General features: G+C 55.9%; 2 protein-coding genes and 2 long non-coding RNA genes across 42 annotated transcripts; 2 read left to right on the top strand and 2 right to left on the bottom strand.

Annotated features, from left to right (window-relative positions):
- Positions 1-2,080: 2,080 nt before the first annotated feature.
- On the bottom strand, positions 2,081-4,428 carry LOC149122852 (uncharacterized). Its single transcript, XR_016219935.1, has 2 exons — positions 4,335-4,428; positions 2,081-4,230 (listed from the first exon to the last, which is right to left on the bottom strand). It is a non-coding gene; the product is annotated as an uncharacterized LOC149122852 (long non-coding RNA).
- Positions 4,223-77,668, top strand: CREM (cAMP responsive element modulator). 36 transcript variants are annotated; one of them, XM_051833459.3, is made up of 10 exons: positions 4,223-5,821; positions 17,665-17,764; positions 28,234-28,357; positions 49,161-49,307; positions 51,403-51,500; positions 51,640-51,782; positions 58,548-58,736; positions 68,310-68,345; positions 71,581-71,737; positions 76,115-77,668. In XM_051833459.3, exons 1-10 carry the CDS (start codon positions 5,773-5,775, stop codon positions 76,143-76,145), a joined length of 1,074 nt encoding a protein of 357 aa, XP_051689419.2. In that variant the 5' UTR covers positions 4,223-5,772; the 3' UTR covers positions 76,146-77,668. The 36 variants fall into 36 exon arrangements, 33 of the variants coding, with proteins under 33 accessions (XP_051689419.2, XP_051689414.2, XP_089168591.1 ...); XM_051833454.3 differs by having other exon boundaries at positions 77,019-77,515; XM_089312465.1 differs by having other exon boundaries at positions 76,611-77,515.
- Positions 77,669-108,935: 31,267 nt separating this feature from the next.
- On the top strand, positions 108,936-228,623 carry CCNY (cyclin Y). Of its 3 annotated transcripts, none has more exons than XM_051833483.3 (10): positions 108,936-109,636; positions 190,503-190,577; positions 201,468-201,502; positions 211,322-211,422; positions 215,956-215,991; positions 218,406-218,463; positions 218,568-218,687; positions 219,782-219,948; positions 224,021-224,183; positions 226,577-228,623. In XM_051833483.3, the coding sequence occupies exons 1-10, from the start codon at positions 109,483-109,485 to the stop codon at positions 226,691-226,693; spliced, it is 1,026 nt and encodes a 341-aa protein (XP_051689443.1). In that variant the 5' UTR covers positions 108,936-109,482; the 3' UTR covers positions 226,694-228,623. The 3 variants fall into 3 exon arrangements, with proteins under 3 accessions (XP_051689443.1, XP_017206187.1, XP_069912253.1); XM_017350698.3 differs by lacking the exon at positions 108,936-109,636 and adding an exon at positions 134,208-134,352; XM_070056152.2 differs by lacking the exon at positions 108,936-109,636 and adding an exon at positions 169,819-169,956.
- LOC108178936 (uncharacterized) lies at positions 206,185-215,949 on the bottom strand. 2 transcript variants are annotated; one of them, XR_016219934.1, is made up of 2 exons: positions 211,856-215,949; positions 206,185-209,972 (listed from the first exon to the last, which is right to left on the bottom strand). It is a non-coding gene; the product is annotated as an uncharacterized LOC108178936 (long non-coding RNA). The 2 variants fall into 2 exon arrangements; XR_007914475.3 differs by having other exon boundaries at positions 212,270-215,949.
- Positions 228,624-232,026: the final 3,403 nt, after the last annotated feature.

The raw sequence follows: 232,026 nt of genomic DNA, 5'->3' as shown, positions 1-232,026 counted from the left end.
GACAGGTCTTTCATCCATAGCTGTGCTGATCCAAAGCCAGGAGCCAGGAGCTTCTTCCAGGTCTCCCACGTGGGTGCAGGGGCCCAAGGACTTGGGCCTTCTTCCGCTGCTTTCCCAGGCCACAGCAGAGAGCTGGATCAGAAGTAGAGCAGCCGGGACTCAAACTGGGGCCCATATGGGATGCTGGCATGCAGACGGTGGCTTTACCTGCTACACCACAGCACCAGCCCCCTCCTTGATCTTTTTTGACGCCCTTGAGATCATCAAGTTGCCTGAGCTGTACCATCTGCCTAAGGGAAAAGGCGAAATGCCCAGGTGCTGGTCTGCGCTAAGCCGGAGGGGTCTGGACTTGGGCTGCTGGGCTCCCGCTCCAGTTTACATATTCCCTGTCTTTCCCATTTCAAGCACCATCCGGCCTGCAGGGCATTTTGCAGCCTCTGCCGCAGTCAAGGCTACCACGTGGGCTGAGGGCAAGAGTGCAGGCTGCCGAGACACACCCAGGGTGACACACCCAGGGTGACACACCCAGGGTGATGGGCGTGCTTCCAGAGGTCTCTGTTTTCTCCTGCTTACCCAGAGAGGTTGGTGCATTCCAGTGCTTTTTGCATATTCCTTTTCTCTATCACTGGGTGGAGTCGCCTCCTGCACAGTGTGACTTTCAATGCGGTCTTCTTTCGGGAAATCCCAAGGGCATTTCCACCTTAGCCTCCTTCCAGGAGGCAGGGCCCCGCCGGACCTCACCAGCTGTTTTATCATCAGAAGGAGCTTGAAAACACAGGAAATCTAAAGTTTATTCCAGATTTGGGGTCCACATTTGCACTATGGGGTTCCTTGGCTGGCCCGAGGATGGGTCAGTTCATCAAGTGTGTTTGCCAACCAATTTTTAGTTTCCTGTGACAGCCAACACCCAGCCTTTTATGTGAATATTCTGGTATTCACATATCTAGGTTCACCCAACCTTTCAGGGGGGTTATTTATTTGAAAGGTAGAGTTGGGGGAGGGGAGACAGAACCTTCCATCCACTGGTTTACTCCCCAGCTGCCTGCAACACCCAGGGGACTCCACCCAGGTCTCCCATGTGGATGGCAGGGACCCAAGGGAGCTGAATCAGAAGTGGAGGCCCAGACTCAAGCCCATACTCGGAGGGCTTATCTTACAACTCCTTTCCTTAGACTGCGTTGCTCTCCTGAGCCAATCTAAGTCGATTTTGCTGGCTCGTTCCATTTTTTATCCTTTGGCCCCAATTTCTTGTCCAAAGCCCAGTATTCAGAAATAAAACAAAGAAAATCATTGGTAGAGACTTTTTTCCATGCTGTGGCGCTGGATTTCTTTGATCTTAGAAATGACTTTTTCCGAATTCTGCAGTCAGAATTCCCTGAGGGAGTCAACTCACAGCCCAGGCAGGCCTGGAATGCAAGGGTGACTGGGTTTTCCCAGTTCTTCTAGTTACTATTATGAAAGTGTTACACTTGGTAGGGGCCAGTGCTGTGGCGCAGCAGGTCAAAGCCCTGACCTGCAGTGCCGAGATATTCCACTTCCAATCCAGCTCTCTGCTGTGGCCTGGGAAAGCAGTAGAAGATGGCCCAAGTCCTTGGGCCTCTGCACCCATGTAGGAGACTCGAAGAAGCTCCTGGCTCCTGGCTTCAGAGCGGCATAGTTCCGGCCATCTGGGGAGTGAACCAGCAGATGGAAGACCTCTCTGTCTCCACCTCTGTAACTCTTTCAAATAAATAAAAAAAAAATTAAAAAATTTTAAAAAAGGTTACACTTTGTGGAAAATGAAATCTCCACATGATGGCACCGTAATCTACAGAATGAGAGGCTGTCAGTTTATAAAGGCCAAGAACTTGGCAATGATAGTGGGTGGTTATTAATAAAGCGTGATTTATGAGGCATTTCAGGTATATGGTGATATGAAGTTCTCTCGTTTCATACACAGGCTCAGGCTGTGTTTCCCTTTACAAGTGCATTTTCCCACATGGTTTATTTAATAACTGCATCTAACTCCTCATTACCTTAAATATTTTTTCTGATAAAACATGGAAATGTTACACTTAAAATTATTTTTAAAAGATTGATTTATTCATTTGGAAGTCAGAGTGACAGAGAGACAGACAGACATCTGCCATCTGCTGGTTCACTCCCCAGATGGTTGCAATGGCCAGGGACTGGGCCGGGCTGAAGCCAGGAGATTCTTCTGGGTGTTGCACACGGGTGGCAGGGCCCCAAGCACTTTGGCCATCTCCTGTTTCTTTCCCACGCCATTAGTGGAGCTGCTGGGATTTGAACTGGTGCCCATATAGGATGCCAGCATTGCAGGTGGCAGCTTTACCCAATATGTCACATGCCAACCCCTAAAATTTTTTATGTCTTTAAAGATTTACTTATTTATTTGAAAGGCAGAGTTACAGAGAGAGAGGACAGAGAGAGAGAGAGAGAGAAAAGATACATCTTCCATCTGCTGGTTTACCCCCCAAAATGGCTGTAATCACCAGGTCAAAGAGAAGAGCTAGAAGTTCCTTCCAAGTCTTCCGTGTTGGTGGCAGAGGCCCAGAACTTGGGCCATTTTTTGCTGCTTTCCCAGATGCATTAGCAGGGAGCGGGATTGGAACCAGAGTAACCAGGACTTGAACCGGCACCCATATCGGATTCTGGCATTGTGGGCCATGGCTTAACATGCTGCACCACACCACTGGTCTGATACCGAAGGCTTCAACGACAGATTTCAAACAGAGAGAGGATAAGGAAACAGAAACGCTCATCACCCTTACTGGTCGGTTCACCCCGCATAGATGTGCTGACACAATGCTATACCCCATAAAGACGAACAAAGTCACATGTTACTAACTTGTACAAAGAGGCCTGCTTTGGAAATTCTGACTTAGCTGGACAGCACAGGCCTCAGGGAAGTCCTTCCAGCAACCTCCTCAGATGACTGAGGTGCAGCACGATACGAGCGCCAGGGATCAACGCGGAGCAGCGTTGTAAACTTAAGTCAGACCCGAAGCATGAAGCCAATAACAATCCCACGACAGAGCTTTTCTTTAATTAAAATTTCATTTATTTTCAAGTACATGAAGCATTCATGCAGTACAAAATTCACAAGGCCACCAAAGGGAAAGTAGTTTATATTCTTCTATTCTTTTACACCTCATCCCGATTGGAGAGATTTCATTTTCCACAAACTGTAACCTTTTTTAAATTTTTAAAATTATTTTTTTAATTTATTTGAAAGAGTTACAGAGGTAAAAGGAATAGGACCTGGCACCTTGCACAGGACCCAGAACATAGCAGGCTCTTCACAGTATTTGCCAAGTGGTTCCTGGGTGGTCTGAAAAAGAGAACTGTTAGGAAACTGGCGCAGTTGTAGCCACAGGTGGCCACATGGCCCAGCTACCTGAGCCAGGCTCCACCCCCATCCTAATGGGATTCGCTGCTCCCGCTTCCCTGCCCGCCCTCAGGCAAAGTTTTAAAAGGGCCTGTTCCTGACACGTGCTCTCTCGGTCCTTCTCTCCTGCTCTCTCTCAGCTCTGCTCCCTGCTCTCTCTCGGTTCCTCTCTCTAGCCTCCTCCTCTGGGCTCCTGGTTCCTTTCTCTCAGTCCTTCTCTCCTGCTCTCTCGGTTCCTCTCTCTAGCCTCCTCCTCTGGGCTCTTGGCTCTGCTCTCCTCTCTCCTCTTTGCTTTATCTTCTCTCCTTGCTAGCTCTTCTCCTCTCTCTCTCTCTCTTACAGTCTCGCTCTCTTCTTTCCTTCACCACCCCTTCACTCCAGTCTGTAGGTTGTTCCCCAATAAACCCTTCCCTTACTCCGGTGTCCGGTGTGCTTTGCGACAGCTAACATTAAGATATAACAAGAACTACCGAAAGGTTTCAAGGTTTGCAGGCAGGGTGGTGAGCTGACATCCCTTCTAGAATTTACTATGCTCTTCACAATGGGAATCAAGATGAGACCTGGAAAATCAGCCTTTAGCATTTCTGATCACATGACTGACTGACTCGCAGGAGATGACCCTAAGCAGCAGCAGGTTTTTCAGGAGTTTATCTTCTTCTGGAATGTTTCACCGTGGGCTGTGGGGAAACAGAATGAGCCCACCTCTTCTCCAGATGTCCTCCAGGTGTCTAATTGCCAACACCTGTGACTAGGTCAAGTCTTGTTGCAAAAAGGTTGCAGATGCTGAGATGGGAAGACTTCCTGTGGCGATCACATGGGTTCTTCCAAGTGCAAGAGGGAGGCTGAAGAGAGAATGAGAAAGAGCAGCAAGGACTGGCCTGCCTGTGCTGGCTTTGAAGATGAGGGAAAAGGGCTGAGTGACCCCAGAAGTCGGAAGCTGACTTACCACTCCACAGCCACACGTCAAGGCCTTTCTCGTAAACACATATGCCCTTAGGTAAACAACATCAGGAGCAAATGAGCAGGTGGAGAAAGGGATTGATCACGATTTCCCTAAGTCTATGACCAACGGCCATCTAGTCACCCAGCACAGGGCCGACCTCGGTCCCCTGTGAGAGTCTATGACCAACGGCCATCTAGTCACCCAGCACACGGTCAGCCTCAGTCCCCTGTGAGAGTCTATGACCAACGGCCATCTAGTCACCCAGCACACGGTCAGCCTCGGTCCCCTGTGAGAGTCTATGACCAACGGCCATCTAGTCACCCAGCACAGGGCCGACCTCGATCCCCTGTGAGTCTATGACCAACGGCCATCTAGTCACCCAGCACAGGGCCGACCTCGCTCCCCTGTGAGAGTCTATGACCAATGGCCATCCAGTCACCCAGCATAGGGCCAACCTCGATCCCCTGTGAGTCTATGACCAACGGCCATCTAGTCACCCAGCACACGGTCAGCCTCGGTCCCCTGTGAGAGTCTATGACCAATGGCCATCCAGTCACCCAGCATAGGGCCGACCTCGATCCCCGGTGAGAGTCTATGACCAATGGCCATCTATTCACCCAGCACACAGTCAGCCTCGGTCCCCTGTGAGAGTCTATGACCAACGGCCATCTAGTCACCCAGCATAGGGCCGACCTCGATCCCCGGTGAGAGTCTATGACCAACGGCCATCTAGTCACCCAGCACACGGTCAGCCTCGATCCCCTGTGAGAGTCTATGACCAATGGCCATCTAGTCACCCAGCACAGGGCCGACCTCGGTCCCCTGTGAGAGTCTATGACCAATGGCCATCTAGTCACCCAGCACACGGCCAACCTCGCTCCCCTGTGAGAGTCTATGACCAATGGCCATCCAGTCACCCAGCACACGGTCAGCCTCGATCCCCGGTGAGAGTCTATGACCAATGGCCATCTAGTCACCCAGCACACGGCCAACCTCGCTCCCCTGTGACTTTCCAGGGTCTCCTAACCTGTTTTGTTTCCTGCCCCCTCCCCCCTTTTCTCTCTCCTCCTAACGACTCCCTTTTCTGAGCTAAAATACTGATCACGTAGGGATAAATATCCTGTGTCAGTCTCTAAACCACACACACGACTCATTTTTTTTGCTCATCTTCCCCCCCCCCCCAAGATTAATTTATTTAAAAATCAGAGTCACAGAAAAGAGGGAGAGACAGAGGGATCTTCCACCTGCTGGCTCACTCCCTAGATGGCTGTAACGGCCAGAGCTGGGCCAGGCCGAAGCCAGGAACCAGGGACTCCATCCGGGTCTCCCACGCAGGTGCAGGGCCCAAGCACGTGGGCCACCTTCCTCTGCCTTCCCAGGCCATCAGCAGGGGGCTGGATCGGAAGTGGCGCAGCGGGACTCGAACCTGCTCCCATAGGGGATGCCGGTGTCACAGCAGGTCCCTTTCTCTCACCTCTGCTTACCGCCAGGTCAGGACCCCGCCACTCGCGGCCTCGGGGCTGGCGGAAACCCACCGAGCGCCCCGCGTTGCCCACCCCCGGCAGGGCCTCCACCCGCGCGACTCCCCACGCGTCCTCGCCCGCGGGCCCTCGTGCGTGCCCCGCGGGGCTCCGTTCGCCGTGGACGGCGCGCCTCTTCGAGTCCCCTGCCGGAAGGCGGTCGCTCGGCCCTCGGACCGCCGCGTTCCCGGGGCAGGGCAGCTCCACTCCCCGCCCTCGTGGGTGCCCGCGCACTGACCGGCGGCCTGGGCGAGCTGAGGGAGCTGGGAACAAGCCGGACCGCCCGACAGCCCCCAGGTCCGCAGGCCGCGCCCGCGGGGCTCGCCCCAAGCACGGGCTCGGTCCAGCGGCTCGGCCGGCCACCAGCCCGCGGGCTGCACGCAGCGGGCTTCCGGCGCACGCGCGGCGCATCCGCTTCCGGCCCCTCCCCTCCCCCGCTGGCCCCGCCCCTCCCCGCTGGCCCCGCCCCTCTCCCCGTGGCCCCGCCCGGCCCCGGGTTCCATTGAATTGTTGGATTGTCCCGCCGCACTCCCGCTGGCGACCGGCAGGGGGCGGAGTTCGAGGCTGGGTCTCGGCCGGGCGTCCCCCGGGCGGCGGTCGCGGAGTGGGGGAGGGGGCGCGGTGCCGCCGGCCGCGGCGCTACTTGTGGTTGGTGTCGGAGGGGAGGCGGCGGCGGCCGCCTCGGCGCTGACGTGGGGGCGCCTCGCGTCCGCAGCCAGTGACGAGTCCGCTACGTAAACGCCGTCGCGGCGGGTAAGTGGCGCGCCGGGCGGGCCCGAGACCCAGAGCCGGCGCCGCGGCGCAGGGGGCGGAGGCGGAGGCGGGGCGGGCCGGGGTCAGGGCGCCCGGCCGAGGCCCCCCGGGGGTCCCCTCGGAGCCGCGCGGACCCCGCCGCCCACGCCCAACCGCCGCGGCGCTGAGGCGGTCGCGGCCGGCGGGAGACGCCCGCGGCTCGGAGGGGACCCCGGCGGGGCGGCTCCGTCCCCACAGCCGCCGCCGGTCGCGCCGGGCCGCCCGGCGAGGGTCGGAGTTGGGGTCCGCGGAGGTGGGGGTCGGACTTGGGGTCCGCGGAGGCGGGATCGGACTTGAGGTCCGCCGGGGCAGGGGTCGGACGCGGGGTCCGCGGAGGCGGGGTCGGACTTGGGGTCCGCCGGGGCCGGGGGTCGGACTTGGGGTCCGCCGGGGCCGGGGGTCGGACGCGGGGTCCGCCGGGGCGGGGTCGGACGCGGGGTCCGCAGAGGCGGGGTCGGACTTGAGGTCCGCCGGGGCGGGGGTCGGACTTGGGGTCCGCCGGGGCGGGGTCGGACGCGGGGTCCGCAGAGGCGGGGTCGGACTTGAGGTCCGCCGGGGCGGGATCGGACGCGGGGTCCACCGGGGCGGGGGTCGGACGCGGGGTCCTCGGGGGCGGGGGTCGGAGGAGGGGTCCGTGGAGGCGGGATCGGACTTGGGGTACGCCGGGCGAGGGTCGGATGCGGGGTCCGGAGAAGTGGGGGTCGGACGCGGGGTCCGGAGAGGTGGGGGTCGGACGCAGGGTCCGCGGAGACGGGATCGGACTTGGGGTCCGCCGGGGCGGGATCGGACGCGGGGTCCGCAGAGGCGGGGTCGGACGCGGGGTCCGCCGGGCAAGGGTTAGACGAGGGGTCCGCAGAGGCGGGATCGGAAGCGGGGTCCACCAGGGCGGGGGTCGGACGAGGGGTCCGCAGTGGCGGGATCGGACTTGGGGTCCGCCGGGCGAGGGTCGGACGCGGGGTCCGGAGAGGTGGGGATCGGACGCAGGGTCCGCGGAGACGGGATCGGACTTGAGGTCCGCCGGGGCGGGGGTCGGACGCGCCTGCACCCCCGGCTCCATCCTCCGGGGGAGCGAGCTGCTTTTCCCCTAGAGGAAGGAACGCGCGTGGCACAGCGGTGCGTGAAGCCCCTGGCGGCCCGGGAGTGGCTCGGAGCCGGGCGCATGGACGCGTGGGCCGCCGACACGGGCGCTTCTCTGTCCGTTTTTCGTGTTGCCCCGAAAGTGAGCGCGGGTTCCCCGCTGATGGACTGAACCTGCTCCGGCTCCTCTGTGGGGACCAAGTGGCCTGCGCTCGGGGCCACTGCGGCCGCTTGGTGGACAGCACGGAGCGCGTCCCGCGGTGAGCACCGGGGCGGGGTCCTGCACGGACGCGCGGCCAGCTCGCCAGTGTCCCGGCGCCGCCCCGAGGAGCTGCGGGTTCGGAGCCCTTGCTGTCCCGGGCCGCGGCCCGCATTCGTCCCTAAGGAGAAGCCTGGGATGCCTGACTCGGTGAAGCGCCCTGAACTGATGGGTTCCGCTTGTAAGAGGCAGCTTTGTGAGTCACAAATCAGCGGTGCAAAAGCGCATCTCCGAGAACACACGTGGTCCTTACGCGCGTAGAGACGAACGTTTCGTGATTCCTTGTGGAGGACACGGGAGGGATTGAAAGTGGAAACCGCAGTAGATGAGCTCACGGCATCTCTGACGCCTGAGAAAGCAAACAGGAAAACCCAAGGCTCGCGTTCCTGTCCTCATGACAATAAGTCTTACGGCGTAATTCAGCTGTAGCATTCACAGGGAAAGGTGAGCCCACGGCCGGCTTTCCTGGGCGCGTCTGCGAGACGTATGTGAAACTGCTTTTGTAAGCAGAGGAACTGTACAAGCTATGAGTTATTCGGGAGTTTTGCTTAAATAACTGTCTCATTGGAGAGTAGAGGTGTTTGCCTCTAAGAGAGCTTTAGAAGCTCTTTTTTTTTTTTTTTTTTTTAGATTTATTTATTTATGTGAAAGAATTAAAGAGAGAGATCTTCCATTTGCGGGGCCCCAGGTGACCACACCGGGAGCCAGGAGCTTCATCTGGGTCCCACGTGGGTGCAGGGGCCCAAGCACTGGGGTCAGGGGAGCTGGATTGGAAGGGATTCAGCTGGAACTCGAACCGGTGTCTGCCCAGTGTAGACGTGGGCTGACCCACTGCTGCAGGCCTGGTCCTGAAGCCCCCTCCTGTGAAGGTTTCTGAAACCCCTCCCCTCTCCCCAGCTGGGGAGCATCATCGGGCACGTTCTCTCCAACTGGTGCGCACATGGGTGCCGGCGCTGTAGGCGGCAGCTGTACCCGCTAGGCCACAGCTCAGCCCTGGGGCGTGTTCTCTCAACGGTAGTACAGCCAGGCCAACTACATGGCAAGGCTCTGGGAAACTTTAAGAGTGGTGCTAATGTGATTTCAGTATTTTACTTGAGAGTAAAAGTTTATAAGATAAACTCCCTTCAAAGTTATCTCAGTGAAGTTTTAAAAAATAAAAAGCAGACCTAAAATTAGATCAGCTAATTTAGAATGACAAAATGTCATGCAGTTTTGTTCCTACTCTCAAAGAGCCTTATTTTTTTTTTTTCATGGGTAGCACAGAAAATGATTTATATTTCCTTAAAAGTGTTTCGGACTTTGGATACTAGCATTGATTACATGAAGGCGTCCGTCTCTGGAACTGGGGCGGCTGTGTCACAGGTGCAGAATCGTGCGCTGGCCGTGGACAGTGGCGTGCTGCCACTCTTAAAGTCGCTCAAGCAGTGACATTTCCTTAGGTGCCTTCCTGTGCTGAGAAGGAGACAGGTTTGTTCAGGTGTGCCACACAGGCCGATCCAGGTCGGGCTGAAGTTCAGTTAATCCGAGTGTCGGCTCTAGGTTCCCAGGTTTACTGGTTAGTGATCAGTGTGTGAGTGCTTACCTGCAGATGTGTTTTGAACGGGACCTAAAGTGCCATCACGCAGCCTGCTGTTGGAAGAGCCGTGAGGGCCAGGATGGTGGTGCAGCAGGCTAAGCCGCCACCTGCTGCGCCAGCAGCCCACATGGCCGCTGGTTCGCATCCCAGCTGCTGCACCTCTCCCATCAGCCCCCTGCTAATGGCCTGTGAAAGGCCGCGGTGGATGGCCCAACTCCTCGAGTCCCTGACCCCACATGGGAGACCCCCCGAAGCTCCTGGCTCCTGGCTCCTGGCTCCGGCCTAGCCCAGCCCCTGCCATTGCAGCAGTCTCGGGGTATGAACCAGCAGATGGAAGAGCTCTGTAACTCTTTCAAAATAAACAAATAAAATCTAAAAAAGAAAAGAAAAAGCTTACCGTGAGTGAGGCAAGCAGGCCAGTCTTCTCCACAATACAGCATTTGGTTTCCCTTCTTCAGCGCTGGCGATGGGTGCTTGAAGGCTGGAGGCAGGCCACGACTGTGTGAATTCATTGTTCATCGCCACCTTAGCAGCTGATCCTGCTTGATTGTGAAAAATTGAATTGAAAGAGCAAGCTGCTTGGATAGTTAGTCCTTTGATGACTTCAAAAGAGTTAAGATTTCTTAAATAAAAGTTTTAAACAAATTGACTGGAGGAGCCCTGGACCTGTGTCTATTAGGGAACTTACTGATTTGATGTGTACCTTGTGTTTGCAACATTAAAGACATTATTTACAAGTGTTTGAAATATTTATTTACAGGTATTCCTCCTGGCTATTTCTATTTTTACACACAAGTTAGATTGTTACGTGAAAATTTTTCTAACTTTGCTTTAGAAAGAACACAGAGCTTTAAAAGTGGCACAATTTTCTGATTTTATCTCACTTCGTTTTTCCCATACTCCTCTTCACTTAAAATACCTGACAACCCTGGGCTTGCCCCTGCCAACTTGAGATGCTGGCGTTTGGAATGAATTCTCCCTTGGGCTGGTCCTGCCTCTCCCAGCCTTGTAGTCAGGCTGGCCGGGAGCGCTGGCTCCATCCTGTGAGCTTCATTTTCACTCTCTTTCAAGCCTTACTTGCTGTTAGGACTTCAGTTTTCATCTATTAAGACTGCTTTCCATCATGGCCGTGTCCAAATAAGGTCGGAGTTTGTGGACTCAAGAGGCTTCCATAGCCTTGGCAGCTCATGACAAGAGCCTCGGGTGATCACTGACGTCATAAGTAAGAGTGTCAATTGTTAAATCAACAGCGGGAGTCACTGTGCACCTACTCCCTATGTGGGATCTCTGTCCTTAATGTGTTGTACTATGCGAATTGATGGTAAAACCAGTCTTCAAACAGTACTCTATACTTTGTGTGTCTGTGTGGGTGCAAACTTGAAATCTTTACCTAGTATGTGCTAAGTTGATCTTCTGTATATAAAGATAATTAAAATGAATCTTAACATGGGATGGGAGAGGGAGTAGGAGATGGGATGGTTTGCGGGTGGGAGGCTGGTTATGGGTGGAAAAACTGGTATAATCCGAAAGTTGTACTTTCAAAAATTATATTTATTAAATAAAAGTTTTCTAAAACAACAACAACAAAAGACTACTTCCCCAAACAACTGCACCTGCTGCAGCCCAGACCTGGAGAAACGGACTGCGCGCTCGGTTCTCTTTCTGCTCTGGGAGCTGACTGCTTTTGATTTCTACTTCCTTTCCTTTTGACGATGCTAGTAGCATTTGTGGATTCTTTTTTTCTTTAAGATTTTCTTGCAGAAACCAACTCAATAATGCGTAGTTTGATCTCATTTTTGGGTTTTTACAAGTGGAGCAAGGGGGTAGTGTTTAGCCTGCTGGGTGACACACGGTACGGATGCCTGCTCCCAGTGCCTGGGCTGAAGGCCAGCTCTGCTGCCGACGCCAGCTTCCTGCCCGTGCAGACCTTAGGAGGTGACAGGCAATGACTTAGCAGTTGTGATTGTCACCCGTGGAGGAGACCTGATTCGAGTTCCTGGGTCTTGGCCTAGTCCTGTTCCAGCCATTGCTGGCATCTGGGAAGTGAGCCAGACAGCTCCGTCTGCCTCTCAAAATAGACATTGAGGAGAACAAGAACGTAGTCTGTTTCACAAGTGTTTTATAGAGAACTCTTCATTTTTATAATTTTCCCCAATATTTTGCAGTTATCTGCAACTGTGAAATCTAATACAAAAAGCAGGACTTTTTTTTTTTTTTTTTTTAATTTGAAAAGCAGAGAGAAATCCTCTATCCTCTGGTTTGCTCCCCAAATGGCCACAACAGCCAGTGCTGGGTCAGGCTGAAGCCAAGAACCTTGAACTCAGTCTGGGCCTCCCACATGGGTGCAGGGGCCCAGGCACTTGGGCCATCTTCCACTGCTTTCCCAGGTGCGTTAGCCGGGCTCTGGGTCAGACCTGAAGCAGCGGGACTTGATCTGGTGCTCCTGTGGGATGCTGACATTGCAGGTGGTGGCTTAACCTGCTGTGCCACAGTGCTGACCCCCAAGCAGGACTTTTTAAATACGTTTTTCTCTTATTATATTTCCAAATTAGTTTTCATAGGAACAGCTGCCTTTTTAAATGATTTCATCAGTTGCATAATTTTATTTGATGAGTTCCAAAACTGCAGCAGTTGGCTGGCTTACTCAGGTTTGGTGATTGTCAGCACTGACTCCTGGTGAGCGTCTGTCGCTGCCGATGGGGGCAGAAGTGCTGGGGCGCACTAGAAACGCTCTGCACAGGGCGTTAGCTGCATTGTAGGTTTCACAGAGGACTGGAGAACATTGGGTAACAGAGTGGGTCGATGAGGTGGGAAGTGATGCGGGACGCTTTCACAGTCTAGCAAGGTTGCCCAAGAAGTTTAGTTCTTAAATATTCCCAAGTTTCTCAGAGCTACATTAAGAGATTAATATAGTTAACCACAGCAGAATAGGTGTTCAGAATTGCCTAAATATGTGTCTAATACTATCCTTTTCTATAAAAGGATATATATTTTATATATTTTAAATCAGTATAGAGAGCTGTCCAAGAGTACTTCCAAAAGTTAGATAAGTGGAATTGAAAGGTAAGTTTATTTTGATGCAAAGTAAACTCAGAATCCATGCCTAGTTTTTTGTGATATTATGCATTTTCCATAAATTTTTGGAAGACCCCTCATATGCATGGGTATACATTTTTTACACCAAATAAGTTTATCCTTCAATTCCATCATCCATGAATGTTTTGAAGTACTCTCATATATGAAAGGATACTGATAACAATGACATTAAATGGGACTGTTAAACCACAGGTGAAAAGTACAGCGAATGCCAATGTTAATTCTGGAATCAAACCTAATGGTATAGATGGTATCGAACAGAAATCCACATCTGGGAATATTTTTTAAATATTATTTGAAAGAGTCACAGAGAGGCCGGCGCCGCGGCTCACTAGGCTAATCCTCCGCCTAGCGGCGCCGGCACACCGGGTTCTAGTCCCGGTCGGGGCGCCGGATTCTGTCCCGGTTGCCCCTCTTCCAGGCCAGCCCTCTGCTGTGGCCAGGGAGTGCAGTGGAGGATGGCCCAGGTGCTTGGGCCCTGCACCCCATGGGAGACCAGGAAAAGCACCTGGCTCCTGGCTCCTGCCATTGGATCAGCGCAGTGCGCCGGCCGCAGCGCGCCGGCCGCGGCGGCCATTGGAGGGTGAACCAACGGCAAAAGGAAGACCTTTCTCTCTGTCTCTCTCTCTCTTACTATCCACTCTGTCAAAAAAAAAAAAAAAAAAAAAAAAAAAAAAAAGTCACAGAGAGGCAGAGGCAGAGAGAGAGAGTGTTCTATCTACTGGTTCGCTCCCCAAATGGCTGCAGGGGCCAGGGCTGGGCCAGACCGAAGCCAGGAGCTCCTTCTGAGTCTCCCACATGGGTGCAGGGGCCCAAGCACTTGGGCCTTCTCCAGCTGCCTTCCCAGGCATGTTAGGGAGCTGGATTGGAAGTGGAGCAGCCGGGACTCGAATTGATGCCCATATAGGGTGCCACAGGCAGTGGCTTTACCCACTTTGCCACAGCACTGGGCCCCAGAATATTTTTTTAATGTTTAATATTAAGAGTCTTCTGTTCCCCCAACGCGACGATGGCCGGGATAGGGCTTGACAGCACCAGGAACTAAGAGCACAACCAGGTCTCCATGTGGGTGGCAGGAGCCTAACCACTGAGTCATCTCTCTCCCAGGCTGTGCATTGGCGGGAGCTGGAGTCAGAGTCAGATCCAGGGATTCCTGGACGGTGAGTGAGGAATGCATGTTTGCATTTGCATTTCTCGTTGAGCAGATCAGGGAGGTAGAGATGAGGCTTACGTGCGCCGGAGTAATTTAAGCAGAGGCTGTTGCTTTAATGATGTCAACAGAAGATGGGAATCAGCGCTGAACCGGTGGCCCTGTCTGAGCAGGGAGAGGATCAAGCGTTGCTGGGAAGGTGGAATTACTGGGTTAGCTAAGCTGGTGTTCCTGGCTCAGTTAGACGTTTTGCATGTGTTATGCTGCTTTCTCCTCCCAAGGTGACTTGGCAGGACAGAATGTCTCCAGAAGTATCCACCTCTTATGTCAGTGTTCTGCATACCACACCACTACTGCATTGCTAGACCACCTTGCTGCCTTGAACTGGGAGGAGGGGAGGGGATGCTGGGGTTGCGTGGCTGAGTCAGCCGCGTTGCCTTTGCCACGAAATAACGGTGCGACAAGAGGAGACTGGTGAAGCAGGAGAAGCTACCTGGGTTTCATTGAACATGAGTCTGGGGATCTGTGAACAGCTCCTAAGAGATACGCACCAGGCCGGCCCTTAGAGAGCTGGGGCTCAGGAGGGAGGCGGAGGCTGGACCAGAAGCTTGGACTATTGAAGAAGGCTGCAGTCGGCAACCCCGGGAGAAGGGGTGGAGGAGATGGTTGGGACTGGAAGCCTGGGGAATGACAACCTGCGCTCAAGGGTGGGCCGAAGGAGGCAAAGCAGAGCTAACGGGTTGGAGGGGAAGCCCGAGTGCGTGTCCTCAAGACTTGAAGGAGGACGGCGTTTCGGGGCGGTAGGGAGTGTCGTGGGGATGTTAGAGGGACTAAATGTGGCCTGCGGGCTTGAATTGCTGCTGACTACAGGAGAGCAGCTGGATGAGAGGATTTTCTGGACTGCCGAGCCAGCCCGAGCGGCTGTCCTTCTGGAAGGCGGCCCGTGGTGTTCCTCTGGCACTGCGGCTGCCTGGTGGCAAGCTGGTGCCTCCCTCCATGCCGACTGCCTCTGGGAAGAGGAAGTGCTGGCTGCTCCTGGGCTCCGCTGAACACCTTTTTCTATTTCTAAAATTATTTTGATCTATAAAAATGTATTACTGAAGTAAGACACGATGTTTCTGAGAGAAAAACAGCAATTAGCAGTTGTTACACGGCCCTAGGCTCATCGCCATTGTTACATAATATTATCATTCTTCATTTGCACATTTTTTAAAAAGATTTCTTTGGGGCTGGCGCTGTGGCATAGCCGGTGAAGCTGCCGCCTGCAGTGCAGGCATGCCATGTGGGCACCGGTTCAAGTCCCGGCTGCTCCACTTCTGATCCAGCTCTCTGCTATGGCCTGGGAAAGCAGTGGAGGATGGCCCGGGTTCTTGGGCCCTTGCACCCATGTGGGAGACCCGCAGGAGGCTCCTGGCTCCTGGCTTTGGATCAGTGTAGCTCCAGCCGTTGTGGCCAACTGGGGAGTGAACCAGCAGATGGAAGACCTCTCTCTCTCTCTCTGTGCCTCTCCTTCTCTTTGTGTGTAACTCTGACTTTCAAATAAATAAATAAATCTTTAAAAAAAGATTTTTATTTATTTATTTCAGAGGTAGAGCTGCAGGGAGAAGGAGAGACAGAGAGAAAGGTCTTCTATCCACTGGTTCATTTACCAAATAGCCACAATGGTGGGAGCTGGACCGATCAGGAGCCAGGAGTTTCTTCTGGGTCTCCCATGCGGGTGCAGGGGCTCAGGCACTTGGGCCATCCTTCACTGCTTTCCCAGGCCACAGCAGAGAGCTGGATAGGAAGAGGAGCAGTCGGGACTAGAACTGGTGCCCGTATTGGGTGCCGGCACTGCAGGCGGCTGCTTAGCCTACTGTGCTACCATGCTACAGCGCCAGCCCCTACACAGTGCTCTTAGATGTCCACCTTCTGGAGAGCAATGTGTTCCACTGTGTCCCAGTGCCCAGCATAAGAGCCTGCCATATGATGGATGCCAGGCACTGCCTAGAAGATGAACGATCCAGCCTTCTTGCTTGCACAACTGCCAAGGGGATGAGAAGTCCACGTGTAAAATGCCAGCGTGGTATAACAAAGCCCAGTCCCAAGGAATGGCCCGTCCTTGCTTTAGTTCACGTGCGGGTATCCCTGTGGGTAGCAGGGTGGAAATGCTCTACCCTGTCTCATGGTCCCTCTGCTGGACGGGGTGGGGAGGGGGAAGGGCAGACAAGTGGCAGCCGTGGCCATTGCTGTAGGGCCTTCAGTGAGGTCTAGCACACCCGCCTGCTGTCTGCAGTTGCAGAGGTCACTGGGACGGGTGACACCATTTCAGAGGTGACACTGCAGGGGAAGCCAGAATGCAGTGTGTCTGGAGCTGAGCAGTACCGCGGCTGGCACTGAGGGCTGAACGTCATGGTCCTTCCCAGTTCCAAAAAAATTAGGAACTCTGAGATGTTCTTTTGTCTTTTTAAAAAAAACATTTATTGTATGTTTTTGAAGGGAAAAGTTAGAGAGGGAGGAAAGGAGGGAGGGAGGGAGGGAGCGGGAGAGAGAGAGAGAGAGAGAGTGAGCTAACTTCTATCCGCTGACTCACTCTCCAGACAGCCTCAGTGTCTGGGCCTGGATCAAGCTCAAACCAGGAGCCAGCAGCTTCATCCAGGTCACCTAGTGGATGACAGGGTCCCGAGCATTTGGGCCATCTCTTGCTGCTTTTCCATAGCAGGGAGCTGGGTCAGAAGCAAAGCTGACCTCGAATATGGGATGCTGGGGTTGGTGTTATGGTGTAGTGGGTAAAGCCACTGCCTGCCATGCCAGCATCCCATGTGGGCACCAGCGCGAGTCCTGGCCGCTCCACTTCTTATCCAGCTTCCTGCTGATGTGCCTAGGAGAGCAGTGGAAGATGGCACAACTGCTCCAGCCCCTGCCACCTGTGTGGGACCTGGAGGGAGCTTCTGGTTCCTGGCTTCAGGACGGCCCAGCTCAGGTCATTGGGGCCATTTGGGGAGTAAACCAGCAGATGGACAATTTCTCTCTCTCTCTCTCTCTCTCTCTCTCTCTCTCTCTCTCTCTCTCCTTAACTCTCCCTTTTGAAGAAATAAATATTAAAAATGTATTGGGGCTGGCATTGTGGCGTAGCAGGTAAAGCCACCACCTGCAGTGCTGGCATCCCATATGGGTGCCAATTCTAGTCCCAGCTGCTCCTCTTCCAATCCAGCTCTCTGTTGTGGCCTGGGAAAGCAGTAGAACATGGTCCAAGTCCTTGGGCCCCTGCACCCACGTGGGAGATCTGCAAGAAGCTCCTGGATCCTGGCTTCAGGTCGGCGCAGCTCTGGCTGTTATGGCCATTTGGGGAGTGAACCAGCAGAAGGAAGACCTTTCTCTCTCTCTGCTTCTCCATATTTGTGTAACTCTGACTTTCAAATAAATAAATAAATCTTTAAATATGTATAAATATATGGGATGCCAGCATTGTGGGTGGCAGCTTACCCTGCTGTGACACTATGCTGGCCTCCTTTTGTTTTTTTCTTTACCAGTTTTGCTTCATTCTGCATGTCAAGTGTATATTAAAAAAAATCTTTAACACAAAAAAGGTTTTGAATAAGCTGTAAAAATTCTTTGTTAGAACCTGTTTGAATTTAAGACAAAGAAAAGTTGACGGGAATGTTTATTGCAATAGAGTGCAAGTTAAGACAGTGATAACTTAGGGCTATGCTGAGTACGTAGTAGGTGATTTCAGCAACATTGGGTTTTCTTCAGTAGCAGATAGTCTGAGAAGTAGCACGTAACTTAAGTTTTGTGGGTTTTTTACCCACAGTCTTGAGCGGTTTTAATTTTTTAAAAATGTTGTTATGATCTCTCAATTCCAAATTACGATTTTACTGCAGGAGACATAAAGAAGAAAACGAGGGCGGAGCAAGCACTGACTGCAGATGCCTTAATAATGAGCAAATGTAGCAGGAAGAAGTATATGAAGACAAACCCAAGGTAGGCGGGTCTTCTCTTCTCGGGGAAGTTCGGTGCTGACTGAGTCCCACGTGCGCAGGGACTCACTCTTACATTCTCATCACCCAGCCGCACGCACGGTGAAGGTGTTCACCTTCTCAGGCGCTCACTGTCCCGGCGTGGCCAGGCTACGCAGCTGTCTACACTTGCCCTACGCTGGGTGCTGGCCTTTGTGGTTAGAAAGTAGAACGCATACGTGTGTGCGTGGATTTAAAATTTTTTAAAATAATATTTGAATTCCACCTCCTTGGGCGTTTTGAAGTTCCCGCATGTAAGGATGTGAACAGTTCAGTGGAACTGTAGAATTAGAGGGATCCCGAGTTTTTGTCTTGTTACCTTTTAGGCCATGCTTGTATACCATTTTGAAAAACAAAGTTCTCACCATTGTTTTACAGAAATCCAAATAGAATTTGTCACGTATCCTTTTGATTACTTTCAGAGACATTCTGTTTCATCAGTTGGATCTAGCTCTAAAGAGAAAATAAATTTTCTATGACTTTCTTTGGTAAAGGCATTTGAAAATAAAGAACAGAACAACTTTGTTTTCCTTTTCCTGTTGAGTTCCGGTTTTGGAAGAGGTGAGAAAGGACGTGGAAGGGTGCGCACCGGCTCTGCAGTGCAGTTTGTCTTTGCCAGTCAGACACCACTGAGGTTTCAGAAGCTTACTGGCTGATTGACTACTGTAATTATAATGAAGAAACTTCCCGTGTTATTTTCCAGGCCTGCATTTCCTTTTCCCATCTCGGCCACTAACTTATGTGTTAAACCACTTACCTGGGTACCCATAATAGCATTCCTTTAAAATATTTTTCCTGGGGGCGGCATTGTGGCACAACCTGTGAAGCTGCCGCCTGCAATGCCAGCATCCCATATGTGCGTCTGTTTAAGTCCCAGCTGCCCGACCTCCTGTGCAGCTCCCTGCTAATGTGCCTGGAGAGCAGTGAAAGGTAGGCTAGTGCTTGGGCCCCTGGGCCCTCGTGGGAGAGCTGGGTGAGGCTTCTGCTGGCTCCTGTCTTCGGCCTGGCCCAGCTGGGGCCATTCTAGCCACTGGAGAGTGAATCAACTGATGGAAGACCCCTCTCTCTCTCTCTCCCTCTCCCTCTCTCTTTCTGTCTCTGTCTCTCTGCCTTTCAAATAAATAACATAAACCTTAAAAAATATTTTTCTGGGGTGGGCATTTGCTGCAGCAGTTAACCCACTGCTTGGGACTCCCCCTTCTTTATTGGGGTGCCCAGATTTGAGTCCAGGCTCAGCTTTCCATCCCAGCTGCCTCCTGACGGGCACCCTGGGAGGCAGCAGGCAGCGGCCACCCTGCAAGAAGCCCAGATGGAGTTCCTGCTCTGGCTTTGGCCTGGCCTAGCCCTGGCTGTTTGACAGCGTCTGGAAAATGAGTCAGCAAATGGGAAATCTCTGTGTCTCTCTGCCTGTTAAATAAATAAAAATTAAAATGCTTTGCCTTTTTCCTCTCGCTTTTCTTTTGTTTACATGGCATGTCTAAATAACTTTTATTAATTGCCTCTGTTTCTATAATTGTGTTAATTTTTGAAAATATGTTATAGGTTGTCTACCTTTTTCTAAATTGCATTATGCAAATAGTACTGTATTAGTATACTTTAGTATTTTGAGGATTTATACTATGATGCAAATATTCTATTATAGTTCTAGAAAATAACTGAGTAACAAATACAATTCTGCTTCTAAAAATAGTTCATCCTAGAAATCTTTAAACATTTAATGGAGGATCCCAATTTTTTTTTAAAGATTTATTTATTTATTTGGAAGGCAGAGTTAACAGAGAGAAAGGGAGAGACACACAGAGAGATTGATCTTCCATCTGCTGGTTCACTCCCCAAATGGCTACCATGGCCAGGCTGGACCAGGCCAAAGCCAGGAGCTTCATCTGGGTCTCCCTCATGGATGCGAGGGCCCAAGGACTTGGGCCATCTTCTTGTTTTTACAGGTGCATTGGCAGGGAGCTGGATTGGAGGTGGAGCAGCTCTCGTGGGATGTTGGTGTTGGGACTCCAGTGCTTATATGGGATGCTGGTGTCACAGGCCATGCTTAACCTGCTATACCACAGTGCTGTCCCTGAGTTCTGACTTATTCAGAGTGATTTGGGATAATATTTATTTTTTTATCAAAGGGGAAAAGGTTTGCTAAATAATATACAGGAGATTTCAGAAGAAATATTTAATCTCATAAGAAAAGAATATTACTGCTCTCAATTGTTAAGTTTAAATATATGCACATTTTGGAGCCAGTACCGTGGCTCACTTGGTTAATCCTCTGCCTGTGGTGCCAGCATCCCATGTGGGTGCTGGGTTCTAGTCCCGGTTGCTCCTCTTCCAGTCCAGCTCTCTGCTGTGGCCTGGGAGGGCAGTGGAGGATGGCCCAGGTGATTGGGCCTCCACCTGCATCGGAGACCAGGAGGAAGCACCTGGCTCCTGGCTTCAGATCAGCGCAGTGCCGGCCATGGCAGCCATTTGGGAAGTGAACCAACGGAAGGGAGACCTTTTCTCTCTCTCTCTCTCACTGTCTATAATTCTACCTGTCAAATAAATAAAAAATATATGTATATGTATGCACATTTTAGGAACTCCTTATCTGTCTTTAGAATTGAGGACTGAAATATTTGCCAGTATTTTGTTTCCTGATACAGTGCTTATGAACTTGCATGTTTGTTTTAGTTTTCTATTGTCTTATATGTATTTATTTTTAAATATTCTATAACATATAATTGCTAACTGGTTCTTCATCCCTCTAATAAGGATTGTTTAAAATTAAAATGGTGCATAGTTAAGAAATGTTAAGACTGCTATTAGTTCTAGTATAACTGTTTACTTTTGGCTGTTATAGGAAGAGTTTGGGGATATGTATCCTTTTTTTTTTTTTTATTTTTGACAGGCAGAGTGGACAGTGAGAGAGAGAGAGACAGAGAGAAAGGTCTTCCTTTTGCCGTTGGTTTACCCTCCAATGGCCGCCACGGCCGGCGCATCGCACTGATCCAAAGCCAGGAGCCAGGTGCTTCTCCTGGTCTCCCATGTGGGTGCAGGGCCCAAGCACCTGGGTCATCCTCCACTGCACTCCCTGGCCACAGCAGAGAGCTGGCCTGGAGGAGGGGCAACCGGGACAGAATCCAGTGCCCCAACCGGGACTAGAACCTGGCGTGCCGGCGCTGCAAGGCGGAGGATTAGCCTATTGAGCCACAGCGCTGGCCCAGGGAGATGTATTCTAAGATGCATTTAGCAATAGTAATACAGGATTATTACTATTAGTGGCTCCTTCTCTTACACTCATGAAAATCATCCCACTCGAGCAGCCAAGGCTGACGTGCATTGACATTGTCGGTTCGTCACTTACAGCCGGGTTCTGGGTCCTGCGGTCCTGCTGCAGTAGCGCTTGAGAATGCCCAGGGTGCTCAGGCCCTGAAATGCTAGCTGAGTCTCTGCCCTGAGTGCCAGCCCGGGGTGGATTTTTAGTGGTTTACAAGGTTGTACTGGAGCACAGCTGGACAGAGATCAGAACAGACTCATGAAAATGATAAGGTATACATTTTAAGTTGCTGGTGTCAGACTTACTCTTCTGCAGGTGGTTTTTACCTGCAAATAAACTGGTTTGAGTATCAAAGTTCTACTGAATGACAGGTGCCGAGCGCCGAGCGCCGAGCGCCGGAGGAGGTACGGTGGGATCACACCAGCGGGTACAGCCAGTGTGGAAGTCACAGCGCTTCTGAATGAAGAGGGGATACTCGGGCTCAGGCTGAGTCGCTGGCAAGACCTCCTTGTCATCTCCTGCAGGCTGCCTATCGTGTGCCTTGCAGACACTCCGTTTCTCTAAGCCTTATTTTCATACACTTATATCTGACCGTGACATAGTCTTCCAGAATAATCGATTGATTGAGTGATTGAACACTTAAAGTGGCTGCTGTGCTCGGCACTGGGAACACATGGAACTCTCAGACGTAACCCTGTCCCGAAGCTGCCGACATTAGTGTTAGTGCTGTGTGTATTGTATGCCAAGCCAGTGCTGTACTGGAGGCACACACAGAGTGCTTGGGGAGCTCAGGGGAGAATAGCTAATCCTGCCCAAGAGTAGGTTTTGAAAGATGCTGTCCTTGAGCAAGGCCTTACAAAACCTGTAGGAATTTGACTGTGGGTCAGACAGGCATTCTGGGAGGAGAGATGTCAGAGATGAGAGCTGGGGAGGTGGGGCGTGAGCATGAAAGAAGGGCTTGTTGGGGACTGGAATGCAGAGGATGGAAAGAAGTGGAGTGGCTGGAGTGGGAGGTAAAGGGTCACCTTGGGAAACAGATTGGTGATTAGAAAGACAGACTTTTTCTAGAAAAAAGACCTTGCTTTAGAACCTAGTTATGCTGTTTATAATACCTGTATGTTAAGATTATATACTTTTCCTCTTCAAGATTTATTTTATTTGAAAGGCAGTTACAGAGAGGGAGAAAGGGAGAGAGATCGATCTCCCATCTACTGGTTCACTCCCCAGTTGGCCACAACAGCCAGGGCTGGGCCAGGCTGAAGCCAGGAGCCAGGAGCTTCTTCCAGGTCTCCCACATACATGCAGGAGCCCAGCTCTTGGGCCCTCCTCCATTGCCTTCCCAGGCACATAAGCAGGGAGCTGGTTTGTAAGTGGAGCAGCCGGGACTTGAACTGGTGCCCATATGGGATGCTGGCCCTGCAGGCGGCCGCTTATCCTGCTGTTCCACAACACTGGCCTTCTAGGATCAGACTCTTTGGTTGTTGTTGTTAAAATATTTATTTGAGAGGCAGAGTTACCGAGAGAGAGAGAGAGAAACAGAGAGAGAGAGAGAGGGACAGAGAGAGAGAGAGAGAGGGCTTCCATTCGCTGGTTCACTCCCCAGATGGCTGCAACAACTGGAGCTGGGCTGATCTGAAGCCAGGAGCCAGGAGCTTCCTCTGGGTCTCTCACACAGTTGCGGGGGCCCAAGCACTTGGGCCATCTTCTGCTTTCCCAGGCCACTAGCAGGGCCCACGTGGGATTCCAGCTCAGCAGGCGGAGGCTTAACCTGCACCACAGCACCGGCCCCTATGATCAGATTCTTAACCCCACTATCTTCTTTTCCTTATTGTTAAACAAAGTCATTATACTACCTCATAATATTGTCAAGGATCAAAACTGCTAGGTACTTATCCTGTGGTGGTAAACAATAAGTGGTAGTTACAGCTACAGTTATTATTAAAGAAGTTTGGATTTTATCGTGTAGTCGAGAGGAACGTATCAAGGACTTTTAGGTTCAGAGTGTTTTGAGCAGTGCGTGCTTTATCTAGAAAGAGGACTCCGGTCCTGGATTGGGGCCAGGAAGATGCAGTGGTGGCAGTGGAAATGTCAAGAAGGAAACTTGACTGTTCTCTTTCTTTCTCTCTCCTTTTTAGAAGAAGATTTATTTATTTATTTCAAAATCAGAGTTACAGAAAGAGATCCATCTGCCAGTTCACTCCCCAGATGGTCACAAGGACCAGGGCTGGGCCAGGCCAAAGCCAGGGACCAGCAGTTTCATCTGGGCCTCCCATGTGGGTGGCAGGGGCCCAAGCACTTGGGCCATCAGCTAGGAACTGGATGCAAAGTGAGGCATTTGGGACTTAAACCAGCATCCACGTGAGATCCGGCATTGGCAGGGGGCAGCTTTACCCGCTACGCCAAAGCACCAGCCCCTTAACTTCTGTCCAGGTGGAGCCATCACACTGGGGCCTGCTGCTGCGGTGTTAGGGTGACACACAGGTTTCCGTCTGAACCATGGGCAGGGTGGTGAGGTGCGAACGCCAGAGGTGGAACTTGCGTGTGGAGGAAGAGCGGATCCACTGTTTGAGACCCCTGCAGGACCTCTGTGTGAAGACATTAAGTAGGAATTCAATTATGTGAGTTTGAATTCAGGAGACACTTCTGGGCTGGGCAGGCAGGTTGGAGAGTCATCAGCTTAAAACTCCTGTTGACCTTCACAGAAAAGGATGATAAAAAGCAAGGAGAGATTGGAGGGTGAGGCGAGAAAGCTGAGCGGAGCCCTGAATATGTACAGATTACAGATTACATAAACACTGAGCAGGCAGCTCCACTGCCAAGTAGCTCATGGAGGCGTTGCCAGAGAAGCAGATGAGCATAGGAAGATGTGCACCAGGACATCAGATGGTTTGAAGGAAGATGGGGGTGGGTGTTTGGAGCAGCAGCTAAGGCACTGCTTGGGATACCTGCATCCTTGGGTTTGAGCCCTGGCTCTGCTCCGGGTTCTGGTTTCCTGCTAACGTGCACCCTGGGAGACAGCGGGTGATGCCTCCAGTACTTGTGCCCCTGCTGCCCACGTGGCAGATGTGGATGGAGTTCTAGGCTCCTGGCTTCAGCTCGGCCCAGCGCTGGCTGTTATGGGCACTGGGGAGTGACCCGTGGATGGAAGAGCTCTTCCTGTTTGTCTCTGTCTCGCTATATTTCAAATAAAATGAAAATAAATAAAAAAGTGTTTGTGGGAGGGGGTGGGGGGGTTCTCTTAAAAAAAAAAAAAGGTGTCACCAGTTTGAATGCTAAGGGAGCGCACAAGATAGGACTTACAATGTACATCGGCCTTGGTGATGGATTGGTTTCCTTTTCCAGACAGCTTTGGAGCCGCAGTTCCAGGGTAGGGTGGGCAGGAAGTGAAGAAATGGGGGCAGTATTGGCAGTTTAGGGGTAGGGGAGTGAGAGCCTCGGGACAGTATCCGGAGAGCGACTTCCAGCCCAGCAGCGTTTGAATTTCTTTTGCTTATCAACAGGTAACTTTTGCTTATTGTCTGATTTTTTTTTTTTAAAGATTTATTTTTGTTTATTTGGAAGGCAGAATGTCAGGGAGAGAGGAGGGAGAAACAGAGATTTTCCATCTCCTGGTTCTCTCCGCAAATGGCCATAATGGCCAAGGCTGGGCCAGGCCAAAGCAAGGAACCAGGAGCTCCACCCGGTCTCCCAGGTGGATGGCAGGCACCCGGCACTGGGTCATCTCCCACTGCTTTAGCAAGGAGCTGGATCTGTAGTGCAGCAGCCAGGACTCAACCAGCGCTTCACTGCCGTGTCGCCTGTGGTGGCCCTTGCTGTGCCACGATGCTGACGCCTGTTTTCTGGTTCCTGACTAAACTTCATGTTGCTATCAAACTGTTAAAACTTTGTATGGAATAGGTATTTAAAGTAATTTTTTAAAAAATAATTATTTATTTGAAAGGCAAAGAGAGAGAGAGAGACAGAAAGGTTTTTCATCTACTGTTTCACACCGCAAATGCCCCAAACAGCCAGGGTGGAACATTTTGAAACCAGAACTCCATCCGGGTCTCCCCCGTGGATGGCAGGGACCCGAGTACTTGGCCCATCATTTGCTGCCTCCCCAGATGTCCGTTAGCAGGAAGCTGGGAGGGGCCGTGGGGCCAGGACTTGAACCCAGATACCTGATATGGGATGTGGACATCCCAGGAGGCACAGACCAAATGCCCATCCTTCTACAACGTAGGTGAACTCCATAGATCCTGCAGGACCCAGAGGAGAGGAGGCGTCTGAGTTCGGTGGAAAGTTTCTTTCTGGAGTGTTCAATCTGTCCCTAAGTTCATTGTATCCAACTCCACCTGCCACGCACGTCTACCAACGCTACCCTGTCTCCCACACCGCATCCCCTGCCACGTCTGCCAACGCTACCCTGTCTCCCACACCGCATCCACCTGCCACGTCTACCAACGCTACCCTGTCTCCCACACCACATCCCCTGCCACCTCTACCAACGCTACCCTGTCTCCCACACCACATCCAGACCTCCCCACGCCTCATTCAGGTTGTCTGCTCCGGTCAGCTGTTCTGTTTCAAGGCAAACTAGCTTTTTTCCTCTTGTGGTCCATCTTTCCTTTTCTGCTTGGGGAAGTCCTTTTCATCCACTCCATCCTCATGCAGACTTAATCATTCCCTCCGGTTTTCCAACGCATTTCATGCGTAACATGCTTCATATAATTTGTGAAGATACTCTGTGTTCATTACTTGTCTCCTGATAGGCTAAGTGTTTCTTAAGTCAGTTGGCTGTGCAAAGTTAGATTGCCCCAGGAAATTTGATTTTAGTGGGTTTGGAGTTGAGGCTGAGTATCTGCGTTTTGTGATTAGACACTTTGATTCTGATGCAGGTTGTCCGAGGACCATACTTTGAGAAATCAGGCACCTGCTTGTCAGAGGGTTCCTTCAGGGCAAGGGCCAGGAGTTAGCATGCACATGTGTGTTTTCAGGGCCTGCCACATATCAGTGCTAAATGAATGCTTGGAAGATGACCCGAGTTTACTAGGGGAGCCCCTGCTATCTACAAACATTGAGGAGAGAGTTAAACTGTTGGCAGAATCTTGAGAAATCTGTTAACAAGCGTGTAAGAAATAGTACAAGGCAGCATTTCTTATGTTTCCAAAATACTCTGCTTCGGCCTGCTTTGTGGAAAAGGGGTTTGTGTTAGGGTCAGATGCTATAAGACAATGCTGACTCCTGCATCTGCAGCCGTCTCCTCGGGTGTAGTTGCATTCCCAAGCTCCTGTGATGTTTGGCCACTATTCTAGAAGCCCTTTTAATCTGGGACGTTAGAAGGCTTGGCCCCCTCTCCCCAGGTATTGGCTTTTCACGTCCTGGGCACTGATGTTCTGAGGTGCTGTCTCTGGGAGCTGCTCACAGCAAAGACAGAGTAGCGGGAGTTGGTGGTTGAGGCGTTGTGATGACCTGGCTTAGCTGGAGTTGGAGAGGCCACGCTGGGAAGTAGTAAGGGAAGAGATAAAGGAATGGGAGAATTTAAGAAAGACATTTTCCCACGGTAGGCTACACGCTGTTGTCTTGGTATCATTGCTCTAAATTCTAGTGTAGCCTGCAGTGAACGGGTGTGAGAATGGCATCATGTAATGGCTAGTGAAATGCGAAAGGGGGTGTTCAGTGACAGTGGATGAAGGGTCTGCAGGATTATGGCAGTTAAATCTGGAGAAACAGTGAGACCTTCAAATTCAAGTTCTGAGTGGCTAATACACACACACATGCCTTTAGACCACTAAGGTGAAACAAATTTTGTTGACAATTGAAAAGATATATTACAGCAGGGAGCAGTTCCTATAAGCAAGTTTTAAAATTTTAATTTAGTTTCTGTTTTGTATTTTCTGTTAATAGGATACAGTTTACTGGGGCGGGTGCTTGGAGCAGTGTTTGAGACACCACATCCCTCCTCGCAGGACCTGGGTCCAGGATCTACCTCCACTCTCAGTTCCGTCCTCCTGCGAATGCACACCCTGGGTGACAACTCAAGTACCAGGGTCCCTGCCGCCCCATGGGAGACTCTGACTGAGTTCCGTGCTTCTGGCCCGGCCCAGCCCTGGCTGTTGAGGACATTTAGAGAGTGAACCAGTAGATGGGCAGTTTCTCTCTGTCTCTGTATATGTATCCCACTGCTTTTCAGATAAATAAAACAAATAGTTTTTAAAGGGTAAGATTTATTATAGAATGGTTTACCTTCTTGAGAGACTCCATTTAGAAGTCATTAGCTTAAATGGAATTCATAAGCAAATGAAAATCACACTGAAAGTTTCTTGGGCCGGCGCCGTGGCACACTTGCTAATCCTCAGCCTGCGGCGCTGGCACCCCGGATTCTAGTCCTGGTTGGGGCGTTGGATTCTGTCCCAGTTGCCCCTCTTCCAGGCCAGCTCTCTGCTGTGGCCCGGGAGTGCAGTGGAGGATGGCCCAAGTGCTTGGGCCCTGCACCCCATGGGAGACCAGGAGAAGCACCTGGCTCCTGGCTTTGGATCGACACAACATGCTGGTCGTAGCGGCCATTGGGGGGTGAGCCAATGGAAGGAAGAACTTTTTCTGTCTCTCTGTCTCACTGTCTAACTCTTCCTGTCAAAAAAAAAAGAAAAAAAAAAAAGAAGCTTTTACTGGAAGAATTAGATTCTCTTTAAATAACTGGGGAGCTGCAGGACAAATGGTCACCTGGCTGATACTCAAGGCTTGTTCATCAGAAAGTGGTCGGTGCTAGCAAGACGCGTTTTTATACGGTGGCACAACTGAGATTATCACATTGCATCATAATATAAAGCAAGTGTGTCGGCCTTGAGAATCATATTTAGACCTATCTCGTCAAATAGAAAGCTGGATTTGTATTCATTCACACTGAACAGAAGGCTTACAGTAATTATCAAACTTTATTTTAAGCTTTTTTGTTTTAAGTTTTGAAACCAGCTAATTCCCATAGACATTCGCAGTGTTCCCTTGGAAGTGTCCATATCCAGGGAGCAGAGAGGTCCCTTCGTTTGGAGGCTTAGGATTCTGCCACTGAACTTACTTGAAAAAATAAGAGTACAAGTAGATGTCAGAAATGGCTCTCAGAAAGCAAGGTAAAATGGGATTTTCATTAGTTCCAAATTCCTCAGGGCCTTCATACTCTTCCTTTTCACTGTGTTTTTCAGACAAATGACCATGGAAACAGTTGCATCTCAGCAGGATGGAAGTGTGGCAGATTCCGGGGCTGGGAGCACATCCGCCCACGCACAGCCTCGGCCTGGGCAGAGCTCAGTCCCCGCGTTAGCTCAGGTAGGCGCAGGCAGGCAGTGTGGGAGCTCCATCTGTGGGCACAGGCAGTGTGGGAGCTCCATCTGTGGGAGCAGGCAGTGTGGGAGTTCCATCTGTGGGCGCAGGCAGTGTGGGAGCTCCATCTGTGGGCACAGGCAGTGTGGGAGTTCTCTCTGTGGGCACAGGCAGTGTGGGAGCTCCATCTGTGGGCACAGGCAGTGTGGGAGTTCCATCTGTGGGCACAGGCAGTGTGGGAGTTCTCTCTGTGGGCACAGGCAGTGTGGGAGCTCCATCTGTGGGCACAGGCAGTGTGGGAGTTCCATCTGTGGGCACAGGCAGCGTGGGAGCTCCATCTGTGGGCACAGGCAGTGTGGGAGTTCCATCTGTGGGCACAGGCAGTGTGGGATTCCATCTGTGGGCACAGGCAGTGTGGGAGTTCCATCTGTGGGCCCAGGCAGTGTGGGAGTTCCATCTGTGGGCGCAGGCAGTGTGGGAGTTCCATCTGTGGGCACAGGCAGTGTGGGAGCTCCATCTGTGGGCACAGGCAGTGTGGGAGTTCCATCTGTGGGCACAGGCAGTGTGGGAGCTCCATCTGTGGGCACAGGCAGTGTGGGAGCTCCATCTGTGGGCACAGGCAGTGTGGGAGTTCCATCTGTGGGCACAGGCAGTGTGGGAGTTCTCTCTGTGGGCACAGGCAGTGTGGGAGCTCCATCTGTGGGCACAGGCAGTGTGGGAGCTCCATCTGTGGGCACAGGCAGTGTGGGAGTTCCATCTGTGGGCACAGGCAGTGTGGGAGTTCCATCTGTGGGAGCAGGCAGTGTGGGAGCTCCATCTGTGGGCACAGGCAGTGTGGGAGCTCCATCTGTGGGCACAGGCAGTGTGGGAGTTCCATCTGTGGGCACAGGCAGTGTGGGAGTTCCATCTGTGGGCACAGGCAGTGTGGGAGTTCTCTCTGTGGGCACAGGCAGTGTGGGAGCTCCATCTGTGGGCACAGGCAGTGTGGGAGTTCCATCTGTGGGCACAGGCAGCGTGGGAGTTCCATCTGTGGGCACAGGCAGTGTGGGAGTTCCATCTGTGGGCCCAGGCAGTGTGGGAGTTCCATCTGTGGGAGCAGGCAGTGTGGGAGTTCCATCTGTGGGCGCAGGCGGTGTGGGAGTTCCATCTGTGGGAGCAGGCAGTGTGGGAGTTCCATCTGTGGGCACAGGCAGTGTGGGAGTTCCATCTGTGGGAGCAGGCAGTGTGGGAGCTCCATCTGTGGGCACAGGCAGTGTGGGAGCTCCATCTGTGGGAGCAGGCAGTGTGGGAGTTCCATCTGTGGGCACAGGCAGTGTGGGAGTTCCATCTGTGGGCACAGGCAGTGTGGGAGTTCCATCTGTGGCACAGGCAGTGTGGGAGCTCCATCTGTGGGCACAGGCCGTGTGGGAGGTCCATCTGTGGGCACAGGCAGTGTGGGAGCTCCATCTGTGGGCACAGGCAGTGTGGGAGCTCCATCTGTGGGAGCAGGCAGTGTGGGAGCTCCATCTGTGGGCACAGGCAGTGTGGGAGTTCCATCTGTGGGCACAGGCAGTGTGGGAGTTCCATCTGTGGGCACAGGCAGTGTGGGAGCTCCATCTGTGGGAGCAGGCAGTGTGGGAGCTCCATCTGTGGGCACAGGCAGTGTGGGAGTTCCATCTGTGGGCACAGGCTGTGTGGGAGTTCCATCTGTGGGCGCAGGCAGTGTGGGAGTTCCATCTGTGGGAGCAGGCAGTGTGGGATTCCATCTGTGGGCACAGGCAGTGTGGGAGCTCCATCTGTGGGAGCAGGCAGTGTGGGAGCTCCATCTGTGGGCACAGGCAGTGTGGGATTCCATCTGTGGGCACAGGCAGTGTGGGATTCCATCTGTGGGCACAGGCAGTGTGGGATTCCATCTGTGGGAGCAGGCAGTGTGGGAGTTCCATCTGTGGGCACAGGCAGTGTGGGAGTTCCATCTGTGGGCACAGGCAGTGTGGGAGTTCCATCTGTGGGCACAGGCAGTGTGGGATTCCATCTGTGGGCACAGGCAGTGTGGGAGTTCCATCTGTGGGCACAGGCAGTGTGGGAGTTCCATCTGTGGGCACAGGCAGTGTGGGAGTTCCATCTGTGGGCACAGGCAGTGTGGGATTCCATCTGTGGGCACAGGCAGTGTGGGAGGTCCATCTGTGGGCACAGGCAGTGTGGGATTCCATCTGTGGGCACAGGCAGTGTGGGAGTTCCATCTGTGGGCACAGGCAGTGTGGGATTCCATCTGTGGGCACAGGCAGTGTGGGAGCTCCATCTGTGGGCACAGGCAGTGTGGGAGCTCCATCTGTGGGCACAGGCAGTGTGGGAGCTCCATCTGTGGGCACAGGCAGTGTGGGAGCTCCATCTGTGGGCGCAGGCAGTGTGGGAGTTCCATCTGTGGGAGCAGGCAGTGTGGGAGCTCCATCTGTGGGCACAGGCAGTGTGGGAGTTCCATCTGTGGGAGCAGGCAGTGTGGGAGCTCCATCTGTGGGCACAGGCGGTGTGGGAGCTCCATCTGTGGGAGCAGGCAGTGTGGGAGCTCCATCTGTGGGCACAGGCAGTGTGGGAGTTCCATCTGTGGGAGCAGGCAGTGTGGGAGTTCCATCTGTGGGCACAGGCAGTGTGGGAGTTCCATCTGTGGGCACAGGCAGTGTGGGAGCTCCATCTGTGGGAGCAGGCAGTGTGGGAGCTCCATCTGTGGGCACAGGCAGTGTGGGAGTTCCATCTGTGGGCACAGGCAGTGTGGGAGTTCCATCTGTGGGAGCAGGCAGTGTGGGAGCTCCATCTGTTGAGTGGAATTCTGTGCATATCCTGTTTCCTTGCAGTTGGCCTTCTATCTCCCAGCTCCCTGGTTGTCAGTCACTCTTCCTGATTCACACTGAAGATTTGTGTTCTCGTCACTTTTTGCTCATGACTGATACTTAGGACTGCCCCTCTTTCACTACCGTTCCCACCACCGCTGTGTGAAGGAAAAGCTAAAACCTCATGTAATATGGAATCAAATTATTATTTGGGAGAGTTGCTGGCTCCCAACTGATAGAGCTCTGATGTTCCTAGCTATTAGAAGTACTGTAAAAGTGTGTAATAAAAGCCAATATGTTCCTTTTGCAAGAGGTCTCGTTTGAGTAGGAGTGTGGAGGGAAAGGGTAGGGGGCGCATTGCAGGTGGAGGGAAAGCGGGGCACACAGCTCAGGCAGGTGCGGTGCAGAGCTGGTCATAGCGAGGCACACAGCTTGAGCAGGTGCGGTGTGGAGCTGGTCATAGGGAGACACACAGCTCAGGCAGGTGCGGTGCAGAGCTGGTCGTGGGGGCGAGTGGGGATCGTGCACGTTTCAGAGAGTGTCCTGTGCCTGAATTCTCACCGAGTTTAGGATACTAGTAGCCACGCCGGGGTGGGACTGGAGGTCCACATCCACCGAGCGAGCACCAGGGGCCCCAGCGTCCTGTGCAGCACGGAGGTCAGGTGTGCGCAGTGTTTGGAAGGGACACGGAAGAGGGCCCCGCGGCAGGGGGAACGGGAGGCCTGTCTTGGCTCTTGCTAGCGCTCTCCTTTCCTCTTCAGGCTGCGGGTACACACCCCCTGTCCTGGAGGCTGTCTCTGAGAGCCCCATGTGGCTGCTGCCCGAAGACAAACACTTTTACCGTAAAAGTTAATAAAATATTATTAAAAAGAATATAAGAACGGGGAGTTAACAGTCGACATTTTGCTGCATCCCCTTTAGTCTTTTCTGCCTGTGAAAACAGAATACAGCAGGATGGGAAGTATGTGTATGTTGGTCTTGAATCCAGTCTGAAGTTGTAGTGGAATCTTGCGCTTTGGGTCCTGGCTGGCTAACTTGGTGCACGCCTTTCCCAGGCTTCTGCCTGGGTCGCCAGCACAGTGGAGCCCAGGTCTAAGGACGGCCCCGCGTCATGCTCTGTGAGCCTTGGAAATTGCTAAGAGGTCAAGCAGTCTGAAAAGAAGCCTTGGATTTGTGAGGTTTTGGAATTGGAGTCAATGGATAGAAACAGGGTTTTATTTTAGTAGTTTGTGGATTAAATAAGAGGAGAAGAAATACAGAAATTCAAGAGATCTGTCTGCGAAATAATAGAGAAAGATGGGTTTGTGAGACAGAGTGAGAACTGGGGGCTGGCGTTGTGGCCCAGCAGGTTAAACCACTAGTTGTGATGCCAGCATCCCATAACAGAGTGCTGCCTTGAGTCCTGGCTGCTCCACTTCCAGTCCAGCTTCCTGTTAATGCACATGGGAGGGCAGTGGAAGATAGCCCAAGTGCCTGGGCCCCTGACACCCGCATCAGGGAGACTCAGATGGAGTTGGCTCTTGGCTTCTGGCCAGACCCAGCTGTGTGGCCTTTGGGGGAGTGAAACAGTTAATGGAAGATCTTTCCCTCTCCCTCAGTCAGTCTCTCCCCCCCCATCTCCCTCTCTCTCTCCCTCTGTCTCTCTCCCTCCCTCTCCCCCTCTCCCTCCCCCTCTCCCTCTCTCCCTTCCTCTCTCTCTCTCTTCTTGCTGGCACTCGTCTCATTTTCTTTGAACCTGAGGGTCGTAAACTCCCTGGTGCCTTAGGTTTAGGTTCAGTCTTGCATCAGGAGGAATCTGGAGCACTGCAGTTCCCTTGGCTCTGCGATGTGGGCCTGGGTTGACTCACTCCACGTCCACTCCAGGCTTGGCCTCACACCTAGACAAGCGTTCTAAGTGCAGGCGCGCATACGCAGGTGAACACAGAGAAATACCTGTCGTGAGTGGGCAGGGGACCAGAAGACTGCTCGGAGAGGAGAGGTGGAGGAGGGCAGACAGACATCGGGCAGCCTCCATCCGTGTTCCAGGAGAAAGAGAGAGCCCCTCCCAGCTGTTGGCCTCTTTGAGGAAGTGGGGGCAGTGCCTTTACAGGTGTGAGGCCCCCTGGGAATCATATGGCCCCTGCACGAGTTCCGCTGGAGCTTAATATCCATACTTCATTGCTGCTTTCCCCCACCTCCCCGCAGTTAAGTCCCAGAGGCTTCCTGGGAAACAGGGCTTTCTGACCTACAGATAGAAGAGTAGAAATATACCTGGTGGCTTGTAGCAGCTTCCAGCTCAGCAGACCTACACTACCTACCTGCCTGTCCCACGTCATCTACAAGGTGAACTAATCATTAGACAGGGGGAGGAAGGAGCTGTGACCAGAAGATTCCGTGGGTTTCCCCTGTGCCTAGTGTCTTCCACTGATAGTAGTCCTGGCTGCCCTGGCCCGCCCAGAGCTGCTGTGAGCCCAGAGTGCTGTGAAATCATCCTGTGTGCCAAGACCTGAGAGGACGGAGCTTGCTCCTGGCCCGGGGACCTGTGTTCTGCTGGGGGCTGGAGGGGAGGCAGTAGTGCACCCAGGAAGGCTGGCGCTTCCCTCTTCTTAACTTCCCGCTGAGAGATGAAGCCTTGCTCTCCTGTGGGGAAGTGAAGTCCAGAAGTTAGAAGCAGAAGTTGTGATTCACAAACCCTAGAGTGGCAGAATAATTGCGGGTTAAGTGTTGTGACTTGGAATTCTTATCTGTATTATTTTTATGTTAATTTATTTTTAATTGAAGCTGGTATCTTATTTATTAAGTGTATATGTTGACATATGAGATGAAATTCCACCTGACTCTGGAAAACTCTTGGTAATAAATTGCAGAATCGGCCGTTGCTACGGCTCACTAGGCTAACCCTCCGCCTGCGGCGCCGGCACACCGGGTTCTAATCCTGATTGGGCTGCCGGATTCTGTCCCGGTCGCTCCTGTTCCAGTCCAGCTCTCTGCTGTGGCCCGGGAGTGCAGTGGATGGCCCAGGTCCTTGGGCCCTGCACCTGCATGGAGACCAGGAGAAGCACCTGGCTCCTGGCTTCGGATCGGCACAGCGCGCCGGCCGCAACACACCAGCCATTAGCAGCCATTTGCGGGGTGAACCAACGGAAGGAAGACCTTTCTCTCTGTCTCTCTCTCTCTCACTGTCTAACTCTGCCTGTCAAAAAAAAAAAAAAAAAAAAAAAAAAAAAAAAAGTTGCAGAATCTATTTTAGGTAACCAAACCAGGAAGAAACTCTTTTCAAAGTGATAAAAAGCCAAAATGCTGTATAGACAAGTACTTTAGAAATGGTTACAGTTAGATCCACTGGAAATACTCTTTCATGAGTAGTAGGAAGTGAGAACTTTCATTGTGAAAGGTTTCCAACATGCGTGGGAGTGGAGCAGTGATCTCATGTGTGTACTGACTTAATAATCACCAAGATTTCATAACACTTGCCTCATCTACTTTTTTCTTTGAAGTCGTTCAAACAGCTCTGCATGTCTCAGGCATCGTGCCATTTTGCTTCTCTTTACTTCTGGGCATGCAAGTCTTACAAAGTACAGTGATTTTCTTACGTGACCATACGTCATCGTGCTTCGTAAAGGCAGGTGTGATGCCTTGGTGCAGTGGTGCAGAGTACGCACATTTGCTCTGTATCTCACAGTGTGTGCTTCGCACTGACAGCCACGTGAGGCCTTACAGCTGGCTGAGTCTCCTGGGATTAGTCGTGCTGCTCTGGAAGTCTGGGGGTGAGGTAATGCAGCCGGGGCCCCTGGGAAGGCTTTGCCGGATTGCTGACAGAGCAGCCCCGGGGGCTTGAGACTGACACCTCCACTCTGAAGGCCGAGCAGCTCTCCTCTGTAAATGGCCAGCGTCCTCTGTAAATGGCCAGCATCCTCTGTAAGTGGCCAGCGTCCTCTGTAAATGGCCAGCGTTCAGGACGGGCACAAAGAGAAGGGAAAGGTAGGAGCGGCAGAGTCAGCACTGGAGGCACACTGTGGAGACCGTCAGGGTCAGCACACTGGCGGAAGAGCATCTGTTCTGGTGTGAGGTTCACCCTCCTCCAGGAACTGTGTTTCTGGAAACCAGGAGGCATGGTGGGAGCAGTCAGAGCCACCAGGAAGTGCTGTTCGGAGGCCGTGCTCACTGATCTCCTTTCTCATCCCTTGCATGCTGGAGGCCCACATTCTGCAAAGAACAGGCCTTGCGAGCAGTAGGAGACCTGGAGACGGTGCATGGGGGAGGATAAGCTGTAAATTTCTTGATCCAGTGGAAACTTGGCATGGCTGTTCTCATTCTCTAGCTCTGCCCAAACTCCATCTTCTTGGTCCTCAGGAGGACCAGAAAGGATGTAGATGATTATCAAAAACTGAACCACACACACACACACACACACACACACTTTTTTTTTAATATTTTGTTTATTTATCTGAAAGATGGAGAGAAAGAGAGAGAGAGAAAGAGAGGTCTCCCATCCACTGGTTCACTCCCCAAATGGACGCATTGGCCAGAGCTGGGCCAATGCGAAGTGAGGAGCCAGGAGCTTCTTCCAGGTCTCCCACGTGGGTACAGGAGCCCAAGCACTTGGGCCATCTCTACTACTTTTCCAAGCCATAAGCAGAGAGCTGGATTGGAAGAGGAGCAGCCGGACACAAATCACACCCATGTGGGATACCGGTGCCACAGGAGGAGGATTAGCCTGTCATACCACAGCACTGGCCCAGCAACATTTGTATTGCTAATAGGTGAACTGTGCCCATGTGGGACACTGGTGTCACAGGAGGAGGATTAGCCCACTTACATCACTGGCCCATTTGCATTGATAATAGGTGGGCAACATATCTGTCCATTGAATGTGGTGTGAATCATGTTGAGTTATTTATTTATTTTTTTCCAAAGAAACCTTTTATTTAATGAGTACAAATTTCCTAAGTACAACTTTAGAAATATAGAGATTCTTCCCATCATACCGCCCTCCCACAACTACTCCCACCCCACTCTTCCTCCCTCTTCCATTCCCTATTAAGATTCGTTTCAATTGACTTTATTCACAGAAGACCAACTCTGTACTAATTAATGATTTCAACAATTTGTACACATATACACAAAATGTAAAAACTGTTTGAGAACAAGTTTTACAGTTAATTCTCATAGTTCAACTCATTGAGGACAGAGGTCCTACATGGGGAGTAAGTGCACAGTGACTCCTGTTGTTAATTTAACAATTAACAATCTTAGGTATGATGTCAGTGATCACCTGAGGCTCTTGACATGAGCTGCCAAGGCTATGGAAGCCTTTTGAGTCCACAGTCTCCGTCAGTATTAGGCACGGCCATAAACAAACTGCAAGTTCTGTCCTCCATTCAGAGAAAAGTGCATACTTCTTTGATGGCCCCTTATTTCTACTGCAGCCTCACCCACCAAGATGCTTCATGTAGGACATTTTTTTTTTTTTTTGCCACATTGTCTTGGCTTTCCATGCCTGAAATGCTCCGATAGGCTTTTCAGCCAGACCAGAATGCCTTAAGGGCTGATTCTGAGGCCAGAGTGCTATTTATAATGATTTTCATTCTATGAGTTTGCTATGTGGGTTGCTTCCCATGTTGGAACATTCTCTCCTTTTTAATTCTATGTATTGTGATCACTTCTCGACCTTTTGGCTAAGATCAAGTGCAATTCTATGTATTGTTATTACCAGACTCTTGGCCTTATTTATGTGATCCCCTTAACACTTAATCTTATCTGTATCATCAATTTAATACTTAATATGATCACTTTAACACTTAGGATGGCATTACTACCACCCAGATTAATGGGATTTGGAGTACATGGCAAGTTTTTAGCTGTACCCTTAGAAGTATGACCATAGTAATGTATGCAGAACTATATAGCTCCTCCCTCTCTTATTCCCACTCTTATTTTTTACTGGGATATATTTTCACTTGACTTGATACACATACGATTAATTCTGTGTTAAGTAAAGAGTTCAACCAATGGTATTAAGAAGGAAGAGATGGGGCCGGTGTGGTGGCACAGTGGGTTAATCCTCTGCCTGCAGCGCCAGTATCCCATATAGGCACCGGTTCTAGTCCCTGCTGCTCTTCTTCCCATCTAGCTCTCTGCTATGGCTGGGAAGGCAGTGGAGGATGGCTCAAGTCCTTGGGCCCCTGCACCCGGGTGGGAGAAAGGAGGAAGCACCTGGTTCCTGGCTTTGGATTGGCGCAGCTCTAGCCATTATGGCCATTTGGGGAGTAAACCAACAGATGGAAGACCTTTCTCTCTGTCTCTCCCTCTCATTGTCTGTAACTCTACCTTTCAAATAGATAAATAAAATCTTAAAAAAAAGAAGGAAGAGAAAAAAACAAACAAATAAGAAAATTTTTCCTTAACAGTCAAGACAACGGCATTTCAAGTCACTGCTTTTCAAAGTGTCAATTTCACTTCTACAGATTGACTTTTAGGTGCTCTGTTAGTTCTCACAGATCAGGGAGAACGTATGATATTTGTCCCTTTGGGTCTGCTTATTTCACTAAGTATGATGTTTTCTAGATTCATCCATTTTGTTGCAAATGTCTGGATTATATATATATATATATATGTATATATATATATATTTACTGTTCTATAGTATTTTTTTTTTTTTGACAGGCAGAGTGGACAGTGAGAGAGAGAGACAGAGACAGAGAGAAAGGGCTTCCTTTGCCGTTGGTTCACCCTCCAATGGCCGCTGTGGCAGTGTGCTGCGGCTGGCGCATGGCGCTGATCCGAAGCCAGGAGCCAGGTGCTTTTCCTGGTCTCCCATGCAGGTGCAGGGCCCAAGGACTTGGGCCATCCTCCACTGCACTCCCGGGCCACAGCAGAGGGCTGGCCTGGAAGAGGGGAAACTGGGACAGAATCTGGCGCCCCGACCGGGACTAGAACCCGGGGTGCCGGCACTGCAAGGCGGATAATTAGCCTATTGAGCCACGGTGCCGGCCTCTATAGTATTCTATAGAGTTACATATCCCATATTTTCTTTATCAAGCCTTCAGTTGATGGGCATTTAGGTTGATTCCATGTCTTAGCTATTGTGAATTGAGCTGCAATAAACATGGGGGTACAGAAAACTCTTATTTACCAATTTCATTTCCCTTGGGTAAATTCCCAGGAGTGGGGTGGCTGGGTCATATGGTAGGACTATATTCAGATTTCTGAGATATCTCCATACTGTCTTCCATAGTGGCTTTAACAGTTACATTCCCACCAACAGTGGATTAGGGTACCTTTTTCCCTACATCCTTGCCAGCATTTGTTGTTTGTTGATTCCTGTATGAGAGCCATTCTAACTGTGGTGAGGTGAAACCTCATTTTTTTTTTTTTTTTTTGCGTTGCATTTCCCTGATGGCTAGTGATCCTGAGGGTTTTTTCATGTGTCTGTTGGCCATTTGGATTTCCTCTTTTGAAAAATGTCTGTTTAAGTCCTTTGCCCATTTGTTAACTGGGTTGTTTGCTTTGTTGTTGTTGAGTTTCTTGATCTCTTTATATATTGTGGTTATTAATCCTTTATCAGTTGCATGGTTTGCAAACAATTTTTCCCATTCTGTCAGTTGCCTCTTCACTTTCCTGACTGTTTCTTTTGCAGTACAGAAGCTTCCCAATTTGATGTGATCCCATTTGTTAATTTTGGCTTTGGTTGCCTGTGCCTCTGGGGTCTTTTCCAAGAACTCTTTTCCTGTGTCAATGTCTTGCAGAGTTTCCCCAGTGTTCTCTAATAATTTGATGGTATCAGGTCATAGGTTTAGGTCTTCAATCCACTTTGAATGGATTTCTGTGTAAGGTGTAAGGTAGGGGTCCTGCTTCATACTTCTGCATGTGGAAATCCAGTTTTCCCAGCACCATTTACTGAAGAGCCTGTCCTTGGTCCAGGGAATGGTTTTAGCTCCTTGGTCAAATGTAAGTTGGTTGCACATGCTTGCATTGATTTCTGGGGTTTCTATTCTGTTCCACTGTCTATCCCTCTGTTTTTGTGCAAGTACCAGGCTGTTTTGATTATAAAGCCCTGTGGAAAACACAGAGGCTTTGGGGAATTTTCATGTTACTGTATAATTATGACAAGTTCTTCAAAGTACTCTTCAGAATGTGAATTTTCTGAGCCCTATTGGAGATAAAACTCCAGTGGTTTTCCAAAAAGCCTGGGAGAGGAAAGCCTGCCTGCAGTGTTCAGCACGCAGGGGGAGGCCCTCAGAGCAGACGACTCGAGGTGTGTCCGTTACCAGGTACGCCGTGCATGCCACAGCGAGTCCTGCCGGCACAGTTGGTTCCCCAGGTCTTCCTGCTCCGAGCTTTTGTCTGTCTTCTCAAAGGGCTTGTTTCTTGATTGGTACTTGGTGTCGGAAAAGGAGCCCTAATTTATACTCAGTTTGAATTTCGTTTGGTTTGTTTACTTAAAGGTAGTGCGGTATGAGGTGTTCTTAATATTCTGTATCTAGTATTTAGTATTATTTAGTATTTCCATATCAGAGACATAGTAGTCTTAATTTTATGGTTTTAAGTATTAAGACTGAATTATTTGGGGCTGGCGCCATGGCTCACTTGGTTAATCCTCCGCCTGCAGCGCCAGCATCCCATATGAGCGCCAGGTTCTAGTCCATGTTGCTCCTCTTTCAGTCCAGCTCTTTGCTGTGGCTTGGGTTAGCAGTGGAGGATGGCCCAAGGGCTTGGGCCCTCCACCCACATGGGAGACTGGGAGGAGGCTCCTGGCTCCTGGCTTCGGATCGGCACAGCACCGGCCGTAGTGGCCATTTAGGGGAGTGAACCAACGGAGGGAAGACCTCTTCTCTCTCACACTGTCTGTAACTCTACCTGTCAAATAAATAAATAAAAATCTTTAAAAAAGACTGAATTATTTGGTCATTGTTTGCTTTCCTTTGTAAATATTCATTTGTTTGAAAGTCAGAGTTACAGAGAGGAAGGGACACAGATAGAGTGAGAGCTTCTATCTGCTGGTTACTCCCCTGGTGGCTGCAGTGGTGGGGCTGAGCCAGGCCAAAGCTAGGAGCCAGGAGCTTTATCTGTGTCTCCCCCATGTTGGTGGCAGGACACAAGCACTTGGGCCATCTTCTGCTGCTTTTCCTAGGCCTTAGCAGGGAGCTAGATTGGAAGTGGAGTAGCTAGGACACAAACTGGCACTCATAGAGGATGCCGACGTCGTAGGCAGTGTCTATCTGCTACGCCACAACGCCTACCAATACTAATTTCATAGATTAAATTAAATGAGATGTTTTATGTGAGATGCAAGCATAGTCAATATGCAATGAACATGTTTTTATTGTTACAGTAATCCGCTTCAGTATTAATGAGGCTTTAAGGTGAAGTGGCTTATGCTGGCTTAAAAGTACGTTGTTTTAGGAATCCATTCTAAAGCAACATAAATCTGCTTACTATGCTTAATGGGCCTCCAGAGGTTACATGGAATAAAAGCTAATTTATAGCTGTTTCAAAAATAAAGTTTTCCCAATAGGATGTCTTGAGCTTATTTTAAATTAAGTTTTATGCTCCTAAATTTAAGTACTTCTTTAAGAGATTTGACAACATTTAATGGTCCTTCAGACCATTTTGGCCCAGATAATCTCAAATATAATTTATACCTAGGTTCCAGATTTTATGAATAAGATTGAATGTCACTTTAGGAGCCTAATGCATAGACTTTATTAATTGTGAGCTCTATTGAGCTGGCACTGAAAAATCTTAAGGATTGGCTGGCGCCATGGCTCACTTGGTTGATCCTCTGCCTGCGGCGCCAGCATCCCATGTGGCCATCATGTTCTGGTCCCGGTTGCTCCTCTTCCAGTCCAGCTCTCTGCTGTGGCCCGGGAAGGCAGTGGAGGATGGCCCAAGTGCTTGGACCCTGAACCCGCATGGGAAACCAGGAGGAAACACCTGGCTCCTGGCTTCACATTGGCGCAGCACACCGGCCATTTTGGGGGTGAACCAACGGAAGGAAGACCTTTCTCTGTCTCTCTCTCTCTCATTGTCTAACTCTGTAAAAAAAATTAAAAAAATTTAGAAAAAGAGTTCTTTGTATTGTGTGCAGCCCTGTCTCTACTGTTGAGGAACAGTGTTTTTTTCTTCTTCCTGTTTGTTGAATTAATGTAGGGTTAGGCTTATGATTATAAAATAAACTGAAAGCCTGTTATTTTAAAAGTTAAAAGAATGAGAAAGGAAGGAGGAGTGAGGGTGGCAGCATGGGCAGGAAATTTGCATTTTGTCCATTTTGATGAATTAGGAATCATTTCCACGTGAACTCCTGGCATTCTGTTCATTTACTTGTAATTCTGGGGCCAGAAGTCCAGGAGTGTCCAGAGCTTCAGAGTTACATCTTTTTAGATGATGCCGTTTCAGTGCAGTCTGTTTGTTGAGTTTTTTCCTGATGAGAAGCAAGCGTTCATTATCACATCCACCAAATTTGAGGCCATAGTTACTTTTTAGCATAGTTTTGTAAAAAGAAAAACAAAAACCCGACAAAATATACCATCTTAACCATGTTTAAGTGTATACTGTTGAGTAGTGTTCAGTCCATCTGCAGTGTTGTAAAATAATGAAATACACCTCCAAAGCTGAAACTCCGTGTCCATATTTGAGTGAGACAGCAGATATGAGAGAGATAGAGAGAGAGAGAGAGGGCCCTGCTCTCTGAGGATGCCCTGCCCAAATGCCCGCAATGGCTGGGACTGGCCAGGCTGAAGCCAGGAGTTGCGACTCAGCCCAGGTCTCCCAGTGGATGGCAGTGAACCAAGTGCTGGCGCCGTCACCTGCTGCTGCGAGGGTCTGTGTTAGCAGGAAGCCGGGCTCAGAGGTCTTGGACCCAGGTGCTTATACCAGTACCACCGTGTTGGGGACCCAGGCGTCTTAACCAGTAGGCAAATGCCCAATCCCTACCATTTCCCTTCCTTTTCTGACTGAATAGTACTCGATTGCTTGTATATACCACATTTTATTTATTATTCTGTTTTTTCAAGGTTGTTTGTGCTAAGTGAGTATTCTTTAGACTCATACCAAGTGATTGGTAGGAGAAATATGATAAAATAATTTAAACAAATTGTGGTTTGTTTCATAGACATTCTGGTAAAGAGTTGTTCTAGGACGGGGATCTGGCATAGCGCTTACAATGCCATGTAGACCAGCTACATCTCAGAGTGCCTGGGTTCTAATCCTGGCTCTGTTCCCCAGGTGGTGGCTCAGTTACCTGGACCCCTGCCTGGGAGACCTGGATGGAGATTCAGGCTCCCAGCTTCTGTTTGACTGAGCCCCAGTTGCAGGCATTTGGCACGTGAACCAGTGGATGAGAGATCTCTCTATCTCTGTCTTTCTCTCTCTGCTTTTCCAATAAATGAAATTTAACCATTTTAAAAAGAATATTCTGATTTTTTTTGAAGAATTGTTTTAGGTCAGAAATGAAAATTAACATGAAATTTTGGACAAGCTGCTTTTAGATATTCCTTCTGTGGTTTCTGGCTTTTGGCATGTACATTTTCTGTTAATTGTTAGAAAGACCTGTGTTACCATTAAGAGGAATTTTAACTTCCATTGTTTTCCTTATAGGATGCCTGCTGCATAAAATTCCTTTTTGGCTCAAGATTTCACTGCAACTTGTGTATGCATTTATTACTTAGAAAAGAATCTGGCTAGTAATTTATGGTCAGTTTGAATCTTAGTGAAACCAAATATAAGATTGACTTTTGAAAGTTCTAGAGCTTGGTTTTTGATTTCTATAAAAATGACATTCATTTTCATTGTACTTTTAAAAATATGATAGTCAATGAAACACAGTCCTTTTGGTTAAAATATAGAAATCATGCTCTAAGTATTACAAATAGGAAATTTTATGATGCTTTAAATATAATAAATGGGAAAGTCTAGATACTTCCAAGAATTAGGTGAAGGAAAAGAACATTTCTTGATGGATGAAGGACCCTAGTTTTTCTTTAACTGCTTCCTGGAAGTATTGTCAGAATTGACAGTACTTGATTGGTGATACTTGTTTTGCTTTCAGTGGGTGAATTTTTTAGAGACATAAAATTTGACCATTTATATTTACAACACCAGAAACTGTAATCCACTTGCCCTAGTTTTATTCAGATTATAGGTTTCAGGTGACAATTATGTACTAGACCCATGAAGAGGATTTGCATGAATGTCTTCATGGAATTACAGCAAGTAGATATAAAAATAATAGTTTCAGCTCAGTTATTCACAAAAATGTTCCGCTGATGTTCTGGAAGTACAATTTTATTAGTAAAATCTAACTGTTGATTTTGCAATTTATTAGCCACATTTTTTTTTTTTTAAACTAAATAGGAAGGAGCTCACCAAAATGCGGACCAGTTCTACATTTTTCAGTGTGTATTTGTCTTCATTTAGTTCAACTAAATACAAATGTAAAACAATAAAATGAGATTTTTTCATCTTTATGTAAGTGTTCAGTTTGTAGTATTCTTATTTTCCTGTTTTCAGCCTTAAAATATTTGATACAATCTTTAAAGGTTTTTTCCAAAGAAGAAACAGAATCCTTTGAGAATCTTATTTATTTATTTTTTTAAAGATTTAGTTTTATTTATATGAAGGGCAGGGTTGCAGAGACAGAGGAAGACACACAGACATACACACACGCACATACAGAAATCTTCCATCTGCTGCTTGACTCCCCAGATGGCCAGGCCGAGCCAAAGTCAGGAGCCTGGAACCCCATCTGGGTCTCCTACGTGGGTGGCAGGGGCCTCAGAACTTGGCTCTTTCTACTGCTTCTCTAGGCGCATTAACTGGCTGCTGGATCAGAAGTGGAGAAGCTGGGGCTTACACTGATGCTCATGTGGGATGCTGGGCCTTGCAGTGGGCAGCTTAACCTGCTGCACCGTCGTGCCAGCCCTGAGAATCCTGTCTTAATACATAACTTCCAGCTTAGATTGTCAGTGGATTTTCATCATAAATCTTGAAATTTAATTAGGTGATACTGAGGCTTGGTTTTTTCAGGCAGCAGAGTTGACAGAGCAGTCTACTGTCTTGGGAATTCACATTTTTTCATCCTTTGTTACCTGCACTGAGGGAGGCCCGGTAGCTCTGTGACGTGGCAGCTCAACTGTGACATCATAAATCCTTCAGTGGAAACCTGGCTGCAGGCTGGAGCTGGTCTGCTAGTGCTGATCACATCGGAGTTGCAACATTGTGAGGTTGTCCCAGTCACAAGTGTCATTAGCAGTATTTTTTTTAATTGCAAAGCCAATTAAGGCTGTCAGTTGTATCATCTTAATACTTCTTCCAATTAACTGCTGTCTACGTGGGGTTTTTGGTGGATGTGGTGGCATCAGCATAATCTATGTTTCAGGCATCCCATAGAAGAGGACTACCCTTCAGGGGATTTGGAAGAAAAGGTAACTTCTATCTACTAAGAGTTCCTTCGCACACTCCTAAAACCTCATAAAATGCGGTATAAAAACTATGAACCATTTCATGTTTTTCAGCTTTTGTTTTAAAAGATTTTATTTATTTTAGCGGTAGAGTTACAGACAGAGAGGGAAAAACAGCGAGGAAAGATCTTCCAACCACTGGTTCACTCCCTAAAAGGCTACAATGGCCAGAGCTGGGCCGATTTGGAGCCAGGAGCCAGGTCTCCCACGCGGGTGCAAGGGCCCAAGAGCTTGGGCCATCTTCCACTGCTTTTCCAGGCCACAGCAGAGAGCTGGATGGGAAGAACAGCCAGGACGCGAACCAGCGCCCATGTAGGATACCGGCACTGCAGGCTTAGCCTGCTCTGCTATGGCGCTGGCCCCTTTGGGTTGCTTTTTGAGCAGTTGCCTACTTGATTATTGGCATGGAATAGAAATGCTTGCAGCTCTTCCTGTGACTCCTCTTCCCGAGGGCCTTCTGAGCAAACGTGCCCTCTAGGCAGCCGTCCACAACAAGCAGCCTCCGCCCTGCTCTGCCCTCCCCGTGCCACCCCTGCCGTCGCCTGCTGACTGCTGCTGCCGCTTTATTTTTCTTCTAAGAAATGAGCCCTTCTTCTGTTCACTGCTGAATCCCACTATTACACAGTGGACCAAGGCGGGCTCCCAGCGTGTCCTGTGGTGTATTTCCCTATGATTTTTGCTTATGAAAATCTTGAGGAGTTGGGTTTTGGCCTAGTTAGTAGGATGCTGGTTAAGATAGCTGTGTCCATGGGGCCAGTGCTGTGGCATAGTAGGGTAACTGCCGGCATCCCATATGGGCGCTGGTTTCGAGTCCTGGCTGCTCCACTTCTGATCCAGCTCTCTGCTGTGGCCTGAGAAAGCAGTAGAAGATGCTCCAAGTCCTTGGGCCCCTGCACCCGTGTGGGAGACCAAGAAGAAGCTCCTGGCTCCTGGCTTCAGATCAGTGCAGCTTTGGCTGTTGCAGCCAACTGGGGGGTGAACCAGTGGATGGAAGACCTCTCTCTTGCTCCCTCCCCCTCTCCCTCTCTCCCTCTCTACCCCCTCCCTCTCTCCCTCTCTCTCTCTGCTTCTGCCTCTCTGTAACTCTGCCTTTCAAATAAAATAAATAAATCTTTAAAAAAAAAAAAATAAAAACCTGCGTCCCATCTTTAGTTCTTGGTTTGGTCCTGGCCCCAGCTCTGGGTTCCAGTTTCCTTGGTAATGCACACCTTGGGAGGCAGCAGGTGGCGGCTCAAGGTTTTGGTTCCTGCCACCCATGTAGAAGACCTGGATTGAGTTCCCATGTCCTGAGCTGGCCCAGTCCCAGCTCTTATGGGCATTTGGAAAGTGAACTAGCAGATGGATGCGAGAGATCCATTCATATTCTAATATTCTGTCTCCCTCTCTCTGCCTTGCAAACAATTAAGTACCAAGAAGAATATCCATGTGTTTTTGAAAAAGCCATTATACTCTTCCCTGTTCTAATAAACAAATAAATCTTTAAAAAAGAATGTAAAATAGTGCCACTTTTCTCATTAAATATTTTTTGTTTTGGAAAACATTTTTTCATAAAGTGTTTTTTACATATATAATGGACTTATGAGCATTATTTCTTAAAAGGTTTATTTATTTTGAAAGTCGGAATTATAGAGAGAGAGGCATAGACAGATAAATCTAAGCCGGCGCCGTGGCTCAATAGGCTAATCCTCCACCTTGCGGCGCCGGCACACCGGGTTCTAGTCCCGGTTGGGGCGCCGGATTCTGTCCCGGTTGCCCCTCTTCCAGGCCAGCTCTCTGTTGTGGCCAGGGAGTGCAGTGGAGGATGGCCCAGGTGCTTGGGCCCTGCACCCCATGGGAGACCAGGAAAAGCACCTGGATCCTGGCTCCTGCCATCGGATCAGCGCGGTGCGCCGGCTGCAGCGGTGGCCATTGGAGGGTGATCCAACGGCAAAGGAAGACCTTTCTCTCTCTGTCTCTCTCTCTCACTGTCCACTCTGCCTGTCAAAAAATAAAAAATAATAATAAAAAAAAAAAGACAGATAAATCTTCCATCTGCTGGTTCACTTCCCAGGTGGCTACAATGGCCAGTGTTGGGCCAGGTCGAAGCTGGGAGCTTCTTCCAGGTCTCCCATGTGGGTGGCAGTGTTCCAAGCACTGTGGCCATCTTCTGCTGCTTTCCCAGGCCATTAGCAGAGGGCAGGATTGTAAGTGGAGCAGGCAGGACGTTAACCAGCGCCCTTATGGAATGTTGGTGTTGCGCGTGGCAGCTTTACCTGCTGTGCCGCAACGCTGGCCCTGAATAGTATTATTTCTAAGTAATAACCAAGTATTTGAAAGTTGTCCGGTTTTAATTTCTAGTATGGTGGATATCAGTAGGGAGGGCCAGTGAGGTGCCGAGGCTGCTCCTGCTAACTTAGGAGAGGCAGCTGTATCGGTGTTTTCCCAACGGTGTGTCCGGAAGCTTCAGATCAGCCATAGGAGGAGGACGTCGGTGCTTACAAAGGCTTGTGGAAAAACGAGCTAAAATATGTTTACTTTGGTGCAAAAAATTTGAAATTACTGTGTGATTTTTTCAATACTTATTTTCCACGAACTTTTTGAAGAACTACGTATTTATACCAGAAACCAGCAGAAGCTACACTTCTCTTCCCAAGATCTGGTTATTAAATGTGTATCTGTACTTGATGGAAACCATCTAAGCACTGTCTTCAGTAATGTTTTAAAGGGCTTTAAGGTGTCCTGAGACGACAACGTGTGAGGATCAGTCGCATGGAGAGAGATCTTTTGGTAATTTGTCAGCCTAGGGCTGAGTGCCTTTGTGAAATTCAAAGTTGCCTTTTGTGCTGGGAACATTTGTAGAATAGGTACAATTTTTTTTTTTTAAAGATTTATTTATTTACTTGAGAGGCGGAGTTATAGACAGAGAGAGGGAGAGACAGAGACAGGTCTCCCATCCACTGGTTCACTCCCCAGATGGCCAGGAGTTGGGCTGATCCGAAGCCAGGAGCCAGGAGCTTCTTCTAGTCTCCCACGTGGGTGCAGGGGCCCGAGCACTTGGGCCATCTTCTGCTGCTTTCGCAGGCGTGTGTGTAACCTGCTGCGCCACAGCACCAGCCCGGGTCCATTCTTTTTAATTGTAGTATTTTGGTTGTTAAACCTGCTGGTTCTGTATGGGACGATCCTTTCCTGTCCCCTTGTGATCCGAGGGGGACAGTTAGAGCGGCGGGTGAGCTGAGCTTGTGCGTTGGGCTGCACATTGGTTATCTGTGCTGCGGTTTCCCCCTGACGTAGTTTTGGCTCAGATCCAGCTGGCTCAAGCTCTGATTCTGTGCACAAGTCCTTGCCTGCGGCTCAGGCCCACGCTGCGGTCTCTGCTCCGTGCTGCTGTGCCATCCCTGGCCTGGAAGTGGAGCAGTTGGTTCTATAGCTGTTGGTGAGCCGCTGTTTCTTAGGGTCAGCTTCACTGATTCTGCCCTAGTGTGCCTAGCGTGATGGCCACACGGTCCTCTTGCATGGATAGAAGATTTTTAATTTTTGGATTGCCTGGGAAAGATGATGTAAATCAGCCTATAGTTTTCCTAACTCAGCTTTTGGATAATTCTGTCTCAAAGTATTGGTATAGGTAGATTGGAAATCACTGGTGTTCCTCCACGTGAGGTCACACACACAAGCGTTCCTAACTGTTGGATTGTGTGGTTCTCCTGCCGCTCAGAATAGAAACTGGCTTTCAGAACTGGTCTTCGACTGCTTTGAGTAAGTCGTAATGAATAGCAATCTTAGTGACATTGAGCAAAGTTCCTAAAATGACACAAGCCCACAGGGCAGCGTTGTCTAGCACTTAGAAGGTGTGGCAGGCTTGGTGACTAAGGGGAGGCATTCCTGGCATGGGGCTGGTAGGGCTAGACCTCGCTGGAAGGCACCGAGGAGCTGGGAACTGACTCGCTCCTCTGTGCCAGCCGGGCCGCGCTTCTGGGCTCTCTGCATGCTGCCCTGGAGGGGAGCGAGTCGGGGACCACCTCGGCTCCCAGACAGGAGCTTCCTCTGGGCCGGAGACACAGAGGACGTGGAGGGCTTGGATTTCTTTGGCCTGTGCCTTTTTTGTGATTATGGGGGCATAAAAATTGCTATGCTTACTGTACACTGGTACCGAGCGTAATGCTAGAACGGCATGTGTGGAACATTACGTTTATTGCAAGATAATCCACTGGTTCTTAGTTCCAGCCCCCGTTTCTCTGAAGTGAGAGAGGGTAGCTGTGCCTTGGCCTAGACGAGCTGTGCCGTCACTGCTGGCAGTCACGAGGTCGTAGTGAGGTAGTTTAACTGCTTTAGAACTCTGCGCTCGGAACATTCTTAGCCACTGACGCACGGGCACCGAAAGCGAGGAGCATGGGTTCTTTAACATCTGTTACCTCAGAGAATGCCTGTTCCAGGACAGTAGCCACCTCCTGATGGTAAGTCCCCGCTGGGTCGCCGCGTCCAGAAGCAGGAAGAGCAGCGAGAGGCCGGTGCAGTAGTGAGGCGTGTTTCTCGGAAAGGAAGCCGCAGACAAGGCCCAGCTCTAACCCTCCGCGATGATCACTCTTGCAGGTTTCTGTAGCTGGATCAGGCACCGGAAGAGGCTCTCCGGCCGTAACTCTAGTGCAGTTACCTTCGGGCCAGACTGTGCATGTCCAGGGAGTAATTCCGACCCCACAGGCACCGGCTCCTCACTCACCACAGATACACACCGTCCAGGTCAGCGTCCTGCCCACGTGCTAGCCGGCGGCGTCGAGAGCCGCCGCCGCCTCCTTTCTCCTTTGTCAACGCGTGGGTCCTTATTTTTCACCGTGAGCTTTCACTCTCAAGTTTCTGAATTAGCAATGTGGCGGATTTCTTTTCGGGCGTGAAGTGTCACGTGTCCTGCTAGATGGCTGGGCTCGATGTAGGAGGAGCTGCAGTTGGTCGTCAGCCCCGAGTGCACCCCGGAGTCACTGCCTGTGGGCAGGTCTTGCTGCCTCGGGAGTGCTGTGTGCAGAGCTCTGCGGGGGCTCCCAGAAACGCATGCAGGTTCTTTGGAGAAGGTGTCTGGCAAACGTCAGGTCTTGATGGTGTTTGCACGACCGGTTGAAGTGCAGTGTGTGTGACTCCTAGCACGTCCTGGCCCGTGCCTGTCACTGAGTGTTAGGTTCATCAGAGGAAAGCCTGGGTTTTGTGGACTTAGTGTTGTGCTTGCAACTCATAGCTGTTTTATTACTGGTTATTCCAAGGGTGGCCTAAACCCTGAGGACTTCACAGCACAACATTTTTTTTCATCAATAGATGTAAGTTATTAAGCATGTGTATTTAACATATTTTTTCTTGTTGACTAAACTTATTTTGGTTCCTTTTTTGGGGGTCAGTTTATTGCTCTGACCATTTGAACTGAAGTGGTGACCAAAAAACCCATGTGTGAGGGGACTGCAGGTGCACGCACTCCTCCTGCCCCTGCCCTGTGTGTTAGAGGACCGCCCGTCACAGGACAGACGAGGGACGGGCCGTCCGTGGGCGCTCAGAGCTCGCCGTGTCACTCAGAAGTCTAGGAGTGATTCTCGTCATTCTTGGTTTCTGTGCTGACCATTAATTCTGAGTCTCCTCGGGACTAAAATTAGAAAACAAGTCTTCCTAACCTGCTTTTTTTGTATTACGACTTTCACTGGGACGCTGATGTCTATCTCTCTCTGTTTAGTTTGAAGCTGGGTGGTTTTTTGGAAGAAAGTATTTGGGAGAAAGTATATTTAGTAGATTTTAATAAAAATTGTTATTTGAATAATCTGATTGCCTTTGCAGAAATCAGCATTAGTGAATCTCGTCTCGGTGTTCGTAACTGTTGAGCCTCTGGGTTCGCCTTTCTAAAATGGGTAGAGTAGCCTGCCTCGTGCAGCGGTTCCAATTGTGACGCGTGTGGCGAGTCCAGTGTACGGAGTTCAGTGTTTAGTGGTGATCGTGTTGTCTAACGCAGCAAGGCTTGTCTTCGGTAAGCTCTGCTCGTTGGCTTCCACGTGTTTATGTGTGGAGTGTGCGTCACAAGAGAGGCATGGGTATACAGCCAGGAGCTTTAGGGAAGTTTATATTCTTGCTTGCACTGTTGATAATTCTTCTGATTTTCCCAAATCACATTCCCACATAATTGTAATACTGAGAAAAGTGAGTTTTCTGAATTCAGCTACCCTGGGCCCTCCGAGTAAGCTGCACTAAGGTAGACCAGATGTGCTGATGGCAGTCATGGGCTATGGAGGTTCATGCCTGTGGTCTTCTGATTTCCAAGATGGTCAGAGTGTGACATTGGTACTTGACTTGAGAGAGGAAGTCAGACCCTTACCTTCTTGAAGGAGAGACTCCATCAAGCCTCACCTCACCTACTTCTTGTACTGTACACCCTAACCTATCTCCTTAAATGCTTTGGGGGCCTAATCCCTAATTTGAAGACCCGGCTGAAGTCAGTGGTGGTACTGTGAGGAGAGCGGAGAGACTGGGGCGTGCTCTTCTGCCCTGTCGCTGGCTGGCTCACTTCCTGCTGGACTGCAAGGAGCGCATGTCTCTGTGCGTCCCTGCGAAGCTCCCTTGATGCAGGGACCATCTTCCCCGTGCGTTCCTGAGGAGCCGTCATCCCTGCCACTGCGTGCCACAGCTCAGTTCACAGCTACGGCGTCTGTCCGTGCGGCCCTCCCTAGCGCGCGTGAACCTTGTCAGCGTGGGCTCACCGTGTTCTTCCGCTCTGTGCCCCACACAGAGATCCCTAAGCACCGTTCTTTGAATGAGGGAGAAAATCACACATTTTTTATGATGCATTTCAGAAACTCTTATATTATAGGTAGCAACAATTGCAGAGACAGATGAGTCTGCAGAATCAGAAGGCATAATTGATTCTCATAAACGTAGAGAAATTCTTTCACGAAGACCCTCTTATAGGTGAGTGACCTCCATTTCCTGCCGTAATCCTACTTCTTCCAAAATGGTAGAATAATCATACGCCAGAACATCCTTCCTTGATAGATGTAGTGCGTCTCCTTCGTGCATCTACTTACTGTGTCGTTACACTGTGTTTTAGAAAAATCCTGAATGAACTTTCCTCTGATGTGCCTGCTATTCCCACGATTGAAGAAGAAAAGTCCGAGAGAGAAGGAACACCGCCTACCATCGCTACCATGGCAGTGCCGACTAGCATATATCAGACTAGCACGGGGCAATACAGTATGTATGCTGAGTTCCTCTGACAGTGCTGCTCTCAGTCCTCCCCGTGACAGGCACGCTGCATTCCTGACACAGTTGGCTCTCAGTGCTCCCTGTGACACACATGCTGCATTCCTGACACAGTGCTGCTCTCAGTCCTCTCTGGTGACACACACGCTGCATTCCTGACACAGTACTGGTTCTCAGTCCTCCCTGTGACATGCACACTGCATTCCTGACACAGTGCTGCTCTCAGTCCTCCCTGGTGACACACATGCTGCATTCTTGTGACACATTTGCTCTCAGTCCTCCCTGGTGACACACATGCTGCATTCCTGACACAGTGCTGCTCTCAGTCCTCTCTGGTGACACACACGCTACATTCCTGACACAGTGCTGGCTCTCAGTGCTCTCTGGTGACACACACGCTGCATTCCTGACACAGTGCTGGCTCTCTGTCCTCCCTGGTGACACACACGCTGCATTCCTGTGACACAGTGCTGGCTCTCAGTCCTCCCTGGTCACATACACACTGCATTCCTGACACAGTGCTGCTCTCAGTCCTCCCTGGTGACACACACGCTGCATTCCTGACACAGTGCTGCTCTCAGTCCTCCCTGGTCACATACACACTGCATTCCTGACACAGTGCTGCTCTCAGTCCTCCCTGGTCACATACACGCTGCATTCCTGTGACACAGTGCTGCTCTCAGTCCTCCCTGGTGACACACATGCTGCATTCCTGTGACACAGTGCTAGCACTCAGTGCTCCCTGGTGACACACATGGTGCATTCTTGTGACACAGTGCTAGCACTCAGTGCTCCCTGGTGACACACACGCTGCATTCCTGTGACACAGTGCTAGCACTCAGTGCTCCCTGGTGACACACACGCTGAATTCCTGTGACACAGTGCTGGCTCTCAGTCCTCTCTGGTAACACACACGCTGCATTCCTGTGACACAGTGCTGGCTCTCAGTCCTCCCTGGTGACACACACGCTGCATTCCTGACACAGTGCTGGCTCTCAGTCCTCTCTGGTGACACATATGCTGCATTCCTGTGACCCAGTGCTAGTTCTCAGTCCTCCCTGGTGACACACACGCTGCATTCCTGTGACAGTGCTAGTTCTCAGTCCTCCCTGTGACACACACGCTGCATTCCTGACACAGTGCTAGTTCTCAGTCCTCCCTGGTGACATACACACAGCTCAGCTTATGGTATTATATTGTTCCATTTTGAAATAGGTTGTTAGTACCTAAACCGTGTATCAGTAAATGCAAAGTACATGTTAACAAATTGAAAGATTTGTACTTACAGCTGTCATATTCTTTTGAAAAGTAAAATATCTATTGCTTGAATATAGAAGAAAATTTGGGGTACATAATCAAGGGAGGATTTTCCTAATTATGTTTATATCCATTTCTCGTAAAGGTAAAACGTACTGTTGTTTGTTGTCTTTATGATGCATGCCAACATACGTGTCTGTATTTCCCTCTTGTTGGCTCTGTTGCCCAGTTACTGACATTATACTTGAACCCCAACGATACCTTTGTGTCTGCATCGTGTGTAATGAATTGTTTCACTGCTCTCTGCTGTTCACTTGTGCTCCAGGTTTTCTTGCAGAGAATGGAACAGTCGCAAGCTCTCGCAGTTGGATAGATAATTTTATTTGAAATTTTACGCACTGAAAGCTGTAAATAAACAGATAAATTCACATTTAGTGGTGTGCATCTTACTGGACTATGAATCCTGTGCTTTTTGCTCTAATTAGAGCACTAGTTTTTCTTTTTTCCAGATTAAGAACGTTTGACACATAAACATAGTAAAAACGAGAGCTAGCTAGAAAGAAAAAGGACAAGAAAAAAGCTACTTAGGTTCTGAGTACGTGCAGTATTCAGTACTGTGTGTGTCAATATGGTGTTAGGATTGTAGATATGCTTCCCTTCAAAAAGTAGTAATATCTAAGAAAAAACCTCAAGTCGTAATGTAAGATATGGCTGTTAAAATGAGTTATGATGTTTCATGTGTGGGAAGGCCTTATATGGTCATTAACTTTTTGGAGTTTTTTTAGGCTTTTCTCGTAGTGGAGGTAGATTGGCAGTATCAGATGATTGCACTCACTCTCCTTTGTAGTTCTGGCTAGCTCCTACCCGGACACCTGCTATAAGTGGTATAATCTATTCCCCACCTCTTCTGGACTCTTGAGTGGACGTGTCCAAAATCAGACAAAGAATTCTCTCTACTGTCTGTAAGAATTCGACCTTGAGGGTTTCCCTGCGACTTCTTTCTGTCTGGTCTGGTCATGTGCTTTGGTCTGGCCCACGGGGCATATGTGGTAAGATGCCGGAACTGCGGATCTGGGTCCGCTGGCTGCTGGATGCCGAGTGCCCAGCCTCTAGGACCCCAGGGACACAGGTGGGCAGGCTCTCCTGACCACCCCAGCTCTGCCTTGGAGAAGTTTCCTTCAGTTACTGCAGCGGCTGTTCAAGTAGGAGACGCCCATTCTCGACGGTGGCATGACCGGTAGAGGTGCAAATTCCTGCTGAAATCGTGCGAAGACTTCTTAGGCTTGAGGGGCCATCGCAGATGTGTCGTCTCACTTCCTTGACGCTCCCTAGTGCCGCTTAGGAGTTCCCAGAGAGGATGATCCCGGGATCGGGACATGGATGCGTAAAGTCTCAAGTAATCGTGAAAACGTAGGAGGTTCAGAGAATGGCGAAGCCGGAGACAGCGTGGGGAGGGCACCCCGTTCCTGCCGTTTGCTAGATCGGTGATCAGAGCAAAGAGGTTTATTTTCCAAAGTCACGTTTCTGTCTTGGAAAGGCGAGGAATACTGAGCTGCCAAGCTGTGAGGTTGGCGTGAAGACAGAAGGAGAGAAGGGGAACGTAGGGGAGAAGCCAGGAAAGGAGAAGTGTAAGGTGAGTGTGGCCGTCTCGTACCCGCTCACCCAGCTGGGCCCAGCCTCTCCCCCTCCCGCTGAGGGGGCCCGGTGGCTGGGGGAAGAGAGGCAGGTGTTCCGGCTGAGAGCTGGCGAACTGCTCGCTTAGAAACCAGACATTCCTCTCTTTGGGACCTGGCGGTCCAGGACTCTCTGACTTAGGATTCGCCGTTTGGGCCAGTGGAGTATGATCCTGGAAACTGTTGCAGTGAGAAATCGTGGTGGTTCTGTGTACCCAGTGTGCAGGTAAAAGTGGCCATTCATCTAAAGCAACAGTGCCTCTGTTAAAAATGCATTTTTCAGGATTTGGTGTATTTGTTTATGTATTTGTTTCATGCAAAAAGTGGTTACTAACATGTGGATTTGTTGGAAGAATGTACTGTAATTGGAGCTTAAAGGTGCATTTACTTACATGCAAGAGCCATCCTATCAGTCCTGTTTCTTATTAGGAATAATACCAGGTTTTACTAGCTACACCTCTAGAAACAGAAAAAAGTGTGGTATCCTTTCCTTGTCAGAATCCAGGAGCTTGTTTTATACTAAAACTTCTGTATATTTTTGTGGGTTTGTTGGAGACATTTTTATAATTTTTTTATAAAAAATTGTTTAGGTTTATTTTTTCAACTTTTATGCATGGGTGTCTTCCCTTCAGCCTTAGCTTTTGTCGCCCTTTTCAAATGTATTTTATTACTTATTTTTAATTTGGTAAAATGAGTTTAGCTGGTGTTAAAAGCAAACAAAAAGTTGAATAAAATAAAAGTTAAGTGTACTCAGGTTTTCCCCATAAATATCTTTATTTATTTACTTATTTATTTTAAAGATTTATTTATTTATGTGAAAGGCAAAGTTACAAAGGGAGGGAGATACAGGAAGAGAGAGATCTTACATCCGCCCGTTCACTGCCCAGATGACCACAACAGCTAGGGCTGGGCCAGGCCACAGCCGGGAGCCTGGAATTCCATGTGGGTCTCCCACATGGGTGGCAGGGACTTGAGCACTCTGGCCTTCCTCTGCTGCCCTCCCAGGCGCGTTGGCAAGGAGCTGGATCAGAGTGGAGCCGCTGGGGCTTGAACTGGTGCCCCCGTGGGCTGCAGGCATTGTGGGTGGCACTTAACCAGCTGCCCCACCACGCCAGCCCACCCACTTATGATTCTAATGGTCGACAGATATTTGACGGAAGTTGGCCTTCTTTTTTCAACGTACTTCTTGTCTCAAAAACTGAAAGGGAAAAGTGGACCAGGGTAGGAAAAATAGACCAGGGCTTGGCATTAGCTGGGAATGGGCGGGCATTCATCCCTGCAGCTGCACCCGCAGCACAGCGGCTCACCGGTTCTGGCCAGAGAGAAGCCGCCCTGCCGCGGCACACAGCAGTCCCAGATACAAGTGTTACTGCTGCGGGAGCCATGTGCACACCCGCTCAGTTAGGGAGTTCAGAAAAGCGCGGGAGAAGCGACTAAGGAGACTGGATGTTCGAGGTTTCCTAATGTATCCAATGTCTCCTAAAACAAAAGTTTGTTTGTTTATTATTTATTTATCCTCCACTCTTCCCTTACCGCTTGAGGACTGTCACTCAGGCTACACATTTTTTTCCCTCTCTAAATGTCCCTTGTCTGTTTGCTTGCTCCCACTGCATTTTACTGGGAATCTCAGTAGAGTGGTCTCTCATCTTCGGGATCTGTACTGAAGGTAAGTGGTGGGTCTGCATTTCCTGGTACAGGGACCCCACGCAGGCACGCACAAAGCCCGCTTTCAGGATCCTGAAGCACTGGGCAGTCCTGCTGTTGTCCAGCCAGAGAGGACCCTGTGACTGGGAGGGTCCCCTGCCGCCCGACGCCCACATCAGGAGGCCTCTGTAGAAGTGAGAGGGACGCGGAAGTGTGAGATTACCCTCCACAGGTTTCCCCTGAAGCAGCTGTGTGTGCGCACATGTGTGTGCATGTGCGTGTGTGTACGTGTTTGTCCTTTGTGTGTGCAAGTGTGCAGTGAGTGCATGCATGTGTGCATGCATGTGTGCATGTATGTGTGCACATGTGTGCACTGCACGTGTGTGCACTGCACATGTGTGCATGCTTGTTCTTCATTGTGTGTACACACATGTGTGTGCATACATGCATGTGTGTATGTGTGCGTGTGTGCGTTTGCACAGTGTGTGAATGTGTGGATGCATCTGTGTGCATTGTACATGTTTGTCATTCATGTGTGCGCGTGTGGGCATATGAGTGCATGCATGTGCGTATGTGTGCACATGTGTGTACACGTGAATTTACACATGTGCATGTTTGCAGTGTGCATCTGTGTGCACATGTGTGTGCTTGTTTGTGCATGTGCATGCACATGTGTACGTGTGTGCACCTGCAGTGTGCGTGTTTGTGTGTGTATGTGTGCGTGTGCATGCATCTGTGTAGTGTGTGCACGTGTGTGCTTGTTTGTGTGCATGCACATGTGTACGTGTGTGCACCTGCAGCGCGCGTGTTTGTACATGTATGTGTGCACATGTGTGCATGTTTATGCACGTGTGTGAGCATGTGTGCATGTTTTTGCACGTGGGTGCGCATGTGCACATGTGTGCGCGTGTCTCCAGCACGTTGTGCTCATGCTGTCCTTGGCTGTTCTCTCTAAAGCACTGTCTCCGTGACATCACGCCAGTGTCCATGGGAAATACAGCCCCACAGAGCACAGCGGATCAGATTCATTCACGGGGAGGCGTGAAGATGCAAGAAGCAAAGACCTCTTGTCTTTCTCACGCTTCTCTGTTAAGACGTTGCACGGATTGTCCCCAGACCTTCTACTGTTGTGAAGCTGCGTGCTGAAACCGGGCCAGTCTGGAGTGTGGTTGAAGGTGTCCTGTCCTGAGACAGTGTGGCAGGCTCCTCGGGGTCCTCAGGCCCGGCGTGTTCTCTCTGCCCGTCCGCTTCCGGCAGGGCTGTGCCGGTGCCGCTGTCGTAAATGTGGGCTCAGCCCGAGAGCCCCTGAGTCAGAGCCCTGAAATTCTGCTGTTTGTCTTTCCATGGTTCTGGTGGCTTTGGACCTCAGTGGGCTTTTGCTCAGCTGCCCTTAAAAATGCTTGAGAAGGACTTGGAGATACTCAGAGCGTGTTTGAAACACCAGCCTTTCTATAAGGCATTTGCATCGCACTCTGTGTGACTCTGACCGTGTGGTGTTTACATCTTCATTGTAAAACTGGCTAGTTTATGTGCAGTTTTTTAAAAGGAGCCTTTGGTTCCCCAGAATCTCTGCTGTTTAAAATTCACAGTTGTAATATTTATGTTATACAGACTTTCTGATGTGTTAAACAGGACTTAATTATCTATTAGAGTGAAATTTTAAAATACTTGCTCAATTATTCTTTTGAAACTCTAGGTTAACACGTTAACTTTTCAACATGACTGGGAAATTCTAGTATTTAGAGAACATTAGCTGTAATTATTAAAGGCACTTGGTAAATATTATACAACAAAAATGTTGAGTAGAGTTACCTTTTAAGATACCCTCCAAGTTAACATTTTACATTTCTGAGAGAATGGAGTAAGCGAAGAAGTAGGACCCCCCTCCCTGCTTGCTCCTCCTCTCTTACACAGTTCAGTGGGTTGGAGGCCAGGGACAAGGAAGCCTGTGGGCTCCATGGGTTTCAGGAAGTCCTGAATGTAGAATGCTAGTCTTTCCTGTGTGCAGGGTATTGTCCCCCACCAAAGCCCATGTCCCTTGTCAGTTCAGCATAGAGCGATCAGGGTGACTTGAGAGTGAGAAACAGTGGTGACAAGCAGACCCAGAGTGTATTCCGCCAGTGTGGGATTATCAGAAATTAATCTTGAAATTCTCTAATATGTCTTTTCTTTTTCTGTTAAGTTGCTATAGCCCAAGGTGGAGCAATCCAGATTTCTAACCCAGGATCTGATGGTGTTCAGGGACTACAGGCACTAACAATGACAAATTCAGCAGCTCCTCCACCAGGTGCTACAATTGTACAGTACGCAGCACAGTCGGCCGATGGCACACAGCAGTTCTTTGTCCCAGGCAGCCAGGTTGTTGTTCAAGGTATATTTTATTACTCTCGTACAATTAGAATACCTATGCATTACTATTGCACACCATGTAGTAGTGATTTTATGCTTTGCTGAAACATACAGGAGGTAGATTTTTGGCAGGGGAGTGGGGTGGGGGTCACTTAAAAAGGCTTAAAGAAATATTTTAGTCCATTAAGCAAGTCAAATAAATGGTCTGATCTTCATTTTATTATTCATTTATTTTTTATTTTGCGAGGCAGGAAGCATGTGTGTGTGTGTCTGTGTGTGTGAGAGAGGGCACGACCAGCTGCTGGTTGGCTCCCAGTCGTCTGCGGTGGTCTCAGCCGGGCCGAAGCTGGGAGCCAGCGAATCAGCTTAGGCGAGAACCCAGTCCCAGCCAGCAGCACCGCCTGCAGGGTCTGCAGCGGCAGGAGCTGGGGTCGGGAGCGGAGCCCGGGCCCTCCTGCAGGGAATGCAGCGGCAGGAGCTGGGGTCGGGAGCGGAGCCCGGGCACTCCTGCAGGGTCTGCAGCGGCAGGAGCTGGGGTCGGGAGCGGAGCCCGGGCCCTCCTGCAGGGTCTGCAGCGGCAGGAGCTGGGGTCGGGAGCGGAGCCCGGGCCCTCCTGCAGGGTCTGCAGCGGCAGGAGCTGGGGTCGGGAGCGGAGCCCGGGCCCTCCTGCAGGGTCTGCAGCGGCAGGAGCTGGGGTCGGGAGCGGAGCCCGGGCCCTCCTGCAGGGTCTGCAGCGGCAGGAGCTGGGGTCGGGAGCGGAGCCCGGGCCCTCCTGCAGGGTCTGCAGCGGCAGGAGCTGGGGTCGGGAGTGGAGCCCGGGCACTCCTGCAGGGAATGCAGTGGCAGGAGCTGGGGTCGGGAGCAGCGGAGCCCGGGCCCTCCTGCAGGGTCTGCAGCGTCAGCCACAAGGCCAACACCAGCCTCGGCCGGGATTTTTTAAGCAGGTTTTACTGCTCATAGGAAAAGCTCAGTTCAGAGTAGCATGGTAGAAAAGGGGAGTTGAAAAGGGGTGAGTATTTCAATTATGTAAATATCCTGCATTTGGGGGTCACAGTGCCGACCTAGTAGATTTCTGTTGCCTGTTTTGTAAGGATTTAAGTTTTCAGCCCATGATGCCTTGAATTTGGGTTTTCCCCTAGCTGTTAATTCAACTCTAATTTCTAGACAACTCATTTCAAAACAGTTGCTTATTTTTGGGCTATGCTAAGTGTACTTTGGTTCTGAGGGTGCCCCTTCTAGCTCTAACAGTAGTGAAATGAACAGTTGGAATGCCGCCCTAAAAGCTTACCTAAGGTTTCAATGCAGTTTAGTTGTCCCTGTGATAATGCGAACAAATGTGTTGAATACAGCTTTCAAAGGCTGAGTTGGAAGTCTCTCGGTCCACTTACTTAAGGGAAGCAGTAACAGCCCTTTTAGTTTAAAAGTCTCACAAATGTGGGTGAACAGATTATGACCGATGAATCCCTTGACAATTAGCTCTACTCCTGGGCGTTCTGGGGCTTACTGTGACAACGCCGTTTACGTAGGACACTCAGCACTTATGCAGCACTTCAGTGTTTCCTTCTAAATGTGCGATTAAAGCCACCTGCTGTGTTCCACCCATGCTCGTGAGCGCTGCGTGTCTAACTGAGTAATCTTACAGCGGAGTGCTGTGTCTTGTTTGTATTTCTTACATGCATCTGGGAGGCACCTCTGGAGACGGTGCCCGGTGGGGTCCGGTTTTGACTTCTCTGTATGTCCTTTCTCATGACATATGTGTGCAGGTTCTCATGTGCCTTGGATCTGTGTCAGAACTCTCTTCCGAGCTGCGCCTCTCCTGCGCATCAGCCCTATGCTGACTCTCACAGAACCGGGTCCCCTTCTTGGTCTTTTTGGTTTGTTGTCGCTTCTTAGTGCTCAGTCATTTGTGAACCATAATTCTCCCATGTGCGTTTAGAATAGATTTTTAGCTTCCAAGTGGTAGTGGCAAGAAGAAGAAGAAGAGGAAGAAGAGGAGAAGAATAAAACCAAAGATGAGATTGCATTTAATCTATGGGCTGACTTAGGGAGAACTGAAGTCTTTGTAGTATTATTAAATTGACCTAGCCCAAACCATAGAATGTCTCATTTATGCAGATCCCGTTTTACTGTTAGCAGCTTAGATATTTTCTCTTCGGAACCTCACCTATTCTTGCCCGGTTGATTTCTAGGTGCTTCCTGGTTGTGGGTACTGTTGTGAATGCACTTTTTCCTGGTACATTTTCCAGTCGTGTTTTTGTAAGCTCGTCTTCTCAGGAGCCTGCTCACCTCTACTCCTGAGACTATGCTGATGATGAATTACTGTGCGATGCCACGTGTTTGTTTATACCATGCACAGCTCATGGTGCGTATTTCTCCCTCTCTTTCGTCCTCATTTTCCCTCTTCTTCTTTCTTTCCTGTTTTCTCTTTCCTCCAGGAGCCCTGGTTCCGTGTGAAGTCCAGCGGCGTCATTGGGCATTCTTGTCGGGTCTCCCTGCGCCTCCCGGGCTGCTCTCCCTGCCCACCTTCCGGCCTGCAGCGCCCTGACAGGCCGCCGGCCTCTGTCGGAATCCCAGTCCTGCTCCTGGTTGGTCCTTCCGCGTGGGGCAGCGTTGCTGACTCGGCTTCCTCCTTCTCAGAGGCACCGCATTCTCCTGTTTCCTGCCCCCCCCCCCAACCCCACCGCCGTGGCTGCTTTGCTGGCCTTATCTCCCTCTGCCCGTTTCCTAGCGTTAGGGCCCCTCTCCCTTTGATCCGAGCACCCATCCCCCACGGCTTCCAACTCTGTAGATGTCGATGTCCCACACTGTCTCCTGACTCCAAACCTGGACCTCCAGTTTTAACCCCCCACCCCGATCCTCTTGTTGTCTCTGTCTCAGTGACGGGCAGTTCGTCCTCCTTAATTGGAACCCTGGTGTCCACCCAAAGCCACTCCGTAGGCTCTTCCCCCGGCTCATCCACACGTCCTCCGCTCCTCCCCACCCCACTGTCCTTGCCCTCCTGTCCTTGTCGCCTGCCATCTGCCCCACGTGGGCTGTGCCTGCCACGTCCCGAGTTGGCGGGTCTTCACGGCAGACCTCGGTCCACGAGCAGGGACCTGCGGGTGAGGGTCTGCCTAATTCATACTGTGCCCCGCCGCGCCCCCCCCCCCCCCGTTTCCCACTAGCTGGAAGGGGCAGGGGCTCTCTGGGGCCTGCCTTAGGAAGCGTGGATCCCCTTCCTGAGGGCTCCCCCCTCAAGGCCTCGGCAGCTCCTGGAGGCCAGCAGCCGAGGCCGCCTCCTGATGCCACTGCTTTGGAGGCTGGGAGACAAAAGCCCGCAGCCCGTCCTGCGCTTCCAACCTTGGCCTGACCTGGTCTCCTCCCCTCTCGGATGGCAGCTGCGTCTTCCTTGCCTTGGTCGGCTATGCTTTCTCTCCTTACCAGGCCCCGCTCCGTCCCTAGGAGAGCACTTTCCCGCATGGTACGCGTTGCTCAAGTCTGGGCTTAGAGGGCCCTCCCTCCAGGAAGCCTTCCGTGATCCTCTGGATCTGCCTCAGACACCTCCAGGAGGTGCCTCGTCACGAGTGCCGCGGTTCTCGGGCTCTGTGTCCTGCCTGGGCGCCAACTTCTAAGTGGACCAGGATCCTTAGCGGCTTCTGGAGGGAGGTGCACTGCACTCTGTGAAGACGTCGGCTCTGCTCCCCGTCCACTGAGTCCGGCTAGTCCAGGGAATATATGAAACCCACTGAGAGCGGTAGTCAACGGGTTAAGCGACCCACTTCCTTCCACCCTTGGCTTCTTCTGCCCTCTTTTTTACACTAATATTTATTGAGCAGGTCCTTTTGCCAATTTAAAGAAACACTGAGATAAACAATAAACAACATCAAGTTTAAGGGGTGAGTGTGTGGCCTAGCAGTTAAGCCACCAGTGGGAACGCCCACACTCCACATCGGAGCGCCTGGAGTCTGTCCCAGCGGCTCTGCTAATTCCAGCTTCCTGTTGAGGTGCACCCTGGGAGATGGCAGGTAGTGGCCACCCACACAGGAGTCCCAGATGGAGTTCCCACCTCTGGGCCTTGGCCTGTCCCGGACCGGGCCCTTGAGTATATTTGGGGAATGAACTAGTGGATAGGAGATTTCTGTCTGTCTACCTTTCAAGTAAATAAATTAATGAAAGTTCCCTTTAAAAAATGCAATTTGAAACAAAATGTACTGACGTGCTCTCGGGCTCACACCCTGAGGCGTGACTGGGACAGCAGAGCGTCCCTGGTGAGGTCCCCTGACGGGGGTGGACGCTCTGCAGGGGCCTCAGAATGGGCGGGAACACTGACCGCTCCCCTCCGAGGCGCTGACTAAAGTCCCTGCTTCCTTCCCCGGGAAGCTGCTTCATGGAGTGAGCCAGATGTGCGGGGCTGTCCGAGGCTGCGTGCCCGCCGTGCGGGGCATCGTGCAGCCGCAGGCCGGGCGGCAGGTCACTGCTGTAGTGCAGTAGACGGACATCCTCTTTTCCCAGGCCGTGGCCTCCTCCACAGCCATGTCTGACCGGCTTCCGTCCTGCTTGCCGTCACGATTCCGCTCTTCATGTGCTGGATCTTTGTTCAACGAGACAACTGCAATGACGTGTTTTTAGAAGTTTTTGAATAGTGATTGTGATTGATGTGTGAAGTTCAACAGTCACAGCACTCTTCAAGGGGCTTTTATCATGGCGGATAATGTCTTAGGGGACCCCACGTAACGGCCGCTTCTGTGGGCCCAGAGTCCACAGTCGGCGGGGGGATGCGAGCTACAGTGGCGTGGGGTTTGGCCCTCTCAGTATCCGCTCCTTTCAAGTGGAATTAGTTCTGCCTCCCTAGAACAGTTGGCTTTACGATGTTGAACAAAGTGTTCAGCAAATAAAAGTATGTGAGGTGAACAAAGGTGGCTGGGTGTTTCTTACGTGGTGGGTTTGGAAGCATCTGTCTGTCAAATGCAGTATTTCTGTGCTGATTGTCAGAGATCAAACCCCCATGTATCACCCTAATCTCCTGTTTGTTACAAAAAATACACAGGGTGCGTTCCCTGGTGTCTGCCTAGAAACTGTGGACGTCAAGATCGCAAAGAAGTAGCCCCATGAGAACGGTGCGGCATTTAATGCTAGGGAGGCGTTTTTGCTAGAGCCTGTCTCCAGATTTTTTTTTTTTTTATGTGAAAGAAACAAGACCGTTCAGATGGTTTATTACAGGAAGGGTTTTACAGGGCTTTGGTTTCGGAGAGCTCGCCTGTGACAAAGCCAACTGATGGCAATGATAGGCAGTGACGTCACAGTGATGTCAGCACTCCTCCTTATCCCGCACATGCCTGCTGGTGTGGAACACTTTCTGTGGCCCTGTGAGAGGGGACACAGGGCGGCTCTGGATGCAGAAGCCCGTCATGGCTGTGACCGGAGAAGAGACAGGTAAGGCTTTGACCAGGGGGCGTGCAATGAACCCGGCAGAGTTTTCTCGGAAGTTTAGAGAGTGTTTGAAGAAGTGTGAATTTCCTCGTCAGGAGTGAGAAGTTTCCGTTTACAGATCTCTCTGCTGAGCGCCGTGTGAAGGGGACTCAGTGTAGTTGCGTCTTTGCTCAGTATTAGACTGCTTTCTTGTGGTCTGGGAAAGCAGCACGCACAGTCTCTCCCTCTCCCTCCTCCTCGCTCGCTCGCTCGCTCTTGCTCGCTCCCCCCCCCCCCCCCCCCGCTTCCTGCACACCATTTTGCACTACTGAAATAAGCAGATAAGGGATTATTTCATCTGCAACCTGTTGCAAACTCACTGTGCCTACAAGGTAAACGTAAATGCTGTCCCCATTGTAAAACAATTTAGCTCCGGGTTTGGTTACCCTGCGAGCCGAGCAGGAACCCTGGGGGGGGGGGGTGTTTGCGTGCCCGAGCCCCGTCTCTCCTCCCGCGTTTCAAATGGTCTGTTCCCCAGCCAGCTGAGTTCCGAGGGCTGACGTCATTACATTTCCTGGAATCCTGTTTCAGCAGGGGCGTGGACGAGTTAAACTCGGAGCCCTCTGCACGTTGACGTCAGCCCCAGTCACGCTGCCGGTTAGTCAGTTCCTCTCTCTGCTCACCACTGCCTCTGTCTCCAAGGTCGCTCACTCTGAGTAGCTTTGCTCCTTAGCCTTGCTCTGGCTTTTCTCTCTCGGTAAGTGTCCGCTTGAGGAGGGGGACCCTGAAGGCAGTCACGTGGCCAGGTGCTCCTCCTGGAGAGGGGTGGGCCCTGCACAGGGCTGGGTCCGGGAGCGGTGGCCTTTGTCCTGGTTCCCTGGCCTCTGGCATTGGGTTGGTAATGAGCAGTTCTCTCTGGAGGTTTACTTTTCTTAGTGATTGTGAAAGACTGGGATTCGGTGACTCGTGTGTGGTTGCGACACTGTGTATGCAGTGGCCCCGGACTGAGCCTGTAGCTGAAGCTGGAGAACCCGACCCCAGGCCAGCCCCCCAGCCCCTCAGGGTCTTCGTGTCCCCAGCAAGTGTGACCTGCACACGCCAGTGCTAAAGCTGCCTGGAAGAGCTGCTGTTTTCTTAATTCTTCTTTCAAATACTGTTTATACAACAGTTCATTTTCCAATTTAAACTTTTTTTAAATGCTGAAACTTAAAACTGCCGGACAGTGGCAGAACACCTGTTCTCAGACCTTGACTGTCCCTTGGAAAGCATGGTTTAAGTCTGGTCCGTTCTCACCCCATCAGTGCTATTCTTGACCCACAAAATTAGAGTTTTTGACCTCACTAATGGTATACACCTTAGTTTGAAAAACTGATCTCAAGTCCCCAGCCAGGCTCTAACTCAAATGACTGGCCTGGGAAGGATTTCCTTACGGAACATGGCCTTGAACATAAGAAGGGACCCTCTGCAGTTGGTAGGATTACAGATTATTGACTCTACTGGGTATAATTTAAATTCTTACTAGAAATATGGCATTTTGTTTCTTAAGCTGACTACGCTAGGAGCTTGCTTTCAGTTGCGTCTCTGAGTGTTAGCTGTATTCAGGAGAGCTTTCCGAACCGCTCAGGACAGACAACTCTACAACCTCGGGAGACAGCGTCCCACGGTTGCTGCGTGGGAACGAGGGCAGGGCTGCCGCTGGAAAAGCAGTCGGCCGTGGTCCTTAGTGAGAAACTTTCCCGGGGAAGCATGGTTTTGTGACAACTTGTTGAAATCGGTAGCAAAGGTGAAGTCGTGTGGAAAGTAAAAAAGCGGAAGTCACTGGTCTACATGCAGTTTCAATAAAACTAAATCGGCGTGGAAGGTGAAGTTGAAAGTTGCCGTTAAGCTGTTTTCCTGCTGGTTTTGGAAAAGATTTCAGTACAGCTCGAGTGCTGATTTCACCCGGCCCTGTTCTAGTTCCCCGAGTGAAGACACTGCCAGATAAGACCACTGTGTTACCACTGCGTTACGTCAGCTTTCCCCGCACTATCAGGCACATGACGTGCTGGCAGAGGGGCTGGCCGACGCCAGTGCTCACGGGACGGGGTGGGCCCAGCTCAGGAGGTCGCGTCTAGAGAGAGCAGCACGCACGCGGTCTCCCTGACACACAGGGCAGGCAGCGTCGTGGTGAGCGGGCGGGCCTGGCACACTCGCAGGGGTGCTGTGCCGTAGTGTCTCACCACGTCACCACGTGTACACAGTGGCAGCGTCTCCCGCTGTTCGCCTCTCCTTTGTTTCTCTGTCGGCCCTGTCACCCTCCTGTGTCTGCTGCGGGTCACTGAACTCCTGTCCCCTGTCTCCCCATCCTGCTCAGCCTCTGGTGACCACTGGCCCAGGTTCAGACGCCTTTCTTAAACTTGCGCGTCCGAGAGAGGCCGTGGACTCTGTCTGTGTCTAGTGTGTTTCACTTAACGGAATGGCCTCCAGTGTCTGTCTGGCTGCCAGTGGCGATCCGTGGCGTAGGGCTGATAGAGTCACACCGCCTTCTGTGGGACAACACCGATTCGGGGTAAGGTGACTCTCCCGAGCTGACAGGGCCCACCGGTGCTGAACCAGGGTCGTCAGACCCCGCCTGTGGCTCTGTTCATGCCATACCACATCGCTGCTCCGCTTGACCCCGTGTCCTTAGCGTGACTGTGACAGGAATCGCAACAGGAGGCTACATACTGCTTCCAAAATGCATGCAATGATGGAGCATCCTTGTAAAACTCAAAATGGAGGGTTTTTTTCTAGAATATTTGTTATTATTCTTGTAGGATGCAGAGCATCTGTTTGCCACGATCCAGAGCATTTAATTCCAGTATTCATAATTTCTTATCTTTAACACAGGATGTTCCGTTAATAAACACCTGCGAAGGCCCCTTACGTGTGACTGACCGCCTGACTGTGGCAGTCATTTCCCAGGGTATGCGTGTATGAAGCAGCGCATGTGCACCTCAAGGACACACCGGTTCTGTCGACTGTACCTCAGTCGAGCTGACGGCAACACTTAGCGACTTCATTCTGCGTGGTTTTTTTATTTTTTATTTTTTATTTTGACAGGCAGAGTGGACAGTGAGAGAGAGAGAGACATAGAGAAAGGTCTTCCTTTGCCGTTGGTTCACCCTCTAATGGCCGCCATGGCCGGCGCACCATGCTGATCCGAAGCCAGGGGCCAGGTGCTTCTCCTGGTCTCCCATGGGGTGCAGGGCCCAAGCACTTGGGCCATCCTCCACTGCACTCCCTGGCCACAGCAGAGAGCTGGCCTGGAAGAGGGGCAACCGGGACAGAATCCGGCGCCCCGACCGGGACTAGAACCTGGTGTGCCAGCGCCGCAAGGCGGAGGATTAGCCTAGTGAGCCGCGGCGCCGGCCTCTGCGTGGTTTCTGGCAGTCACACGCGTGCAGTGTTGAGTGCTTAGACATCCTGGAGGAAGTGCAGCAGTGGAGGGGGCGCAGCCTGGCCACGCCTGCCGGGAGCCTCAGGAGCAGGCCGGCTTGGGGAGGGGGGCGAGAAGCCCCTGCCCCTGCGTGTGGTTTCTGAGCTCCCGCCACAGTGGACGTAGGGAGGTGACGCAGGAAGTCAGGAAGACCATGTGAGAATGCTTTTATTCAAGTAACGCGCTCAGCGGCACAGGTATCTTCATAAGCCAAAAAGCAGTCAAAGCACTGAGTCACCGCTTGCGGGGTGCTGAGGATGGCTCTACTTCGGGAGCACGGGGATGGTCCTTCAGCCGGAGCTGGTGCCTCTTGGCCTCCTAGTCTGGCGCGTGGGGTTTTGTAGGGCCAGTCTGACAAGCGTGCATTTTGAGATCATCTGTGATTCTCCACCTTCAAGGTTTTAAGTGACGGTACACTTTGAAAAGGGACACCTTACGTTATCACTCAGTAACTTGTTCTCTCCAGGGGTAGAACTGTACTCTAGAGTTTAGGGGTTTTTAGTAGGCTGATTTTTGTACAATAAGGAATAAGCGGTGTGCGGGAAGGGAGGCCCCGGGGACGATGTGTTTGTGGGTGTTCGGTGCCTGCTAACGAAGCCCGATGTAAGCTTGGTTTGGAACGCTGTCTTTCAGCACTTGAGGAAGGGGAGAGGAGGGGAGCTGACAGGTGCCAGGCACTGTCTAGACACTGACACACAGCACAGGGTTTGTTGTGAGTACCAAATGAGATAATGTATCCCCGTTTTTCAGATGAGGAGACTGAACTTGTCCCAAGTCACATGGCTGGTAAGTGGCGGAGCTGGACTAGAACCCAGGCTCCAAATCCCATGCTTTTCTGCTGTGCCGTGTTTAACGCTTGCCAAGAGAGGTATGACGTTCATAACCAGAATGGAGGGTTCCAGGAATCTCCTTCCACAACATGGTTCACACTAAGCCTAAGTAACTTTTTCGTGTTCTGATTAGAACTTGCCACGGGAGACATGTGCATGCACAGTGCACCCGGGGGCGGGTGGACACGCGGAGCCTTCTGTTAGGAAAAGACCCTGCGGGAACACACGAGTCTGGAAGCTTCATCCAAGCGTCCCGGATGACCGAGCTGGGGCGAAACCTTGGGGAGTTCAGGTTTTGCCTCGTGGCGCTCACATCACCTCATGCAGCGCCTGCTACACACCCAGCACTGTGCCAGACCCTGGAGGCATCCAGGGGGCATCCAGGGCACAGGGGCCGCATCCCCGGCTGGCCTTAGAGCTTGTGCTGGCCCGAGAACAAAACTGGTGTGTCAACAGCTTCTTCTCACGTCTCCCTTCAGTCGGGAACTTTTAAGCCCCCATTGATGAAAACAAAAATGAAACTTTAGGATTAAAAAACAAAACTCGGAAACCCTGAGCAGTTGGATGGGACAGGGGTTGGCTTTTATGAGGGGACAGGGAGAAGCGTGGCTCTCTGATCCTGGGTTCATCCTCTTGGAAACTGAACCTAAGATAAGCGCTTTTTAAAATAACTCATTTTAAAAATAAAACTTTTTGACATTTAGACTTCCTCCAAACCAGAGATTCTCACTGCCCATATCTTTTTAGTGTACTTAATCACAAGATTATATTTGAGTATTTGGAAGTTCTCCAGTGCCCATGAGAAGTACACAGACTCCTTGGGACAGAAACTCCTACTACTTCCTACTAACTTACACCAATTCTTACTTCTGGCTTGAAATCATGAGCTGTAATCTTTGATTTTTATAGAAGGAAATCAAGCGAATATATATCTGAAAAATTATAACAAAGCCCAGTTTGTCACCTAACGTCTCCTAACTAATACAGCCAAAACCACCACCCTGTGCAAGTCCCTGTAGGGTGACGACTTTCTGAGCGACTGCTCTCGCGTGGCCATCAATCGGCCTTTTGGCCAGATGGCTCCTGCCCCGGCACCTGGGCTTTTGGAACCAGGCAGAATGTTCTGTCGAGCCGTTTCTGGTAAAGACAAAACCAGTGGGTGAACTTCACTTTTCGTCCGTGAAGTGTTCCCAGCGCCCCCTTTCTCCCCTTTCCAACAACGGATGCCCTCAGCCTGGCCTTGGCCTGTCTCGCAGGCGTTCTGCTCTGACTGGCGGGTGCAGCGCCTCTGCACCTCTCTGTCCGCGTCCCTGCACTTCCCGCAAATGTCGGCACGGGCGCGCCCACTGCTCAGGCGTCACTGGCCATTGTTCCCGTTTTAGAAAGCCAGCGGCCCCCAGTGCCGCCCTTGTTGCAGCCCCCTGGACGTGGGTGAGGAGAGGCGGGGAGGCGGGCCCTCTGCCTGGTTTCCTGTGACGGTGGCGTGCTTGAGACTCTAAATATAGTCTCAGTTCCCTCACAGCTGGTTTTCTTCTTCAGCGCTGCCACACTACAGCGCGCAGTGAGACATGCGTGCAGACCGCACTTCAAAAAGTTACCAAAACAAATGCACTCTTTCTCTGTTTTTTGCTGGGGACCTTTAATCACTCTGTATCAACATTGTTTTAAAAATGACACACAGAGGAAGAGGCAGGCAGCCCTATAAATAGTAATTTTTTTTATTCATTCTGCAAAGGCCTTTAAGTGATCTCTCCTCCAAGCCATGTTTTCAATTCCATTCTTTGGTTTAGTTCCGAAGCCCAGGGAGAGAAGCCGGCACTTCCTCCACGGACGCCCCTAAGTCTGTTACCTTGCATTTAACTTTCTAAAACTGCTCGGCTGTTCTCAGGGACATCGTCTCCTAGCTGAAAGGGCAAAACGTCTCCAGGGCCAGACAGTGCATTTAACAATCACGGAGGAACTGCATTCCTCTCTGGACTGGCATTTGGTCCAGACTGCTTTTTACAGAATTTAGTACCTTTTTTTCCCTTAAGACCCTTTTTTTTTTTTTTTTTTTTGCATTTTGCTTTGAGAGACCATGCACTTCGTCATGTCTCTGTGGAGTACCAAAATAACTCTGGGCCAAACGTTCTTAAAGTTAAAGCGTGGGTGGCAGAGACACGTGGCGTCACTGGGGCCCCGCTGTCTTTTCCAGGAAGCCCTGGCCACGGCGGTAGAGAGACAAAGCACTGATACGAATTAGGAGCCTTCGAGAACCCTCAGTATTCATTGTGAAATCTAAGTACATCTGACATCTGTCTTCTAACTGTATGATTCTGTTGTTAGAAAACGCCCTTTAAAAACGAGTACTTAGAAATGTCTCTTTATCCCGAGAAGCCCGGCTCCCCAGAGCCACCATGTGGGGGCGCTGTGCTGTTCCTGTTGTGGCCGCACGCCGGCAGCTGGGCCCTGCCTTTGGCTGTGGCTCTGGTCACAGGACTGGCGCCTGAGTAGGCTCGGTGCGCAGTAGAGGACTGGGAGGGTCGACCGCCCTCCCAGTGACCATTTCCTTGTGGGGGGGCTCGCGCCAGCTCCCTCTGCTGGACTGGTTTATAGCATACACCTGTGGTAGCCGGTTGTTAATACAGCCATGATTAAACCGTCGCACATGCCACACACACAGCGTTTATACAGCGCACGCACACACTTAAAGTGCACTCAAAAACAGCTCTGGCGCTGAAGCCGTTTCCAGCTGCTGTGTCTGTGCCCTGGGCGTGAGGACATCTGCCCGTGCTGCCCTCTGCAAATCCCCTCCCAGCTCTGCCCTCGGTGAGGTCGTGTGGGGAGGGAGAGTCCTGGGAGTCACCAAATACCACGGAGAGTGGCTCCTTCCCCCAGAGCTGACCCCAGACACCCACCAGCACACCACTGAACTGGCAGTGGAACAGCCTTTGACTGGAAAAGCACAAACGCAGAAACAGCCAGGCCTGACTAGAGTGCATCAGGACGCTGGCTGGCTCACACGTGTGCAGCAAGCTGGGTACTCCTACCACTGTCTTCCCCGCTGGAGGAGGGCTCTGATGCCTAAGGTCCCACAGTCCTCAGTTCATCCTCTGCATCATCACCTCCTGGGACATGTCAGCGTGTGTCTTGTATGAAATACCGACTTGCGGACTGCTTACAGAGGCTCGTAATATTCTGTTCCGTTGCAGCCGCCACGGGTGACATGCCGACGTACCAGATCCGAGCCCCCACGACCGCCCTGCCCCAGGGAGTGGTGATGGCCGCCTCGCCAGGAAGTCTGCACAGTCCCCAGCAACTAGCGGAGGAGGCGACGCGGAAACGGGAGCTGAGGCTAATGAAGAACAGGTGAGCCCTCGCACCCCACTCAGCACCCGGCGCGCGGGCCCTCGCACCCCCTCAGCACCCGGCGCGCGGGCCCTCGCACCCCACTCAGCACCCGACGCGCGGGCCCTCGCACCCCACTCAGCACCCGACGTGCGGGCCCTCGCACCCCACTCAGCACTCAACCACTGCAGGGCCCTCGCACCCCACTCAGCACCCACTGCAGGGCCCTCGCACCCCACTCAGCACCCACTGCAGGGCCCTTGCACCCCCTCAGCACCCGGCGCGGGGGCCCTCGCACCCCACTCAGCACCCAACCACTGCAGGGCCCTTGCACCCCACTCAGCACCCAACCACTGCAGGGCCCTCGCACCCCACTCAGCACCCAACCACTGCAGGGCCCTCGCACCCCACTCAGCACCCACCCACTGCAGGGCCCTCGCACCCCACTCAGCACCCAACCACTGCAGGGCCCTCGCACCCCACTCAGCACCCACCCACTGCAGGGCCCTCGCACCCCACTCAGCACCCACCCACTGCAGGGCCCTCGCACCCCACTCAGCACCCACCCACTGCAGGGCCCTCGCACCCCACTCAGCACCCACTGCAGGCCACAGAAGGTGCGGTTGTGAGGCCTGTAAACAAGCTATGTTCCCCGAAGCTGTTTCTTCCAACCTCACTGTTTGGGCTGCTGATGGCCATGGCCTTCTGGTCAGTGTCGCCCGCTGTGAACCCATTCCGGCTGAGCCGCGTGCTTTCCAAGGGCCATGTGCAAAAGGTAATCAATTTATGTCTTGACATACGATGGGAGGAGTTTATGAGAGATACTTATTTTGCCTTTGGAACTTACTTTGTCAAGTAAGTCATCAGCAACAGAGATGTGAGTTAAGCGTTCTGTAAGCTTGCTCCAGGTTTGTGTGTATCTGTAATGCAGCTTCGCTTTTTCCCCAGCGTGGTACTCTGCTAACCTCTAGTCACAGCCTAGGATCCCTTCTAACTCCTGCTAGGTGCACGTCCAGTCTGCTCGCTCTCACTTTCTCTCTTACGTTCTTGCGCCATATTGCTGAAATTCTATTTTTTACGCGACAGCGTATCATAAAATGCCATTTTCCAAGAAGCTTTTTTAAACACGCGAACTTGAACAGAATTTCCTTTACCTCGCGTGTGAGTTTGCTGCTGCGGAGAGCGGTGCACGTGAACCCGACCTGGAGAATGTGCAGACGCGGGCTGCCCGTCACCTCGCCACCTCGCTGTGAAGGGTCCCAGACGCCGGCCCCGGGGGTCCTGCGCTTGCCGGGGTCACCACCACCTACTTCCTGTAAACTCTTGCCCCTGCACCCCTCAGATCCAGGGCTGAGGTCAGCTCTGCCCTTTGTCCCTCTGAGCGCGGACCAGAGCGGCCACAGTCGGGTAGTGAGCAGTCTCCTCGGTGGCACGGGGTGAGGCGCTTTGGGAATCCTCACACGGGCTCCTGTACCACAACGCACATGGCGTTCCGTGCCCTGGAGACAGCGGCTGCCTGGCATCGGTGTGTCTGCGCCTGCATGCCAGCCTTTCTGCCGCTGCTGTAACCGGCACTGCCTCCCCTGGGCAGAAGGCTGGCTGGCACCCCCCCCCCCCCACACACACCGCGGAGCACCTGCGGCCCACAGAAGGTGAGCAGGAAGTGGCTCAGGATTGCACGGAACCAGGGTCTGCAGCCAAGCAGTGTGCGCGCCCGAGCCTGCGCACTGCGCCAACCCCAGGTCGCCTCGAAAAGACGGCCGCGTGGACTGGAAGCGCACCTTCACGGGAAGTGCGTGGGCTTTAATCCGTCCCGTGCCACGCACGTGAGCGGTCTCTTAGGCCTTTCTCCTTTTGTTCGTCAACATCTACAAAAGACTTTGGATTATATTTCTACCAGTGTAGCAGCAACTTTTCTTTAAAAAAAACCCATATTTATTTATTTGAAAGGCAGAGGTAGAGAGAGAAAGAGAGAGAGAGAGCCAGAGAGCTTCCATCTGCTGGTTCACTCCCCAGAGGCTACAACCGCGGCGTGGGACGCGGTGTCTCAGCCGCGGGGCTGGACCCCACCGCGGCGTGGGAGGCGGCGCTCAGCCTCCGGGCTGGACCCCACCGCGGCGTGGGAGGCGGCGCTCAGCCGCTCGGCTGGACCCCACCGCGGCGTGGGAGGCGGCGCTCAGCCGCGGGGTTGCACCCCACCGCGGCGTGGGAGGCGGCGTCTCAGCCGCCGGGCTGGACCCCACCGCGGCGTGGGATGCAGTGTCTCAGCCGCGGGGTTGCACCCCACCGCGGCGTGGGAGGCGGCATCTCAGCCGCTCGGCTGGACCCCACCGCGGCGTGGGAGGCGGCATCTCAGCCGCTCGGCTGGACCCCACCGCGGCGTGGGAGGCGGCGCTCAGCCGCTCGGCTGGACCCCACCGCGGCGTGGGAGGCGGCGCTCAGCCGCTCGGCTGGACCCCACCGCGGCGTGGGAGGCGGCGCTCAGCCTCCGGGCTGGACCCCACCGCGGCGTGGGAGGCGGCATCTCAGCCGCTCGGCTGGACCCCACCGCGGCGTGGGAGGCGGCGCTCAGCCTCCGGGCTGGACCCCACCGCGGCGTGGGAGGCGGCGCTCAGCCGCTCGGCTGGACCCCACCGCGGCGTGGGAGGCGGCATCTCAGCCGCTCGGCTGGACCCCACCGCGGCGTGGGAGGCGGCGCTCAGCCGCTCGGCTGGACCCCACCGCGGCGTGGGAGGCGGCGCTCAGCCGCTCGGCTGGACCCCACCGCGGCGTGGGAGGCGGCGCTCAGCTCTGTCGGCATGGAGTCACGTCGCAGCTTCCGGAGGAAACTGCAGCTGACACGACTGGGCAGAAATGAACACGAGCTCGGCTGGACCCCACCGCACTGCTATTAGGTGTTTAAACTTCTCACTTGATGATGATCTGTTTCGTAGCATGAGCACTTTCCTTCTAGATCTGGTAGTTAATATAATGCTTAATCATGAAAACCTTGGTATTCAGAAATTATTTTTAGTTCCTTTGTAGGAGAAACTGAATTATGTTCCCAAACTGGCAAATATCCAATGTGAATGGATTTATTCTTAACTTTTCCCTTTGCACCATTCTGATAAAATTAATTGCTGTCTTATCAAGTTCAGTTTGCTTTTATACATTTTTTAAAAATTTAAGGCCGGTGCCGCGGCTCACTAGGCTAATCCTCCGCCTTGTGGCGCCAGGACACCGGGTTCTAGTCCCGGTCAGGGCGCCGGATTCAGTCCCGGTTGCCCCTCTTCCAGGCCAGCTCTCTGCTATGGCCCGGGAAGTGCAGTGGAGGATGGCCCAAGTGCTTGGGCCCTGTACCCCATGGGAGATCAGGATAGGTACCTGGCTTCTGCCATCGGATCAGCGCAGTGCGCCGGCTGCAGCACGCCGGCCGCAGCGGCCATTGGAGGGTGAACCAACGGCAAAAGGAAGACCTTTCTCTCTGTCTCTCTCTCTCTCACTGTCCACTCTGCCTGTCCAAAAAAAAAAAAAAAATTGTTAGGTAGCTGGGAAGTCCAGAACCGTATGAGTTCCTGGGGTGAGCGTGTTACTCCTGACTAGGGTGTAGGGGTTGGTCTTTTCCTGCCATTTGTTGGGATTTCAGGGTTTCCTTAGTGCTGACTCCTGCTTCCCATAGTGAAAACACAGCCACCACGCAGTGAGAGGGACCTCTCCCAAAAATACAGCGACGGCCACACCCTCCGACTCTCACACTTAATGTGGGATCCCAGCCGTGCACGCGGGCACTGTAGTAACTGTATGTAGACAACTCTACACTACTTTTGTTAAAGTGTACTCGAGGGATCGTGTCTGTTTCAGGATAGTTTTTTTTCTGTGAAGGGGAGTGATGTACCCAGTGGCAGTTATTGTGAAAATGAGTCCAAAATGAAGATGTGTTCAGAGTGTATCTTTCACGGAGGACTTGAGTGCCGTAGCTTCCATCCCTACGCTGGAAAGAAGGGGAGAGAGAATGTTGGCTGTGTTTCCTGTTTTTTGGTGGGGTGGTACATGGACATTAGTAACTCGTCCATCTGTTTCCGTGTGTTTGTTGCGTTGGCTGTCAGTCCGTTCTCTCCTTTGGCATACTTGTGTGCCTGAAGACTGCAGTGTGTGGGGTATTAAGTGCGTGCCCTGAGGCTCCAGTTATGAAATGACCTGTGGGTCGTCCAGCAGCTGCTCTGTCCTAATGCAGAGTGCGGTGCTGTCACTTGTGGGTTGACATGGTCTGAATGATTGAGTGTTGTATTATGTAACCCCGTTTTTTTCCTCCCTTAATTTTCAGAGGTAGCATCCACTTCATTTTGGTTTGTAAAAATGTGCACGTTTTGTTTATTGTTATAATGTATTTGTGTTGTGTTAATTAAACTGTCCTCCCAGCCATGAGCGACCTTGCTCTACTGAGATTTAAGTCTGCAAAATCCCCGGTGTTGACGTGTGAGGTTTCTGAGGCTTACTTCATGTGACTGTTTTTGATCCAATAAAACAAACCTATTGTGATGGAATCCGTAGCTCCCGGCAGGCAAGCGTACTTACGAGAGCCGGAAAGGATCTATAAACGCTTTTATAGAAATTCCACTCGGGGCTGTGTCCTGTTGTGGGAGGTTCCTGGACACAGTGCTGGTCATTGTTGCTGTGGGATGTGTGCCCTGAGAACGCGCCGTTTGCACCGAGGGCTAAGTGGATCCCGTCCTCGAGTTGTTCCTGTTGTCTGACGTAATCTCACGAGAAGGCACGAGCTCGCTGGCATTCGTTGTGTGGCTCCACGCAAGCCAGGAGCGCCTGGCTGTTGAGTTTGGGGGCCGGAGTTGATGGAGCTGATCTGGACTGTGCCGACGGGTCGTTCCTGTAGTCATTTGCCTTGTGTTGGTTCCAGGGAAGCCGCCCGGGAGTGTCGCAGGAAGAAGAAGGAATATGTCAAATGTCTTGAAAACCGTGTGGCTGTGCTTGAAAACCAAAACAAGACCCTCATTGAGGAACTCAAGGCCCTCAAAGACTTTTACTGCCATAAAGCAGAGTAACTGCCTTTGGCGTGGACCTTGTTCCCGTGACCTCTGAGCAAGGCAGGAGACGCAGCAGCTCCGCTGATTGCCGTGTGGACTTGCGCGAGGGACCCGCGGGCCCCTTCCGACCCCGTGTGGCTTAGTGTGTGGCCCGGAATTGGGAACGTAGGTCTCAAGCTCTGGAAAGCAAGCGTGACCCCGCTTAGCGAGCTCTACTTCCGCGCGTCTGCCGGCCGCGTGCCAAACACGCTGTGTCTGCCCTCTGCTTCTCCCCTCTCCAGGGAAGCGGCTAAAGAGTGCCGGCGTCGGAAGAAAGAGTACGTGAAGTGTCTGGAGAGCCGGGTCGCCGTGCTGGAGGTGCAGAACAAGAAGCTCATCGAGGAGCTGGAGGCCCTGAAAGACTTCTGCTCTCCCAAAGCGGACTAGCGGAGGTGCTCACCCGGGACCCTCGCCACGCGCACAGTTGCTTTGGAAGGCGATACATGCAGAGCCGGCAAAGATTGTGGCTTCCCCCTTTGTGTCATTCCTCTGTGCCCTGACCCTAACATTCCTACAGCGCTTCACTGTACCCAGTTGACTGACTCTTAGCTGTAACTTCCGTTTTTTATTTTTAAAGAGACAAACTGTAAAAAAAAAAAAAAAAGAAAAAAGAAAAATGTGTGTAACGAATTCTTAAAATATTTGTAAGACTTGTTGCAATGCCACATATTTGCAGTTTGCAGTCTCTGTGTCATGAATAGTGTCCGATGCAATAAAAAACTTTGCAGGTCTTTAAAAATCATTTTAGGAAAGGATTCTCCGAGACAGCACACCACAGAAATGCTCCAGGAACGAGCTGCAAGAAGGTTTAGCAGCCCAGAAATGAATCGGTGGCATTTCCAGATTTTTGTACGAATTGCTTTATTAAATATATGTGCATATATTTATAGCATTGCTGCCCTTGACAGCCATTGTTGAGTCTTTAATGGAACCCTAGCGGTTGCACTTTGTAGTATTTGGTGCTCATCTAAATATCTGAACATTTACCACAGTTTTGGTGGTACATTAAGAGAGATCTTGCAAAAGTTCTCAGTGCTACTTGGATACTAATGAAAGGGGCAGCGTAGTTTTGCTATGTGGCGGGAGTGAAGAGCCTATTGGACTTGTACTGCCTGCCCACGAGGGCGCTGCTGCAGCCCCGGGGCCTGGCCCTCGCCCGTGCCCTTTCTGCTGTCCCATCAGAGAGATGGCCCCGGAGCTTTGCACACACACAGCGCAGGGCAGAGTGACAGGCCCGGCCCTTGTGACAGACGGGGCCTCGCTAGAGTTGGTCCCGAGACGCCTGCTCATGGCCTCTGCTTCGAGTGTCACCGGAAGACTTGCAGGCCTTTTAAAACAGAGACAACACCAGCTTTTAGTTTCATTTCAAAACAACTGAATTGCTGAATGGCCGTGAGGCTGAGTCCACGCTAGGGTAACTGTTCTTGTCTGTGCTTCCTGGCGAAGTTCCTTACGGCGGCGGCGGTGTGGCAATGCCATCCCCGGCGTCTGCGTCTCACCCAGTTTCCCAGCCCCGAGCTTCAAGGGATGAGCCCAGAGCCTGACCTGGTGGCGCTTGTCCCCGGAGTGCGAGCTGTGTGCAAGGCGCCGCTGCGCGTTCTGCGCGTTCTGCCCTGACATCTGCTGCGCTAACTCCCCTGTCCCGCCCTCCAGGAGGTAGAGACAGGCGGCCGTTTGCGAGAGTGCACCTGCTGCTGCCCCATTGCATCATGGTTCTTTCCTTAACTGTGCCTCCCAAGGGCAGCCCAAGATGTCCTCTGGCTTTCTTTACAAATACCGATTCTTCCTCAGAGTATGAGCTCGGAGCGTCTTTTATTCCAACTTTTGTCTTCGACACAGAAGTCAGACGAGGGAAGCGGCTGTTTGCATGCACAGAGCAGTCGCTGCCGATAGGCCGCGTGCTGAGGCGGACGGGCAGGGACCAGCAGCCAAGGCGAGGCGCCGAGAAAGGCACAGGTGCACATTAAAGGAGCTTGGTTAGGGAGTGGGTTTGCACCTGGGCCCTGAAGGGAGGGCTGGTATTCCGGTCAGGGGGTGCAGGGCAGGCGTGCTGCTCCGAGGAGCTGGAACTGGGCGATCCAGGGAGGAAATGAGGTCGTTTGATTTGGAAAGGAGAAGGAATGGATGTGACGTGGTCTGCCCTAGAACAGGCCATGTTCTTTCAGAGGAAGGGGCCGGGAGTAACACACGTCTCCTCCCTGAACCTGCTCCCTCTCTGCCCGGAGCTCGGAAGTCCCAGGGTTGCGTGGCCATGGCGTCGTGGCCAGACTCTCCCTGCGGGATCTGCTGTCTCTGCAGGTTCTGCGGAGCCTAACGTTGCTTCCACAGTTCTAGGCACCAAGGGTGGGAAAGACACCCCCGCCCCCCCCCCCCGCTCGTCCTGAAACCCAGCGTTTGCCACCGAAATAGCACAGCCTCACAGCCGTCCGCGGGGCCTCACGGCAGACGCAGCCCGCCGCCTGTCGCTGGTGTGCGAGCAGCGAGTGGGAAGTTTTGTGTGGACGCTGTGCCTCCCGTGCACGGAGACCATGGCTGTCACGCACTGTCGTCTTTCTCTAATCCGCAAGGCTTCAGACGCTGGGCCGTTGGATGTGGAAGTGAGTGCTCCCGCATCCTGGGCTCCCACGGCCTCGCCTGCCCTGTAAGTCACGTGACGTGGGAGGAGCCAGGAAGGGCACCTGGGCTGGTCTTCACACGTGTGTGGGGGCAGCGGCCATGGTTTAGCGGCTGGGAGCCTCCTCGCGTGCTCACCACATCCCACCCTCCTGATGTCCGTCCAGCGTGCAGTTTGCTGCGTTCCCAAAAGCCCGGTTTACAAAACAGTTGGCCTGGGGCACCAGCATGGCTTTTGCAGTCTTTCCCACAATGAATGGAGCGGTGTTGGCGCCCGAGGCGAGCCGAGCCGTGGCCCCGGGCATTGGGACGCCAGGCTGGCCAGGGTGCCGCAGGTCCCAGGGTTTTCAGAGACCAGACGCACTTCCTGTCTTGTAACACAGGCCAGGGTCTGAACCCCCTGAGCGAGGTGTGTTTTCACTTTCGTGGGTGGCTTCCCCCTGCACATTCATTTTCCCATCAGCGCCGTTCCTCTTTGTCCGTTTACACATTTCAGTGGGTTCTGAACACACGGCACCTTGCTCAGGGCACTGTGTGCCAGGGACGGCTGTGTGGTGGGCAGCTCCTCCCCGGGGCCATCTCACACTCACCCACAGGGGAGGAACGCGGATGACCGGAAGGAGAAAACCAGCTCTGTGCTTTGTGATGCCGACTGCGCTGGCTCAAATAAAATAGGCCTGTTACTCTCCAGCCACTCTTAGAAGGCAGGCTTTCTTTTCTTGTATTCAAAAGTATTTTGAAAAACAACCCAGGATGAGCCAGCATGGGTTCTGTGGACTGTACGCGTACACACTCACACACACACACACACACGTGTACACACACACACCCGCGTGCGTCTACACCTCTTTCACCCTCTGTCCTTTTCTATACTCAGGCCTGCGCCTTTGCTGGTGGTAACAGCACAAGATGCGGGACTGCAGTCAGAGGCGAAGCTCTGCTTCACACCCAGGACAGGAATTCCTTTGGCTGTTTTGTGGAAAAAAACAATCGAATCCTGAATAATCCTGAATGAACAAGGTTTTCCCTGGGGCTGGTGCTGTGGTGTAGCCGGCAAAGCCACGGCCCGTAGTGCTGGTATCCCATATGGGCACGGGTTCGAGTCCCGGCTGCTCTACTTCCCATCCAGCTCTCTGCTGTGGCCTGGGAAAGCAGTGGAAGATGACTCAAGTGCTTGGACCCCTGCACCTGCGTGGGAGACCCGGAAGAAGCTCCTGGCTCCTGGCTTCGGATCGGCCCAGCTCTGGCCACTGTGGCCATTTGGGGAGGGAACCAACGGATGGAAGACCTCTCTCTCTCTCTCTGCCTCTCTGACTTTCAAATAAATAAGTAAATAAATCTTTATAATACTAGATTTTCCTTCCGATCCTGCCTGTCTTGAGGAAGGCATAACCATTATTATTTTTTTTTGAAGATTTTTATGTATTTACTTCAAAAGCAGAGAGAGGGAGAGATTTCCCATATTCTGGTTCATTCCCTGAATGGCCACAATGGCCAGGCTTGGGCCAAATTAAGCCAGGAGCCAGGAGCTCCATCCAGGTCTCCCACGTGGGTGCAGGGGCCCAAGCACTTGGTCCATCCTCTTCTACTCTCCCAAGTGCGTCAGCAGGGAGCTGGATCGGAAGTGGAGCAGCCGGGACTCAAACTGGGATCACAGGTGTGGCTTTACCGCCGACACCACGATGCTGGCCCCGAAAGGCCTAACCTCTTTCAATGCCAGTGGTGTCTTCACTTTCCAAAAAATGACTTTGTTAAACGTGCCTGATTTTTCACTGTAGTGAGACATGCCTGAGGTTCAGATACGACAGGCGCGTGTGAGTCGAGTGACAAGTGACCCTCCCCGTGGCGGCCTCTGAGCCCCCGCTGCTGTGTCCTGCCCCCACCGCATCGGCAGGGCGGGGTGAGGAGGATGTGGGAGGCCCCACGTGCCCCCGCCCCCGCCCCGTCTCAGCCCCTGCGCTGGAGGCCAGGAGAGCCAGCGCTTTGCTGGGCTTGCTCAGCTCTGGACGGGATGTGACGCACAAGCACAAAGAACAGGTGCCCCCTGCCGAGTGCTTACCTGTGCCGGGCACCACACTGGATTCCCACACCCAGCCAGCCCGGGGCAGGCTGGGGAAGGCTAAGCGACTTGCCCCAAGCCCCAGGGCTGCCGGGGCTCAGGACCCGCACAGAACCTGGCCCTGCCGCTCTCGGCCAGCCTGGGCCCCCCGCCCGGGAAGGGGTTGATCCGAGAGTGAGTTCTGTGGTCTCAAGTGGTTACTTTAGCAACACCCACAGCCGTCCTGTCCAAACATATGAAAACGATGCTGATGGGACAAAACGGATTCAGTCCGAGCGAGGAGAGGCCGCTGGAGGACCAGCCCAGTGAGGGAGAGGCTGGGAGAGGCCCCCCGGCGTGGCTCACCCCATTCTCTAAACGAGGAACCACGCTGCAGGGGAACTGAAAGTCGATGCGTAGTGACAACGGAGACACCGGAAATACAGCGCTCAGATCTCCTTTTTAAAGATTTACTTAGTTATTTGAGAGGCAGAGATAGGGAGGGAGGGAGAACGAGATAGAGCGAGCTGCCATCATCTGGTTCACTTCCTAGATGCCTGCGATGGCTGTGGCTGAGCTGATCCGAAGCCAGGAGCCAGGAGCTGCATCTGGGCCTCCCACGTGGGTGAGAGTTACCGAGCGAGGGAGAGAGATCTTCCACCTGCTCATTCACTCCCCAAATGGCCAATGGGAAGCCAGGAGCCAGGAGCTCCTTCCGGGTCTCCTACGTGGGTGCAGGGGCCTGAGCACAGACGTCTGTGCAGTGGTGTGGGTGTCCCCGCGGGGACGTCCCTCACGGCTGTCTGCTGACACTCTGCTCACGGGAAGTACTGCAACTCACGGCGTGTGTTCCCGGCAGTGCCCCTGAGCGCCATTCGAAGTGTCGGGTTGAACGAGTTTGAGCAAGTTCACCACCGGGCCGTGTGACGGCGGCCACTGAGCAGAACTCTTCGCCGCCCAGCAAGGTCTCCGTGCCCACCTGCGCCTGGTCACTCGGTTCCGTTTTCCTCGCCCCTCCCGCATCTAACCAGCCAGGCCCAGGTGGGCTGTGCTGGCTGAGGCTTCCAGGAAGGTAACCTGCGAGCTTCCCTGTTCTCCCAGGCAGACGGCCCAGGCCCTCCTGCACCGGGGAGTTGGTGCCCACGGCGGCACCCTGGGCACCGCGAGGCCTCTGTCTCGGGCTGCTTTGCCCTGTGTGGGAAGTCCTCCCAACAGAAACCTGCACATTTCCGAATTCTGCGTAGGATCTCCTGGCTCTAAAGGGTCCCATGGAGTCCAGGTGAAAAACTCTGTTTCCCCCACCCCTACCCCTCCCCGCCCCCAACATTGACTGAGATGACCAATGTAGAGGCCCCGTCGGATGACAAAGCATATTATCCGGCTTCTACAGCACTGGGACACGGGCCCGATTTATTCTCCTCTTTTCTAAATTTTCAGTGGCACTGCATCCACTTCTCCCAGAGACTTGATGCGCCTCGCCACAGGACCTCATGTCTTTTCTTTTCTTTTCTTTTTTTTTTTTTTTTGGATTTATTTGCTTATTTATTTGAGAGGCAGAGTTACAGAGAGAGGAAGACACAAAGAGAGGAGAAATCTTCCATCCACTGGTTCATTCCCCAAATGGCCATTCCGAAGCCAGGAGCCAGGAGCCAGGAGCTTCTTCTGGGTCTCCCACACAGGTGCAGGCGCCCAAGGACTTGGACCATCTTCCACTGCTTTCCCAGGCCATGAGCACGGAGCTGGAAATTGGAAGTGGGGCAGCCGGGACTAGAACCGGTGCCCGTATGGGATGCCAGTACTGCAGGCAGAGGCTTAACCTACGGCGCCCTGGCAATGGCCTGGCCTTACGTCTTCTAACCTGATGGGTGTCCAAATAAGTCATGGTGCACCCAGGACATGAAATACTACAGCCTTAGAAGTGAGTGAGAGCGATCCGTGCTGACCAGGAGGCTCCCGGAGACTTGTCTGCTGAGGGTGGAGCATTCCGGCTAGTACACAGTACAGTCTCTGTAGATCCACCAGGGATGCACACGTTTCTAGAAGGCTGGCCAAACTTCCGCCCGTCCTGAGCAGTTGCCCGGGGGCTTCCTGTAGGGGTGGGGGAGGCCCAGGGCAGCGCTGTCCCCCGCAGGGTTGGGGAAGGGCTCTGCAGGGAGGCTCCCCGAGGGCGCGGAGCCAGTGAGTGGCCGGGAACCCCAGAGGGCGAGCACAGGCAGGCAGCAGGAGAGCAGCGCTTCACACGCAGGTTTGCATCTGCCAGGAGGGAGGCAGACTCACGGGGTGCCAGGAAGTTGGCCGTGCACGTGGTTACTCACCAAGGACCTCATAGGAAGTCCAGGGCGCAGCGGCCCCCGGGGCCCCTGAATGGAAGCCCCCGTGCTGGGTTCTCTGGGGCACCTTGAGGAAAACTCGGGGTGAAACAATGGGGAGACAGCAGGGGAATGGAAGCGTTTGGTGTTGGATGGGCCTCTTTTAAAAGATTTGAGGGGCTGGTGCTGTGGCGCAGTGGGTTGACGCCCTGGCTTGAAGCACCGGCATCCCATGTGGGCACCAGTTCTAGTCCCGGCTGCTCCTCTTCCTGTCCAGCTCTCTGCTATGGCCTGGGAAAGCAGTAGAAGATGGCCCAAGTCCTTGGGCCCCTGCACCCATGTGGGAGACCTGGAAGAAGCTGCTGGCTCCTGGCTTCAGATCAGCTCAGTTCCAGCCATTGCATCCAGCTGGGGAGTGAACCAGCAGATGGAAGACCTCTCTCTCTCTCTCTCTCTCTCTCTGCCTCTCCTATCTCTGTATAACACTGACTTTCAAATAAATAAATAAATATTTATTTGAAAGCAAGTTAAAGCGAGCTTCCCTCCTCTGGTTCCCTGCCCAGAAGGAAGACAGGAACCACGTCCGGGTCTTCCACGTGGGTGCAGGGGCCCAGCACTCGGGTCCTCTTGTGCGTTCCCAGGCCATCAGCAGGGAGCTGGATTGGAAGTGGAGCAGCCTGCACTTGAACCCTGGTAACCTGCGGAATGCAGGCGTCCAGGTGGCTATGGGGACCTCCCTGCTGTTCCAAACGCCTGCCCCAGTGTTGTTTTTTTTTTTTTTTTTTTTGCTAAGTCTGCCAACTCTATATACAAACCTTAGTGTTTTTAAAAGTACTAAATATAATGTTTGCTTTAAAAATCTATGTCCTGTTAATTAGTTTCAATCATTTCCCCCTACACCTTGCCATGAAACTGTTCAAAGCTGCTGACATTTACAAGCTGACCTCTAGAGGGAGCCAAACTGCCTGGTCACGAGCTTTGATAGTGGATTCAGCGTGAGCCCCCTGAGAATTAAATAGCTCCCGGAACACACATTCTTCATTGCCCAGCACGGTCAGTGCCTAACAAGGACAGCAGACGAAACCTGCTCTCTGCAGGAGACTCCTCTGTCCTGAGGCTTTTCCATTTTCCCTGGATGGAGGTGGACGTGGGGGCTGGGAGTCCGGCGCAGACTCAGCCAAGACACCTGCACAACGAACTCTAAGAGTGATTATGGGCGCTGGTTCCTGTCCCAGCTGCTCCTCTTCCGACCCAGCTCTCTGCTGTGGCCTGGGAGAGCAGTGGAGGATGGCCCAGGGGCTAGGGCCCTGCACCCGCGTGGGACATCTGGAGGAGGCTCCTGGCTCCCGGCTTCAGCCTGGCTGTTGTGGACATTTGATTAGGGAGCCAATGAATGGGAAATCTCTCTCTGCCTTCCAAATAAATAAAATTTAAAAAGTTTTTTTTTGACAGTTTTAACTAATATTTATGATTCTTGAACAACGTCATCTGCCCAGCCTTATCAAGTACTTATGCCTGATGTTTAGACAGTAGCTGCTCGGATCCAAGCAAACAGAAATATCCCTGACCTCTCTGTGCCAACATCCGAGAGCAGAGAGTGGCACACACCTGTTACTGATGCCATCAGCCACGAGGCTGTCGCCGGAGCCGAGCAAACGCCGGGGCCACGCTCTGTGAGCTGCGGGAGCCTCCTCGTGTATAAATCACCATGCCTCCGTGTTCTTACAGCAATGCAAAACAACTCACACAGCCGGGTTGCAGATACCCTGGCTGAGACACTTATCTTCTGGAAAGCGGCGTCCCACAATGAGACACTTTATAGGGTGGACTGCAAAGGCATGCGGGCTACTTATGTACTACACAGCAGAGTGGAGGGGCTCCAGGAAGTCTGTGAGACATGGACCCACATTTCCCGTGAGCGTTTTGTTTATGAAGGCCAGAACTTTACTGTTTGGCCAGCATCCTCTCCCTGACGCCAGACAGGATCTGATGAATAATGAGCACAAAAACAGCTTTTGAAAGAATCAACGCAAGTTTCTCTTTTCAAAATAGGTTCTTTAAAAAAAGTATTTATTTATTTGAAAGACAGAATTACAGCGAGGGAGAGAGAGAGAGAGAGAGAGAGAGAGAGAGAGAGAGAGAGAGACCTTCCATCCACGGGTTCACTCCCTAGATGACCGCAACAGGGCTGGCCACCCCAAAGCCACGAGCCTGGAATTCCGTCCAGGCCTCCCACGTGGGTGCAGGGGCCCAAGCACTTGGGCCACCTTGCGCTGCTTTCCCGAGTGCATTAACACAGGGAACTGGATCAGAGGTGGGGCAGCCAGGACTCCAGCTGGCACCCAGATGGGATGCCGTGTTGCGGGCTGCTCACCTGCTGTGCCACAGCTCTGGCCCACTGTAACTCTCTGAGGAGGCACCATAGTGGTTTCCATCGAGGCTGCAGCCTTTTACACTCCCACTAACAATGCATGTTTCTAACTCTCGAGTGTCCTGGTCTCGTGGCCTTGTGTGGACTGGAAGCGGTCCGTAGGTAAAATAATAGCACCAAGTGTCATCTGGCAACCTAACCCTGGGGACAAGAACTCTGAGAGCGAAAAGTCCGCCCTGGGTCATCGCAACATCCAACAATCCGTGATGCTGTGGACTCCCATTGGTTCCTTTCTGTGTAGAGAAACCGGCACCCATGCCCGTGCCAGGAGGCTGGCCATCCACTCTGTTACATCAGCGTGGCCGTGCTGAGCTCTATCGTTTCAAAAACTTAAGGAGTTCCATCAGACGTGGTGAGATTTTTCTCAGGACTGGTCTTTCAGTAGGTTATTTTTGTTACCCAGAAGTCTGTGGGGGGCTCCCTTCCCTGTCAATGCCACCTTAGGATGCGTTTCCGTATATCATAGAGAACATGAACGTCTTCCTAGGGAGTGATGTTGCAGGGACAGACACTGAACTGAAAACTGTATGTTTACAGAATGGTGTTTAGCAAGAGAGAGGGCATCCTAGCTGGGGCTGAACCACGAGGCCAGGCACCCACCCATGTCCGAGAACCTGGGTCTGACGCCGGCTCTGGCTCCTGACCCCGGCTTCCCGCCGATGCAGAGACCCCGGGGGCAGCAGTGGGGGGGGTCCACTCACGTGGGAGACCTGGAGGGTGCTCCCTGCTCCCGACTTGCACCCCAGTCTAGCCCAGACATCGTGGGCAGAAGGCAGTGGACCAGTGAATGGGTGATCCTTGTCTGCCTCACTTTTTCTCTTAAGTCCAAAAATTAATAGAAAAAAATGGTTTTAAAAAGAAAAGAGGGGGTTTGCATTGTGGTGTAAGGTACCACCTGGGCACCAAATGGTGTCCAGGCTGCTCTACTCTGACACAGCTCCCTGCTGATGGCCTGAGAAAGCAGCAGAAGATGGCCAAGTGCTTGGGCCCCTGCTGCTCACGTGGGAGACCCGGATGAAGACCACAGCTCCTGCCTGGCCCAGCCGTGGCTGTTGCAGCCATTTTGGGCGTGAACCAGCAGATGGAAGATCTCCCTGTAGCTCTGTCTCTCCCTCTCTCTGTGCCTTTTCCTTTCAAATAAAATAAGTTTTTTTTTTTTTTTTTTTTTTGACAAGCAGAGTGGACAGTGAGAGAGAGACAGAAAGGTCTTCCTTTTCCATTGGTTCATCCCCCAGTGGCCGCTGCAGCCAGCGTGCTGTGGCAGATCCGCACTGATCCGAAGGCAGGAGCCAGGTACTTCTCCTGGTCTCCCATGGGGTGCAGGGCCCAAGCATTTGGGCCATCCTCTACTGCACTCCCGGGCCACAGCAGAGAGCTGGACTGGAAGAGGAGCAACAGGGACAGAATTTGGCACCCCAACCGGGACTAGAACCCGTGGTGCCGGCGCTGCAGGCGGAGGATTAGCCTAGTGAGCTGTGGCCCTGGCCAAAATAAGTCTTTTTTAAAAAGAAAAGAAAATAGGGAAACGAATTACCTAGGAAGAGCCCTGTGGAGTTGGCAGTTAGGCACCTATGAAGTAGGACATTTGGGGGAGAGGCTGGGAGCCAGGATTTGGGAGTGCTGGGCTGTCCCTGTGGTCTATGGAAGTGACAAGTCTGATGACTGGCTACCTTTTGGGGCCACTGCATTACATACAGAGTTCTGGGAATCTGAGAGCAGTTAGAGGTGACACAGGCCCGAGGAGGGTCATGACAGGGCGATGACACACAAGGGGCATTGTGACAGTGTCGAGGGCTCTGGCTGGGAGGGATGGGAGGCAGGGAGAGACGTGTGCCCTGTCCTGGGCCAGAGCCCCTGTGAACACCACACTGGTCCCCGGCTGGCTGGCGGACTCGTCCAGGGAGAGCGTGGGCAGAGACATGGAGGTGAGCTCTGGAGGGAGGGGCCGAGGGCGCTGCAGGAAGTAGGAGTCACTTCCCTGGGGGTTCGGCAGCAGACTGGAGCCGAGGGGGCATGGAAGGCTCTGGTATTGGACTTGAGGGTAAGCCAGGGATAAATCAAAAACGGCAGAGCCACTGGTGGGGGTGGGGACCTCAGCAGAGGGGAGGTATCGCTTCACGTCCAGTGCTGCCACGCCCACCCTGCCTTTGTAAGTCAGGTGGCTCCTGTGTCAGTGAGCCCCAGTCTCGTCTGGTCATAGCGACATCAGGACCACACCTGGCACCAGGCCCCACTGCTGCCGAGGGAGCCTCGATCTGCAGTTTTCCAAAGCTACAGCTCATTTTTCTTCCAAGGAAAAGATTTTGCTGCTTCTTCTTTTTTTTTTTTTTTTTTGGACAGGCAGAGTTAGACAGTGAAAGAGAGAGACAGAGAGAAAGGTCTTCCTTCCATTGGTTCACCCCCCAAATGGCCACTACGGCTGGTGCTGTGCTGCTCTGAAGCCAGGAGCCAGGTGCTTCTCCTGGTCTCCCATGCGGGTGCAGGGCCCAAGCACCTGGGCCATCCTCCACTGCACTCCTGAGTCACAGCAGAGAGCTGGCCTGGAAGAGGAGTGACCGGGACAGAATCTGGTGCCCCAGCCGGGAGTAGAACCCGGGGTGCCGGCACCGCAGGTGGAGGATTAGCCTAGTGAGCCACGGCGCCGGCCAAAAAAAGCCACTTCTAGTTACTTAGAAACAAAACAGTTCAGTGCACTTCTGTGTTCTGAAATGCTCTGCACGTGTGTTTAGGACGTTTAACAAGGATTAGGAGGGTATCCAAGTGGGAGGGGCTGGCTCCCGCCTGCCATTCACCTCCAGCACTTGGGAGGTGACCTTGGAGCTCTAAGAAAGTCCCACTGTGTTCTGAAGTGAAGGACGGGGACGGCATCCGCGTCTCCCACGACACACAGGTGCACGTGTGCCAGAAGGGGCCGTTCCTGAGCCTCGCCTAGAACCGCCAGGGACGGGCTTGGAGAAGGAAGTGTGGGGACCACAGCTGAACACGTCTCCAGGCCACGCTGTCCCTGCGCCAGAGGGCTGAGGTGTCCGCCACCCCCTGCCCCCAGTCTGCTGGGCAGAGCCTCCTCCCGTCCCTCCATCACGCCCATGGCCACGGGATGAGAAGGGTTTCCAAGAACTGCTTTTAAAAAATGACTTATTTATTTGAAAGAAAGAGAGAAAGATGGAGAGAGCTTTTCCATCCACTGGTTCACCCTGTGAAATGCCTTCAACGGCCAGGGTTGCGCCAGGAGACCGGAACTCAATCCAGGTCTCCATGTGGGTGACAGGGACCCAAGTACTTAATGCTGCCACCCAGTGCCTGCAGGTTGCCCATCGCAGGGAGACGGATTGGAAGCAGAACTGGGACTCAAGCCCAGGCACTCTGCTATGCCACCTGACGTAGCAGACGGCAGACGGCAGCCCCACAGTGGATGTCCTGACACATCTTGAAGTGACAGATCTACGTCAGGAAATGAAGATAGATCTGGGAGGGGTGGGCTCTCTGCCCAGTCCCAGCTGCTCCAATACTGGGACCTTGGATAGAAAACAACATGGCCTCAGCATTGTAACTTAAGACTATTTTCATAATGCTACAAATACCCAAGCAAATAGAATACCCAACTTCTGTGCAGACAAATTTTTTTTTCCCCCACAGGAGTGGACAGTGAGAGAGAAAGAGACAGAGAGAAAGGTCTTTCTTTGCCGTTGGTTCACCCTCCAATGGCCGCCGCGGCCAGCGCACCGCGCTGATCCGAAGGCAGGAGCCAGGTACTTCTCCTGGTCTCCCATGGGGTGCAGGGCCCAAGCACTTGGGCCATCCTCCACTGCACTCCTGGGCCACAGCAGAGAGCTGGCCTGGAAGAGGGGCAACCGGGACAGAATCCGGCGCCCCGACCGGGACTAGAACCCGGTGTGCCGGCGCCGCAGGCGGAGGATTAGCCTAGTGAGCCGCGGTGCCGGCCTGCAGATAAATCTTACTGATATCTGAATACAAAACAAGATGTACAAGTGAAACGCAAACAAAACTATGTCGCTAATAAAAATCCCCACTGGCAACACCGACGACAGACAGGTGGTGGCGCTGTTGTTGGGCTTACGGTGGAAAGACGCAGCTTTGGGTCCACTGCTACTTTTTGTTAACACGACTGCAGACATGGCTGTGTGTGCTAAATCAGGATAATCAGATTTCATGCTTAACTGGACTTCCCCTAGCAAGCAATGCTCCAATACCACTTTTTTTAATGTATTTATTTATCTGAAAGAATCACAAAGAGAGAGAGAGGGAGAGAGAGAGATCTTCATCCACTGGCTCACTCCCCAGATGACCACAACGGCCAGGCTCTGGGCCAGGTGGAAGCCAGGAGCCAAGAGCTCCATCCAGGTCTCCCACGTGGGTGGCAGGGGCCCAAGCACTTGGACCATCTACTGCTGCTTTTTCCAGGCCATTAGCAGGGAGCTGGACTGGAAGTGGAGCAGCTGGGAGATGAATTGGTGCTTATATGGATACCAGCATCACAGGCGGTGGCTTTACCCACCATGCCACAAACGCCACCAGTGCTACTTTCAATGAGGTTTCGCTGCGACTCTCAAACACCCACAGCCTTCTAGGTCCAGGGCGTGGCTTTTTCTTTCAAGGACCAAACAGCAAATATTTTAAGTTTCACAACTACATATATATACTTATGTAACAGGAAAACGTCTTTTTAAAGGCTAATGGCTGAACACTGGTATCCGTCAGGAGCCATGATCTTCACTGAGATATTCACTGATCGGAGTGGGGGGCCCAGTGAGTAAACTTCGAAATAGGAGAAGACGTGGTTCTAAGATGGCGGAGTAGGGAGGGCGCTTACTGCTCTAGCCCAGGAGAAGATGGTTTAAAAACGTGGAGATAGTGTAGTCTCAGGGAAGAGTTAGGGAAAAAATGGTGGAGGAACTTCTTCCAAAATTAGAGGGACACAGTGGACCTATGTGGAGGGTGTGGGAACCCACAGCTCGGGACTCCAGCAGAAGAGAGGCTATGCACCAGCACTGGAAAGTGAGCTTCCTATAAAATAAATAAATAAATAAATAAATAAAATACTGGGGCCGGTGCTGTGGCGCGGCAGGTTGAAGCCCTGGCCTGAAGCGCCGGCATCCCATGTGGGTACCAGTTCTAGTCCTGGCTGCTCCTCTTCCGATCCAGCTCTCTGCTGTGGCCTGGGAAAGCAGTAGAAGATGGCCCAAGTGCTTGGGCCCCTGCACCCACGTGGGAGACCAGGAGGAAGCACGTGGCTCCTGGCTTCGGATCGATGCAGCTCCGGCTGTTGCGGCCATCTGGGGAGTGAACCAGCGGATGGAAGACCTCTCTCTCTCTCTCTCTTTCTCTTTCTCTCTGCCTCTCCTTCTCTCTCTGTGTAACTCTGACTTTCAAATAAATAAATCTTAAAAAAAAAATAGGAGAATTTCCTTTGTACCTCCATTGAGGTCCAAAAAACACTGCTGGGACTCTATGTGGAGCTTAGAAAATATCCACTCTGAAGGCCAGCGCCGCAGCTCAACAGGCTAATCCTCCACCTAGCGGCACCGGCACACCGGGCTCTAGTCCCGGTCGGGGCGCCGGATTCTGTCCGGGTTGCCCCTCTTCCAGGCCAGCTCTCTGCTGTGGTCCGGGAGTGCAGTGGAGGATGGCCCAAGTGCTTGGGCCCTGCACCCCATGGGAGACCAGGAGAAGCACCTGGCTCCTGCCATTGGATCAGCGCTGTGCGCCTGCTGCAGCGGCCAATGGAGGGTGAACCAATGGAAGGAAGACCTTTCTCTCTGTTTCTCTCTCTCACTGTCCACTCTGCCGGTAAAAAAAAAAAAAAATACTGGTTGGTTGTAGATGCATGGATTGATTTCTGAGGTTTCTAGTCTGTTCTAGTGGTCAGCGTGTCTATTTCTGGGCCAGGACCGAGCTGTTCTGATTATAAGTGCCCTGTAATATTTCTTGAAATGTGGCGTTGGGATGCCTCCAGCTTTACTTTTATTGCTTAGGGTTGTTTTATCTATTTGGGGTCTCTGGTTGTGTGGAATTGAGAAACAAATCTAAGGAAATCATTTACGAAGCCATTACATTTGTCTCTTCTGGAAAAGCCAGAAATGGGACAATGCTTGCCGGGCACGGCAGCCTGAGCAGTCAGTTCTTCCATGGCCTGAGCATTTCTGTTTTATGCAACTGGGGGGAGCAGAAGTACTTGTGCACCTGTTAGTGGAAGCCGCCATTCTATTTACATTGCTTTTGGCTCACTGTGCAGGAATTTCCTGACAGATAAGGCTGTCCTCCCCATGCTAAGTCACGTATTGTTGACTCCACACTGTTACCTTTGAAATGTGAGGCAATGTCTGGAGGTCACAACCACTCAATTTTAGGGCAGGTCTGGGGAACAGGGACATGAAATGTATGTCAGATGCCAACAACCTGGTTTTGAAAAAAATCTGCAATTTGTTGTTTATTCCAAGGAACCCACCAGGTGTGAGTTGGGTTGCTGTCACCAGTAACGTGGCAGTCACATCTGGCGGCACATGAAGGGGTCAGAGCTGCTGCTGACCCAGTGAGATGAGGCAATGTTGGGGCAGGAGGGGCCACCCATGGTTTGTTGCCCTGGCGTGCTTTAAGATTTTTTTTTTTTTTTTTTGACAGGCAGAGTGGACAGTGAGAGAGACAGAAAGGTCTTCCTTTGCCATTGGTTCACCCTCCAGTGGCCGCTGCGGCCGGCGCACTGTGCTGATCTGTAGGCAGGAGCCAGGTGCTTCTCCTGGTCTCCCATGGGGTGCAGGGCCCAAGCACTTGGGCCATCCTCCACTGCACTCCCGGGCCACAGCACAGAGCTGGCCTGGAAGAGGGGCAACCGGGACAGAATCCGGCGCCCTCACCGGGACTAGAACCCGGTGTGCAGGTGCCGCAAGGCAGAGGATTAGCCTAGTGAGCCACGGCGCAGGCCTAAGATTTCATCATTTATTTGAAAGTCAGAGTTACAGAAAAAGAACAAGAGACAGAGAGATCTTCCATATGCTGATGCACTCCCCAATTGGCCATAACGGCCAGGCCTGGGCCAAATCTAAGCCAGGGGCCAGAGGCCAGGAGCCAGGGGCCAGGGGCCAGGAGCCAGGAGCCAGGGGCCAGGAGCTTCTTCCTGTGGGTGCAGGGGTCCAAGCACTAGAGCCATCTTTTGCTGCTTTCCCAGGCACGTTAGCAGGGAGCTGGATCGGAAGTGGAGCAGCCGGGACTGGAACCAGTGCTCATATGGGAGGGTGGCACTGCAGACAGTGGCTTTACCCGCTGTGCCATAGCACGAGCCCCACTTCGTTCTTTCTTACTCCTCCGAGGCCCTGCCCCAGCCAGAGTTCCAGGGGAGGCCTCACACCCACCTAAGGATGCTGAGGGTGGACGTGGATGAGACGTCTGGGTAGACGTCCGCTGGCAGGTGTCTGCTCGGGGCCGTTTATACTGAGGATGGCGAGACGAATTCTCTGCCTGGGACCTGGCTCCCGACACAGGGACCTCAAGGCCCGCTGGGGACCTTCCAACATCTTAGACACCCTGAGGCCAGTTATTTACTTACTTATTTTAGAAACTTGTTTGGGCCGGCGCCATGGCTCACTAGGCTAATCCTCCGCCTTGGGGCGCCGGCACACCGGGCTCTAGTCCCGGTCGGGGCGCCGGATTCTGTCCCAGTTGCCCCTCTTGCAGGCCAGCTCTCTGCTGTGGCCAGGGAGTGCAGTGGAGGATGGCCCAGGTGCTTGGGCCCTGCACCCCATGGGAGACCAGGAGAAGTACCTGGCTCCTGCCATTGGATCAGCGCGGTGCGCTGGCCGCGGCGGCCATTGGAGGGTGACCCAACAGCAAAGGAAGACCTTTCTCTCTGTCTCTCTCTCTCTCACTGTCCACTCTACCTGTCAAAAAACAAAAACAAAAAAACAAACAAACAAAAAAAACAAAAAAAAAGAAACTTGTTTGAAATGTGGTTACAGAGATGGAGGGAGAGAGCGTGAGCCATCTTGAATTGGCTGGTTCTATCCCCAGGTGGCTGCGCCAGGAGCTTCATCGGGTCTCCCACGGCTGGAGGGGTCTGAGCACGCGGTCCATCCTCCTCCGCTTTCCCAGGCCCATCAGCAGGGAGCTGGAGCAGAAGTGGAACAGCCGGGACTCCTACTGGCGCCCATTTGGGCTGCCTGGGTGGCAGCGCTGGCTTAGCCCACTGTGCCACACCCGTCTCCGGAGGCGGGTTCCCCGCGCTCCTAGCTTCCCGGGGCGTGGCGGGCGTCTGGTTGAGGCTCCTGCCTCCAGCGACCCTCGGCCATCCTGGCTCCTCAGGGCGCACCTGCTGTCTGGGCCCGAGGGCGCAGGCGGCCGTCGCTGGCCTCTCTGGGTGCACCCCACTTCCCGGGGATCCTGTCTCCAAGCCGTGCCCTCCTCCCTCCTGTCTTCCTTCACTTGCTCAGTGCACAACACGATCTTCCGTGCCTCTGGCTCCTTCCAGGGCGTTCAGTCAGGGGGACCAGGCGTGTGGCACGGGTGCCCCCCGGATCGCCTTAGAGGGTCATGAGCAGGAGGCCAGCCCGGCTCCACGGGCCGTGCAGCCCCGAGAGGAGCCCCAGCCCCGTGTCGCCGCGGGTCGGGGAGCACAGGGCCGCCACCGGGGAGACGCGGGACAGCACACGCTTGAGGCCGAGTGTCAGCGCGGTAGCCCAGGGAACAGGGCCGGGACCCTGTGTGAAGGCCGGGTGCTGCGAGCCCAGGAGGGAGACCCTAGAGGGGCCCGACGGCGGCTGCGCCTGCGCCCACTGCGCACGCGTCAGGCTTCTGGCGCGCTACCCAGCATGCTCTGCGCACACCCCACCCCTCTTACTCCCTAACCAGCATGCTCTGCGCACACCCCACGCCTCTTACTCCCTAACCAGCATGCTCTGCGCACACCCCACGCCTCTTGCTCCCTAACCAGCATGCTCTGCGCACACCCCACCCCTCTTACTCCCTAACCAGCATGCTCTGCGCACACCCCACGCCTCTTACTCCCTAACCAGCATGCTCTGCGCACACCCCACACCTCTTACTCCCTAACCAGCATGCTCTGCGCACACCCCACGCCTCTTGCTCCCTAACCAGCATGCTCTGCGCACACCCCACCCCTCTTACTCCCTAACCAGCATGCTCTGCGCATACATCAGGCCTCTTACTAACCAGCATGCTCTGCGCATCTGCACGCTGCTGGCTCACTAACCAGCATGCTCTGCGCATTCCCCACACCTCTTACTCGCCATCTACACTGGGATTTTTTTTTTTTTTTTTTTGACAGGCAGAGTTAGACAGTGAGAGAGAGAGACAGAGAGAAAGGTCTTTCTTCCATTGGTTCACCTCCCAAATGGCCGCCATGGCCGGCGCACTGCGCTGATCCAAAGCCAGGAGCCAGGTGCTTCCTCCTGGTCTCCCATGCGGTGCAGGGCCCAAGCACTTGGGCCATCCTCCACTGCCTTCCTGGGCCACAGCAGAGAGCTGGCCTGGAAGAATAGCAACCGGGACAGAATCCGGCACCCCAACTGGGACTAGAACCCGGTGTGCCGGCGCCGCAGGCAGAGGATTAGCCTAGTGAGCCATGGCGCCAGCTCCTCTGGGATTTTTGCCCGTCATCCCTCCGGGACAGGCGCAGATCTTCGCTCCAGGCACTGGGATATAGGAATAACCCTCCCCACGAGGCCAGCCTCCCCGCTGCAGGCTGCGCGTCCGCAGACCCACGACAATGGACAGACCGTGTGTGGGGCCCGCAGGTGTGGTGCAGTGGGTTAAGCTGCTGCCTGCAGGCCGCACCCCATAGGAGCCACAGCTGGAGTCTCTGCTGCTCCACTCCCCATCCAGCTCCCTGCTAGGGCGCCTGGGGAGGCAGCGGAAGGCGGCCAAGGGCTTGGGCCCCTGCACCCACGTGGGAGACCGGATGGAGTTCTTGGCTCCTGGCTCCTGCTGGCCAGCCCCAGCTGTTGTGGCCACCTGGGGAGTGAACCAGTGGATGGAAGATCCCTCTCTCTCTGTCTCTCTCTCTCTGCAACACTGCCTTTCAAATAATAATCTTTAAAAAGAAATCATGGCTGTGGGTCGTTTTTCTTTCAGTCTTCCCTAAACAATATGGTGTAATGACAATTTACATAGCATCTACATTGTGTTAGGAATTCTAAGGAATATAGAGAAGGTTTAAAGTACAGGAAGATGTGGGTAGATTGCACACAATCACTGTGCTGTTTTTTTTTTTTTTTTTAAAGATTTGATTTGAAAAGCAGAGCAATAAAGAGAAATACAGGGAGAGACAGAGACTTTCCATCTGCTGGTTCACTTCCCAAATGGCCGCAACAGCCAAGTCTGGGCCAGGCCAAGGTGCCTGATACAGTTAAAACTATGAACTACTGCTGGGCACAATCAAAGACCTAAGTAACTGGAGAGATAAACCATGTCTGCGCATCACAACACTAGATATTGCTAGGGTGACAGTTCCTCCCAAACTGCTCCACAGATGCGATGCAATATTTAAGTCGTAGCAGGCAGTCCTGTAGCCTCTTCTGAATTTATATAAAACACAAAGGACTTAGAATGCCAACAATTTTTTTGAAACCAAAGTTGGCATATTTAAGCTCTCAGCTTTAAAGAGCAATTGCAAAGGTACGTTAGTGTAGGACAGAAAAATGGATCAAGGAAACAAAATGGAGTCCACGGCAGGCCCACACAGAACCAAGTCACCGTTAGCAAAGTGGTCAGAGTAACCCAATGCGGGCGAGGCCGCAAACGGTGCCAAACAACTGCACATCCCCACTGGGAAAAGGGAACCTCGACGCTTAGCTTACCCCATACACAAAACTGACCTCGAACTGGAGAGTAAACCCAGGCTCAAAAGGTGAGACCTGGGACGGGCACTTGGTGCAGCACTTAGGATACCACTGGGGATGTCTGCCCCAGGCTGTAGTGCCTGGCTTGGGTCTGGACTCCCTCACCCCAAAGTCAGCTTCTGGTGGCTGAGGTCCTGGGGTTCCTGCCACCCACGTGGGAGACTTGGGTTGAGTTTCATGCCCCTGAGACAGCCTGGCCCACTCCTTGCTGTTACAGGCGTTTGGGAGAGTGAACCAGTGGATGGAAGGTCTCTGTTTGCCTAACTCTGTCTCTTTGCCTTTCAAATAAAATGAAAGTAATAATATAGCATTCTAAAAAAAGGTAGAATTTAAATTCTAGTAGAAAATCTACATGACCTGGGGGATTTCTTAGGACACAAAACTGATAATTCACACTTTTATAAAGATAATTTATTTTCAGAAGACAATGCTAAAAGAATAAAGAAAAGTCATACACTGGGAGAAATATTTACAAAATACACATCTGCTGAAACAGTTGTATACAATGAACTATTACCACTGAATAAGAAGACAGTGGGGCCGGTGCTGTGGTGTAGCAGGTAAAGCCACCGCCTGCAGTGCCGGCATCCCATATGGGCGCTGGTTCAAGTCCTGGCTGCTCCACCTCTGATCCAGCTCTCTGCTATGGCCTGAGAAAGCAGTAGAAGATGGCCCAGAGTCTTGGGCCCCTGCACCCACGTGGGAGATCCGGAAGAAGCTCCTGGCTCCTGGCTCCGGGCTTCAGACTGGCCCAGCTCTGGCTGCTGTGGCCATCTAGGGAGTGAACCAGCAGATGGAAGACCTCTCTCTCTGTCTCTCTCTCTCTGCCTCTGTAAATCTGCCTTTCAAATAAATAAATAAATCTTTAAAAGTAACCAGAAGACAAACAACTCAAATTGGGTAAAGAGCTTAAACAGACACTTTGCAAGGTAAGACATATTAACGTCCAACATGCACACAGAAAAGCACCCACACGATAGTCGTCAGGGACGTGTGGAGTAAGACCACCATGAGATGCCACCAACTCCCCAGAGGGATGGGGACAGTCAGATAACTGATAGCATCACGCGCTGTGAGAACACAGGGCAACTGCAGCTGCCACACAGTGCTGGCTGGAATGTGAGATGGCAGCACTCTGAAAACCCGTTTGGCCATTTCTCATAAAACTAAAAATACACTTAACCACATAACATATAACCCAGTCTTCCTCCCAGAAGTCTACCTGGGAGAAACCATATGTTGACACAAAAATCTTGTGCCTGAGTGTTCATGATGGCTTTATAATACACAAAAGCTAGAAACCACACACTGTCCACTCACAATCGTGGGTTATAAACAGAGTGCAGAATATACGAGCATTAGAAAACCCACACCGTGACGAACGCTGACAAGGCAAGGGTGTAGGCAACAGCGCATCTCAGAGCACAGGAACCCCACCCAAACGGCACGCACAGACCCTAGGGGCCTCCTGGAAACACAGCTGCCCCTGGTGTCAGCAACCCAGTCAGGGCAGGGAGCCCGGCCTGGCTGGGAAGGCGTCTGGGGACGCTCACATCCCCATCGTGCTGAGGGTGGCCACACAGGCACACGCGTTTCTCAAAGCTCACCAAAATGCAAAACAAAGTGAGCGCCGTTTGTTTCGTTAGCTGCACCTCACTAAAGTTGATTTCTTTAAAACTGGAAGGGGATGGGGAGGCAATGCCAATACAATCAGGTGTAGACTTTTTGTCCAAGTTCTGATCCTGTTTCTCTGAGGTTACTCTTGTCACTTGTTTAGACAGATCTAGACTTGCCAAAAATGTGCTTCGCAGATAATTTATGTAGCTAACTAATTTGTTACATTTTAGAGGATGCTGATTCTTTTTTTTTTTAAAGATTTATTATTTATTTGAAAGGCAGAGTTACAGAGACAGGGAGAGACCCAGAGAAAGAGAAAGAGAGAGAGAGATCTTCCATCTTCTGGTTCATTCCCCCTAAATGGCTGCGATGGCCTGGGCTGGGCCAAGTGGAAGCCAGGAGCCGGGACTCCATCTGGGTCTCCCGCACGGGTGCAGGGGCACAAGGCCTTGGTCATCTTTCACCGCTTTCCCAGGTGGATTAGCAGGCAGCTGGGTTGGAAGTGGAGCAGCTGGGACTCAAGCCTGCACCAACATGGGATGCTGGATCACAGGTGGCGGCTTAACCTGCTGCACCAAGATGTTGGCCCCAGACTATGCTGCGTCTCAACACGTCAGTTGGTTTCAGTGGTTGTAGCAGTGGGCTGACGGTGGGTGGTCTTAGTGTCGTGGTTGTCCCAGTGGGCTGACTGTGGGTGGTCTCAGTGCAGTGGTTGTAGCAGTGGGCTGGTGGTGGGTGGTCTCAGTGCAGTGGTTGTAGCAGTGGGCTGACGGTGGGTGGTCTCAGTGCAGTGGTTGTACCAGTGGATGACGGTGGGTGGTCTCAGTGCAGTGGTTGTACCAGTGGATGATGGTGGGTGGTCTCAGTGCAGTGGTTATAGCAGTGGGCTGACGGTGGGTGGTCTCAGTGCAGTAGTTGTAGCAGTGGATGACAGTGGGTGGTCTCAGTGCAGTGGTTGTACCAGTGGATGACGGTGGGTGGTCTCAGTGCAGTGGCTGTACCAGTGGATGATGGTGGGTGGTCTCAGTGCAGTGGCTGTAGCTGTGGGCTGACGGTGGGTGGTCTCAGTGCAGTGGTTGTAGCAGTGGCTGACGGTGGGTTGTCTCAGTGTAGTGGTTGTAGTAGTGGATGACGGTGGGTGGTCTCAGTGTCATGGTTGTAGCAGTGGCCTGATGCTGGATGGTTTCAGTGTAGCCATTGCAGAATGCCTACTACAGCACACCCAAGTAATTCAGAGAAGTGGAGTGTTAACAAAATATGCTTTATGAAGACCACCCTTAAATACAACCGGAAGTTTCTTTGGCTTCAAACACAACTCACAAGCTTGCCGGAAAAAGCTGGGGCATACAAATAGCACTGCATGAGTACGACTTGGTTACTGCTCTTTCGGATGTTCGCGTCTGAGGCGGGAGGAGGCTTCCACGAAAGCCCCTTCACATGCTGAAGTGTGACACAAGGCTTCCTCCCGGATCTCAGAGCAGGTCCTGTGTGTGTGGCTTGACTGGCAGGCTACCTCTTCCATGCTCTCTGGTCCCTTGGCAATGACACCTGCTGATCCTCACGCTACAAGAGGTAACTCAGCCTTTGCTGGTCTAATTCTTTGCTGAATCCAGGAGATTTATTCTGATAAGGGTATTTAAAAAGGTTCACGGGAAATGAGTATTAGGAAAGAAACTATGCGTGGATTTCAGTTATTTTTGCACCAAAATAAATTCATCCTTTTAATTCCATTTTCCCATGAGCCTTTGAATGCGGCCTCACCCTTTGCTTGTGTTGCCCTCACTACAGATCAAAATAAGCGCGTGTGCCTCGTAATTCCACAGAACGGCTGCAGGCATGCCGACTGACGCTCCATCATACCATTTCATTCACAGAGCTAAGCTGCACGTAGCAGCCTCCTGAGCAGACGATGTAGAGCAGACGCCATCGGTGGAGGAGCAGGTGAGTGGTGTTCCGCAGCGGGCAGTGGCAGGGTGAACCGGGCTTCACTTCCGCACGCCTCTCGCCGCCCTGTTTGCACCAGGCTCAGAGCTGCCCAAGCCGATGTCTCCTTGTAAGTGGAGGTTTCTTATAGGAGCAGACCTTCATTTGCTAGGCTTGAGGTCGCTTCCTTGCACGGCACGTGGCTCCACCTGTGCCCTGGTCACACAGCCGCAGGGGACGGCCCTCCGGCCTGGATTCGGTTCCATCACGGGCGTGGATTCCGCCCTACGGGCCTTGCTGTTGCAGCAAATCACAGTGGTTGAGACGGAGATGAGGAGCAGGGAGCACCTGAAGCTCTGGGATGTAGCCGGCTCTTCTTTCTCCCCCGAGCGAGGGAAGGCATTGTTACATCGTTGTTTTTGGAAAAGACAGAAATTTGAAGCAGCAAAGGAAAGCGACAACTGGGCAGAGGAAATAAACGCATCTCAGCGACGAGCAGTGAGAACCCTCTACGCGGGCAGGCACTCGCCCGCCTGCTTACGCACCGCAGCTGTGGCCATCAGCAGGGCCAAACAAGGCTTTCCGTCTTGCGCTGTTTTTGCCCTCAACAAGACTTCATGCTCTTTTTGGGTCACAGCAAATACACAGGCATGGATGTCCTTACGAGAACTCCATCCTGTGAGGCAGGCTGCCTTCAGGTTAGGTGGTGCTGGTGAGCATATTTTGCTCAATCGACAATACAGGCGGAGACAGCTGACTTTCTGTACCTGTGGGTTCTGCATCTGAGGATTCAGCCCACTGTGTATTGAAAATATATGGGAGCCGGTGCTGTGGTTAACGGCTTGGCCTGAAGTGCTGGCATCCCATATGGGTGCTAGTTCTAGTCCCGGCTGCTCCTCTTCTGATCCAGTTCTCTGCTATGGCCTGGGAAAGCAGTGGAAGATGGCCCAAGTCCTTGGGCCCCTGCACCCATGTGGGAGACCTGGAAGAAGCTCCTGGCTCCTGATCGGCACAGCTCTGGCCGTTGTGGCCATCTGGGGAGTGAGGATGGAAGACCTCTCTTTTTGTCTCTACCTCTCTGTAACTCTGCCTTTCAAATAAATAAAAATAAATATTTTCTTTAAAAAAGAAAATATTTAGAGGGGCTGGCGCTGTGGTGTAGTGGGTAAAGCCGCCACCTGCAGCACCGGCATCTCATATGGGCACTGGTTTGAGACCTGGCTGCTCCACTTCTGATCCACTCTCTGCTATGGCCTGGGAAAGCAGTAGAGGATGGCCCAAGTCCTTGGGCCCCTGCACCCATGTGGGAGACCCCGAAGAAGCTCCTGGCTTCTTTCACCGCTTTCCAAGGAGCTAATATTAGCAGGGAGCTGGATTGGAAGTGGAGCACCTGTGTCTTGAACTGGCACCAGTGTGGGATGCGGGGTCGCAGGCGGTGACTTAACTCACGATGCTGTAACGCCAGTCCCTCATGGCTCTGTCTGTGGACTGGGGAAGCTTGTGGGGCTGCGTGGATGCCCTGCGCCCTGTGACTCTGAGATTCTGTGACTGTGCCGGAGAGCTCTGGGCCATCACCGCCTGGCTTCAGAGGCTTGGGGTCACATGTGCACACCGAGGACTGTGCAGCTCCCTCCATGGTGCACGTGCCTGTGTGGGGCACGTGCCTGTGTGGGGGAGGCTCCTAGGCACCGTGGGCTCACCCTGGGCAGCTGGTTCTCCTGTGATCACCCCCCGCCCCGCTAATCATAAAGATGGACCACAGCATCGTGGGTATCACTCAGGACCCTGGCACCACCCTGCAGCACTGCTCTGAGCACCCTGGCCCCACCCAGCACACATCTCTGGATATCCACTGAAGGTGCAACACTCCCCTATGACACAGAGGCACGGTTCAAAGGTAAAAGCTGTCCAAGGGGGAAGACCAACAAGTGTGTGCAGTCCCTGATAAATGTAGAAACACGAGAGATGTGAACAAGGGAGACACTAGGACACCCCAAAAGGAGCACTTCCACATTACAACTTCCCCATCACAACTTCAACATAATTACAACTTCCACATCACAACTCCCATATCACAACTTCAACATTACAACTTCAGTATTACAACGTGAAGATGAAGAGATTGATGAATGCCTGAAAAGGAATTCAAAAGGATAAGATTACTCAAAACCACAGAGAAGCAAATAAATCATGAGTTAAATCCATACATGACATGGATGAAAAGTTCTGCTGGGGGAAAGAGATAGTGAAGAGAAATCCAATTGAAATAGTAGAAATGAATTCAATATGTCAAATAAAAATACAGTGGAAAGCCTGCAGAGACTTGGTGAGGCAGGAGAAGAGAATTCCTGAGATAGAAGACAAATTTTTAGAAATAGACAAAAAAAAAAGAAGAAAATTTAAAAAAAATCTGAAAACCGTAGAGTCTGAGTTGTATGAGACACTATCAAATAACCAAACATATGTGCCTTTGGAATTCCAGAAGGTGTGGAAAGAGAGAATGGATTAGAAGGGCTATTTAGTGAAACAGTAGTAGAAAACTCCTCCAATTTGGAGAAAGACAGGGATATCCAAGTACAGGAAGCATAGAGAACTCCTGATAGACATGACCAGAAAAGATCTTCACCTTGACACATTACAGTCAAACTTTCAAAGGTAAAACAAAAAGATCCTAAAATGTGCATGAGAGGGCCGGCGCCGCAGCTCACTAGGCTAATCCTCTGCCTGCAGCACCAGCACCCTGGGTTCTAGCCCCAGTCGGGGCGCCGGATTCTGTCCCGGTTGCTCCTCTTCCAGTCTAGCTCTCTGCTGTGGCCAGGGAGTACAGTGGAGGATGGCCCAAGTGCTTGGGCCCTGCACCCGCATGGGAGACCAGGAGGAAGCACCTGGCTCCTGGCTTCAGATCAGTGCTGTGCGCCAGCCGCGGTGGCCATTGGGGGGTGAACCAATGGCAAAGGAAGACCTTTCTCTCTGTCTCTCTCTCTCACTGTCCACTCTGCCTGTTAAAAAAAAAAAGTGCATGAGAGAGAGCCAGATTACCTTCAAAGGATCTCCAATTAGATTGACAGTTGATTTCTCATCAGAAGCCCTATAGGATAGGAGAGATTGAGAGACACAGTCCAAGTCCTAGAAAAAAACAAATATATGAACCCAGAATATTGTAGCCAGCAAAGCTCTCATCTGTAAATGAAGGTGAAAGAAACTTTTAGAAACTGAAAGAATTTTCACCACTCATCCAGCCTTACAAAAGATACTTATGGATGTGCTACACACAGAAACAAAGGTAGCATCATGAAAGGATGTGACGGCAGACAATCTCCTAGAAAGAGCACCAAGGAAATCTAAAACAACAGGAATATTTACGGAAAAATGGCAGGAACAAGTCCTTACTTATTGATAATAACCTTGAATGTAAGGGACCGAAATTCTCCAATTAAAAGACAATGACGGCCAGCGCCGCGGCTCACTAGGCTAATCCTCTGCCTTGCGGCACCAGCACACTGGGTTCTAGTCCTGGTCGGGGCACCAGATTCTGTCCCGGTTGCCCCTCTTCCAGGCCAGCTCTCTGCTGTGGCCCGGGAGTGCAGTGGAGGATGGTCCAAGTGCTTGGGCCCTGCACCCCATGGGAGACCAGGAGAAGCACCTGGCTCCTGCCTTTGGATCAGTGTGGTGCGCCAGCTGCAGTGGCCATTGGAGGGTGAACCAACGGCAAAGGAAGACCTTTCTCTCTGTCTCTCTCACTGTCCACTCTGCCTGTCAAAAAAAAAAAAAAAAAAAAAAAGACAATGACTGGCTCAACAGATTAAAGAACAAGACCCATCAAGAAGCACACGTCAATAACAAAGACACAGACTGGAAAGTGAAAAGATGGAGAAAGGTATTCCGTGCTAATGGAAAGCAACAATGAGCAGGAGTAGCCATCCTAATATCACATAAAATAGACTTTAACACAAAAAGCTGTTAAAAGAGACAAAGACAAGGAAGGGCACTATGTAATGATTAGGGGATAAATCAACAGGATGATGTGTCTGTAGTAAATGTATATTCAGCCTGGCTGTTTGAAACAAATGTTAACGCATCTAAAGGGAGACATAGGCTCCAACACAGTACCGACGGGGGACTTCAACACCCACTTCCATCAATGGGCAGATTGGCCCTCGCGGCTGAGTGCATTCTAAGCTGATTCTTGTGACTGTTGACCTCTCTGGACTGTGCACTTCTCAAGGGCAGGTTCTGTATCTTATCCTGTTCCGTGTCCCCAGCGTGCCTGGCTCAGTCCATGCTCAGAAAGAGTGTTATCAAGTGAGTCACCTGCTCTGGCCAAGGGCAATTAGCTGTCACAGTCAATACTTCCTGTGTAGCTGGCGACGCTGTGGGTGCTCCCGGTCACGTTCTGGAGGGAGGCCTCTGGGAGAGGGGGTCACCGGAAAACAGAACAGGAAAAACATCAGGAGTATGGCCAACCAAAGTCTAAGTCGTCGCACAGCTGTCTGAGAAACACTGGACAACCAGCACGGACGCTGGCTACCAAGTGTGCGTAAGGGCAGCTGCACAGGGAGGGTATTTTTATCTGGGGACTCCATGTGCTTTCCTTCTGACCAAGGTTTCAGGTTCTGGGGCTAAGCCGGCTCCTCTGAGTTCACTGTGCTTCTGGAGGTCATCCGGGGAAGGGTGTGAAGGATTTGACTCGTATCTCACGGACGCGCACGTGGACGACAGAGACCAGTTATGCTCCACCTGGGTCTTGCTGATTTGCTTTCTTAGTGCCTCTTATAATTTATATAACAGTAATATGATGGTACTGGAAGATAGATCTTAGTAAAAACAAAGCGCGGACTTCACAATTTCTGGCCCCAAATGAAGTCATCTTTGATTTCAGTTTTCCCACGAACCCCTGGAAGTCACCCTCTCACGCTGCTCAGGGATCAAATACTGTGGTTCTCCAGGACATTCCGTGGATACCAGAGCCCCCACTGCTATGAACACGTGGAGAGCACTGGCGTGGCGAGTGCCCACATTAGGGGGAGTGTGAGAAGCAGGTGATCACCAAGGGTTCTTTCTGCGCAGAGAGCAGGGTCTACGTGCGTAGTTCCGGGCTGCGTTGTTCCGAGACGGCTGACGGTGTTGAGGGCAGGGCCTTGGGGAAGCAGCCCTATCGCCCCTCCTCTTACCCACTCTGTCGCCGGTGCGGCTACGGGGACACCCACTGAGGAGCGTTCTCCGTGCTGATGCCCACGATGCAGTGCTCCAGCTGCTGTGGGAGAGGCCCACGGACTTCCTCAACACCTCCCCTCCACTCGTCTGTCCCCTGCGCTGGCCAGGGCGGCTGAGCCCCACAGGACCAGCATGCCGTGCTGCATCCCTGTCTCTCTCCTCTTCAAGTCCAGTCCTCAGCAGTCAGAACGAGAGCAGAAAAGGGAAAACGAAGAGGAGAGGCGCCTCTAGTCTTCTCCACTGGGGAATGTCCTTCCTTCCTTCCTTCCTTCCTTCCTTCCTTCCTTTTCTTTCACAGGCAGAGTGGACAGTGAGAGAGACAGAGAGAAAGGTCTTCCTTTGCCGTTGGTTCACCCTCCAATGCCCGCCGCGGCCGGCGCACTGCGCTGATCCGAAGGCAGGAGCCAGGTGCTTCTCCTGGTCTCCCATGGGGTGCAGGGCCCAAGCACTTGGGCCATCCTCCACTGCACTCCCGGGACATAGCAGAGAGCTGGCCTGGAAGAGGAGCAACCGGGACAGAATCCGGCGCCCTGACCGGGACTAGAACCTGGTGTGCCGGCGCCGCTAGGTGGAGGATTAGCCTAGTGAACCGCGGTGCAGGCCAGAAAGCATCTTAATTTATAAAATGGAGCAGGACAGCATACACCTAGATGAAAAAAAATGCTTAGCACAGTACAAGCCACCCAGCAGGTGCTCAGAAGTATCTTTCGCCGCTATCATTTCAGCCTCACCGTGCCTCCGCCTGGGGAGGGTTACTGTGTGTCCCCCACGGCGTCACCACCGGCCAGGCTGGGAGCATCTCTGCCTGCCCAAGACTGAAGTGTGCGTGGGGTGGTTGGGAGGGAGGGTTGGCGCCCGGTAAACCACCAGTGAGGCCTCGGGCTGGGTTCTCTTTCCAGGCCAAGTCCACACTGGTGCATCCCTAAGGAGAATCCCTAGGGGGCGGGGACAGAGAAAACCATGTGACTCCCAGATGCCCTTGTAGGTTGACACTGTCTGTGTTGGGCCTGGACAGGAAGTATGCAGCCATGCTCTCTCCTTTTTTTTTTTTTTTTTTAAGATTTTTTATTTATTTATTTGAAAGGTAAAGTTACAGACAGAGCAAGAGACAGGGAGAAAGGTCTTCCTTCCGTTGGTTCACCCCCCAAATGGCCGCTATGGCCAGCACTGCACTGATCTGAAGCCAGGAGCCAGGTGCTTCTCCTGGTCTCCCATGGGGTGCAGGGCCCAAGCACTTGGGCCATCCTCCACTGCACTCCCTGGCCACAGCAGAGAGCTGGCCTGGAAGAGGGGCAACCGGGACAGAACTGGTGCCCCAACCGGGACTAGAACCCGATGTGCCGGCGCCGCAGGCAGAGGATTAGCCTAGTGAGCCGGGGCGCCAGCCGGCCCCATGCTCTCCCCTCTTAAGCGCTTCACATCACCACAATGGCATAAATCTTACGAGTAGATAATTTACTTAACGTGCCCAGGTGGATGTGCTATTCACGGTGGTTTTGTGATTGGTGTCCACTTCCAGACGGTGGCTCCCGCTACAGCGTGCTCGGTTTCAGCCACCAGCTCTGACACGCAGCCCACAAGCCTGGAGCGCCCATGTTCAGTGCCTTGCAGGCAGCTGCCAGCCAGCCTTGCCTGGGTGGGTGGCCAGCACAGCACCATTTTGCCTCGGTGCCGTCCAAGGGCTGCAGTTCCTTCACCGGCTCAGATCATCGCCTGGCAGCCATCTATCTTCCAAGGACAACTTCTTCCAACCCAGTTCAGGGCACGGAGCTTTTTATAAAGTACTAACCCCGGCCAGCGCCGCAGCTCACTGGGCTAATCCTCCACCTGCGGCGCCGGCACCCTGGGGTTCTAGTCCCGGTTGGGGCGCCGGATTCTGTCCCGGTTGCTCCTCTTCCAGGCCAGCTCTCTGCTGTGGTCTGGGAGTGCAGTGGAGGATGGCCCAGGTGCTTGGGCCCTGCACCCCATGGGAGACCAGGAGGAAGTGCCTGGCTCCTGCCTTCAGATCGGTGCAGATCTGCCACAGCACACTGGCCGCAGTGGCTGTTGGGGGATGAACCAACGGAAAAGGAAGACCTTTCTGTCTCTCTCTCTCTCACTGTCTAACTCTGCCTGTCAAAAAAAAAAAATAAAAATAAATAAATAAAAATAAAAATAAAAAAATAAAAAGCACCAAGCCTAACCATATAACCATTAGTGTAACCATTAGTGTAGATGGACATATGACACAGCCTGAGACAAGCCCAGGAGAGGGCGTTTGGCACACTGGTAAGCCGTTGCTTGCGGTGACCACATCCTGTACCAAGTGCCCGGCTTGAGTCCTGGCCTTCCACTCCACCTCCCAGGAATGTGTACCCAAGGGAGGCAGCCGGTGATGACGGCTCAAGTACCGGGGTCCACGCCACCCATGCAGAGACCCACGTGGAGTTCCTGGCTCTCGTCTTAGGCCTGGTCTTGCCCCAGCTGTTGACGGCATCTGGGGAGTGACCCAGAGGACTGCAGCTCTCTCTTTGCCTTAGAAATGCAATACAGATGTTGCACCCACCCCCAGCCCCGACCAGACGGAGAGAATTACACGCTACCAAACCTCTGGCACGACGTCCACACATGACCGATGCGGGGTCGGCGTCACTGCCTGGATCTGTCATTAAGGACAGTTTGGGCATTTTGTCGCCCTGGGCCTCCACTGTCCTCGGACATAAAATTACGAGGATTGTGCAAGTTTTCTCGTCTTCAAAATCCCCTTCCCAGAGGGCCCTGTATCCGGAGGGCCTGCCGCTCCCAGGCCCCTAACGCTGCAGGGCGAAGCCAAGGGGCAGTGTGCGAGTCGTGGTCACTCGGGTCCCCAGTGGCTGACGTCCCCACCTCCCGGTTACCCGCCCTGTGAACGCAAAACCGGTACTTCCTGGTGAAAACAGGCCCCCAGGGTTCATTTCAGAGCTCAGAAGCCGGCGGCCAGGGACTCCATCCCGGGCGCCCACGTGGGCCCTCGCCGGCCGCCTCCCAGGGTGGGCACTGGCAGGGCGCAGGGCGCAGGCGAGCAGGCCCCGGCCCGGGGGCCCTCTCCGCCCCGCGCCGCCGGGACCGCCCCTCGCGGCCGGATCTGCTTCCAGGGCACCGGGAAGGGGCGGGCGCCGGGGCGGGCCGGGGCGGGGAGCGCGCGGGGCGGGGAGCACCGAGCATCCTCGCCGCCGCGCCGCGCCGCGCTGCGCTGCGCCCCGCGCCCACGCCGCCCGCGCCGCCCGCGCCCACGCCGCCCGCGCCCACGCCGCCCGGCCTGGCGCGCGGGTCCCCGGCGTGAACCGGAACCGCTTGCCGAGGCCGCCGGGAGCCGGGAGCCGGGCGCCGGCCGGGGAGCGCGGGGGGACGCGGCCTGCGCGGCGCCGCCCGCCATGGCCGCGGCGGGCTGAGCAGGGCGCGGCGGCCGCAGTCGCGCGGACCCGGGCGCTCTCCGCCGCCCGCAGGCCCCGCGGCCGGGCCGGGCCGGGCCGGACCGGGCCGGGCTGGGCGCGCGCGCGGAGGCCGAGGGGAGCCGGGGCCGCCGCGCCCGCCCATGGCGAGGCCGCGCCGCCGCCGCCGCCGCTGCTGCCGCCGCCGCTGCTGCTGCTGCTGCTGCTGACCGGGCGGCCGCGCCTCGCGCCCCGCCGCGCCCCCGCGAGGAAGCGAGAGGCGCGCCGGCGGGGGCCGCCGAAGATGGGGAACACTACCTCGTGCTGCGTGTCGTCCAGCCCCAAGCTCCGCCGGAACGCGCACTCGCGGCTGGAGTCGTACCGGCCCGACGCCGACCTGAGCCGCGAGGACACGGGCTGCAACCTGCAGCACATCAGCGACCGCGAGAACGTGGACGGTGAGCGCCCCCCGGGGGGCCTCGGGCACGCGTGGGGCGCGCGCGGGGCCCCCGCGGAGCTGCGGCCGGCGGCGGCGCCTCCGGAGCGCGCGGGGCCCCGGGCACTGCGCGCGAGGACTCCGGGGCGCCCCTCGCTCCCCTCCCCCGATTCCGGGTCGAGGCTAGGAAAAGCCTTTGAAATTAAAAATAAATAACTGAATCAGTAAGAAGGCAGGGGAGGGCCGCGGGGCGGCGTCGGGGGTCGCTGTGCGTGGGTGGGTGGGCGCGGGTGGCCCCTGCGGGTTCCCCGAGCGGCGGACGCCGGGCCGCCTCTGAGAGACGCGGGATAGGAAGTGCGGGCTGCTGCCGGCTCCCCGCAGCCGGGGGAGTGCGTGACGCGTCCCTTGCGGGTCTTGGCGTGCGTGGGGCGGCAGGCTTGCTGGACGATGTCCACGCAGGAGCCGGTCCGCAGTGGGCGCTTGGTGGATGGCGGTCCCAGTGCTCCTGGGACACTAACCCACCCCTGGCTGTGCGTGAGCTGCAGTCCTGCTTCGACACCTGGAAGGGTGTCGCGGCCAGATCTGATAGCCCAAGCGCCTGAAAGAAATGCTTAGAATAGAGGTGCAGTGTTTTGCCTGAGGAACGAATGAATGAGTGAATGATTGCAGAAGGCCCTTGCCCAGCCGTGAACTGTGTCGGGCAGTAGCGTTTGGGAATAGGTGGACGCTTTGTTGCAAATCATGGATCATCATCAACAGCAGAGTTAGAGAAAGAGAGTTTCCATAAGCTGGTCCACTCCCCAGATGGCCGCAACAGCCTGTCCTGGGCCAGGCCGGAGCCAGGAGCTACTTCTGGGTCTCCCACGCGGGCGCAGGGGCCCAAGCACTTAGGCTGTCTTCCACTGCTTTCCCAGGTGCATTAGCAGGGAGCCGGATCGGAAGTGGAGCAGCTGGGACTAGAACCCGCGGCCATATGGGATGCCGGCACTGCAGGTGGCAGCTTAGCCCAGGATACCACAGAGCCAGCCCCCATCAAACACTTCTCTAAAGTGTTTCTTTGAAAGGCAGAGCAACAGAGAGCGAGCGAGCGAGAGCAAGAGAGAGAGATATTCTATCTGCTGGTTCCCTGCCTAGGTGCAGCCGACAGCCAGGGCTGGGTCCGGCGGAAGCCAGCAGCCAGGAACCGCAGGTCTCCTGCGTGGGTGGCAGCGACCCAGGTACTAAAGACTTCAGGTGCTGCCTTCCGTGCTGGAGCAGGGAGCTGGGTGGGAAGTGGAGGTGGAACCACGCACTTTGATCTGGGCTGCGGGGTCTCGAGCCACGGTTAACTTGCCACGCCTCAGTGCCTGCCCTTGGTCAAGCATTTTTGAGAGAAGGTTGGGAAGTGCAGGTTCTAATCTGGGCTGGGGTCCCCTCACTCCACATCCTGGCTCCTACGATGAGGCATTTAAACAATGTTCTGTCTCCCAAGCTCGGTAAGTAATGGTTCCGGGACTTACCTAACCAGCGCTTCTCAGTGTTGCTTTCGGTTGGACCAGAAGTCTAGGGCTGGATGTTGGCATTAATAGTTTATTTAGAGCTCCCCAGGGAATAATAAGATGTAGCTCCGCTTGGTAATTGCTGGCTGGGTGGAACTTGGAAGCGTTACCACCTGCTGTTCGGAGACAGTTTTGGTAAAAATTAGTGTTGGAGGCTGGGAGAAGGAGACAGATTTATTTAAATGGCGTGCATATCCATATATATATATATATGTATCTATGTATAACTATCTATATTTATATGTATCTGGACTCCTGAGTTAGGTTATCAGATTCTTAAAACTACGTCTCAACAATTCTTTTTATTTTTTTGACGATTTATTTATTAATTTGAAAGGCGGAGTTACAGAGAGGCAGAGGCAGAGAGAGAGGTCATCCGTCCACTCATTCACTCCCCAAATGGCTGCAAAGGCCGATCCAAAGCCCGGAGCCAGGTGCTTCTCCTGGTCTCCCATGCGGGTGCAGGGGCCCAAGCACCTGGGCCATCCTCCACTGCCTTCCCAGGCCACAGCAGAGAGCTGGATGGGAAGTGGAGCAGCCGGGCCTCAAGCCAGCGCCCACGTGAGATGCCGGCCCTGCAGGCGGCGGCTTTACCTGCTACGCCACAGTGCCAGCCCCTGGAGAATTCTTGATCCAAGTGTAGTGTGAAAGCTGAAGTGCTCAGTTCTGTCTTATTTAAATCCCGAAAAACTTCCTAGGCACTGATCTTGAAAGAGACAGAGGCGTGCTTGTATTTCTGTGGTTCCTTTGACTCCCGGGGGTGAGACCCGTTCTCCGTGTTTTCCGCGTGCTGCTCCCAGGCGTGTAACGGGGGCACTGACTTGGGTATTCCTTGGGTATTCCTGCTGCTGCTGACTGGCTATGTCCTCCCGTTGGTGGGGTCAGTGTGTCTTTGAACTTTGTCTCACTCCCCAGGGATTTTGGCTCATCCATGTCCAAGTGACTGAGAAGCAGCCAAAAGACCCAACAGTGAGGGTGTTGCAGCGGCCAGCGGCGTAGGTGGGCGGTCTGTTGACAGTGACTGTGGTCAGCGGTGTCCTTCCCTGACAGAGAGATGTGGCAGGACAGAGGTGACTTGTGCAATCACGCAGCCAGGGAGTGGCCAGTCTGGGGTTGCTTCTGGACGGGGCGTGTATGGGCCCTGCGGCCTTATCTGTCAGACTCCCATGATTCAATTATCTGTACAGGAGGGGAGGGCACTGGAGGGAACTTGAAACGTGGTGAGACCAGATGAACCAGGGTACCTGTAACATCTGAGCCGTAGTGTCGCTGTGGGGCGGGGTTTTGCCTCAGTATGATTGATCTTCGTCCTTTTTCTTTTTTTAAAATTTATTTGAGAAGTAGAATTACAGACAGAGGGAGAGACAAAGAGGAAAGTCTCCCATCTGCTGGTTCACTCCCCAGATGGCCGCAACGGCTGGAATTGAGCCTATCTAGAGCCAGGAGCCCGGAGCTTCTTCTGGGTCTCCCATGTGGGTGCAGGGGCCCAAGCACTTGGGCCATCTTCCCCTGCTTTCCCAGGCCACAGCAGAGAGCTGGATCGGAAGAGGAGCAGCCGGGACTCAAACCGGCGCCCACATAGGGTGTTGGTACCACAGGCGGAAGCTTAGCCCACTACGCCACAGTGCTGGCCCTGAGGTTTCATCCTCTATAGCTCACCTGTCATCCTGGACGACTGTTTCTCCCTCGTGTGTGCAGTCTGCTGGGACCCTATGGCTCTCCACCTCCAAAATCTATCCAGAACCTGAACACCTCTCCAGACCTGTCCTGCTGCTCTTATGGCCGGAGGCACTGCGGTCTCTGCCAGTCCTCCTGGCCTCCCAGCGTCCAGCCCTGCCCACTACAGCCTGTTCCCACGCAGCAGCCACTCTGCTGGGGGTTGTTGCTAACCTCACCACGTATCACTCCTCTGCAGGGACTCCCAGTTTCACACTGAATGAGAGCCGTCTCCTTACGGTAGACTCCAAGCCCCCCGACATTCCTGCCTTTGCATGCTGGCTCGTTCCAGCTGGACTGGCCTCCTGTGCTGTCCATCAGTGCAGCAGACGGCCCGTGCCCCAGGACCAGGCTCTGTGGCTTTGCCTCAGGTGTTCCCGTGTGTTCTGGTGGATGCTCATAGCCTTGGGCCTTGGTTCAGGTCTCCTTTCCAGCGAGCTTCCCAGTAACCTCACTGCATCCCTCTGATACCACTCAGTGTGTCACCTGTGCTACCCTGCACACACACAGACGTGGTCACTCCCACTTCACCTGTGTGCAGTCCTGGTGAGTGTTCTGTACCCTGTGTGTCACCTGTGCTACCCTGCACACACACAGACATGGTCACTCCCACTTCATCTGTGTGCAGTCCTGGTGAGTGTTCTGTACTCCGTGTGTCACCTGTGCTACCCTGTATACACACACACGTGGTCACTCCCACTTCCTCCTGTGTGCAGTCCTGGTGTGTATTTGTGTTCTGTACCCTGTGTGTCACCTGTGCTGCCCTGCACACACACAGACATGGTCACTCCCACTTCCTCCTGTGTGCAGTCCTGGTGTGTGTTCTGTACTCCGTGTGTCACCTGTGATACCCTGTATACACACAGACATGGTCACACCCACTTCACCTGTGTGCAGTCCTGGTATGTATTTGTGTTCTGTACTCCGTGTGTCACCTGTGCTACCCTGCACACGCACAGACAAGGTCACTCCCACTTCCTCCTGTGTGCAGTCCTGGTGAGTGTTCTGTACCCTGTGTGTCACCTGTGCTACCCTGTATACACACAGACATGGTCACTCCCACTTCCTCCTGTGTGCAGTCCTGGTGTGTGTTCTGTACCCTGTGTGTCACCTGTGCTACCCTGCACACACGCAGACATGGTCACTCCCACTTCCTCCTGTGTGCAGTCCTGGTGAGTGTTCTGTACCCTGTGTGTCACCTGTGCTACCCTGCACACACACAGACATGGTCACTCCCACTTCACCTGTGTGCAGTCCTGGTGAGTGTTCTGTACCCTGTGTGTCACCTGTGCTACCCTGCACACACACAGACATGGTCACTCCCACTTCACCTGTGTGCAGTCCTGGTGAGTGTTCTGTACCCTGTGTGTCACCTGTGCTACCCTGTATACACACAGACATGGTCACTCCCACTTCACCTGTGTGCAGTCCCGGTGAGTGTTCTGTACCCTGTGTGTCACCTGTGCTACCCTGTATACACACAGACATGGTCACTCCCACTTCACCTGTGTGCAGTCCTGGTGAGTGTTCTGTACCCTGTGTGTCACCTGTGCTGCCCTGCACACACACAGACATGGTCACACCCACTTCCTCCTGTGTGCAGTCCTGGTGAGTGTTCTGTACCCTGTGTGTCACCTGTGATACCCTGCACACACACAGACGTGGTCACTCCCACTTCCTCCTGTGTGCAGTCCTGGTGTGTGTTCTGTACCCTGTGTGTCACCTGTGCTGCCCTGCACACACACAGACATGGTCACACCCACTTCACCTGTGTGCAGTCCTGGTGAGTGTTCTGTACCCTGTGTGTCACCTGTGCTACCCTGTATACACACAGACGTGGTCACTCCCACTTCACCTGTGTGCAGTCCCGGTGAGTGTTCTGTACCCTGTGTGTCACCTGTGATACCCTGTATACACACAGACATGGTCACTCCCACTTCACCTGTGTGCAGTCCTGGTGTGTGTTCTGTACTCCGTGTGTCACCTGTGATACCCTGTATACACACAGACATGGTCACACCCACTTCACCTGTGTGCAGTCCTGGTATGTATTTGTGTTCTGTACTCCGTGTGTCACCTGTGCTACCCTGCACACGCACAGACAAGGTCACTCCCACTTCCTCCTGTGTGCAGTCCTGGTGAGTGTTCTGTACCCTGTGTGTCACCTGTGCTACCCTGTATACACACAGACATGGTCACTCCCACTTCCTCCTGTGTGCAGTCCTGGTGTGTGTTCTGTACCCTGTGTGTCACCTGTGCTACCCTGCACACACGCAGACATGGTCACTCCCACTTCCTCCTGTGTGCAGTCCTGGTGAGTGTTCTGTACCCTGTGTGTCACCTGTGCTACCCTGCACACACACAGACATGGTCACTCCCACTTCACCTGTGTGCAGTCCTGGTGAGTGTTCTGTACCCTGTGTGTCACCTGTGCTACCCTGCACACACACAGACATGGTCACTCCCACTTCACCTGTGTGCAGTCCTGGTGAGTGTTCTGTACCCTGTGTGTCACCTGTGCTACCCTGTATACACACAGACATGGTCACTCCCACTTCACCTGTGTGCAGTCCCGGTGAGTGTTCTGTACCCTGTGTGTCACCTGTGCTACCCTGTATACACACAGACATGGTCACTCCCACTTCACCTGTGTGCAGTCCTGGTGAGTGTTCTGTACCCTGTGTGTCACCTGTGCTGCCCTGCACACACACAGACATGGTCACACCCACTTCCTCCTGTGTGCAGTCCTGGTGAGTGTTCTGTACCCTGTGTGTCACCTGTGATACCCTGCACACACACAGACGTGGTCACTCCCACTTCCTCCTGTGTGTAGTCCTGGTGTGTGTTCTGTACCCTGTGTGTCACCTGTGCTGCCCTGCACACACACAGACATGGTCACACCCACTTCACCTGTGTGCAGTCCTGGTGAGTGTTCTGTACCCTGTGTGTCACCTGTGCTACCCTGTATACACACAGACGTGGTCACTCCCACTTCACCTGTGTGCAGTCCCGGTGAGTGTTCTGTACCCTGTGTGTCACCTGTGATACCCTGTATACACACAGACATGGTCACTCCCACTTCACCTGTGTGCAGTCCTGGTGTGTGTTTGTGTTCTGTACCCCATATGTACCTGTGCTACCCTGCACACACACAGACATGGTCACTCTCACTTCCACCTGGCATGGAGCTCTCGTAGCCGTTTTCTGTCATGCTCGCTGACGTTTCCTCTGTGCCTAGAGTGGTGCCTGGTTTGCTTGATGACCTCTGAGTCCTTCCTGAGTGAGTGAAGGACATCCGAGTCAGAAGGTCATCCAGGTGACGGGGTGAGAGGCCGGCACTGTGGCATAGCAGGTGAAGCTGCTGCCTGCGAACGCTGGCATCACATCTGGGCGCCAGTTTGTGTCCCTGCTGCTGTGTTTCCTATCTGGCTCCCTGCGAATGCACCTGGATAAGCCACATGAGATGTCCCAAGTGTCTCGGCCCCTGCCGCTCATGTGGGAGACAGGGAGGAAGCTCTTCTTCGGACTGGCTCAGCCCTGGCTGTTGCGGCCATCTCGGGAATGAATCAGCTGATGGAGAGATCTCTCCCCCTGTCTCTCCCTCTCCCTGTGTAACTGACTTTCAAGTAAATAAATCTTTAAAAAGACAGTGTTCAGGATCTGTAATAACGAAAGTCGAGTGGATGTGAAACTTTGGTTTCGTTTGCATTTTACCCTGAGAGGTAGCGGAGGTAGGGTGAGGTTGTGAAAATAAAAATCCAGAAAGGGTTTAGAGCCTACGGAAGGAAGAAAGAAGCCACCCAAGGGGGAAGCAGCTCCGGCCAATGGCAGTGTGTTCGCTTGTGTCTTCCCGTGAGTGACTCGAGCTGTGGCCTTATGCATGTCCTTAAGGATGCAAATGAGACTCAGAGGTTTTGTTAAAGTACGAGGTGAACACGTGCCGTGACAAACGTGTCACAGCCTGTGCAGCAGCTGGTGTTTGGGAGGAGCCGCGGGGACGGGTGCTCAGTGCCGCAAGGATACCTGGGAAGTTTGCTCCCTCTCTAGGTCGGGGAGCAGCAGCGCAGAATCCTAAGCGTCTCTTGCGGCGTTAGCTCGCTTGTTGCTCTTGGTTCCTTTGGGTTTCCGCCCCCTGCTTTGCCTCCTCCCTTCAGCCCCCTTTCTCTGAGTTTCATGAACCTCACTCGCAGCACCCAACCTGCTGGGCAGAACCTTTTATTCCTGGCCAGGAACGGTCAGCCCTGTGGCCGCAAGGCGGGTGAGGACGCCGCGGGCAGCCGGGCAGGGTGCAGTGTGCGTGTGGAACTCGTTGGCACCGCCCGACGATCCCCGACTGCTGCGGACCCACTTGTCTTCCTCGCCACGTGGACTCCGCGAGCTGGGCGCGTTGCATGGCCTCGTTTGTCAGATGAGAGACCCACATCCTGGCTCTTGCACTTCATGGACAGTGGTGGTAATTTTGGGCCAAGAACTATGCTAATTGCTGGACCTGTGTTTTCTTTTCTTTTTTTGAAGACTGACTTTTTGCAAGGAAGAGTTAAAGGGAGATATATGTATACATATACATATATATATAGAGAGAGAGAGAGAAAGAGAGAGAGATAGATATGGAGAGAGAGAGAGATCTTCATCAGCTGGTTTACTCCTCAAATGGCCTCAACAGCCAAGAGTGGACCAGGCCAAAGCCAGGAGCTTCCTCTGGGTCTCCCACGTGGGTGCAGGGGCCCAAGCACTTGGGCCATCTTCCACTGCTTTCCCAGGCCATCCGCAGGCGCTGGAACAGAAGCGGAGCAGCTGGGACTCAAGACGGCACCCGTGTGGGATGCCGGCGTCGCAGGTGGCGTCTTGCCCTGATGTACCACAGGCCCTGCCCCGTGACCGTCCTTAGTCCTCATATCACTTCCTACATACTGAAAGTTGCAGGCCAGGGTGCAACTCCAGGTGGCTCCGAGTGTGGATGTTTTTCACGGGGGTCGTTGACAGGACCCCGCTGGTGCCCGAGCCTTCGATGACTCAGCGTTCGGGCGAGGGGCGTGTCCCCAGCTCTCGGGGTGTAGCTGGAAGGAGGGGGGCGTCCACGGTCCCCGCCGTCCCACGCCCCCCCCTGGAGAGGTGCTGCCGGCAGTCTTGGGAAGGAGCCCGGTTCTCTCCCGTGCGCTGAGACTCCGCGCCGTTCCCTCCCGGCTTTCTGAGCGAGCCCTGCTCTCCTCTTCTGCCTGAGCAAAACGTGGCTGCAGATGCCGCCTCCTCTCGCCTCCTGCGATGCCTCTGCAAGGGTCAGCAGAGGCCAGCATGCTTAATAAGCCAGAAACGCACCGGCGGCCGCGTGCCAGCCGCGCAGCTCTCCCGAGTCAGTGCGGCTGGTGAGGCAGCCCTGAGCTGTCACTGGAGGTGCACAGCCGTGGGGCCCGGGTGGGAGCTGGCTGGCTGGCTGGCTGTGGGACGGGCAGAAGTGCTACTCCTCGTCCCTGTTCCCCCTGGGTGCTTCCGGAGCCCCAGCTGGTGCTCGCCGAAGCTCGTCCCGCCTGCCCAGGCCGTCTGCGGAGCCCGTCGGGGAAGCCACGTTCCCAGCACGTCCACGTGCAGCCTCGGAGGGAAGCCGAAGCCGCAGTTTTTTTGCTGCGGGGATCGTCGGTCCGTGCCAGCGAGCCTCTGCATGCACACTGCGCCCTGCCCGGCTGCCCACGGCGTCCTCACCCGCCTTGCAGGCCGCGAGGCTGACCGTTCCTGGCCAGGAATGAAAGGTCTGCCCAGCAGGATGGGTGATCCGGTTCTGTGTCTGTCTTCGAGGGGCTCCTTTTGGCTGTCTGCTGGCTTGGCGGAAGGAGGCGCCCCGCGGCCAGCCCTGGGGGTTCTCGGTCTGATGCCACCACGCAGGCCCTGGCATCCAGTCTGCCCGGACCATCTCACTACTCTGACAGGGGTCATTTCCAGGCGGGCAGGTGCAGCCCAGCTCCGTTGCCTTGCCAAGAAGGTTGCTTTTGAAGCAGAGCAGTGGGCAGGCTTGCGGTCTCTCCGCCTCTGTCAGTGTAGACGCTTTGTACACGATAGCTTGTACTTGGCAAAGAACCTCCTGCTCTCTGTGTCTCAGCGTGGGTTTAAACTCCAGAAGGGCACCACGTCGAGATCGGCTGATAATCTCTCATCCCAGTCCGAGCCACTGGTGTCGGCAGATCTAACGACGACTTCGAGGCCCGCGCTGCAGGCGGCCCCAGCAGTGCGGGGTAACCCCGAGAGGGAGAGAGGCAGCACCCCGACTCTGAGGAGCCCAACGTCCTGCCGCCTCGGCCGACAGCGGGGAAACCAGGAGTGCACAGGAGGAGCAGCCGCGGCCCCTCAGCCGGCGCCCGACCCGGGCTCCTCCCTACCGAGAGCCGCCACGGGGCGGCCTGGCCATGGCCCCTACAGTCTAGGGACCCTGAAGGGCACCCACACTTTGACGGGGACGAGATGCTGTCCAGCTGCGACGTGGGCGTCCTTGGGTGTCGCCGCGCTGCAGCACAGGGGCCGGGCTTCTCCCTCTGCGATCTGGGCGGCACCCGTGGCACTTCCCTTGGCAAGACGCGCGTCCCGGCCTGCACCTGTTGTCCGGTGCACGCCTGGATGTTCATGCTCCGCGGGCAGCACCGGCTCGTCACCCCGCAGGGGCCAGAGGAAGACGGAGAGGCAGGATCTGAGTTCACGGGGCCGCAGCTGGAGGAGTTGCGTGAGCAGCCACGGACACCGCTGGGGAAGAGGACGCGAGGGGAAGACTCCGACGAAGAGGAGGAAGTGCCAGAGGAAGGCGAGAATACGGGCCCCGGCAGGCAGGGTGGTGACAAGGGGATGCCCTCGGGTGGGAGGAGGCGCTGTAGAGGAGGAGGCCTTCTAGATAGCGGATCCGGAAAACACTGAGGCTTTCGGCTCTGCAGGGTGAGAGACCTGTGGTGATTCAGCCGGGAAACAGCTGCTGGATGTGGACTTGGTGAGGAGGGGCAGGCTCTGCAGGGTGAGCTACCTGTGGTGATTCAGCTGGTGGCTCAGGCCACTCACGAGAAAGCAGCAGCAGCGGTCAGTGGTCAGTGCTCGCTGAAAGCTCGTCGGGTACTTGGTTCTCCGGGATCGCTGAGACAGGAAGCAGTACCTCGGAAAAGGAGAGCCAGGCTGGGAGGGTGAAGGCCTTTATGACAGTGAGGATGCTGCGTTCCTCGATCGTGCCGCCTGGTTGAGAGGAAGCGACCCAAACAGGTGAAGAAAGCCGGAAAGACAGACGAGCAGCCAGACGGTTGATCACCGGGCGCGCAGCTGAGAGAGGCAGGGCCCCGCCCCTCGGTGTCCCGGGGTCCTTTAGATGCACTCATGTCAGAAGTGGGGTCAGGAGGTTCACTGGACGGTGTGTCCCGGGAGAAACTGAGGAAGGACAGACAGAGACTTAAAGGGTCCATAGAAGCTGGAAAGCCAGCCGAGATTCCAGAACTGGAAGTCAGACTCCAGGGGCAGACGACAGAGCTAACCAGCTCACGTCGCCTCCCTCTGGTGCCGTGAAAGGAGGAGGCAGGTTCACAGTGAAAGCTGGCACTGTAGGGAGGTCACCCCCGAGTGCCCAGGGCTCCCTCCACCTCTCATGAGCAAGGGGAGCCTGAAATAGAAGAAGAAGAGAAAGGAAAAGAAAAAACTGGAGGATAACAGTAGGCTCCAGCAGGAGGACCGAGCCAGAAACAGCGCAGGAAACAAACCCTCTGCAAGGACTCACACGTTCTGACATCCTGTCTCTCTCAGCCGTGTGGGGCGGAATCCAGAGGTCAGGGAAACGGCTGTGTCTGTCGGGAGCCCCCTGCTCACCTGATGAACGTGAGACCAGGGGAGCAAACTGTCCAGACACACTCCCACCGGTACATTCTCCCAGGTACCCAGACTGCTGTGTGCGGGTCCCACCTGAAGGCAAAGTGCAGGTGGCAGAACCCATGTTCATGACAAGCCTGGCTGCGCACTGCTTCGGAAGCCCAGAGAGGGCCTGTGGGCCCTGAGGCCCAGGGCACTGGGGATGGGTTCACGCGGAGGAGTCAGAGAAGCCCAGTGATCATAATACCTGTCACTGCCCTTTACCCCTGCTCTTGGTTTTCTAAGTTCATCTGCTCATGTGATTCTCCTGACCTTGGTGTTTATGTTTAAAAGTGTTGTGCATGGCCGGCGCCGCGGCTCACTAGGCTAATCCTCCGCCTGCGACACCGGGACACCAGGTTCTAGTCCCGGTTGGGGTGCCGGATTCTGTCCCGGTTGCCCCTCTTCCAGGCCAGCTCTCTGCTGTGGCCAGGGAGTGCAGTGAAGGATGGCCCAAGTACTTGGGCCCTGCCCGTGGGAGACCAGGAGAAGCACCTGGCTCCTGGCTTCGGATCAGCGTGGTGCGCCAGCCGCGGCAGCCATTGGAGGGTGAACCAACGGCAAAGGAAGACCTTTCTCTCTGTCTCTCTCTCTCACTGTCCACTCTGCCTGTCCAAAAAAAAAAAAAAAAAGTGTTTGTGTATACATGTAGAAAGGGAAGTGTATACTGTGAGAATTAGTAGTGAAAAACTTGATCCTACTAAAATGAAAAAAAAAAAAGCCAATGACTTGAAAAGGAGTTATAAAACATTTGGGCAACGTGAGCTCTCTAGCTGAGGGTCTAGTCTCCCGTGGGTATCATGCCTCAGTATGTGATTTTAATTTCTGTGTCTGTGGAGTGTGTGCCGCCCTTGGCAGAGGTCCTGTGGCGTCTACAGGCAGACAGCTGGCTTCCCGATGCCGAGAGAGATGCGGTGGGGGTCCGATGAGGGTGGTGGTTAGCGACTGCAGGGGGCCTGTGCCTGCTTTGCGAGCTTTGTAGGAGTACAGGTCAGTTTTATTTTGGGTGCCGCTGATCACGGACCTGGCTCCAGGAAGGGAGGGTTGGAAGTGCCCGTCGGGGGAGTGCGTGTGGTTCGGCGTATTCTGCAGAGGTGGGAACGGTTCACAAGCAGGGCCTTCCCCGTGGGTGTGTGTCCGGGCCTGCTGGGCCCAGAGGGAAAGGAGAATGCTTTGTGTGTGTCTGATGAGCTCTGGTCGCACACATGTCACACCGGACATGATTTCGCTCCAAATGTGGAGTTCTGTCCGTTGCCGATGACAGGATTTCAGGTTTAAACTGACGTTCAGCATTGTAATTGGTCACTGCCGTTCAGTAAGTGTAGTCACGGTTACCCTGTGCGTTTTCTCTTGCTCCAGTGCTGGGAGGGTGGTAGCTGATGGGAAAGAGGTCACGAGGCCGCGTGTGTCGGGTCTCAGACTTTCAGCCTCACAGGTCTGTCAGGATCCCGTTCCTGTGCAGCGGTACTGGCGGATGACGTGGCTGTCTGGTCTCCGCCAGCCTTCTCCCGCTGTGCATAGTGTGGACTGTTGTGTTAGTGGCTAGTGCTTGCTCCGGGCTCGAAGTGTTGGCGAGCTGCTTACCCTGGAACCTTAGAGACGGCTCTGTCTCCCGAAAGCCGAAGTTGATGTGACTGAAGACGCACTTTAATTTTAACCCATGTGGCACTGTGGTTTTGAAAAGATGGTTTCTTTGAGAGGCAGTCACACACACAGACACAGACACACACACACACACAGCGAGCTCCTGTCTGCTGGTCACTCCCCAGATGCCTACCACAGCCAGGGTTGGGTCCGGGCTGGAGCCGGGAGCAAGGAGCCAGAAACACAGTCCAGGTCTCCCACACGGGGTGCAGGGGCACAGTTGAGCCATCCCTACTGCCTCCCGTGGTCTACACTGACAGCAGTCGGGAGCTGGGGCACAGACTCCAACCCAGGTGCTGTGATGTGGCACAGACTTCTCACCGCTGGTTCTCCTCTGTGGCACAGACCTCGCGTCTGATCTCGATTTCTTCTGTTCTGTGTAAGGAGCCCCGAGGCGGCCTAGCAAAGCCGGTGCCGTCAGCGGTCTGTGTCTGGGCTCCTCATTTGCGAAGGAAGTAACCGTGGTGGACAGATACTTGGAAACGTAAAATGGGGTCTGTACCGAGCGCAGGCAGGTTTTTTCTCGTCATCGGCTGTACCTGCGGCGCCACAGCTGTTAGGAAGCACTTGCATCGCGTTAGGTGTTGTAAGTCACCTGGAGATTGTGTGTCGTGATCCTCTGGATTCTACGTCATCTAGAGAGAACGGGTGTGGTTACATACCAGTGAGCTGCCACCTCGCAACAGGGGCTGCAGCATCAGCAGATGGTGGTCTTGGGCAGTGCTTGGACCACACAGACGTATGGTCACCGAGAGGCGGCTGTGTCCAGGAAGGTGACTGAGTATTGAGCACGTGAGGGTGGACCTAAGCCGTGGGAACGGGGTTTGCTTTGCAGACTGTTGGCGTCTGTTGTCACTCCGTTAGGCCCATGTCTTGAGTCCTTGTGTGCTCTGTAAGTGCGCTGTCCACCCACACAGTGCTGCTTGGTAACTTGGGGTATGGAGGACTGAACAGGAGGGTGAGTAGGGCTCGGGGCAGCACACACCAGGGAGTCCCGGCTGGGCCAGGGGTAGGCAGCCAGACATGGTGGGCGCCTTTCTTCTTGGTCTTGTTGGTTTGCCTCTGCACCCTGGGGACTGACTTGGGCTGGACAGCGAGCCTGGCTGTGGTTTCCTGAGCCCGGGTGGGGGCAGGATGGTCTGCTGGGGTGGGTGGGCGCTGCAGACCGCTGACATGAAACTGGACAGCTGACGTTGAGAGGAGCACTTCTGGAACCTGTGGAGGGTCACCGCGGGGCACTTGGTGGGCAGGGGAAGCGCTGAAGCTCAGGGCCGTTTGGCTGCCAGCTCCACTCAGGAACGAGCCTGCCTGGCCGGGGAAAGCGTGGAGCCGGGGAAAGCAGGTGCTGCGGCTCCAAGTGCACACCTCGGGGCGCAGCCCGGGGCACCAGCACTCAGCCTCTGGCTGTCCTGCCCACCCACCGCTCCCTCCGTGGCCGCGCACTCCCACTGCCCGGGGAACTCGCCCACCCGCCGGGGGCCCTGGCCTCCGTGGGCTCGCTTCCTGCGACCGGAGACTAAAACGGATGATGTTTCGTGAGACATCACTGTGACAGGAATAGAAGGAAAGAGTGAAGGGGGCTTCGGGGGGGACTGCTTGCTTGGCCCCAAGGACATCACAGGGAAGGAGCCTGGGCTCCGGAGGCGGTGGGCGGGGGACAGCGAGCCCGCTCTGCTCCTGCCCGCCGGGCGGCCTCGCTCAGTGCCTGGTCCCTGAATCCTCATGCTCCACCCGTGCTCCCCTCTGCGCGGTCGAGGTGTCCAGTGAGTGCCCCCAGCACCGTCCGTGCCTGTGCAGGGTGTCGGCCCCCCGTTCTGATGCCCACCAGAGGAGGACGGGCCGTGGTCCAACTCGGCACTTCCCGGTGTGCGATTACCGAGACCGATCGTCCCAAGTGGGTTTCTCCCACTGGCCCGTGTTCAAGTGTGAGAATACGTGTGCCCAGCCTGGCTTCCTCGGGTGGGGTTCAGGGTGCTTTGAGCAAGGCAGGGCTCGGGCAGGTTTCTCCGTCTGGGGTGGGGGAGGCCTGCTGGTGTGGGTGAGGTGGTCGGCGGCTTCAGACGCGGCTACTCGTGCCCTCCCCTGGAGAATCAGGGATGAGGTCTAGGCTGTAGAACTCCGGTGGGAGACTTCCCTTCCCTTCCACCTGTCTCTCCTCTTTGCTGTAGCACACCCTCCATTTCTCTTCTTTGAGCCGGCAGTGTTGCTGTCCACGTCTGCAGTTTTAAAACCCGCTGGTCCTGTGTGTGTGCGTGCACGCTGCCTCTGGCTAGCAGGCAGCAGCTGTGGGAAGTACCCACACCTCGCGGGAGGCACTCAGGGAGTGCAGTGAAGGGGGGACAAGATCTCGTGTCCTGGGAGCGGGTGCTCGCCTGGCAGCCGGCGGCAGTGACGTGTGTCCCAGCATTCTGGTCCCTCCCCGGCTCCAGGTTGGCTGAGTGTGAGGGGTGTGCACCCTGCCCAGGCCCCCCGCCTTCCTCCTGCTCGGCCGCTCCGTAACAGCCTGTTTGCCACGTCTGCAAGTCTGCCAGCAGCGGGTTTCCTGGCTGTGCTGGACGTGGACCATCTTCCTGCTGCAGTGGACTTCGCTCTGGAGTCTGCTCCGAGCAGGGAGCACACGAGTCGGGTGACGTTCAGAGTCCGAGTGTGTTTGTTTTCTGAGGCTACGCTGGGCTTGGTTCCGTGTTCCTTGTCACTTTGTATTTCTGGCCCCTTTGAAATCTCGCGCAGAGCTGCGGCGCCCCGGCCTCCTGAGGCGGGCGGCCAGCGGCTGGGTGTTTGAGTCGGGGGTCTGGGTGCGAGGACATCCTTAGTTGGAAACCGGGTGTGCTGTGGTCCTGCGCTCTGCAGGCCGGAGCAGCCAGGGCCGAGCCCACGTAGACGACCCGATCGAAGAGTCGCTTTCTCGGCTCACCAGGCAGCTGCGGGTGGAAGAGACAGCAGCCTGGGTTTCCTGACACAGAGGGTTAGGGGTTCACGGTGGTCCGCAGCTTGTCTGGGAAGGACACGCCTCAGAAAGTGCTGGCAGAGCACCCCGACAACCAGACATCGCTCCCCGGAGTTTCAGCCGCACCAGCTGGGTTGGTCGGTGCCGTAGAAGTCAGCGTGCTCATAAAACACACGTGGAAGCCGTTCTCTCTGAGAGCGAGCGGTGTACCTGCCACTGTGCCTGTGGAGCACATACAACATACGTGACATGCCACATACATAACACGCTGCACACAGCACACCATATATGTAACACAACACACCCGATATAAATAAATACATACGTAATGTGGCACACACATAACACACCACACAGTTAACATAGCATATATACAACACACCACATATATAACATATCACGTGGTTAATATACTGCATACATAACACACCACATATAACACACCACATGCATAACACACCACATGCATAACATACCATGCACGCAACACCACACACAACACACTGCAATGTAACGTGTCACATATATAGCACATCACACATAAGATACCACACGTATAACATACCATGCATAACACACCACACAGTTAACATACCATATACATAACACATCACATGGTTAATATAACAAATACATAACACACCACATATAACACACCACACGGTTAACACACAGCACAATAACATACCCTGTATGTGACACACCACACATGTAGCATACCGCACACATCATACTCATAACACACGGCACACGTAGCACACTGTGCACATAACATCCTGCACACGTAACACACCACTCATAGTAGGTGTTACGAGTCCTTGGAGGTGGCTTTCCGCACCGCCCCCTAGCACAGAGCGACACTGGTTTCCTGAGCATGGCTGCAGGACTGGGAGCGCCCTGGTGGGGACCTGGGGCCCTGGTGACTGGGCTGTGACCGCCAGGGGCTGGCTGGGTGTGAGCCTTGAGCCCTGGTGGGGACCTGGGGCCCTGGTGACTGGGCTGCGACCGCCGGGGGCTGGCTGGGTGTGAGCCTTGAGCCCTGGTGGGGACCTGGGGCCCTGGTGACTGGGCTGCGACCGCCGGGGGCTGGCTGGGTGTGAGCCCTGAGCAGCGCTGTTGGGGGTTGGGAGGGTGCCCGTCTGCTTGTTGCTGTGGCCGCCCTGGAAGCGCGTGGAGGGTGACGTTCTCAGATCGGGTGGGGGTGCGCACAGGCAGGCAGGCCTGGCCGCTGTGTCCGCCTGCTCCGTGCGCCCAGGCCTAAGGTGGCGGGAGTCCCTGAGTGTTGTTCCCAGGGTGAGTCTGAAGCTTAAACAGACCAGGACGTGCTGATGCCGCGGCACACGGGGCCTCCCCGGGAGGGCCAGCCGCACCCAGGTTTGGGTATTCTTCCGTCTGCCCCTGCTGGTCAGATGCACTTGATCTGAAGTCTGCAGGGTGACAGTGTGGCCAAATGTGTTGTGCACGACACGGCTCACGTGGTGGTGCTCAGAAGTGTGTGGGGACCTGGGACAGAACTAAGAAACGGGAGAAGTTGTGATGAGATATTAAGTGCTTTTATTCTGAGTGTATGTGACCGTTAGGATCAGATCAGCAGCTGCCCCTTTCAGTAGGTGAGCAAGGAGATTCTGTTTCGGTGAACAGGTGCCCAGCTAACAGTTCGGGCATTACACACAGAGGGGTGTCTGTAACGAGCGTGAGGTCATTCTCTCGTCACGAAGGCCCACGGCCCTCTTGACGGTCTTCCGCCTGATAATCTAAGGCACCACCTCGACTCATCGTGGGTCAGTCGGACAGCGGGGTGGGTCATTCGGACAGTGTGTGGGTGGATTGGACAGTGTGTGGGTGAGTTGGACAGTGTGTGGGTGGGTTGGACAGTGTGTGGGTGGGTTGGGTGGCATGTGGGTGGGTTAGACTGTGTGGGTGGGTTGGGCAGCGTGTGGGTGAATTGGGTGGCATGTGGGTGGGTTGGACAACAGGGTGGATGGGTTGGAGGGTGGGTGGGTGGGTGAGTTGGACAGTGTGTGGGTGAGTTGGACAGTGTGTGGGTGAGTTGGACAGTGGAGTGGGTGGGTTAGACAATGTGTGGGTGGGTTGGACAACAGGGTGGATGGGTTGGAGGGTGGGTGGGTGGGTGAGTTGGACAGTGTGTGGGTGGTGAGTTGGACAGTGTGTGGGTGAGTTGGACAGTGGAGTGGGTGGGTTAGACAATGTGTGGGTGGGTTGGACAACAGGGTGGATGGGTTGGAGGGTGGGTGGGTGGGTGAGTTGGACAGTGTGTGGGTGGTGAGTTGGACAGTGTGTGGGTGAGTTGGACAGTGGAGTGGGTGGGTTAGACAATGTGTGGGTGGGTTGGACAGCAGGGTGGGTGGGTAGGACGGCGTGTGGGTGGGTTGGACGGCGTGTGGGTGGGTTGGACGGCGTGTGGGTGGGTTGGGCAGTGTGTAGGTGGGTTGGGCAGCATGTGGGTGGGTTGGACAGCAGGCTGGGTGGGTTGGAGGGCGTGTGGGTGGTTAGATCGGTGAGTGGGTTAGACTGGTAGGTGGGTTGATCAGACAGCATGGTGGGTAGCTTCAGCTGTTTTAGTGGGAGTCCTCAGTGAAATCTGAGTTAGCTGTGTGGTTTTGTTTGCTTCTGAGTGTGTCAGCGACCTGGCTCACTTTCAGCGTTAAGATGATTGATCTGTGATGTTTCGGCCTTCAGTTGACTTAAAAATTGTTTTTTGAAGTTGTATTTAAAAGTTTCAGCTGACGCAAGTGTAGCTCTCTGTGGGTACCTGTGATCAGTTTATGTGATGTGCACTGATCGGGTCAGGACGGTGAGCGGTGGCAGTTCACGTTTTACTCCTTGGCAGTCGTGACCCGGGGCGCATGTGTCTCGCTGCTGCTTTTGTATGCGAGAGGACGGGTCCTGCTTGCTGTTGGGGTCGGCGTCGGGCTGGCGGTGGCAGATCTGGTTGCCAAGCTGTGTTGGTTTTGTCAGGGGCCAGAAGCGGTGGCAGGTGTTCAGTTTGGAGCTCCTGCTGAGAAGAGGCCGGATAAGCAGAGGGTCAGCGCTGGCAGGAGCGAGCCAAGCCAGATACCGTAGTGGAGTTCATTTGCTTAAAACTCGCACGCCTGGCCGGTGGTCCCAGTGGTCACCTCCCTGGCTAGGAAGGCCTTTTAGGGTGCTTTCTGGTCAGCCAGAGGAACTGATGGGGAGAACGGGGACTCAGAGAATCCCCGGTGCTTGGAGCTGTGCCACTGTGTGGGTCCACAGGTGGCTCGGCCTGCAGGAAGGGGTGCCAGTGAGTGTGGGGAGGTGGTGTCCCCTTGGGCAGCGGGCAGACCGAGGGCTAAGTTGCAGGCTCCCAGCTGGGTGCAGGGAGTGGCTGAGGTCAGTATTGCTGGGACCTTGTCCTTAAGGACTTGATGATGTGTTAGGGGATTAGCCGGCCGCACCACAGTGCTGGCCCCTGATGTCCTGCTTTTGATTGTTGTAGGTGTGTACCCAGCAGGGGGCTTGCCGGAAGGGCTACTGTGTTTTAAACCTTAATTTTTGTTGAATCGTGTTGTCACAGTGTTAAATGTGCCAACAGAATTGGTCAGGGAGCTGGCTCTCGGGACCAGGGTGGTGAAGAACAGGGGACAGGCCCCATGTTGCCCGGCGGGGCAACTGGAGACTGTAGTGACGTTAGGTACAAACAGAAAGAAGAGAGGGAGATGCCTGGTTTCATCCCTTTGCACTGACGAGATACGGCACAGTATCCATAGAACGTACGGCTATCAGTGTTAGAAGGAGAAGGCACAGCAGGTTAAGCCGCTGTCTCCATGTGGGCACCAGTGTGAGTCCCGGCTGCTCCACTTCTGATCCAGCTCCCTGCCAATGCACCTAGGAAAGCAGCGGAAGATGCCCAAGTGCTTGGGTCCTTGCACCCACTGGGGTGGAGCTCCTGGCTCCTGGCTTTGGCCTGGCCCAGCCCTGGTTGTTGCGGCCATTTGGGGAGTGAACCAGCAGATGGAAGGTTCTCTCTCTCTCTCCCTCTCTCTCCCTTTCTCTCCTTCTCTCTCTCTCCCTCTCTCTCTCCCTCTCTCACTGTTAACTCTGACTTTCAAATACATAAATAAATCTGTAAAAAGCCAAAGGCAGCTGGCTTACATGTGCCCTGTGAGGCGGATAGACATATTTAAATTAGATTTTATTTTTGAAGGCGATGCTGTGTCCTTCTGTGAGGGTGAGAGCCACGGATGCATTGCAGAGCATGTGGAACACGGGGAAGTCACTTAGGGCTCCTGCTCGCAGAGCAGCGTCGCTCTCCCACTTCGTGCTCGTGTGTTTCTGTTAATGCGAATTTGCTCAAGGTCGTATGTGTGTGCACGATTACATACAATGTACGGCTTCAAGAAGACTAGGAGTAGGAGTCTGTGTTGGGAAGCAGGCTTATGTGTTAGAAATGGACCAAATGCTGGTATTTATCTATCCACTCACTCCCTGGGAGGGCGGGTATACGTATTTTGTAATTAGGCCCACGCTGTTTCTGTTATTGTAAAGATGATGTCTCACGTAGTCTTCCACAGACTTGATCAGGGATGTGCTGGGTGCAGCCGTTATCTGCCGCGTGGGGTGCCCGTATCCCTTCCCAGAGCGCTGCTTTGCTTAGCACCCAGCGTCCTGCCAGTGCACGCCTGGGGAGGCGGCAGGAGATGGCTCCTCTGGTTGGGTCTGTGCCACCGTGCGGGAGACCCGTGGGGAATTCTGACCCCTGGTTGTCGGCTTTTGGGGAAGTAACCAGCAGGTGGGAGATCTTGTTGTCTCTGCCACTGTTTCTCTCTGCCTTTGAAATAAAAAATGAAAATCAAACATGATTACTAGCTGCTATAGTGAATACTTAGAAGGAATCTCAATTTTAAAATTAGATTATGACAGTACTAACTATTACTAGCATTGAGTCCTTAGATTTAGATTGTGTTACTTTGGTTTTATTATTTTTTTCTGTTTTAAAAATTCCCATAACTAGTAGTAACATCATATATTGTTTGCAAGTCTTTGGGGACATTTTTATAGGATAAATTTCCAAAAGTCAAATTTCTGTGACAAAGAAATGAAAATTTTGATACATTTTGAGTGGGAAGGAAGTTACCCAAATACTGAATTCTGTTTTTCAGGTATATATGATTTTAGTGTAGGTTTGAAAATTGAAGTCTTTGTTAGTTCTTTAAACAAAAAACTTGTAATACTGGAATTAGAGGAGAAATTATATTAAGAATATAGATATTATGTACATAAGTTCTAGAGATAACAGGGGAACTTCAACAAGTTCACGGAAAACACGTATTTTCATGCAGAAGAAAACTGCCTGGATTTCCAAATACTGTTACACAGCCTTCTAGTTCCATTTTTCCATGGACTTCCTGAGGTCTCCCTGTGGGAGGCGTGGCCTCTGACTCTGCGTCATGGAATTCTGACCTTGAAAGTGAAAGGTACGTCTGTCATCTTCCTGACCGTGTGTGGCTGGTACTGGGTCAGCTGGACAGAGACGGGCGCTGAGGTCACAACACGGGCGGTGCACGGAGCACGGGGCTGGGGGCTGGGTCTTGGGAGCTGCAGAGCACAGAACACTTGTGGCGAGGGGCAGGTGGAGAGGGATCTGGCGAGGGGCAGGGGCGGATAGAGAGAAAAGCCTAGAGCTGGGAAAGTGCAGGATTGATTCTGGTGTGAGAGGACAGAGTCGGCATCTGGGAGAAGATGGGGAGAGCGTTCTGGTGGCAGCCTGAAGGCTTTGTGTGGTGCAGAGACCCCGGTGAGGGGAAGGGGGTGCCCGGGGCTTTGAGCAGTGGGCTCACCTGATCCAGGGGCCCCAGGAAGGCGAGTGGGCTGCAGGTGCAGGAGCTGGAAGGGACTGGGGGAGCGCCATTGCGTTGGGTCAGTGAGGAAGTTGAGGAGTGACAGCAGAGTAGAAGAGCCGGCTGCCCTGTTCCAGCTCACATGTTCGGGGCGTGCTGACTCCTGTCAGAGCAGCGGCCTCACGCTCCCTGCCCGTGTGCCCGTGTGCCCGTGTGCAGCATCTCCCAGGGAGAGGGGACTGGCAGTGGGGTTTCGTGCCTGCAGCATAGAGAAGGGGAGGATTCGGAGCTGGCCCGAGTCCTCGGAGCCGGGTGACTGCTGGATGAATGCTGATTTTAGCAGATGGAGGTTGGCTTTGAGGAGGAATCGGGGAAATCTGGCTCTGGGCAGGTGTGTGCAGCCTCCCTTCATGTTAAGGGGTAGTCAGGGTCTGCAGACTTCATGGCGGATAGTCCTGTGGGGATGTGATTTTCTGCTCCAGTGCCATTGGTGCAGAAACACCCACACGCGCTCATCCCTGCGTGTTGTCGGGCATGGTGGGAGGCCAGGGTCCGCTGGGGGAGCTGTGCGTCTGCAGCCGCTCCCGCCGGCTTGGGACTGCTTTGTTCTGGTTCCTCATGGGCTTCTGGTCTTCGGCCCTTTCGCTCATCATTCACCCTCGGAACAAACGCAGAGACAGGCAGGCGTGCCATGCCAGGACTCAGATTTAACCAGAGCCTCCTCTCGATGTCTGTGTCTGTCCCAGCCAGTCTTCTGTCGCTGCAACAGTGCGTCGGAGGCTGTGTGCTTATCCAGGGCTTATCATGGCTCACGGTCGTGCAGCAGGGCGCCTTGGCTGGAGGTGTCACACGCGTGACGGGGTACACGGGGAAGAGAGGGGGCCAAGAGGACAGTCCAGCCCTGTGGTCCCTGACCAGTTCTGCAAGGCCCAGCTGACTCCTTGACCCTGTTGACCTCATCACCTCTCCTAGCCCACCCCCGCCCGATGCAGCTGCCTGGGGGCCCTGCCTGCTGGTGCAGGAACCTCCGGGGGAGGAGCCACGTCCAGGCCGCATCCACACGCACACACCTGTGTCATCGCGTGCTCCACAGGTGCTCTCGGACCCCCTGTCGGGGGAGGAGCCACGTCCAGGCCGCATCCACACGCACACACCTGTGTCATCGCGTGCACCACAAGTGCTCTCGGACCCCCTGGCGTGGTTTAAATGAGTTGAGCGGATTGTGAAGTGTTTTCCTGTAAAGACATTGGTGTGGAATGGGCAGTTGCATGGTTAGGATGCTCTTTGGGTTCCTGTTCACAGCAGTGTAAAATCTTAGCGAGGAATACTCCTGCAGAGCTTTGAGTTCCCTACAGGCATTTCACTTCTGTGAGTTGTGTTTTTAAGATTATTTGAAAGGCAGAATAACAGAGAGGGAGAGCAGGAGAGAGACTGCTATGAGAGAGAGAGAGATTGATGTTTCGATCTACTGGTTCACTTCCCAGATGACCACAGTGACTAGGGCTGGGCCAGGAGCTCCCTTGGGGTCTCCCATGTGGGTGGTAGGGCCCCGTGTGCGTGGGCCATCATTAGCAGGGAGCTGGCTCGGCGGCGTGAACCAGCACCCTGATAGGTGGTGGTGGAGTGGCAGCTTAACCTGTGGCATCACAACACCAGCCTCTGTGCTTTATTTTTTAAAGCTGTTGTTTTAGTGTATTTTCAAAAAGATTGAATTCTTTAAATTTTTTTCCCAAGCATTAAACAGAATTGTTTATCTTGAGAGACACAGAAAGGGAGAGATGGACCTGTGGTGGTTCTGGGAGCCAGGAGCTCCTTCCAGGTCTCCATGTGGGCGGCAGGGGCCCAGGTACCTGAGGCTTCCCTGTTGTCGCCCAAGGGTGCGCATTAGCGGGAAGCTGGAACCCGGAACACAGCCAGGTACGGAGTCCAGGCCGTCCGTACAGGACACAGGGGTCCTCACTGGGGTTTTAACGGCTGGGCCAAGTGCCCGCCCTCTCTGCTCCACTCCCACTGTCCATTTTTGAAAAAATTTTTTTAAATCATTAAAAAGTTAAATATTTTGAGAGGCAAAGAAACACAAATGAAGAGTTTATTTTTTAAAAAGATGTATTTTATTTATTTCATAGTTAGACAGATGGAGAGGTGTAGACAGAGGTCTTCCATCCAGTAGTTCACTAGGGTTGGGCCAGGCTGAAGCCAGGAGCCCGGAGCTTCCTCCGGGTCTCCCACGTGGGTGCAGGGGCCCAAGCACTTGCACTGTCCTCAGCCGCATCCCCAGGTGGAGCAGCCGGGACTGGAACAGGCGCCCATGTCAGATGCTGACGTGGCAGGCGGTGGCTTCACCTGCTACACCACAGCTCCAGCCCCGCGACTTCACTCTTTTTTTTTTTTTTTTTGACAGGCAGAGTGGACAGTGAGAGAGAGAGAGACAGAGAGAAAGGTCTTCCTTTGCCGTTGGTTCACCCTCCAATGGCCGCCGCGGCTGGCGCACTGCGGCCGGCGCACCGTGCTGATCCGATGGCAGGAGCCAGGAGCCAGGTGCTTTTCCTGGTCTCCCACGGGGTGCAGGGCCCAAGCACCTGGGCCATCCTCCACTGCACTCCCTGGCCACAGCAGAGGGCTGGCCTGGAAGAGGGGCAACCGGGACAGAATCCGGCGCCCTGACCGGGACTAGAACCCGGTGTGCCGGCGCCGCTTGGTGGAGGATTAGCCTAGTGAGCCGCGGCGCCGGCCCGCGACTTCACTCTTTACAGAGTGCCTGGAGACCCATCACCATCGCTGCTTTCTAAACCACTGTGTGCACAGTGTGAGGGGTTTATCTAAGCAAGACTGTATAAATCTGACTTGGGGAAGAGCTCCATGTGAGAGTATGTGGAAATTCTCTGTCACGAGCTCTGTTTAAATTCAAGACACTGTGTGCACCTTGGACGCTAGCCAGGTAGGGTGTGTTTGTCCGTCTGCTGCAGCACGCTTGCATCAGGCTGAACTTCGCACACTGGGCTGGGGGAGGTGGAGCATTCCCAGTGTAGACGAAAGGTTCCTGTCCCTGAGCTCTGTGCTCAGCAGTCCGTCCTTATCTGCCGGTGTTTATTTGGCTCCTGATGTTTGCAGAGTACCAGCAAGATCGGTTCTCTCTCCTGGAGGACATTTGAAATTGAGAGAAAGCAAGAGGAATAAAATGGATAATCAGCTGGAGACAAGATCACGCATATATGTACGTTTAACTTTTATGACAAAGACAAGACTTTCATGCTTTCCAAAAAAGTGCTTTCCTTTCTAACTGAAGGCTTAATATCTTCACAGTCAGGTAGAACCTAGATTCACTTCTCCCGTGCTGAGTGATCAGAGTTTTTTTAGAATTATTTATTTGAAAGGTGGAGAGAGAGAGAGAGAGAGACAGACAGACAGACAAGACAGATCTTCTACCTGATGGTTCACTCTCCACGTGGCCGCATGCCAGGGCTGGCCCAGGCTGAAGCCAGGAGCTTGGAACTGTGTCTGGGTCTCCCACGTGGGTGCAGGGCCTAAGGACTGGGGCCGTCTTCCACTGCTTTCCCAGGTGCATTAGCAGAGAGTGGGATCAGAGTGGAACAGCCAAGGCCTGAACCTGCTCCCATGCGGGGTGCTGGCACTACAGGCAGCGGTTCAACCCTTGCCCACCAGCCCCGGTCTGGATTGAGGTTTTCAGTACTGATTTATTTAGATCTAATTTTAAGAAAAGAGATGGAATTCGTTTCCAAAGAACGGTGCAGCTCTTGTGTGTGCAGGGCCGCGTCCTTGACCACAATGCCGCGTTGAAGGGAGGCCTCTTGGACATGTTACCCTCATGTGTGTGCTGCGTGGACGTGCTCCTGAACCCCGCTTTCCACGGGGTCTGGGGTAGCACCGTGTGCCCGAGCTGTCTGGGAGGGTGGGGGACAGTGTGTGTACTGACCGGAATGGTGGGGCAGCACCGTGTGCCCGAGCTGTCTGGGAGGGTGGGGGACAGTGTGTGTACTGACTGGAATGGTGGGGCAGCACCGTGTGCCCGAGCTGTCTGGGAGGGTGGGGGACAGTGTGTGTACTGACTGGGATGGTGGGGTAGCACCGTGTGCCCGAGCTGTCTGGGAGGGTGGGGGACAGTGTGTGTACTGACCGGAATGGTGGGGTAGCACCGTGTGCCCGAGCTGTCTGGGAGGGTGGGGGACAGTGCGTGTACTGACTGGGATGGTGGGGTAGCACCGTGTGCCCGAGCTGTCTGGGAGGGTGGGGGACAGTGTGTGTACTGACTGGGATGGTGGGGTAGCACCGTGTGCCCGAGCTGTCTGGGAGGGTGGGGGACAGTGTGTGTACTGACCGGAATGGTGGGGCAGCACCGTGTGCCCGAGCTGTCTGGGAGGGTGGGGGACAGTGTGTGTACTGACTGGAATGGTGGGGTAGCACCGTGTGCCCGAGCTGTCTGGGAGGGTGGGGGACAGTGTGTGTACTGACTGGGATGGTGGGGTAGCACCGTGTGCCCGAGCTGTCTGGGAGGGTGGGGGACAGTGTGTGTACTGACCGGAATGGTGGGGCAGCACCGTGTGCCCGAGCTGTCTGGGAGGGTGGGGGACAGTGTGTGTACTGACCGGAATGGTGGGGCAGCACCGTGTGCCCGAGCTGTCTGGGAGGGTGGGGGACAGTGTGTGTACTGACTGGGATGGTGGGGTAGCACCGTGTGCCCGAGCTGTCTGGGAGGGTGGGGGACAGTGCGTGTACTGACTGGGATGGTGGGGCAGCACCGTGTGCCCGAGCTGTCTGGGAGGGTGGGGGACAGTGCGTGTACTGACTGGGATGGTGGGGCAGCACCGTGTGCCCGAGCTGTCTGGGAGGGTGGGGGACAGTGCGTGTACTGACTGGGATGGTGGGGCAGCACCGTGTGCCCGAGCTGTCTGGGAGGGTGGGGGACAGTGCGTGTACTGACTGGGATGGTGGGGCAGCACCGTGTGCCCGAGCTGTCTGGGAGGGTGGGGGACAGTGCGTGTACTGACCGGAATGGTGGGGTAGCACCGTGTGCCCGAGCTGTCTGGGAGGGTGGGGGACAGTGTGTGTACTGACCGGAATGGTGGGGCAGCACCGTGTGCCCGAGCTGTCTGGGAGGGTGGGGGACAGTGCGTGTACTGACTGGGATGGTGGGGCAGCACCGTGTGCCCGAGCTGTCTGGGAGGGTGGGGGACAGTGCGTGTACTGACTGGGATGGTGGGGCAGCACCGTGTGCCCGAGCTGTCTGGGAGGGTGGGGGACAGTGCGTGTACTGACCGGAATGGTGGGGTAGCACCGTGTGCCCGAGCTGTCTGGGAGGGTGGGGGACAGTGTGTGTACTGACTGGGATGGTGGGGCAGCACCGTGTGCCCGAGCTGTCTGGGAGGGTGGGGGACAGTGCGTGTACTGACTGGGATGGTGGGGCAGCACCGTGTGCCCGAGCTGTCTGGGAGGGTGGGGGACAGTGCGTGTACTGACTGGGATGGTGGGGCAGCACCGTGTGCCCGAGCTGTCTGGGAGGGTGGGGGACAGTGTGTGTACTGACCGGAATGGTGGGGCAGCACCGTGTGCCCGAGCTGTCTGGGAGGGTGGGGGACAGTGTGTGTACTGACTGGGATGGTGGGGCAGCACCGTGTGCCCGAGCTGTCTGGGAGGGTGGGGGACAGTGTGTGTACTGACCGGAATGGTGGGGCAGCACCGTGTGCCCGAGCTGTCTGGGAGGGTGGGGGACAGTGCGTGTACTGACCGGAATGGTGGGGCAGCACCGTGTGCCCGAGCTGTCTGGGAGGGTGGGGGACAGTGCGTGTACTGACCGGAATGGTGGTCTCCAGCCACGTGTGGCCGCTGGGCCCTGGAGATGCAGCCAGCGTGGCCGAAGCTCTGACCTTGCCGTGCTGCCTTGGGAGAATGAGATTGGAGCCACACGTGCTTGGTGGCGGCTGTGCCAGCCCAGATCCGGAGCTGCTGTGGCCGCCTGGAGTGTCCGATTAAGTGTAAGGAAAGGAAGGTGCACACTTGGAGGGTCGCGTAGCCACCTGTGTTTGTAATTACAGTTTCCATCGCAAGGGCTTGGCTCGAGAGTTGGTCCCCAGTCTTGTGTTAATGGTACTGAGAGGTGGGACCCTAACCCACTCAGTGGTGTGTGGAGGTGGGTGATTATTGTTACTTCCCTGGGGGCTTCGTCAGAGACCACAGAGACACCCCTCCCTGCCTGTCACCGTCACTTCCAGAACCTCCCGCCTCCTCTCTGAAGACGCTGCAGCGACAGCAAGCTGACTCGTGCGGACTTGCTGTGCCCACTGCTTCCGCCTCGACTCTTGGTCCTTGGGCTGCCTCCTGAGTCCCGTTTAAAAGTCCAGTTCTTTTTTTCACATAAACTCTTCCCTGTCTGTGAGTGCACTTCTGTGTTATGGTTAACATCTGTAGCATTCTGGTCTATGTGGTACCATATTTATGTATCTGGTCTCCTAATTATCCGCTTTCAGAGTTTCTCTATTATAGAAAATTCGGAGATGTCCAGTCACGCACATATACACGTGCATGCGTGAACACGTGCACACACATACATGTGCACAATGTAGACACATGCACACACACACATACATGCATACGCATGCCTACACATGCACATTTTGGGGCTACATCCTCCCTTTCTTGCCTAGAAATTCCTAGGATTAGAATTGCCAGGTCGAGGGGTGGGTGAGCTGTCTGCTGTTGAATGCACCCCGCCGGAGTCCCACCTGCGGTCAGCCCCCAGCCCGGCCGCGCCCCTCTGCCCTCTGAGCTGGCCGCTGCGCAAGGCTGCTGTTCATGGAGTGAGGAGGGCGGGTCAGGGGCAGTGTGTGTTTGTTTATTTTAAGGATTTATTTACTTCTTTGAAAGAGTTCAAGAGAGGCAGAGGCAGAGAGAGAGAGGTCTTCCATCCCGCTGGTTTGCTCCCTAAATGGCCACAGTGGCCGGAGCTGGGCTGTTCTGAAGCCAGGAGCCAGGAGCTTCTTCCAGGTCTCCCACACAGGTGCAGGGGCCCAAGGACTTGGGCCGTCCTCCACTGCTTTCCCAGGCCACAGCAGGGAGCTGGATCGGAAGTGGGGCCCTCGGGACTTGAACCAGCGCCCATATGGGACACTGGCACTGCAGGTGGTGACTTCACCGGCCGCACCACAGCGCCAGCCGCAGGGACTGTGTGTTGTGGAGTCAGCCTTAGGTGCGGCTGCCTTCTCATGGTTGTTCTTTCTGCTCTGTTCAGGGTGAAAGGCGAAGTGGACTGGGAGGAGGGATCCAGGCTGATGTGTGTGGGGGGGGGGCGGCTGGTCTACAGGGACCTTCTGGGTTGGCTTGTTCTCAGCGGGAGGTGCCTGCAGGGGGAGGGGTTTGTGCCAAGCCGTCCCTTGTGCTGCTCAATAGAGAGACTTGGTTCCTGGGACGGCGAGGCCGGCGTTCTCCAGTGCGCGCTTTACCAGCGAAGGAACAGGGGCTGCTGTGTCCCTGCCCTGGGTCAGCCCCGCGGCCCGAAGGCCCCGTTGGCGCAGGGCTGTGCTTCCTCGAGGCGGAGCTGCCCGGTCCGAGCGGGCCAAGTGCTGAGCGCCCCGGTCTGGCACTGACGACAGGTGCTTGTTGACAGTTCTGGGACGGGGAGAGGCTCTTTCCTCCCTGCACCTCCGTTAGGACGCCGTCTTGTCTTAGTTTTGAGAAGGGTCTCCAGTGCAGGGCCTTGTCAGAGAATCAGAGACCGTGGTGGAGCCCGTGCTGTGGTAAAGCCTGGGTCTGGGGCTGTGCACGGCCCACTGCCCCCAAGCTTTAGTGTCCATGGGGAAAGGGTTTTCCCCTTCCTCCTCCTCTTCCTCTTCTTCCACTTCTTCTTCCTTTTTTTTTTTTTTTTTTTTAAGATGTACTTTTTATTTGAGAGGCAGAGTTAGAGAGAGAGTCTTCCATCTGCTGGTTCACACTGCAAATGGCCGCCAGTGACCTTCTTCCAGGTCTCCCACATGGGTGCAGGGGCCCGAGGACTTGCGCCATCTTCTACTGCTCTCCCAGCCCATAGCTGGATCAGAAGTGGAGCAGCCAGGACTCGAACCGGTGGCCATGTGGGATGCCAGCACTGCAGGTGGCAGCTTTACCCACTATGCCACAGCGCCAGCCCCGATTTCTCTTACTTTTTACGACTCTGTGTCTTTTCTCAGCTGTGGTAGAGGGGCAGACATTGTTTTCTGCCACTCAGATGTGGTAGGCACACACCCAGCTGCCTGCCAGTGTTCCAAGAGGGCTCCATAGGGCGGCAAGGACTGAGGGTCTCCTGGGGGCTTGGGAGCGCCCTCCTGGCTGGGGGTTCAAGTGGAAGCTTTCTGACGGGAAGAGGCACAAGATCCGGGTGCCGCGGGCCATCTCTGGCTCTCGGGAGAGGACTCGGGCACCCGAGGGCGTGAGGCTGGCGGGTGGAGCAGGACTGAGCAGGCCGGTCGCCCGGCCTCAGGCCAGGAGCTTCCCCCGCTGAATTCTCTGTCCCTGTCACTGCGGCTCTTCAGAAGTCAGAGTGTGGGGAGGCACGGCAGTCACCTGCCTGCGGCCCGGGGGGCTTCCTGCCGACCTGGCTGGCTTTGTGGAGGGAGTGCAGTGCTGTCATGTGAAGAGCCATGTGGACGAACGCGTAGCCACACAGAAATGACCTTGCCGTGCAGTGTGGACGGGACGGTTAAGAGAGTACCTGGGGGGTGGGACTGTGTCCCTGGAACACACACACACACACACACACACACCTGGGGACTCAGCAGCCGTGTGGTGCAGCCCACCCGCGGGGGCGGACGTGGAGTCGGCACATTGGCACACAGGATCGGTCTCAGCACAGCTTGGGGAAGCCGTGGCCACTGGCCAGGTTAAACAGGTGTGTTTCCTGTAATCCTTGAAAACCTGGGTTCTTACTCTCAGAAAACTGAAGAAATTCCAGTGTACCTTTCCCAGGACAGAATTAGGGAAACGTACGCTCTGGGAGTGACAGCTCCTTCACCAGCCCCAGCCCCCCCCCCCCCCCCCGGGTCAGTTCCTGCCCGAGGGAGGAGGCACGTCCGGCTTGGAGATGTGTTCCTGAGACGAAGTCCCTGGCTGTTTCCCACAGGTGCACGCTTCGTAACTGCCCCTCACAGATGTGCGTTTCTAATCAGTACCTTTATCAGCCATGTCTTGGTAAAGTGCGTGTTGATGTACACCTGTGTGACGCTGAACGCTGCAGACACCCTGTGATGGGATTGTCCTCTCAGCCCTTGTTTGTTCTCCTGGGGAACTGCCGTCTCTCTACCCTTTACTTGCTGAATATTACGGTTACTGCTGCATTAAGCCTGTGATTATGCAGTGCACTGAAATTATGTTTTTGCAGAAATTAAAAGAAAAAAAGGAGGGAGAAAGGGAAAGAGGGAAGAATGGTTATAGAATGGTTATCTTGTTAGAATTGTTCCCATGATCAACAACAGCAACACAGGCAACCCAGTTAAGAAAGGCGCAAAGGACTCGAACAGGCATTTTCCAAGAGAGGAAATCCAAAAGGCCAACAGACACATGCAGAAATGGTGAGGATCACCAGCCACCAGGAAAATGCAAATCAAAACCACAGTGAGGTTTCACCTCACCCGATTAGAATGCTCTCATACAGAAATCAGTAAACAACAGATGCTGGCGAGGATGTGGGAAAAGGTCTCCTGACCCACTGCTGGTGGGAATGCACACTGGTAAAGGCCACTGTGGAGACAGTGTGGAGATGCCTGAGAAGTCTGAGCACAGACCTGCCATGTGACCCAGCCATAGCACTCCTGGGAATTTTCAGCACATGCAAGAGTGATCCGTTCCCCCTTGTTCATTGCAGCTCAGTTCACAAGAGTTAAGATAAGGATCGACCCAGATGTCAGTCAACTATTGAACAGATAAAGAAATTAGGTTATATATACATGATGGAGTACTACTTAGCTGTAAAAAAAAATGAGATCCAGTCTTTTGCAACAAGATGGATGTAATTGGAAACCATTACACTTAGTGAAATAAGCCAGTCCCGAAAAGACAGATATGATCATAAGTTTACCCTGATCCAAGGTAACTAATAGAGTACCCAAACTGTAATGTATTGAGTGAAATAGACATTTGAGATTCGATGGTTGTTCATAGCCCTTGTCTATACTGTTGAGGAACAGTGCTTTTTTTTTTTTTCTTCATACTATTTGTTGAACTTTTTTTTTTTTTTATTTGACAGGTGGAGTCATAGACAGTGAGAGACAGAGAGAAAGGTCTTCCTTCCGTTGGTTCACCCCCCAAATGGCCACAACGGCCAGCGCACTGCGCCAATCTGAAGCCAGGAGCCAGGTGCTTCCACCCGGTCTCCCATGCGGTTGCAGAGCCCAAGCACCTGGGCCATCCTCCACTGCACTCCCGGGCCACAGCAGAGAGCTGGCCTGGAAGAGGGGCAACCAGGACAGAATCCGGCACCCTTATGGGATGCCAGTGCCGCAGGTGGAGGATTAACCAAGTGAGCCTCGGTGCCGGCCCCTGTTGAACTTCTTTGCTTAGTGTACTGTACGTTAGTGTACTGTATGATCATTAAGAAACTGTGGTCTCACCGCCACCTGGCCCTCTAAGTGTCTTGCGCTGCTCTTTCTGCAACATAGCGGTGCCAGAGGCCGCCAAGTGCCCTGGCACTGCCCACAGTTTGAAATGTGGGCGTGGGCTTGCAGGCTCCAGGAGGCTGGCCTTGGAGGGCTAGGACAGGGCCGGGGGCCTACTGTCTCCTGTCTGGGAGGCCAGAGGGGGTGGGCAGAGAGCGAGGTCCAGAGCCAGGACAGCCATAGAAGCCAGAGCGGGACAGAGCTTGAGGGTGAAGAGGGGTCGGCCACGGTGGGTGTTGAGGCGAGTGCCAGGAGGCTGGGGAGCGCCCGGGGCGTCTGCTGAGTGACCGAGGCCAGTGTGTGCTCAGAGATTACCCCTGTCACGGGAGCCGAGCTGGCATTCGCCACGGTGACAGGAGGATGGACCTCGCGCTCGTGACACCCAGAGGTGGCTTTGTTTCCAGTGTATTTCCCCCAAGTGGCAGACGCTTTTGTGCTTTGAAGGCTCAGAAGAGTGAGCCAGTACGGAGAAAGAGGTTCCAGATAGAGCCCCACCCTGCAGGGGGAGGCAGGAGCAGACAGCGGGGAGCCTCCGCGTCCCCGGGAGAGGGGTTGTACACTTGAGGTGGTCACAGCCATCCTGCAAACACTGCCTGCCAAAACTGCTGTCAGCCACACAGCAACTCACCACGAGTGCCCGTGTCAGCCCGCTGCCCAGCACCGTGTGCACAAGGCCGTGCCGTGTGTGTGGCTGCTCCCGGGTCACAGGGCGTCCCAATCATTCCCGCCACCGTGTGCAGGAGGCTGTGATGTGTGTGTGGCTGCTCCGTGTCACAGGGCGTCCCTCTCACTGTGTCACAGGGCGTCCCTCTCACTGTGTCCCGATCATTCCCGCCACCGTGTGCACGCGGCCGTGACGTGTGTGTGGCTGCTCCCGTGTCCCTGGCCGTCCGCCCCTCTCACTGTGTCCCGATCATTCCCGCCGCCGTGTGCACGAGGCCGTGACGTGTGTGTGGCTGCTCTGTGTCACAGGGTGTCCCGATCATTCCCACCACCGTGTGCACGAGGCCGTGACGTGTGTGTGGCTGCTCCCGTGTCCCTGGCCGTCCGCCCCTCTCACTGTGTCCCGATCATTCCCGCCGCCGTGTGCACGAGGCCGTGACGTGTGTGTGGCTGCTCCCGGGTCCCTGGCCGTCCGGCACTCTCACTGTGTGCCCCTCAGACTGCTGCTGTGTCCCCGCTGGGCATTTGGGGCTTGTGTGCCTGCAGGGTGCCTGGGTTACCCCTCCAGCTCTGCCCTCCTCCTCTGTCCTGTCGCATATGAGTTAGCCGTGTAACTGGCCTCAGAGCTGAAACACTCTGCTTAAAATCGTGGCTGTTTCTATTCCGTTTGTTGTTTCCTCTGCTGGGACGTAAGCCGTGAGGGCATTTCTAAACCCAGGAATGACTTGAAATGTGGCAGGAAAACAGCGTTGCGAGGCAGGAGGTGAGCCCGAGTCCAGCTGGGCAGACTCGAGTTTGGACCCTGGCCCTGCGCCTTGCTGGGTATGGTTCCGGGTGGGCACGTCCTGTCACTTTGTGCACGTAATTAATCCGTCAAGTGGGGTAAGGAAGCCTGCTCCGGGACGAGCTGTGCACAGCAGAGGGGAAGCGCCCGGTCGGGCTCACACCTGCTGCCCCGGAGGGCGCCGCCGCTCTCCCCTCTGGGTCGGGTGAGTGGCCGAGCGGAGAGGGTTCCGGGGGTGGCCTCCGCTCTCTGTGGGGGCAGGGCAGGCCTGCCGGCTGGCTGTGTGCCTCCACTCCTCTGACGCCGGCCTGGGACGCAGGCTGTGTTGGCTTGCTTTCCAGCATGCCCCGCCAGCCAGGTAGCATTGCTGTTCTGGGGCTGCTGGCTGCACAGAGGAAACCTTTACTGTGGGGAAGCAGAGGCCTGCGGGCCACAGTGTCGTTTTGTACAGTTCTCACCAACGCGCAACTTGCCAGCGTCGTGGCGGAGCCGGTAAAGCTGCTGTGGTGCTGGCATCCCATGTGGGCGCTGGTTCAAGTCCCGGCTGCTCCACTTCCAATCCAGCTCTCTGCTGTGGCCTGGGAAAGCAGTAGAAGATGGCCCAAGTCCTTGGGCCCTGCACCCACATGGGCGATTTGAAGAAGCTCCTGGCTTCGGATTGGCCCAGCTCTGGCCATTGTGGCCATTTGGGGAGTGGACCAATGGTTGGAAAACTCTCTCTCTAAGTCTTCCTCTCAAATAAATAAATAAATATGTAAAACAAAAGATAATCTCTCTGTTTCTTGCTGTAACTTTCAAAGAAATAAATCTTCAAAAGAAAACTGACAGAAATAATATAATTAGATGCTGTAACATTTACAGCAAGAGGCACGGCTTATAAAAATTGTTTTTCCCAAATAAAGTCCCTCTGCTTTGCTTTTGACCACAGAACTCTGACATACTGATACTGAATGATTTTTTTTTTCCTTTTCAGAACAAATGGTGAGACTGAGAATTTTTTTTTTTTTTTAAGATTTATTTGAAAGAGTTACAGAGAGGCGGAGAGAGAGAGAGGGAGGAAGGGAGGGAGGGAGGGAGAGAGGGAGAGAGAGAGAGAGAGAAAGGTCTTTCATTCACTGGTTCACTCCCCAAATGGCTACAACGGTCAAAGCTAGGCCAATCCAAAGCTAGGAGCCAGGAGCTTCTTTCAGGTTTACCATGTGAGTGCAGGGACCCACTTGGTCCATCTTCCACTGCTTTCCCAGGTGCGTTAGCAGGGAGCTGGATTGGAAGTGGAGCAGCCGGGACTTGAACTGGCGCCCATGTGGGAGGCTGGTATTGTAGGAAATGTCTTAACCTGCTGTGCTACAACTCCAGCCCCCGAGAATTCTATGAAACCAGAGGTGGAATGTTACCGTGGGGTCCTTTTTTTTTTTTTTCCCTTTGAATCTTTAATGCCTTTGACAGGGTTCCTTCCAGGGCTCAGTGGGAACACGGATGTCCCCCCGCCCCCGACAGAAGCAGGAGAGGAGCTTGCTCCGTGGGAGGCGGACAAGCTGGGACAGATGTCCTAACGGTGCTGGTCTCGGGGCTGCACCCCTCCTCCAGCTCTGATAACCCAGTGCACATCCGTTCTCAGTGCTGTAGAATGTGCCGTACGTATTTAGCCATGAAGATATTTCCAGCCGAGAAGGGAGCCAGTTGGAAGTGTTCCATCGAATGGTGATGCACTGTCGATTTTTTTTTTGGCTTGTCAAGTTGTCTGGGCCTGTTTTTATGCATAGCATCCTGAAGTCCTATATCTGTGTCTCTAAAAAGAAAAAAAGGTAAACAAGCCGAAGAGAGAGCTGGAGGGGTGGGGAGGGGGAGGCTTTGGGTTGTAGGGACGCGGACACGGAGGACGAGCGGTTTGTCCTTCGTACCTGTGCGAGCGGCGGCGTCGCGTGGTGCTCTGACGTTCTCTCCTGACCCTGCTCCAGGGCGAGATGTGGGCAGCAGTGCCTCTGTCCTGGGAGGTGGGCTGTTGGGGAGGGGAGGGCTCCGAGGGCGTGGGGTTCTTAAAAGCACTTGCACCAGTACCCTAAGTAAAGGATTAAGCTGCGTTAGCTACTGCTGCTGGCCTAGCAGGTTACCCTGAGGTCTGTGGCGTAGAACCTCGCGCCGTTTCACGGTGCTGTCAGAGCGCTGACTTCACACAGGCTTCAGGGGGCAGATCCGGCTGTGGGCAGCCCCGTCCCTCGTGGGCTCTGGGGACTGCAGGCTGTGGCAGGCCCCGTCCCTCGTGGGCTCTGGGGGACTGCAGGCTGTGGGCAGCCCCGTCCCTCGTGGGCTCTGGGGGACTGCAGGCTGTGGGCAGCCCTGTCCCTCGTGGGCTCTGGGGGACTGCAGGCTGTGGGCAGGCCCTGTCCCTCGTGGGCTCTGGGAGACCCTGCAGGCTGTGGGCAGGCCCCGTCCCTCGTGGGCTCTGGGAGACCCTGCAGGCTGTGGGCAGCCCTGTCCCTCGTGGGCTCTGGGAGACCCTGCAGGCTGTGGGCAGGCCTTGTCCCTCGTGGGCTCTGGGGGACTGCAGGCTGTGGGCAGCCCCGTCCCTCTGTGGGCTCTGGGGGACTGCAGGCTGTGGGCAGGCCCTGTCCCTCTGTGGGCTCTGGGAGACTGCAGGCTGTGGGCAGCCCCGTCCCTCGTGGGCTCTGGGGGACTGCAGGCTGTGGGGCAGGCCCTGTCCCTCGTGGGCTCTGGGAGACTGCAGGCTGTGGGCAGGCCCTGTCCCTCTGTGGGCTCTGGGGGACTGCAGGCTGTGGGCAGCCCCGTCCCTCGTGGGCTCTGGGGGACTGCAGGCTGTGGGGCAGGCCCCATCCCTCGTGGGCTCTGGGGACTGCAGGCTGTGGGCAGCCCTGTCCCTCGTGGGCTCTGGGGGACTGCAGGCTGTGGGCAGGCCCTGTCCCTCGTGGGCTCTGGGGGACCCTGCAGGCTGTGGGCAGGCCCTGTCCCTCGTGGGCTCTGGGAGACTGCAGGCTGTGGGGCAGGCCCTGTCCCTCGTGGGCTCTGGGAGACTGCAGGCTGTGGGCAGCCCCGTCCCTCGTGGGCTCTGGGGGACTGCAGGCTGTGGGGCAGGCCCTGTCCCTCGTGGGCTCTGGGGGACTGCAGGCTGTGGGCAGCCCCGTCCCTCATGGGCTCTGGGGGACTGCAGGCTGTGGGGCAGGCCCCGTCCCTCGTGGGCTCTGGGGACTGCAGGCTGTGGGCAGGCCCTGTCCCTCGTGGGCTCTGGGAGACTGCAGGCTGTGGGCAGGCCCTGTCCCTCGTGGGCTCTGGGGGACTGCTGGCTGTGGGCAGCCCTGTCCCTCGTGGGCTCTGGGGGACTGCAGGCTGTGGGCAGCCCCGTCCCTCGTGGGCTCTGGGAGACTGCAGGCTGTGGGCAGGCCCTGTCCCTCGTGGGCTCTGGGGGACTGCAGGCTGTGGGCAGCCCCGTCCCTCGTGGGCTCTGGGAGACTGCAGGCTGTGGGCAGGCCCTGTCCCTCGTGGGCTCTGGGGGACTGCAGGCTGTGGGCAGGCCCTGTCCCTCGTGGGCTCTGGGGGACTGCAGGCTGTGGGCAGCCCTGTCCCTCTGTGGGCTCTGGGGGACTGCAGGCTGTGGGCAGGCCCTGTCCCTCGTGGGCTCTGGGGGACTGCAGGCTGTGGGCAGGCCCCGTCCCTCGTGGGCTCTGGGGGACTGCAGGCTGTGGGCAGGCCCTGTCCCTCGTGGGCTTTGGGGCACTTCAGGCTGTGGGCAGGCCCTGTCCCTCTGTGGGCTCTGGGGGACTGTGTCTTTGCCTCCTGATCCAGGAAGCTGCTCATATTCCGCGGTACTCATCCTCAGAGCCAGCCACAGTGGGTCGGGTCCTTCTCACATTGCGTCTCTGACTCCTTTTGCCCCCATCTTCCCCGTCTAGGGATCCTGGAGTTACCGCTGGGTCCACCTGGAATAACCAGGCTAATTTTTATCTCTTCAAGTCAGCCCTTTGAATTAGCAACTCCAATTCCACCTGCAGCCCTGATTCCCTTTGCCGTTTAAGTTAGCGTACTGAAAGGTAGTTGGGACGTGGCTGTCTTTGGGGGTCATGTTTATGCCTCCCACAAAAACTGTACAGTATCTTAATATGCTTTTATTAATATCCATAGCTAAGTCTCACTGGCTCAGTTAAGTGACTGTAAACCCACATTCTTAGTTCTCTAGTTGTACGCCTTAGGGTCGCTGTGTCTCAGCGATTTACATGTTGATAGTCTTGTTTGCCTTGCGGAGGGCTGTGTTCCCTTATGGAGGGAAAGTGCTCCCTCCAGGAGTGGTCTGAGGCCTGGGCTCCCTGGAGCTGGCCGTCTGTGGAGGAACTCTTACACAGTGGAGTCCACACTGCAGAACCAGAGTCGTCCCTCCAGGCCGTGGAGGGGCAGGCAGGGGAGGGGGCTCTGAGCCTTAGGCAGGGAGAAGGGAGGGAGGTGTGAAGGTCCTGGCAGGTGCAGGGAGGAGCTTACCAGGTGCAGGGCTCCAGCTCCCTGCTGGCCTCTGCGAAGGCCAGGGGACAGTGATGGGGCCCTGATGGCTGGTGGGCCGTGGGCTTGGGCTGCAGGGGAGACACCGAATGGAGCGCAGCTGCGTGCTCTGGGCGGGGCCTGGGGCAGCAGCATGGAGGGCTGGCGTGTGCAGCCCTCTCTCTGAGTCGGCTCCTGGGCAGGCATCGTGATTTGTCTCCGTATGCCCGCAGCCTAGCACAGCCGTCCTCAAATGCTTTGGTCTCAGGACCTTATCTATAGTGTTAAAAATTGACTTGGGTAAACTTTGTCGTCTGTTGCTGGTGGGAGTGTAGAATGTTGTAGCTGGTGTGGAGAAGTTTGGCAGTTCTTCAAAATGTCAGTCGTTGAACCACCGCGTGATGCAGCCGTTCCCCTTGTAGTTACACGCTGGTGGTAGCTGCAGACCTGGGTTCACACGAAGGCTTGCACACAGATGGCCGTAGCGGCAGAGTCCACGGTGGCCAGGCGGTGGGTGGAGGAGCGGCAGATGTGCACGGTGGATTTCGCTGGGCCGGGACAGGCGGGCAGTATTGGTGCGTGCCATGACGCAGATGAACTCTGAAAGCATTCTGCTAGTGAAAGGCCATGTAGGTCGTACGGCTCCGCTTATGTGCAGTGTCTGGAGCCGGAAGCAGGTGTGGCTGCCTCGAGCAGGCAGAGGGGCGTGGGAGGGACGTTAACAGGCGTGAGACAGCTTTCTCGTGTGATTGCAGTAGGCGATGATTGTGCAACCTTGGGAGTGTGCTAGAACACACCAGAACGTACGCTTTCCACTGGTGTGTGACTTCCATCTCAGCAAAAAACTACATCTCCATAAAAAAGTTGAGCACCCCAAAGGGTCTTTGTCTATAGATACTGCTCATATTTGAAGCTGAAATTGATAATCTGAAAATACTAGATGTTAAAGTAAAGTACTCGGGCCGGCGCCGCGGCTCACTAGGCTAATCCTCCGCCTGCGGCGCCAGCACACCGGGTTCTAGTCCCGGTCGGGGTGCTGGATTCTGTCCCGGTTGCCCCTCTTCCAGGCCAGCTCTCTGCTGTGGCCCGGGAGTGCAGTGGAGGATGGCCCAAGTGCTTGGGCCCTGCACCCCATGGGAGACCAGGATAAGTACCTGGCTCCTGCCATTGGATCAGCGCAGTGCTCCAGCTGCAGCGCGCTGGCCGCGGTGGCCATTGGAGGGTGAACCAACGGCAAAGGAAGACCTTTCTCTCTGTCTCTCTCTCTCACTGTCCACTCTGCCTGTCAAAAAAAAAAAACTAGTTAAAGTAAAGTAGCCATCATGCGTAGAGATAACGTTTTAGAACCCAAGGGTCACTAAACTTTCCCAAACAAGGGCTGCCTTGTTTCACTTTGGTGTCTGGTCGCCGGGAGGCACCGGGGTGTCTGTCTGTGCCCCTGTCTCTGTTGGTCTTCTGCGAGGCATTGCTTCGGCGGCAGTGCGAGCGTGGCAGAGGTCCTGCCCCACGCAGAGGTGATTGGACAAGGAAGCAGTGCCTGGAGTGACGTCAGACTGGACAGATGGTCATTGTAAGGGTCGCTGCACGTGGCGTCTGAAACCGTTTTCTCTGTTATGTTACGAGTTGTTGATGTGGCCTGCACTCTGACTGGACTCTGCATGGGTGGTTCTGTAACACGCCCGTCCCCTGGGGAAGTACCGGCTCAGCGAGTGGCGTCCGCTCACTGGCACCTTTCACTCTGAGGTCCCCTGTGTTCGCGTCACCGTGGAGACCCACTGGGAGGAGGCTCTCGGGGGCACGGGGGCAGACGGGAGCTTCAGAGCTCTCACTTTTAAGAAGGCCCAGCTGTGACTCTGTGGTCAGCGTCCGTGGCTGTGGACTTGACTGGCTCACTGCATAAGAGAGGAGGGAGGGACACAGGGGGCGGGACTTGGCCTCGTGCTAACCTGTCCGTGCTGCAAGCTCAAGGCCTCTGTGGCTGCCTCGTGTGTGTGTGTGTGTGTGTGTGTGTGTGTGTGGAGGAGAGTCTGCAGGGACTTGGGGTGGCGTCTTGTTTGTGTGGCAGACTGGCAGCAGAGACTGAGGGCAGAGGGGCACAGGTCGCTGCAGTTCAGAGCCGTGCTGTAGCCAGCCCTCATCCTTGCTCGCGAGCCGGGGAGGGTGCGGTACACTGGCTCACAGGCCTGGAAACAGACCCAGAGAGGCAGTGGAATCGTCTGCAGCGGGGTGGTCGGTCAGCGGTGGAGCGTGCGCCCGACCTCAGGCTGCCTGCTCCCTGATGTGTGCTGGCTGGTTGTAACGGGAACCTAGTGAGGGGCTGAGATGGGATTCCTCACGGCCAGAGACGAGGCACACGCCGACGAAGCTGAGGGCAGACGTCCACCTGAGATCAGACGTGGATGGAGACCAGAGAGAGAGAGTGCAGGGCAAATGCTAGCCACTCTCCAGGGGTGGCGTGGTCACTGCCCAGAGATTGGTGTGGCTGTCACAGTGTGAACATCAACAGCTCTGAGGGGCTCCTGGCACGTAATCCCGGCACTGATTGGCTTGGCTGTGACGGGCATGGTGCTGGCTGGGGGCCTGGCACATAATCCCGGCACTGCCGCGTGTCTCGAGAGAGCAGGGGGCAGGCTTGGCTTGGCTGTGACGGGCATGGTGCTGGCTGGGGGCCTGGCACATAATCCCGGCACTGCCGCATGTCTCGAGAGAGCAGGGGGCAGGCTTGGCTTGGCTGTGACGGGCATGGTGCTGGCTGGGGGCCTGGCACATAATCCCGGCACTGCCGCGTGTCTCGAGAGAGCAGGGGGCAGGCTTGGCTTGGCTGTGACGGGCATGGTGCTGGCTGGGGGCCTGGCACATAATCCCGGCACTGCCGCGTGTCTCGAGAGAGCAGGGGGCAGGCTTGGCTTGGCTGTGCGGGCATGGTGCTGGCTGGGGGCTTCCTTGCCTGCCCCCTTGGACTTACGTGGTTCGAGTGTCCCCATGGGTGCCAAGGGAGAGGGCCCACGCGTCTGATCGGCTTGCCCATGGAGGAAGGCAGGCGGCACACGCCCAGCGCGGAGCCGGTCTGCCTTACAGGAGACGTTTCTCTCTCCAGCGACTCAGCAAACAGTAGTTTGGTTCTGAGCTCAGGGTTAAAGCAGCATGGGGAGGGGGCAGGCAGCGCCCGGCGGGACGGCTGACTTAGCTGTGACTCTGACCGCGCAGGGTCTGGGAAGCCCCGTTTCCTCCCCCATGCTAGGCCCACGCGTTAGCGGGGCTGGAACGTCAGGCGGTGGGGAGTGAAGCGGGCCGAGGGGTGCAGAAAGGCCACGAGGGCCGGGTCCTGCTTTCCGAGAGCGAGGACTCCTCTTGCTCTTGCTGCCCTCCGTCTCGCCCGCTCTGTGCACCCTGGTGGCGGCAGGGGAGGGAGTGCCCCGGGGCCAGGGAGCTGTTGAGCAGTCGTCAGCCTGAGGCGTGGCACCAGGGAGGTCCCGAGGCCTGGGGATGACCGCGAATGAGCCAGCAGATTATGCGGGGGGTGCTTTGACGAGGGTGTTGGACTGGGACACCGGCTCCGCGATCGGGCAGCTTGTACCTGTCAGGAAGTGTTGGGAAGCCAGCGTGACGCACGCTGTGAATTCTAAGACTGCCTGAGCAGTCGTGGATCTGCAGGTGCCAGTCCGTTTTGGCTCGCGTCTCGTTGGGAACACCCGGAGTGAGTGCCGCCTCCCACCACTGAAGCCTTGTTACGGTGTCAGGCGTTGATCTCGCAGTGATTGGGACAGTGGTCAGAGTTTCTGGAATATTCTCCCCCCCACCATCACTCCTGACCGCCACCCTCTTTCCAGCCCGGGGTATTGAACCGAGCCCAGTGGAATCAGGGCTGGATCGTACTCCTCCCCCGAGCTGTTGTGTTCTGAAGAACTGCTGCAGGGACTAGAGTTGTGGGACTGCGCATACGAGCTGCAGCGGGGCCCCTTTGGAGTCCCTGTTCTCTGCTGGACGCCATGCACCTGTGGACACCCTAGAGCAGAGACCGCTCGTCACACGGTGGGCCCCCAACACCTGTTCTCTGCTGGACACCATGCACCTGTGGAGTCCAGAAGAATGGTGGGCCCCAGACCTCCCCGGCCTGAGCCCCTGACGTGGGGCGGCCCACTGTAGCGCACTCCATCCATTCCTCATCTCTCCGATGGGAGAAACTGTCCGGCCTTCCTCACGAGGTTGGAAAGCCCTGGCAGCATCCCCCGAAGTGAAACTCGAGCTGTGGAGTCTTCTCTCTTCAGCACATAGCAAGGCACAGACGGCGCGCCTGCGAACCAGGAGTCTCCGCAGCGCCGGTTCCGCAGTGTCTGGTTCAGGGAGGAGCGGCAGACATTGAAGCGGCCTGGAAGGGAAGCCGAGGGGAGTGGCCGTGCCGCGGAGGAGCTGGGCTGGGACACGCCCCCTGGCCGCACACTGAGGCCATCCTGGTCTGCGCTCTGGCATGCTGGCCGCGGGCCAGGCCTGTGCGCGTGGTTGGCCCCAGCCCCAGCCCCAGGGGGCTCTCAGTGTCGGTGTGTGAAGGCACTTTGTTCGGGAAGTAGCTCCGTGGCTCTGGGCACGCTGTGCCACGTCCAGTGGGGCCCTGGGAGGCCTATCCATTTCTCCCCTGGGCCCACACCCGTGCTGTCTCAGGAAGCTGCTGCCACTGCTCCGGTCTCGTGTGACGGACGAGTTCCGGCCCCGCTCAGCCGAGGGCCGTGGTGCTAGGAACTCTGGTTAATGTGCAGCGTCAGGCCCCGGGGCTGTGTTCCCACAGGACGGGTTGAGGGTGTCTGTGTGTCACGTGTCGATGGCAGCAAGATCGTGGTGGCAGAGAACTAGAGAACTGGCATGTGGCAGCTGTGGCCGAGAGTCGGTGGTGGCTGTGGCTGATCTGGGTACCCGCATCTTTCATTACTGTAATGTGATGACATCAAGTCAGACACACACACATGGGAATTGAATTTTTTTGAAGACTGATTTATTTGAAAGGCAGAGTTACAGAGGCAGAGGTATATATAGAGAGAAAGATCTTCCATTCCCTGGCTCACTCCCCAAATGGCTGCAACGCCTGGAGCTGGGCCCATCTGAAGCCAGGAGCTTCTTCTGGGTCTCCTACACCTGTACAGGAGAGAGGCCTTGGGCCATCTTCCACTGCTTCCCCAGGCCATAGGAGAGAGCTGGATCGGAAGTGGAGCAGCCGGAACTCAAACCAGCACCCATATGGGATGCCGGCACTGCAGGTGGTGGCTTTACCCGCTGTGCCACAGCACAGGTCCTGGAATGTAAATTTTTTTAAAAAAGATTTATTTATGTATTTGAAAGGCAGAGTTACAGAAAAACAGGGAGAGACAGTCCTTCCATCTACTGGTTCACTCGCCAGATGGCCGCAACAGCCGGAGCTGGGCCAGATCAAAACCAGGGGCCAGAGCTTCCTCCTGGTCTCCCACGTGGGTGCAGGGGCCCAAGCACGCACACTGTTCCTGCTGCCTTCCCAGGTGCACGAGCAGGGAGCACTGGATCCTGAATTGGTGCTCACATGGGATGTGGGCGTCATAGGCAGTAGCTGAACCTGCTGCTGCTTAGCGAGCACAGGCCCCGGGAATCTAAATACAGGCAGAGCAGATGAAACCTGTAGTTCCGAGTGTGTCCTTTCAGTGCCACACGGCGTTCAGTTACATGGTTACGCTGCGTTTCATTGAGCTTTCTCCTACTTTTTCTCCCCTCATCTCTCATTCATAGAAGTATCGATGCCATGAACGTTTCACACTTGTCTCTGGAGGGTGTCACAGTGGTGGCTTAACCTGCTGCCCCACACAGAGCCTTGCCTTGGCTCCCGAGTGACAGCCGGTGGTCCCTACTTCAGGTGTTTCCTCCTGTTTGGACAAAACATAGCCGATGACGTCTGGAGCCCCGCCGAGCCGCTGGTGTGCCGTGGTGTTCAGAGGGCTGCCTGCTTGATTGTAAGTTAATACATCCTGGACTTGTGTCGGGGGAGAAAATCTAGACCGATGCTGACAGTACACATAGCAGACGCGTCCCCGGCCCCTCCTCTGGTTCATGGAAGCTGATGAACAAAGGAAAACACTGGAATTTTAGCTTTAAATTTATTTGAAATCAACATCAACTTTGTATTCATCCTATACAGATACTACCGTGGACTGGTGAGATGTGGTTAACCGTATGTAGATTACCTTATGTGATTCCCGCTGTATGTGAGGGTTAATACTACTCGTGGCATTTTTGCAGGAATACCGGGACACTGGTCCCTAACCTGAGCGCCCTTTCTTTTCCTCCTGCTCTCCGGTCTGCAGTGTTCCTCCACCAGCATCCGCCCGGGCCCCTCCTGACAGCCCCCGCCCCAGATGCTTTAGATTCTTCGTAAATGAGATCATGCAGCCTTTGTGCTTGGCTTGTTTCAGTGAACACGCTGTCCTCCAGGTCCATTGCTTTAAAAAAAAATAGCTGGAAAGTGTCCCATTGTGCCTGTGCGCCACGCTTCGCTTCCTTTGTCCGTTCCGCAGTGGTGGACGCCGGGTGAGCCCAGCCCTTGGCTGTTTGAACCGTGCTGCGGACGTGGAGGTTCACTGACTCCACTTCCTCTGGCTGTGTACCCAGCAGTGCCATAGCTGGCTCACGCGCTGGTTCTGTTTCAGCGTTTTGAGGACTCTCCGTGCTGTTGTGTGTGTGCAGGCGGTTCCCTCTTCTCCACATCCTCACCAACATGGTGAATTTTCTCTGGGACAACAGCCATGCTAGGTGGAGTGGAGTGATACAGCGCTTTCGGTGTTCATTTCTCTGGTGGTAAGCATTGTTCCAGAAACCCGTTGGCTGAGGTCGGCATTGTGGCCTAAGCGGGTTAAGCCACTGCCTGCCATGCTGGCATCCCGTAAGGGCGTGGGTTAGGGCTCCAGCTGCTCCACTTCCAATGCAGCTCCCTGCTAATGCGCCTGGGAAAGCAGTGGAAGATGGACCAAGTGCTTGGGCCCCTGCACCCATGGGGGAGACCTGGAGGAAGCTCCTGGCTCCTGGCTTCAGTCTGGCCTTGGCTCTGGCTGTTGTGGCCACTGGGGGAGTGAACCAGGGGATGGAAGACCTCTTTTTGCCACCCCCCCCCCTTCTTTCTGTAACTCTTTCAACTTTTTTGTTTAGGTTGACTTTCTGTATGTCTTCCCCTTGAAAAACATCATGTTCAAGTCCTTTTCTCATTTTTAAATTGATTTAGTTGTTTTCTTGCTATTTGATTGTTTTTTTTAAAAAATGACTGCTAGCGATACATTTCTTTTCCTTCTCAGGATTTTGGTTAATTTCCGTCTTTGTGTACTAAATGGGTTGTAGGAGCTCTAGTAAGCAAATGTAACAAGAGTGGGCATTCAGCACAGGGGTTCAGATGCTGCTCACAAGACCTGTACCCCGTACTAGAGTGCCCGGGTCTCAGCCCCAGCTCTGTTCCACACTAGGTCCTGCACCCATACTGGGCTGCCCAGGTCCCAGCCCCGCTCTGTTCCACACTTGGTCCTGCCCCCATACTGGGCTGCCCGGGTCCCAGCCCCGGCTCTGTTCCACACTTGGTCCTGCCTGCATACTGGGCTGCCCGGGTCCCAGCCCCGGCTCTGTTCCACACTTGGTCCTGCCCCCGTACTGGGCTGCCCGGGTCCCAGCCCTGGCTCTGTTCCGGGTCCAGCTCCTGCGTTACGCTCTTAGTGACTAAGAAGCGTGCATATGCTTGTTTCTCATGCCTTCTAGTTTGAAGTCTGACATGGATGTCACTAGGCTGGAATCAAGGCCTGGAGGAGCATTCCTCGTGGAGGCCCTGTGGGAACTCCTGGCCTCTCTCCTCGGCTCCTGACCGCCTCCCGTCTTTGAGATCAGCACCTGGCTTCTAGGGTCTGCTTCTGTCCTCACCTCTCTCTCTCCTTCCGTCTCCATCTCCTGCTTGTGAGTGGATCACACTTAAAAGAGAATCCATGTAATCCAGGGTAATCTATTTAAAGCAACTGTGATGCCGTCTGCAACCTCCATTCCCCTTTGCCGTGTAAGATAACCTACCTCCAGCTCCAGGGGCAGAGGACTGGGACGTCTGTGGGGCTGTTAACCTGCACATCTAGTACCCTGATCCTTATCAAGTCGTCTTTCCGGTATTTCACTACTGCTGAATCCAGGGCAGACAGCAGCAGGTGCGTGCACGTGGGGTGATAGTGTTGCCAAGGGCAATGGCGCTGTGGTGTAGTGGGTTAAGCTACCACCCACAGGGCATTGGTTCATGTCCTGGCTGCTCCACTTCCCCTCCAGCTCCCTCCTGATGTGGCTGGGAAAAGCAGTGAGGGTGGTGCCAGTGCTTGGGCTCCTGCCACCCATGTGGGAGACCTGGAAGAAGCACTTGGCTCCTGGCTTTGGCCTGGCCCGGCCCTGGCCATTGTGGCCACCTGGGGAGTAAACCAGTGGATGGGAGATCTCTCTCACTTTGTCTCTCTGTCTCCCTCTCCCTCTCCTCCTCCCCTCTCTGTGTAAGTCCTTCAAATCAATCAATCAGTAAGTCTTTTAAAAAGTGTTGCCAAACCGGACAAAATCTTTCAGCCCCTTGACTTACTGATAAACACACTAAGAACTAAGCATTGTGACTTTCATAGCGAACGTGGTGAGAAACTCACAACCCTTTTATCTCTTGACTTCTGTAGAGCCATTCATGGCCAGGCTCAGATCTTCGGTGCTTGGAAGGAAAACCCGTGTGTCCGTAAGAAAGCTTCATTGTTGCCTCTCTCTTAAGGCATGTCCGCTGCTGGTCACGAGTGCACAGCAGCAGGGCAAAGTCAGTCTTGTGTCCAGACTCCGTTCCCCTGTGAACAGGCTGCCGCAGAGTCCCGGGTCAGCTCAGCATTTAGTCAGGGGGAAGACAGCCATGCACTGGCTTTCTTGGAAGGGCTGTGCTCGTAAAACGTGGGCGCCGTCAGGTTATATTGGCATAAGATGCAGCGTGTGGGTTCTACCAGCACGGCAGCGTGGCGTGACCCTGCTTTGAGCGTGTGCACCATCCCTGTCAATCACTCTTGGCTCTAGCTAAATGCCGCCCTTCACTGATTGAAGGTGGGGGTACACCCAGGCTGGAGCCGCACGCCAGAACCGTTGCCCGGGATAGCCCATGCGCAGCGGGTGGTGTTCCCACTCTACGAGCAGGAACGCTGAGAGACTCCCGTTCCTTGCATGATTGACACACGTTCAGGGGCTTTCCAAATAGTTATCTGTTGCATTTGTTTTGTTACTTGATCTTTGTTTTTTCAAACAGTGAAACTGGTTCTAAAGAGCACAACGGATTGCCTTCAGTTTTTGGTTAAATGTTGACAGCTTTGAGGACGTGTCTGCAGATTCGGTTTTGGTGTGAGCCAATGACTGACAGCTCTCAGTCTCTAGGAGGGCTTCCTTCCCTCTGGTCCACTGCAGAGCGTCTGGGAATCTCTGGGCCCTCACGGCTCAGTCTCATTCCCCTCTGCACTGTGACACGTGCACAGGGTGGGCCTCAGCCAGCTTTGGTGCGGGAAATGTCTCACCCGTGCACGCAAGAGGTGGGCTCTGAAAGTGGAGCTTTATGGCCAGGCTCGCAAGATTGGGAGTCTGATGACAGGCACACACAGAGCAGACAATGTGTATCCCAGCACAGAAGACCCTCCCCCGGTTCCTCATCGGCTGAATACTAAGAGGAGCAGGTGCAGACAGTGGGTATCCCAGCCCAGAAGTCCCTCCCCGGTTCCTCATTGGCTGAGCACTAAGAGGAGCAGGTGCAGACAGTGGGTATCCCAGCCCAGAAGTCCCTCCCCGGTTCCTCATTGGCTGAGCACTAAGAGGAGCAGGTGCAGACAGTGGGTATCCCAGCATGGAAGTCCCTCCCCCGGTTCCTCATTGGCTGAGCATTACAGGATGAGCAGTCTTCCTGGACGTTGCCTAGGTCACACAGTCACTCTCCTACTTCTTCTGTAGGTTGATTTCCTCTTGTGAATTGGCTGCTCCCTAACATCCTGTTTACCTGGTATTTTTTTAAAGATTTATTTATTTATTTGAAAGAGTTACACAGAGAGAGAAGGAGAGGCAGAGAGAGAGAGAGAGAGAGAGAGAGGAGTCTTCCATCCGCTGGTTCACTCTCCCATTGGCCATAGTGGCCGGCGTTGTGCTGATCTGAAGCCAGGAGCCAGGAGCTTCCTCCAGGTCTCCCACGTGGGAGACAGGGGCCCAAGGACTTGGGCCATCCTCCACTGCTTTCCCAGGCCACAGCAGAGAGCTGGGTCAGAAGTGGAGCAGCCAGGACTCGAACCGGGGTCCCTATGGGATGCCAGCACTGCAGGCAGCAGCTTTATCCGCTACGCCACAGCGCCGACCCCTGCCTAGTATTTTTGCTACACCTGCAAGTCAGCTAACAGGGATTTTCCTTGCTGTGCTGTAAATGGGCCACCAGAGCTGTTCTTACGTTTGGTATCCCCCAGCTCAGCTTGGTGTTACTCCTGCCAGATACCTCTCATCTGCCACATCCTTTGTGTAGCAATATGGCCGCTTTCAAACTGTTGCTTAGTTTTGAAAGTACCGGAAGGCCTGTATCCAAAACCATTTTACATATAGTTTGTTTATTAGAGAGAGAAAAAGAGATGCCTGTCTACAGGTTCACTCCCTCAATGCCTGCGATAGGCAGGACCTGGCCAGCTTGGAGCCTGGAGCTAGGGGCTCCCTCTGGGTCTCCCGTGAGGGCGGCAAGGACCTGAGTAGGTGATCCCTCACCTGCTGCCTCCTGGGGTGTGCATTAGCAGGGAGCTGGAGTTGGGAGTGCAGCTGGGGCTTGAACCCAGGTGCTCAGACATGGGGCCCTGGGGCGCCTGCCTGGATCTGTAACTGATAGGCCAAACACTGCCCTGGTGTTTCCTTTGGTCCTGCGTCATGGGAACCCTGTCCTAATAATTGAGATTTAGATTATTTAACAAAGTATTCCTGTGACTGCACTTGGACAGCTGCGTGTGGGAAAGAGGAGGCAGTGGTCTAGGCTGAGGTATAGGACGGCAGGCGGCTCTCACACAGACCTTGGTGGTCACGCTTTCTGTGTCTCGTGTGTGACAGCCCCCAGGTGTGCTGCCCCAGGACCCTCTGCTGCTGCACACCGGGGCCCTCTGGTGTCACGGCTCCCTGCACACCTGTTCACCGCTGGTCCCCACCGGGGCCTTCCTCTCTGCAGGGGAGCAGGGCTGTGTGCCCGGGTGTCTGCCCACTCAGGCCGACCCATGCCGGTGACCCCTTTCCTCTCCCTGGGGGCCCAGTGAGCTTCATTTGGGTCTCCCACGTGGGTGCAGGCGTCCAAGGACTTGGGCCGTCCTCCTGTGTCTTTCCAGGGGCAGGGAGCTGGATCAGAAGTGGCGCTCACAGGGGATGCTCACAGGGGATGTCATTTGATGCGTGAATTCTGTTTTCCTTTTGAGAGGAGGCGCTGGAGACGTGTGCTCTGTGGATCGCTACAGCCTGAACGGGGGGTGGCATCCTTGGAAGGAGGCAGGGCGGAGATGGCCCTGGCCGTGCCTCAGCTCTGCGGGCGTCTGCAGTCTGCTCTAGTGGGATTTTATGCTGGGTGCCACGTGCCTAGACTCCTGGCCCCCACCTGCCTGCAGGCTGCTTCCTTCCCAGGTCTCCTGAGAGTAGAGGCCTGGGTGAGCGCCGAGGTGTGCGTAGAGGTGACGCCTCTGCCGGGAGGGGAGGCCGTGTGTTGTGCCTGGCGGCGGTGGTCTGCTTGTCTGTCTCTGGACGTCGCCGCTGCCTGGGACCTGCTGCCGTACCCTGGGCCCAGAGAGGGCCACAGAGCCTGTCTCCCTTCCCGCTCAGCCGTCCCTGCCTTAGATGACCACCTGCCAGTCTTCCTGGGACAGCGGCGCTGAAGTCGGCTTCGCTGGGACAGGGTGAACGGTAACTTTCTCACCAGTACGTGTTTGGGAGGTGCGGAGGGGAGAATGGCAAACTGGAGGCACAGGCCTCTTCCCTCTTCCCTCTGAGACACTCTCCGTCCCCGTGAGCAGGAGCAGCCTGTGTGGCATCCCTGGCTGAGGGACCTGTGTCGTCAGAAGAGTGGCGCATGCTGACGGGGAAGGCAGGGGCCGGGGTTGCAGGTAGCCGGTTAAGTGGCCACCTGCAGTGTCGGCATCCCAAGCGGGCACCAGTTCGTGTCCTGGCTGCGCTACCTCCGATGCAGCTCCCTGCTAATGGCCTGGGAAAGGCAGCAGAGGATGGCCCGAGTGCTTGGGCCCCTGCACCCATGTGGGAGACCTGGAGGGACCTCCTGGCTCCTGGCTTAGGCCTGGCCCACTCCTGGCCATTGCAGCCATCTGGGGATGGAAGATGCGCGCGCGCGCTCTCTCTCGCTCGCTCGCTCTCTCTCGCGTGCTCTCTCTCTTTCTCTAGATCTTTTGAAAAATAACAAAGTAAATTCTAAAAATTGGGAAGGCAGAAGCGTGGATGGGAAATCGATTCGGGCTGACCATGTCCTTGCCCCATTCTCGGCTCCGGTCACACTCTTCCCCCGCTGTCCTGCTCACTTCTAACTCTCTCCTGATAGTGAAGGAAAACAGACATAAACAGGTGTCTGGTGTTGCCCGACACGGAGCTGAAGGCAGAGGTACATGCGGTCCCTGTGGTCCGTGTGACAGCTTGGTGCTGCAGAGAAAGCGACTGCTTGGAGAAGGCCGTGCTCCCCCAGGGGCTGCCAGGCACCTGGCTGGGAGTCTGGGCTGTGCCACCTTGCAGCTAGCTGCCTCGAGGGGCCAGCCTGCGCCTGTGTCTCATCTGTCGAGCCGACCCTGTCCTCTTGTTGCCACACACCAGTGAGCCCTCGCCTGGGAGAGGCCCGGGCACTGACCCCGGCCTGCTGCCACTGCAGCTGCCGTCCGGGTATCGGGACCTGGCAGGGGCACGCAGTGCAGCTGGGAGGTAACAGCTGTGCACAGGGAGAAGGCTGGCGTCTTGTTCTAAGGGGGCCTGGCCAGCGCAACAAGAAGTCAGGGAACAGAGCCCAGGACAGAAAAACGTAATTCTAACATAAAAAAAGGTGTCTGAACTCTGACTGTGAGTTACAGGTGCTCCCCAGGCAAGAATGGTATAGCCTAGGAAACGCTATGAAGGGCCCATGCCAAAATAAAGTAAATAAATAAATATTTCTCCATGCCACAGACCGAGGAGAGGCACCTGCTGGTATGTGACAAACTTGCCTTTGATTACTGGATGCAACTTGGGTGCTGCAGAAAGCAAAGGGAGAAACAACACCCAGCACCGTCCTGTTAACGAAGAAGGAAGGACTTGTAGACAGAGCGGGAGGAGCTCTGCTCTTTTGAAAAAAGAGTTGTGGGGGCCAGGAGGGAGAGAGAGATTTTGACGAAACTGGGCGTGTCCTATGGGAAGAGACCCGGCTGTTTGCAGGGGCCCTGACAGAATGGAGGTGCCCTGGAGTGGTAGAGGGAGCCTGGCTTGCTGAGTCTTGGACCACGTAGGAGTGACACGGTCACTGCCCTCAAGCGTTTGATGTCTGACCTGTGGGTAAAGCAGCCCGTGACTGACAAATGGTGGGGTGTAAGCTTAGCATCACCAGTATTCCTGTGGGCTGGTGCTGTGGCGTGGGAGGAAACCGCCACCTGTGCCGCTGGCGTCTCATCTGGACGCGAGATTGGCTTCCAGCTGCTCTGCTTTCCATCCAGCTCCCTGCTGTGGCCTGGGAGGGCAGCGGAGGATGGCCCCAGTGCTTGGCCCCTGCACCCCATGGGAGACCAGGAGAAGCACCTGGCTTCGGCTCAGTCCAGCCCTGGCTGTTGCAGACATCTGGGGAGTGAAGCAGCAGAGGGAAGGCCTTGCTAGCTCACTATCTCTCTTCTTGACTTTCAAATAAATAAGTAAATAAATCTTTGACTGCTAACCCTTTTAGCATGGTGCAGTAGAATTCCTTCAAAGCAGTGAGTGTGATGATAACTGGTGCATCGAGGTGAGAATTGAGGCCTGTCGTCAGGAACGAGCTGGAAGCCCTTGACGGCTTTGCCCTGTGACAAAACCAGTATCTCAGTGGCACCTCTTTCTTTCCTGCCTTTGCGGCAGACTGCAGGCTGCACGTGAGCTGTAGCACACTCGGGACCCAGGCGGGAGGCGCAGCAGCTGTTGGGTCTGGGGCCTGCTGTTCTCCCGGGAGACGGCGGGGGTGCAGGAGGGTCTGAGCCTGACCACGTGGTCCTGTCTGTCCGTAGCTTCTGTAGGGAGTGGAAGGATGTCACGTGTGCCTCCATCCCGTCGGCCAAGGACTCTGTCTGGCTAGGCTCAATGAGTGGAGACATGAGCTTTCGTACCCGTGCCGGGCATGGCCTGTGACAGGGTGGGAGCTGCAGCTGCAGCACAGAGGGGTCATCTGGTCCACCCCAGCCAGCGAGTCCGTGGACTTCACTCGCACTGCTGGCCTGTGGATACCCAGGCATTATGCTGAGGCATGGAGGATTCAGACATCAGTGGGAACAGTCCCGTGAGGAGCTCCGTCTAGAACGGCAGACGGAGCTGTTACCAAGTAAAACCCAGCCCAGCCTGATGAGAACAGAAATCGTGTTCCTGAGCGCAGGGCAGAGGGGATGGGGGGGTGTTCCCGGGAACGGGGCATCTGGCCTGCAGACGGAATGCGGCGGATGGGGGCAGCACACACAGTCAGGGGACGGAACAGCCGACGCGGGATGCGATCGTGTGCAGGGCAGGTCCTGTCCTGGCTGGGCCCGGCCAGTGACGGTGCCACAGCTCATGACAGACGTTAAGAGGATAACCGAGGAGTGTATGAAGGCATGTGGTGCCAGTGTGGGAGGAGCTCCTTGCTGTTTCTGTCTCCTTCCCCTTTTCTGTCCTGGAAAGAGCCGCTGTGCATGGTACGCTCGCTCGGCAGCGGGTTTTCCAAGGGGAGGAGATAGTTGTACTTGAGCAGGTTGTGACATGGAGAATGCTGTGGTGGCCGGTGTCCCGGCACACGACCCGGAAGTGCGCGATGCCTGGGGCGTTCACGAGCTGGCATTTGGGTAATGGGGCATCCTTTTGGTGGGGAAGACACTGGAGTCTCATTTTTGGGAGGGGTCCTGGATTTGGAGAAGCACCGTGCCCTGTGGCTTCCCAGTTACCCTTTGCGGGGCCGGGTCAGGCTTCCCTGAGAAGGTGGTGTGAAGGGGCCAGGCAGTGGAGCAGGGCCCCTCTGGCCTCTGACCTTCGTTTCTACGTAAAACTGCGTGGCAGTGGCTTGCCTGCACTTGGCTGGCTTCACACATGAACGGGTTTTCACAGGTGAGCGGGCGGGAAGGAGGGCCCTGCCCTGCCCTGGCCGTGTGTGGCCCAGGGGCAAAGCAGACTGCGGAAGGAGAGGTAGAAGTGGAGACACCAGCCCGGGGCCGTCAGGGTGGCTGATCCTGGCGTTCACAGCCCAGCCGAGTCTTCTGTTTACTGCGACCCAAGTTTACTTTTTTGTATTTTTGAGACTGTTGTAGGCATTTAGGGAATGAACCAAGTGGAAGATTTTTCTCTCTCTCTTTCTCTCACTCTCTCTCTGCCTTTCAAATAAAAAAAAAAAAGTTTAAAAAGTCGTTAAGCACGGTTGTGTGAGGAGGGTGTTGTCCGGGAGTTGACATGGATCTGGGCGGCAGCAGGGGAGGCTGTGTGTGGGACTCCAGGGAGCGCTGCGTCGCGGCGGTGGGGCCAGGAAGGGCTGAGTTGTGTCAGACTTTCCGTCTTTGTGTTTCTGCACTGTGGAGGGTTTTAAAGGTGCTAAATTACAGGCTGAGGGGATGATTAGATAATTTGGAGATGACCCAACAGCAGCTCATCCCCAGTCCCATAGATTCAGCCTGACTGCTTTGTCTCAGAACCCTGCCTTTATGCACATTTGCGTACACAAGGTGCTTCAGAAAGCTCCTGGAAAACAGAGTCAAAGATTGATTTTGATGCGGACATTTTTGAAGTCCTGCGTAGTTTTTCCATAGTTTGTATTTCCGTAAGCGTTTTGAGGTTCCCGCGTCTGTGTGTGTGTAAACGTGCGGTAGTTTGGGTTGTGACACTTTGAGGTCTCCGTATAGCGGGAGGGCTTCATTCTGCTGAAATAGCCCCACGTAAATTTCCACGGCTGTGCCGTTACTAAGCAGTTTAAAGTGCACTCCTTTCCTCCGCATTGCTGGTTTATTTTCCTTAGTTTCCCTGTGTGAACGGACTTGACTCTGGTTTTTGATTTTCTGTCCTTCATTCAGGTCCTATGCCTGTGCTTGCCTGGGTTTCCTGTGGCTGCCTCTCTTACAGATGAACTAGCAGAAGCGCCGTCACACATAGACTCCAGAGAGTTTCACTGAGCCCCTTCGCTGCCCGCGGGAGGCGGCATTGTGCTGCAGCCTGTGCGTGTGCGTGTACGTGGAGGTGTGAGCCGCCTGGGCCCCGGCTTGCCAAGAACGTCTGACTCCCGCCGCAGCCGGCCGTGGCGTGCAGGGAGGGTGGGAGCTGGCTCCTGTGGCCCTGGGGGCGCAGTGGCAGCTCCGGGGAGGGGTCCTCCCTGATGTCCCCGTCTGTTCTCACGAGGGTGTGCACTAGCTCTGCAGAGCCTGTGTCGGTCACTTGCGCAGGTAGCTTTTTGGTGACTTTACAAGCAACTCTCCTTGCAGACCTTCAATCTGAGGCTCAAAAAGGGCGAGAGTGGCTGGAGTGGGGTCCACTGATGGGGCTCTGGAGAGCGGAGCCTGGGACCCCGGGGCTGCCTGCCCAGTTGCCGACGACGAAGTCCTGGTAAAAACTGCGCACTGGGTGTGAAGTGAACATTGTTAACAAGCTCTGAGTGCCAGGGCAGGTGCTTCCTTGTGGCCGTTCTCGTCCAGCCTAACTAACTCCTCTCTCAGGGTCTCGGTGGGCATCAGTCAGGATTCTTTTTCCAAGATCGGATTTGAAAAATCCAACTCTGAAAAAAAAAAAAAAGTATCGGGCCGGCGCCGCGGCTCACTAGGCTAATCCTCCGCCTAGCGGCGCCGGCACCCGGAGTTCTAGTCCCGGTCGGGGCGCCGGATTCTGTCCCGGTTGCCCCTCTTCCAGGCCAGCTCTCTGCTGTGGCCAGGGAGTGCAGTGGAGGATGGCCCAAGTGCTTGGGCCCTGCACCCCATGGGAGACCAGGAGAAGCACCTGGCTCCTGCCTTCGGATCAACGCGATGTGCTGGCCACAGCGTGCCGGCCGCGGTCGCCATTGGAGGGTGAACCAGTGGCAAAAAGGAAGACCTTTCTCTCTGTCTCTCTCTCTCACTGTCCACTCTGCCTGTCAAAAAAAAAAAAAAAAAAAAAAAAACAAAAAAAAAACCAGTGTCATTGTTTACTAAATCAGAAGCACTCCCTGGAGCATTTTAAGCCAGGTCTGGTTGAGTCACTGCCAAGTGTCACTTGCATATTTCAGTGTATTTCCTAATACGCAGTCAGCTGAATCGATAGGGCTGGCTCCCCTCTGAGCTTGGCCCTGTGCCCCGCGCCAGTGCCTGCTTCTCTTTGCGCTGGACCTCGGGTGCAGAGCCAGCTTCCGAAGACCTTGCCGAGGACAAGGGGACCTGCCAGCCGGCTAGCAGGCGACGCCGGAGAGGCCCCCTCGACTTCTGTCCCTGGCTGCCTTTTTCTAAGGCCAGGGCTAGCAGAGGAGGACATGGCTTCTGTGGTGTGGCTTTCATGGACGCTTTGCTACTCTTCCCTTTCTGGGAGTTGCCCTCTTCACCCCCTAGGGCAGTTCAAAGGCAGTTTATCGTGGTCTCTCCCTTCATGGTCCTTGCTGAGCTGGGTGCAGTGTACTGTACCAGCGCCTTCCAGACTGGGATTGAGTCGTAGCTCCCTGCTTCCTGTGGGTGCGCACCAGGGGTGATGGCTCACGAGGTCGGGTCCCTGGGTTGGGTTCAGGGCTCCTGGCCTCCGGCTGGCCCAGCCCCCAGTTGTTGGGGGGCATCTGGGGAGAGAATCAGTAGGTGGAAGATGTCTTTCAAATACGAATGAAAGTAAATGAAAAATTTCAAAACGGCTTGTGTTTTTCTTATATTTTAAAAAGTGGAGGACTGCCATACGCTTTAAAAACATGTTATTTTATGTTCCCAGTTCCTGCTGGTTTATAGTTGGTAAGAATAGCCATGAAGGAGGGTTTCTCTTAATTTTCACTCAGTTAAGGGGGAAGCAAGGAATGTTTACTTTTATTACATATGTGTCACTTAGAACGAAAGGACAGGTGAGATTTTGCCATTCAAAACGAAGGACCACCAGCGTGCACCTGGGGCGGAGTTCAGTTTATCTCTAAAAATATTGGCTCATTGTCTGACTCGATACAGGGTAGGGAACCTCTTCTCTGCCAAGGCCCATTTGGACGCCTATAGCATCATTTGGGGGCCATGCAAAATTATCCACTTAAAAATCTGAAAAGTCAGTCTGCTCCAGGTTTGCCTAACCCCAAGTCCCGCCCTTGTTGCCTTGGCAGGGCCAGCCAGGTGATTTCCCGGGCACGTCCCCACCCCTGGATTGGGCTTTGTCTAGAAGCACGGTGGGAGGGGAGCACTTTCACGTAATTGCAGGCTCTGACCCGGCCACGGTGACCACGGTAACTGCAACCGGTGTCGCACATCCACGGGCGAGCCCTTGCTGAGGTCGTGCACGACCGGGCCGCCTCGGCGTGGTCCCGTGCCGTCTCTCTCCGGAGCTGAGTCCCGGGTCAGGACTCTTCATGGGCACGGTCCTTTCCCAGTTGTCCCCGGCTGCTCTGGGCTCCAGGAGTGCTGCAGCCGTCCTCGGGTCACTTGTCCCTCCTGAGGGTGGTCATCCGGTGGAGGACCCCTCTGTGCAGACCGGAAAGTGAGGAGGGGGCAGGGCCGCCTGGGCCTCGTTCACGTCCGGGCTCTGCTGCTCTTAAGCCTTCGGCACCCAGGTACATGGCCTGGGCTTTCAGGGCCTCCTCCCCTTGTCTGCCGGGAGGGGCAGGGCTCCAGGGTGAGTGACAGACAAGCCCCCAGGCCCCCTGGAAGTTCCGGGGGCAGCTCTCTGCAGAGTGTTCCCGCCATCGAGGCTGACGCTCACTGAGCTCTCTCAGCGAGGTGCGTGCGGTGTTGAGAGATGACCCGCGGTCATCCAGCCGAGGATCAGGGTGTGCCTGGCAAGGTTAGCCTTCAGCCACTCCCTATCTCCTTTCAGAGGGGCCGCCACACCTTTGCCGAGAGCCTGTTTGCTTTTGGGTGCAGTTTGAAGGGACATGGGTGCCCAGGGTATGCTCACTGTTCCCTGTTCCAGAAACTGCGGGGGTGGGGTGGGCTGCCGCCCTCCAGTGGGACCAGCTCTGGGGTTGCAGCTCCCACAGCGGCAGTCCTGGGGCCCACGTGTTTGACGTCGCCCTGTGTGTTTCCTCCTGTCCTCGCAGGAACCTTGGTTGGAACTGAAGGTTGTAGCGTTCATGTTGAGCCAGATTCAGCTACTCAGATCTCCTGAATCGGGACAATGTGATTGGAAGGGCAGCTGTTTACATTTTTTCACGTCCTGTGGCCTGGGTACTTCGCCCGAGCAAGTTTATCCCCGAAATACCCGTAGACATTTGCCCCAGCGTCCATAACTCCTGCATCGGAGAGCAGACGAATTTTATGGTCCATTCATAGCATGGGATATTGTATATGGATGACAGTGCATTTTATACGTACTAATGGGAACAGGTACCCAAACTATGTGAGAAAGCTTGCATGAGGGGCCGGCGCCGCGGCTCACTAGGCTAATCCTCCGCCTAGCGGCGCTGGCACACCGGGTTCTAGTCCTGGTCGGGGCGCCGGATTCTGTCCCAGTTGCCCCTCTTCCAGGCCAGCTCTCTGCTGGGGCCTGGGAGTGCAGTGGAGGATGGCCCAGGTGCTTGGGCCCTGCACCCCATGGGAGACCAGGAGAAGCACCTGGCTCCTGCCATCGGATCAGCGCGGTGCGCCGGCCGCAGTGCACCGGCCACGGCAGCCATTGGAGGGTGAACCAACGGCAAAGGAAGACCTTTCTCTCTGTCTCTCTCTCTCACTGTCCACTCTGCCTGTCAAAAAAAAACACAACAACTAAAAAACTAGAAAGCTTGCATGAGGAACACCGACAAGCAAGGTTAGAATGATCCAGTGTTTCTGACGAGTGTGTGTGTGGGGGGGGGGTAGGTGAACGCCACGGGAGGCCTGAGTAGTAGGAATGGAGTTGTTGTAGGGGACTTAATTATTTCATGTTCTTACTAAAGTTATTTTATTTACTTGAAGGCAGGGTCACATGGTGGGGTGGGTGGGGAGAAAGATCTGTCCGCTGGTTCACTCCCCAGATGTCTGCAATGGCAGGGCTGGGCCAGGCCGAAGCCAGGAGCCAGGGGCTCCACCCGGGTCTGCCATGTGGGTGCAGGGGCCATCTTCTGCACACCGCGGGGCTCTGTGTCCGGGAGCCTGGTGCTCAGAGCCTGTCCCGCTCTACACACCTCACTGTGGGAAGGTCCTTGGTCCCCAAGGGTCACGACGACCATGTGGGGGTGGGGGCAGAGCAGGCGAGAGAACGGTTGACGGCGCCGTGTGTGGACAGCTCTGGTTGGGTGTGAAGCGTTTCGGGAGTGCCATTAAGATGTCTCTGGAGCAGTCTGGTGCCGCGTCAGTTACCCGGGTTCTCTGCTGCTGGGCCAGAGGCCCCCCTGCCGGTACCGCCCGTTTCTGTGTCTGACAGCAGAGCGTGTCAGCTCCGTCCTGGCGCAGTGCTCTGAGCTGGCAGATCTGCAGAGGAGATTCACCTACAGAAAAGTCCTCTCCGCTTTGTCCTGAGGGAGGGGCCGGATTTCCGCCTGCCCCTGCACGAGGAGGGGCCTTTGAGCCTGCGGGGCTTCCTGTCTTGGTCCCGAGAGGGATAGGGCAGTCGCAGAAAGGATTTCTGACACACACCCGTGCACCCTGCAGGAGCGTGCCTGTGTCCTGTGCCGAGCAGAAATAAAATCTGTACCGTCCGAGGCCTGCAGGCCAGCCCTCACCGGGCATCCTTACCGCAGGGCTGCCACTGAGCACGAGAGACAGCACAGCGCGGCTGGTACCCTGGGGTGGTGGAGGAAGAGCGGGGCAGGGAGGAGAGGTCTTGCCTGCAGCATGGGTGGGTGTGGCCCGGCCTGAGGCGGACCCTGGGCCCTGCAGCGCCCGCCGGGACCCCTCACTGGCTCCGCAGTCTGCTGTGCCGGAGCCCCTCCCAGTCCTGGGGGTTGAAGCTTTTGGGGTGTATCAGTGAGCAGGGCCATCCACCTGTCTTCCCCGTTCCTTGCTGGCCCCATAGGCCCCGGGACGCAGGGCTGTCCCCTGTCTTCCCCGTGCAGGCCCACAGGCTCTGGGTCACAGGGCCATCTGCTATCTTCCCCGTGCAGGCCCACAGGCCCCGGGACACAGGGCCATTCCCCATCTTCCCTGTGCAGGCCTGCAGGCCCCGGGACGCAGGGCCGTCCCCCGTCTTCCCCGTGCAGGCCAAAGGCCCCGGGACGCAGGGCCGTCCCCCGTCTTCCCCGTGCAGGCCCACAGGCTCCGGGTCACAGGGCCGTCCCCCGTCTTCCCCGTGGGGACACAGGGCCGTCCCCCATCTTCCCCGTGCAGGCCCACAGGCCCCGGGAGGCAGGGCCGTCCCCCGTCTTCCCCGTGGGGACACAGGGCCGTCCCCCATCTTCCCCGTGCAGGCCCACAGACCCCGGGATGCAGGGCCGTCCCCCGTCTTCCCCGTGCAGGCCCACAGGCTCCGGGTCACAGGGCTGTCCCCCGTCTTCCCCGTGGGGACACAGGGCCGTCCCCCGTCTTCCCCGTTCCTTGCAAGCTCCCTCGTGCGTACAGCGGAAGTTGCCCTAACACCCAGCACGACTGGGACAAAACCACAAGAGAATTACAGGGTATTTTGTCCTCCTCGCGTGAAGGTGCAACTTTGCAAAATTAATGTGGTGATTTCATTACTAAGAAAGTTAAGTAACCGTTTTATGTATCTTCAGATCTGTATGGAGTGACTTCAGTCCTTTGGAATTTGCAAAACAAAACACAGAGGCAGATCCCTTTTTTTTTTTTTTTTTTTGGTCATGAAGGACCCTTATGTCGTTTCCCACTTACTAACATGCAGGAATGTGCTAGCATCACACAAACTGTACTTAAGTTATCTTTCATGACGATCACATCTTTATGAGAGAAGAAAAACGAAGGAAATGCACGAATGTGGCTGAAGGCAGCGACTTGGGGTGAGTTCTGTGTTTTCTGTTAACTGTCCTGCTGTAAGGATTGTGCTGCTGCTCTGAGCAAGCACGCAGGCGGTGGACGCTGGCGTAGAGCACAGCCTGTGGAAATGCCACGCGAAAGCCCTGGGACCTGTTCGCAGGCGTGGGCAGCCCTGCTGGGCAGCGACGCCCGTGGTGCTGGCGCCTCTCCGGACTCCGACTTACCCTTCTCCCCCTCAGTGTTCATGGGTACGACGGGCGACAGGGACTCGGACAGCTGCAACCAAGATGGAGAAAAGCAGACATTTCTGAGCTGCCGCTGAGAGTCAGGCCGCTGTGGACGCGTGCTGGGAGTCAATTTGAACCTGAAGATGCAGCCTACATGGTCAGCAGCTCTTTGGGGGCTCCCATAATTTTGAGTCATGCGGGGTCCTGAGGCCAAAGAATTTGGAAATAGCTCCTGTGGCTCCTCGGTGGCGGTATGCTATGTGCTGGGCTGTTTCAGTTCCTCATCTCAGCGCACTGTCTGCAGACGGGAGGAAGCAGGGTGGCCGTGGGCTGGAGGGTCTGTGTTGCGAGGGACCCGGCTCCGCTCCTGCCGTTCAGCGGTGGCTGCACTTGGAGCGCTCCGAGGGTTGTGGCCGCGTGTTAGGGGAGAAGTGCACACACTGTCTGTGCTGCTGGGTCAGGTGTGTAACACTCGCCTCTTTTTTTTTTTTTTTTTTTGACAGGCAGAGTGGACAGTGAGAGAGAGAGAGAGAGAGAGAAAGGTCTTCCTTTGCCGTTGGTTCACCCTCCAATGGCCGCCGCGGCTGGCGCGCTGCGGCCGGCGCACCGCGCTGATCCGATGGCAGGAGCCAGGAGCCAGGTGCTTTTCCTGGTCTCCCATGGGGTGCAGGGCCCAAGCACCTGGGCCATCCTCCACTGCACTCCCTGGCCACAGCAGAGGGCTGGCCTGGAAGAGGGGCAACCGGGACAGAATCCGGCGCCCCGACCGGGACTAGAACCCGGTGTGCCGGCGCCGCTAGGCGGAGGATTAGCCTAGTGAGCCGCGGCGCCGGCCAACACTCGCCTCTTAAACAGTGGGTTGGAAAATCGCTCAGCGAGTGCCCTTGGAGAAAATCCTTGCCGGTTCCGGAGCTGCCTTCACGTCTGGCTCAGGCGTGGGCGGCACGGGCTGCTCGGTGGCCGCTCTGTGTGTGATTAAGGAGCACTGTGGGGATGGAGAGGACGCTGTCCCCGGAGCTGTGTGCCTTACCTGGGTCCCTGCCTCGCCGGCTCCTCATTAGGGAAACAGAGCCTGGGAGGTGGGGAGGTGCTGAAGCCCGGCGAATGTCGTGCTGATTAAAAAAAAAAAAAAAAAAAAAAAAAAAAACACCAAGTGAGGGAAGCAGTGGGAAAGGAAACAGAGGGAGCGAGGGTCATCTTGTGACTGAACTTCAGAGGGCACCCGGCAGACGGGCGCCTCAGGGAGATCACGGGGGCCAGCGGCGGAGGGAACCCAACCTCCTGTGAGCGCTGGTTCCAGTCCCCTATGGCACAGGGCCGGCGTCCATGTGAGCACTGGTTCCAGTCCCCCTACGGCACAGGGCCGGCGTCCTGTGAGCACTGGTTCCAGTCCCCTACGGCACAGGGCCGGCGTCCTGTGAGCACTGGTTCCAGTCCCCTATGGCACAGGGCCGGCGTCCATGTGAGCACTGGTTCCAGTCCCCTACGGCACAGGGCCGGCGTCCTGGGAGCACTGGTTCCAGTCCCCTACGGCACAGGGCCGGCGTCCTGGGAGCACTGGTTCCAGTCCCCTACGGCACAGGGCCGGCGTCCTGGGAGCACTGGTTCCAGTCCCCTACGGCACAGGGCCGGCGTCCTGTGAGCACTGGTTCCAGTCCCCCTACGGCACAGGGCCGGCGTCCATGTGAGCACTGGTTCCAGTCCCCCTACGGCACAGGGCCGGCGTCCTGGGAGCACTGGTTCCAGTCCCCTACGGCACAGGGCCGGCGTCCTGGGAGCACTGGTTCCAGTCCCCTACGGCACAGGGCCGGCGTCCTGGGAGCACTGGTTCCAGTCCCCTACGGCACAGGGCCGGCGTCCTGTGAGCACTGGTTCCAGTCCCCTACGGCACAGGGCCGGCGTCCTGGGAGCACTGGTTCCAGTCCCCCTCCGGTGCTCCCCTGCTGATGCGCCCTGGACAGCAGAGGAAGATGGTCCTAGTACTTGGGCCACTGCAGCCACGCGGGAGATCTGGGTGGAGTTCCAGGTTCATGGCTTCTGGCTGGCCCAGCCCCAGCCATTGTGGCCATTTGGGGAGGGAACCAGTGAATGGAAGATCTGTCTCTACCCCCTCTCTTTAACTCTGCCTTTCAAGTAAGTAAATAAATAAATAAATAAATCTTTTTTTTTAAAAGGAAGTTTGTGGGAAATGGAATCAAAGGGTGCTTGTGTTGGTGCAACAATTTTGACCATGCTTATTATTGTTTTTTCGTAAAAAGCATTTCCTGTGAACTTTTTGAAGATTCCTTCATATTTAGGAGACAACCATTTGAATTGTAGTTTTTTTACTTCGGGACTAGGTCAGCCACTTAACAGGAATCTCAGTACAAACTGTTAGCTTCTTAACAGAGAGGATTGAAGAGTGAAAATTAGAGTTTAAAGTTTAACTCCTGTCTGCGTACCCATTAAAACTGAAGATAATGATTACGTGAAGTTTAACACCGTTCAAGAAGCAGAAGGCTTTTCCTGCCCATGCTTGGATCATCAGCATAACATTTTTTTAAAAAAGATTTACTGATTTGAAAGGCATAGTTACTGAGAGATGGGGGCAGAGAAAGATACTCCATTGCTACTTCACTCCCCACATGGCCACAACGGCCAGAGCTAGCCAGGAGCCTGGAACGCCTTCAGGGTCTCCTTGGGTGGCAGGTGCCCGAGCATCTGTGCCGTCTTCCACTGCTCTCCCAGGCACATTAGCAGGGAGCTGGATCAGAAGTGGAGCAGCCGGGACTTGAACTGGCACTCATACGGCGTGCGGGGCGTTGAAGCGCTGGCTTAACTTGCTGCGCCAGAGTGCTGGCCCCTGGCATAGCATCATTTGAAGCAGAAGGAATATTTCCCCCCAAAATTCATGTGTGTAGCGTTGTCAACAACTTAATGTGTAAGTTAACCTCTGGTGTTTTGGCTAAGCCTTGAGCCGGCGGATTGCACGGAAGCATAGGCTGAATCGCTGCACTGCTTCCTTTAAACCCCTCCTGCCCTGAGACTTGTAGAGAGAGTCGGGGAGGGGCTGCCCCCGGCCTGTGGCTGCAATCTGTCATTTGTCACCCCTAGGAATGAGGCCCTGGGCTCAGCCTCGGGAGCCTGGGGGGCTGGCTTGGACCCCCAGTTCCAAGGGTGTGGCCTTATGCGGGTCCCTTAGCTGTGCGGTCTTGTCCTGTTTCCACATCTGTACAATGGAGGCGGCGAGCGTGGGTGTGGCCGTGTGAGGTCAGCGCGTGGCCGGGAAAGTGTGGCGCGGCTCTGGTGAGAGGCAGGAGCAGAGAGCGGCGGTGTCAGCGCTGGGTGAGGGAGCGCTGAGTGCGTGAGGACAGGGAGAGGAGCTGTGTGGGCGCCCTGGCCCCGCTGCTCGCTGTGTTACTGGGAGAAGTTGTCTTCGTCAGTGTCTGAGTAGTGACAGGAGAGTACTGAAGGCTACCTCTGAGGACTGTTAGACGCCACGGGAGATTCCACAGAAGAACCACAGAGCGCCTGCTCTGCACGGTAGCCTGTGCTGCACGGGCTTCTCTGAATTCTCTAAGCAGAGCTCGGTCTGACTTTCACGGCACTGGGGAGTGACGCAGGCGCTTGCAGTGAGTGCTCCCCGCTGTTTGTTCTGTGTGCTCCTTCCCCATCTGCGTGTCTTCCTGGAACACCCGGCAGCGCTAGGGAGTGAGCGCTCACCTTCCCGAAACGCTGCCGCTTCCAGAGAAAACCCAGCATCCGGTGGAAACCCGTCTCCCTTTAATTTTGACTTACTGTTCATTTTATTTTTAAAGACACACAGAGAGAAAGAGAGCTCGTCCATCCTCTGGTTCATTCCCCAAATGCCCACAACAGGTAGTGCTGGGCCAGGCGGAAGCCAGGAGCCAGGAGCTCCATCCGGGTCTCCTAGTGGGTGCAGGGACCCGAGCACTGTGCATCACTGCCCCCCGGGGTGCGCGTGAGCAGGGAGCAGGGGTCGGGGTCAGGGGTCAGGAGTTCCATCCAGGTCTCCTGTGTGGGTGCAGGGACCCGAGCACTGTGCATCACTGCCCCCCGGGGTGCGCGTGAGCAGGGAGCCGGGGTCAGGGGTCAGGAGCTCCATCCGGGTCTCCTAGTGGGTGCAGGGACCCGAGCACTGTGCATCACTGCCCCCCGGGGTGCGCGTGAGCAGGGAGCCGGGGTCAGGGGTGAGGAGCTCCATCCGGGTCTCCTAGTGGGTGCAGGGACCCGAGCACTGTGCATCACTACCCCCCGGGGTGCGCGTGAGCAGGGAGCCGGGGTCAGGGGTCAGGAGCTCCATCCGGGTCTCCTAGTGGGTGCAGGGACCCGAGCACTGTGCATCACTGCCCCCCGGGGTGCGCGTGAGCAGGGAGCCGGGGTCAGGGGTGAGGAGCTCCATCCGGGTCTCCTAGTGGGTGCAGGGACCCGAGCACTGTGCATCACTGCCCCCCGGGGTGCACATGAGCAGGGAGCCGGGGTCAGGGGTGAGGAGCTCCATCCGGGTCTCCTAGTGGGTGCAGGGACCCGAGCACTGTGCATCACTGCCCCCTGGGGTGCGCGTGAGCAGGGAGCCGGGGTCAGGGGTCAGGAGCTCCATCCGGGTCTCCTGTGTAGGTGCAGGGACCCGAGCACTGTGCATCACTGCCCCCCGGGGGAACGCGTGAGCAGGGAGCCGGGGTCGGGGTCAGGGGTGAGGAGCTCCATCCGGGTCTCCTGTGTGGGTGCAGGGACCCGAGCACTGTGCATCACTGCCCCCCGGGGTGCGTGTGAGCAGGGAGCCGGGGTCAGGGGTCAGGAGCTCCATCCGGGTCTCCTAGTGGGTGCAGGGACCCGAGCACTGTGCATCACTGCCCCCCGGGGTGCGCGTGAGCAGGGAGCAGGGGTCGGGGTCAGGGGTCAGGAGTTCCATCCAGGTCTCCTGTGTGGGTGCAGGGACCCGAGCACTGTGCATCACTGCCCCCCGGGGTGCACATGAGCAGGGAGCAGGGGTCAGGAGCTCCATCCGGGTCTCCTAGTGGGTGCAGGGACCCGAGCACTGTGCATCCCTGCCCCCCGGGGTGCGCGTGAGCAGGGAGCCGGGGTCAGGGGTGAGGAGCTCCATCCGGGTCTCCTAGTGGGTGCAGGGACCCGAGCACTGTGCATCACTGCCCCCCGGGGTGCGTGTGAGCAGGGAGCCGGGGTCAGGGGTCAGGAGCTCCATCCGGGTCTCCTAGTGGGTGCAGGGACCCGAGCACTGTGCATCACTACCCCCCGGGGTGCGCGTGAGCAGGGAGCCGGGGTCAGGGGTGAGGAGCTCCATCCGGGTCTCCTAGTGGGTGCAGGGACCCGAGCACTGTGCATCACTGCCCCCCGGGGTGCGTGTGAGCAGGGAGCAGGGGTCAGGGGTGAGGAGCTCCATCCGGGTCTCCTAGTGGGTGCAGGGACCCGAGCACTGTGCATCACTGCCCCCCGGGGTGCGTGTGAGCAGGGAGCCGGGGTCAGGGGTCAGGAGCTCCATCCGGGTCTCCTAGTGGGTGCAGGGACCCGAGCACTGTGCATCACTGCCCCCCGGGGTGCGTGTGAGCAGGGAGCTGACCAGAAGTGGAGGGGTAGGGGCTCAAGCCCAGGCTGATACGGAATGACACAGAACAAAGTGGAAATCAGGAAAACAACATGTTGGTTTTGTAAATTTAATTTTGCTTAAGTTTAGAGATGAAAATGTTGTCCAAAAAGCAGCTTCTCAATTCTCCCTCAGAAAAATCCAGTATTGGATATGAAGACAAACCCAGTCTACTCATCACACAGTGCGAGACCGGACAGGGGCCTTGGCACGTTTTCTGTTACCTCCTGCGGCTTCTTGTTTGCACTGCGTCCTTGGAGCAGGAAGGTAACCCCAGAGAATGATTAATCTCTCAGCGGAGGAGCTGGTGGTCAGGCAGAACGGCCTTCCCGGGAGACCACGTGCCCTGGCTGCCCGTGTCCATGTGCTTGTCCTGTCGGGGCCTTCCCCTCTGACCTGCGTGTCCCTGGGTGTGGGGACGTCGGGCCTTCCCCTCTGACCTGCGTGTCCCTGGGGTGTGGGGACGTCGGGCCTTCCCCTCTGACCTGAGTGTCCCTGGGGCGGCGTGGGGACGTCGGGCCTTCCCCTCTGACCTGCGTGTCCCTGGGGTGTGGGGACGTCGGGCCTTCCCCTCTGAGTGTCCCTGGGGCGTGGGGACATCGAGCCTTCCCCTCTGAGTGTCCCTGGGGCGTGGGGACGTCGGGCCTTCCCCTCTGAATGTCCCTGGGGCGTGGGGACGTCGGGCCTTCCCCTCTGACCTGCGTGTCCCTGGGGTGTGGGGACGTCGGGCCTTCCCCTCTGACCTGCGTGTCCCTGGGGCGTGGGGACGTCGGGCCTTCCCCTCTGACCTGCGTGTCCCTGGGGTGTGGGGACGTCGGGCCTTCCCCTCTGACCTGAGTGTCCCTGGGGCGGCGTGGGGACGTCGGGCCTTCCCCTCTGACCTGCGTGTCCCTGGGGTGTGGGGACGTCGGGCCTTCCCCTCTGAGTGTCCCTGGGGCGTGGGGACATCGAGCCTTCCCCTCTGAGTGTCCCTGGGGCGTGGGGACATCGGGCCTTCCCCTCTGAATGTCCCTGGGGCGTGGGGACGTCGGGCCTTCCCCTCTGACCTGCGTGTCCCTGGGGGGTGGGGACGTCGGGCCTTCCCCTCTGACCTGCGTGTCCCTGGGGCGTGGGGACGTCGGGCCTTCCCCTCTGACCTGCGTGTCCCTGGGGTGTGGGGACGTCGGGCCTTCCCCTCTGACCTGCGTGTCCCTGGGGTGTGGGGACGTCGGGCCTTCCCCTCTGACCTGCGTGTCCCTGGGGTGTGGGGACGTCGGGCCTTCCCCTCTGACCTGCGTGTCCCTGGGGCGTGGGGACGTCGGGCCTTCCCCTCTGACCTGAGTGTCCCTGGGGCGTGGGGACGTCGGGCCTTCCCCTCTGACCTGCGTGTCCCTGGGGCGTGGGGACGTCGGGCCTTCCCCTCTGACCTGCGTGTCCCTGGGGTGTGGGGACGTCGGGCCTTCCCCTCTGACCTGCGTGTCCCTGGGGTGTGGGGACATCGGGCCTTCCCCTCTGACCTGCGTGTCCCTGGGGTGTGGGGACATCACAAGTGTTTCTAACAGGGCTCATGAGCCACCACCATGTGACATAACAGCACTGGGCTCACCTGCTGTGGGAGAATCCTGGTGGCTCATGGGTGTGAAGTCAGCTTCCCTGAGGATACCCTGTAAGCCAAGAGAGGGAGGGTTTCCTTCATCACCCCTCCCCACTGGAAAATCATTAGACTCAAAACATTCTTTTCGCTTGTGCTCTGGTTTTTAAAAAGTATTTGGAGCCCTAGAGAGACACACGCAGACACAGAGAGATTTCGCATCTGCTGGTTCGCTCGCTGGACACTTGCAGCAGCCAGGATTGGGCCAGGCTGAAGGGCAGAGCTGAGCTCTCCCTGGGGATGGGATGGACCACGCACTTGAGCCGTCAGTGCCGCCCCTCCCGGTCCGCAGGAGCAGGAAGCCGCCGTGGACAGTGGAACTGGGATTGAGCCCGGTTGGGATGGAGTGTGGGCATCCCCGGGTGGTGGTTTACCTGCCGTGCCAGACGCCCGCACAATGAGTTATTTTTTCTCTTTGGATTTGAGAGGACAGTGCGCCCGTCTGCTGGCTCACCTCTCAGATGCCCGCGGCGGGCACCTGGTGAGCGAGCTGGGCCTCAGCCCAGGCCTCCAGGTGGGCGGCAGCAGCCCAGCGGCTTGCCCGTCACTGCTGCCTGCCACGGTCTACACTGGCAGGGAGCGGAGTCAGGAACCAGAGCTGGGACTTGAACCCCGGCCCACTGACGTGGTGTGGGCGTCTGAGCCGCTGGGCGAAACCTCCTGCTCCGTGTAGCCTTCTTCTCAGCTTTTAAACTTGCTGTTTTCAACTTGTAGAACTTTGCTCTGGGGCCGGCGCCGTGGCTCACTAGGCTAATCCTCCGCCTTGCGGCGCCGGCACACCGGGCTCTAGTCCCGGTCGGGGCGCCGGATTCTGTCCCGGTTGCCCCTCTTCCAGTCCAGCTCTCTGCTGTGGCCAGGGAGTGCAGTGGAGGATGGCCCAAGTGCTTGGGCCCTGCACCCCATGGGAGACCAGGAGAAGCACCTGGCTCCTGCCATCGGATCAGCGCAGTGCGCCGGCTGCAGTGGCCATCTGGGGGGTGAACCAACAGAAGGAAGGCCTTTCTCTCTGTCTCTCTCTCCACTAACTCTGCCTGTCCAAAAAAAAAAAAAAAAAAAAAAAGAAAAGAAAGAAAGAAAAGGCTGGCTGTCCCACTCCTGTTGCAGCTCTGGGATTGAGGCGCTGTGAGACCCTGTTGCCGCCTGCTGCCCGGGGTGTGCCGCCTGCCATTTCAGCAGCCCATCGGCATTGCTGGAGGCCCTTCCCTGCCAAGGCCCCTCGCTGCGCCCCTTGAGGAACCAGGGGGAGGCCGATGTGGCTTGTGGGTGGAGCAGATGCTGCCGCACTGGCAGGTGTCTGGGCCCCTTCCTCCTCCATCCAGCCTTGTTGACCGTGCTGCAGAATGGGGCCATTGTGAGCGGAGAACAAGTCGGCTTTCAGACTCCGGGCAGCGAAGGAGCAGGAGCAGTCTTGGCGGAGACTGCTCTCACTGTGGGAGGAACAGTGGCCAGGCAGGCACAGCGCTCCCAGATGCTCACTCTGGCTGCAGAGCGTGGTACCGCGTCTTCTGGGCGTCCACGCTGTGTGTGCCTCTTGTTTGCTTAATGACTTCAGCTTAGAGATGGGGCTTTTAAAATTTTGTTTATTGGAAAGGCAGAGAGACTGAGAGAACAAGAAAGAAGAGAGCTCTCCCATTCACTGGCTGACTCCATAAATGCCTACAACAGCCAGGGCCGGGCCAGGCAGGGGCTAGGAGCCAGGACAAATCAAGGCCTCCCACGTGGGCGGCAGAAGCCTAATCACTTGAGCCAGCCCCTCCGCCTCCCAGGGTGCACACTGGCAGGGGGCTGGGCTCCAGCTCAGGCCCTGTGGTGGGGTGCTGGTGTCCCGGGGGCTGCGGAAGTGCTGCCCCTGGAGTCGGGCTTTGTGCGTGCAGAGAGTAGCGGGTCATCGCCATAAACTTGACAACGGCTAACCCTGGTCTTAGAGGTCATTTCAGTGAGTGAAGCTCGTTCGCCCTTCTCTGCTTGTAAAATAAAAATTCCTTTCTCTGGAAAGGAAACCTGCCCTGGTGATGCGGGATGACCGTGACCGAGAGGAGACCCAGTGTTGGAGGGTACTGCATGAGGGCGGTTTCCACGGAGAGTTGTAGGCACACGGGTGAAACGAGTTTGTAGAGAGGCTGGGATCGTTACTAGGACAGTGGCTGCAAAGCGTAGGCCGACGGGCACGCACCGGGTTCTCACGGGGTGGACGTGTCGCTCAGTGGGACGTGTTGATGGCACTGTGGCCGGTGCCATGGAGGGGAGGGCTCAAGGCTGGCGTCTCTTGCATCTTCCGTTCAGTGAACCCTGGAGGTCAGTGCAGAGGAAACAGGAGGGAAGGAGCACCCCGCCAGGGTGCCCGAGTGACGGCGTGAGCGCTTCCGTGAGCTGGCAGTGCCGCCAGAGCAGGGCAGGCTGCCCCGATGCCCGTCTTCATCAGTGCAGGTGCGCCTTGTGTCCCATCCTGTGGGGTGGAGCTGTTGCCGTGGAGACCCCCCCCCCCCAGTACTTAGGCATGGTCCTTTGTGCAGAGTCTGGACCACCTGCTGGTGGAGAGGGGAAGATGTGGTGCAGACACACAAGGGCCTGTAGGGTGGGAGGGCTCTAAGGCAGATGGACTTCCCAGTAGCAGTGCGAGTCCTTAAAAGGACATCAAAGGAGTTCGCAGTGTTTTAGTCACCAGCCAGGCAGCAGGCGCGGGGTGCGGCGGGGGAGTGACTGATGACATCGGTAATGAGGTGGGAGAAGCCGCCTGGAGAGGTGGCACAATGCCCGTCCCTCCACGGTGTGCACGCCCAGGTGCCCGCACCGAAGGGAGAAGCGCAGGGCACACACCCGGCCCCTCCTCGCCCAGCAGCCTGCTCACCTGTGCTCCGAGCACGCACGTTAGCCTGCAGTCGGGCAGAGTCGTCCAACACAAAGCCCGTTTTATGCTCCGATGCCGATGTCGCCTAACTCACGGAGTGCCTGGCCGTGTGGTGCCCGTGGAGAGTGGGCGTTTTCCCCTGTGACCGCGGGGCCACCGCTGCCGCCCGGCCGTGAGAGCACGGGACCACCCACAGCTCGCCAGGAGACTGCCAGAATTCAAAGCACGGCTCCTACCGAACGTGCGTCCTCTTTACACTGTGCAAGTGGAAGGGTCGGAGCTGAGCCATCACAAGGACGCAGGGCCGACTGTGGGAGGGAAGTGCGTAGTGAGGTCAGGAGGGGTCAGGCAGTGAAGACCTGGGGGTGGTGGATGGGGAGGAGCCGTGAGGGAGCTTTGTGCCGGGAGCGGGAGCGGGTTTGTAGGGTTTTCCATACCAGGAGTTGATGGGAGCAGGCAATGTGCGCATCTCAGGTGCCGGGAGCCAAGCCGCAGGATCAAGAGCTGAGTCCACACCCCCAGCAGAAAGGACAGGGACACCATCAGAACCGAACCAGTGGCCCAGGCTGTCCCGGGAGACCTTGATGAGGAAGGCTGCGGACAGGGGCAGGGGCAGAAGCCAGGCTTTGGGGGTGCTGGGAGCGGGGACAGAAGCTTGGCTTCGGGGGTGCTGGGAGCGGGGACAGAAGCCAGGCTTCGAGGGTGCTGGTGGGGGGAGAGGAGGTGGGGTGCTGGGGGGAGAGGAGGTGGGGGTGCTGGAGGGGAGAGGAGGTGGGGGTGCCGGGGGGGAGAGGAGGTGGGGGGGGAAGAGGAGGTGGGGTGCTGGGGGGAGAGGAGGTGGGGTGCTGGGGGGAGAGGAGGTGGGGTGCTGGGGGGAGAGGAGGTGGGGTGCTGGGGGGGAGAGGAGGTGGGGTGCTGGGGGGAGAGGAGGTGGGGGTGCTGGGGGGAGAGGAGGTGGGGGTGCGGGGGGGAGAGGAGGTGGGGTGCTGGGGGGAGAGGAGGTGGGGTGCTGGGGGGAGAGGAGGTGCCAGGTCCCTGACAGCTGGAGCAGGGGTGGAGGCTGCGAGGGTGGAGCATGTGTGCAGGAAGGAGTTCGGGTGGACCTAGCGAGGTTTTGGTGAATGAGCCTGCGGGCACGTGCTCGTTGCCATCGTGTGTGGAGACAATTGCAGAAAAGACGCGTAGAAGTGACTGCATCTGTAGCCCTGGTGAGCGTGCGGCTCAGTGTGCTTTGTCATCCCTTCCCTTCTCTGAGCCACTCAGAGCAGCGTGCAGACAGCAGGGATGGCCCGGTGGCTTCCTTCCGTGCCGAGGCAGACCGGGGGAGTGGCTCAGCGAGACCGAATTGTTCTCTCCTCCTCCTGCTCTGTGCGAGACGGCATTCCCTCTGGCATGACCCTGAACTAGGCAGGCCAGGTGCCCGCCTCAGAGAAGGCCTGAGACGTCCCCAGGGCCGCAGAGGGGCATGGGTGGGTGCAGCGGCAGCTGTGCAGCTGAGCCCCCGGAGCCGGAACGCGGACTCTGTCACTCGATGGCTGGGCGACTTGGGTGCTGTGTTCTCCCTGTGTCAGCAGAGTCCTTGCATGGACGTGTAGCCACCGTGTGCTGGGCCTGGCCATGCCTGTGTAGAGCGAGGTTGTGAGCAGGGAAGGTGGGTGTCTTTGCAGCACAGCGGGGTGTACCCTGGGTTTGAAGGGCAGCCAGGGAGTCCCCTGCCAGGGCCACCTGTGGTGGTGTCTGAGGGGCAGCGGGGTGGAGCGTGTGCTGCCGGGGGCCGCCGTGAGCACGCTGCACTCTGCAGGGGGGACCAGGGCTGTTGGTGTAGCTTGACCAGAGTCCCCTGGCCTCGTGGACCTCGCGGGAGAGAGAGGAAGCCGCAGAAGCCTGATCCAGCTGGAGGCAGTGGCAGGTGGTCCGGGGGCGAGTGGATATGCTCTGATGGGGTCTGCTGTGGGTCAGTGCGTGGCCGTGGCAGACATGGCCCATGCGTCCAGGCTTGAGGGGCGGGGTTGCCGTTTGGTGAGCTGGGATGGACCAGAGGAGCAGGCCCTGGGCACGCTGACGTTGATTTATGTGTTAGTGGTCAGAGGGGGGTACTGTGGGAGTCCTGGCACACGAGGGTGGCTGGAGTCCTGCGGCTCAGGTCACCAAGCAGGTGAGCTGGGTGGACGGTGTGTGTGTGTTTACTTTGTACTCTTCCTTGCAGGAAGAGGAGGAAGAGGTGTGGACCTCGTGGTAACCGAGGAGCAGTGGAGTGAGCGCCGGCTCAGGCAGGGCCCCAGAGAGGACTGGAGAGAGGAGCCCAGCACCACTGCGCCGGGCCGGGTGTGACGGGGGGGGGGGGGGGGGGGGAGGGAGGCTGGGTCCGAGCTGATGAGGGATCCTGGGTGTGACGCACGTGACCGGGACAGGGATCTGTGTGGTGGGGAGGCTGGCCCTGGGCAGGGCATGCATGTGCCACGTGTAACTCAAAGAAAGGTTTGGCTTCTTGGAAGGGAGCGTGCAGAGTGGAGACGTCTGAGGCCGCTGGCCCCGGGATCAGCACGTGTGTCTGCCTTCCCCTCCCTCAGGCAGAGGTGAGGTCGAGGCTGCAGGAGGAGAGGTGGAGCTGCACATCACGGCTGAGCGGCTGCCCGGGGCCAGCTGCGGTGGCTGCTGGACCCGGAGCTCGCTCGTGCGTGCACTTGGGAAGGTGTAAATGTCACCAGTGCTTCAGGCCTGAGCAAGCAGTAACTTTCCATTTCTTCCTAACGTGACCTGAAATCAGGGACGAACAGACGTGTTTGATAGGAAGAGGCCGTGCCCAACAGGAAACCAGAGTACTTTTCCAAGCAAGCTTTGGTCGCTGCCTCTTTCGCAGGCCCTCCCGTGGCACTCAACAGTGGTGGGCCGGTTTCAGGAGACTCATGGTCCCCACTCAGCCCGGAGCTGGGCCTGTAGCTGGGGCAAGCTGGGGCTCTTGCTTTCACGCCCCACACTGCAGCCTGACCCCAGGGACCAGCCTGGCAGGGAGAAGCTGCCCTCTGCAGCGCCTGCTTCTGTCCCACGGAGACCAGGGTGGCAGTGACCTCTGTCACTGAGACTTTGATGTCAACTCTGGAGGGGAGGGAGGTGGTTAATAAGACATTCTTTCCTTGTTGTTCCTTAGTGATTCAAATTGACGTGAGCCAAGATCAGATTAACATTTTGTCCTTGAATGATTTTCTTCTTATGCCTCCATGGGTGAATGTGTGCAGCGGGCCAGTGGGGGGGAGGGCAGCCCCTGTGACACTGGCCCCTGTGACGTTGCTGTTGGGGAGGCAGGTGCTGGCCGTGGCGGTGGGAGGGCCACCGTGGCAGTGTTTGCATGGCCTCCCCACGTGTGGGCCCAAGTGGGTGCAGCGATTTCTGCAGTTATTAGCTGGTTCAGTAACTGGGACTGTTGGTCTTATGAATGCGTTTTTTTTTTTTTAAATGTCGTTCATTTTTTTTGAAAGTGGAAATTGCAGAGAGAGAAAGAGAGAGAGAAATCGTCCATCCTCTGGTTCATTCTTCAGATGGCTGCAAATGGCCAGTGCTGGGCCAGTCCAGCCAGGAGCGTCATCATGGTCTCCCATGTGGGTGCAGGGCCCAAGCCCTTGGGCCATCTTCTGCTGCTTTTCCCAGGCTTAGCTGGGAGCCGGATGGGAAATGGAGCCGGTGACCAGATGGGTGCCGGTGTCTCAGGCAGTGGCTTCACTGCTGTGCCACAATGCCAGCCCCTGGGCGTGCATTTTCAAATCATCAAAGCTACAGGAAGGAGAAATAAAATTGAGATGCCGTAGTTCTTATCAGATCAGTGATCCTGAGTTTGACCTCTTAAATCAAGCACAACCCTGCGGGTCTTTGAAATGCTGCTGTTCAGAGGTAGGTGAGTGGTAACTGGTGTTAGTCACGTGAATGTTTGTCTTCCTTTCCATCCGGCCTCTTCCTTCCCCCGGGGGGCTGCCGAGGTGCCCCCACCTCAGAATCCATTTCTTTTCTGTGGGGCTGGAAATTTAACACAAACACGTAGAAATCCGCGGTGTTGGCGTTCTAGCGCTCAAACAGGAAAGGCGGCTACATCGTTCTCTCATTTTGAGTGTGAAATACGTCTGTTAGGAAAAATTGGAAAGTAGAGAAAAGGAAAGGCGCTCCCGTGTTTGCCTGATACCACAGAGAGCCACTGTGCACATTTATGTGTGGCATTTTTCGTATGCTTAAACGCTGGATTTGTTTAAGATAAAACCACCTGGGGCCGACACTGTAGCTGGCATCCCCTGTGAGCGCCGGTTCAAGTCCCAGCTGCTCCACTTCCCACCCAGCTCCCTGCTTTGGCCTGGGAAAACAGCGGAAGATGGCCCAAGTGCCTGGGCCCCTGCACTAGCATGGGTGACCCAGAAGAAGCTCCTGGCTCCTGGCTTCGGATAGGCCCAGCTCTAGTCATTGCGGCCATCTGGGGAGTGAACCAGTGGATGGAAGACCTCTCTCTCTGTCTGCCTCTGCCTCTCTGTAACTCTGCCTTTCAAATAGATAGGTGAATCTTTTTAAAAAATCAAGAGGATAAAACCACCACCACAAAAACAATCAAACCCACGCCCTCGGAACCTGTGTTACATATTCGTGTGAGGGGCACTGCACGTGAAATGTGCTCTCCTCCCTTGTACTGAGCGCGACCAGCAGGACTGTGGCTCCAATTACAAATGCGTTAACTGCTCAGAAAAGTGATTGACAGCTGAATCATTTTCCATGGAGTAAATTTGCCGTCTAATTACTTAGTCCCTTATTACCAGACATTTGGACAATGGGCTGTTTCCTGGTTAAGTGACATCTTTGTGCCTGGAGACGTGTGTGCAGACCATGTACACAGATTTGCCTGCGTACAGGCACAGACTGCAAACTGCGTACGCGCAGAGGCATGTGTGCAGGTGCGTGTGCCCAGAGACACGTGTGTGGGGAGACACGGGGTAGGGGGGCCGAGTGGGCCAGGCCCGGGAGACGGAGCGGTCACTCTGGGAAGGACAAGTTCAGATTGTGGTCAGCACAGGAAGTAGCAGCTCAATGAGGTTTACCCGGAGGAGGGTGAAGAGCCGCGTCTGCTCCCGTGGGACTCTCTGGGAGGCAGGGAGGCAGGAGAGGGGGAGAGCTGGCGGCCCCGCCCCTTCGCCTCTACCCCACCTCTGTAATCGGAAGGGGTCTCCATGGATGTGGAGGGGTTTGGTGAGAATCCCTGGAAACCAGAAGACCAGGGGGAATCGGACTGTGAGGACCCAGGATGACTTTTAATCTTGCGTATATTTTTTTAAAGATTTATTTTTTTATTTTGAAGGTCAGAAAGACACACATCGCTGGTGTGCTCCCCAAGGCTGCAGGGGCCGGGCTGAAGCCAGGCGCTTCGGCTGGGTCACCTCCCATGTGGGTGGCAGGGGTCCAGACACTTGGGTTAGCCTCTGCTGCTTTTCTCAGGCCATTAGCAGGGAACTGGATCGAAGTGGAACAGCGGGGACTTGAACCAGTGCCTGTATTGGATGCTGGCATGGCAGGGGGCTGCTGTACCCACTGCGCCCCAGTGCAGGCCTCTGTTCTGCGTGTTAACTGCACAGACTAACTCAGAAGGCAGAGGGCCAGGCACCGTCCTGTAGGGCCCTTTATTGCCAGCTGTGCTTCCCGATGCAGGTTCTCCAGGTGTGGGGGAGGGGCCTTTTCAGGCCAGAGGGCATGAGGATGGATTGAGAGAGCGGCCAGCCAGAACCAGCCTGTGAGGCCCCCTCCCGGGTCACGGCGCGGGGGTGGGGAGGCAGCAGTGACAGGCGTCTCCAGAGTCCCCGCGTACTTAGCTGCACCCTGCCTGGGTGAGATGAGTTTCGGGAAAACACGCAGGAAAGCCAGTCTGCAGAGACACTGTGGAAGCCAAAGCTGTCGATCGGCTGGAGATCTCTGATGTTGGAAGTGAGGACTTGCCGCTGGCACCGCCGTCGTCGGCCTGATCTTTGGGGCTTTAAGGGACGTCTTTTCCTGGGGCGGTCCTGCTGGAACTTTGTGTTCGAGAGGCTGGGCGTGAGAACGTGGCCGTGCTCCCGGTGGGAAGCGGGCTCTGCCTGCCGCACACAGAGACAGCAGCGTCAGGAGTGTCGGGGTTGGACCCAGAGCGTGGCTGTGGGTGAGTGAGTGATCCGGAACAAAACCCTGGCAGCGCCCAGCTAGGAAGGGGAGGAAGGGTCAGGAGCTCACCGTGGGGGCACCTCGGAGGGCACGTTTCAAGCAGGACTGTAGAAAAGATTTAAAATGGTTTGGAAAAAAAAAAGTCTGATGATTGCGTCTGGCATCACATCCTTAGCTGGGAGAGAAAAAAAAAAAAAAAAAAACACGAAAAAGCTCCTTCGCTAAGACCCGGATGTAAGCACACAACGAGGACGGGCTCCCAGAAGGAGGGCAGTCGAAAGGCAGGCTTCTTCCTGCTCCAGGGCGGCTGGGACCGGCTGGCTTTGGGGCTTAGGTGCCCCCGGGAAGTGCTGCCCTGGCTGGGTCACCGCTAGTGTGGCATGGGAGCAGGTGTTGTGTGGAGGCTGCAGGAGCACGTCCCGGGGCGTGGGGGAGATGAGCCAGGTGAGGCCTTTGGCCCAGCTTTGAGAACCCGGTGTTCCTGTTCCCACAGGAGGGCCCAGCCTGGCAAGGGTTTGCCCGGCCTCTTCTCAGCCTGCCACGTGCTGGCCGTGCCTGTCATCGGCACCGTCATCTCGGTGCACCCACTCCCCGGATGCACCGCCCACTGATCGGTTCCTTCCCACCCGGCCTGCGACCACAGCCCCCGACAGCCTGCCTTCCAGTCCCGGCCTCCTTGGGTTCATTCCCCCCCCCCACCCCGGTGTGCGCCCAGAGCCGTCTTTGTTAGTGTGTGCGGCCGTGTCACTACGCCGGTGTCCCAGGGCCCTGGCCGTGAAGTGGGGATTCTCACGAATCCTGTGTGGCCACTTCCCACTCTGCGGCTCCCCGGCCCCACTCGCTCCTTTTTTTTTTTTTTTTTTTTTGACAGAGTGGATAGTGAGAGAGAGAGAGAGAGACAGAGAGAAAGGTCTTCCTTTGCCATTGGTTCACCCTCCAATGGCCGCCGCGGCTGGCATGCTGCAGCCGGCGCACCACGCTGATCCGATGGCAGGAGCCAGGTGCTTCCTCCTGGTCTCCCATGGGGTGCAGGGCCCAAGCACTTGGGCCATCCTCCACTGCACTCCCGGGCCACAGCAGAGAGCTGGCCTGGAAGAGGGGCAATCGGGACAGAATCCGGCGCCCCGACCGGGACTAGAACCCGGTGTGCCGGCACCGCAAGGCGGAGGATTAGCCTAGTGAGCCGCGGCGCCGGCCCCCACTAGCTCCTTTTAAACATCTTAAACCGTCGTGGCTTTGGTGTTCTGACGCCTCTGTCTCAGAAACCCTTCCTGGCCTGACTTCCCAGCTCCTGGGTTCTCCCAGGGCGCTTGGCTGGAGCAGTACAGCTGCCCCCGGCAGCCTAGGCGTCTGCCCCGCCTCACCCCACTCATCCCCAACTGGCAGCCGTGGGCTCTTTCCCTGCTGTGTGTCTTGTTCACGCGCCCCCGCCCTGTCGATGTTCAGCAGTAACGGGACTCGCCTGCTGCGGCCAGCGCTCAGGGTGCCATCACAGCCGCCGGTGGTGGTGGTGTCACCAGTCCGCTGTGTTCCTTTGACACAGCAGTGACAACGCTGCCGCACCCCCGGCCCCTGGCGTTCCCTGGCGTTCGGCTGGTTTATTCAGTGGTGTTGGTGTCAGGGAAGACCCAGCGTGGAGGGCCTGTGTTCAGTCCGTTCCAGTCCTGAGGTGGTGGCTGGCCCGGTAGGGATAGCGGGAGAAGCTCTGGACCCAGGAATCCCAGCCAGAGCCTGGAGTTCTGTCCCGGGTCTGTCATCCGCCAGCTGGACACTTGCCCTGTGTTGCCTCACTGCCCTCATCGATGGGTGTGGTGGAAGGGCGTGGTCTTGAAGTCTTCCTTGAACGCTGTGGGATTTGCACGCCTGCCCATCACCCGTCCGGAGGCTGCCTGGGACACGCTGAGCACTGGTCAGAGCTGGGATGCCTTCCCTCTGCACTTAGCGTGCACCTTCCGCAGGGAGGAGTGGGAGGCGTGCCTGCTGCCTGGCTTGTCCACGGGACACCAAGCAGGTGCCCCACCCTTGCCCTCTGGGCCTGCTGAGAGCAGAAGGAGGGGGAGACAGATGCTGGCTGCTGGCAGCGCGCGAGGGCTCCTGGCCCACGGTTCCCACGACCTGAGTATGAGTGGTACAGCGGGGCCCTGCCTGGGACCAGGCGCACCTTGGTGATTGGTGGGGGTGGGGGAGGCCTGCAGCCGCGGCACGAGGGCCTCGGGCATCCTGGGAGCATCTGTGGCAGGGAGAGCAGTTACGGCCAAATCGGCCTGCACAGGTTGTGTCCTAGAGAGGGATCTGTAAATGATGGGAGTTGAAAAAGCAAACCCACGGAAGGGCACTCGACTGAGAAAACACAGAAATGCAAAAACCAGCTCACTGTGTTGTGCTACAAGACGACCACATATCCGTGCATATCCGTGCAGCTTTTCTGTTTTCTGTGCCTGTCTGTGTTTCCCTCAAAATGCTGACCACACCGCCCTCCTCACCTGAAGATGGACACGCGTCTGTGTCCATGGCGGTGGCTGTGGTCTCACATGGTTTGTAATGGTAGGGTAGCATTTCGTCGCCTAGATACAAAATTGAGAATCCCGTGTCCCCTGGGCGGGGACTCTATGTGGCATAGTTGCATACACCTGAGATGCCTTGGGGGTGGGGCCAAGCCCTAACAGGAAATCTGGTTATGTTTCATACACAGCTTACACACTCAGCCTGCAAGTAATTCTATACACACTCTCAATTTTTAAACACTTGTAAGGTTTTTAAAATGTTAATGTTTTTGCACAGGGGACCGGTGTTGTGGCACAGAGAGTTACGTTGCCTTCTGCAGCAACGGCATCCCACATGGGCACTGGTTTGAGTCCCGGCTGCTCCACTTCCTAGGCAGCTCCCTGCTCATGTGCCTGGGAAAGCAGTGGAGGATGGCCAAGCTGCACTCAAGTGGGAGACCAGATGAAGCTCCTGGCTCCTGGCTTTAGCCTGGCCCAGCCCTGGCTGTTGAGGCCATTTGGGGAGAGAAGCAGTGGAGGGAAAATCTCTTGCTCTCTCTCTTCTCTCTCTCTCTCCCTTCCTCTCTCTCTGCAACTCTGCCTTTCAAATAAATTACTAAGCAGGGGCCAGCACTGTGGTGTAGTAGGCTAAGCCTGCACCTGTGACTCTCAGTTCTCATTTGGGCCCTAGTCCTGTCCCCGCTGCTCCTCTTCTGGTTCAGGTCTCTACCTGGGAGAGCAGTGGAAGATTACCCGAGTCTTTGGACCTCTGCACCCATTTGGGGGACACAGAAGAAGCTTCTGGCTCCTGGCTTCGGATGAGCCCAGCTCTGGCTGTTGCGGCCATTTGGGGAGTGACCCATCAGATGGAAGACCTTTCTCTCTGTCTCTCCTGGCCAAGAGGGCTGGGGGGAGGGGAACCTGGGGCCTGTGTCCGCTCGAAGGGGCTGTGTTGCCAGATGATCTGCTGATTTCTCAAGCTGGGAAATAGTGATGTGTGTGTGCGTGTGTGCGTGTGTGTGTGTGAGAGAGAGGGAGAGGGAGGGAGAGAGGGAGGAGGAGAGAGAGAGGGAGGGAGAGACCTTGTCTGTTGGCTTTTAAAAGAATGTGGATCAAACAAAACACATCCATGGACCAGATGAGGCCTCTAACAGCCGTTTTTCAGGCTTTGCTTAAAGGTCAGTCTTGCGTCGTCAGAACATGAGCCCCGCGGTTCAGTGGAGATGAGGGTGCTGGTTTGTGACCAGGGTGCTGGTTTGTGACGAGGGTGCTGGTTGTGGAGATGATCCCCTGTCTAAGGAAACACCGCCTGCGTCCTTGGAGTCCGGAGGCGTCACACAGCGCCCCCCTGTGGCCGGTGATGGCGCTGCCCTGTCGCTTTGTGCAGAGCACGCTGTGACAGACGTTCCGGGTGCATGGCTCTCCAGCCAGATGTGTGGGTTTCGGGTGCGGCGTTTTCAGATTTCAAGCCAGTGCCCCCAGTTAAACCAAGAGAATCCATCCGCACAGCAGCTGTCTGCTCCCGGGGCCTTCAGTGTGGAAGCAGCTGCAGGCTGGAGGGGCTGAGATCAGTCGTGTTATCAAACGGTATTCATGTCGTTTCTTTCTCTCTCTTTAAAGATTTGAACATGGAATTCAACCCTTCAGACCATCCTCGGGCCAGCACAATATTCCTCAGTAAATCGCAGACCGACGGTACGTCCCTGCCTTATTTACGCTTCTTTGAAAGGAAAAGAGAAGGGCTTGTTGCTAACTGGGTCACTGGGCTTGGCTTTCCAGGTGAGCTAGAGCCCCCTGCAGGTGTGCTGAGAGCAGTGGTGCCCGGTGAGCTGGGTCGCAGTCATTTCCTGGTGTCGCCAGTCAGCCCACTGACAAACGCATCCCTTCTGTGGCAGGGGTTCTACCTGAGGGTCGGAGGTCTTCCCTCAAGAGTTGACACTTGCACAAATCCTCCTAAGGTCAGAAGGTTAGACAGTATGCTGAAGAAATCAAAATGCATTCCTTAAATTTAAAAAGCACCATGAACTGTCTGGATCGTCTGGGAGCTGAGTCCAGCCCCCACCCTAGGCACAGGTGGTTTCTTTTTGCCAAACACAATGACCAGTTTGTTCTTCCGGACCCGGGATCTTTGTGGTCGGCTCCCGGGGTGTGTAGGACTTGTCCCCAGGGTTTCCCTCTCATTCCAGCCTCTGATTTATCTCCCTGCTCCCTGGGCTGCAAAGGAGGCGGAAGATAAAACTTAGAAATGAGTGAGCACACAGCGTGGCAGGAAGTGTTTGCCCAGCCTTGGCAGATTGCCCGGAAGGTCTTTGACCACTGCCAAGGTCCTACACGATTCCCTCTGTCTTGGAAGATTGCTAAGCCCTGACGTAGAGACGGTTACGGTGCTAACTTGACTACAGAATAAGCAGACACTGTGAAGACAGTAACTCTCCAGTAATGCTTGTGTGGCAGTTTTGGCAAGGTATTAATGCGGGTGTAATACTGGTGATCTCTAACTAAGCAGGCCATTGGTTTGATTTGTAAGATTTGAATGCATTTATGAAAAAAAAAAATAGTCTCCAGTAGTAAGAATAAATCAGCGTAGGCATCAAACAAAAACCATGTTTTTCCTTGGAGAAGCAGGGTGCCGTTAGAAGGTAAGGCAGCCACAGGGAAGGACAGTTTCCGTGAGGTCGGGGGCTCAGGGGCTCGGGGGCTCGGGCTCGGGCTCGGGGGCTCGGGCTCGGGCTCGGGCTCGGGCTCGCGCTCGCGCTCGCTCGGGCCTGGGAGGCCTGGGAGGCACAACAGGCCACTCCAGGAAGTGCAGTGAAAACAGGTTTCAAGGCTAGCTCACGGCAGGCTTGGTCCTTGCTTGCTGTGAACCTGGGGCCCGGGCTGACGTCCTGGAGAATGTTCTAGAAAGACAGATGCTCATGAACTCGCAGTGGAGCCTCTGGGTGGGTGCCAGGTGTCTTCAGACAGGATTGCTGCGGAAGCTGCCTGGGGTGCCACCTGCTTCCCCATCACCCCTCTCTCGGGGCCCTCGGGGCGTCCGAGGGTGTGACTCAGTTCCTCCTTAGGTGCTAGGTCTGGCCCTGGCCCTGGGGTCTTGCCTGTCTCACTGGAGAAAAACCTGAGGAGGGGGAATGACTGCTCGGTGTTCCTCTGTGGCTGTGGCTGTGTCTGCTGCTTCTGCTTGCCCCCTCCCACGGGGGTCTCCCACGGGGGTCTCCCACGGCACCACCGCCCACACACGCCCCGGCTCCAGCCCCACCCACTCTTCCGTGCGTCCTAAGACTCCCCTTGCTTCCACTTCCAGTCTTCCCCTGGGCCAGCCCCATCTAAGGAAACACGACTTTCCACATCATCAAATGAAGCAGGTTTTAGAATAGGTACAGCTGGTAGCTCTGTCTGCTTGCCGTGTCTCTGACTTGCACACGAGCTCCGTGTTGGCTGAGGGCCCGGAGCTTCCTGCACCCCGGGCGCTGCCCTCCGTGTTGGGCAGCTGCTGCTTGGGCCATAGCCTTGTGGCTCTCCGGTCTCTGCAGCTCTGTCCTCTGTAGACCCCACCTGCACCCTGTCCCTGGCTGCTTCCTTCCCCAGCCCTGAGGGTTGGACAGGAGGGCCGGGAGCTGTTTTCCTCATTGTTCAGATGGAGACTAGGACCCGCAGCAAAACTGAGTGACCCGGGGTGCCTGCCCCCAGCCCACCTGGGGGCTGAGTTAGAGGCGTTTTATCCAAAGCCAGAGGGGCTGCTTTCTCTGCTTTCTCCGGCACAAGAGGGGTGCGCTGCAGACTTTACCGTGCAGGAGCCGTTGAACAAGGAAGGGGCCAGGGCTCCTCCGAGGGGCACAGGAAGTGGGTGAGAGAGGGACTACCTCACCGCCCTGGCCCGACCCTCGCGCCATCGTTTTCTGCTATCTGTTTAATTGTCTGCGACCATAGGCGAGCTTGTTCCTTAGCACTAGGAGGAAGCTGCCAAGCTGCGGGTGTCTTTCTTACAGTGAGTGTGGGTTTTAGAGATGTCTAGGCTTAGAAAAGAAGTTGGACAGAAATGAAACTCTGTGTGCAGGGGGCGCAAGTCGCTGTTTCCCAAGAGTCCCTTGAGATAATTAAAGGAAGTGCAGCTGCTTGTCCCACGAGTGGCTTGATGCCCAAGTGAAAACGGCCCCTACAATTCAGAAGCAGAAGCACGGTTCTTTGAGAAACGCTGTTGTTGGCACGTGTTCGCGCCCATCCTGTTCGCGATCCTGGTTTTGTTCCCGGCCAGCGTGGCCCGTTGGCACGGTGAGAGGAGCTCTCCTTTCAGCCGGCATCAGGGGATCCTGGCCCTCACGGCGGTGCCTGGTGCCTGCCCCCCATCCCTACCTCAGCCCCATTCTCCAGTTCTTTCTCCCACCTCCCTGTGCCCTGGTCGTGGGATGGCCCTTTCCCCAGCTGCCCGCCAGTCTTCCAGGGCTTCCCGGGGGCTTGCCAAGGCCCCACACAGGGAAGGTCTGCAGTGAGCGGTGGAAGCATCGGCAGGAGCTGCCGCTCGTGTCTGCCGTCCTGGGAGTCACGGACACTTCATTACCTCTGATAACGGCTCTGATCTCAGCCAGTGCCCGGGGGCCTGGGGAAGTAGGCCCCTGATCTCAGCCAGTGCCTGGGGGCCTGGGGAAGTAGGCCCCGATCTCAGCCAGTGCCCGGGGGCCTGGGGAAGTAGGCCCCGGATCTCAGCCAGTGCCTGGGGGCCTGGGGGGAGTGGGCCCCCGGATCTCAGCCAGTGCCCGTGGGCCTGGGGGGAGTGGGCCCTGGATCTCAACTGGTGCTCGGGGGCCTGGGGGAAGTGGGCCCCTGATCTCAGCCAGTGCCCGGGGGCCTGGGGGGAGTGGGCCCCTGATCTCAGCCGGTGCCCGGGGGCCTGGAGGGAGTGGGCCCCTGATCTCAGCCGGTGCCCGGGGGCCTGGGCGAGTGGGCCCCTGATCTCAGCCGGTGCCCAGGGGCCTGGGGGAAGTAGGCCCCGGATCTCAGCCAGTGCCCGGGGGCCTGGGGGAAGTGGGCCCTGGATCTCAGCCGGTGCCCGGGGGCCTGGGGGAAGTGGGCCCCTGATCTTAGCCGGTGCCCGGGGGCCTGGGGGAAGTGGGCCCCTGATCTTAGCCGGTGCCCAGGGGCTGGGGGGAGTGGGCCCTGATCTCAGCCGGTGCCCGGGGGCTGGGGGGAGTGGTCCTTGATCTCAGCCGGTGCCCGGGGGCCTGGGGGGAGTGGTCTCTCAGCATCTTGCAGCATCTCTTGAGCCTGGAGCTCGTTTGAGAAAACGCTGCACACTCTCGCTGTGAACATACCGACAGTGTCAGACCAGCCGGTTGGTTCAGTCCTAACTTCTGCCAGAACAGCCTGAGTGCCCGTCTGCGACCCCTGGGACACAGCGGGGTGCACACCTGGCCCCTGTGACCCTGGGACACAGCGGATGCACACCTGGCCCCTGTGACCCTGGGACACAGCGGATGCACACCGGGCCCCTGTGACCCTGGGACACAGCGGATGCACACCTGGTCCCTGTGACCCTGGGACACAGCGGATGCACACCTGGCCCCTGTGACCCTGGGACACAGCGGGATGCACACCTGGCCCCTGTGACCCCGGGACACAGCGGGGTACACACCTGGCCCCTGTGACCCTGGGACACAGCGGGATGCACACCTGGCCCCTGTGACCCTGGGACACAGCGGGATGCACACCTGGCCCCTGTGACCCTGTGACCCTGGGACACAGCGGGGTGCACACCTGGCCCCTGTGACCCTGGGACACAGCGGGATGCACACCTGGCCCCTGTGACCCTGGGACACAGCGGGGTGCACACCTGGCCGCTTTGGCCCTTGTGGCTGGGTGCAGCTCACTGTCAGCACCAGCGTCCCGCCCACACTGTCTGCCCAGGCCTGGCTCCTCTTGTCCCTGTCTTCAGGCGGCTGCCTTGTGCCTGACCTCTGGAGAGCTGTGCTCCAGGTCCTGCCCGCCATCCATAGATGGGGCCAGCGGGAACCCTCCTTGCCCCACATAGGCTGTGCTGCGGGTTCCTGCGGTCGTCCCGACACCGACACCGTGACTGCTGGCTCTCTGCTGGCCGACCTGGCAGGTGTCTGTCTTGGTCGGGGCAGGCCCTGGGCCACAGGTGGCCTTAACTTGGGCCACCAGCGCCGGCAGCGTGAGGGGGGAAGATGCTGGGAGCCCGTGTCCCACCTCAGCCCGTCCCAGTGTCTCTCTGAGCACCGTGGCCATGCCTGCTCAGGCCCAGCCTGGGGTCACCCCACGACAGGATCGCCCCCAGGGGAGAACCACAGAGCTGCCCTGCCTTCTCTTCGTCTCCAGCCCTGGGCGGTAGCGAGGGGGTGAAGGCCGGCAGCCCCCAGCACCCCCCACGCCCACCACACTCTGGGAGAAGTGGATGCAGGTGATGCGTCTTTGTTCTGCAGCCTCCTGGAGCACCCTGCGCCCTCGTGTCTGGGCGGGAGGGGGCTTGGCCTCAAGCAGAGGATGCTGTCCCCTGGGGTCTGTTTGCCTTAGCTGGGAGGTACGTCCTGGGCCCCTCAGTGCTGACCCTGGGAACTCCCCTAAGACCTGTTATCCGGGACCCCTGACCAGGAGGAGCTACCTACCTCCTGGCACTGAAAGATGCAAGTGTCCTGTCTGGAGGCCCACACGCCCCCAGCTCACCTCGTACACTTTGCGCGTCTCCTTCCTGCTTTCTCTCGGGTGAACCCCTTGTTCTCTAGGCCTGGGCTGTCACCCCGGAGTCCCGTGATTAGTGACTGGCCTCCATCCAGTCCCTCCCCGCCGCCCGCCTCCAGCACCCAGCTGGGCCCCTCCCCGGGCTGGGGGCCATGGCCCTCTCCCAGCCCCCCTCACCTGCCTCCCCACACCCCACCCTGTGTGCAGGTCCCTTTGCCGCTCCTGCGTGTGACGGGCACTGGCCCCCGCTGTGGCGTCTGTGCAGTAGGCCGTCAGCGACCTGCCGCGTCTGGCTCCTTTCTCCGTGCCACGCAGGGTCGCCGTGTGCCTTGAACTCAGGCACAGGCTGCCTATCCCTGTGTTGTGGAGGCGACTCCTCACGGTTTGTCTCTGTGCACCCACCGGTGTGTTGCTGGAGGGTAGGGGCTGTCTTCCTCATGTCGCAGTCTGTCCCCGCCCAGTGGTTCATGGATAGGAGAAACTCAGGAGCACAGAGGGAGGCAGGCAGGTCCGGGCAGGCGTGCCCTGGCTGGTGGCAGCGGCACCGCCTCCCACTCTGCCTGGCTGCCGGGATGCGGGAGGCCAGGCAAGTTAGACTTCAGCTTCCAGGCCCGACTTGACAGGCTCGTCCTACCCCCGGGCAGCTCTCTCCAGAGCCGCAGGTGTAGGGGCTGGGCCAGGCCAGGCACTGGGAGTCGCCCTCGGAGGCCTGGGGTCTTCCCTGCCTGGGAGCAGTGCCCCTCTCCAGGGTGGGCCCTCCAGGCTGGAGAGAGCTTCCCCGTCACGAACTCAGATGGAATCCGTTAGACCCCTGGGTCCCGTCTCCTCGGCTGTGCTGTGCTGAGACGCAGCAGTTGGGGGCTTGCTCAGGGAGTGCAGGCCCAGAGCAGAGGTGAGGGGCGGTGGGTCTCCCGGGCTGGGCTGGACGGCCACCCTCGCCCTCGCCCTCGCCCTCGCCCTCACCCTTACCCTCACCCCCACCCAGGCCCCATTCTGCCTCTGCCGTTGGTGCTGTGTGGCCTGTTGGTAGCAGTCTTACCTTCAGGCGGCACCTCCTGCAGACTCACCACCCACCTCCCGTGCTTCCTGTTTCCTACAGCCGCCGGCCTCGCGACTAGTGAGGCAGGTGCACTTCATCCGTGGTCTGACTCAGGCGAGCGTGACCTGAAGACTACGGGGATGAAGATCTCAGCCCTCGGCACTCAGAGCACCGGGCTGTGGGCCCCTCGCTGCCCCCGGGCACGTGCTCCCGGTCACGGTCACCTTCCTGACCTCAGGGCCTCGCCTGTGAGACACTGGCAGACTGAGCATGCCGCACACCAGAGCCCTGGGGGCAGTCCCCGGGCAGCACGCGGGTGGGGCTCTTGAGTAGTTGTCCTGGGTCTGGTGTCCTCCCATGTGGCAGGCCAGCCAGGAGGGCCGGGCGGCAGCACCCTGCTGTGCCCAGGCCCTCTGGTCTGTCTCTCCTGGGTACTGATGGGTGGGTGTGGGGTGTGAGGCCCCCCAGTGACAGTCCCTTGCACACACCTTGGAGGAGCTCAGGAGACAAGGTTTGAACCAGCGCCCATATTAACACACACAGCGTACAGCAGCACGGACAGCACTTTGTCACCTAAAACATCAAATGGCAGCATCGCTTCCGCCACGGGCCAGCTTAGACTTAGAGGGGATTGATTGTGGATTGGCATCTAGAAACAGTATTAATGCATACGTAATCTCCGAGTGGGGAAGCGGAGGAGATGGCTTAAAAACAGAATTATCAAGTAGGACGAATTCTGTGATATACACAGCGAAGGATCAGCACTGTTACATGCTGGAGAATTACTGTATGACCAGTGAAAATGCCAGCACGTTGCAGGAAAGTGGACACGTCCGTGTATATGTCCACACGTCTGGTGCACATACATCCACCCGCAGAAGTGCACATCAAAGCCGTGTGCGGATACACGGAGAGGAGCCGAGAAGGATCCGCGCCATATAGTGGTAGTGGCTGCCTCTCAGTGGATGGATTATGTCGATAGAGCGATAGAGCGATAGAGATAGATCTGTGTCTGTCTCTATATCTTCCAAGTTTTACTTTTTTGTGGTTGCGTTTTCTTTCTCCTATGGCGCTGTGCCGTCCAAACTTTCTACAGTAGACAGTCACTGCTTCTGTATCAGGAGAGAAGCTGTAGGAGATCCCACTTACACAGTTCCCTTGCTCCGGAAGGAGCCCTTCTGCCCGGGAGACAGGAAGCCTCCGCGGCGGCCGGCTGGCTCTGCACCAGTCCTCCGTGGGAGCCTCTCCCTGCCTCCGCCTCCCGTTCTCCCCCTGCATTCTCCTCTCCTGCCTGTGTCTGCCCCCGCCCCGGCGTCTTGGCACCCCTCCCTTCCCCTGGCTGTGTTCTTAGTGCACCTTGCACGTCTAGGTTTCCTTCTGGGTGCACAGGACGTCCTGTTCCCCTGTGCCGGGCTTTAGAAATAAACACAGGCCCGGGACAACTCAGCTCCTTTCCTGCGCACGGCAGGGCGCCCGGGGAGCGACCCCACCAGGAAGCCGGAGCCGGGCGTGGGAGCGTGGGGCGCGCACTCAGAGTTCTGAGCTCCGCAAGGCGGGGCTGCCCAGGGACTCAGCGCTGTGAATCCGTGGAATTACTGAAGCTGCTGGGAATCCCGGGTGCTCTCTTCAGTCAAAGAAAAACGGGAATTGGACTTGGATTGTTCAGAGCCCAGTCTGTGCCACCCACAGGGAAGGAGAAAGGGAAACATGACGTCTGCTTGTGAGCCTGATTTCTGTGCTCTCTGTGGGCCCTGCCTTCTCAGCAGTCCGTGCCCGTCTCCACACGGAATTCCCCAGCTGGCGCTGGAGGAGTGGAGGCCGCCTGCCTCTGTGGCCGGCCAGCCCACCCCCGGCAGCGGGAGCAGGGAGCCAAGGATCCACGGCTCGCGGGGGTCTCCCTCTGGTTTGCGAACCCTGCCCTGTTGTGGTGGAATGAGAAGGACATGCCAAGGTGGCCACTGGCAAGCGAGCATCAGTTACTCAGGAATGGCTTTGAAACCCACCTGGCAACGGAGCCTGCCTGGCAACAAGCTGTGATTGGATGGATTGGAAACTGCCTGGCAGGCTGTGATTGGATGGATTTGGAAACTGCCTGGCAACAGACTGTGATTGGTTGGGGCATAGACCGCCCCTTGACCAGATTGGCTGGTCTTGGCTATATAAGATGTTGTACCAACTGAAATAAACGAGTCTGCCAGCTGCTGGCCTCAAGCCTGCTTTCACCCGACTCCCGGGGTCTGTGTGGTGACTCCGCGCCTCTTGCCCCCACCATGCTGCTCCTCTCAGAAAGGAATCCACAGCAACATTGTTGAGAAATCAACTGCAACACCCTGTGTGCCCCACTGCCCGCTGTATCCAGTGAAGACATTGGCTGCCGCTCTGTGAAGCCTCCAGCAGTTACTGCTGAAGTCCCCGTGGGCCCCCGCCGTAGCTGGTTCCGAAGCCTCCCAGCCAGGGAGCATGGACTGCGTGAAGGGAAGCGGCTCTCCTCCGCGGGAAGACAAGGCTCACATCCACGTCAGTGCACTGCCCATTCCCCTGCACACTACAAACGCCAGCGGCTGGTGCAGTCGGTTGTGTAGGGACTCTGGGAACACCACACATTTGATGTGTTGTTGGTGACCCAAAAGACTGAGGTTTAAAATAATGTTAGGCATGAGTCGGCGTATCACTTCCGAGCTGGTGAATGGCCGCGTGCACTGTTGGGGCCCCGAGAGCCGCTCTCGTCAGCTGGGAGACCGGAAGTCTCAAAGTGCACGTTCCCAGGCGGCAGCCAAGGGCCTGCCTGGCAGGTGGCCCCCGCGCTGCGTCCCGCACGGTGGGGATGCGGCCAGATCTGTGCCCGCCCAGTACAGCCAGGACAGCATCACGCACGTGTGTGTCTCCGCCTCAGGTTCCCAGGAGAGAAGCAGCCCAGGCATGGCTGGGGTGTGCCCTCACCCAGGCAGAGTGGCCAGGGGAAGGGGCGACCCCGTCCGAACGTGGACCTCAGGAACTCTTCCTGCATCTGTCTGGGGCTCAGAAGGGACGCCAGCGGCAGCGCTGCCCGGGGTGACCTGTCCACACGGCGCCTGCCCTCCAGGACGTCACCTGTCAGTGCCGCAGAGTGACGCGCCCGCTCGGGGCTGCCGTCACACTGCACAGGCCGAGCTGTTCCGAGAGAGGACCTTGTGTGGGTGATGTTTTAACAGATCAGTGACTGCCTACAAGGCTGATAGATTTAGGTCCTGAGTTCCCCCCCCTGCCCCGCCCCGGTTGGAGCCTGTTGGGGCTATGGAAATGGCCTGCTTGGTCCCTCCCGTGGATCCTGGCAGGTGGAGACCGAGAAGAGCCGGTGCTGTGGGAATGCCCTCCTGGCCTTGAAGCCTTCTCGGGCAGGATTTCAGCCAGAGCTCCGGCAGGTTCTGTGCTGGAACCCCTCCCCCGAGTTGGGAGGAAATCTTGGTTTTCTCGAGGCGTGGGTGCCTTCTCCCTGTGGGAGGCAGAGCCGGCGCCGGGCCTTGGGGTGACCTTGTCAGCCGGCCTGGGGCCTCTCTGCTACACGGACCTGCGGCCGGGCTTCTCTGGAGGGGCTGAGTGTCGGTCCCGAGCGTGTGGGGACCCCGTCAGCCTGGGCTCTGTGTCCAGCCCTGTAGCCAGCGGGGGGCAACCGCGGAAGCATTCTCTTACCCCGCCCCGGCCACACACCTAGGATGTTGGTGTTGAATGAAGGTAAAGCTGTGTGTGTGCACCCGCCCCCACACACTTGTGCACACCTGTACACATGTGCCAGGAGCTTCTGGCCGGACCCTCGTTTTTCTCCGTGCGGCTCGCCTGCAGATGCTCACCCAGAGCTAGGTCGGGAGTGGCCCTGTGGCGTCCTCGGTGTGTGCGTGGCCGGCCGTGCTTTGTGGCTGCCACACGCTCACACTCCAGGGGTGCCGGCTCCCTGGCCGGGGACAGGGCCCACAGAGGCGTCCATCTGTCCCTCACTCCGACGGGCCCAGCGGTATCAGGCTGTGTTGCTTTTGTGTCTCGAACGTCTTTGAGACCAGAGAGGGCGGGGCTCCTGTGGACAGAGAGGTCTTCCCTGTGAACCTGGGAACTGACTGCAGGCGGTCGGTGGGGCGTGGGGCGTGGGGGACGGTTCCCGGAGTCGCGCCCACGGGGACGCCGGGCTCCCGGGACCTGGGAGGGCGCCTCCTGCACACCCGGGAGGATCAGCTCAGTAAGCTGCGCTGGTCTGCACCCACGGAAGTGAGTCTGTTGGGGCAGACATGTGGATTTCAGTGACGCTGAGTTCCTACAGCCTCCTCTGGACTCCCGGTCTCCCGTCCACGTCTCTGGGCCTGCGAGCTCCCGTTCTGACCAACACTGAGAGCGGGGCCCGCTGGGCAGACGGCAGGCCGAGAGGCCTTCGGGGTAGGCAGAGCGGGGCTGGTTTTTGTGAGGTTGGTCAGCCTGGCTGAGGGCGGGGGTGCTGCAGGGTGCTCCCGGGGTCTCCTGGGCAGGAGCTGGCCTGCTCAGCAGCACCCGGCGTGCAGAGCGGTTTCCATGGCAGATGGGACCCAGCTCAGTCGCACCCGCCCCCTGTCGTAGCACTCCACCTGTTCAGTTTTCACTCACAGGGCTGGGTGGGTTAGAAACCAGCAGTACTGCTTCTCGATAGTCCTCGTGAGCGTCGCGCGCACACAGGCCTGGTAAGGCGCACGCGGCCGGTGGGACTGTGTCGCACGTGATCGCTCCAGCTGCTGTGCCGAGGTGGGGGTGCTGGCTGGTGGGAGGGGGGACCACCACCCGAGGCCCGGTGCTCAGCACCCTGCCCGGGGCTGGCGTGCAGGCGTATAACGTTTCTGTCGCATCTTTTGTTTCCACAGTGAGAGAAAAACGCAAGAGTCTCTTCATTAACCATGTAAGTGAAGCTGTCTCTGTGTTTCGTGCTAATGACTGTATGAGCTTTGGTGGCTGTGTCTGCGCTGGGTGCAAGTGGTCCATGCGTTTGTCCACCCCGGGAAGAATGCCGCCGTGTCCCTGGTCTCGGTTGGGGTCGTCACTGGACAGCCATCGCTCGGTGTTTATCCACCGTCCCAGAAGTGTGTCTGGAAGCCCCGGTCTCCGTTGTCTGTGGGAAGACGGCGGGCGCGGTGTCGCAGTGGATACCACACAGGCCCAGAGGGAAGCCGCCACTCCGAGATCACCAGTCCTTTCCTGCCCTCGGCCTCTCCTCTTGGAATGGACGCGTAGAGCTAGAGTAGGCACACGTCTCAGGGCTCTCAGTCTCCGTACACGCTCCCCTCCTCAGCCTGTTTGCAGGCCCAGTGGAGTCTGCACGCTGTTGGTGCTCAAAGAAAGTGGATAAACTTGGTAGCACTTTAAAGGGTCTCTGCAAAGCCCAGCCCTCCCGAGCGGGACCTGATACACCTGGTGGCCAGGTGTGAGGCGTCCCAGGAAGGTCTCTTATCCTACTTCCTCGAGCGACAGGTGCATCCGGCTGGCTCCGGCTCCCCAGCCCCGTGGTCCAGGGCGAGCCCTGCCGGCAGCCCGGTGACAGCTGCCCCTTCCTCTGCTCCCAAGTCAGTGAAAAGAATACTCCCCCAGGAGGTCTGGAGTGAGGACAGCTGAACGGTCGGGATGAGCGTGCGGTGTGCGTCCTCCTGCTGAAACCAGGCTGTGTTGGTCCTGACCGAGGTCTTTGGACCTGTAGATGCTCTCTCTGCATGTGATCACGTATGTGAGCCTCGGGGTACCTGGCACTAGAGCCGCATGTTGAAGAGATTCAGAGCCATAATGCCGCATCCCTGGCCCTTTGCGAGGGACAGAACGCGGTTAGAGAGAGGGGTCCCTACCAGGTACTTGACCTCCAGGTGTGGGCAGCGTCTGTGTGCGTGCTCGCGGCTTCCATGGGGCCAGGTCGCTTCACGGCAGTGTGCGGCCCGGACGATGAAGCGTGGGTGGAAGGGGTCTGTGGAATCAGTGTGAGGGTCCTTCTAAAAGTGTTTGGAAACTAGGATTGCACGAGTCTGTCTCGGTGCAGGAACAGTCGGAAAGCCACCGCGTCTTTCCATGATGCACGTTTTCATGGGCTTTCGGAAGATGCCTTGTTGGCCTGGATCCCCAAAAATCTTTCAAGAAAGTAAACTGACCTTTTTAGTCCTCTTCCACAGACTTTTTGAAGGCCCCTCATATGTCGTCAGTAGGAGATATTGAAAATTGCCAGGGTGTATTTTGTTGATTATTGGGATTTTTTTCTTTGAAGGAGCGTGTGCTTTGGTGTAGAGATGTGAAGGCCAGAGCTCAATCTAAGTCTTTGGTTCCATTTATTTGGCTGCTGGGGGCCCTTAGCTGACTCCCCACCCGGTAGCGCATGTGCCAGGCGCTGTGCTGGATCTACAGCCGGGCCACCCTCACCGTTGGTGTGCAGAAGGACAAGGGCAAGAGTTTGACCAGCCGTGCACACATGGTGTCTGTCCCGTGGTGTGCTGTCCACTTTCCCCCTGCACACGTGGTGTCCCGTGAGGTCTGTGGGCCTGCCTCGCCCTGGGTGAACACCTGTTGGGCTCGGGGTGTGATTGCCTGTTCTGCCTGCAGGTGTTGTCTGTAGCCCCGCCCCACCTGCAGAGCCCCGGTAGCCTCCTGTCTCCTGCCGTACAGCGAGCGATGGAGGTCTGCTCCAGTGCCCTTCTCCTGGGTGGCGGACGACCATCCTAGGAAGTCTGTGGACAGATCTTGCTGAGAGTGAGCGTGGCTGGGGGAAGCCAGCCGCAGGGCGTGCCATGCCAGGCGGCCGAGGTAGCACGCAAGCCGTACTCCTGCAGGGGCAACAGGCCGGCCAGAGGTTCGGGTAGGGCTTGGTGATGTCCCCTGAGCACATGACTGCGTGTGCTGGACTCAGCACAGGGTCCCTGCTTGGGGCGGGACCCCTCCTCATTGCCCTTCTGCAGAGGAGGAGCCCGAAGCTTAAGGAAGTCTCCAAGTGCGTGGTAGCACCAGGCAAGGAACCCAGGAGGCCCGGCCCCGAGCCCCCACGAGCTCCCGTTCTGCACGCTCCCCAGGTACAGCACCAGTTCCTGCCACCACTCGGGGGCTTGGCCGGTTTCTCTGAAGCTGGACACCATGTCTGTACGTGGATTTCTGCGGTAGCATCTGTGGGTCTCATTTCTGAATCTGATTCTGATGAAGTTTGTGGTTTAACTTGCTGTTGAACTTGAGAATGGCAGTTAACCCCTTGTGCAGGCCTGACACGTGTTGCTGGGCGAATCCACACCGGGGCCGTGGTTTAGGGAGGAGGAAGGCGGTGGGTGTGGCTGTGCCGCTCGGCTCTGCTTCCTGCTGCTGGCCCTGGGCGATCGTCCCCTGTCCTGTTCCAGCCCAAGCAGGGTGGGAAGCAGACTGTCCTGGTGCACTCCCCTGGGGGAAGGCAGGGGGCGTGGCCCTCAGCTGGCTCAGAGCAGAGGAGGGGGCTCCGTGGAGGGAGGCTGTTTCTGGAAGGATCCCTGGGGGTTCGAGGACCTCCTGCTCTGGGAGTCTGCAAGCAGGTGAAGCCGGGGGGGAAGTACAGATGCTGCTGCCGTGAGATGCAGTTAGTTCTTACAGGAAAATCGAGTGTGTTCCGTAAGAGAAACAGGTATTTTTAAAAGGCTTGCGTGATGGTTTTATTTCGAGTTTGCTCTTTATTTAAAATTTAAATTGTGGCTTTTTAAAATTTTTTTATTTTTTTATTTTATTTATTTTTTTTTGACAGGCAGAGTGGACAGTGAGAGAGAGAGACAGAGAGAAAGGTCTTCCTTTGCTGTTGGTTCGCCCTCCAATGGCCGCTGCGGCCGGTGCGCTGCTGCCGGCGCACTGCGCCGATCCGATGGCAGGAGCCAGGTGCTTCTCCTGGTTTCCCATGGGGTGCAGGGCCCAAGCACTTGGGCCATCCTCCACTGCACTCCCTGGCCACAGCAGAGAGCTGGCCTGGAAGAGGGGCAACCGGGACAGAATCCAGCGCCCCGACTGGGACTAGAACCCGGTGTGCCGGCGCCGCAAGGCGGAGGATTAATTGTGGCTTTTTTTAAAATAAAAAAAAAAGATTAGCTATTTCAACCCATCGTTTAATTGAAGTGAAAATCTTGCCGTGGTAAGTACCTGTGGGGCCCTCCCGACACCAGGCCAGACTCAGGACTTTGGCGTTCAGCTGCCTTCTTCTGCCTCTCGGCGAGAGTGCACCTAAAACGAGTTGATTGTCCTAAGAACTTAGAAAACAAAAAAAGATTGAAACAGAAAAAAGCCAGGAGTGGCATGGCCAGTCTGCCCCACATCTGATTTGCTGTAACGCACTTTGGAATGAGAAAGGTGTTATTTGGTGTCATCTTCATTTAAAAAAAAAAATCAACATCGACATAGGGAATATTCTAGAACCTCTGGGGAAGTAAAGCAGTTAGGGTTATTGTCCAGGTGAGCAGGAGCCATGCTGTTGGCTGGCCTGGGAGCCGCCGATGGCCCAGGAAGCTTGCTCTCTGGGTTTTCTTGTCTCCTGGTTGGGTGGCACTTCCTGGCCTCCGGGCCTGGGTGACGAGCGGAGGGCGATGCAGGAACTGCCCTGGACTGAAAGTGGGTGTGACACCGCTGGTGGAAGTCTCTCTGGTACCTGCAGCGTGGATACCGTTTAATCGCAGTTACTAAGACCCGGGGTTGCTCCCAAGGAGTGTGTGTGGTCGGCTCCTCTGGGAACACTGGTGAGTGGTGTTCGCTGCTTCGTGGTAAGATGGTCATTGATTATTTGAAAGGCAGAGTCACGGCGAGAGGGAGTAGAAGTCCGTCTTCATGTCCTTGTTCACGTCCCCCAAAGGCTGCCGTGGTGGGGGCTGGGCAAGCTGAGCCAGGAGCCTGGGCCCCCGTGGTGGTCTCCCATACGGGGGACAGGGGCCCGAGTCCTGGACCATCTTCCCGCTTTCCCAGACGCAGGGTCGGAAGTGTGACAGCCAGGACTTGGCCCTCGCCTGAGTTGCGGTGTCCCGGGGGCTGCTTAGCCCGCTGGCTCCATGTCTGTTCTTACACGGGGTCATTCTGAGCTGATTTCTGCATTTTAGCTTTGAACTCCTGTGGAACGGGCCCTGTCAGGTTACACTCTTCTCTGGACGCCCTGAGTCGAAGTTAAGCGAGCTAGATCCAGAAACCACAATTTTAAAAATCCTGTCCCTGCCTTTGCCCCCGGGAGACCCAGTGCTGACGCAGCAGGCGTGCGCAAGACTCAGGCGTGGGTCTGCAGTTGGTCATTCCCTCTCCTCTTATCCCTTTACTTAAATTGCTTCTCCTCTATTTCCTGGCTGCCCAGCCCCCACCCTCCTCGCTTTTGCGGAATGGCCAGACCTGCTGATGCCCCCTACACAGCCGTGCTGGTGCAGTGGGCAGCTCCGAGGAGGACTCTCCCTTTCTCACCGGCTGTGGCCTCCCTCCCTTCCCTCTGCCCTCTCCCTCTGCAGGAGTGGCCCCGGGAGGGTGGAATGGTTTATGCCAACGTAGGCCAGCTGACAGGTGGAGCCACTTCGCTGGTGCCTTTGAGGGGGGTCCTGGGTACGACTCCCACGGGAGGGGTCGCTCTGAGGGCTGCTGTGCTGGGAGCCCGACCTCACACGCTTTCTGGGTGTCGTCCCTGAACAGGCCGGCGCAGATCCCTGGCCCTGCTGCCGCTTCTCACGGTGCTCGGGTGCCACTGACTCTGGCTGCCCAGGGCCGTGTGGCGCTGCATCCCCTGCACCGCGCACTCTTAGTTTTCTCTTCTTCGTTGCTCGGTTTGCAGCTTTTCCCTCTCGCTCGGGGCTGTAGACCGAGGGAGCCGTGAAGTCTGACAAGGAACAGACTTGTGTTTGAAGTAAGCACTTTTCTCAGGAAGGCCTTTGAAGAGGCAGCCTGAGGCCGGGCATCGGTGCAGCCGTTAGGAGGGCACGTGGGATGCCTGTCCCGTGTCCCAGTGCCTGGGCTTGGGTCCCAGCTTTGTTCCCCATCCAGCGTCTGCTGATGCCACCCTGGCAGGCACAGATGGTGGCTCAAGCGTTTGGGTCCCTGCCACCCATGTGGGAGACCCACCTTGAGTTCTGGCTCCAGCTTCAGCCTGGGCCAGCCCCCTGGCTGTCGCTGGCATTTGGGGAATAAACCAGAGGGTGGGAAATCGGTCCTTGTCCATGTGGCTCTCTCTGTCTCTGTGCCTTTCAAATGGAAAATACACACATGCACACATAAGCAGCAGATTCTCCCGCTGAGCCGTGCGCCAGGCTCCCAGGGCAGCGTCTGTGTGCATGGTGTGCATGGCTTTTTTGTTTTGAAAAGCTTTCAACTTGTCAAAGCAGTTGTACTAATACAGAAAACTCTGACCTACTCCTTACTCAGACTCACCGCTTTTTTTTTTTTTTAAGATTTATTTTATTTGTTTGAAAGACAGAGTTACAGAGAGAGGTAGAGACAGAGAGAGAGGTCTTCCATCCACTGGTTCACTCCTCAGATGGCTGCAACAGCTGGAGCTGCATGGATCCAAAACCAGGAGCCAGGAGCTTCTTCTAGGTCTCCCATGTGGGTGCAGGGGCCCAAGGACTTGGGCCATCTTCCACTGCTTTTCCAGGCCACCGCAGAGAGCTGGATCAGAAGTAGAACAGCCAGGACTAGAACCGGCGCCCATACAGGAGGCCGGCGCTTCAGGCCAGGGCGTTAACCCGCTGTGCTACAGCGCCGGCCCCAGACTCACCGCTTTTAAACCAGTGACCATCACTGTCTCTTGTGACCCTCTGACCAGCAGCCTGTGTTAATTCTCCTGGCTCATCTGGGAGGTGGTGGCTCCGCCATGTCCTTGTGTATTTCCGGAGGCCACGGCTGTTCTCTGTCACCACAGCGGTGTCGTCAGAATTGGGATTCTCCATTGGTTAGAGTTCTTTTTGGCTAGCTGGCCTGCCTTCACGGTGTGATGGGACCCCAGACACAGGCCTCCGTGGGCCCTGCCCTCTGCCACGGCTGCAGGCCAGGGCCGCCCTGGCATTCTCTAGGGGCGCCGTGGCATCCTGCCGTCTGGAGCAGGTCCCCGCCTTCCTCTGTCTTCCGTGTCACAGACACTGGTGCAGAACTCGGGGCCATTTGTGTCTGCAACAGGACCCCCCACCCCCACCCCGGCTCACCCACGGGACTCAGGGAGCGCTCGCCACAGAACCAGCTGGGGCCTGCTCCTGCCCTTCCAGGGCCTGCAGGCGAGGCCCTGGGTCGCTGGAGTTGACTCTGATGGTCAGGAAGCGGCTGTCTGGATTCCCCCCCGTGCGAGCACCGAGTGGGCAGACACTTTCCTGCTGACTTGGTTATGTATGTGAGAGGTTTACAGGGAGAGAGGGGAAGCACACGCAGGCACGGGCACTCCCATCCTCTGGTCCTTTGCCGCAGACGCTGTCTGACCACGTGGATGCGCTGCTCTGCTCCCCAGCCCGAGTTAGTGTGTGCTGTCCACGCTCCTCACAGCCCATCTGTGTCGCCATCCCTCGGCCCCCCACTCCCCCACACTTGTAGGTTGCCGTTCTCCTGCGGGGTAGGGCTGCCTTCGTCCGTCCATCCATCTTCCGTGTACACCTGCGGCTTCCGTTGTTTTGGGGAGACACAGCTCACCCCCATTCTCCATCATTTGAATGCTTGCCTTGTCCTGGATTTGGCCAGTCACACACTTCGGGGGCCCCGTGCCCTGTGACACGCCCTCATTCTGTTTGTTTTGGGGACTCCTTCGCTTTTTGGCATCAGCCATTCCTCCAGGAGCCCTGCTTCCTTCTAGAGCAGACAGCCCGGGGGCTGAGGTCAGTCGCCACGGGGGTGGCCCTGCATCCAGGCCGTCCGCAGGGTGGCTGGGACCACGTTGCAGAACTCAGAACCCTGACACCCTTGGTTCCCCTTCCAGTCTCCCGTGAGGTTTTGGTTTCTGGACTTTGGTCTTTGGCTTTTGCCATATATATTTTTTAAAAGACAACTTTATTGATATCTAATTTACATGCCATAAAATTTTGTGGGTTTGGTGCACTCCCAGAGTGCTGTGCCCCTCACCAGGGTCTGCATGAGCACACACTGGTCTCCCAGGGTCTGTGAGCACACACTGGTCTCCCAGGGTCTGTGTGAGCACACACTGGTCTCCCAGGGTCTGTGTGAGCACACACTGGTCTCACAGGGTCTGTGAGCACACACTGGTCTCCCAGGGTCTGTGTGAGCACACACTGGTCTCCCAGGGTCTGTGTGAGCACACACTCGTCTCCCAGGGTCTGTGTGAGCACACACTCGTCTCCCGGGGTCTGTGAGCACACACTCGTCTCCCGGGGTCTGTGAGCACACACTGGTCTCCCAGGGTCTGTGAGCACACACTCATCTCTCAGGGTCTGTGTGAGCACACACTGGTCTCCCAGGGTCTGTGAGCACACACTCATCTCCCAGGGTCTGTGCTCACACACTCGTCTCCCAGGGTCTGTGCTAGCACACTCGTCTCCCCAGGAAGAAGCCCAGGCCCAGGAGCTGTCGCCTCCTGTTCTCTACCCGTCCTGCGCCACTCTGTCTCCGTGCATTTGTCTGTTAGGAGGGCGCTCACCGGCAGGTGGTCTTCGTGAGTGACGTCCTCCTTGTAGTTCGCCAAGTAGCAGCACGAGCCAGACCTCCTTCCTTAGGTCGCGCCTCACCCTACTCCTGCGCTCATCACCGAGGGGCGCTGGCTCCCTTCCCCTTCTGGCCATCAAGGAGCCAGACTGCTCTCTGTGCTGTCAGCGGCACAGGTGCGCCCGGCTGCTGGGTACACCGTGGTCCTCCCTCCCTCCGCACACCCAGAACGGGGAGCAGCCTCAGGCCAGGAGCTTCTCTGGTCGCTTGAGCTTCTTGGAGATCTGGGGTTTAGATCTAGAGAATGACGCTCGGCCGTCGCGGTCGGCCTGACGTCCACCCGATGGCTTCACGCCCAGGTGGTGATCAGGGTGTCGGATCCCTGCAGCCAAGAATCCCCGTAGCTTAACACCTGTGGGCCCGGGAGGCTGACGAGGCCTCGCCTTGAGAACTTGGCAGATCAGCCCTTGGTTCTGGGCCGCGCCCCGGGCCAGGCCCCTCGGTGTGGCTGGTTTGTGTTAATCCTGACTCCTGGGGCTGGGCATCCAGCGCAGCGCCCCCTGCCGTCCATGAGCTCCGGGGGTGACCTCTTAGACAACAAGGGGGCAAGTGCACGCCTGCTCTGCCGCGCCTCGCTTCCCGGCCCAGGAAGCTTTGTTCCCGGCAGTTCCCTTCGCAGTTGAGGCCCGGGTCAGAGGGAGAGTGGAAACCGCCCGGGAAGCACAGGTGGCGTCTCCGACCCTCGGAAGGCTCTCTCAGTCTGGGTGTCGGGTTGATGGCGTGTGCTGAGAGGTGGGCGCCTGTGGGGAGAGGATTTGAGGCTCTTCTAAACGCTTGCCGCCGTGTTGGTGGCTGTTAGATTCTGCGTTTCAGTGTGCCCTGCCTGATCGCAATGCGATTGCCATAAGAGCTGCCGAGAACCGACAGGGATGGTCTTGGAGTGGCGTCCTGAGAGTGCTGCGGCCTGCCACGTTACAACCCACGAGGTGTAACCCCTGCCCCCCCGCCCCTGCCCCCAGCACAAGGCGGCGTCAGGGGGAAGGGAGTGTGCGTTTCCTCCCTCTGGCTGGTTCCTTCCCACCCACGCCTGGGGAGGGAGGCGGGCCGGGGGCTGCGGGGTGCAGCGCCCTCTAGCTGCGCTGTCAGGAACCGGATGCCCGAACGGGAACCAGGATCCCCCAGTGTGTCCCTCTGATTGTTTAGGTACGGAACGCTCACCGCGTGGGAAGTGAGTGACAGCGTCCACACCTTTGCTTAGTGCTCAGCTAGGCCTCGGCGTGTAAATTCAGCACCACCTCCCTTCCTGGCCCTTCCGGGAGGAGTGCTCCGTGCTAACGTTCTCCAGGAGCACAAAACTCGGCCGTGGAGAACAGGCGGGGCTGGGCCCTTGGGGCGGGCTCCTGACAGACACAGCAGGTGGAGCCGCTGTTTGGGATGCCAGCACCCCAGATGGGCTCCGCTTCCCGTCAGCGCCCTGCTAATCCACTCGGGAGGCAGCCTGGGGCCCTGCCCCCTGGACGAAGCTACAGGCTCCTGGTTCAGCCTGGCCCAAACTTGGCCGTTGTGGCCATTTGGGGAGTGAACCACAGATAGCTCTCTCTCTATTTCTGTCTCGCTCTGTGCGCTTTTCAAATAAACGACCAAATCTTTAAAAACAACAGCCTGCACAGTCCCACCACCTAGTGTCACCCAGCGCTCGTAGTTTCTGAAGTGTCAGGTAGTTTTCCTCTCAAACCTGCTTTGTCCCTAACAAAGCAAAGATTCTTCTCCTTCTCTATGACTTCAGCTGCTGAAACCCAGAGCGTCCGGAGAGTCTAACTTAGCGTCGCCTGCACTTTCCGGGCCCCGGCGAGCCGTAGCCCAGGGGCCCACGCGCACGGCAGACCCCTGGATTGACCCCAGGGCACAGGAGCAGGATGCCAGCCAGCCGTGGGCCTCCCTCCTGGGGTGCACGGTGCGCCCTGTGTGTCGCAGGGTCCCCCAGGTGTAGGAGACTCGGGGCTGGGCGGTGCCACGCGAATGTGCGGGGGTCCCTCTTGTGAGTGGAATGTTCCCTGTCGGCGGGGGCCTGCGGTCGGTGCCCAGCAGAGGGGGTGACGGGACGTGGGGCCCTGTGTGACTGTGCTTGTCTTGTTCCCCTGTCTTCCAGCACCCTCCAGGACAAATAGCAAGGAAGTACAGCTCCTGCTCCACTATTTTCCTAGACGATAGCACAGTCAGTCAACCGAACCTCAAGTATACAATTAAATGGTGGGTATGCGGACGCCTTTGCTGCCCCTTCACCTGACGGACAGCCGAGCCGGGGGTGGGGAGGGGCAGCGGGGGTGGGGGTGGGGGTGGGTGGGGAGGGGCAGCGGGAACAGCCGAGCCGGGGTGGGGGTGGGTGGGGAGGGGCAGTGGGAACAGCGGAGCGGGGGGAGGGGCAGCGGGAACAGCTGAGCGGGGGGTGGGGAGGGGCAACGGGAACAGCCGAGTGGGGGGGGGACAGCGGGAACAGCCGAGCCGGGGTGGGGGTGAGGGTGGGTGGGGGTGAGGGTGGGTGGGGAGGGGCAGCGGGAACAGCCGAGCCGGGGTGGGGTTGGGGGGTAGGGGTGGGTGGGGAGGGGCAGCGGGAACAGTCCAGGACTTCTGCTTAGCGAGGGGTTTTGGTGGTTAGATTGCAGGGAGCTCGAAACATGCTTACATAATGCTGTGTGCATAGAAGGCCCGAGTCGTAAGTCAGGTTTAAACGCAGGTTCTGTGAGGCTTGTTGGTTCTGCGCATGCTCTCCCCCTCCCACTGCACACTGAAGCCGACCTGGCACAGCCCCACCGGCGTTTGCCCTTCCAGACACTGGAGGCTGCGCCCGGGCCCCGGTGTGTGTGCCTGGAGCTGGGCGCTCTCTCACTGGGGAGGTTGTGCGGGGCTGGGCCGGAGCAAGCAGGGGGCCGCGTTTCCCTGCCGCCTTTGCCAGCCATCATGGAGACCCTGGGGTGCTGGGGTCTGGCCCGGAGCTCTCCAGTGGAACGCCCGACGGTTCACGTCTGTGCCTTGGAAGACGGTCCCCCTCCTGAGCCACCCTGCAGCCATCCTGCGAAGCGAGCGTTCAGATTTCTACCTCAGAAGCCTTCTGTAGCCCGCTCGGCGTGTGAGCCCACGTGACCAGCGCCCGTCAGGTTGCCGTGAGGACGGCGTGCCTCCCTCCCGCCTGCTGGGCTCCAGCTCCCTGCTGTCCCCTGTCTGGGTGGAGACGAAGTGTCACCCTACCCCCGTGCTGCGGCGTGGCCTTGCCTGGGCTGGAGCTTCCTGCCGGGAAGGGAGGCTCAGTGCCTCTGGGAATGTTTCCTGCATTACGTCATGGGGACAGAGATGTGGAAGGGCCGGAGCGGTGCCGGGCGCTGAGCTGACATCCGCTCTAGCCCAGAGCGACTGACGTCCCCTGCCTCCGGGCCTCTCCTAGCAGGAGCAGAGGGACGCTGCGTGTCGGGGACAGGGAGGCTCGCCAGGGTTGCCAAGGTCAGGTGGGTCTGACTCAGCAGCTTGCCGTTAGGCGGCTTAAAATTGCCAGTGGTGTGACACACTCCTGGGAGCCTGGTGCTGGGCCTGTCTGCGGGGTGCACCTGAGATACGTATATGTCCACATAAAACACCTGTGCCAGCCCTGGGTGCTCCTGGGAGCCGCCAGGGAGCTTAAGAGCACACAGCCGGTGGGCGTCCCCCCACAGACCTCGGCTGAACCCTCCCGTGGTGTCACTGCCCTCCCCCGGAGATTCCGGTGGGCAGCCAGGCTTGGGGGTCCTGGTGCAAGTGGGCAGCTGCCTCCTGCTCCCCTTGACACGTCTGAATAAGCTGTGAGTTGAATTCACGGGTGGAGGAAGAGGAAGCCGAGGCCGCAGGAGCCGATCAGAGGAGTCAGCTGCGAAGACCAGATGTCCATGGAGACGTCGTGGCTTGTGTGCACTGCCCGGGGCTCTGAGGTGTCAGGAAAGCGGTCCCCTGACAGGGGAGGCGAGCAGAGGAGTAGGAAGGTGCTGCGTCCTGACGCCTGCCCAGCCCAGAGCACCCCGCACCCACCCGCAGGGAGCTCCCGGAGCCGTCTCTGCTCTCTGCGGCCACATCCAGACCTTATCCCCGGAGCACCCCGCACCCACCCGCAGGGAGCTCCCGGAGCCGTCTCTGCTCTCTGCGGCCACATCCAGACCTTATCCCCGGAGCACCCCGCACCCACCCGCAGGGAGCTCCCGGAGCCGTCTCTGCTCTCTGCGGCCACATCCAGACCTTATCCCCGGAGCACCCCGCACCCACCCGCAGGGAGCTCCCGGAGCCGTCTCTGCTCTCTCTGCGGCCGCCGCATCCAGACCTTATCCAGTGTTGAGATTCAAGCAGTCACTGATACATTAGGCTTCACCGCTCCAAGTCTCCTTGCTCCAAGTCTCCTTGCTCCAAGTTCTAGACAGCTCACGTCTAAGCTGATTTTTAGAGTTCAAGGGCCCTGTCAATCGAGGCCTGCCCAAGTTACAGACACATGGCCGGCCCCTTGTCTGCACCCAGGAAGGCAGCCTGGCTGGCTGGGGTGGCAGGTGCTTAGCTGGTGTTCCTGCTTCCAAGGGTGTGGCTCTTGGCCATGTTCACATTCAGTGCTGCCTTGGGCTAGGGAGACGGGGACCGGGGGTCTTGAAGGTTTGCACCAGGCTGGAGAAGCCAGATCTGTCACTGGGCAGGGACAGTAACAAACTGTTCACCCTGGACGATTGTATCTGGGGTGGCGCTTCCTCTGCTTGATTTCCTGTGGCCACAGCAGCTCTGTGATGGGGGCTGTGTCGTCCCAGTGTTACAGAGGAGGCTCCCGAGGGGCGCACTAACCCTAAGCGAGGGCTGTGACGTCAGCCCAGTGATGTCCGTCCCACGGTCCTGTGTCCGGCTCCCTCGCCGGGGCTAGCAGGGCAGTCCAAGATGAGCGTAATTATTACACTAGCCCCATCGTCCAGATCGCTCCTTTTAGACCTCACACCAGGCGAGCAAAGCAGCCAGCGAGGTGACCGTGAGGTAAAGAACACAGGAACTTCTCCCTTCCAGAGGGCACAGACCTCACGCAGACCAGAATCCCTGGCATCCACTGCTCCTTCCTGACGTAGGATCAGCCGCATCTACCGTCTTCACTCCCAGCGCTGCTAATGTCTACAGTGACGATGCCAATGTAAAACCCCGGCGATAAGTGTTGACTGCGATCCTGAAGCCCCTTCGCAAGCCCAGCTGGAGTCCTCCTCGGCTCGGGTGCTCTGGGCGAGGAGGACACCGCCACAGCACCGCGGCCTGCCAGCGCCGGCCAGCTGTGCTCTGAGCAGCTCAGGAGAGTTCAGATGGAGTAAAGATGGTGCAAGGATCTAGAGGACGCTGTTCACGAGGAAATCACGAACCACGTGGCCGTCAGCCTGAGTGACAGCCCATGTCCCGGGACCGCTGCGGTGGCGCAGCGAGTAAAGCCGCCCCCAGCGATGCAGCAGGTCAAGTCCCGTCTGCTCCAGTCCATGCTGATGTGTCTGGGGAGGCAGCAGAAGGTGGCCCCAGCGCTTATGGCCCTGCCACCCACGTGGGAGACCCGAAGAAGCTTCAGTCTGGCGCAGCCCGGCCGCTGTGGCCGTCTGGGGAGTGAACCGGCAGATGGATATAGATGGATCTCTCTCTCTCCCTCTGCCTTTCCAATACATCTTTAAGAAGCTTGCTTGAGTAAAGGCCCCCATTTGCCTGTGCCTTTGGAGAACTTTCCTGTGACACATTCTGGGTGGGTGTCAGCAGCGTTAGCTGGGACAGGTGCACTGAGGATGCACGTGGCCATGGTGTCTGCAGAGGGCCCTGGCGCACGGCACCAGGGACTTACTCCCACATGGACAGTGGAAAGAATGTGGTCGTAGCTGGCATGGGTATTTGTGAAGACGGCCGTTGTGGTGTGAATTGTGCTCCATAAATATTAGAGAACACCTGGAAAGTTCACCACTAGAGAAGTGGTTAAGGCACTCAGTGACCATGGAATGGATTATAATTAGCCATTTAAAGTCGTGGTTTTGAAGGATGGTTTAATGGTCAGAAAACTGCTGACACAGTAAGGATAAGAGGATGCCAGCCTGTTTGTTTAATTGTATAGGTTCTAGATAGGTGTCCTTACATCGCCAGCTAACAATGCTACCTTTGGGCAGAAGGATTATATTCCTTTATGCGTAAGAATTTTCCAGAATGCCTACAATAATTACAATGTATTCACCGTTAGGAAAGCCTTATTAAAAAAAAAAAAAAAACACCAGGGAAGAGGCTGTAATCACTGATTAAATGGAGATCTGGAATGTAGGGTGAGCACGTGAAAGCGGTCCCACAGGTGGACGTCACGGTGCCGTCGAGCAGAGAGTGGGTAAGCTTTGTGGACCCCAGGAGACTTGCTCAGGCCCAGGCAGAGCGGAGTGCGGTGGGTGCTACTCAGGCTTGCGGTGGCTACAGGGCAGCGCTGATCGAAACTGGCGGGGGGAGGGGCAGGCTCCAAACACTGTCTAGGTCCCACCACCTGGGTTTTACACAGCACCTGCGTCGCGCAAGTGAGGGCCGTGCGGAACTTGGGACAGAGTGCTTTGTTCCTAAAGGCACTAGGAGCGTGGCAGGGTTCCTGGGGCGCGCCCCGGGCGCTGTGGTTTGAAGAGTAAGTTTCCCCGATCGCCTGAATGACATGACACTGTTTGGCTTTTGCCTGGATTTAAGTGTTTGTGTTCGGAATACGTGAAATCCTGAAACACTGAAATCCTGCCTCTTATTTTACAGTGTAGCTCTTGCAATATATTACCACATCAAAAACAGGTACGTAGATGCCTCATTTGCCTTCCATGTGCTTTTCCCGTGTGTTTTCCCCGTGCTGTCCCGCTCGCCTCCGCTGTTGAGTTTGTCCTCTACTCACATTGTCTGGGATTCCCAGGTGTGTGTGTGTGTGTGTGTGTGTGTGTGTGGTGGAAGCCAGCTGAGTCGAGCCGGGCTTCTCCGTGACAATGACTCTTCCTCTTCTCTCTTTTCTGTCTGGTTGGTTGAAGCCTTCTGTGTTCTATAAGATATCCACTTAAAAATTTGTTACGTACAGCGGGCTTAAGAAATGTTCATAGCTTGAAGTGGGTTGAAATTTGGTGTCAGTGTAGACTGTTGATATGAAGTGTATCTGGCAGTGGTTCAGTTAATTTAAAAGGTCAGTTAACTCAGGGAATAGCAAACTTAAATGCTTATTTCAACATAAAACATGTATGTAAATGCATTCATTAAGACTTCTGCTTCAGGCGCGGGGCATTGATTGGAGTGCCTGAGATATCTTTCAGAAGCCACGTTTCTGAGTTGTCCTCTTTAAACGTCTTTAAGACGTTTGCAGCACTGGGCCACCCTGACCACACCTGATGGACGAGATTGGTCTCTAGTGACTTCCTTTTCTCGCGTGTCTCCAGGGCATCGTCCTCACTCCTAAGCACAGAGCCACCTCTCTTGCAGCCCTGTTGTGTTGACTGATGGGATATTCAGGGTTGTCGTATGAGCGTGATAAACACAAGTGGTGGGAACCAGAGTGGGGCGGGCAGAGCTGCCCCTTGGTGGGTGTGGGTCTGGACCCCTCGGAGCCCACACGGCACCACCAGTGTGCCTGCAGGGGCAGCGTGGACGTCTGTGAAGTGAGAGCAGGGGCCGCGGGGGAAGGTGGTCTGCGCCGTGGTCTGTTTCTGCACTGTGATCGTGATTCTTGGATTGAAGAAGTTAGAACGGCATAGCCTCGCGACCCCAGACCTTGGCCTAGAATGAGCCAGCCGTGAAAGTACAGCTTGTCCTTTGCTCTTTCTGGAACACCAGCGCCAGCTTTCTAAACGTTTAAGGCTTCAGGGACCGTGCAGTTCCATGAGTGGAACCCAGCCCGGCCCTCAGACTGGCCGTGCACCAGCGCCTGCAGGACACGTGTGCGTCTGGAGATGGGCCTGGACCTGGAGGCTGGTGCAGGCACAGCTGATGGCCACAGGAGCCGGCTCCATCACGCGCTTCCTGTGCAGCGGCCAGGTCCACACGTGCCTTTGCTTAGAGTTTGGAAAGCGGCTCCGTGAGGTCATCCCAGCATGGAGACACAGCGAGCCTCAGTAGCGTGCCCAGGCTTGTGCAGCTAGCTAGCTGGGGGACTGGGACCGCACCCGGCCCTTTGATCGCGGCCGTCCTGGACGAGTGGTGATGAGCTGGGCCAACAGTGAGTGAGCAGAGTGGAGAAGTCCAGGGGGAAGAGTGACCATTGGTGAGCCACATGGTCAGTGGACAGACTGCCAGTCTCCAGAGAGGAGGAGGAGGAGGGGCAGAGTGGTGTGCACTCTGTTAGCCTGAGCAGGTGGGGCCACGCGGCTGGTACCCACGGCTGTAGCGGGAGGAAGGAAAACAGCCCAGTTCTCAGAGGAGTCTGGGTTTTTCCAGACTTGTCAGGGTCTGAACCCTTGTTTCTATTTCAAACTTGCACTCTCCGCCTTAAGGTATTTCTGTAGAGTGCTGCCTGGCTTCTCAGGGCCCACCTGCCCACCCCTGCACGGCGAGCTCAGCTGTGCGTGCCCAGAGCTTTCCAGTCAGTTCCTGCCGTGCAGGTGTTGGGACGAAACATGAGCTGCCTTGTTAATGCTTTCTGTGGTGAATCTACAAAGCAGAAACGGTAGCACCGTCTGTGACCCAGGGACAGCCTGCAGCCTCTGGCGTCCCTAAGCCTCGGGCCGTAGCATTGACTGTGGACATGACCCAAAGAGGGCTTCAAAACTCAGATCACACAGTCCGGCGATGGCAGAGCCGCGCGTGGCGAGAGCCGGGTGGAGGTGGAGGCCCCCGCAGTCAGCGGCTCTGTGCACGTGTGTTCTGGGGCCAGCCGGCTGCTGTGTAGGTGCAGAGATGATGGAGTGAAGCCCTTCCCTCTTGTGTTTTGGCATAAAGCGGGCAGACTGTGGTTCAGGGTGGTGATGGTGGCACAGGTCCGTCAGCTGTAGGACGGTGCAAGAAATTCTGTCACCTGCTGAGAAGGGGTTCATTTGCATACTGAAGTCCGAAATCTGGATTGTGACTTAACCCAGCTAACCGTGGCTCGACCTTCGCTTCGCCGGCTGCTCACACGGCCTGTCGCGCCGGCGTGTCCCCGCGCAGTCGGTGTCCGTGTGCTTTGGTTTCTGTTTGACTCACGGTGCCGCGTGTTCCTGCAGAAAGTAAACTGTCCTTGTCTTCCTCTCCAGGGACTCAGATGGGAGGATGCTCCTGGATATTTTTGATGAAAACCTTCACCCTCTCTCGGTAACCCCCCCCCCCCCCCCCCGTGCACGTGAGGCTCTCGGTGGTTTGTCCCTTTGCCGCTGTTGAGTGACCGGTCCCCTGGGACCCCTTCCTCCCCACCCCAGAAATCCGAAGTGCCGCCCGACTATGACCGACACAACCCGGAGCAGAAGCAGATCTACCGGTTCGTGCGGACGCTGTTCAGTGCTGCCCAGCTGACGGCGGAGTGTGCCATCGTCACCCTGGTGAGTGCCTGTCTGTGCGCTGGTGCTGGCCTGGCCCGTGCCCCGGGGACGCGGGCAGTTTCCTTGGGGTCACCCTGGTGAGTGCCTGTCTGTGCGCTGGTGCTGGCCTGCCCCGTGCCCCGGGGACGCGGGCAGAGTTTCCTTGGGGTCACCCTGGTGAGTGCCTGCCTGTCTGCGCTGGTGCTGGCCTGCCCCGTGCCCCGGGGACGCGGGCAGTTTCCTTGGGGTCACCCTGGTGAGTGCCTGCCTGTCTGCGCTGGTGGTGGCCTGCCCTGTGCCCCGGGGACGCGGGCAGTTTCCTTGGGGTCACCCTGGTGAGTGCCTCTCTGTGCGCTGGTGCTGGCCTGCCCCGTGCCCCGGGGACGCGGGCAGAGTTTCCTTGGGGTCACCCTGGTGAGTGCCTCTCTATGCGCTGGTGCTGGCCTGCCCCGTGCCCCGGGGACGCGGGCAGAGTTTCCTTGGGGTCACCCTGGTGAGTGCCTCTCTGTGCGCTGGTGCTGGCCTGCCCCGTGCCCTGGGGACGCGGGCATTTTCCTTGGGGTCACCCTGGTGAGCGCCTCTCTGTGCGCTGGTGCTGGCCTGTCCTGTGCCCCGGGCACGCGGGCAGAGTTTCCTCTGGGGGTGCAGTGTGTGGATTATCCCCAAAGAGGATGTCATGCCCGTCCAGATTTTTTAAAATATTTTATGTATATATTTGAGAGGAAGAGCCACAGACAGAGAGAGGGAGAGACAGAGAGTCTTCCCTCTGCTGCTTCATTCCCCAAGTGGCTGGAGCTTGGCTGATCTGAAGCCAGGAGCCAGGAGCTGCTTGCAGTTCTCCCACACGGGTGCAGGGGCCCAAGCACATGGGCCATCCTCCACGTCCCCCGGGCCACCAGCTGAAGAGGAGCAGCCAGGACGTGAACCGGCGCCCATGTGGGATGCTGGCACGCGGGCAGAGGCTCAGCCCATGACAGCACAGCGCTGGCTGCTCCCAGAGTCGTTTGTAAATCACACTGAAAGCTGTGAGAGGCGGGGCTGAGGGAGAGCCCGGCGCTGGCGCGTGGGAGGAAGCAGCGGGGTGCGTCAGCGGCAGCCTTGCCCCACCTCCCCAGGTGTACCTCGAGCGACTCCTGACGTACGCGGAGATCGATATCTGCCCGGCCAACTGGAAGCGGATAGTCCTGGGGGCCATCCTGCTGGCCTCCAAGGTGTGGGACGACCAGGCCGTGTGGAACGTGGACTACTGCCAAATCCTGAAGGACATCACCGTGGAGGACATGTGAGTGTGGCCGTGGAGGACGCGTGAGTGTGGCCTGGGCGCCCGTGGGCACAGGGTGGCCGTGGAGAGCGCGTGAGTGTGGCCGGGTGCCCATGGGCACAAGGTGGCCGTGCAGGACGTGTGAGTGTGGCCGGGCACCCGTGGGCACAGGGTGGCCGTGGAGGACGTGTGAGTGTGGCCGGGGTGCCCGTGGGCACAGGGTGGCCGTGGAGGACGCGTGAGTGTGGCCGGGGTGCCTGTGTGCACAGGGTGGCTGTGGAGGGCATGTGAGTGTGACTGGGCACCCGTGGGCACAGGGTGGCCGTGGAGAGTGCGTGAGTGTGGCCGGGCACCTGTGGGCACAGGGTGGCCGTGGAGGACGCGTGAGTGTGGCCGGGGTGCCCGTGGGCACAGGGTGGCCGTGGAGAGTGCGTGAGTGTGGCCGGGCGCCTGTGGGCACAGGGTGGCCATGGAGGACGCGTGAGTGTGGCTGGGCGCCCGTGGGCACAGGGTGGCCGTGGGGGACGTGTGAGTGTGGCCGGGGCGTCCGTGGGCACAGGGTGGCCGTGGGACGCGTGAGTGTGGCCTGGGCGTCCGTGGGCACAGGGTGGCCGTGCAGGACATGTGAGTGTGGTCAGGGCACCCCTGGGCACAGGGTGGCCGTGGGGGACGCATGAGTGTGGCCTGGGCGTCCGTGGGCACAGGGTGGCCGTGGGGGACGCGTGAGTGTGGCCTGGGCGTCCGTGGGCACAGGGTGGCAGTGGGGGACGCGTGCGTGTGGCCGGGGCACCCGTGGGCACAGGGTGGCCGTCTGCGGTGGACAGCAGGCTCAGCCTGTGGAGGAGATGCACTTGGGTGTTGGGCGTGAGAGGCTGCTGTGCGGATGGCTGATGAGCAGCAGCGAGCTATTGGGCAGGGTGTGCGAGGTGGGGGCGCCCGCCGTGACTGAGAACGCCTGCTGAGGCCGGCCCGGGACCCTCTCGTCTCACTCGCCGTGGCTGGCTTAGGAAGACGGAGGCTCAGCTGCCTAGGGGTCGGGAAGGAGAGAGAGGAGAGGCGTGTGGCGGGATGGGGGCAGGGCTCTCTGCTTTGTGCCCTTTGTGCTTAGTCCACCCAGTTCTGTTAGCCAGAATGCCTACAGAACCCAACTGTCATGTAAATTCAGGATCAGCGCGAAACCCTTTAGGTTTGCTTACTGTGTCCAGGAAACGCTTAGGAAGCCTCCGTCCAGCTGCCCGTGGTGCAGGCCGTGCTGACCTGAGTTTGCTCTCAGCAGCCCCGTGACAGCCACGCTCGTCACCTGCACAGCAGACGTGGCTGCTGAGCCCTGGACAGGGGCAGGAGATCCAGAGGGGGGTGTCCACCCCCGAGGCGCCCGTGGGAAAGCAGCGGCCGCGGAGGGTGTCCGTCCCCCGACTGTCCAGGAGGATGCTTTAACCGAAGCAGTCATTTTTCAATTCGCCACTCTCTCCTTTAACATAGGTGAGAGGGTGAAAATAACACAGAGTGCACAGTGCCGGCCGCTGGGGCTTTAAATGACCAAGCTGGGAAGAACCAGTGCTGCGAGTATTTCTTACTTATTTCTTATTTCTCTGGGCCTCAAAGGAACAGTGTGTGTGTGTGTCTGTGTGTGCGCACGCGTGTGTGTGGTCTTTGACCATTACACACAAGGAAGTACTGTTACTGCTAAAATTCCCCTTCGACAGATGAAAATGCCAGATCAGTTGGCTGGCAATTAACAGAGCCAGGATTTTTTCCTGTTCTAAGCAACTGAAGTTAAATTGCTTCATTTATCTCATCTAACAAAAAAGAACTATTAAAACAACAACAAATAACACATCCTTGTCCACACAGAGAAGTCAGAAAACGTGGCCCCAGTTCATTCGGCAGAAATGAAACTTAACGTCCGGTACCGTCTGGCTAGTGGTGTTTTTAATACGTACTGTCTGGGGGGACAGTCAGCGCCTTCAGCGTTTAAACATCACAGTGCAGCTGCATTTTTGTGTTTGTACGTGATTTACTGCATGATGCTGCTTGATTGAGTGTTCTGAAAGGCACAGCACGGAGTTGAGTGTAATGTTGAGCTCATGTGACAGGCACTTCTGGAATGTGTTCTTGTTACCGTGAATACATTTCTTATAATTGCCCAAATGCGGGGAGCAAGCAGCTCCTTGGAGCCCCGTTAGTTTTCAGATAATTTATCCCTGCCAGATGTCCCTGGAAGATGCATTGTTGCAATCGGGAATAATCCTGATTTTCTAAATCTTCCCTTGGTTTGAAAATGGATCAGTTGGAAAATCCTGATTTTCCCCAAACCTCAGCAGAAGCATCGGGAGCCAGGAAGCCTGAAGCAAGGCGGAGAGATGGCCACCGTGTGCGGGTGTCCACGGTGCAGAGCGGGTGTGCCTGCCATGTGGGCAGGACTCCTGGTGCGGGCTGCGCTTGCTCCGTGCCCAGGCCGGCCCCGTCCTCGGCTGTCCCCGCCCCTCCACGCACGGCTCCTTCGGTGCTGACGCGTTGTTGTACTGGAGTCTTAGCTCAGAGGCCCACGATGTCACAGGACAGTCTCTCTCTCTCTCTCTCTCACTTAAATGGAGCGTAAGTCACTTACAGAAATAATGAAACAAATAAAAGGGAAATAAAAAGTGATTTAAAAGTGATTTAAACTTCTTTTTTAGAGATTTATTTATTTATTTGAAAGGCAGAGACGCATAGAAGCAGGGAAAGAGAGAGAGAGAGAGAGATCCTTCATCTGCTGGTTCACTTCCCAAATGGCTGAGGCCAGGCCAAAACCAGGGGCCAGGAGCTTCTTCCAGGTCTCCCATGTGGGTGCAGTGGCCCAAGGGCTTGGGCCATTCTCAGGCGCACAATCGGAGAGTTGGGTTGGAAGCTGAACAGCTGAGACTTAGAGCAGCACCCGCGTGGGTGCCACACTAGGCAGAGGCTTAGCCCTCTACTCCCCAGCGCTGGCCCCTCTTTAACTTAGAGGTAGGAAGCGTGGTGCACACACGTGGAGCCGCTGGCTGCCTCCACGAGGCTGCCTAAGCCACCGCGACCCCAGGGACTTCCCCGAGGCCTCCATGAGCGGTGCCCCAGGTTTCCTGGTCGGCCGCCGGGTCACCAGTGTCACCGGCCTTGCCACCCGACCACCGCGGTGCCTGGGGCCTCGTCACAGCAGCTGGAGCTGGGCAAAGCCTCGGTCCCTCGTGGCTGGAAAGGCCAGGCTGCGTGTGGCAGGGGCGGGGCCGAGCTTGGAGCGTGGCGAGGGCAGCGGCCGGGTCGGCATCCCGGCGTCCTGTCGGTTCATCTTCACTTCCAGGAGGTGGGGACTCCTGCAGTGGCCCCCGCCCTCCCGCGCTGCCTCAGGGACCCTGTATCAGGTACCGTGGAGGGCGAGGTGCCGCAGCTCCTGCCGCGAGGACCCCGCGAGGGGGACGATGGCGCCCTGTGGTCAGGCAGAGCCCGAGGACACAGCGTCCCGTGGGTGGCTTCACGGAGTAACCCGATTGGAAGGACAGCTTCCCTGAAGTCCCGCAGGTTTACGATTTGTCCCACTGCCTGTCAGTCATTGTCACTGCCACCGAACTTGGAGGCTGGGCGGGACTTAGCTTCCCTGCTGACCTGGCCTTCGGTTCTGCGGTTCTCCAGGTGTGGGCTGGAGACCAGCAGCCCCAGTAGCACCAGCCCCCGGGAGCTTACTGGAGATGCAGATTCTCAGGCCACTCACCCCCGGGCCTGCTGAGAGCTGGGGTGGCCCCGGGTGGCCGGTGCCTGCCGCGTCCTGCAGGGTCAGGGAGTTCCCTTTGAAAGGTGCTGGGGCTGGGTTGAGCTCAGACACCATGAGGGTCCCAGCCCTGCCCCTGCGCGCTGTGGGCCTGCTGGTATAGCGCTTCTTGTGAGGGTCCCAGCCAGTCAGACCTCTTCGTTTTGGACACTGGCTCTGCCTCTCTAGCCCCCCGGGGGCTGCACAGTGCTCTGGTCTGCAGCCAGCGCTGTGTCCGGTCCCCGTCTGTCCGGAGGCCGTGGTGCTGTGGGCCCGGAGGCCACAGCTCGCCTGGGCGTGGCCGCTGAGCCGGGCTCGCTCTCTCTGCAGGAACGAGCTGGAGCGACAGTTCCTGGAGCTACTGCAGTTCAACATCAACGTTCCCTCCAGCGTCTACGCCAAGTATTACTTCGACCTGCGCTCCCTGGCCGAGGCCAACAACCTGAGCTTCCCCTTGGAGCCGCTGAGCCGGGAGAGGGCTCACAAGCTGGAGGTGAGGGCGCGGTCGGGCGAGATGTCACCGTGACAGCTCCCTCTGTGGGGTGGGTGCGCCCAGGTGGCAGCTGCTGGGTTAATTTCGGTATAGTCTGCCGCAGCATCTTCCTGGTGCCAGGTTTTACTGAATACGCGTTCTGTTTTGAAGTCACAGGTTTCCAAAGGCCCCATTCTCTAGCTAGGTTTATTATTATTATTATTACCAGTTGGAGCAGGGCCAGCTCCCGTGTCTGGTCCGGCTTGGTGCCTGCGCTGTCCCCTGTCTGACTTGGGGTCCGGCTCGGCGCCTGCGCTGTCCCCTGTCTGACTTGGGGTCCGGCTCGGCGCCTGCGCTGTCCCCTGTCTGACTTGGGGTCCGGCTCGGCGCCTGCGCTGTCCCCCGTCTGACTTGGGGTCCGGCTCGGCGCCTGCGCTGTCCGCCGTCTGACTCGGGGTCTGGCTCGGCGCCTGCGCTGTCCGCGGTCTGACTCGCGTGCAGAGCCCCGCCCTGTCTCCTCCAAGTTCTTCCCTTAAGGAAAGGAGGCGGGGCTGCGGGAAGGGTCACTGGCGAGACCCCCTCTCCCGGAAGAGTGCTGAGGCCGGGTCTCGTCCCCCAGCACCATCTGCTCTCACCCACTGCACGGGGGACAGCAGTCACGCCCCACACTGGGAGAGGCCCAGGGTCTCGTGCTGCCCGCCATGTGTCCATCCCATGCACAGGACCGGACGGGCAGGTGGTGTCCAGCAGCGCTAACAGGCGGGAACAAAGCCAAGTCTGTAAGGTAGCGGAGGGGACTTGGTGCGGGTTGCAGAATGAAGAAAGCACAAGGGTCGAGTGGAATTTTACAGAGCGTGAGTGACGCGTCAGTCCCAGAAGGGAAGTGGGGAAACCAGGGGGAAGAGGGCGTGCAGAGCCCTGGGCCCAGGTCCACTGCATGAGCTCGTGCCACTCGGCCGTCGCTCTGTAACCTTGCACCAGCCGTTGGAACAGCAGTGTCCACTCCCCAGAGCATTCTCTCTTTTTAAGTGTATTTATTTGAAAGAGTTACACGGAGGGGGAGAGAGAGCGAGCGCGCGCTTCCATCTGGGGAGTGAGCCAGCTCTCCCACGTGGGGGCAGGCACCCACGCGCTTGGCCATCCTCCGCTGCTTTCCCAGGTGCATTAGCAGGGAGCTGGGTCAGAAGTGGAGCAGCCGGACTCGAGCTGGCGCCCATGTGGGATGCCGGCACTGCAGGCAGCTGCTTCACGGCTGTGGCAACGCTGGCCCCGTCTGCTGTTTTCCATGTGTTCAGGAGGAAGAGTGGGAAGTCCCCTCTCTGAAGAGTCTTGCCCCAGGCAAGGGTGAAGCAGGATTGTGGTTTCCCAGTGAGCCTGCCCTCAGCCTGGGCAGCCATGGACCCCGGTTGCTCCTGCAGGGCTGAGGGCAGAGCGCCCGGCAGTCCCAGAGCCGGGCGGGAAAGCCGGCCGGCCAACCCAGCGCGCCGCAGGCTGAGGCTGCTGGAGCCCGTGCTGTGTTCACTCCCGTAGGTCCTCCTTGGTGGGCTCCCCGGGCAAGGCTGCTCCCTGTCTTCTGAGGCCCACGCGCTCCCCCGCGTGCGGGAGCCCCTTTGCCATCACGCTTCCTGGGGATTCTCCAGATCAGCCCCCGGGTAGCACGCCCGCGGGGCCGAATCGAACGGTAGAGGATGCTGTAGCTGTTCAGGTGGGAGGCAGGTCCGCGTGCTGGCCGCTGGGAAACTCCTTGGGGCGTGTCAGTGTGGCTGTGGCCACGTGATGAGGGCTGCCGTCACCACGCGGAAGCGTCTCCGATCAGACGCTCACGGTTTGTAAAGAAACCAAGGAAGGTCGTTTCCCTGGAGAAAGGCAGCTCCGAGGCCTTTAGAACTCCCGTCTTCCCATTGAGAGGGGCAACTGCAGCCCCGTCATCGTGCCCCTGAGTCCTCGGCGTCTCGGGGCTCGCCTGCTGCCCTGTCTGGTTCTCGCTGGTGCAGAGTTCTCCTGGGTTCCCCCGTGCGCTCCCACACTCGTCCTCCGTGCTGGAGGTGTTGTTCTGAAACACGGACAGCCTGGGCAGCTGGCATGGGGATGGCAGGGACAGCCGCCTCCGCCCGGCCTGGTAGCACCGCTGTCTCCGTGCCCCTGCCCACTGGGGCGCAGCCTGGCCCACCGCCCAGCACTGTCTGCCCTGGGGCTGGGATTTCCTGCTGCTGAGAGCCCGCTGCTCCTCCACCAAGCGCAGCCCTGGATGCCGGTGCTGGCACCTGTCCTAGGTCCTGAGGGGCAGACCCCGGGTCCCCTGAGTGCATACAGTAAGCCCTACCTGCCGTGCACCTTCCACGGCACTGCCGGGGACAGGCACCGTCCTGGAGGCGGGGCAGCCGGCCCAGCTGAACCATCCCTCTCACCCGCAGGCCATCTCCCGCCTCTGCGAGGACAAGTACAAGGACCTGAGGAGAAGCACGCGGAAGCGGTCGGCGAGCGCGGACAACCTGACCCTGCCCAGGTGGTCCCCGGCCATCATCTCCTAACGGCGGCCGCCGGGGCCGGCGTCCATCCGCAGTCTCCTCCCGCCTGAGAAAAGACAAACTTGGGGTGGTTTTGGTTTCCTTTCCTTTTTTTCCCCCCCTATCCTTTTCTTTTTTTTTTAACTCATAGCTCCGTCAGGCCGCCTTCGCCCTGCGGGGAGGCGGGACCCGTGCGGTGGGCACCCCCCACCCCGTGTCACACCTTGCCCCATCGGCATCGGCGTTGGCGTCGGCGTGGGCAGTGCCTCCCGTGCCGCGGGAACAGACTCTGACCCCGGAGGAGGAACCGAGGGAGAAGGGAGCGTGTCGGAGAGGCAGGGAAGGCGGCCAGGGCGAGGCCGTGTCGTAGGGGCCTGGCCGGCCGGTAGTTGAGTCCAGTGGAAGACGCAGCAGTAGATAACAAAGATGGATGTGCATTGAACACAGGTGTGTGCCGTGGTCACGCGTGTGGACCCGTGTGTTCTGTGGGACTCCTCGCCTTCCCGCCCGCCGCTGTCGTGGGCACGGTCTTCACTGGGGTTCGGTTTTTGGTCCCACAGAGCAGAGAATATAGTTTGTACCCACCATGGCACAGACATCCAAATAAATAGTACTGGTTGTTGCTCTCTGCACCGTTTTTGCAAGCTGTCTTCTGAGTTTCGTTCTCCCACGTGGATGTGCTCGTCCCGTCTCTGTACCCCGTGCCTGTGTACGGTTTTTCGTCAGCAGTGGCAGCATTAACTTGACCGAAGTGATGAACCGGAGCTTTCCCTCTCTCCGTGTTCCTCACCCCAAGAACATTCTAGATCGTATGGGTGCTTGTGCCTTCCAGTTTTCTTGCAGTCTTTTTTATTTTTTTTTCCCCTCTTCTCCCCGCTCTGACCTGACGTTGCAGTCTGAGAAAGCGGTCAGAGCTCGTGGGCCGCAGCGGGCAGCGTGCCCGCCTCCCGGGCGTCCTCCAGCCGAGCGCGCTGGCCGGAAGTGACAGACGCGCCCCGCCCTGCCCATCCCATCCTTCCACATCCATTGTCTGAAGCAATATTCTCCCCAATTTTTATATGTTTACTTTAAATCAAAGTCAGTCTATTTGTATAAAGTTTTTTTAAAAACTTAAAATTTAAAAAAAAAAGGTGGGTGGGTATTCCAGTGGGGAGATTACCAAATGGAAAAATGTTACTATTTACTGAGGTATTTTTCACAGAGTGGTTGAATAAAAAAACGAAAACAAAAACAAAAAAAAACTCCACTTGCATTTTCGTCGTGGGTGCTTCGAGGAGCTGTACAAAACCCAAGCTGGGATGGACTGAGCTTCCTGAGTGCCGGCCCCACTGGCCCAGACCAGAGCCTGCCCACGCGACCGCACGCGCTCTGAGCTCACGGGGACACAGGCCGCGGAGGGTGCCTCCTCCCTGGGAGGCTGGAGCCGGGGGCGTCCCCTGTGTCCGCCTGGAGCCCCTGCACTCACGCACCTGCAGGCCCGGCCCCTGTGGAGTCGGTGCTGGGCGTGGCCGGAAAGCTCCGTCAGGTTCTCCTGGCCCCGGGCGAGCCATGAGCAAGCAGAGCACGCAGCGGTCTGGCCCTGGCGCCGTGCGGACACCAGGCTCTGTGCGGGCAGCACCGTCAGCGTCTCCCTTCAAGTCAGAGGTGAACTGGGAACCCTAAGTAGAGACCTCGCCGTGTCAGAATCCTGCGTGTTCCCCGACCTGTGCAGCTCACAGAGGGACGTGTGTGCTTAGCTGAATCCAAATACCTCTAAACGCGAATCGGTTCCTCTCTCGCGAAGTTGCTTATTTTGCCAGTCCATCCCAGGAGAAGAGGGCCTGCCGCCTTTATAGCAGAAATCTTATTTTTTAATCCCTTTTGTTCGAATGAGAGATCTGAAATCTGAATTCTGTAAATATTTCGATGCATCCGCTATTATTTTGTGGAGTTTATTAAACGACTTAAAAACGTTGTACAGTCTATTTATTGTATGTACATACGGTCCGACACCTGAAACTTAAAGTGGATTCCGTAGCCTGGCTCAGTCTCGGTCAGACTGTTGGGTGTTGTTTTCGCCTTGTGCCCTGGACTCTCCCTCTGTGTAGGAGCATCCCCGTGTTCGCTCAGTAGTGTGGCTCTGTATTAACTGCTCATGTTTCTTGCGGGAGGGGTTTTGAGACTCTGCTGTAAGCTTAGAGTTTAGTTTTACTTTTCCAGTTTGAACCACCTGACAACATAGGTAGGTAGTCTAGCTTCTTCTTCTTTTTTAAATAGTGAAGACAGTGTTCTGTTTCTCTAACTTGTTCTGAGTTGGCCGAACAGCCAGCGGCAGAGCAGTGCGGAGGCTGCTGGGAGCCGGCAGGGGCTGTTTGTCCACAAGGGGCTTGCCCTGCAGGAGCGGGCGGCCCCGGGGCAGCGTCCCGGCCGAGAGGTCTCCCCGTCAGTGAAGGGAGAAGACGACCAGGCCGTCTGCCTTTGCTGACTCTAATCTAATTGCAGATGTGTCTCAGCAACAGGTGAAAGCCACTGGGACGACAAATGTTTCCCGATGAGTTTGTTGTTGTTGTGTTTTTTTTTTTGTTGTTATTTTTTTTTCTAACTGGCAAGAGGACGAGAGGTCAGGGGCGTGGGGGCCGGGTGAGCCTGATGCCGCGGTGTGGCGTGGCGTGGCGTGCTCTGGCGCCTGCCCTGTGCCTCAGGCCCCCCTGCCGCCTCCACCTGACCCTTGGCAGTCGTGTTCCCGTCGAGGGTTTCCCTTGGTCTCAGCTGAGCTGCGAAGCAGAATTTGGGGACGGAGCGATTTTGACTTTCCCTGCTGCTGTTGGCAACCTCTCACCTGGAGCCATATTTTACAGCTTTGAATTTTTAATGAAATACGATTCTGGGTTCCTTGTAGGTGTTTATTAAGTGTTAAATAAACAAATACACAGAACAAGTAGCGTCTGCCTTCCTGTTGCATTCTTTGAGTTTACGATGTTGAGATTCTCCCAGAGAACCCGTCCACCCTCAGCAGCAGTAGGTACTGGTTAATTGTAAAATATAGACCTTTTTAAAGATTTATTTATTTGAAAGGCAGTTACAAAGAGAGAGAGAGAGATCTTCTACCCACTGGTTCACTCCCCAAACGGCCACAACCACCAGGGCTGGGTTCCCACCTTGCTGGTCCCCTCCCCCCCAGGCACATTGGCATGGAGCTGGGTTGGAACTGGCACAGCCAGGACTCTGAACTGGCACTCTGATGTGAGATCTGGCGTCACAGGCGACAGCTTAGCCTCCTGTGTCAATACCTGCTCACCCGAGCTCTCGAGCCTGGGACCAGAGTATGTCCTTCCCCCCACCTCCACTGTCACCGCCAGGCCCCCACAGGCCCCGCGAGGGCCTGACCGCGTCATCAGGCGGCCTCGCCTGCTTCTAGGTTCCCCCGCTGCCTTGCGAGCCTGCACCGTGGGAGGGTCTGTCCGGCACCCGCACGTGTCCGCAGCCTCCGTGAGAGATGAGCTCAGGTGTGGCTCGTGGAGTTCATTCCCTTGCAGAACTGGTACGGTTTCTAATGTGGGCGAAGAGTGGCGGTCTGCAGTCAGCATAGCTGGGTGTCAGCCTGCCATTGGGTAACCGGGATATTGGGCCGGGGGAGTGGTGGAGCCTCGGGTTTCTGTCAGCCCACAAGCTGTGATGCCGGGCAAAGCACTGCTCCTCCATGCACCGCTCAGCCTCAGAGGTCACTGCCAGCTGCTCGTGCGCCTGCCTGTCCCGAGCACACCCTGCCCGGCTGTTCTTGTGTCGATTGCCCTGTGTGCATGCACAGTGGCAGGACCTAGGGAGAGATGCCTACAGGGCGCCCAAGGCCCCCTGCTGAAGACGGGCTGCGTGGGTAGCTGTGTGGGCCCTGTGCCCTGATGGCCGCCGAGCGCGCGACTCTCCCAGGCCTGGTGCCGCAGTTCTGGTCCATGTGAGTATGGGGCTCTGCCCCCTGGGGAGCCTGCCCTGGGAAGGCTGCGCCCCGTGGCTGGCCCCTGCCGATTCCCGTCCTCAGCCCCACAGATGGCAACCTTGGAGGACTTTGCCGCTGCTCTGCGGATGGACGACACAGCAGGCTCCCGCCCCCCTCTCTGTGTCCTGCTCTCCGGTTCCCCACAGGGCTCGCCTTTGAGGGGCACCGGAGGAAGTGGGGTCGAGACGCTCATTGGAGGGCCAGCGGGTCAGGATGGTGATGGTGAGGCCCGGGCGCCGGGACGCGAGGGCTGATGGCCGTTGGCCGGGTCTCGAGGCTCCTGTGCCTTCGGTGTCGCCTTTTCCTGGAGCCATGTGCTCCAGCGCCGTGCCTCAGCCGTCCTGGAAGTGACTGGGGGGTTCCAGGAGCAGTCCTGAGACCACGAAGGACAACAGACTGCACCCCTGCAGGCTCTGGGGGGTAACAGGCACAGGATCTGGAGAGGGGGCCAGTGAAGCAAGCCGGCATCCCACAGGCGGCACGGTGCCCCGCAGTAGCCGCCTGCCCCGTAAGTACAAGCAAAACCAGCAACAAAACTCCCTTCTGGAATGTTTGCTAGAGGATGTGCCTTCATTTGTGAGCGGTGAGTTCTAGCGAAGGTTTTAGCTGACCCAGTGATTTCCACAAATACTGGTTGGGGTCCACCTGACGGACCCCCAGGTCTCAGCTTCCCTGGGGATGCTCCCGTGGGCATGTGGCCGGTCTGCCAGCAGGCAGGTGGCTGCTTCCAGCTGCACAGGTGTCCTGGAGGAGCCCGGGTGACGCCAGCTCTACCCTTCCCTAACCGGCTCATCCGAGAGGAGCCGCGGCGGTAGGAAGACGTTTGCTTCACCTTCTGCTTCGGAGGTTGCAGTTCTAGGTCTGGTGGCCTCGTTAGCGCCTGGTGGAGGCCGGTGCAGAGGAGCAGTCACATGGTGAGCCGGGACGGGAGAGGGAAGCTGGACCGAACTCAGCCCCAGTAACCGACTCTCACCAGATCCGCCTTCCAAGGGCACGCCCCCATGACCTAAGACCGCCCACCTCTCACAGCCAAGATTAGATCAGGTCCCCACCATAATCCATCAGCCCTTATCATAGGACTTTAGAGTTAGAATGCCTGGTGCAGGGGGGTTGCCTGGCTAGTGTGGCTATGTGGGGAGTGAACCATTGTATGGAAGAATCTCTCTCTGCCCTTCCTTGGGGAGCCAGGTTCTGTTCAGTCTGTAACAGGTGATGCGACAGTAGCCAGGAGGTGCAGCCTTGGGGCAGAGCAGAGATAGAGGAGGAGAGGGAGAGGAGCCAGGAGCCAGGAGCCTCCTCCGGGGTCTCCCAGGTGGGTGCAGGGGCCCAAGCACTTGGGCCATCTTCCACTGCTTTCCCAGGGGCATTCGCAAGGAACTGGATG

Source organism: Oryctolagus cuniculus, chromosome 13 (genome assembly GCF_051225735.1).
Source record: "Oryctolagus cuniculus isolate XC-2025 breed Fujian yellow rabbit chromosome 13, ASM5122573v1, whole genome shotgun sequence".
Lineage (NCBI taxonomy): Eukaryota > Metazoa > Chordata > Mammalia > Lagomorpha > Leporidae > Oryctolagus > Oryctolagus cuniculus.
The sequence above is the reverse complement of the archived record's forward strand: the minus strand, read 5'-3'. Positions and strand labels throughout refer to the sequence as shown.

What these genes read in the sequence shown, in the direction of transcription:
- CREM (XM_051833454.3), top strand. Translation starts at nt 5,773, where the DNA reads ATGCCGGTGTCACAGCAGGTCCCTTTCTCTCACCTCTGCTTACCGCCA. An exon ending in TATATGAAGACAAACCCAAG is followed by an intron (nt 17,765 to 28,233) that starts GTAGGCGGGTCT and finishes TGTGTTTTTCAG; the next exon opens with ACAAATGACCATGGAAACAG. An exon ending in CACAGATACACACCGTCCAG is followed by an intron (nt 49,308 to 51,402) that starts GTCAGCGTCCTG and finishes CTTATATTATAG; the next exon opens with GTAGCAACAATTGCAGAGAC.
- CCNY (XM_051833483.3), top strand. Translation starts at nt 109,483, where the DNA reads ATGGGGAACACTACCTCGTGCTGCGTGTCGTCCAGCCCCAAGCTCCGC. An exon ending in AGAGTCTCTTCATTAACCAT is followed by an intron (nt 201,503 to 211,321) that starts GTAAGTGAAGCT and finishes CCTGTCTTCCAG; the next exon opens with CACCCTCCAGGACAAATAGC. An exon ending in AGTGTGCCATCGTCACCCTG is followed by an intron (nt 218,688 to 219,781) that starts GTGAGTGCCTGT and finishes CCACCTCCCCAG; the next exon opens with GTGTACCTCGAGCGACTCCT.